Source organism: Aythya fuligula, chromosome 3, assembly GCF_009819795.1.
Source record: "Aythya fuligula isolate bAytFul2 chromosome 3, bAytFul2.pri, whole genome shotgun sequence".
Classification (NCBI taxonomy): Eukaryota; Metazoa; Chordata; class Aves; order Anseriformes; family Anatidae; genus Aythya; species Aythya fuligula.
In genome coordinates this window covers 39723018-40011375 of record NC_045561.1, presented here as the reverse complement: position 1 = coordinate 40011375, position 288358 = coordinate 39723018, and the positions used below count along the sequence as shown (strand labels likewise).

The 288358-nt window shown below is 38.4% G+C and overlaps 3 protein-coding genes across 9 annotated transcripts; 1 reads left to right on the top strand and 2 right to left on the bottom strand.

Annotated features, from left to right (window-relative positions):
- Positions 1-83180: 83180 nt before the first annotated feature.
- Positions 83181-90807, bottom strand: LOC116487643 (cytochrome c oxidase subunit 7A-related protein, mitochondrial). 3 transcript variants are annotated; one of them, XM_032184719.1, is made up of 4 exons: positions 90669-90807; positions 85208-85342; positions 84650-84658; positions 83181-84339 (listed from the first exon to the last, which is right to left on the bottom strand). In XM_032184719.1, exons 1-4 carry the CDS (start codon positions 90738-90740, stop codon positions 84196-84198), a joined length of 360 nt encoding a protein of 119 aa, XP_032040610.1. In that variant the 5' UTR covers positions 90741-90807; the 3' UTR covers positions 83181-84195. The 3 variants fall into 3 exon arrangements, with proteins under 3 accessions (XP_032040610.1, XP_032040611.1, XP_032040612.1); XM_032184720.1 differs by lacking the exon at positions 84650-84658 and having other exon boundaries at positions 90669-90799; XM_032184721.1 differs by lacking the exons at positions 84650-84658; positions 85208-85342 and having other exon boundaries at positions 90669-90801.
- Positions 90808-103614: 12807 nt separating this feature from the next.
- KCNG3 (potassium voltage-gated channel modifier subfamily G member 3) lies at positions 103615-117747 on the bottom strand. Of its 2 annotated transcripts, none has more exons than XM_032184142.1 (2): positions 117088-117747; positions 103615-108670 (listed from the first exon to the last, which is right to left on the bottom strand). In XM_032184142.1, exons 1-2 carry the CDS (start codon positions 117741-117743, stop codon positions 108025-108027), a joined length of 1302 nt encoding a protein of 433 aa, XP_032040033.1. In that variant the 5' UTR covers positions 117744-117747; the 3' UTR covers positions 103615-108024. The 2 variants fall into 2 exon arrangements, with proteins under 2 accessions (XP_032040033.1, XP_032040034.1); XM_032184143.1 differs by having other exon boundaries at positions 117121-117747.
- A 20554-nt stretch (positions 117748-138301) lies between these two features.
- On the top strand, positions 138302-278251 carry MTA3 (metastasis associated 1 family member 3). Of its 4 annotated transcripts, XM_032183670.1 has the most exons (20): positions 138302-138377; positions 140062-140129; positions 141943-142036; positions 160750-160876; positions 172567-172630; positions 173817-173934; positions 191413-191515; positions 202939-203038; positions 208250-208438; positions 213582-213656; positions 219379-219437; positions 222422-222546; positions 223720-223871; positions 224520-224742; positions 233231-233317; positions 238027-238173; positions 248465-248496; positions 255965-256122; positions 260414-260441; positions 273695-273769. In XM_032183670.1, exons 1-20 carry the CDS (start codon positions 138350-138352, stop codon positions 273704-273706), a joined length of 1989 nt encoding a protein of 662 aa, XP_032039561.1. In that variant the 5' UTR covers positions 138302-138349; the 3' UTR covers positions 273707-273769. The 4 variants fall into 4 exon arrangements, with proteins under 4 accessions (XP_032039561.1, XP_032039560.1, XP_032039563.1 ...); XM_032183669.1 differs by lacking the exon at positions 260414-260441 and having other exon boundaries at positions 273695-278251; XM_032183672.1 differs by lacking the exon at positions 255965-256122 and having other exon boundaries at positions 273695-273731.
- The last annotated feature ends 10107 nt before the right edge of the window (positions 278252-288358 follow it).

Genomic DNA, 288358 nt, shown 5'->3' with positions numbered 1-288358 from the left:
AAATGCCCGATTTCTCTCATTAAGAGAAAGAAATACTTCAGTAATCCACAGAGTCCAGTTTAGGCAATATGTCATCTAGCTACTATACTGGAAAAGCACCATGGAGAGGACAGGGGAAGTACTGGAAATACAGGGCAAAAGAAAAATATGATTTTTGTCACAGTTTTAACATTTTTTTTGGCCTTTCTGAAATCAAGATGGAGGGGAAAACAAAATCAAAATTCTAGGTATTCTGCATATATGTAAATCATGTAGAAGAATTTCAGGTAAACATTAAGGCTGAGGAGAAAGAGTTTTCCATTTGCCTTACACATTTCTGGGCACATTACTGGGTATGTGGAGAAACTAAGTAAGACTGAGCTTCCCCAGGTGTGTTTCCAAATAACAAAAGCTATCTGATTTTTGTCACAGCTCACACTTTTGATTGACAAATTAGAAGCATCAGATCACTGTCAGACACTCATAAATCATTTGATTCATTGCTGTGCAATGCATGACAGGTACTGTGTTTCAGCTATGTTTCACTGCAAGGGAAAGTCGGTGATTGAAACCAGAGCTGATGACTACCCAGTTTATATATTTTTCAGGTAAAAAGCAAAATGTAAACAGTTCCAGTGAGAACCTGAAGCTGGAGCTGATCTATTCCTGCAGAGTATGGAATTACATTCTTTTAAATTTTTAATGGCCCATGAACACCTCTGGCAGAGTTTAAATTCTCTATTGAATCCTACAGCCCACTTCTAAAACCCTGCTGATAATAATTTTTAGTTACATTCCATGTAAGTTAGGATACTAAAAGGATGAAATGTGTAGAGTTCTTTTATTATTTTTTGCCTATAATAAAAACACAGGTCTTCCCTAAAGTTTAAGTTGTAAAAACTATATTCACTGGGGAAACATTATAGCTTTTTGAAAATTTCTGGTATCTGTTGGAATTGTCACCTTCCATGGCAATAAATTTGAACAGTGGCAATTTTGTTAAATAGTCAAAATGTGTTATTCTTTAATCTAGATTGATATGGACTTTATTTAAACTAAGAGAAGGAAAAACACTGAAGGGTGCACATGCTACCTTAAATTTATGTGGTGCACTGAACAGAAATGTCTGCTTTTGATAGCCCACTTCTGTTACACAAAACAAAAATATTTTTCTTCTTGATCTTCTATAAGATTCCTCTGATATATTTCAAAACTGCTTTAATAAAACTCCATACTAGCTATTTCTGTGCAGGAATAAATTAAACAAGTTCCTCCAATCAAGGCAAATACTGAAGCCAGAGGGGAAAAACAGATTTCATATTACACCCTAATAAAATACCTTCTTGTGAAATCTTTTTTGGCACAATTGTGTTTTACTCAGTGATTAGCACTAGATAATCTAATCTCTGTTTCAGAGATATTTAATGCATAAAAATTATTCAAACAAAACAACAAATGATTTATTTTAGCATTAACAGCTGCCTTTTATGTTCTAATAGTGGCTGAATGGCATTTCTGCACCTAGTTTCTTGGAGTTTACCATCAAGAGCAGTGTTTGGGTAACATAATAAACAGAGTATGAAGCAGAAAGGCTGGGAGGGGTAAAGATATCTCTTGTTATATTTCCTGGACAATTTCATCTAGAAATTACATATTTCCTTAAGCCGTTTTACATGGGATTTATTCTCTGCAGATTGAATTTCACATACAGTGAAAGGTTTTTAAAATTGGCTGAGTTTAATTAGTAGCTTATTCTTAATCAAAACCATGGTTCTGGCTACTTGGGACTTTGGAGATTTGTGTTTGTGAGGACCTGGTTCTTAGCTCCATAAAAATTATAATTAATTTCTAATGTGTTTTCATTTGTGAAAGGGAGAAAACTTCTCTCTTTATAAACCTTTCTATGTGTAAGCAGATATTTGTGTAATTGAGTCTATCTGAAAGTGTTTCTTAGGAGAAAGGTTTGGTTCTCAAGAGCACTGACTGATGTCAAGTGCTTCTCACAAAGTCTCTGTGGAAAGGGGCTGCTCTCCTCCTCGGCCATCCCCTCCTAATGGAGGAGACCAAACTTCAGAGAAATTTGTGGCCTCATACAAGTGGCAATTATCCATGATGGGTGTCTTTAAAAGTCCTCTTTTCACAGAAACAGAACAAGTTGCTTGTCCATTCAGAGTTTAGTATTCAGTGGGAAAAGCAAACCTCGCAGTGAACATTTTTTGGATAAGAAAATAAATTACAAAGTCAATTCATAATATTAATTCATAGTCATTTTAATATCTGTCTAGGAAAAAGGTGTTATATGTCTTCTGTTTACATTAGTACAGTCTCTGTAAATATATACCAGATGTCATTGTACAATTGCTAAGAACAACCACCTCTATAAAGGGATTGTAGAGGCTGTTTAGCTTTTCCTAGTTTAGGGGGAACATATAAAATGTTCCTGCAATTTAACTTATGCCTTTTTGGAAGTCGATCAGTGAATAACTGAATTCAATCTTGATAACTTCAAGATAGAGAATTATCATGTAGAACAAGATTATAAAATCTTATTCATGTTCAGAGACGGGATGGACGTGTGCCTGTGCAGATTATCCTCCACCAAGAGAAGGGAAATGAGTAATGTTAGTGTGAGAATGTTCCTCTTTCCATAGCAGTTCAATTATTATTTCTCAAAAAAGTACTGGCTGCTCAGCCAAACTGAGAGAAGTTGACCAAAAAAAAAAAAAAAAAAAAAAAAAAAAGACACTTAATAAAGGATGTGTTGGAATCTTTCTGTTGAGGTTGTATTGGAAAGTGTAGTGGGCATCCACAGGGCTGACCAGTTCCTCTGCTGCCATGTGTTTGAGTCTGTGGTCTTCTGTGTCCAAGCCTGTATGGCAACCTCAGAATAAAAGCATTTCTTCTGTCTGGCCCTTACAGCAAAGGAGTTAAATGTTTCTCCTGGATAATGGACTAAATGGTGTGGTGCCGACACACTAGAAGATAACTAAGACCAAATTATGACAGAGGAAAGTGGGGAGAAAAACAAAGAGAAAGGAAGAATAGATATTGAAAGGGAAGAATAGTCTGAAGAAGAGGGCTGAAATCCAGCTGGACCCAAAAAGCACCTCAAAGGACTGCTAGCCTTTTGGAGTTTTGCTGAGACTTGAGCAGTAACATCTAGGTGGAAAAACAAGAAATTCATGGGAGGAGAAGACAGTCATGAGGAATGAAAAGAAAGGGTCTAGATGGCAATTTAAAAGAACTGTGTAGAGACTAAACTAGCAAGGAAAACAGTCTGGAAATAAGAAAGAAGATGAAGCATATGGGAGCTGGGTGGGCAGAGCTGGAAAGGGATGGATAGCAGATGGGTAGCTTTGCTACGACAACATGTGTGCCTTTAAACCGGTCTGCCTTCTCTTAAGTGAATTGAAGGTCTTCATCAGACTTCTCTCAGATTTGAAAATCTTGGGTTTTGTGGAAGCTGGCAGATGTCTCCCAAAGATGTTATTGATATACTAGCTTTTTGAAGTTCTATTTCCCTGAAGGTTTGCCAGGAAAATAAAATAAAATTGTAATCACCTTAGTATTCTTTTATCTGGGCTTCACATAGCAGCTTTATAATATTAACCATCTGATGACAGCTTCTTATATATTATTATGTAAAGATTTTTTTTGTGAGTTAGGAATATTCACACTATTCATCGGTATCAGCATAACTGTGCTGGGCAAATAATTTTAAATGTGTCAATAAAGTGACGTCATCATGAATTTTGGTTTTGATATATTTGTACAACTTCAGGGAATTTTAATTCTATAATATGATATAATTGCTTTTCTCTATCTAAACAGTGTATTCTTGCATTACTAAATCCTAGGATTTCTTTAAAAGAGTTCAAAATGTGTTTGGAAAATTTTTTATGTACTTGAGACCAAATGGTCAAACATGAATCTCTGTACATCTCTGGACACTCATATTCTAAAGACATCTGACAGACATTTTTGACCTAGGGAAAGGCAGGATGACTTCATACTGAAGCTATAAGCATGGCTTTATTAGCTTGACTTCTTTAAAAACAACTTAGTTAAAAAAATGAATCTTGGCAAAAGGAATATATCTGTGTGATAATTTATACTATTTAAAAAAAAAATGTGAAGATACAATCGTTCTGTATGCACAGTATTTTCTTCTACAATAGCTTTGTAAAGCATACTTAGCATATTAATGTTGGCTCCGATTTTGATTTCAATATGGAACTTGGCCAGTTCTCCATTTTTTTCTAAAAGGAGCATCTTTCTAAGTAATTAGATTCTTTCCTTAGGACATTTTTCATATTTCATATGCATCTAGTCTATTGTAGAAATTACTTCATTGTGCCTTGTTCTTCAGTGATGGATCAGCTCTTATTTAGACCATGGGTGGTAGAAACAAGTTTACATACCATGGTGAAGACTCTGTCTTTCAGTCAGCATAGCATTACTATTTTCAGCATCATGTGACAGTTTAACTAGTTAGGAGTGATAGGTAATAATTCACGTTTTATAGGATTAGCATATGTATCTTCTATTCAGTTAATAACGAAGGAAGGAAATCGGAGTTCTTAAATAGCGGATGTTTTAAGATAAAATACTCTAAACCCATACAACTGAATATAGCTCTTTTTGAGATCAATGGAACTGTAGTGATTTCCGCTACCAGGGACTCTGATCCACAACGTCAGTGTTAGGTTAAGAGTCCCAGCTAAACCATGGCATTCAGTAGTCTGAAACGTGAACAAAACAGCTTAAATGCTGTTTAGATTTGTAACACAAAATATGACCTGGATCCATAAAATAGAAGAATATGCAATTAAAAAATATTCACAATAAAAGAGCTGTAGGAATATTCAGTGATTTTTCCCTTAAGTGTATAACACTTCGGTATGTACTCCAGGCTCTAACTTTAAATGCAAAAGAACAACAAGAACAACAGGAAATGGATGTTAGACAACATCTTTGTGTACTATTACAATTTAATACTATTAACCAAAAGTTGGTTTAATGTGTTTATTGTTGTAGTGAAAATACTGTGAATGTGAAGCTTTATAGGGGGTTAAAACATCTTGGTTTAAACTATGCATTGTACTTAAGAGGCTTAGTCACTCATCTTTTTTTCCACGATAAGAACTGTGTTCAGCAAATAACAACTTCCACTATACTGATTATGGTACCCACACATTTCAGTCTCCATTATTCTTCTTATCAAAGTGGACATGTCCCTGAAGAAGTAAGAATGAGATAACAGATGTCTCTATCCTGCAGTGTGGAAAATTACTTCAGACTTCATCTTGATTTGTGAAAAGGCAAACGATGCAATATCTTCTTCTCCGGGAAAAAAGAAAGTATTACTGTTGCGTGCCAAGAAGCTTAGAGAGCAAAGGTATCATTCAAGTGTCACTGTGTTTACTGGGATTCATGGCCTCATAAAATGAGATAGTATGATGGAATATTTTGCAAGTCATTAAATATGTTCCTAAGGATGTGAAGTTCCTTCCTGCTTCCCATTATTCTTAATGTTAGTCATCTGCAGTAAATATTTTCCCAATGACTATCTAAACTAAGCATGAGAACCTGCCTTCAACAGAGGAGAGTTGTTACTAGGATAGTATCAGGTGACTTTATTTGCTTTCACTGTGCAGGTAGATGCGGTAATGTGGGTTTTGGCGGTGAGTGGCATTTTGCCACACGATGGGAGTGCTTGGCCAGGCATACCTGTCGGGATGACCATGATGAAGTGGCTTCCCTGACATGCAGCTGCTCCTCACCCTAAGCAGGTTGGCAGTCAGATGTGAGGAGGGCTGCCTGGTTTTTGCCTGAGCTGTCCTCGTCATTAGATTCTTGCTTTCACAGAGAGTCAATTACAGCAGAGATTGCTTTAAAAAGATTAGCACCAAATTTCCTCCTTGTAACAGCAGAAATTTAATCTAACCAAGAGCCAGAAGCCTTACTTCCTCTCTCCCTGAAAGTTCCTGTTCGGCTCAGACAAGATACTCTTCTCCTCCAATGCTTTATGAAACTGGAACCTTTGTTGCTGTGCTCCATCAGCAATGCTGACTTTTTGGCTCCACCACAGAGGCTTCTCTTGCCAAACTCAAGATGAAGATCACAGGTCTTCTTTATTTTTTCAACACATATATAAAGCTCATTGAATTAATTACTACATGTGTGGTTGTTTTCTTCTTTCCACTCTCTTGCAGGTCACTGGATTTCTAAGAAATACTATGAGCAAGTACTAACTTCTATTCAAATCTTCTGGGGCTCCAGCTCAAACACTCAGGCTTTTAGGTCCAATACATGGCAAAGGGAGATCTTGACTCACACTTGGAGGGTGTTCTTACTGGATCAGCTTGCAAGTCTTCGTGCCAGTAATTTTTCCCTTATTTGCTGTACTTTGCACTCCAAGTTTTCAGCTTTATGCATAATGAAAAATTAGTCACCTAACCTTATGAGAGTAGAGACAAAGAAATGGAGGGTAAGATAAACAAGCCCCTTACCAACATGGTAGGCAGTGATGCCTGCCTGTTTCTGTAGATGGTGCAGAACACTGAGACAGACTGGCATGGGCTAACTCTTCGTACGCGCTTTCCACAAGTTCTTTCTTTACCCTTAACAATAGGAATTTTCCTGAATACAGTTGTAAAAAGATTTGAAATAGTCTTTAAAAACTAGGACACCCTCACTTTACTCTTGCATTAGCAGAATGAGGAAGGAGAGTGTGGCTTTCCTTGGCCTGCGCTGTTCTATTTTTCACACTGATTTTTTCTTGTATTACTTGTATGTGTGCTGTATCACTATGAAGTGTGCTCAGACTAGCCCCATATTAAAATTAGTCCACATCAGCTTTTTCACCTAGCTCTAATTATGATCTCAATCAGAATCTATAACACATGTGGCCATCAAACTCTTATTTATATGCATAGAAGTCATTCTGATTCATTATCAAGACAGACTTGAGGTTATCATCTACTTCTTTTGACACAGGGTGTCATTTTACTAGACATCTGAGTTATTAAATGAAAGAATAATATGACAACATGGCAAATAAAGTCCCTAGAAATTTTTTCACACGATACAATTTTAAATAAATTAATAACTCTTAATAAAATCTTTCATCTGAAAATCCTAAGTTCAGAAAATCATCAAGGGAGATATGCATACCACCTAAGGCATTTATACCATATACATACCCTTTCTTGTTCAGGTGGGTAAGGACTGAAAATCATCAGGCTTTACCTGGGTACACCAATGGATAATCCCATGTGGAGATAAATCTTGCTTGAAAATATTATACTATCACTGTTGTTGAATACAGGGGTCAGAAACAGGACCAGTAGTTGACTAAATAAGGACTCTTAGGAGTATGTATCAGTTTTTACCTTGCTGAAACTACCTCTTTTTAATATCTTTTTGACAGTAAGGCTTTAGAAGATGTTTTTTACTGTCAAAATGAAGAGCTAATAGAAAGTGTTTTTAAACAATTGTAGAAAAGAGATCAGGATTAAGTGAAATGTTCTGTGGGTTCTTTTTTTTTAAAGGAGCAGATATTATCAAGCACATTTTTTTGTTTTTAGTTCTGTTTTGAGTACAGATACCATTAGACAGATGGATGTTGCCATGCTTTATGGCAGTCTACTAAATTACTTTTAATATCTTGAATATAAACAGCAATAACATATGCTCAAAAGTGCCTCGAGGTTAACAAATGCTCAAGAGCTTGTGCCAGTTCAGATGGGTTTGTATTTGGTCCTTGGAGCAAGAAATGGATTCTAAGAGCATGTGTCAGCTACCAAGAAATGCAAAAAAGATAATTATTTGGTTTGCCAATATTCTTTGACGGAAACCCTGCAACTTAGCAGTGCAAATAAATCCATGAAAACAAGACTGTACAAAAAGAAAATGATCTTTTTCACAAGAGAATTTAGTGTTCAGTTCAAACAAAGGCTTCTGTTACTTGTCTAAGATTGGAATAGAGCAGACACTGTTATGATAATATACGTAAAGCAGCAATGTAACATTTTCAGAGATTTCTCAATCCCCCAGGCTCCACTAGAGTTTTAAATGTTTGTCTTTTATATATATATATATATATATATATATTAGATTGATAATCTGATTTAGATTTTTCTGAGTTTAGCTTTTCCTGTCACAAGTATAGTTACATTACTAAAAATTGTTTAAAATAATAATAAAAAGCATCAATCTCCATATATCCTTCCAACATGACAGAACAGATATAAACAACAGCTAATACATTGCTGACACACTACAAATTCAAAGGCGTCTTACAAAGTACTGAGCCAAAGCAGTCTATTTAAACCATCACAATAAAGCTTATTTATCAAAGTAATCCCTTCTTGCCCCTACTCATTAAAGTTGAGGCCAAACGAAATCCTCTGAGGGAGTCTTTCATCTATTTTATGTGCTTTGAGAGAAAAGCACAACACATAAGCTGCATCATAGTTTCTAACAGAGCTAAGAGGTGATGAAGAAGCCTTAAAATACAGACAATAACAGACAGAAATGCATAAAGAAGAAAACAAGAGTTGTAGAATGGCCTGAAAATATGTATTGCAGTTGATTATTGCCAGAACTCTGTGCTACAGTGTCATACAGAGTGCTCTGTCAGGAACACAACAATCTATCATCTGAACTATAAAACCAGTTTATAGTTTCAGTTAAATTAAATTATGGCTATAATCAAACCCGTTAATTGGTTAGCATGGAACATAAAGAATAGCAACACCTCTGCACTTGAGACTAACATTATTATAGAGGATTTAATTTTAGTATGACAATAAGTATAGAATTATTCATTTACTATGAAGATAAACTTCTAACAAATAGAATCTTATACAAATAGAACCCAAAAATCTGTTAACTGTTAATCATTTTGATTGTGCAGACGATGGAGTATGCAGCACACATGCAAATATATCATGAATCTAAATTTGACATTGTTCAACTCACTCATAGTTTTTTCAGGCTTAACATTAAAATTATCTACATAAGTGCGCAATTTTATGTCCTGAGTGGTGATGTCAACACACTGGAAGGATATCATTCAGAGGGACCTGAACAGGTTTGAGAAGTGGGCCTCTGTGAAGCTGAGAAAGTTCGACAAGGCCAACTGCAAGGTTCTTCATCTGCACCTGGTCAATCCCCAGCACAAATACTGGCTGGGTAGGGAATGGATTGAAAACAGTGCTGGAGGTGTTGGTGAATGAGAAACTCAACATGTCATGAAGCTGGTGAAGGGCCTGGAACACAAGTCCTGTGAGGAGCAGCTGAGGGAACTGGGGTGGTTTGGTCTGGAGAAGAGGAGGCTCAGGGGAGACCTTATTGCTCTCTACAACTACCTGAAAGGTGTGGAGAGCTGGGGGTCGGCCTCTTCTCACAGATAACTACTGATAGAACTAGAGGGAATGGCCTCAAGTTGTGCCAGGGGAGGTTCAGGTTGGAAATGGGGAGACATTTCTTCTCAGAAAGAGCAGTCAGGCATCGGAACAGGTTGCCTGGGGAGGTGGTGGAGTCACCGTCCCTGGGGGTGTTCCTGGAAAGGTTCCTGGTGCTTAGGGACATGGTTTAATAGGTGGTACTGGTGGTAGGGGGTTGCTTGGACCAGGTGATCTTGGAGATCTTCTCCAATCTTAATGATTCTATGATTCTATTAGCCGCTATGTGTGTTTGCAGACCAGAAAGCCAGCTGTATCCTGGGCTGCATCAAAAGCAGCATGGCCAGCAGGCCAAGGGAAGTGATTTCCCCAGTCTGCTCTGCTCTTGTGAGACCCTGCCTGGAGTCCTGTGTTCAGATCTGGGGCTCTCAGCACAAGGACATGGGAGTATTAGAAAAAGTCCAGTGGAGGGCCACAAAAATGACCAGAGAGCTGGAGCACCTCTCCTATGAAGACAAGCTGAGAGAGTTGGTGTTGAAGAGGCTGGAGAAGAGAAGACCCCTGGGAGACCGTATAGCAGCTTTCCACTACCTAAAGGTGACTACAAGAAAGCTGTGGGGGGACTCTTTGTCATAGGTTATAGTGATAGGACAAGGAGTAATGACTTTAAACTAAAAGAGAGGTGATTCAGATTAGATATAAGGATGAATTTTTTTACTGTGAGGTACTGGCATAGGTTGCCCAGAGAAAGCTGTGGATGTCCCACCCCTGGAGGTGCTCAAGGCTAGGCTAGATGGGGCTTTAAGCAACCTAGTCAGAATTAGCTAATGTTCACAGATTATTCTATTATTCCTCTGGGCAGAGCAGATCCTCTGGTCTTCTGAGACCAGAAGTCACCTGGCAGTCTCTCTGGGAAGCATAGGGCTGTGAGAGAAGTCTGAGAGACTACCACTTTGCTGCAGTTTCTTGTGCACACCTCAGGTATGAGGTGCCCAGAAGTCTCACACTGAATTGAGAGATTTACAGTTGGACTCTACTCCTTGTCCCTTACAGGAGCCTGAAGTGTTACCAGAGGAAGAAATACAAAGGAATTTCCCCTTAAATAGTTAATAATAAAGAAAGTATACCAAAATTTATAAGATCATCTCTATAATTCTGCATTTTCTATCATGGTCATCAGTATGCAAGGCCTTCAAACCCTTACTGTAAAACAAGTGCTGCACACCACAAACATATAAGTAAAATCCCCCTTTTCCCTTTCATTTCCTCTCTATTTCAGAGAAAGATTCAGAAAAACCATGAATATAGCAGGTGGAGGACATCACGTTCATCATCAACTCCACCTGTTCTGCTTCTCCCTTGAATCAACACCCCTCCACCCACACACACTTCCCACACACCCCATATTACAAATAGGAGTGATATAGTTAGCAAGGTGGGAGTGTAGTTGTTCTGTGCTTGGAGGTGATGGCCAGTTCCTGTTGACTAGGTTTTTTGAAATCAGCCACTGGGCATTAGCAAAAAGTGAGTAAGCCTGAACAAAAACACAGGAGAAGTGTGAAAAGAGTCAGGAGATGGAAGATGGGACTGTTCTTGAGTAGTAATTGTTTGCTGGAGGAGGGTTAGAGTCAGTTTTTGTTACCTTTTGTCTGTTTTGATATCTGAAAATGACTATTTTCATTGGATGTCTGAAGTTGATTACAAGTAGAAAATTGGGTAAAGTAATTTGTGTATTGCTATTCATACTTTGTAATGTGCTATTTTAAATAATTAATTATGATGTATATAAGCACATAGAATTATGAATAGTGTAGAGATTAGTTAGGAAAAGAGATTCAAATTAATTAAAAAAAAAAAAAAAGAGAAACAACAAAACAAAGCAGCTGTGATTTGAGACTTCTAGATTTTTGTCTACCAAACTAAAAGAAGAATTTGTTTAATTCTTTTTCCCATGCATGACCAATAAAATAGTGCTGTTCTTTATGGTCTGTGGGGACAGATATTTATTTACTTTAGCTTACTCCCTGATGCTACTAACTTCTTACGTAAAAGGCTTTAAAAACAGTGATGTGGGTTTGTTCTGCTTGGGCTGACACGTTGGCATGCTCTGCTGGATAACAGGGTGAATCCCTCTTAGATGAAGGTGAATATACCCTCGCCTCTCTTTAACCTTGAATAATTTTTTTTTGCTTTAATAAAAATATGCTTCTAAAGAGAGCAGGACAGGCTTAATAGAGATAGGCATATGTTGGTGTTTCTGTGAGGAACATTAAGGAAGCTTAATATGAATTGGCAGAAATGTGACTTCATGGATGCTGCATTCTAATACAAATATCTCAGTCCTATCTTGCACCTGGAAATTAACTCTCTTAATGTACAAAATTTTTGGTGGCTTATTTCTCTGTTATAGAATGAAAAGCAATGCTGGTTTTCATTTTTTTTAATGCCTGTGAAGGCATTAAAAATTGACACAGAGAGCTATTCCTCCTCAGTATACATTCATGGAGGTTGTAAAATGGTTCTGCTCAAAGACTAACTCTGTAATGCCTGAACTCTCATGTCTTTATGATGCTGACAGGAACGTTTTTTCTTTCCTGCCATTTGCATTTGCAGATCACATTTGCAGCCTGTTGGAGGTGTTCAGGAAGGAGGGGCACAGAGTTTGGCTGGGAGCAAGCATGGCATGGCCATGTTCAATCTCTTTGGTCAGAAATTCCTCATCGCTTTCTTTTTAAGTGTCTTAGCATTGACTGATTGATGTTTTATCTACATTTAAATTAGATTAGATCATTATAATTAGAATAATACACTTCACTGATTTAATTTTGGGCCTCTGCTTTCAAGATGAAAATGATTTTCCTGGCAAATATATTGTAGGAGCTTGTAATTTGGCAAAGAATACATACTGTCTTTGTTCCCATCGCGGAAAGGCAGAAAACAGACCTCTGTATTAACCTCACTTGTTCTCAAATAAGGTCTTTACTGATGTGGGGTGGGAGATTGAAATAAAAGAATAAAACTACAAGTAAATGCTGTCTTATAAACAGTCTGGTCATGGCAATTATTGATTGTTTTATGTGCTAATCAGTAGAAATATAGCAATTCACACTAGTGTTAAGCTTGACCCTATGTTTCATAGTTCCATGTTTATTTTGAAAGTGCTTTTTCAACTGTATACGTTTAAGCACTTTTCAAATGAATAAATGCTAGGCATTCTGCACTTGAACCATACCAAGCTATTACAGGTGCACCTTCAAAGAAAGACAAATGTTTAAAGACTGTGGTCTACTGAAGATCTTCAACAATTTAAGAGTGAGCTCCATTCAAAAGCCTGAGCATATTTTTGAATAAAGGAATACACTGAATCAGCATTCAGTTTGTATATGGGGCAAAGAAGAAATCAAAGCTTGCCTTGCACTCTGGGTCTGTTTCCTCTAGTCTGTTTGTCAGGTTGGTAACAACTTAAAGAATGTCAAATGTAATGTAAAACAAATAGTCTTAGCCTCAGGAATACAAGGACAGAAATGGATCATTTTACAGATTACTCCTCTCTAATGTGCAAAAACCATAATGCTCAGAGTCTAATGAAAGTAAAGCTTTAAGTGGTTGTGAAATGATCCATGAACTCCAGGCACTTTCCTTTAAGCCAGCTGACACCTGTAAATTTTAGTCCTTGTGCAGTGTCATCCATCACTATATATAATCCTAAACCTGACAGCTTTTGCCTCCATGGCAGATGTGCTCCTTTCTCTACTGCGAACATTGTGTATTGATGCCAAGTGCAAGCCAGTGCAAAGGTTGCATACAAGTTTTGTAGTGTCTTGCTTCAATCATATTTTTTCTTGGGTTGCTATGTGGAGAACAGTACAGCTGTGATGTTATCACAGTATTGAAGCAATAGGGTTATGCATGGTGAGGGCTTGTGAAGCAATTTGCTATTGGTCTGGTTGTGCCTTATTTTTGCCTCTTGGGCATCTAAGATAAATGTCTGCTATTGAATTTACAATGTTTTTCTCTAGTATGCAGAATATTACTTGTTTTCTGATAGTACATAGATAATGAGTCACAGATCAAGGTGGGATGTTAGACTTGCAGATCTGCCTGGTGTCCTCTGTGTTTTGATCTCAGTAGATAGAAAAGGACTTACTGTCCTTGTTTTATAGAAGTCAGATCAAAGTATGCTCACCTAAATCCTCTTCTCAAAAATAAACCAGGCCTGTAGGTCCCTAATTTTCAACAGTATTGGTGCTCCTGGTGAAAATTCTGCCCTATAGATGACTTGGGCATCCTTTCACACCTGCTGTTTACAAATGCCTGAATCCCCAAAGCACAACACTTCTGCAGAAACAAATATTGCCTGAGGCAGGGGATCTGAGTCACCCTGTAGACCCTCAGGGTGGTACTGAGCAGATTCCCCCACTTTCACTTCTAGTAGAGCCAAGTAGCACGTAGCCATTTAGCTGTGCCATAGGTGTTACATCATGTTTTAAATAATAGAGCAGCATCAAAAATTGGGGTACTCCCAAAAGACTGCGGGGATCTGAGTACTGGGTGTCTGGGTAACATGCGCTCTGTTTTTTCATAGGTGGGTTTTAGATATATAACTCTAGAAGAGGACTTACAGGGTAGGATTCCAGACTGGGAAAGATGCCTGCTTGAGTAATCACCTTGAACCACTGAATTTCCTTTTCAGCCCACTGTAGCCTTGTCTGTGTCTATGAAAACTGATTGTTCAACCACTGAAACGTTACCCTGTAAGGATTTTGAATGGTACTGAAATTAAATGCCTTCTGTGTGCTATGTCAAACCTATGCTATATGATCATTCAAGTTGCTTTTTATGAATGTGGTATCCAAGCTGCCAAAAATTCAGGTGGGTTGATGATGTGTAGATTTAGTTACAAAATGTGACTAAATTCATGTTTGGTGAACGTGAGTTCACTCAGAAGGGAGAGAATTTGAAGTGACAGGTGAAGAAGCTTTTATATATTCTTACAGTTAGTGTTTATGACTTGTTTTCTTTTGCTATGACAGCCTTCCTTCCCCTAAATAAGGGTTTGTTATTTTGTTTAAAAAGCCAATGGCTCTGCTAGCCACTTTTATATAACCAGCAAGTAATTACAGCAGGGACCTCAAAGTAGTGAGTGACTTCTAGAGCTAATAAGAGAATAGAGTAGGGTGAAATGAACTTCTGGAGGTCATCTAGGCCAGCCTACTCCATAAAGAAGAACTAACATTAAAGTTGGATTTTATATTTAAATTATATACGATTGATTTATTATTTTTGAATGTTTATTAATACATTTGTCATACATTTTATGGCATACATGTGTGTTAGTTTTATATAGTATATTAATTACACTAAGTTATATGTATATGACTCTACGAGTGTGTTATGCTTCTGCCCATTTCAAATCCATTTCCTAGTCCTCTTTTCCTGGGGCTTCCTCATGATCTTCCAGAGCACAATCTCTGCACAGCAACCAGACGGGGGTGAAACCTTCCTGTCAACACTGCTGCAGCCTGAGCAGTTGCCCAGAGATGGGCAGTCAAATCTAGTTCCTTTCTCAGCCATAGCCCACATGGTTATGGCATCCCTCTAAATTGTTTACAGCACAGTGTCACAGCTTTAAGATTGTTGCTTCTCAGAGCACGAGGGAACATGTAATCTCACACAAAGGATGGCTGTACTTGTACATCCCCCTGACTGCCCTGACTTGTGCATTTATTAACTTGTTTAAGAGCTATGTGATCAAGAACTGTCCTGACAGATGCACTAAAGGGGCAGGATACAAACTGATGATTTCTGATGCATGCATTTCTTTAGGGTCACTGAGCCAACCTGTCCCCTGGAGGCCATCACTGCTCTGTCACAAGGCTGGCTGTGGGCCTCCCCCTGAGCCCTTTTCAGAGGCATGTTAGGTAAAAGAAGACTAGAGAGCAAGCTGTTAATGGAAGTGCAGCTTATGTGCTGATGTTTGATTTGCCTTTGGTCTGTAGGAAATTCCCCCTGGTTTTAGAAAGGAACTTTGCTTCTGCTTGGAGGTTTCCTAACTTCCAGCACATCTTTTAAAAGGTGGCTAATACTCTGATTTGTCAGTAATTGGTAGGTAGGTACTGCTCTGTGACCATTTACTGTGCAGGACATTTTAACTCTTCATAGCTCAGCACAAGAGGAATACCAAGACTTTGGCACTGGTAGGGTCTTTGCATAAGGAAAATATTCAACTTCTTGGTGATGCTGGGGAAGGGTATTTCAGGTTTGTGCATAGAATAAGGTAACTAATGAAACAAACTTTCACTATCACTGTAGTTTGGGAGATGTTTTAGTTTTGTATATGATCCCACTACATTCCTACTCTGAATTTTGTACTGAGGTTGAAGTCTGAACAAAGCTAGCAATCTCAAGCAAATCTTACCTTATGCATGTAGCTGTGATTTAGTGAGGTTTGTGTGAATGTTTTTGTGGGAACCAAGTATCTCTTGAGAAGTAGTTGACCCACACAAGTTATATACAACTTTCTAATGGCTGGAATTGAGCATTAATGGCTTCCTTTTGGAAAACATTACTCCTAGAACACAAGGGCATGTATCTTCCAGAATCACCTAGGGCTGATGCAGATCACTTGCTGAGTAGTAAGTGTAAATGTTCTCAATTAGAAGAATTTCTTTCCCCCCACCCCTCCATTTTTTTTCCCCCCTCTTCTTGGTTGGAAAACAAATGGACAAAGCATTGGTGTGAGTTTCCTCAAGCCAAAACGTAGGTGGGTTCTAGAAGTAGTAATATGAGTCTGAAGTTCTGAATGTCTCTGCTAGGATCAAAACATTTGCCACAGACCTTTGGAGGGAGATGCACAATTAGAATGAGCTTTTGAGGAGGAATTCTGAAATGTGTTGTTGGGAAGCTTTTATCTTGGTTTTCACTTCACTGCTACTGAGCAACCTTGTTTTAAAACTTGTTTGCCATTAGTTGTGTTTTGAAAACAGTTGCAAAGCAAGTAGAACTGCAAATGGGTTTAGCAGTGACCTGTATTAGGGATGGATTTTCACTGTAATCTCATGAGCCAGATTGAGAGGACTCTCTTGAATTCACTTCTGAATGTATTTTTTTTTATTGACTGCAAGTTCTATACTGCTACTTTTTTTGACAACAACATAGCAAGTCACAACTTGTAGGTGATCACAGGGAGGTCTCTAAAATAGCATAACTGATTTGGAGAGCTTGTGGAAACAAGGGCAGCATTATGTGCTTTTGTTGCTGCAGTGGAATCTATGCTGCTCCTCTAAATGTTATGTAAACAAGTAGCCCTTTTGAATATTAATTTCTGCTAGAAGCTCTTGGCATTCACAAACAGGACACTTTAGGAAATGCTGCATCCTCTGGAGAATGATCACTTTCCCCATGTAGTGAACAACTGTGCAGAACTGCAGGGAATCCATTCTGGGCTCTTCTTACAGCATTCCCCAGCTACAAACTGAGAGTCAATCCCTGGGCTCTGACTGATGAGATAGTGATTCTTGTGAGGTTTAACTGTGTAGCATTTTTTTCAGATACCTCAGGAGAAAGGGAACAAGTACCTATGGTTGGATCTAAATCAAAAGTGAGGATGGTTTCTTTTAAACCTTTTACAGAATCACAAGAGGGATGTTTTTTTCTATTTTCTCATAGAAGAAAATGAAAGAATGACTTACGGCTACAGAAAATTCAGTTTTCTAAGGAAAATGTCTCACCTGCTTTCTCTCATGAATGATATTACCACTTCTTGAAGAATGAGATTATTCCCTTGAGTTGCATCTAAACTTTGTAACATACTTGCAGCAAGTAAATCAACAACTCCATCAATCATATCCTTATTTAGTAGCACCCAGCCATTACAGTGCTCTTTTTCTCTTCTTTACAAGTAGTAACAACGAATTGTTGGCTTGGCTTTGTTCTAGATGCTGTACAGACCAAACAGGATGTAGAATTACCACTTTTTTTTTTTTTTTTGATGAAGGCAAAGGCTCATTTTGGTAAATGTTCACCACTAGCTGTAATATATTTGCAGAGTGATAAGAGTGCATTAGTGTCTTCTACATAAGCTTGGCCAGTCACTTTGGCTGGTTACTCAACTGGCACAAATTACTGTATTGGAGCCAGGCAAGTTGTGCCAGCTGTGGAGATGTTCTAGCTTGGAATATGTAAATATATCCTGCAAATGCTTCATTTGAGAGAGCTGGGTGAAAGGCATGCTAATTATTTTCACTTGCTCATCATACCAGCAAGATATGAGCAATATTGTGCTTCTCTGTTCTGTGTTCAGGGTATGAATCTGATTGTACTAATGTAAACTAGGTATAAATTACCATTTAAACATAATGGTCCCATTTAGGCATGTGAAGTGACTGCACAGATGCTAGGCCATAAAGAAACATCTGACTGTTGTTCATGTTTGTCTGAGGAGTACCTAATATGCTGCTAGAGTTACAGAAGTAATAAGGAAGAATAAAGACCAGAACGTATGAGAACCCAAGGCTGAACTGCAAGCACTGGAGATGTCTCATCTGAAAGGCAGTGAGATTTGGCCACGGAGGGATAAAATTAGTTAGGGCTAAATTGTTAGTGCTTTCAGGTGCAATTCAAATATTTTTTTTTTCTGAGAGTCATGGGAAAAACACTGGCTTCTAGAATATTTATATGGTCACTATAGATCAAAAAAGATAATCTCTATATAGCGATAATGGACTGGGAAAACAACTTTTCATACATACGTGCATCTTTTAGGTTATTTGCTGGCAAGTAGAAGTGAGACTGTAAATGTTATAACACAGGTAATCATAGAATCACAGAATGGTTTTGGTTGGAAGGGACCTTAAAGACGATCTAGTTCCAACCCCCTGCCATGGGCAGGGACACCTCCCACCAGACCAGGCTGCCCAAAGTCCCATCCAGCCTGGCCTTGAGCACCTCCAGGGTTGGGGCATCCACAGCTTCTCTGGGCAGCCTGTGCCAGGGCCTCACCACCCTCTGAGTAAAGAATTTCTTCCTTATATCTAGTCTGAATGTTCACATTAGTTCAAAGCCTTAACTCCTTGTCTTATCCCTCCAGTTCCTGACCAAAAGTCCATGCCCAGCTGTCCTGCAGGCCCCCTCAATTAGTAGGCCACTGTATGGTCTCCCCAGAGCCTTCTCTTCTCCAGACTGAAGAACCCTAGCTCCTTCAGCCTGTCTTCATAGGAGAGGTACTCCAGCCCTCTGATTACCCTTACGGCCTCCTCTGGACTCATTCTAATAATCCCATGTCCTTCTGCCAAAGGCCCCAGATCTGAATGCAGGGCTCCAGGTGGGTTCTCATGAGAGCAATGAATGTTTCAAAACAAAATTGTGCTACCCACTATGAAAAATAGAGAATAGAGCTTGCTTTATACAAGATCACCTGCCCTTTCAGAAATCATTAGTTTATTGTAATGGTTTTAATATATGCTATATGTAAGGAGATAAGAAATGTTAAAAAGTAAATGTTTATAGGAATGTTTTTTCACATCTTGGCATTTCTTTTATGATAGCTTATGAGAAACAGTTATGTTTCTTTAAGAATTGATAGAGCTGGAGAATTTGTGGTGTCTGAAAGGAAAAAGGAGGCACTGAGGTCAAGTCAGAGGAAAGTTGTTTTTTTTTTGTTTTTGTTTTTTTACCTAGGCAAATGTACCCTCTTTGGACCTTTGGCCTGTTTGCTCCTTTGGCCTGCTACAGCCCTGCAGCCTCTCAAATATGCTCTGCTGTGCCCTGGAGAAGGTGCATCCTCTTTTAGCACAGCCCACGTAGCCATGCAGCTCTGCTTAGATTCCTTTAAAAGTAAAAATGAATGACATGAATGTTATGAGGACCTTTTACAAAGCAGGTAAGAGTATCTGCTGTCTTTGAGCAGACACTCATAATGTCCTGCTCCAGAGTTGTAATTCTTGTGGGATCACAAATTGTCATCCTCCACCAAAAGGCGAACAGATAATTAGTGTTCAGATTGCCTAAATCTTAACAAGCTATTTTTTCAAGTGATGACCACTTGCTAATCCCAGCTTCATTTCTGAGCCTCTGAGGGGCTGGTGCTTTTTGAAAATCAAGAGACTGCATCAGCTTCATTTTCTGTTTACATAGCTCCTGACATATTCAAACTCCTCAGATATCGTGACTTTCCAGAGAACTGTGCTGATTCTTTGATATACCATTTATCATACATCCATAATTCCTTGTCTTATGGTTCAAACCACTTAACCCACACTGTCCTTTCTATTGTGTTGGGTTTTGTTTGTTTTCATCTGGCTTTTTAAAATTCTGTCCCATTTTCCATCTGTTTTTGTACCTGGGCAGTTTAAATAAGAAATCATACACTGCACCTACTACTTAAGCCATTTTATGCTTCATTTCCTTCTGAGCTCTTGGATAAATACCCTCTGGTCCTGATGAACCTATTTTATGGTCTCTTCTGAAGTTCAGTTGAATGCAGAACCTTTGAGGTAGTTTCCATTAAAACAAAAATGTGTATGTGTCAGGGGAAGCTTTTGGTGGGAGAATTTTCTAAACTCTTCCATGCTTATTATGCATAAAAATTAATTTCATTTATCCGCTCTGGCTTTCTTCTCTGAATGACTCTTCTGTCTGGACCATTTATTCTACAGGCTTGCTGGCAGACTTCTGGTTTTTGATGGTTTTGTAAAAATGACTTATTACTCCTTATGCATTCTCTAAGTTGTTCCTTAAACTATTTTGGCCTGCCTTGCTATGTTTTTACATCTAACTGGCCAGAATTCACTCTAATTCATTTTCCCCATTTGATCATGATGTCAGCTTCATAAAGGTCACCTTTTCTCTTCTGAAACCTGAATGTGAAGCCACTGCTGGTCAGTGAAAATTGTTGTATTGGTGAAAAACCCAGAGAGAATGCGAGAGCTGTGGGGTGGTCAGTAATTAAAGAGCTTCCATAGGGCTTAGAAAGTACTTCAGAATCTTTTGTCAGCTCCTGCCTGGAGACGTGAACATGCTGCTGTTGCTTGTTGCCCTCAACAGAGTGGTGGTGGTGGGGATTTCTAAATGAGCAGAATTACACCCCTGTTCTTCAACATTTCCTCTTAATGGACTAAACTGAAACCCCTTGAACCTGGGTCAAAAGGGAAAATATTAAAACTATTGAGTGATAATAATACCATTAATACCCAAGCCCTAAGGGGAAGAACCTGGGGGTGTTGGTGGATGAGAAACTGAACATGAGCCAGCAATATGCGCTTGCAGCCCAGAAATCCAACTGCGTCCTGGGCTGCATCAAAAGCAGCATGGCCAGCAGGTCAAGGGAAGTGATTCTCCCCTTCTGCCCTGCTTTTGTGAGACCCCACCTGCAGTCCTGTGTTCAGATCTGGGGCCCCCAGCACAAGAAGGGCATGGAAATATTAGAACAAGTCCAGAGGAGGACCACAAAGATGATCAAGAGGTTGGAGCACCTCTCCTATGAAGAAAAAGCTGAAAGAGTTGGGGTTCTTCAGCTTGGAGAAGAGAAGGCTCTGGCGAGACTACAGGAAAGCTGGGGAGTGACTCTTTGTCAGGGGGTGGAGTGATAGGACAAGGAGTGATGGATTTGAACTGAAAGAGGGGAGATTCAGACTAGATACAAGGAGAAAATTCTTTACTAGGAGGGTGGTGAGGCACTGGAACAGGTTTCCCAGAGCAGCTGTAAATGTCCCATCCCTGGAAGTGTTCAAGACCTGACTTGATGGGGCTTTGGGCAACCTGGTCTAGTGGGAGGTGTCCCTGCCTATGGCACCGGTGCTGGAATTTGATGATCTTTAAGGTCCTTTCTGACCCAAACCATTCTGTGAGATTGCTGTAACAACCAGCCAAGTATTTCAGCAAACAATTTCTCCATAAACATCAACTGGTATGGAAATATCCTATAGCTGTGCTGCATACTGGGGTTTTATTTTTTTCTCTTCTAACATCTTACACTATAGCAGCTTAGGGTTGCCCAGTAAAACGTGCTTTAATGTATTAGGTGTGATGGGATTTGCATGTATTTGAGAACCCCCTTACTGTAGTGCTTGGATTATGATTATGTTAGGTGAATCTTTTCCATTTGCTTGCTTTTATCATTTGAAAACTAGCACAGACTTTTAGCCTACTTTCACTTGTAGTCCATAAAACTTCCTGGAATTGCAGAAGTGGCATAAGGTGGTATCTCCAACCTCTACTGTCATATAAAGGGTTGTAGAGTTACATTAATTGGTCTCCACTCCACTACTGTGGAGCCATTCATCTTATAACTCTATTCCTCACAGCTCCTTGTAGTATAATAGGCATGGTGTAGTCTGAGTTGTTTTTAACACTTTTAAAAAGTTAACATCTTAAAGCAGAATATACTGTTCATTGGCTTGGTAGTGAGAAGAAAAATGCAATGAAAAAAAAGCTATTGGGCAGCTGGTGGTACAAAAGGATTTTTTTTTGTTGTTCTTGTTATAACTATTGTTTGGACCTAGTTTTCCACTAAGTATGTTGTGTCAAGTCCTCCATTTGTAGGAGAGGTGTCAGCCATTTTGGAGCAGTGGAAGGAGTTGTGGACACCTCATGTGGGTTGATACCTCTGCAAACCTGTTGTGACAGCTGAGTGCTTATTGAAATAACAGAATTCAGTGTGAGACCCTATGGACGGATAAAGTGATAGTTACTTTAAGAGAAATTGATTTAACTCCCTTGAACTCAGATTTCATCCACTGCCAAGACACATGCCTACATGGTTTTACCATGACAAGGAATGTTGGCAATGGAGTCTTTACCGGTCCTCTCACTGTACTTTTTTTGTATGTGTGACATTGGCAGCAGTCAACTGGATTTTGAAGGTTTGCTTTATGCCCTCTAGGTTTAGATGCTGTTCAGATTTCTTTCATGTCATCATTTTGCTGCAGCTTTAAGTCTTGGGCAATGTTTGAGTTTCACAGTTCTTTACCTTACCTGTTCTTCATCTTTTTGTCACCTAATCAGGAGGTTGACTCCAAACAACTATTCTTCCTGCCTGGAACTGAAGAAAACTGGGACCAGTCAAGAGTCTGGTACCCCTCTACCCCTAAAGAGGGGTACAGAGAAAATAAGGCTAAAATAAAATCTAATCACTTAACACCCAAGCATGAATTTCCTTGAAGGACTACCACTTTGAACTTAGCTTCTATATGTCAGTACCCCACTGATTTAGCTCTGTACCAAAACTGTCATGTTCCTTTATGCCTCTTCTCCCTTTTCCTGTTCATCAGCATTCAGATCAGGGCTGGGGTCATTCCCCTCTCATATAGATAAGTCTCCATCTTCTCCCTTCTGACTTCATTATTTCCACACCTGTTGTGAAAACATTGTTTCTTCCAAAATGCAGCTGTTAAATTCATGTTCCTTTAAACTCCTGATTTCCTGACTCTTAACACTTTGATGTGATCCTTGATCTTTCCTGCCTAGACCCTTGTCTCTCCTAACTCTACTGATACTATTAGTAAACTAAAATTTTATATAAGCACATGGAAGTAATATTTTTTATTATGCTTTGGCTTAATAACACTAAATGGCACTTTTAAACATGTTTTAATCTATATAGTGCCAAAATTTCCACTAGAATTAAACTTCAGAGCTTACTGGCTCCAGCTAAAATTTACTTTTATTTCATAATTATTACAAGAGAATTTCAGAAGCAGTCAGTTTGAAGCCCCAGTTTGACTTCTCTACTGGCCTTGCCAGCTGGGTTCCCCTAAGAGTGATAAGTGGCAAATAAAGAATGAGTAAAAAAAAAATTTTGTGGAGAAAGAAGTGAGCAATCCAGAATGAAAATGAATACAAGGGGGGGGGGGGGGATTGGTGTGTGTGTTCATATGTAGTCCCTGAAGAATTTAGAAGCAATCAGACTCCATAATGAGGTATTTAAAACATCACATGGGTTTAAATATTGCAAATAAATTAATATTTCTATTATGCTTTCTTCCTCAACTAAACAATTGTTGTTTTGAGAAAGCAATTATGAGATACTGATAAGTCCTGCTTATCACACATTTCTAAGACAGAGAACTAGAAACATGGCAGTTATACAGGGCAAGTTCTCCCATGATGTAGTTTAAGAAACTGTTTGATTTGGTTAACGGATAAATGCATGACATCAACATGTGTGTGATTACATCCAGGGCTTTGGTGCATTCTGACTGGAGAACAACCTTGCAAATAACACTTTGGATCTGAGAGTCGTAACCTGGAGCTTTGTCTCTTAGTCTGAGGTTTTTCATATGAAATACTATCTATACCTATCTAATACTATATATAGTTTGTGTGTTTTTCTCCATATCTGTAACAAAAGAACACATTTGGAACTAAAGAGATCTGCTAACACATTTTATTATACTTATTTGAAAGGATGATTTATACTTCCATCACTCTTCTTTAAACTTGAAACATAGTTGAGTTCATCCTTACATTGTATGTAATTCTTTTAATTAATATTTTACACTCTATTGCCAAACAGAAAATATGAATTATCCTGACTAATGCAATTGAGATAATGGTGTATAGATATCATTTTTAGTCACATCTCAGCTGTGACATGAATGTATTTAGCTTTACTTCATTAAACAGCCACAACCTTGTAAGGTAGGAAAGTGGTCTGCATAGTTATGATAAATTTGTAGAGGTACGTAAGAGAAGAGGAAACTTTTTAAGTGGAAAGTAATCTACTACCTTTATAATAAACACACTACCTCCTTAACCAGTTGTTGGTAATGTGCATGTTCATGCTGTTTCTTAATACAATTACCATACTTTGATTTGATCACAGGAAATGTTTCAGCTCTTGACTGTCACAGATTTAGTCACAACCACAGATGAGACTTCAGAAGGCACGTGGAGCCAATGATCTAACCTTTGCTAAACAAAGTATCCTAAACTTTTCTAGTGCTAGAATGTCAAAACTTTAAAAAAAAATTAAAAAAAAAAAAAATAAAAAAATAAAAAAATCCCCAATCATTTCATCCGGGGAGTGCAGGGAAATGCAAAACTTCTGTCTTTCAAAACTTTCTAGGTTACATTTTTCTGGGGAATTACAAAATAGCTTAAATCTGATAAAGTTCATGAAGTTCATACAGCAGCCCATGGGGTGGCTCTGCTCCCATCCCTCTCTATATTTCACTATTTTCCAGCTGACTTCTTTATGTAGCAGAAATTCTGTTACAGTTAGATTGTTCTTTCAAGCCCATATAAAAGCTAAGGCAACAAAAACACATGAATTTTTCATCTAGTTCAGCTACCAGCTTAATATACAGTGTAAGAAAGGCACACTAGCATGAAGAGCAGCAGAGATGAGCACTTGAGTATTGAATAGGCTGGGGTAGGACAATTCAATTTTCACTAGAAATAATACAAGCTTCATTTGGACAAAAGGAGTGTAGCCTTGGAAATGGTGATGTTAATGCTCTATTGTATAGCCAACCACCGTTCCAGTACTTTTTTGTTCTCCTGTAGCTGAGGAGTTTACTTAACTTGGAAACTAAATGCCTACATCAATAGTTAGTTGATGAGCATTCAGATAGCATGACCATCATGACAATTTTCCAATCAGTTTTTCTGGCCAGCTGTCAGCGAGTGTTTAGGAACTCAGCTTAAAAATAAAAATAAAAAAAAATCCCAGGCCTGAGTTCAGCAGTTTTTCAGTTGGCAGGACTTCATTGTGCTGTTGTGCCCTTCAGTTCTTTATGCCTTGGGTTCCTGTGAAGAAAGCAAGGAGGTCAGTAGTGCCACCTTGCAGGCTTGCCATGGAGCATCCCCTGCAGGTCAGGATGTATGTGTATATCATGACTCATGAAACAAATAAGATGCAAGTAACTAATTGGTGTCAGCAGTCTGATGCTCTGAGCAGTAAGGAGATGAAACTTGCCAAGTTGTTACAGACTTAGCTGTAATGCTTTCTGTCATGAACTAGCAACTAAAAAACTGAATGTGTGGTGAAGTCTCAACCAAATTCATCTGAGAAAAACATTTAATCATGCTGAAATCTCAAGTAGGGGAGAGAGACGCTTGTGATATGGACAGAAGTAGTCCTGTTGCTCTTACTCTGTGCTATTCCTCCACGTATATTTCTCTGTATTTGGTGCTTGTCTTCCCCCACAAGGCAGTAAACAAAATAAGGGGAAAATAAACTGACTTACACCAACACAGCCTGTCAAGTAATAACACGTCTTCTACAATAGAGCAATGATGGTAGCACAAAACAGCAAAAATTGTAAGAAACATAACAGAACTGTATCTAAATCATGTTTAATACATTTAAATGGCCAACACATGCAAAACAGGCTGTACAACAAGGAGAAGTTATGCCTATTATCAGCTAGTCAAAATGCTGAATATCAATCCTTACTTGGTTATGAGGAATCTAGGGGTTAAATCTGATACACAGCCATGTTTCTGAAGGAGTTCAGCAAGAAAATTTTCTGCTTCCAAAATACCCAACTTTCTCAGGATAATTTGGAATCAAAAGATCATATTTCTTCTTAAACTACAAAGAAACATCCAAATGTTTCTTATTGAATTACATTTTAAAACAAGAATCCAAATTCCTTTAGAGTCTGGAAACCTGAGATTCTTAGGTTGTCCTTAGTGCTGGCAGATCTGGGTATTTTTGTTTGTTTCCCTAAGATGAGAAAAAGCAGTCGGAAGGTGTTCCGACTGCTGCCTTTGCTTCCCATTTGCTATCCCATAGGCTCCAAATGCAAGCAGTTGAGCTGTGAGCTTTGCCATTGCAATTTTCTCTCCTGTTCCCAAGAATTCCCCTCTCCAGGGAAACTATTAGTTAATCATCCAGAGATCTCCTTGTTGTGAGCCAAGAATCCTCCAAGTGGAAACCTGCACCTGGCTATTCACTTGAACCATGGGGGAGGGTGGAAAAGGGAGAACCAGCTCATCCATTTGTTGTATTCTGGGCACACTTTTCTCATTTGATATATTACCTCAGACAGATGTGACCATCAGAAAAGTCTTGATTTGGCTGTGCTGTCTTGTCTTCATCCCAGAATTATCAAGCCATGACTGAAGCTCCTACTTGGTCCACCCAAGGCTGTACTACTGAATACTTCTGTTTCCCTAAAAAATTTTTAAGTCTTCATTAAAGAATATTCTTTCTTTTATCCTTGCTGGTGTTAAAAACAATAACACTGAACAATCTCTTCTGCTAGCAAAACTGCAACCAGTTAACTCCTAGTGTACAAGAATAACTTCCAAAAGAGTACTAAGTTCCAAAGGGTACTAAGCAAATACAGGTATTTTAAAAAGAATTCAGATAGAGCATGCTCATTAAATATTAGTCTATAACTCAGTGGCTGAATGCTGCAGCAGCATTCCACCTGGTGTCTCAAAAGTTCTCACAAAGACCTGCCTAAGGTTCTGGTGCCAAATGAATAAGTTGGCTGCTGCAGCACAGCAGCTGCTTGGCCTCCTTCTCTGGGAGGCTCCTGTCAGACCAGATAGCAAATCTCAGATCTGACCTGCTCTGGCAGTTTTCTGTTTCTAAAGAATGGCTTTTACAATGCTGGAATGTCTTATTTATTAGTTAGAACATAGATTTAGGTGTGTTTTTCTCAGGCTGCTGCTGTGCGAAATAAAAGTTGGAACAACACAGATGAGGGTGGGAGGCTGTGGTGCTGAAATGCTATATTTATACCTAAAGCTATACACCATTGCTGCTGTGTGCATTAATGAATTTTGAAGTGGGGAAGTAAAATGGGAGATGCTCTCGCCCTTAGAGAGCCAAGGGGCATGAGGGCCTTCAGTGGAAAACACTGCTGTGTTCAATCTCATCTAGGAAGCACTTTTGAAGTTAATTTTGTAGCTTCTGTCACTTCCTCTCCCTGGTCCCTGAAAAAAATAAGTAAAACCTATCTTGTTCTAGATATTTCCCCTGCTCCATGGGGAAGGAAGAGATTTCCTTGATTTGGTTAAAGAAAAACACAAAGAATGCCCATGTGCTGTGCTATCAGTTTCACAGTAGAGGAGAATTACCAGTCATCAATCCAGGTGGATGTTGGAAGACAGTTTGCTGCTCATGCTTGTGCCTGTTTTTCTCTTCCCCCTTCCCAAAGTAGTTTAACTACCCAGTAGAGACGTGGGTTGATTTGGGGCACGTGTCCAAAAGTAGGAGAGAATTAGATTTCCACAAGACCGATCTCTAACTGCTATGCTATATTGCTGAAAATGTCCTTCTTAACAAATGCCAGTGAAATAGCTTGAGCTCCTCCATGTAGTGGAGGAAAATAACTTATAGCCCATAACTAAAAACTGTGACTCCTTTGCTTCTCGACACTTCCATTATCCAAATTTACTTGCCAACTAACTGCTATGAATAATGCGTGGTCTGTAGATTTTCCAATAATTTCCAGTAATAAAAACCTGACTTTTGAACATTTATTAAATACAGAGGTTACATGGCATCCACGTTCTCCAGTTACACATAACTCTTTGAAATAGGCTTGCCAGTTCCAGGGTTTCTGATTACAAAATTTATCTTACCCAGCTCTTCTGCTTTATAAAGTAAATGTGTAACATTTGCTCCCTCTCTAGTTTGTAGTCAGGAACACTCCCAATTTGCCGCTGTCTTCATAGGCTCCCTAAGGAGCACCAACACAGCCAAGCAAAATGCATTAAACTGTTTGAAAGAATATTCTTTAAAAGTGTTTAACTACATTTGATCATCTCAGTTCAAATGAAAGATACTATCAGCAGATGTAAGCTGGTAGATAATTAAGCAAAAGGAAAAGGGTGCTGAAGTGATAATTAGGTATTTCACTTGGAGTTGAAAATCAAAACTAACATATGCTAAGCAAAATTAGAGAATTTCTATTTCATGCTGATCCAGCATATTGATGCAAATATCCTTCCTTCAGCCCTTTGACTACACCCAAGTATTTCCAAGTTTTCCTACAAAACTGCAGTGGTAACTGAAGCAGGAGATGATAGACAGATGGACATTGCCTTGCAGACGGACCTGAATATTGGCTGCTGTAGGGACTTTGTGGCTCCACTCTCCTACCAGCCGGCTGCAACCAGGAACACAGGCTGGATCTGTCTCAGCAGCTCCCAGGTGCCTCTTCTCCCAGCACTTTCCTTTTCTGAAAGTCTCTAAACTCTTCTCCTCGTTTAAAGTTGAACGATGCTGAAGTAATTGCAACTGGTGAGTTAGGCCACTTGAGGCTTAAAAAAACCCTATATGTTTTAAATAAACAAATACCCACAATTGTAAATCAACCTAAAACCTCACATGCATGTCAAACAGGAGAATATTTTTTGTCTGAAGTATACAGTTTTAAAATGAAAGAGATTTGGTCTGTTTCTACACAGAAGTTAAGGCACGCTGAAAAATTGCATGTGATAAAATAGGCCTTTTTTCAATGCATAGCGAACTCTCCAGTCTGTGTACACTAGCGATTAAAATATCTACAGTATGATAAAATGTGATCTCATATCCTATTTGAGTGGCCAAGTTAAATTAGAGGCAATTAGGACTAATTTGGCTTCTTCCTGAGATCATAAATGTGCAGATGAAAGCTCTGATTAGAGTAGACAGCGTAGCTTTATTTGATTTTTGGCTTTGAATGGCTAATGTGTTCTTACCTTTGAAGATCTGAATTACTAAAATGACAGCAAAATAATAAAAACATCAAAGTTAAATTGATTTTAAAGATTAAATGGATGAATTAAAGTGAAGAGGTACAGAAGACTTTTTTTTAAGCAATGGGCAAGAACTATTGGTATTTCAAAATACCAAAGTATCAAACCTTTTGTAATTATTCTCTGTGGCATACAATACATGAAATTGAATTAGAATGAATTTCCCACTGACTTACGAGGATGTCTTTTAGAAATAGTAATTTTTCTTCCTCAGATTACAAGAGCAAGACTTGAGAATTTAAGAATATTCTTTTATGTCCCTGAGATGAATTGTATTTTATTAAAGAACACTTTTAGACTAACTTCTCCAGCTACAGACTTCATGACTTATATCCTTCAAGCCTTTGTTCAGCTAACAAAATCAAGACATAAACCTTCAGTGTCATTTTGAGCACAATTTTATGCCTAAAGATTGTCTATTAAAATAATTGGTTTTGTTCTTCTAAGGCAAATTATTTACATGTCCCTAAATATATTTTATGTGTATATACATATAAATGAGACTATGCCGGAGTTCTGTAACCAAGAACACAATGAAAGTTTGTATATGTCATATAGTTGGAGATCAGAAAAATAATATAATATTTAAAAATAAGTCTGGCTCTTCACTGTGGAAAAATGCTGTCATAGAGAAAACACTTCAAAAGAACGTCATAGTGCAATATCTGAGTTAAATGGTCACTCTCTGCCTATTGAGCAAGTTGGTTGTGCAAGGGGAAGGCGTTTTTCTATATCTGCTTTTTAAAATCAGGCTTACTAAAATGGCCCAGCCCTTTGGTCTCCAGACACTCAGATGAACTGCTGATATTTCACTAATAGGTTTGTTTTGTGTCTTGCAAATTTTAAACCTGTCTGTCACCTCTGCAGACCAATGAAAATGTAGAATAGAAAAAGGGGAAGATACTCTGGCTTCAAATGCCATTACCATCCTGCCACAGAATGTCTCTGCTTAGACACCAAGAAGCAAGCATAATTTGTTTTCCAAAATAAAAATGCTTTAATAGCCTAAGAATTAATTTACCAGGTGGGGCTATATCTGTGTGCTGCATGAAGCAGTGCCCCTTCTTTAGAAGGCACCAGCTTGGTCTGTGTGCTCCTTTGTTATTATAGCAGAGCTGAAGGTGGAAGGAGTGGTGTCAACTCTTCTAGAGAGTTTATTTGCTACCCAGAGATCTACATCTCCCTAAGAAGGCTTGCACCACTTATTAAACTTCCTCATTGTGTATTATCAGCTTGTCTGGTTTGAGAACAACTTTCACCTGTCCTATTGAGTTCAGGTCATTAAGTAAAAAAGAATGTAAGATTAGAGCAGAAAGATAGCTACTGAAATCAGTGCTTTTTGTTTTGTTTTGTTGTTGTTGTTTTTGTAGGATGGGGATAATTTAGGCAAATACTAAAATCCAATATTGCCAAAACACAATTGGTCTAAATCTCCCCTTTAAAAGGCAATCTAATCTTTAATCCAAGTCCCCTGGTTTTGGGAAAAGTCAGATTCTCTGAAAATAGAGGATATGGTTTGTTTTTGTCATCTCAGTTTGGTCAAGCTTTCATGGTGCTTTATATGAGCTGGTTCAGGAAGCACCTGTATGCAGAGCCTCTAGATCTGCTGTTTCAAGATTTCTTCTACTGTGTTTCAGAGTAGAATCTGTCCAGACGTGATGTCAGACACAGAAAGGGTGGGCTGTGCTTCTAGGTTGCTGCTGATTGCTACGAAGTTGTACCTTGATCAGAAGTTTCCTTAAGCTGTCAGTCATAAAACTTTCTGCAATGTTATTACTGACTGTCTGTCTGGCCAGATAGGAACACCAAAAACTGTATCACTGATTGGTACTTTGGTAAGTTGTTTTCCTCAGTCACAACACTTATGTTACAAAAGAAACAATTCATATGCAGAAAAAGGCAAATGTAACAAATGAAAATGCTTTTCCAACCGGCACCCCTTGAGATCCAGTATTTCCCCTTTCTGCTGTGCCAGTGGCATTGCCCTACGGCTACTTTTCATGCTAGTTTATAATGAAGAAAAAAAAAAAAAAAAAAAAAAAAAGAAAGAAAACAAAAATAACATGGAATAGGTTTAGAGGAGGAGGGAGGTGAGTGAGGCTTGCATTACAAGTTGGAGAGAATAGGTGCTTTTGAGAGGTTTAAGGTTTTTTTTCCCCTTTGAAGTGAAATTTAGTCTATTACCTGCATAGTAATGAGTGCCTCACAAGGGTTAAGGACATGATCAAGAAAACATGGAAGAAACTCAATTTCTATTGATACCAGCAGGACTGTAACTACAAGATTTTGATTAATTCCTCTGAACTGGATTGTGAGTAGAAATAAGGGAACAGAAACCCATCCATTTGACTCCAAAAGCATGCAAAATATGAGTAATTTTTTTTTTTTTTTTTAATTGTTAAAAATGGACACCTGGTGGGTCTGACTGTCTTATCTTTAGAGTGCTTTTGAGAACCTCTTACAGAATATAGGGGATACTTAAGGTGCCTGTTAGCTTTATTTAGCTCTCGAGTGAGCCCTGATGCAAAAATAACATGATCTCTCCCACCAGTTTGTTGCCTATTGTCTTCGGGCGATGTAGGAAGCTCTGTGTGTGTGTGTACAACAGACGTAGCCTACTAGTTCTGAATTGTGTGTGTGAATTGCAAATATGTCTTCTGAGAGTGAGGGAGCTTGGAAAGAATGAGGTCATTGTGCATAATAAATCCCCCATATGCTTCTCTTCTGCCCTACAGCCCACAAGAGAAACATTTCGGAGAGGGTTATTTTATAATTTACATTCCTATTGTCAAAACGGGGAAATGAAGCAGAGATACATTATGAGCAATGGCTTTTTCATTTTAAATGGGAAAAAAAAATGAGATATTACTGCCTGGAAAACAAATTTGAGGTTCATTAAATCAACCATATTTAAAGGAGGTGAGACCAGAGGTAAAAGCAAAAGAAAACTTGAGTATAATATATATTTTACTGCTGTACGCAGCATCTGTGAGATATTCCAGGTGTTAAATTAGCCACAGGAGGGCTCTCCTGGTCTTCACTTGAAGGAATATATTTGTAGGAACAGTGAAAATTACAAGGAAAAGAAACAAATTTATATTCCCATAACAAGAATATTGGGCACACTGCCCTGGTTCACAGGGCATACCTGCAAATAAATATTATTTAAAATGTGGTGCTAGCACAGTAACTTCATGCCTTGCTTCTTCAAGCAAAACTAGTCATTAAATACTGTCACAAGATCAGCAAGTTTTTGGTGAAGCAGGAGAGAGGGAGAGCTCCAAGCTGTAAAGAACTTCTAAGATAGGCAGGCACTGAGCATGGGCTGGTGTTTAGTCATGAGAGAACGGTAATTACATACGGACATTTGTACCTCTGGCCCACTGCCTGCACAAGGATTAACCGCATGTTGACATCTGGAGTTATATAGCCTCTGAGGGCTGTGTTGTGGCTAAGCAACAGCCTGTTATAGGAAGTCTGAGGAAGAGCTCTGCATGTTGGCAGCTCCTGCAGGATTTCGACTTATGAGAGGCAGAAGGTCCCCAGGGGTGCCGATAGCAACTTACTGAAGTATCTGATTGCCTCGCAGTCCTGCAGTTAGTCTCATAACAGCCTTGGAAAGTGGGCAAGTATTAATGGCTCATTTAACCAGCAGAGAACAGAGTAGCCAGATTCAAAGAGGAATTAATGTACCCAAGTCCAGAATCAGGATCCAAACCTTTTGCCCATTCCCTTCCAGAAGCAGCCTGGTCTTGACACCGCCTAACTTCACTGGAGGCAAACGATTTTTGTAATACATTCCAGAAATGCTGTAGGCATAGTAAATATCCATAGTGGCCTCAGTCTGAAAAGCTTGGTTCTGTAACCTAACCAGAGTGGTATCTGATATCTCAATGGGATTTTGGGGTCCAGGATCATCTATCCTACTTACCTGTTAGTGTTTTCCCAGTCTCAGTGTGGGGTTGTGATACTCTGGTGCTTGTCAGTGATGACACAGAATTGTACAAGAACAACATGTCAGAAACTCTTCTAAGAAGCAGCTTACATGTAGAGGCTCACAGTTTTGTATTGAAGACAACTTGGTGGACAGAAACCAAGTTGTGTACTTGGCCATAGAGCAAGACAAAGGTTTCTGAGCTGCTCTATCTATCTGTATAGAAATAGACGTTTGGGTTCTCACAAACAGCGGTTGCATGTTTTCTGTTTGAGGTTTGAGCAGGAGCAACTATGGACTATAATATTCATCTTTGTCTCTGAACATAGGGCTGCAGTTTACTATGAACACTGGCCTGTGCATGTGGGAGAATCAAGTTCACTTTTGTCAGCTCTCCCTGCCTCCAGGAATAGCCTAATGTCAGGGTAAGTTTTGCTCTTCCTGATTTTCATTCTTAACATGGCAATTGTTGATCTTGAAGCTGTCACCATATGAGTAAGCACATAAAATTCAGGACTCATAGATAAGCAAAATGAAATTTGTTTCTGTAGGCAGAGATTACAGCAGTCCTTTGGGACTTGAGTTAAAGTCTTATTTGATTCTGCTTTGTTAAAGGCTGTAAAAAATTAAATATAAAGATATTTATATCTCCCTCAGATGAATTTGAACAGGAATGATGATCACTTTTCCTGAAGAGCCTCTTACATAGGTTGTTTTTCCCCTGTTAGAAGAGCTGCAAGAAGCTCTTGTTCCCAACTAAGTTAAGGAGCGCTTGGTTGGATGTGAAGCCTCTGGAGAGGTGAGAAGTTCATACACAGCCCCGTGTTCCATTATGTTGCCTGTTGGTAGCTCCAGGGCGTTTCCTGCTCAGTGGCTTTCTTGCATCCCCATCTTTTGAAGATTTCTGATCTTTCTTGTGTTATACAAGAATGCTAGGTTCTAAACTATGGATTTACATTTCACTCTGAGGCACTGCTCAATACAGTTTAGCTTTGAAGCTTTTAGGTCACTTACTGGATCAAGTCATTAACGTAAGGGCGTAGCATTAACATAGTCAGGCAGTGCATCTGGTTTCTAGCCCTGGCCTAAGCCCTGCTCGTTGTCCCCATGGTTTGTTTTCCTTCTTCCACATTCTTAACCTGAATGAGAATTCTTTCCTGTAAGTCACTTGTGTTACAGTGTGCTTCAACTCCTTTAAGATCAGTATCTGTAATATAGTCTACTTTTTAATGCTTTTTCCCAGAAAAGAGCTTGTTTATTCTGGAGAGCCTTGTTCAATGTGCTAAATGCAAAATGCTTCAATGATTTCCAAATATTGCCAAAGGACTTTTCTGATAATCTTACCAACAGAAGATGTCTGGATCAAACAGATGCAGGCTCTAGATCTTTTCATTCACTCTCCTTGTCAGGTAGCATAATTTTCACTTGTCAGTCAAGGCTGAGTTAGTGATCCTTTGCCTCTTTCCTTGTCAGCTCTTGTGTGTTTGAAGTGCCAGCACTTCAAAGCTCTGTCTTTCCATAACTGTTTTCTTTCTATTAGCCAAAGCTTTAAATTACTTTTCTTCTCTACATCTTCAGCTCCTGCCTCACCATAAGGAGACTTTCTATTGTTTTTATGGTTGCACTGAGTATCCAGCTCTAATTCTGTGCCTTTCCCAATGCATTCATTTTCACTTGTTTTCTGTCTCCTTGTTGTCCAGCCAGGTTCACCTGCTTTAGCATTAGTCCTCTGAAGTACTTAGCCTTGGGCAATGTGAGACTATTAATGGAAATTGTGAAAAGAGGGAGGGGAACGAGTGAACAGAAATGCTGTCATCTTTAAACAGAGTAGGGATACAACATGTTTCCTTTGCTACTGTTCAAAGCAATGTCATCTGCTCCTAAGTTCTCCTTTGCACTTTCAGGCTGCTGAATGAAATTAGTCATTGCTACTGCCATAGTATTCTCCAGTGATCCACCATGTTAGTCTCTGGTCACAGTTTCCTCTACAATGACCCCACTATATGTTTTAATAATGTGAAGGGTTTTGTTGATCTCAGTGCTGAGGAATGGTTATTTTCTAGCATCCTGTTGACTGGAGCCCAATTTTGACATTCAAGCTGTTTTTGAGAGTACTGTAATAAAAACACCTGAAATTCTCACTTAGTTTAAAATAGTCTGATTCTTTTGGTTTTAGTGCTTTGTAATGTTCTAGCTGGCTGGATAAACCTGAGGTCCATGAAACTGCAAGCCATTTGGTGTTCAGATCATTAGCTGCTGTCTGTGGTATGCCACACAAGCATTTACTTCCTCCTGCATCATCTGCTTACGCACAAAACTGTAGGAAAATAAAGCTGAAAGAAAGCTTGGCAAGCTACAGAGTCTGTTTCTCTCCCACAACATTCCTGACTGTCTTTTAAAGAGTTCCTGTGATGGAGATCCTGATCCTGTCATTTATTTCAGTGCTTTGGTATTCTTAGCATTAAAAAATCTTTATGAAGTTTAATTAGCTCATTTCACCTCAAGTCAGTAGTTGTCTTCTCTGCTATGAATACGGAGAATAGACTGCTCCATTTTAGATATTTGAAGACTGTTAGCATATTCCTCCCCCTTAATTTTCTCTTTAAAAGAAATGATACCATTTCTCCTTAGGTCGTGTTTTCTTGACACCCCCAGCTTGACTCAAGCCAGCCCTAGCCACCTCCCTACCTCCTGGATGGACAGGGTCTGAGACCACACTAGGTAATGTAGCCTCCTATTCCTCTTCCCTGCCTTAGGGAGCAAATGCCTCTCCATACACCCAAAGAGCCCCCTGTGGGGCCTGGCGGTGAGTGCAAGCTCCCATCCTGGGCTGCTGCCATGGCCTTAACCACTATATCCAATGTGCCTGTGGGCACAAAGGGAGTCTTCAAGGAGCAGAACTGGGGTCCAAATTACTCCCTTCTGTGATCCAAGCTAACACCTTGCCTCTGGGCATTTTTCTCCTTGTGGGTCTTAAGTACATATAGGTAATGGGGCTGATACTGGCACATCAGGTAACTGCACTTACATGCTATTTTTTGAGGTCCTAGCTGACTATAAGTGCAGGACCAACCTGAGTAAGTGTGTACAATATTTTTTCCCATCTGGAGACAGCAGAACCTAAGATATGATTCACCTCCTAAATCAGGTTACACTTAGGATGATTTGCACCCTAAATATTTATTTCTCACTATTGACTCCATGGGGAAGCTAGCTCAGCCATAGCTATGTAAGTTGGAGATGCCTTAAGGTAATTCTCACCTGAAAGATGGACAGTTGCATTTAACTCCAAAATCTAGCCCATCCTCTCTGAGTGCATAGAGCTGAGCAACTCAATAAATAAATGTCTAAAAATCTCCTCTTAAAAAAAAAAGGGTGGGGGTGAGGGGGGGGGGTGGAGAGAGAAATAGTACATTGATCCCACTTAGTTTTCTGTGTTCTGTCAAGTGAATGCAAACACTGAGATCTGAGAAGGTGCAATTTATTTCCCAATGTCAGGTCTAGCAGCCTTGCAAAGGGCTGGGATGAAGGGACTGAAGATATTTCAAACAGCTATGCAGCCTGCACGGCTTGCCAAGGGGAGACTTTCTGGTCTCACAGCAGTGGTGATGCTGCAACCTCTGTTCCCATGTTCTTGGTACAGCCTGTACCTGGTAATACCCTGTACTACACTGGTAATACGGTGTCAGATACTTTAGCCTGCACTGGTTCAGGGGAAAAATAACCTCTCCTCCTTGTTTCATTTTTCTCAACATGACATGAAGTTTCAGATTTCCTGCATAAATATTACATGGGCCTCAGAAATTATTTATAACCAGTGCATTTGAATTCAGAACCAGATGTAGAAATAAATGTCCAGTATTTCTGAAGCAGTTTTACTTGTAGCAATTACAGATTAAAAATGCATTTTACCAGTTTATCACCTCTCAAAAAAACATGAGTGGAAAAGTGACAAATGTAATTATTAGGATCTAAGCATGATATAGAAGTGTCTGAGGGTTTGATTACTTGTAACTGTATGTGTAATCAAAAAGATAGGTACCAAAATACCCTTGCTATGCTTCCATTTTATACATATATATATATATAAATCTTATATATGGGTGTCCTTAAAGATGATATATTGAGTAACTTGGAAGCAAAGTTCCTGACCTCAGGTTAAGCTTGACTTTTTTTTTTCTTTTTTTTTTAATTACACCAGTCCCTTTAAGGGTATAAAGAATAAGCTCACAAAAAAATAGGAAAAAAAATATAATGCTTAAAGTCATAATGATTCTGCCAAGATCAGCAAGTAGCGTACCAGACTGGGAACAGGGATGCTATAGTCTTGCAATAACTCTGTTATGCTAAAATCACCAAAGGCATCAAAATAGGCCCTGGGGAAAACTCCCTGAATAAGACTTCCCACGCCCCCTCCCCACACACACACACACTCACCTTCAGGCAAAGTGGTTATGTCAGTAGGCAGAAAGGAACAACGGGGACTGTGAGGTATTGTTTTGGGGCTTTCAGGCTCTATAGGGTGATGGGAAGTAAAGCATTAAGCAGAATAATGAAATGGTTCTAGATGATGCCTGGAAAACACTGTATACGTCCTGGTTGTTATTCAACTATAGCTTTGTTCTTCTGTGACTTTTCAGAGAAAAAGATCCAGGAGCAAAAATGTCAGTTTGGGCTCTTTATTTCATATAAACAACTGAATAGCAATTTGCTGCAAAGTTTCATGAAGAGGACTTGTGGCAGGACATTTTTTAATTCTACTGGGATATGGCTGTTTACAAAATAAACAAATAAATAAATAAATAGACAAACCCCGATGCTGTCAAAGCATTACCCTTAAAGTAGCAAATGCATTTCTGTTCTTTTCCAAAGTCATTCCTAGTACACTCATCTCTGGGTGCAACTGTAATGGTTGGTGTCAACCTAAAGCTTTCTGGGGGTAAATTGTGTATTCAAAGCCACCCTGGAAAAGAGCGCAAATTATCCAGGTGTGAAAATCTCACAGTTTGGAGAGGAAGACAGATGAAAGACTTTTAATTCCAGGGCAGCTGTGGTCTTAGAAGAACTGTGTGTACTTCTAAGGCCTTGCCTGGCCTTAGAAGAACTCTGTACTTTGAGTAGCTTCAAACTGTTCCACATAATCGTAGACAGGTGTGGGTTGGAAGTGACCTTGAAGACCATCCAGCTGCCATGGGCAGGGACACTATCCTCTGGATCAGGTTTCCCAAAGCCCCATCCAGTCTGGTCTTGAACACCTCCAGGGATGGAGCAGCCACAGCTTCTCTGGGCAACCTGTGCCAGTGCCTCACCACCCTCATATTTTCTTCCTAACTTCTAATCTAAATCTCCTCTCTTATAGTTTAAAGCCATTCCCCCTTGTCTTATCACTCCACCCCCTGACAAAGAGTCCCTCCCCAGCTTTTCTGTAGTCACCTTTAGGTACTGGAAACCTTCTGTAAGATCTCCCCAGAGCCTTCTCTTCTCCAGCCTGTTCAACACCGACTCCCTCACCCTGTCTTCACAGGAGAGGTGATTCAGACTCTTGATCATCTTTGTGGCCCTCCTCTGGACTCATTCTAATAGGTCCAGGTCCTTCTTTTGTTGGGGACCCCAGATCTGAATGCAGGGCTCCAGGCAGGGTCTCACAAGAGCAAGGCGGAGGGAAGAATCACATGTGTTGCCCAGCTGGCCACATTGTTTTTGATGCAGCCCAGGATACAGCTTTCTGGGCTGAAGGTGAATATTGTCAGCTCATGTTGAGTTTCTCATCCACCAACATCCCCAGGTTCTTCCCCTCAGAGCTGCTCTCAACCCATTCTCTGCCCAGCCTGTATTGGTGCTTGGGTTTGCCTTGGCCAAGGTGCAGGACCTTGAACTTGGCCTTGTTCAACTTCATAAGGTATGCACAGCCCTACCTCTCAGGCCTGGCCAGGTCACTCTGGATGGCATCCCTGTCCTCCTGTGTGCCGACTGCACCACAGAGCTTGGTGTCGCTGGCAAACTTGTTGAGGGTGCACTCGATCTCACTGACCATGTCGCTAACAAAGATATTAAACAGTGCCAGTCCCAGTACTGACCTCTGAGGAACACCACTTGAGTGTGATCATCCAACCAATTCCTTACCCATCGAGTGGTCCACCCATCAAATCCATGCCTCTCCAACATAGAGTCAGGGATATCATGAGAGGTATGGTCAAATGCTTTGCCCAAGTCTAGCTGGATAATGTCAGTTGCTCTTCCCTATCCACCAGAGCTATAACCCCATCATAGAAGGCCACCTGATTTGTCAGGCATGATCTGCCCCTAATGAAGCCATGTTGGCTGTCACCAGTCACCTCCTTATTTTCCATCTGCCTTAACATATTTTCCAGGAGGATCTGCTCCATGATCTTGCCAGGTGCAGAGGTGAGACTGACTGGCCTGTAGTTCCCTGGGATTTCATTTTTTTCTCTTTTTTTAAATGGGAGTTATTTTTCCTCTTCCAGTCAGTGGGAACTTTGCCAGAATGCTGTGACTCCTCAAATACTATGGATAGTGGCTTAGCAGCTTCCTACAGCAGTTCACTCAGGATTCAGGATCTGTGGATGTATCTCATCAGGTCCCATGGACCTGTGAACCTTTAGGTTCCTGCTTGCTTACAGAATGCATAAATCCAGGTATATGGTTATCCTTCTATCAGGTGAAAATGCCAGAAGAAGAGCTCAACCATCCCTTATGGAGCCTTCCATCCTTATTTTCTGCTGCTTTGCTTCTGTGCTAGAAGAGCGTGTAACCATAAGAGCTAACACCAACTTAGTCTCACAGGGCTACATACATTGCAAGACTGAGCCCTGTATGCATAATAAATTTCAGTGCTTATTAGTATTTCAGAAAGTTATGAATCTCTAATAATCTCCAGAGAGAGATAGTTATAATGTAAATTATAATAACATATAGCAATACATAAATTATAAATGTACACTGAATTATTGCAGTGTTAACAGAAGTCCACTCTGCTTATATCTAGTCACCTGAGATGAACTGAATAAGTTTGGTTTCTTTAAAGATCAAGGAACAAGTCTGCCAATAGATGACCTTTTTTTTTTTTAAATTAAAAAAAAAAAAAAAGTCACCTCTACTACCAGATGACCTTAATTCTTTGTATTTAAAAACATCAATTTAGTAGTGTCCATATATCTAAATATCTATGTGAAAGGGATTACTAATGATACTTCTACATATATAGTATTGCTATACATACCATCGGTGTGGAAACCAGGGCTTAGGTGGTTAAGTGAGTTTAGATTTTTTTTCCTGTCTCTTCTGAAATGCGTTGGAATGCAAAGTCTCCCCCTGAAACAGTGAACTGAATTGATCATACCTCTTTATCAGCTAGGTTTTCTAGGTATATGCCCAAAGTGCTTGAAGAACTTCAAATTAGTGGCCACTCCTGGAAATCTCACCTTTCAGTTTCTCTGTAGGAGGACACTTGACAAAGACACTTGCCAAAAACAAGGATTAACAGGTATGCCAGCCCTGAGTACTCTAATACATCACTTATCCCCCTCTGTGCTGGATAGCCTGTGCATGTGTCTGAGGCAGTATGAAAGCAGCACGCAGGAAAAAATAAGCTAGGCATTGCTTTGTGTGTCTTCAGACAGCAGAGACCCCTTTCTGACCTATTCAATGTAAAACATTGTTCTTGCACTCTATTTTTGAAATCCTTCATCATGCTTTTCACCATCCCCATTGTATTTTTACAAAGAAATGTGTTTTCTTCCACAAGGTTTTGATACCCGGCGCAAGAACACCCACCTGTTCTCTGCGTTCATTTCTGCTGTGCTGCCACAACCTGCTGATTGCAGAGGGAGCATTTTGCTTCCATTATAGTTTAAATAAAATGATAGGCTGAGCTGCAGAGGGAATCCATTAGCCTTAAGCAGTCTAGTCACCGTTAATTACAGTTTTTTAGACCTCGGAAGCTGGGTCAAAATTCTCTGTTTTTCAGTTGAAAGCATGCTATTTAAACTTTATTTTCTGTGCACCATTCATTCACCATCTGCTGCTCAAAACTCAGTAGTGACTCTTCAGTGGTAAGTGAACATCTTCTATTTCAGTTTGTGCCCTGAACAGAACCTAGAGCAAAAACCCTCATTAAGTAGAGTTCGCTCTGCAGGTGAGTCATTTGTTTAACGGTTTGCTGGTGTGAAGTGGGAAATGCCTTGTAAAGTTGAAGCTTGTAATGTTACCTGAAAGACAGAGCTGTGAAGGAGAAAGTGAGGTGGTGGAGACCATTTGGAAATAAATGTTTAGTTCAGTCTGTGAGGGTTTCTCCAGAACAAAGTCTGAGTTCAGGAGGGTTGTTTATTGAAAATGTAAGCCTTTCAAATGGAAATGGAAATTTTATGTAAAACTGTTTAGTCAACTGTCATTCTGTGTTCAGCTAAGGAAAAAAAAATATATCGCAAACTATGTTTTGACTTCTTTTAATCATTTTTACCCTTCAGTTCAAGGAAACAATCTGGAAAAAAAAAAATGCTGCAGGTTTAGCATTTTATGTTGTGTTTTGAGTCCATCAGCAAAGGCCCCCTGCTCCCTCTATGTGCAGGGGGTCCTGACCCCATGAGGGAGGGCATTGCCTCCCCTGCCCACCTTTTCTCCAGAATTGCTGCCTTTATAGAGATTACGTATTCTCAGCTGAGTGCATTTGGGCAGGGAAAACTCTCCAAACCGCCTTTGCAGTCAGAGCAGCTCCCAGACCAGCTTGCAGGAGGCTCTGCTCTGCCCAGGACAATACAGTGGAGTAGGAAGGGGGCACAGACTGCTCCTTGACAGAAATCCTCATTCCTGACAAAATATGAAATAACTGCAGGGGGAGTAGAGGATGGGGAAGCACAGGATAAACACAACCTGCTTTCTCTGTAGGAAACCTAAAGGGCAAGTTTCTGCAACAGGCTGGAAGCTTTGTTCCACCTTTTCCTGGCAATTCCCACATAAATAAAATAAAACACAAATAACTCAGTGTGGCGAGATAAGAGAAGGTGTCCTTACCTGGCAGTATGTTAAAATGTTATAACTGGCAGGAGCAAATAGAAGGATGCAAAGTGTTCATATGAAATCCAGACTAATGAAGCCATGAGAGCTTCAGTGGGCTCGATACACAGATTCAGCATGAAACATAGACTGCAGAGCTCTGGCACAGAATGAGAGTCACCGCAGTGGCATTGTGCCACCTGTTTCTGAAATTTATATTTTTTTTGCTTTATAATGAAATAAGAATGCCTTCACCCGAGAGAGTTAAGTGACAACATTAAGGCATCTGGTTCAGATCTCTGCAAGACTGCCTAAAAACATGTTGGTTCAAAATACTGTGTTTAGCTCTATGTTGTAATTGGTTTCCCATTAAATTCCTCTTAGACTATTTGATCGTGACAATTCGAAATTGTGATAGAGGAGCGTTTTAGTGAAATAGGAGCTCAAACCTGACTCAAGTAGAAAATTGTTGCACAAGGGTTTAGTATCTGAAATCTTATATGCTACTAAGTCTGTTGGAGGGCTTTAATGATGCCTTTAAAGACATTGAGGCACTATTTTTGTTGATATTTTTCTAAAAGGGCTAAAAATAGCATCAGTGAGATTTTAGAAAGAAAAAACAGAATGAGAATGTGATGTGGCCACACTGTGTCTGTATGTGACTTAGCCTTCTCATACCTCAGTTCTTAAATTTTGTGGGAATAAATGATTTAGTATCTTAAAACACAAGTGTATAGCTGTGAGCATATTTTGTTCAGATTATGAAATAATTACTGTTAAATGTTTCAGTAAGACAGTACCTCTACCTGTATGATTTTTTCTTTGGTAGTACCTTATAAGTAGCAGAAGAATGAAAAAGGATGAGTTTACATCTGCCAGTGCTGAGACAAATATAATATCATTCAAGTGACATCTCTTTATGACTCATCTTTAGTTAGTGACAATTTTTTGAAAGTAATTTAACATCGTTTCATGAAAAGATAATTTTTTTTTTTGTAGTCTCAGGCAGCTGAATACAGTACAGATTTTGCTAGAAATATAAATCTAACCCTTTTCTTTAATTGCTCTTCAAGAGCAATTTCCTGTGAATCTATTAAACCATAAGCAAGCTTTTATTGAACAGAGAAGTCTGCATTAAGATAGGCCTAACACAATTCAATTTTAAAGGTTATTTATTACCTATTGTGTCAATGTCGTCACAAAAAAATGGTTGTTCGCTTGTTCATTTAATTATTAGTATTAAAAATTCAAAATGAGTGTTACCTCACAATTTAGAAACAGCATGATTTTCCACCATCCGCACGGTCACACGTTAAATCCTAATCACGGAGGTACTTCCCTCTAGTGGACAGTAAGATATTTTGATTGCAGTATTGTTCAGCCCCCTGATTAGGATTTAGGGAAGAGCCTGCCTTTACAACGGCAGAGAGCAGGAGTGAGGATGAGCAGTCGCTCCGCACAGTGGAGAGTAGGAAGAGTTGTTGGAGAGGTGGCTCAGGGCTGGTGCTGTTGGACACAGCCAGCGCGTGGGCTGCGAGAGCGGGCACCCGCTGGGAGCCGCAGCTTGCATGGGCTGCGGGAGGAGCAGTCAGGAGACAAAACAAAGCTCCGAGGAACTGCAGCGGGCTCTCCTGATCCAGTGGAAATGGCTGAGTCATAAACATTAGTAGGATTCCATACTGATAAGTGTATGGTAGCATGCCTGAGTTAAAATAAGTGAATGTGATGATAAGCTTTCTATTAGCTCTTACCAGTCAGGTAAGACCTTTTTCCCCAAGAAGGATTCTGGAGTCGCTGTGATCTCTGGTGGTTTTTCTCCAAAAACACCAGCAGTGGGGGCAAAACACAAAAAAGGTAAAGTTGAATGTTAGAAACAATTAGAAACACTGTGCCCATGTATGAATAGCAAGGCACCCTGTCTTTAAAAATATAAAGCAGAGGTAGAGAAGGATGATAGAAATACAGAACAGCTTACACATAAGATACTAGATTTGAGAGTCAAAACCAGAAGTGGATGTAAAAGAGGGCACTCCAGCCTGAAAAAAAAAAAAAAAAAGCAGGTAGAAGAAGATATACTTGAAGTATATCATTCCATGAAAGGTAGGAAGGTGGACAAGGGATTTTTCCTATTTCTGATATCAGAAGGAGCAAGGAATGCTCTAATATGCTCACCTCAGAAGTTTGAAAGTATAAATAATCTTTAAAAATGGAATTGATGGTATGAAGACCTGTTGATGTCCACTAAGTACAACAGTCTCTTTGAACCCTCTGTCTCAGGAAGTCCCTGAGCAGCTGATTTGCAGATCCTAGTTGAGTTGGCCATTGGAGGGGAGCGGGGGATGAAAACAAACAAACAAAAATGCTATGTGCCTGCTCTGCTTCCTTATATTCTTTTCATAAATATCTGAACACAGGGATGGGAGACAGGCTGGCAATTTAAAATCTATAAGTGAAACACAGATAGTTTCAGTCATCTGCTATGTAAACTAGCATTAGAATCTTCTGTCTTGCAGGAATATGATCTAAATCAGGTCTAGAGAGGTCTAATATTTGTTTCTATGTCTTTCCCTTAAGCATAATGTGTGCATTTAAAACTTGGTAGCGTAATATAGTCCACTATATACCATGAGGATTTATAATGGGTGTAATAAATTTAACATCAAAGTTTACCTTTCTCCCTTGCTGGCTTAATCACCAAAGCTGAGGAGCTGCTTAACATCCCCTTGATGAATCCCTTGAAGAAATGAGGAGTCATTAAGCAAAAGAGTAATGCACATCCATATGTGTTACACATCACTCAGGCACCTTATAGACAAGAAACTGCTACTACTCATTAGAAGAAAAAAGGAAGTGTGGCTGGAGAGCAGGGATGTCTGTGGCTGCTAAAGCATGGCAGCAGAAGTATTCAGGGTGAGAGTAGCTGGATATAAGAAAGGGCATGTGCAAAAATAAAAGTGGAAATAGAGTTTAAAAAGGAAACTGGAATCATTTACAGCTCACTTATTTATGTGTTACTAGGCTTTTAACAAATTTGTAAATATTTTAGACTTAAATTTTCAGGTTCCTTTGTAAATAACAATTAATCCAACACATCCTTTTCCAATATTTTCCTCTGCTCAAAATGTCAAGCAGGAAATTAACTAACAAGTTATTTCAAGGTTCAGACAGTGCTTTTAGTGTTGTATACATTTTTGTCAGCTCACTCTCTCCTGTAATAAAAGCAGAAGGAAATTCTTTACAAGATCTCCTTTCTGTCTGTTCTTTCCTCTGCCATGCAATTTCCATCCTGCAGGAAGAGATGGATATTGAATCTTCAGGGAGTGGTAATTTAAAAAAAAAAAAAAAAAAAAAAAGGCAGCTCATCTTCCATAAGTAAGGAGTATATACAAATGTTTTATGTCATGGTGAAATGCACAGGATGACATTGACATGAGGCCCTAATAATAGTTCTCTGGGCTCACCCATTGAATGTCTCTCCTACCAGTGCAGAAATGAAAGAACTGTTTAATCTGTTTGTGCTGAGGTCAAATTCAAAATTCATCACCATTTCCTGGCTCTCTGTACATAAGACAGGTTGTCTTGCACAGTTTGCACACTCAGTAAGCGTGCTGTCAAAACACATGTTTTTTTACCCGAAACCACATTCTTTGAGTTCTATTCAGCTCTTCTTTTTCTCAAATATTATTAATTTGTATCTTCTTAGGAAGCAATTTTGCCCCTCAGCATCCACATTCTGAAAATACTTGTAGGTCTTCAGCAGATTGGTTGTGATTTCTTGTACATGACAAAACTGTTAGGAAGTTGTTAGCTTATGAATGAGAAAATTATGAAAGATTCATTGACAATTTTTTCCCCATATGAAGCTTGTATTTAGTATTCACATGTAACCACCAACTTCTCTGGTATAAAAAAATATTTAAATAGAATTGATGCATGTAGCTCATTACAGGCTCTGGCTCTCATTCAGAAGCAGAAAGCTGGGTGACTCACCATTTTAAGGTGAGTTAGCTTGGGGCAACAGACTCCAAACTATGAATTACTTGCTTTATCCCTTAAGAGAAGATTGTTACCTCTGTGCCCAATAGGGAGAGCCCGTGCCATCTTGGAATTGGCAAAAACATCAGAAATTAAGGAGTGTTGCATAATGTACCATCAGCATGAGAGCAGTATGCCTGTCAGATGTAAAAATCACAATTAAAAAGATTTCAAGAAATAGCACAATTGCACTTCAGAAATGTCAGCACAACCATTAGAGCTAGGAGCAATAAAAGCACAGTAGGATGATTTCTGCTCTGTCTGGATTAGTTGACTAATGAAGGAAGACTTTGCTCTTTAGCATCAGTAAAGGGGAGGAGGCCTTTAATATGTCAATGCAATAGCAACAGCCCTCATAAGGAAGATATGATGGGGTTCTTTTTCCATTGTACTCAAATCCAAGGATGAAATCTGCTAAGGCACAAAATGTCCTTTGCTTGGAACATCATCATGTTCTATGACAAGTCTAAGACAAGTTGGAAGGGAGAAGTTGAAGATGAGGTGTCAGTATGTTACTAATACTGTTCAGTTCTATGAATCATTACCAACAGATGTAGAATAAGTGAAAAGTTTTCTGTAAATTACACCAGTGAAATTCAAGAGCCGCTCTAGTGGTTTACTTTGGATTTATACCTAGGTAGCTGACACAGGAATATGGTGCAAACACAAGCTTCTTAAGAAGCAATGCTTTCAAAATAAAAATAAGTAAATGAAAACCAATACTGAGCTAATATTAACTAAAGCTAAATCAATCGTATGCTTGAAGAAAACATAAGTGTGCTTTGGTTTGGATTTACTGGTTAATCTTTGTTCAAGACACTTGTAGGACTCAAAACACATATCAGTATTTTTGACCTAAACCTATTCAAAGCAGAATAATTCAGCACTGTTGTGCAAAACAGTTTGTCTTAACACAAACTATAAATGCACAGGAAGCAAAGAAATCTTCATTTTTAAGACACAAATGGCAATTATGTGAATTGCTGGCTTATCTTAGTCTATTATATTGAAATGTTTGAAATGCATTTGGAAAAGGATTTCTAAAAGCAGTTTTATTGAAGGTTATAGCTTTCCTCTGCATACTTTGTTAAATACATATACTTACTGATAAATGATGGTCCATGCTTCCCAGAATATATCTGAAATGAAGTTGCATGAATAGGCCCTGTGCTGGAGAGAACTCCTCCTGGAGAATTGAATTGAGTGTGGCTGGTGGCATTGTTGTCTGGCTCACACAAAACATGCCCTCGACCTTCTCAGGCAAACGTGGCAGTTCGCTTTTAGGAATATATTGAAAACAACCTATCTGAAGAGGTCTGTGTTTTTTTGTGTTTTTTTTTTCTTTTTTTTTTTATGTAAAAAAAAAAAAAAAAAAAAAAAAAAGCACCTTTTTAAAACCACACTGCATTTTATCTATTTAATGTGGAGCTCTACAAAGTACAGAAGAGGTCATTTCCCCATGGGTGCTGGAAATCTTTCTTTTTTTATTTTTTTTTTCTGACACTTATTTCTAGATCATCTGAACTTTCTAGCATCTGTGAAGCTACAGGGCAAATTCTTCCCCTTCCAGTAAATGTAAACCCTTGATAATTCAATCATTAACAGCATTTCTTTGAGTATTCTGTTCTTCATCTAAGCAAAACTGTTTAATACCACCTTTGCCATAATGCCTTTCCCATTGAAATAACTTTTTGTTGAGATGAAGGAAAAAACAAAGTCAAGGAAAAGCAGAAAGCTCCCAGTTTAAGGAAACACTGCTATTATGGGAACAGAGCTGCAAAAAGTATAGGCCACTTCCGAGCTGGGGTATAGGTGGCAGTCTAGCTCCAGAAGTTGTGCGGGATCTCATACCATGACTTCAGGTATTTTCATATCCGGAGATGCTTTCTAAAAGTATTATACTGTGTGCATGCTTATGTGTAGGTCTTTTCTGTTGTATTTCTATGTACAAAGTCAAATTCAGCAACAAATAAAGAACAATTCCTGGATGCTCACTAAAGCTTCCCAGCTCTGAAGCTGACAGCTACAGCTATAGGCAAAGTGCCAGGATATTAGTTCAGGTGGTATTGCCTCCTGCCAGGCTTCAGGTGGTTGCTTTTCCTCAGTCAGAGCTAGCTGCCACTAGGTCTGACCTGGCTGGTGGCTCTTTTGCTTTCAGCTATCAGGAGGGCTGAAAATACAGAGAATTTTTGACTTAGCGAATACCAAGCACAAAGGGCAAAGTACAGTCATTACTTCAAGACTTCACCTGGACAAATGATTTCTAGTTAGGCCAAAATCCTTGTTGTTCTTTTTTCTTTTCCAGAAGTATGTTCTTGCTTGTTCCATGTTTTAATCAGTTTAGAGACTTCGTTTTCATGCCTTGAATCTTCATATTTGGCATGCTTTTATGTGACTCTATTAATTTATTTTTTTTTAACTTTCATATTCAATTAAATTTAGATGTTAAGTTCCACCATTGTATTTTTAAAATGGCAATTTCTTCCAAACCTTTTTAAATGTTTGGACAAATTTAGGAAAAGGGAGGGAAAATCTTCACTGGATGCTGACTTCCTAAAAAGGTCCAGAAGTAGCAAAGGACTTCAAAGTACTAGTCCTTTAACTTGGAATGGATTTTCTGCAGTTCTCTCCCTTTGGAGGTTGGTGGGGTTTGTTTAAATCTTCTGCTACACATTGTACTGGGTAACATTTATCAAACATATAGTTCATAAATACTTGGAGAAAGTCATTAGCCAATTTAATGACTACTTTAATGAACTTTAACGATTTAGATGTTCATGGTTTAGAAAGATATTAAAGATATTACCTATTTTGACACCTCTGTTCATTCTGCATTAAATGCTGGAACTCATTTTGAATCTTTATTGGTGTATTTTCTTTTACAAGTTCTACTCATTTCACATTTTAATAGGTTTTTCATTTTATGTTAAAGAAGAACTAAGCTGAGGAAGTAAATAGAGATAGCATTTGGAATAGAATTTCGCAAGCTCCTAACCATAGCATACAGGCAGTCACTGAAATAACTACAGTGCATGACACAAGTACCTAGACTACCTATATAACCTATATAATCATTCATGCACAGTTGCTTTAGTAATATACAACTCATTAGGATGGGGGCTTGGGACCCATCCCCAGGTTCTGCAAAAGTCAGTTCCAATTTATTGGTCTGTTCCGAGTTGGTAGTATAGTAAGAACAAACTTGCCCTAGCTGTTGAATGCTTAATACCAGGGGGAAAAAAGAAATCAATTGCTCGATGTGGCCAAAATATAATATATTTGGGCTTCTAGCACTGATGTCTTTGGGCTTTGAATTGGTTTCATATTGTAATTCTTTCTTCAGGAAGAAAAAAAGGCATTAATATTAAATGTTAATATTTGGACTAAAACACCAGGTGTTTTTTTTTTTAGCAGTTTTTACCAAATATGCAGGACTCCTAATTTCTTTGTAGACATACAGAAGTATTCCTTATATAATTCATCAATTCTATATGAATAAACTTCATAACCACTTCGAGCCCTAAAACTGTCCTATTATCTATGCAATGTGCTTAAACGCCAGGGTGATAGCCACAGACTAGGAAAGCTTGCTGCATAGGAATTTCTCTTATAGTTCCCACATACTCTTCTCAGACTGTTGCAGAACAATTTTTGCACAGAAGTAATTTATCTTTGTGGATACCAGTGTCTTAGCATCTTACTGGGAGTGGAGGTGCTGTCCTATATATCTGTTTTATAAGGGAGATTTGTTGATTATTCTACAATTTGTTTGTGACTTTGGAAGTAAAAAATAAGCATAATAAAGATCTAGTCCATGAAAAAGAAATGTGAACAAGATCAGAGAAATTAATTTTGTTTACGATACATTGCCCTCCCCCTGATGTGCAAATAACAATTACTATCAACATATTTCACACACAAATCTGAATTATTTTCTTTCTATGTTTTATATTCTGCTTGATTTTCTCCTTCCCTCCTCCACTGGATACTGCTGCTTTTTTCTTTGAATTATGTATTTCAAGTATTCTTTTAATTTCAAGTATTCTTTTAGCTGGAATAAACTATGATGAGCACTACCTTATTGATTTCAGGAAGCTGTGGAGATGAGGAAAGGAAAGCATCAATGCAGAGTTGTCCTGTTATCCTTGGTACAGCCTCATGACACAGCACAGCAGTAGTCACTGAAGCTGAGGTTTGTGTTAAAAGCAGGGCTAGATAAGCACAGCATTAAGGACCTATCTCCAGAAACCTTTAGCCACATTTTCCCCAGTATCTTTAGTGATAGAAGCAACCCTGAGTTGTTTCTGTCCCATTTCCTATGGTGTGCCATAGATATGCCATTAGAACCATGTTCTTAGGAGCATGATGCCAATCCTTCTGAAGATGACTATGTCTATATTCTATATTAGCAATAAGTACAGTGGAATAGGAGCAGATCTGTGGAATGAAACAGTTGGTGCTGCGGATACAGCACCCACACTACGTGTATTCATGGAAGTGGGGTGGGTAGGAAGGGTAGTGCAGACCAGCTCTTTCCTGGCCCTGTGGGCTGATTGCCTCAAAGTGGTTGAAGTGCATTAGAGGTCCTCCCAGCATATCTTTCATCTGAGCACAGATCTTGAAGGAGTCAGGCTTGCATGCTCTGAGACAGCCTCACAAGATGAACCATTGTGCAGGAGATAGGCATGGCTTGGAGATTTGCTGCAAAAACCCTCTCCCGGCACGATCCAAATATTAAATCACATGCACTTGCTGTCAGTTCCCACTTCAGCACCCATATTGAAGACACATTTTCAAAAGACCTCAACACACTGAATGTTAAAGTCATGAAAGTGGGATTGGTTTGGACTGGCAAATAAGTGTTATAAAAGTCTGTGTGCCACCTGTTGGCTTACATGTTCAGAAGAAAAAATAAATCTCTTTGTAGCACTGGACATCTGAATATGCAGCCCTGAAAGATTAAGAGTCTGATCTGCAATATGTCTGGGTTAGCTGCTTTTTGTGAAATGGGGAGATGTGACATACTGATGCTAGATCTTAGATTTTAATGCAAATCTTGTGGTTTCAAAATCCTCTGTAAACTCCAAATCCAAGAGTCATGAGTCAAGCAGAGCAGTTCAGCTCGTCTCATGCATGGATTGGCTTAGTTCATAAATGAGCAGACTCATAAATGAGTTTCAAGGCATGCAGTTTTAATGAGGCATATACATTATGAACTGAAGGTATGAAATGCAATTTTGGACATATCAATAGTATAATCTTCTACCTACCATTTGTCTCTTTTGTGAAATGACCAATTCTCAATCTCATAAAGAGCATAAAGAGAACTGAGATAAGAATGCAGTTAGTAAGGGGTTGAATAATGTTGCAGTTGCCCAACACCAAACAAGATAGATAAAGCAAACATTGGTTTTACTGTTTTTAGGAGGCAAACCTGATGACAGCAGAGATTTCTTTGATAAAATCTTTTTTTTTTTTTTTTTTTGAAAAGAATGCACAAGGTTTTGTTTCCCTGCATGAAGTCAAATAAAACAGCAGATGATCTGTTTTTTTGACCACAGCTTGCAGCCTATCGCATTGTGCACTTGGTCCAGAAGCTCTCTATAAGCTAATATTGGGTCCTTTCAGAGGACTCATCTGGTTTGCTTCTGTGCCTTTCTTTTAACTCTAAGAAATTTGAAGATGTACATAGAAAATTCCAACATCTGTCCATATGCTGTAACTACGCCGGTAGTACACAATACTCTGCAAATTCTGGAGTGGCATGGCATGTGCATTTATGTTTAATGGTGGCATGTAACTGACTTTTGATGTAAAGGTTCAGTTGTTTCATAAATGAGTTTATCTCTTTCTGGTTTTTTTTTGTTTGTTTGTTTTGTTTTGTTTTTTTGTTTTGTTTTTGTTTTGTTTTGTTTTAATGGGGGGGAAGTTGCAAACAGTTGTGCTCGCTTGGATATATTTTTTCCCAGTTCACAGTAAACAGTGAAACTCAGCAAGTGAAAGTATCTCTTCCGGTTTCTAAAAGGTAATCATGTAGATTTGAAAAGGATTTTTGATATGAAACAAATATAAACAAAAACCTGTGAAAATATCAAAATGAACTAGTTTTGGCAGAAAGTGAAAGTTGAACAGCTTTCGTTTAGCACAAGTCCCTAACCATTACTTTAAAATAGTTTGCTAGACAGCACGTCTGCTTTGCTCAGCAAAGACAGCTTTTTCTTGAACAACACAACTCCTTAAATCTTTTCCTTTTCTCAGTTCTTGAGTTCTCTCCATGCTGTGTTTCAACAAAATCAGAGCCTCCAAGAATATTTTTTATCTGTAACTTGGAAAAAATGACATAGCAGCTCAGACTACAAAGGGAAACATAAGATGGTGCGTAAATTCTAAATTTCCACCTATTTCCAGCCCAGCCTATTATATTATGATACACAGACCTTGCAAGTGGATTTTAGTTTTCTGTGCCAGAGGATTACTTTAATTATTTCATTTATGCTGTTGCCTTGTTTAGTGAATTAATGTCCTAACCTGAGGTCTGACCTACAAAATGATTAATCTTTTGACATACATTTTAATATCTTTTGTAACACATCAATTCAGCTGCCTTCTCTGTACAGCCACCTTTCCCCTCATCACTTTTTGGGTCAAAATGCAAAACTAATTTTAAAAACAGAAATTTTCATTTAGAAGTGCAATGTTAAAAACCTCCTGAGCATTCATATGTCAGACAGTAAGGAAGAAGAGAATTTAAAACAAGGAGCTAAAATGTGACAGGCTGGGGATCTGCCCTTTAACACAATGTTTGCAATTTGTAATTAAAAATGCCTCAATATGAAATAAGCAGCTATATTGTTATATAGGTTACGCAGTAGAAGGGGCTGTGTACCTTAAGTCAAAAGAACACGATCTGAGGGCAGAGAGGGACTGGGGAATGCAGTAATTTACAGGGCTATGTCCTGCTTATAGAAAGCTCTGGTAAATTCATATTTCTGAAAGCTTTCTGAGGATTATCTGACATGGAAGTTAAATCATATCTACTGTTGTACAAGAAGTGGTCCAGAAAAGGAGAGTCAGACTGCATGGCAAGGTGAGCTACATCTAAATGGAGAGGTAAGTAATGAGCTTCTCTGCTCTGGTTCCAGCCTGCCAGTCATGAGCACCCTGTTGCAATGCACCTGTGTCATTATGCAGACTGGAAATAACAACTAAAATTAATGCCAACTCAAAGAAAAGGCTCAGGATATGGGGCTTGTCTGCATCTGTCCATGAAGACACACCCTTAATTTCAGCAGAAATACGCAATGAGCCTGTCAGGAGCTCTCAGGCAAATTCCATCCTCTTTAGAAATCCTGCTTCCTGCATTATTTATTGCTAAGACAGCTAATGACCTTCTAACTTTTAGAAGCTTATAACTGCTTAGATTGAGTGAAGGGTACAATTAATTTCTGTCGTAATTTTTTAGCTGTTGGCTCAAGGTTTGTCAGCGCTACATATAATGCTGAATTTTGCCATTCCAGGGAGGAGATAACTGGAGGTCGGTTAAGGACAGCTGAGTCCTGGAAAGTCATTGGTGTTTGTACCACTTGCTGTTACTGGAATAGCCACCACCTGGGGGTGCCACTCAGTAGGCTCAACATGAACCAGTAGCGTGCCCTGGCAGCCAAAAGGGCAAAACGCATTTTGTAGTGCATTAAACACAGCATAACCAGCCAGTCAAAAGAGGTGATTCTCCCGCTGTATTTAGTGTTGATGCGGCCTCACCTTGAATATGGTGTGCAGCTCTGGGTTCCACAGTACAAAAAAGATGTTAAAGTACCTGAAAGTGCCCAGAGGAGGGCAATAAAGCCAGTAAAAGGGCTGGAAGGCCTGTCCTGTGAGGAAAGACTGAGGATGCTTGGGCTGTCCAGTTTGGGGAAGAGGAGGCTGAGGGACAACCTCTTTGCTCTCTGGAGTTTCCCAAGGTGGGGAAGCACGGAGGGAGATGTTGGGCTCTGCTCCTGGGAATCGATGGCAGGATGCATGGGAACAGCGTGGAGCCAGGCCAGGGAGGGTCAAACTGGGCATGAGGAAAAACATTTTTTACGGTGAGGGTGATCAGACACTGGAACAGGCTTCCTAGAGAGGTGGTTGATGCCCTACAACTGTCATTGTTCTAGAGGTATTTGGATAATGCCCTCAATGACATGCTTTAATTTTTGGTTTGGGCAGTGGGACTTGATGTCTTTGAAGGTCCCTTCCAACTGAACTGTTCTATTCTGTTCACCTCATGTAACTAACCTTCAATTTACACAGCAACAGCAGCCAGCCAGGCTTTCCAGGTGCTAGCAAAGTCAGTGTGATCCTGCTGTTCCCTAGGGCATGGCCTAGGCTGGCATTTCTTCCGCCTACACAGATACAACAGTCAATGCATAAATGAGTATATAAGCCAAAGGCCAAAAATTTATTCACCCCTTGAACCCAAAGAACCAAGCTGTTCTTTGCATGTTTTTACAGATGGAAACAGAAGAAACACAAATTCTGTTTGTATACGTCATATTTTTCTTTCAGTAGAGCAAAATGTCTTAAAAAATCCACAGATGCATGCTGAAAGGTCTTGTTACCCACTAACAAAGATATACAAGTAATGTTCATCCAGTACCCAGATGCTACTTCCCTTCAATGGCATGGTTATCAATGATTAGTGACTTTTATCTTTTACTACAGGAGCTTTAAGCACTAAGCACCACTGTATGTATGGTTAAGCTCTCTCTCTCTATTACTCTTCAATCCTCTTCTTAGGTTGTGACCCTAAATATTTTTGATCTGACACAAGAAAAGTAATCTGTTTGGTATTTAAATTTAGTGGTAAGTGTTCAAAATGAAGCCATATAAATCTTGAAGGATGAACCCTTATATAACAGTTTTCAGAAAGGTACTAAGACTGTAAAGACTAAGACTGTGTAAAGCTACTTCTGAATGCCTATAACTGATGGTATGGGCCTGCCACACCTTAAACGCCATGGGATGGAAACATGGGTCATGGCAAGGTTTCCTTATGAGGATTATTGATACAAAAGGATTAAAGAGATGTTTTTATTTTCCAAGTTGGGTTGAAAAACAGCGAGGATAAGATCATGGCTGTGGTGAACTGCAGAGCAAAGTCCTGCGGGCTTCATGTAATGGTGTTTTCACTCAAAACTGTTTTTTTCCTCTGTGCCTCCCTCAGTGGATCTTCTCATACAGCATTTTACTGAAGGACTGTGGTGATGGGCTAAAGCTTTTGTTTACTAGCAGGGATATGCCTAAAATTACAAGTCTTAATGCAGTGTGCAATTCCTGGTTTGACCCCAAAGCTCACCTGCACAAAGGCCAGCTGTGAACTAACCTAGTCACCAGTTTATGCCTAGGAAAAGCATCTGTGCGACTCCTGACACTTGCAGAGAAAAACTCAGGTGCTGGAACCGAGTTTCTAGGGAGACAGCCACACTCATCAGGCTTCATGCTCCTAAAATCTCCTTGTCCCAGGGTGAATGGGGGTTGTCATATCCCTGGGGCAGGGCCACCAGAAGCAGCAGGGGCTGCTTAGGGAGGCCAAACAGTGCTGGGCAGCCAGGGCCTGTCCCACTGCCCCAGCCAGCAGCAGGGTGTCAGGGCCATGGGGGCAGCCTGGGGATGGGCCTGGGCCACAACCAGGCCAGCACATGGGCCCGCATCTGGGCCCATGGCTGGGCAGGGCAGGGCTGTGGGGAGCTGGAGGTAGGCCCTGCTGTGGCCTTGAATGGCAGGGGCTGACAACTGTGTTTTGTGTGGGTATAGATATAAGCTAAGCACAAAACAAGCAAAACAAAAATTTGTGCCTGTTTTCTGAAGCCTGCAGGGAACTGGGCACTAGCACAGCTACTGTCATGCCTCAGGACCTGGCAGGGGCTATGTGTGCTCCTCCTGGTAATCACAGTGATGGACAGGAGAATCCTGGGCAATGAGAACATTGTAGAGGATTAGGGAAGTGATGTCTATCAGAGCCTGATAAATACATTGCCCTCTTCCAAACCTAACCCTGAATGATCAGTGCAAGCTTCCATAAGCTAAAATGGCTTTTACTATTTGTGTAAACAATTAGACACTAACAATCAGTTTGTAAAATCTCCTTATAATATGAATCCAGTTCAAAACCCAAGGTCATCAGCCAGATGGCTGTGATTTATGGGGATTTTATGTGACAAAATGCTCAAAACTGTCCATCATACACAGTGCTGTCAGAGGGGTTAACCTCTGCTTTTGGTTTGTCTGGTAAAGATTGAGAATAACAGAGCTACTTTACAGGAGTAGAATTTCTCTACTCAGTATTTGAGATATGCATTTCTCCCAAAGTCTTTCTGTGCTTTTCATTTAGCTCTACTTTTGGTGGGTTGAGAAATGTCCTGTCAAGTGGGATGTGGGGAGAAGATGGCTGCAAACAGTTTCTTCATTTTTCTGCAGCTATCAGCTCTCTTCAGGCCTAACAAAGTGGTAAATCTTTGCTCAGTGTGATGGCAGTTCAACAAATGGTGTCATTACCTACTGTTCTTTCTACCTTCACACACACACACAAAAAAAAACAAAACAAAAAAAAAAAAAAAAAAAAACACAACAAACAAACTAGACTGATGGATCAAACCTACAGTTTTGCATGTCTAGTTGCTATCTGCCAAACACTGTCAGATGACTACACTTCCAAGAAAAGCCAAAGTAAGGACAGAATGAGGGGGACTATTTGCATCCTCCTTTGCTGATCGTTCTGCCAGTGCAGCAATGATTTGGTCAGGGAAGGAAGAGGGTTGAGAGGGAGGCAGGGACTGGTGGCAGCTCATGAAGGCTGGGGAGCAGGGCTGAGTTTGTTTCACACTACTTGCTGTATCTCTCATACAAGCCTGAGATCAAGCTTGAAAGTCAGGTAACTAACCCCATAAAGAGAGCTTTCTAGTCAATAACTGTTCCCAAGACAAATGCTTTCAAAGCACCCATGTGATTTAACTTCCTTAGTCATGTTGGCACTTTTGAAAATGTAACCCTAAAGATCTTTTGGTATATAATTTTGTCAAATTCAAATTTTAGAGTAAGTAGGCATTTTTTACAATGGCTTCAAAAGGCTATGAATCACACTGATTCATTTTTCTTCAAATGTTTCTATCGAAATCAAGATCTTTAAAATGTCATATGTTTCCAGTTATTCTTTCACAGATGATTTTCCCCTTCTTTAGACAATTTTTCCGTGGCTGTGTTTGGTTTGCAATGAATTAGGAAATCGCTTACTGATCAAAATCAACAAGGCTAAGTTTTATTCTGTATTATAATTGCTCATTTTAAAATTCTTAAAGATAAAAAGTTACTGAGCTGAATATTCTTTTCATTAAATATTTCATGGGAGCAACAGTGAATGAAGATTGTGGTAACCCAACATTTGATCCTTTAAAGAGAGGCATTACACAAATACTCCTAAAATTACAATAAATTCTTTCTTTTTCTTCATCCCAGGTGGCTTGATCAAGGCAACCCACTGAGCACTTTATTCTGCAGTCATTTTCAAAACACAGCTATTTTTAGATTGTATTTGTCTGAAACAGCAATGTGACAATTCTAACCAAAACACTGAATTTAGACAATGAAGCAGTATAATGTTGGTTTTCCTTTTACTACAGAGGTTACCAGGACCAGATTGAGAAGATGAGGAAAATTAATTCTGGTAGCTGATGACAGACATCCTCAGACAAACTTAAGTGTAGTGAGTAGTATGAGCTGTACTGAAGAGATGGTTTTCAGGTTTCTTTGTTTCATCAGCTATTGACAACCCCACAGTATTTGCAGGGCTTAGAGTAAGGTGATATCTAGTGTGCATAATGGAGAGCGCAGAGATTCCCAAGCTGTTTTCAGACTGCTGAATCTGTGCAAGACTACACCATTGCATGGAGAGACAGATCAGGGTTTAAAGTGGTTTTGCTATGTCTGCCTGTGCCTGGGTTCTGCCTCACCCTCAACCGGGTCTTTGCTAGCTCAGATATTTTGCCCCACAGTCTGGTGCACAGCCTAGATATGCCATTTGCAAAACAAAGGAAGGAGGGGGGAGAACTGCAGGTTTTTCTGTTCTTGGTCCTCTTTGAATCGGTACAGCAGAGCCTCTTTCCTCAAATGATGCTAAGCAATGTACTCCTCCTTTTAGGAGCTGTGCTACTCCCTGGACAGGTAGGAAAGCAATGAGATCCTTGTTGCTATGCCTCATGCAACAATAGGGACTTTCATCCATTCCAGCAGCATCTTCATCTGACTGAGTCTGACTCCTTCTGGTCCTGACCCAGTGCCTGTATCAACGTTCTGTAGGGTGATGCAAAACATTATATTATGTGGTACAGGCTTCTTGCATAAGTGATGCTCATGAAAATGAGGTATATACACCTGATCTATGGCTTTTGGTACCTGTATTTGTTCTTATATGCAAACTACATCACTTTCATCTGCTTGCAAACATCTGAACATGTAAGCAGTGTTTATTGTTAACATGGGTCTAAAATGTTAATGCAAACACAGTTAAATGTGTCAGTGTTATCACCTTGACTGAAATCGCCCTTTTTTTCTGAAAGCTTCAGAAATGAGTCCTATGGATGACTTTCACTGAGACGAACGTGCAGCATACATTTAGACTTTGATAGATGCTTTGCTCAAAAGGTGGAGAAACAACAAAGCAAGAGATCAAAGCAACACACCAAATCTTATAAGTTTTAATTAAGCATGAGCAGCTGCATCCTGTCTTCTCAGAGAAGTCCTATAATTTGTGCTATGTAACATTAATGCTCACTGAATTGTAAAGCTCAGGGGAACCCCAGGCACAATTTGGAAGAGACAAACATTTGTTTTTCAGAAACAGATTCATTATCGTTTGAAGCACTGGTTTAATCTAACCCGAGATCTTATGGGAATATCTTTGAAGAGTTCCGTCTCTGCAAATCAATTTAATTTGTAGGAAAAGGAAATAAAATGACCAAAAAGGCCCAGATTAGTATTGCAAAGAGAACACTGATGATATTTCTTCAAGGATACAATGATATTCTGCCCTTCAGAAATTTGCTAGGAAAAAAATATGCCCTAAAAGAAACATAAAATGTGGATTATTTTCTACCTTATGGAGTGCTGAAAAACATTAAAATGGACATGGTTTTGGCCAGAAACTCCCAAAGGAAGTTTTTGAACTTTTGTCTTTTCAACAAAACAATCACAAAGTGGTTTAGAGCAGTGCTAATAACAGTAAGATATTTCTCCAGAGATTCTGGCAACAGAAGTGAAGCATAGCTTCAGCATAGCTCTAGTAATTCAAACGTGGTTTTGGTGTATATGCTCACACCCAGGCTGTGCTTGCACTAGCAGGAGGTTTGCGATGGAGTCAGTGGAACAACCTGTGTTGTGAAGTTTTCTTTACACAAAGCTAATAGGACTGAATGAACCAAACTGCATGAATCTGATTGATCTCTGGATTGTATTTGGTACCAGAAGTAAAACAGATTAAGAAAATGCCTTAATATGAAAAAAAAATCATAACATTGGAAAGCCTCACTAGGGCTGAAACATTCTAGAAATACAACATAGGGCAAGAGGAAGCTAAATACTGTCTTCAGTCAGTAAGCACTAGCAAAAGAAATATATAAAATGGAGGGTAGATTTATTGCCAAAATAGCTGTTCCTGTAGTGCTTACATTTTTCATTTTCATTGTATTCATTTATCATTTTCAGTTAATTCAAAGGAAATTGCAAGGGATTCATGTTTGTTAGCACCTGCCTACACAGCATGAACACTTCAGGAGAGCAAGGTGACCATGCAACAGAGCACGAGAGCAAAGACAAACATATCTCGCTAGCTGAGTTAATCACTTATTACTTGTATCTGAAATTTTGTCTGCTGTTATGGATTTTGATTCATGTTGATATGTTTGTCTGAAAAAAGGCAGGCGTGTAGAGTATAGCACATCAAGGACAACACAGCCCTGAGCTACCTGGAATTGCTTGTTGTGTTATGCAGAGGTTTGTATTAGATACACAAGGACTGGTTAACACACAGGCACTGACTGAGGCACATCCCTGTTTAGGCTTCTAGGCTGAAAGTGGTTATCAGGGAGCACAAAACAAATTCAGATCCTGTGACAGCAATCAAAATGTCTATGCTATTCCCCAAAACTGTTAGCTTATGCCAGAAGATACTTCTCACACCACAGTATGCTAGCTCTGAAAACCTTCAATTTCTTCCTAAAATTGCCCTAATGATCCTTATGACCAAGAAGAGATGTTCCCTTACATCTAATGAAATCTATGTGTGACTGGTGAACACACCCTTGACCTGATATTATCCCTTTTTCAATGTCAATTTAACTGACAAAGCTGTGAGCATGTCCACAGCTAATTGACTATCTAATTGCTGTCACTAGGCAGAACTGGTTAGAGGCAGAAATCCAGCTATCTATATAGGCACAGAAAGAGATAAAAAGCAGCTGAAACTGGGTGTCAAAGAATTTTGAGACTTTCTTTGTGAATTATCTTTGAATGAGAACTTCAAAATGTAAATTTCCATAAATACAATATTTGTCAAAAAAAATCTGGAAGAGGAAAAATATTGAAGACAAAAATGGACTGTGAATATGGGCTTTATTAACAAGTGAACTGCTTGGAAAAGGGATTGGAGTTTGGAAGTTTTCTTAACTATTAACAATTTCTCTCCCTAAGAGAATTCTGAGTGTATCTAAGGAGGTTAGCCATTTTGTGCAAAAATCCTCATTCGGTCTAATAGCTAGTTTTTTAATTATAAGAAAATATAGAAAATATTCATCTGTAATAGCTGATTTTCTCTACGGATCTTGAGGCAGAAATACTCTTCTGAGAGAAAAGGAAGACTCATCTTTTGGAAATAAACCTAAAAATTAAACTAAGGAACGCTTGTGGGTCAGTTGCAGACCTGACTGCTCATTTGTTTCTAATTTCATATAAAAATTAACTTGGTGATTTTTCTGTTTATTTATTTGTTTGTTTTTATCACTTGAAAAGGTAAAGACCTAATAATGCTCATGGTTAGATATAACAGTATGCCTTTTAGCATGTATTCCTTCCTTTTTCATAGCAAAATGTGTTAGTATTTTTCTTTTATAAGAAAAGAGCACTGAATGAGCAAAAATTTTTGCCTCATCCCACAATAGGAAAACTTTTTTAATGTCCTTGCAAACACAGATGTGTTTTGTCCTTGGTTATCTTCCAGACTGCTCTCAACAACATTGGCAATTCTCATACCCGAAAGTGAACAGCAAAGTATAGATTTTCATAGCATGTCTGCTGGGGAAATATTGGTCTCAACAATAACTTCTTACTTAAGTCAAGTACTTTTGTTTTTTAATATTCAGGGTTCTGTCTAGTTGTTATTTTTGTAATATTTTGAATGATCAACATTCATTTTTATGATGTGGAATTAAGGACCAGATAGGAACAAAGCCTATCTATGCTTAAACATATAACCATAAAACATAAAAAATGTGTGAATGTAGAAGAGAGATAAATTGTTATTGTTCCAAAGAGTGAAGACCTGAAAGGAAAAGGATAAAAAATCATACATGAATTGTAGGTGAAGCAATTAGCAGCAGTAGCGAGCTTGTTCTTTGATGACTTTATATTTCCCTTCCTTCAAAATAGAAGTTTTTCACTGGTCTTTTTTTTTTTTTTTTTTTTTTTTTTTTTTTTTTTTTTGTAATATATGCATATGTATATGTAATTCTTAAGGTAAGACTTTGAGAATTTGGTACCAGAAAGGAAGAGTAGAAAGTCAGGTGGAGTAATACTGGGATGAAGGAGCCAGATAGCAAGGTAATAAATGCCCAATTAGCAAAGGGTGGAGAGTACTAGCTGGGGGTTGCCCTCACTAGTTAATTGAAGTTTCTCTCCTAGCTCCTGCAGGAAACTTTCCCTGGCTTGTTTCCCTGCTGCAGGTCCTTCCTCAGCCCAGGAATGGTAGTGCTGGAGGAGCTTGAGTGTCCTTAGAGGTAAGCAAAGTTCTTCTGAATTTAGTTAGGTAAATTCCATGGGATGACAGTGGTGATCTGAGCCTGAAATCATAAGAGGAGGTCCTGTTGTGGCCTCATGTTAACTCCTATTGCAGTTTAGGATCCCTGAACCTGCCAGCACTTGCTAATGAAGCATTGTTTACACATAAAAGTCATCCTGTTAATGTAGGGCCTGATACATTTGTAGGAGCAGATCTAAATGTTCTTGAATTTTGCATCACAGCAGAAGACATGCTGGTTTTGACTTACCTGACACTAGACATGGGCAACTAGAAAGCTGACTTTTGTCTGGAGACCATATAAAGGGAAGGGGTATTGAATGAGCCAAAGGGAATTTTTTATATCTATGCATTGAGGTATTAAAATTGCATGAGCTTTAAGATATTTATACTGTGTGATATTGTGCTGATGGAAAAAGTTAATTGACGAAAATTGCTCAGAGTGTGTGAAATTGTTGAAGGGACAGTAAATTGAGGTGGTACTTGAATTTAGCACTTATTTCCATTAGAAGCTGTTGAGCTCATTTTGAAGGAAAGTATCATGGTGTGTTTTGATATTGTCTATACAGGATTAAGAAGCTTGTGAAAATTCAGAGTGTTTGGTTTTGATAGGGTAAGAGTCTGATAATCATGTGATCATGGTGTGTATAGTGTTTTATTTAATAAAATACGCCGTAACGTAGGGCTTACATTATTATAATTGCCAGATGCTGCAACTGAGGTTAGCGAAATTGTCTCCATGTAATCTTTATAACTCTGAATAGAGAGACTGCTGTGGTACTACAGGTTTCTCCCCAGCAGAAGAGAATTAAAACACTTTAATCTCTCTTTACATGTTACTGAAAGGGCATGTGGAAGAATGAAAATACATTTCTTCTCCTGAGTCAAGGGACTCCTATCCTTCAGATCTTGACTTCTCACAAGGTTCTTCCCTCCATAGCTTCTGAACTTAAATTTTCTGTAACAGATTCTATGTAGTTATTGATTTATTTTGTTGCATTATTTTGAGGGCAGAATACTAATAAAATATTTTAGAGTATCTCTGTGAGTTGGATTTCCTGGCCTAGAAGAGAAAGGATGGACAGTTCTAAGCAGTTCTTGGTTCTCGTTTGTGAGGTAATGGATCCTGCAGCGTGAGTTCTTTGCACTTGGTTTGCTTGCTTGTTCTTTATTGTTTTTTCTGTCATGATGGATATTTGTATTTATTTATTATTTTCATGATGGTGATGATTCAGCTAGTTACGTAGAACATGAAGGCTTTTCTTTCAGTGCTGTCAATTCACAGAAACATCCCTACCAAGACTTTTCTTTCCAAGCTGTAATTAATCTGGTCTAGGTGCCTCACTAAATAATTACTCATCTCTTCTGGCATTTCATGAAGCTATTTAATCTCTTATTCCTTCAAACAACAAAAGTTCCATAGTTGGCAGGTATCATTTTTAGCTTCTTTCATAGTGCACAGATAACATTCTCATTGGGGCATGGTAATACCACCCTGCTCACTCATTAACTTCCCACTTATGTTCTCACACATTCCTTCAAAGTCTTCATCTGGTTGTTTGTACCAGAAATTCATCCTCCAAAAAAGAATTGTTTAATACTTATTGCAAAAATTTCTATGAAGTTTTCAGGCCATAGCTGTCTTTTACACCATGGCCTCAATTGTCAGCTCTTTCTCTGATGGTAATGTCCTGAGCCTGTAACGGAGACAGTTGTGCTGTACTCTACACCTGCACATTGGGTGAGACAGCCCTCCTTCTAAAGAACATGGAATAGGCACTGGTGGGATTTGCAGGGGTGGAAGGAGGTGACGCTTGCATTCTTATGAGTCCCTCTGAGACTCATAAAAAGCTTTGAATGATGCGATGCAGCAGAAGTCACAAGCTTGCAGTATTTCCTTCATCATGCAACACATTTACTTAGTCTAATAAGCACGACAGAAACACTTAAGTCCGTGACTTTCTGTCTAACCTTAGAGGTAGCCCTGAGGAAGTATTTAGACAGAAGCAATTGATTGCTATGTCCATGTGCTGTTTTTCTTGTGGAGGTAACAATGGCAGCTGCTCTGCAATAGTCACAGTTTCTTCTGTTTGAGAGGACGCAGAAGTAAATTGTAAATAACAGTTTGTCAGGGAGAAATAATCCAAGTGTAATGCTTTGTGCCATTAATGGAGATTAAAAACAGCTACCCATGTTGTTTCATTGTTTTTTAGCTGCACAAGAGAAGTGACAAATATGGACTCTTCTGGGCATGTGAAAGTAAGTTTGGGCTTCATCTGTACAACTAGGAGGAAGAGGAGGAAAGGAGTGATGGCTTTTCTTGGCTTTTCTTCCTTTTTTCTTTGAACCAAGACTGTAGTGTGTGTCTGCCTGCAACACACTCTTTAGAAATAAAGGAAACATAATGGCACAGTCTCTTTCCCCTCTGATCTATTATACCCCATGGTGAAGTAGTTGAGGATTATCCACCTAGAAGAGGATGGACAAGGAATCAGAAAACGTAATGCACAATTTAGTAGTAAAAGCATTCACTTGGGAGAAGGTAGACCCCAGTCTCAGTGCCTGTCGTGCGCACATCAAGAAATCTAATACAAACCACAGGGTATATACTGTAGCAGATATTTCCAGCATTGCTCTGGGACACGAGAGAAAAGGGTGAGATTGTAGACAGGGAAGGCTTGAACCTCAGTTGCTGCATTGTATGTCTAGCTCTTCATAAAGATATGGGCAATCACTGTTATTAAGAGGGACTTTATATTGTCTGCAATGAAAGAAAGTCTGGGTGGCAAAACAGATAAAGGATACAAAGAAAAAATAGGTTGGAAAGAACTGGGCAAGGGGAAGATTGAAACTAATCATAGAAAATTATATGTTAGAAGGAGCTTCTGGATATCAAGTAGTCTAGCTTCCTTCTCCAAGCAGGTCTCGCTTTAAGATTGATTCACATAAGCAGTCTGGTATGACCAGGATCTCTCATAGTCAGCTCCCATTTACAAAACACTGTGGAGGGGAAAATAAGAAAAAAAGAAGAAAAAGTTTAAGAAAAAGAAAAAACTAAGAAGCGTTGGAAAATGCATCTTCCGTATTCACATTGCATTGGTCTAGTTCAATCAAGCGTCATATGCCAGATTTTGATGTGGTACTGAACAAAGGTGTCACAAGCCATGCCACAGAGTAATAGACAACTGTGAAACTAATCTAGGAACTGAAGAAACAAATGATACATAATGAAGCACCAGAAGAAGGTTAACAGAGAAAGCACAACTAAAAGCAAAGATCAAATAGAGCAGAAAGGCTCAGCTGCTCAATACTCGATAGTTTTGCAAAGTGACTTAGCAACAGCTAGCACGGAACAGGAGGCAAAGAACAGCTTTTCAAATCTCTTTTTTTTTTTTTTTTTTTTTTTTTTTTTTGATTAAAGATCAAGAGATTATGGTGTTAGAAAAAGAAGGATTAGGATATCCGCAGATTGCTCCTGAAGTGGTTAGTGTGAAGATAAAAGCTATAATAGATTATATGGCTCAGGGTGTAAGAACTGGAAAATTTTAGTATGAAAACCGGGAGAAGTGTTCTAAGGCAGTTAAAATAATGTTATTTCACTGCAAGTATGAACAAGTGTTCAACTGGAAGTTTATGAAGAATGAAGGAAACACAGCATTTAAAAATGTCAGCCTAAAGAAGTCACAGAATGTTCTCAGTGTTATTTAGTTTTCAGAAAGAAAAATTATACTTTCATAAAGTTTTTTTGGTCCCTTTGAGATTGGTACATGGACAGAGAGTATTTTCCAGCTTGTTCTTACTATCTTCTGGGAAGGGGAGATTAAATTATTGCAGCCTGAAAGGGCTTGGTTTCATTTCCTTCTGCAGGTGGCCGGATGCTCTCGGCTGAGGGGTGGCAGGGCATGGAGCAGAGCAGGGCCCCTTCCTCTGCTTCATGAAGCCACTTTCTGTGAGAAAACTTCAGACAGTAAGGCTTTGAATGTTAGACCAGGATGCAGTATTCAGGTCTGATGCTGGGTAGGATGGTGGGAAAAATGCTTGGTGAGGAAAGGTGAATCCACAGTCTGCTGGTAACTGGAAGAATTACCGGGATAGCTGTGTAGCTCATGCTGCAGCTCATCACTGCTTGTAGATTTTTGCACACCCTTGCTGTTTGTATAGCAAGGGTAATGCAGAGGCTCCACAAGGGAATGGTGTGTCTGAAAACAGCATGTCTGCTGGGAGCAAAAGGCTGGCAGTGTGCATACACCTCTGCTCCCACAGGGATCTGGTGGCCCCCTTGCAGACAGGGGCTGGGAGGAGAATCACCAGCTGGGCATGACAAGGACAGGCAAGGTGCACCAAAGGAGAAAGAAAAATGCACTAAGATGACGATGATCTTGAGGTCTCTTCCGACCTAGAAATTCTGTGATTCTGTGAAGTCAGGGTGACCGCAGATGGGGATTCTGTTGATCTTGTCTTATATGAATGTGTTTCTTATGTTTGGGGATTTTTTTATTATTATTATTTTTATTGTTAGTTTCATGAATTACAATTCATTTTCATCATATACTGGACCAGGATGTTGTTCTCTCTTTCCAGATTTCAAATCATCTATGACATTTGTATTGGAATTTTTTGGGTTTGTTGTTGTTGTTTTATTGTTCACCTTTTAGGAGAAGGTGTGCTTGCCTCCTTTGTTGTCCAGTTCTTGTCTTAACCATATAGTGCTCAGATGTCTTAAATGCAGCCTCACGTAAAAATTTGTCATGTTCCAGCTAGGAAAGTATGAATGAAAAAGTAATCAAAAACTGAAATTATTCTTAGACTGGAAGTGTCTGTACAAGCCTCTCTGTTGATGCTCCTACATAACGGAGTATCAACAATAATAATAATAAGTAATAAATAATGCAGTACTCTTACAAACAGGACTCAGCTTTACAGAGGTGAACATAAATGTTCCAATTTTACTGATGTTAAGAACTGGACATACAGGAGTTGAGTTGTTTCCCCAAAGATGTGTGAATAGTCAACAACAACATTAAGGAAGAAAATTAATGAGCAATAATGTAGTCAGATGAGGAAGGATTTAGAACTTGCTTGTACCTGGCCTGATTACAGATGGGAAGAGGGCTGTTCAATTTGTAGATAAATTTAGAATAATGAGTCTTGGAGTGTAGACTCCAGTGAAAGAATATCTGCTAATTGGAAAGTTGCTGCTGCATGCTTAATAGGAGGGCAACTGCTGAGACAATTTAGAAATATCCCCAGAAGATTTCTACTTAAGGCTTAATGCCATAAAAGAAGGGACACGAGAATGAGATTGGCATTGTGGGTGAGATGGAGCAGTTGTGGGTTGGTCTTTTTTTTTTTTTTTTTTTTTTTCTTCCTCCTCCTCTCAGACATCTTATAAACAGAGGATTAGTTTTGACCATTTAGGTCTTAACTTTCTGTAAAGCCTGCTGTATTAAAAAAGATTCATTGAGCTAAGGAAGCTCCTTTCCATGCATTATTCCATCAAAACACTCCTTAGACTCCAAATCTTTTGCAGAGGAGGTGGCCACAGATTCCGTGCCATTGTAGCCTGTTACGTATATGGAGGTATCTGCAGAATTTAAAAAAAAAAAAAATGGCAGGATTTTGATGTTTTGTTCCCACTGAATCGCACTGAGACAACCTTGTTGTCCTGGCCCTTGGAGCTCCCTGGTCACAGGGGAGAGCCATCTTACATTTTTAGGGGAATTTATAATCCTGCAGTGTGTGTCTAGGGATTGATGGTGAACCACAATCTGTGGACTGTGAATTCAAGCCTCTGAAAGAAAAGCTGCAAAAGCAGAAATACCTCTGTTCAGTGAATACTTTTGCTGCCTCAGAAAGACAAAGTACAGGTTTTAAATGTCAGAAATGGAGAGGAAGAATTGGTAGTGAGAAACTGTGGTTCGGGCTGCTAAGATTCACAAAGTCTCCCTATGCAAACAAATACTATCAGCACCATTTAGTGAAATGCATTGGCAGGGGCGGATTTGGCAGTACTGTAATGTGGTATCTCAAGTACTTGATCTATGCCAATAAGTAGGAGTTTGTGTGAATTTACCAGCCTGGCCATAAATCAGTCTGCCAGCTATTGTCCCACCTTGTCACTGGAAAAGGAGTGTGCTCAGGGAGTGGGGATGGCAGGACTGAGATTTGTCACAAATTCATTGATCTGCTTATTGGATCAAAGCAAAGCAGTTCCCAAGTGGGGTGAGTTGAACTTGCCTCCTCTGCCTGCTTGACCTGAGACTTGGAGCCACCCTTCTTTGCCTCACAGTCCTCTTCAGAGTTGCTGAAGGAAGCCAAAGTGCTTCCTTTGGAAGGCTGACTGGTGGGTGGATGCACACCATCGCAGTCTCAATTCTTCCAAGTTCACTGAAAGAGAAGAAGGCTAAACAGAACCCACAGTCTTGGCATTAGCTGGGATAAACTGAAAGATGTGTGATCACTGGAATTAGAAGTTCAGGTTGCAGGCTTGCCTTCACCTTCATGATGAGTGTCCCTTTGAAAACAGTCTAGACACTATTTAATAGCAGTTGTCTTATGTATTAAGGAGAAGTGCTAACTGCATAGCTTCTGAATACCAGGAAACCTCTCTTGTCTTAACTTATTTCATTACTATTTGTTTAGAAAATAATTCAGCGTTCTCTACTGATATGCAAGTTAACACTCTGGGGTGGGGGAAAGGACATCTAATTGGCACCATGGTTGAGGGCAATGCTACACGAGTAGAGCTGTGGCACTGAAGGAGCTTGAAAGGAGAAATTGTATATGTCCTGCATGTCTGAATCTGCATACTTGAAGGAGTTAGGCCTCCTTGCTTCATCCCATGCTGCAGCCATCACAGAATTTTCTAGGTTGGAAGAGACCTCAAGGTCATCGAGTCCAACCTCCAACCTAACGCTAACAGCCCTCCACTAAACCATATCCCTAAGCTCTACATCTAAACGTCTTTTGAAGACTTCCAAGGATGGTGACTCCACCACTTCCCTGGGCAGCCTGTTCCAATGCCTCACAACCCTTTCAGTGAAGAAGTTCTTCCTAACATCTAGCCTAAAACTCCCCTGGCTCAACTTAAACCCATTCCCCCTCGTCCTGTCACCAGGCACGTGGGAGAACAGGCCAACCCCCACCTCGCTACAGCCTCCCTTGAGGTACCTAAAAAGAGCGATAAGGTCGCCCCTGAGCCTCCTCTTCTCCAGGCTGAACAAGCCCAGCTCCCTCAGCCGCTCCTCGTAGGACTTGTTCTCCAGGCCCCTCACCAGCTTCGTCGCCCTTCTCTGCACCCGCTCAAGCACCTCGATGTCCTTCTTGTAGCGAGGGGCCCAAAACTGAACACAGTACTCGAGGTGCGGCCTCACCAGAGCTGAGTACAGGGGGACGATCACCTCCCTAGCCCTGCTGGTCACGCTGTTCCTAATACAAGCCAGGATGCCGTTGGCCTTCTTGGCCACCTGAGCACACTGCTGGCTCATATTCAGCCGACTGTCCACCATCACTCCCAGGTCCTTCTCTGCCTGGCAGCTTTCCAACCATTCCTCTCCCAGCCTGTAGCTCTGCTTGGGGTTATTGCGCCCCAGGTGCAGGACCCGGCACTTGGCCTTGTTAAACTTCATGCAGTTGACCTCAGCCCATCGGTCCAGCCTATCCAGATCCTCCTGCAGAGCTTTCCTACCCTCAGGCAGATCGACACACGCACCTAACTTGGTGTCATCTGCAAACTTACTGAGGGTGCACTCGATGCCCTCGTCCAGATCATCGATGAAGATATTAAAGAGGACCGGCCCCAGCACCGAGCCCTGGGGGACGCCACTAGTGACTGGCCTCCAACTGGACTTGGCTCCATTCACCACGACTCTTTGGGCCCGGCTATCCAGCCAGTTTCTAACCCAACGAAGCGTGCGCCAGTCCAAGCCAAGAGCAGCCAGTTTCTTGAGGAGAATGCTGTGGGAGACGGTGTCAAAAGCCTTGCTGAAGTCAAGGTAGACCACATCCACAGCCTTTCCCTCATCCACCCAGCGCGTCACTCTGTCATAGAAGGAGATCAGGTTCGTCAGGCATGACCTGCCTTTCATAAAGCCATGCTGACTGGGCCTGATCGCCTGCTTCCCCTTCAAGTGCTGCATGATGACTCTCAGGAGGATCTGCTCCATGAGCTTTCCTGGCACTGAGGTCAAACTGACAGGCCTGTAGTTTCCTGGGTCAGCCCTCCGGCCCTTCTTGTAGATGGGCGTCACGTTTGCTAGCCGCCAGTCGATTGGGACCTCCCCCGATAGCCAGGACTGTTGATAAATGATGGACAGCGGCTTGGCCAGCTCCTCTGCCAGTTCCCTCAGTACCCTTGGGTGGATCCCATCTGGCCCCATCGACTTGTGCACATCTAAGTGCCGTAGTAGGTCACCAACCAGTTCTTCATGGATAATGAGGGCCACATCCTGCTCCCCATCCCCTTCCACCAGCTCAGGGTACTGAGTATCCAGAGAACAACCGGTATTGCCGCTAAAGACTGAGGCAAAGAAGGCATTGAGCACCTCCGCCTTTTCCTCATCTCTTGTAACTAAGTTTCCCCCCGCATCCAGTAAAGGATGGAGATTCTCCTTAGTCCTCCTTTTTGTGTTGATGTATTTATAGAAACGTTTTTTGTTATCTTTAACGGCAGTAGCCAGATTGAGCTCCAGATGAGCTTTGGCCTTCCTAATTTTGTCCCTGCACAGCCTCGCTACTTCTTTAAAGTCCTCCTTAGTGGCCTGCCCACTTTTCCAAAGCTTATAAACCCTCTTTTTCCTCCTAAGATCAAGCCACAATTCTCTGTTGAGCCAGGCCGGTCTTCTTCCCCGCCAGCTCGTCTTTGGGCACGTGGGAACAGACCGTTCCTGCGCCATTAAGACTTCCCTCTTGAAGAGCGCCCAGCCTTCCTGGACCCCTCTGCCCTTCAGAACCGCCTCCCAAGGGACTCCACCAACCAGTGTCCTGAGCAGCTCAAAGTCAGCCCTCCGAAAGTCCAATACAGCGGTTTTACTGGTCCCCTTCCTGGCCTCGCTAAGAATAGTGAACTCCACCATTGCGTGGTCACTCTGCCCTAGACAGCTCCCGATGATCACGTCCTCCACCAGTCCTTCTCTGTTTGTGAAGAGAAGGTCTAGCGGGGCACCTCCCCTGGTAGGCTCACTAACCAGCTGCGTCAGGAAGCTATCTTCCACGCTCTCCAGAAACCTCCTAGACTGCTTTCTCAGGGCTGTGTTGTGCCATGGCGTTGGGAGTAGTGCTTTGACTGAAAGGGAGCCTTCAAGGGTGGGAAAGGCAATTTCTCAACAAAACAAGCTCTTCCCAAATCTGACTCCCTGTAAATTGATTAAGAAGTTCTTTGCATAAGTGCAGAAAGAGGCTAATAAAGAGTGCAAAGAGCAGCACAAAGTGAAGCAAAAGCTGCCAGGAGGTGGGATCTTGTTTGTGGCTTACCCAGCAAAATATGGAGCACAACAGTACTGAAGGCCTCCCCTTGCCCTCATTAACTTGTGGAGCAGATGGCTGCCCTCCTCAACCATGTTTCCAGGGATTGGAGGGTTTTATTCTACAGCAATGCTGTTACTTTTTTGTTTGTTAATAAAATTCATACCTTTCTAAGAACTTCCTAGTGGAGGTGTGGGTCCCATGTAGCAAATACTAACCCACTGACAGTCATTTCTGAATAAAGGGGAAATATGGGAAAATACTTCCCTGTGTTGAAGACATCAACTGCCTGCCTTCCACCTGTAAGCTCACAAAGCACACAGCCCACTTTAATTGCTGAGACCTTTGTTTCACAGGCATTGTTCTTACTGCATGGGAAAACCCCAGTGTATATGGCTATTCCGTATTACTTTTTTTTTTTTTTTCTTTTTACTGGCAGACTTTTTTAAAGGCAATGTGCAACAGGCTTTGAGATTCTACTAACAGACAGCATTAATAAAATGCTTTTTAATGAGACAACACTGTGATTAAAACACCACCTGGTGAATGAGAGCAATAAAAGTATTCAGTTTTTATTTTCCATGTATCATGGGTTCATAACTCACCAATAACCTTGAGACTTTAAATGCTAATAATAATGCTTAGTGTTGCTAGGGAATGATGCTGCGTGACATGCAGTAAATGCTGTGTGGAAAGGATATGCCGAAGGCATGATGGCAACTCACAAAATCTTTTTATTATTTTATTGAACACAAATAGTGTTTGATGGCCCACAAAGTTGGGTGCAGTTTGCAGTGTTTGTTAATGTTGCTTGTCCTGATTAAGTGGTTAGTTAAACAGCATTTTACTGCAGCGTGGATATTTTTAGTAATATCAGTTGCTGATGACAGTATTCTAGCATGATATTAAATGTGGTTGAATTCAATGAATAGGGTTCTCCAATGCTGAGGCTGTTGTCTGCCACTAAACCATGACATGCCTGGGTGAATCATACCTCCTTGCACCTTTATCTACAAAGATGAGGCTCACGAGCAAGTATTTTGGGGCAAAGCAACAAGTGATTTGGTCTGTTGTCCAAACTGCATGCAGAACAACCTAGCTTCATTCTTACCTCCATCCTTCCACACTGCCTCATGAATGTGGAGTGCCCTGTCAGATTTATCTAGAACATCCTCTCCTAAACAGTTAACCAATACAGACTTATTCAAATATGTCATGTGGCTTGGGTTTAGACATGAGAAGAAAAACATGCAGAAAAATAAATGCAGAGCACAGTGAGTTTGTAAGGCAGATAGGCATCATCTGTTCAAATGTGTGTTAAAATGAATCAGTTCTTACAGGATGAAGATCAAAGACTTGTTGTTCACAAGTCTCTGTCTTCCACAGATGGCCCCTCACTTTTGTGTTTTGGCTATTCAAAACAGGTACTGAGATTATTTTTTTCCCCCATGTTTTTCAAATGAGATAAATCCCCAAGCTCAGTTTCAGGCAAAGCAATCATGGTAGCCACTATGCTCTAATCCTGTCGAGCGTTGAATGTTTACTGTTTCCTTTGTGAAGCTGAACTGCAAATGTTCAATAATTTATCCAATAGAGGCTATAGTCCTTCACTGGGACTAGGAACTAAGTCCAAGTTGCCTAGGGACATTGATAGGGCTCACAGTAAAACACTGCAGATTTTCAGTAAAGCTCCCACTACAACAATGAAAAGCTTTGAATGGAAGAAACCCAAGGAGAATATTTCATCTCCTCAGCCTTCTGTGTTTCCTTTCCATACAGCACTGTATAGAACAGATTTTCATTTCTTTTCATTCTTAATGCCTCATGTCCCCCTTGGGTACTCAGAGATGTTTTTCTGAAGCCATGTATTTCCTTCAAAGTAGCTGTGAGTCTCAGCATAATCTTATGTTGCATTAATATCAGGTATTTATCAGATCCAAATGAAAATATTTCAAAGATATTATCCTATTAAGTTTTAAATATTTTTGAAATGGAGAATCACAGCTCATCAACAAGGAGAAGAAAAACATATTTACATGAAACATTGCAACATTAAAATTCAATAGCTAGGGTTAAACACAGAGGTCAATCAACCAGAAATTATTTCCAAATCATTCTAGCTAGAAGAAGCAGTGTAGTCACTTTAATTAATAATCAAGTCTTAAGTTCCAGACAGAAAACACTGCTTAATGTTGTATTATTAAACTCTTGAGTGTTCTGCATCATCAAAGTACAGTGAAATAGGAGAAATTGAGCCTGTTTTAAAGTGTTCATGAACAGTCTTCTTCATTTTGAGCTCTATGGTCTAGGCATATGTTTGTCCAAGAAACACTTGTAAACAACCCTCTTCACTGAGATGTCTGAATGCCCTCATTGCTTTCAGAGAGACACAGGTTGCTGCACACACATGACTCTTAATGGTCTGTAATGGATGGGCTGCCTTCTGCCATCTACTCATAGACAAATGTTTCCATCATAAATGTAATTATTTGTGATAGCTGTAATAGAACAGTGAGAGGTGGGACTATCTGGGTGATGACATTGAGTGATAGTTTGGACATTCTAGGGAAATGCTACAGGGAAATTCACATTGCTATAATGTATATAATTTCTGTTCTTTGGATGTTGCTTTCAGCTTTGCATCTGAGAAACTGAGCCTGGATTCCAGCTCATGTATCCTAGCCTAGTTTTTTGTTCGTTTTGTTTTTAGATTTGTAATACTCCACTAGACAATTTGAATCAGTTATTTCCTCCATACTTTTTTCTTTTAGCCTTCAAATTCACAAAATTAGCCTTCAGATTAGCCTCTGCCCTGATTCCCTATTTTCTTCTATATTGTATCCTCTATTATAATGCATGCTCTCTGGTACTTGTGAAGGATAAATGCACTTGTTAAAAAAATAAATTGAGCCAGATGATTTTTGTGTGTATGTTTTGTTAAAAATCCTCTCTTAAAGGAGTTTGTTTCAGTGGAAGCCAAATTATTCAGAGGCTTGGGTTAAATTCAATGAAAGGTTTCATCTGCACAAGGAAGAAGGAAACAGTGAGAGATATTGAATGCATTTTATGTGAGGGTTTCATTCCAGAAATTCTGTTTGTTTTGTTGTTCTGTTTTTATCATTTAAATCTGCAGAAATAGCATTGACTTTCATTCTTCTATTTTAAAGTTAACTTTCGAAGGTTAGATTGCCCGAAAGCAGAACGTTCTGTTTCCACTTGAATGGATTGGTTTAAGAACAACTTGAAATAGGAATGCTCCAGAATTTTTCTTACCCCTAGCTGGCTACTGAATTAAAATGTCATTATCCTAAGTTTATTTTGAACAGATATAACAATTACAGCTGATAAAATAAGTGAGAGCTAGGCTCTTTTTATTTCCACAGTCCTCTTGTGCACGACGTGAAATACATTTCAAGTCTTTTATTACTATATTGAAATGAATATCCTGCCTAGTTCATGCCTAGCAAAATGATATTAAAAAAAAGGATTAATAGAGAAAATCACCTTTGGGTTGTAACCAAAATTATAAAAATAGCTAGAAACAGAGGACCATGTTGTATTTGTCTACTCTTAAAATTGAGCTATTGCAATTAATACTAGAGGTTGTCCTAATTTATACCCCTCCACCCCCCAAAAAAATAAAAAATAAAAAATAAATTGTTGACAAAATGAGATCCCATGGCTGTTCAGGTTGTCAGATCTGATGCTCTCTTCTGGCTCATGGATCCAAGCTGCTCACCACAAATGCAACTGGAGTGCTTACAGTTCTTAGTGCCGTCAATATTAAAAAATGCTGCTGTATCTTACAACAGGCAACTGGCTTTGTATGAGATAAAGGTGGGTTCAGAGTAAATCTAAGTAAATTAATGTGCTTTTGATTTATTCCAATGTGTCCAACCAGAACTTGCCTTTTGTTGCAAAAATTATGGCAGATACGCTGTTACTTACATATCAGATTCTGCAACTCTTTTATATGTCACTCAGGTGAAACTCCAGCCAAAATTGGCATGGACTCCTATATTGGCTTCAGTGACATACTTATGGTGAGGAACTTCCAGTCTTAATAGTACAAGACTGGTTCTTGATCCTCCAGTCTTAGTAGTACAAGACTGGTTCTTGATCCTCTTGCACGCTTAAGCAATGATTGATTTTCACATTGATCTTGTGTTATTTTTACTCAGGCTGCAGAAATGTGGCCTGTTGAAAGCTGCTTCATAAAAAAAGAAATTGTTCTCAGCTACAATTCAGCTCTCAGGAGAGATGATATAAAATAAACCTGAAGCAGGGAGGAATCTGTAGGTACTTCCCATCTTAACTTGTAAAAATGGATGGAAACTCTGCCCCCTGCCAGGGCACTTTTATTTATTATTATTATTAATTATGTATTTATTATTATTGTTATTATTATTACATGTGTGTGTGTAACAGACCATTGTAACAGAAACATAAAGGACTAAGGACTTTCTTCTTTCATACTCACTTTGGCCTGGATTTTGCCAGTAGGTATTTAATTTGGGGAGGTTGTTTTCAAACCTGAATGAACGTAAGTCTTGATGATAAAATGGTGATGAGTATGGAAATGCAACCTAAAAATGAGTTAGCAACTTGTTCTGATTGAGCCCAGGAGAAAGGATCTGTCTGATGCTCAGTTGTAGAAATTTTCCACAAGCTGTGGATGATATATAGGTAGGAATCCAGTGGAGGCTGGCTTGGAGTTGGAGAACACCCTGTTTCCAGCATTTGCAGCTCTAGGATAGCAGACTTGCACTTCTTCCCAGTGAGGGTCTCCAACATACCAAACTGTTTCACAGCTGCCAACAACTGAGCTGTCGTAAAACTGAAGCAATTATTTGATGAGAGAAAGGGGTAATAGTACATATTTGCCTAAAGTGTGAAACTCCAAAGGCAGTGCAGTTAACAGTTACAGTTGTCTAGAGTGGATTTCAACACGTTAGATAAAAATATATACTTTTATAACTTCTCATTTGCCTTGTGAAGATGGGCCTCATAGGAGTCTTGTGTAACTTCATAGAATCACAGAGTGATTTGGGTTGGAAAGGACCTTAAAGATCATCTGCTTCCAAACCCCCTGCCATGGGCAAGGACACCTCCCACCAGACCAGGTTGCCTGAAGAAATTTGATTTCTTCAAGTCAGCAGTGCAAAATAGGTGAAATGTTACAGATACTGGATCCTATTTTATTATTAATTGCTGCTCCTGGAAATATGCTTTTTCCAAATTGCAACTTAAACACAGAATTAAGCCGTCCAAAGAAATAAAGCACATAATCAGTCATCTTCACACCAAGTTCTGGAACATATATTTAATGGTTTAATGGTGGACTTGGCAGTGCTAGGGTAAAAGTTGGACTTGATGATCTTAGAGATGGACTAGATGATCTCGATCTAGAGAAGATCTTAGAGATGATCTTAGAGGTCTTTTCCAACCTGAATGATTCTGTGATTATATGATACAGGGTCCATTACTAGCATCAGACCTGCACATACAAGATCAGACACTATAAAGCTCTCTCCAGGGAATGCTTGGTAGAAATATCTTAACTTCCACTGCTTTTATTAGAGCAGTTTGGGCTTCATCTAGCATCTGAAGACATTTATGCAGTCAATCAAAATTTGCAGAGAAAAAGATAAACATGAACAATGATCCTGATGAAATGTGTGGATCAGATGGTCATCTGAGTTCACAGGATGTAAAAGCTTAAGTGCATACGCAAGTGTTCACACAACAGATTGTCATCTGGTGAGAGCTGCTGAATTTTGAAAACATGGAACCCCAAAACTGTAGTTGAGATAGTGTATGTGTATATATGTAGTAATTGCCTGATCCATGCTCGGAAGTGGCATTCCCTGCAGACCACCTGCTGGTGCTGTTTACAGGTGATCTCTTCACCTAGTCCTGGTGACTTTGGCTCCAGGCACACTGAGTATCACCTTCCCGTTTCTTCCACCACTTGTACCTAAGGGCTAGCCGTGGCAGCTGGGCTTGTCATTTGACCAGCCAGAGTTTTCATGAGGATCTTCCCTTCCTCCTCAGACCATTCAGGCACGTGGGGCGCTACAGTTGCAGAGAAAAACATGGAGTCTCCCTGTTTGGCTGCATCCATAAAAGAAAGGGATTGGTGTCATGGAAACAAGTTGCATACTTTATTGCCACCCCATCTCCCTCGTTCTATCAGCAGGAAAAATCATAGCAGGAACAGGCATATGACTGCTTCTTGCTTCCTGCTCCCAGAAGCAGTGGCAGGAAAAGCACAGGCACTGACAGCAGCTCCTGGAAAGCAGCAGCAGCAAGTCAGGGAGAGGGGGAGGCCATGGTTAATATTGCTACTGATAGATTTATTTCCTTGTCTATTTTTACTTGGATCGGTTTATCCCATAAAATTTAAATAAAGAATGTAGGATTTGAATCCGTAATCCAGGAAATCCGTATTACACAGGTTTTCTTGCAAGTGAATGTAAAAATGTGCCACACACAGATCAGAAATTTCTTAAAGGGTATGTGCTTCTCTGAATTATTCAATCACTTGAATATTGTCATGCTAGGATATTTTATTAAAACACTACTTTCTACATTTTGTAACACTGAGAGATCAAATACACAGATTCTCTAGAGTCAGCCCTAATAGGCGTTATCTGCCAGGCTCTGTGTGGCTGGGAGCATGTCTAAACAAAAGTCCAGACCTTTGTCTAGCAAGTTGTTCCTCAGTTGCCACAGAAAACTGTTAAAGGGCTTTAGGAAGGCCTCCAAGTGAATTTTTGGGAAACCTAAAAACCTTATTTTAAGATTGCCAGAAATCATCTGTTCATTGCTTTTAAAGTGTGCTTTTCTGAAGGGATTTTAAGACAGCGACGGCACTGGGAGTTTGGTTCCTTCACATCTCAGTGATCCTATGTAGACTCCAGCCTGCTTTCTGCAATTTAGGGCTTCATTGTTGTTTTATGAAAGCCTAAAAAGAAGTCTCAACCCTTGTGAATTCTGCAGGGTCATGCTGCTAATGATTAGGATGCTCAAGTGTGTTTTTTGTTATGAATATCAGCTTTATTTAATCAGTTCCAATTAGAAGACTAACACGTTTTTGTTATGCTTATGCAAGACTAAGTTTTAATGAGAAGCACTTGTTCTTTGTGCCAGGAAAACTACATTTCATTAGTTTTGCTCCCTTGGTTGCAAGTCAGGACTGAGGTGATGGAAGTGACACTTGCTGCCTCTCCACTCCTCCCAACATGTTCTGCTCACCTCCTTCCAAAAAAGTGCTGTTACAGTTTAGATGCAGCTTGCAATTGTAGAGTATTTTGGATTAGACAGTGCTCAATCTTCTCTAGCAAGTGGGTAAGCAACTAGAGGTTATGCAGGTGGACTTCCTCATGTGTAATGCAGAACGAGGCAACATACTGAGGACTGCTTGGAGCGGCTGGGAGAGCTGCTGGTTTATGGTAGCAGGCTGTACTGAACTCCGCTGTGGATGCTGACAGCTGTCTCTGTTCTGTGCCTTGTGAAAGTTTTGTAACAGTCATATGTTATAATTAATGCCTAATTTCTATTTTTGGGTGCTCAGAGTAGGAGCTCAGTGATGAAATCAGAAAGAGAGTCTGAAGGGTCTGATGTAGCAGCAGACCACAAACACACAAAGTGATTAATAGCAAGATTGACATGTGTGCAACCGAGTTGTGAGGAAGATATAGAAATGGGTGTGATACATATTTCAGATAACGCGGCTGTAAGAATGTTGTAGGAATTAAATATTTTGCCTATTTCTTTGAGATAGGCAGTCAGGTGCTTGGAAGCAGCACGTCTTTTGATGCCCCTATGTCTGAACACCAGTCTGGCAGCTTCTTCAAAGACCTGCCATGCAGGAAGGGCTTCACCTGTGCACCTACAGCAGATGCAAAGATCATGTCATTCACAGAGGAGACTTCCAGGGTTTGTTCCAGCTCACAGAATAAAAATATATGTGACAAATGTATGCTTCCTGATATGAATATTTCAGAAGTTCTCTTGAAACATTCAGAAACAATTTCATTCCCTTTGCAGCACAGAATATTTTTAAAATGCTGTGGAGAAAGAAAAAATGAAGTAAACCAAAAAACTTTTTATGAATAAAAATGTACGATCAAGGGAGAAAAGTGATGACTGTATGTAGCTGAGGTGAAGTGAGACAAAAAGTTTCCCTCTCCCTCCCACCCCTACTAGCTTTGCAGCACTGAATCCACTGGGCAAAGCCATTTAGAAAATGTTTCAGCAGGGAGCATTCTCTCTCTTTGGAGCTACAGGATGGTAGGAATGCCTTTTGTAGGCCAGATATGGGCTGTCTGCAACAGATGGGCGAGTGGGGGTGGGGTGGGACAGACCCTTGAATTTAACTTCTTTGTATTTTGGGAGAATTCATGTACAAATGAAATGGCACCTTCTGCCTGGTGCTGTACCCAAAAGCAGTCTGTGAGCATATAGGAAGTACCAGGATAGCTCACCAGAGGATAAGATCTTGCACTAGTGAGATGCCGTACTGGTATTTGATAGTGTATGCCTGAATTCTGATTCACAGGCATGCTTGCAACTCTCTTCAACAGCAAATGGGCTTCTAATTCTTAGCAATGCAGTGAAGGCTAGCTGGAATTGACTCAATCTTCAATAAACTAAGATGCAATTAGTACTGAATATGAAAAGCAAACAAAAAAACTTAAAAGGTTGTTTTGCATGCCTACTGCTAAAACTAATGCTTTTGTTTCAGGAAAGTTCTTCCCACTTTCCATTTTAAGCAGAGATCAAACTTTTGCTTCCATGCAGTTTTGACTGAGAATAAGGACAGGAGAAGGGAAAAAAAGTTAGTATAATATCATAAAATCAAGGTACTTTGTAATACATATATACTTTAAGAACAGCTGAGCATGATTTTCTATGTAACTTACCTGATATATGCGCTTTTTCCACTTTGTGCTAAAGCATTTGGATTTTATAAATTTTAAGATTGCTGGGGTAATGGTTTGTGACAGGAGTGGAAAAACAGATCTGTGACTCTTCAGAAGCCTCTTGGGAAGTTTGAATTTGGAGGGAGGATGGTAAAAGGGGAGTAGGTACTGTGCCTTTAGTGTGTGTGTATGTGAGGAAATGGCCCTTAAACATTCTGCTCAGCTTTTTGACATCTGCAAGATTAATAAGCAACATTCGGTAGCAAGTTCAGATTTCTGATTCCCTACTTTATCTTGCTTTTATTACAGTACCTTTTGATTTGACAAGATTCACTGTAAGGGAAGGTCAATTAATTAATGTCTTGGCATTGAATATTGACAATATAAATTGTTGAAGCAAAAAATCTGTTGAGATTGCACGGTCATACTGTAATGTGGGGAAGGAATCCTTAGCATACATTTATTTTTAAAGCAGCTGAAAGACATACTTGCATACTATCAACATCTTCTCAAGTGCATTTATTCCAGTACACCCACATAAAAGTAGGGAGAAAGATCTTATTTAAAAACCATTACAAAGACATAACTATTGAATTCGGGTTGCCAGAGAGATCATTTAAGAAGGAAAACGATGGTCTCTCAACAATAAGATAATGCCATGGGGATGGATGATTATCATGAGATAATTTTATTCCCGAGTATTGTAAATCTCAGCTGCTTTCCCTTCCAACCCCAGCACCCTGGGGTATGAGAGCTTATCATAATTTATTCTCTGCTGTGCATTCAAGCCAAAACATTAGAGTATAAGCTATCACTTAAAAACGCATCTTGTTTCCTTGGACCTCACTGGTGGTATGTTGCAGGAATTCTGAGATGCACCTGAAAGGCTCTTTAAAAAAAAATAAATAAATAAATAAAAATAACAGTGAAGTTACAGTATCCAAGTCAGATTCTTGTGGGAATGAGGTAGCCTTCTTGATGCTGCAGATCACTCCTAGTTTTCCTTACTTAAGACCTTATTTAACATCAGCCCAAGGAGAAAGATTAGAAAGATTATTTATGTTAAAGGTAAGGGTGTTCTTGAGGGTTTAGGAGTAAGAAGATTAGGTGTCTCTATCACAAATAATAATTCAAAACACTTAAATCCTCTTGAATCCTCACAGAGGTCTCTGGCACCAAACATTTTTAAAAGCATGTCTAAGAGAGCTTTTCTTTCTTAGGAAGAAAAAGGATTTACCATGTTGAAATTTCTTTATGGTGATCTCAAAACTAACTGAGAACAGGGGCACAATTTTTCCTTCTATGTCCTAACCTTTTGGCTGCAGCTTTCAAGCTTTCCTCTTCTTCAGAGCACTTTGTTGTGGGAATATAGAAATGCGGTTTCCTCTTTCTCTCAAGACTGGAGCCCTGCCCGGTGGCTGCAGACAACCAGTGATTCTTTGTTCTTTAGCCTCAACTGAAGTATGGATGCGACAAGCTGAAGGAGTATTCTCATCCTGCTTCAGCTGGGTCAAGTTTATTTGTTTGTTTTGTTTTGAGAAAGGCAAAGTGAAAAGTTTTCCAGAATCCACACTGCTTAAATAAAACAATGGATCATCTAGTATCTGGTCATCTGCTAAACTCCATGGTGTTTTCTTTTTCCTTTAGCACACAAATGCTAAATCTGACAAAAATTTGGAAAACAATAGACCCAGAGTAAAAAGATGAGTCAGATATCTATTAATTCCAATCATGACTTCTATAGCAACACATAAACCCAATATTCTAGTTGAGATCCTTTTGAAAGAAAGCTGGCCTGAGTGATGTCTCTGCTGCTTTTCTTTCCACAAGTACGTGGAAGAGTATTGCCACTGGTTAATATGCTAAAGGGGAAAAGGTTAGTTACTTCATCCACATCTACCTTAGCAAGTAGGAAGTTAACCACTGTAAACTATAAAAAATTCACAAAAAAATAAATACAAAAAAAAATCTCCAAGTCATCTCCATGAACATCTACCTGTCAAGTTTGAGGACAAAAACAAGTATCCTTTATTAGATGATTCTTTTAGGGGGTGCTTAATATATGATATGAAGACAGAAAATAAGCTACCATGCTGCTTTTATTTTAATTATTGTTATTAATTTTGTAAAATAGACTTAACAGCCTACACAAGATTCTTAGTGCTATGGAAACATGTGCTACTTAGGATAAAATATTTTATCAGTAGAAGCAACAATATCTGACACTTCCTTCAGAACATCATTAATTGTTCCTCTTTGACTCCTGCTGTCCATACAATTTTCTTATTTAGTGAATTAATCTCTCCACTCCTGAAATACCAACATTGACTAAAAGCTGAGATCACAGCACAAGCAGCTATTTTCTTTCCTGTGGAACAGTAATAAGGCTTTAGTATAACTTAACTAGAAAACAAATCAGAATGAATTTAAAAAAGAGTGAACAGATGGAAACTTTAGGTTCCTTGATCAACTGTTTTGCTAATTTATGAGGACAATGTTTTCTTCACAGCTCTGGGAGAGACGGGTCTTTACAGAGGCCAGCAAATCCATGTTCATCCACATTCAGTGCCTGAGTGACTGGGAGTAAATATTCTGTGTTCATGAACCAGAGCAGGATCCATCCCATTAGAAAATATCCTTTGTAAAGACTTGTGTGAAACTTCCAGTTCAAGGTTATGATATTACAGAGAAAAAATGAATTAGGGTTTTATTAGTTTCCATATTGACCCATGCAGCAAAGGAAATGTGTGCTTATATGTGTATATAGATGGATATGTGTATCCACTGGAAATAACACGCAGCAGAACTATGAAATACAGTGGCTTGTGTCACCAAAACTTATAGTTAAAGACCCAACGTGTTCCAAGATAGAGTTTTAAGAGGATTAGCATCCCAAAAAGATTACAGTAGGGCAGCTGAATCCATTGTCTGGTTTAAGATCTGCAAGTTGAACCTGAGTAACAGTATGTTAATACATTTTGCTATAAGGCCAGCTGAAGTAGTATGAAACTTTCAAGACTTGCCCATTATTCACGTAGTTATCTTTATTGCACAACAAGAGAGTGTTTGACAAATGGAAGTCCAAAAACTGGTGTACAACTGATGCTACAATATTGTTGCATTCTGTTACATACTGTGATGTTCACATTATGGAATAAATCCAGTTTACATATTCCAAGGAGCTAAGCCATTTGTCCTGCCATCAGAGGTACAAGTGTTAAATAATATACCAGCATTTGGAGAAGTTCCACTGCCACCTGGTTATGTAAAATGAGCTGTGCATGACAGAAACAGGTTCTTGCTGTTATAATAATTAAATTATTTGTTTTTACTGTTTTGGAAACTGGTAGCGTCTTCCCAATAATGAATGTAGAGCATAGCCCCGAAAGCATTTCTTCTGTCCTGTCTCTAACATTGTTGAAACTGGGGGAGGGGATGAAGGAAAAATTTAACTTTCTCCAACTGTTCATACACTCCTGCAATAGAACAAGTGCAAAGCTACAACCATATGTTAAGATGATGAGTTTGTGTCTGTTTGTATTGATTTCTAGAGCACATAAGGCAACCAATTTAAACACAGTTTCTCCCAGAAATTTGATCTGAATAGTGAACCTTTTATGATCGATCACAGAATTAAGAAGCAAGGGGAGAGACATGCAGGAGGTCCTTCAGATGTCATGAGTCCCATGAGTTCATTTACTTTTGGTTTCTTGGTTGTGAGGCCATGTAGAGTGCCACTAGACAGTAGATAGTCCCGCCTATTGTTAGAGCCATAGTGGTCCGATAAAGCAGCCTATCTGGAACTCCTCGTTTCAGGTGTACTGGCAGTCCATCTGCTTTCTGTGGGAAGAGTTTAAAAACAAACAAAAGAAAATGAACACCCAGACAGAGGCCACCACAAACAAGCTACCTCAGGTAAACTTAGAGACTCCCATGAGGGAAACCTCCTGACAAACAGGCTATCTACAATCAGATGTATTAAGTGATGTTCATTTAGCAAGACAAATGCAGATGCAAGTTAATTTTATTAGCCAAAGCCATTAAGTGCAGGCAGAAAGAATATATCTTGAAATATTCCTAAAGAGGACTTTGATGAGAAAAGTGTCACTAACAAAAGAATGTGAAAAAATGCATAGAAAAGGTTATTCACCAAGTCAGACTGACATATTCCAAATGCAAGTGGCATGAAAGAGAGAAAAGGGTACATTATAAAGCACATTCTCAATGTTTTTGTTTTTTAAAAAAAAGAACTTATTCATTTTATGAGAAATCCCAGTATATTTAGAAATTGCATAGCTAACAAACTGGCTTTGAAAACCTCACTGTGCTCTTCTTAACATTGTATTAAAACAGCTTTGGTAGTATTCAAGTTATTATACTCAAACAAGTAATGATCTGCTTTGCTCCTCCAGATCTGCTTTAAATCATAAGCTTGGATTATTCCCAGATGGAAAATGCTTCTAATAGTCAAGTAATACAATCAGCATCTTTTGAAGCCCACCAAAAGAAAGATAAACTTACTAGACTTTTCACTTTCTCTATTTATGTCCCATGCAAGGTCATGGGACAGATACAATTATACTGTATACCCTTAAGTGCACTTTGAAAAGTGTAGGTATTGCAGAATGACAAAAGTAGTTAGCCACATTAAAATAGGGCAAAATATTCTCTCCAGTTTTCTTTACGTTACTCTCAAAGTTGTCGTTACCTGAAAAATTTTCTGTAGGTCTGGCACCTTGTTTTTACCCAAGAAAGAATCAGTTGCTGGTAAATCTGAAGCAAGTTTAGTTGTTGTCCCAAAAATCAGAGCTGGGGATTCAGTGGAAACTATTGGTTTGAGTCCCTGCATAAATAAAGATTAAAATATCAAGGTATATAATACTTGCAAATGTACCAATTGTCACGTTAGGCAGGCATACTGCCAATCATTACAAGGATAGGTTACAAAGAATATTTATCTGATATGACAACCCGTGGTTTAAAAAAAAAAAAAAAGTGACAGCTAACAAAAGACACATTGTTGGCCCGTTCGTTTCTCTGCTACAACTTTGGACTTTGTGAGGAAAACAGAAGCCTCCTTTTTTATTTTTTTTTGCAAGACATAAATTCATAGCTATTATATGCTTTTCTGTGTTGGTATTTGGTCCTAATTGTTGCTTGTTTTTGCACATAGTCAGACTACCTTGATCCTATCAGAGTAGAAGGGTTAGGAGTGGGAAATTCTAGGGTCCAATGGAGTGAGGAGACTTTACCGAACTCTTTCTCCCGAATGTTCTAAGCAGTGCCTTTAGAATTGGGCCTGAAATAACTGGGATGTGTGGGCTGGAGAGGGAGGAAAAAGGAAAAACAAAAAAAGGAAAACAACAACAACAAAAAATAATAATAAAAAAAAATAGGTTATGACCACTTGCTGTTTCATATGAAGGTGATAAATAAGTGGTGCTCAAGGACACTTCAGATGCTTTGAAAGGGTAGATATTTTAAGCTGGTGTAAAAACACCCTGTAATTCACATGCTGTTGCAGCTTGCCACTCTTCATGTGTTCCCTCTGAGCAGCGTAAGTTAATTTCCTTTCAGTTCTGATGGTTGTACCCTGCATTTGATATAAAACTACAGGATCCAGTTCTATGGATAAGATTTTAAGTGTACAAAGTTACAGCAATCGTGAGATGGCCTCCTTGCCTGTTTTATTAGAGGTACACTGAACAGTTATGCTTCAGCACATGACAGTGATGATGTAAATTATGGCTCCTGAAACAGCTGTATGTTTGGTTTTTGTAATTGCTGCAAAAGCAAAAAGCATAATACAGGCAGGTTAATGCAGCAGTCTTTCATTTCAAACAGAAACAGCAATTGCTCTCTATTAGATCAGTTTGAGGCTGCACTCAAATTTTAGTTTCTGCTCATGGGACTAGTTGATACCTTTTGTATTTAAGAGAACTGTCCGAACACTGTTTGGAGCTGAAATCAGACTTTCACTCTTTTCCTCTTAGGCCTGCTGCAGACCAGGCATGTTTTCTCCATATGGCTGTAAATTCTCTGCCACAATAGGCATCTTTGAGGGAAAGAGTAGACTTCTCAACATCCCGAAACAGCCTTCTGCTTTTCTAGTGCTTGAATATTAGAATCACGTATTTCTGACAGTCTTGGTTATATTTTGAAAGAAAGCTGGCAAAACTGGATTCTCTTACACATTCAATAACTAGCACCTTAGTACTGAGCAGTCTTCCACATGAAGTGCTGAATTAAGACCAACCAGTTCTGGTCACATCAGCAAAAGAAGCATCTAAGAAACTTAAGATTAGCTAAAAAACTTAAAATCAGCTGCTTGCTAAGCTTATTGTGGCTGGAGAGAAATCCTCAGTACTACACAGAAGAATTTTGGTACAGATCATTTTTGAGCAAGTCATTAAGACACCATAAATGACACTTGTGTTTAGATAACCCTGCAGTTTGGGTGGTGTTACTAGCACCAGTGTTTCACTACACTCAAGGTATTACTCTACATGTTTGACCTGTTTTTCTTAAGCTAATGCTTCATCTTGATAATTTCTCTTCTGATTTTAAGATGTTAATCTCTTAATCAAGCTATTAAGAATTTGTTCTAATTATTAGACAAAGTGTAGAAGGTCAACTCATACAGAAAATTCACCATCAGCTGATTTCATAAGCACACAATGACTTTCTCTGAAGTCCTTAATGAAAGGTCAGGACACGTGGCTAATCGAAAACATACAGAATCTCAGACACCAGTATGATTAGGTTTAACACTCTGTCTCTTCCTCTGTTAAGTGTGTTTGCTTCCCTGTCAGAGGTCTGCAGGTCAACCTACCCATTGGTTGGCCAACACGTTCAAAGTTAAAACAAACTTACATCTTCTTAGCATGAACTCCAAAGGGAGATTTGCATTTTCCTAGTAGCACAAAACAGGTAAGAATTAGGAACACAATTTAATAGAGAGAGCACCACACTTAAGTTTGTAAATGCTAGGGAAACTGGTCAAGCTGAATCACAGAATGAGAAAGTGGAGAAGGCTGAGGTAAGTGTAAGTGAAAAAGGAAAACTGGAAAGGAAGTGAAGCTGAGAAATGTGACTTCAGAACATGAATTGAAGTAACTTTTATGAACCTAAGTGAACTAGACACTTCTCACCTAAATAGCAGATCATTTGCAGCAGCACATACCTCACTGTATGAAGTTAAATCTGTTTGTCATCACTAACACAAGGATGCTTTTAGATAAGATTATTTGAAGCTTTGCTTGCATTGGGATGACACATTTAAGTGTTTTTGTGTATATTCAAAGTATGATGGACAGTACAAAAGGTTAATCATTAGCTTCTCAACCAATTCCAAACAATTCACACCAGTTTAAGTCAGATGTGTGTGGGGTTTATTTCTGGTTTGCTTTGTGGTTTGGTTTTGTGTTTTCATAGCTACAAGCAAAGCAAGTTGTATCATCTGAAGATGTGGCAGTATGAGAATTTCTACCTGAGCTGTGGTGTGAACTAGGAAAAAGTTCATAGAGTCATACTCACCTGATAGCATCTGAATCTGGTCCCAGTGTTAGTGCTTTAAACACAGGCCAGTTCTTTGAGTGAATAGTTTGTATTGAATTTGTAATGGCTATGGCTGTCATTAGCCTCCTAATCAGAGGAATATTTTTAATCTATTTAATTCCTCACCTGCACTAGCTGAGAAAGTTCCCATTTATTCAAACAGGCTAAACAAAATTATGTAAAGTAGCATGAACTATTAAATGCAAAATTAAGTCATTTAAGAATGCTAATACTCAGATGGAAAGAAGAACACAGGTTTTAAGCTAAGGAATTTTTTGTTAGTATGAGTAGTTAGTTATGTTAGCTGTCAGCAAAAGCATTTCTGAGATACATTTTGGCTGGTATTTTGCAAGCCCACAATAAGCTTAAACTTGCATCAAAACAATACTGCATTGGGAAGCATCAGAATGTGACAGTACAGAATAGAGTGAATTACTACGTTGCATATTTAACAGAGGAGAACTTGAATGGCAAATCCTTGTTTTTCCAGAACCATCAAAATATAAATACAGCAATGCTGTATTTAATCCAAAATAGGACAAAAATCCAAAATAGGAAAAGAAATTACTTTGATTTGGACTTAGCAACTACTTACCCACATGACTCCTTTCATATTTTAGTTTATATATAGATTAAATATATTTGTATAGAACAGGTAAGAAGTACTCCAAACTTTGTAACAGTGGTGTTTTCTACCATAGGTGCCTGTTAGGATGTTAACAGATGTACTTTTATACTCAAACATATTTACTCCACTGTCTTCCCTGTGTCCTGCTCTCTCCCCAGACCCCCTCCCAATAGCTATCCAGGAAACCTAAAGAGCACTGGGGAAAGAGAAGAATAAAACCATTCTTGGGATAGAAACTGCCATTTCAGAAAGTCACGGGTAACTCGATGTTTATTTAAGATCGTGGGTTAATTCAGGAGACTCTCCAGTGCTAGCCCAAACTCCTCCCTAGAGCGGGCTGTGCCATGAGGTCAGGCTAGGTTGCTCTGGCTTTTGGCTGGTTTGGCCTTGAAAGCCTTCCAGCACTGGAGACTGCATGGCCTCCAGGAGCACCTGTTTCACTGTCTGCCCTCAAGCAAGGAAATATCTTTCCTTACATCCAGTCTGAACCTTGCTTGTTGAAGCTTGTGCCCTCCCACCAGACACCGCTTTGCAGAGCCTGGCTCCATCCCAGTAACTCTCCTGCAGGTTCTGGCTGGCTGCTCCTAGGTCCCAGCTGCAAAATGCCTGTGCCCTCAGCTCCTCTTTTCCCATCTGAACAAGCTCTGTCTCCTCCAAATCTCCACAAAGAGCAAGTGCTCTGACCCTCCCAACCATACTGGGGACCTCTGCTGAACGTGCTCCAGCTGATGCCACACTTTTCCATGCTGAAGAGGCCCACAGCTGGATGCAGCAGCTGGAGGCGATCACTTCCCTTCAGGTACTGGCTATACACATGGTGATACAGCCCAGGATGACATTGGTCTCCTTTGGAGGCAAGATGCATGTCTAGCCTCATGTCCCGCTTGCTGTCTGCCTCTATCTCCAGGCCATTTGCAGAGCTGCTCCCACCAGCCTCTGCCAGGAGCTCTTCCTCCCCACACACACACCTCTGCCTTTATTTCCTCAAGGAATCCCATTCCTCCACTTTGTCTAGCTCCTTCTGAATGGCAGCTCTACTTCCAGAAGTTCAGACCACCCTATGCTTTGATGTCTGCTGCAAACATTACAAGAGTGGGCTCTATTGCCTGCTCCAGGTAACTGATAGGGTTCTGCAGCACTGTGCTTGGTACCAACACCCACACAGAGTGTGACCTGCTGAACATTGATCATCCTTCTCACTGTCTATCCATCTAAACTACGAAGCCTTAAGTTCAGAAAACATCCAAATAAAACGTCTGGGTCCCTTGAAACAGCTCAGTGTTTTACACAAGCTTAGCACAGCATTGCTGCCTGCAGACTGCGCTGTCCAAGTAAAATCCGCACAGTGAAGGCTCCCAAGGAGAGCAGAACTGTGCAGCGTGGTGCTTATGGAATGAGGGTAGGGAAGGGTTAAATAAAAAAAAAAATTGGTGTGTCACAACAATACACACCCTACCAAAATGTGTCTGCTTTTAATAAGCAATTATCCCTTGACTTCTCCCGTGTGTGCACATAAATGTACTCTTTTAAAATAAAGCAGCTGAGTTCACATCAGAAAAGAGAAAAATCCATCCTCCACGCCTTAACCTCTCGCAGCAATCACCTTTTTATTCCCAAACCCAGTGCCTTCTTCCTTACCGAGCCGTACGACTTGAGGCTCCCTCAGTTCCCGCAGGCCTTTCCCCAGCGCCCCCGCCACCCCGCTGAAGCCCCTGGCGTTACCCGGGGCCCTGACAACGGCCAGCCGGCCCGAGCCTAATTAACCTGTGCGCGCGTAGCCTAATTAACCTGCGCAGAACGAGCCCCGCAGCGAGCAAGGCGGCCCTAGATTGCCCCACATACCCCCTATATCGCCCCATGTATCCCCGAGCCCCCCCCAACGGCCGGGCAGCCCCAAGGTCACGGGCCGGGCCGGGCGGGCAGCGGCGGCCCCGATCCGCCCGGATCCGCCCGGGTGCCGCCGTGGCGGTGCCGCTGCCGTTACCTGCGGGCTGTAGGCGGCGGAGGCGGCCGCCCCGACCAGGCGCTGCGTGACGCCGCTGAAGCGGTAATACATGGCGGCACCGAGGCGCCGCGGCCACGGCCGGCTCCCTGCGCGCCGCCGCAGGGCCTCGCCGCCTCGCCGGGCGCTGCTGCTGACGCCGCCTGAGAGCGGCCGGGCCCCCGGAGCTGCCGGAGGGGTGAGGGAGGGACGCGGGCACCGCGCAAGGGGGAGCGGGGAGCGGGCGGAGGGAGGGAGGCGGCGCGGAGGCAGCCGTGGGGCTGCGCTGTGGGGAGAGGGGGGTGGCAAGGGGCCGGCGAGCGGTGGGCGCCCCGGGGGCCTCGCAGTGCTCGCAGCCAATGGGCGGGAGCGGGAGGGGAGGTGCCGCTAATGGGCGGGAGACGGGCTCGGGTTTGAAGCGGGAGACCGGGGTTCGAGGCTGCCCTCGGCCGCAGCCCTGGTGGAGGTGCTGAGCTCCCCGCGAGCTGTACGCTAGGGTACTGGGGCACTACCCAAAACGAATAGAGAAGTTGATTCAGCGGTGAAGGGCAGTTATTATTGACCATGCACTATATGGTCTGTTGGGAGTCTCGTGCACAGTTTTGCAGATATGTTTGCTGTGAAAACGTCTGTGCTCATGCACAGAGTGAAACCCAATTAAAATACACCTTTATGAGCTAGGGAAAGCTCAGCTTCCAGGAGGTGGTTCAGAGAGTAAAGCAGTCATATATAAAGACAGTATTTCTCTACCCAGCCCTGTAACACCTACTTGGCTCCTGAGCCATGAGCATGAATGACAGCGGCAGGACGCAGCGCTTAGCCCCCTGCATCCACCCCTGCTGCCCAGCATCAGCGGTGGCCCAGCCAGGAGGAAAGCCAAGCCCCTGGGCATGCTGTGGGCACAGGGCTATGACCATAAGGCCAGGCCCTTGCTGCCCATGTCCCACTGGTGCCTGCTGCCCTGCAGGCTGGGAGGGTTTCCTCGGTGGGGAGGCTCCAGCCACCATCCCCGCCGTCCTCTCCAGAGAGCTGGCTGGGTGCTCCAGACACGATTCTGAGTCGGAACGTCTTCCCAGAACATATTTGCTCAGTAAGTAGGAAATTTATGAAAATATTTTGTAAATGTTACAGAAGAATTGTGAAATCCCTGTAGCTTTTGAGGCTAGGAGGTATTAACGAACTGGTACGCGGGCTGCATAATGTACGGTGGGAAAGACTTTGCAGATCAAGATTCTGCTTAATTCTGAGAAAACTAAATCAGAAGGTGTGTTTGACTGCAAATCTTATAATGGAGCAAAAGATGCTGATGATAGGGTATGCATATTCTTTTTAAAGTGGAATTTTGGCTATGTTTGTATGGTAACAGTCCCAATGCATTGAAATCCATGGGAGCTGGCTCATACTGTAACTACTCTGGAGCTTTCTGTGGGCATACACATACTGCAGATGCTTTGTCGGCCTCCCTGTCCTGCTATTTCAACGTTCACATGAAGAAATAGGCGTGCCTGTCAAGCTCTTTTATCGACGTCATTTTATATCTTGCTCTTTTATGTTTTGCTCTGATATTAATGCATCCTACAGTGCTGGAGGAGGCTGTGGCAGCTCACACGTGGAGATGATGCCATTGTATAACCAGCACTTGCTCTGTAGATGCTCTTGACTCAAGTTCTTGAAATGCCATTCAGTATTGACTGAAAGCCACGGAAAGGAGCTCTGAGGAAGCTATGGAAAATGTATAAATTTATCTTTTTACAGTTAATCAAGTTAGATTATAATGCTTATAAGTAAGCTGTGAAACTTTGCTGCTGTAGGCTGTTGAAACAAAACCTAGGTGCTGTCTCTCTATTTTTGCTCAGAAAATAGAAGATTATTTGCCTTGCAAAAGAGATGCATGAGAGGATGACATGATTAAAATTAGTTACAAATGAGGCTTCTGTTGTTCTCTTAACACAAGAGCACAGAGGCATTCCATGAAAAGGAAAGTAAAAAGCTTGGAATAACATAAATTTTGTCTTTCCTTTTAAAAAAGGACATTTGTTTATGCTTTAGACTCTTGGTCCAACTTTTCTTTAGTCTCTAGACTTTTGCCAAAGACTGCTTTGCTTGTCAGACTTGCTGACATAATGGGTAATTAGACTGTAAAACTTAACTGCAATGGGAAATAATGGAGGTAAAATGAGGCCACTCACCCCAGCAGGGTTAAAGAAGGATTGGGCATCTCTGTGGACCATAAAACCATGAACAGCTCATGTAAACAAAGTGTCCCAGAAGGAGAAGACTTCCTGCATCGGGCCTTAAGTTGAGCTCTGACTTTTAGACACTGATACAAATAATTTATGGAGACTGCCAACTCTACAGCTGGTTTGTTAGGGCTTTTATGCCTTCATTTGCTGTGTGGTATTGGCAGCAGCTGAAGGCAATACTGCCCAAGCTACACTGTAGTCTCAAGTATTCTTTTTTTTTTTTTTCCCCAAGATTTTTTTAAGGTAACTGATTTCATACATGTAAATTTAAGATTATGCTTCAAGGTGAGTAGGCTTCTGGGTGTGAATGAAAGAAGCAGAGTACCTTGAAGTTATTCTGCATTTGTTGTTGTTGTTGTTGAAATTTTTGTGTTTTTATTTTCTCTTTGAGGGTAAAATAAATAAAGAAACAAGACCTTACTCAGTTGCTTAATGAACAACACCTTCATATGCTGATCATAATTTCAGCACAGATGTCTGTAACTCAAACTCTGTGAATCTGCCCATGCAGATCTGTCCTTGAATTGCTGAGAACAACTGTGTGGGTGGGTTTAGAACATGAAATTGCTGTGTGCACTTATGTTTTGTTTATGCAGTACTCATTTTTAAGAGTACTAGATTGGATCTGCTTAATATTTGCCTTGTGTTTCTGTGTGTGTGTATATAAATAATATATACAAACCCCCAAACTAGATGATGATCTCCAAGCATAAGCTCTATTAATGTAAGAGACCGTGACATTGTAAACATGTTGTTTGAATCATTTTATCAACTGAAAGAAATGAAGTCTAAACACAGAATAATCATCCAAGGTATTGGTTGCCTCTAAAAACTGTACCTGAATTTATTGGTGTTTTATCACCCATATGTTTTGAATACAGCACAGGTGACTCTTGGAAATAGAATTGTATTGTCAACTGAGAATTCTTTTCAACAGGCTTAATAATATTGAAAATTAATATTAAAAAAAAAAAAAAAAAAGCTTTTAATTTTAAAGCTATTCATGCAGTTCCAATATAAATATAACTGCAGTTACTACAGTTTTTTTTTCTCATAACAAAATCCTTGTGTGTTTTTTTTTTTCTTTTCCCTCTGAGGGAGATAGGTTTAAAGAGGGCCGTTTATCTTCTCTGTGTATTTAAAAAGAATTCCTTGTTTCACTTTTGTTTCGTTGGTACTTCTTTGTCTTAAGTACTTCTAATTTAGAAGCCTTAAATTAAGAGCAACAGCAATTTTAGCAATAATGACATTGTGTTGTCTGTAGAGTAGCTAGAGATCAGGAATTGTTTTAAAGGTGTTGAATTTTATTTGGGGGAGTTTACCTCTTGTTCTATCTGTGTAATATTCTTTCTAGGTTCTTGGGGAGAACTTAACTGAAAAAGTTAATTAAGGAATTGAAAACTTGACTAATGTTTAAAATAATGCTTTGAGGGCAATTGGATGCTTTTAATAGTCTGTTCTGCAGTTGTGTTGCATATTTAACAGCAGATTGGAAATTGTGAAAGCAATGGTTTGTTCCAGGTTAGTGGTGAAGAATTTTTTCTCCTATTTCCAGATGTGAAAAACATTGTAGGAACCTACAGTAAATATTGCTTTTACTGCTTCCCAGCCTTGTTGTCTTTGCCTTTTTTTTCACCTTTATCATCTAAATTGCAGAATTGAAGGTAAACTTTTCATCTGATTGAGACACCAGTGTTGGCTATCAGTAAAATAATAATTATCTAAATGCCCTATAAATCCTACTTTGAAGAAAGTAATCCTGAAATCCTCACACCCTATCTTTATTGCTTATAACGCTTACCACTTTGGAAATGCTGTACAAGGGACAAAGCTTGGATCCTTTGTCCCTTTCTGTCAACTCTAATAAAGACAACCACAGCTCAAAGCTTGTATGTGTTTTTTTTCTGCTCTGACACATTTTTTCCTCTACAACTGGAAGGGAAGTCTCAGGGTGCCAGTTCCTTAGTCTTCCTGAGCTTTTCTTTTAAACATTACACAGTAATGAAATAGGTTCCCAAGTAAAGTGAGCTGTATCTCTGGACATCTAGAGGTAGAATTTGTCGGCAAGGTTTTTTGTTTTCACGCTTTTGCCGAGCTCTTCCTGCATCTCTTCTCTCTCCTTCTCTAGAGTGTTTATTTCCAAATAGTCAGCAGTCCACAGCAAAAGTGTTTGTTTGTTTGTTGGTGGTGGTTTTTGTTTTGTTTTTCAGATTTGTTGTGGATACTGGGAAGATGATGCATTGTCCTTGTATTTCATTTCTTCTTGCCAGCCTTTTCATATGTAAATCTGCAAAACCGGACTCCAGAGATAACTACATCCTTAGTGCAGTATTGTAACAATCTTCCCTGAATAAGGCAAGAAGATTTATTAATAAAGAAAAAAACAAAAAAAAAACCTCCTCAGCATGCACGTTAGAGGAAATTCTCTGTTCATTTTATATAGTGTGAGGCAGATAAACAGTAGTGTGGAGTTAGGCTGAGGAAAGATCTTGTGGACTGTTTCTCAGTATTAACAGCTAAATATGATTGCCTTGGAAATGCACAGGGCAATTTATACCCAGTGGCTAGACTTGAATACCCATGTTTTTCACTTTCATGGTCCAGCACCCACTTAAAATTTACTCGTCCTTATGATTTTAGTTGTATATCTTGTAAAATATTCTTAAGATTTTTAGTTGCATATCTTGTAAAATGTTCTGAAATGTTTGGGCTTAATGTACCATTTCCTAACAGTGACCAGCCTAGAACTAGTCTGAAATAACTCCACTTGAAGTGTGTGTGGTGTCGGTGTCAACTCTTTCATTGTGTGCATCGCTCTAGCTGTCTGCACTGTTTCCCACGGTGGCCATAACCTGCTAAACTGTGGAAGATGGGATGTGAAGATGGACTGTCTAGATCCAGATGCCTGCCTAGAATCACGTTCATGAATGCTAGCTCTAAGACACTCTTCCAGGTATTGCTATGGCTTAAAGCAGTTGAGAGCTGGCCAAACTCTCACTATACTCACTGATGAGGCCCAGCTTTGCCCGGATTATTTGTTAGCAGGCTGTACTCTAATGGATTTTTGTTTGGCTGATTTAGAAGAGGGGAGAAAAAAAAAAAAAAGGCACACTTAAATTTAGTAATGCTAACGTCAACTGTCTGGTTACTGGAGAAATCTTTCTCATAGAAAATATTCTTGTTATTGTGAATCATTTAGTACATCAGAAGTAACATAATAAGAATAGATTGCTGCCATGTGATCAGTGTCTCCTGCACTGAAAACAGTGGATAGTTTTGACATTTATTTTTAAGGACCGTATTCTTCCAGCAGCAGGAACCATTACACTGTGATACCTTTTTCACTCTGCTCATTATCTCCCCTGCAGCATCCTGTAGCTTCACTGACATCCTGTAAGCAGGTAGCTATTCCAGTGTAGTCTCTTCATATGGTAGTGTCACTCTCATCTGTTTCAGGAAGTCTTGCAGGTTTTTAGATGCTTTCCTCCCTTGTCTTGCTGTATTAAAGTACTTTTACCTTTTAAAATACTTTCACAGTCAGCTGTTACATACCTATCTGTGCTTTCTTACTGTCATGAGAATAGGGACAGGGTAAAACTCGGTGTGCAAGCAGATGAAGGAATTCTTAACATAGCATTTCCCTGCATGGGAGGAAGAAGTGTGGAAGATTTTGTAATAGTGTGGCAGAGCACTGAGAAATTTCGGATTAAGGGGAAGAGGGAAGTGCAGTATGGGCTCTGCAGACAAGAGGACTGAAGAGTCCTTTGTAACCAGGACTTGACTGAGTGACTCGAACAATGTCAGGGAAAGCCACAAGGAAGCGTTCCTGAGCCCAGTCCTTGCACATGTTAGAGAGCTGGACAGTTGTGGAAATAGGGAACCCACCAAGTAAATGCTGCCTGCAATATCTGCCCTTGCATTGTGCAGGATCTTTTCTTTGGCAGAGTATACACAGCCTTATGAAGTCTATGGTTGGATTAGGTTTCTTTGCTCAGTGCTTTGCATCTTTTTATTTTTCCTGAACAAGAGATCACCTGTGTAAGTGCAGGTGTGCGTACACGCCTGGAAGCAGTAGGATTCAGTTACTGACCGCACAACCTCTAAGCGAATGTTTTAGTTGAAAACTTGCTTATTGGCAACATCCTCTCTCCTAAAGGTTTCTCACAGTAAATTTTGCTGTGCCATTGCTGGCTGCCTTGTCTTGCATTGCTTCTGTGAAGCCAGGTGCTGGTGGAGAGTTTCATTTGGCTCAATATATAGGAGTCTGGGCTTTTGTAGTGGGAAAATCTAAGTTCCATTTTGCCAGGGAATACCACAGCTAGCAGAAGCATTGGTAGTGCAGATGTGTTCTGGTAATTGTGCCATGTCCCGTTCTGCAGCCTGACAGAGCTGAAGAGACAAGGAGGTATGGAAACTGAGATTTGGCACCATGATTTTATTTGCTTTTTATTATATGTATTCTTGATTGTTTCCGCTCCCCAATGTAGTTCTCATTTTAGATATTTGCAGTGTGGATCTGATGTGGTGATGATTTCCCTGTGTCCTGGCTACAGATCCTGTGGCTTGCTGTTCAAAGGCAGAAAGGAAACTTCTGTGTGTCCTCAAAATTGCTGGGGGCTCTGCTTTGACCCCGTTAATTTGCTAGTCCCAGGTCCAGTTGCAACCAAACAGCCAATATCAGATTGCTCTAATTTGAGCCTATAAACTCAAGCCTCTTAGAACTGACTAAACGCTTGCCTTGTAATGTGGAGATTACACTAAAATAATGGGAACCAAATTACTCTAATCTCTTTCTCTCTTTGCTTTCACTGTTATTATATTATAGCATCATGTTTATAGTGCTTCAGGGAGAAATGAATTGGGAGTGAGATCTACTTGCTTGCCTTACAGAAAAGTTTTATGGGTAGAGACAAGGGAACCTTTCTCCAAATGCTATTAAAAAGTCTTTGCTTAAGGTCCCATATATATTCAGTGTAATCTAAGAGCTGACTTTGCTTTGCACATAAAGCAATTTGAACTTTGGAAAAAATACTTGTGTGTTCATTTTTGTTTCTTTTTGGGTGATTGCAGCCCTAAAGCTTAAAAATTTCTTCAAGCTGGTTACAAAAAAAAATGAAATGGTGAAATATGATTTGCCTGTTTGATGGATGAAGAGGAAATACAAGAACCAGCAGAGAGTTTATGGTTTATTTATGTCTACTAGTAAATAACTGCATGTTTCTCTGATGGACTTACCCTGTTTTTCCTCTGAACTGTAACATGCAAGCTGAATCTTTATTTCAGACTGTGAGTCTTCTTTGAACAGTGAAAATACCTAATCCAGTTCCATAGTGTTTGTCTCCTTGCTATGGTCTCGAAGAGGGTTGAAGGTGCTTCAGCTGAGCATTTGTTTCATTCTCTCTTTAAAAGCAAAGTAATAAGTATTGTTTGTAGCATACCATGTTTTAAATTAGCAGGAGAAAATTGATAAAGATGTTTCTTGGGAGCCCAAGTTCTGGAGCTGACCGCAGCAGCATTTGCTGCTGCATATGTTACCATTTGCCTGGAGCGTGAGGAGTTGGCTGATGCCGTGCTGACCGCAGCGTTAGCCTGTATAAGCAGCAAAAGCTTGTGTTTAGTCTATCAGGTGGGTAGGGACGCTCTGTGCTGAGATACCACATTTCCATGAAAATTCACATCTCAAAGGGGATGATGTGACCTTTCTGAGCTTTTAAGTCACAGAATCATTAAGGTTGGAAAAGACCTCCAGGATCATCTGGTCCAACCATCCCCCAACCTCCGATGTTACCCACCCATGCCACCCATGTCCCTAAGCACCACGTCCAACCTTTCCTTGAACACCCCCAGGGACGGTGACTCCACCACCTCCCTGGGCAACCCGTCCCAGTGCCTGACTGCTCTTTCTGAGAAGAAATGTCTCCTCATTTCCAACCTGAACCTCCCCTGGTGCAACTTGAGGCCATTCCCTCTAGACCTGTCATTGATTATCTGTGAGACGAGGCCGACCCCCAGCTCCCCACAGCTTCCTTTCAGGCATTTGTAGAGAGCAATGAGGTCTCCCCTGAGCCTCCTCTTCTCCAGACCAAACAACCCCAGTTCCCTCAGCCGCTCCTCACAGGACTTGTGCTCCAGGCCCTTCACCAGCTTTGTAGCCGTTCTCTGGACAAAGTCAAAGCCCTTCATTTTTTTGTGTATTTTGAGTTGCATCCTTTACTGTGGAGGCCATGCGGGTCTTTGGTCATCATTAGTGCTCTATAGAAAGGGAGATGACTGCTGAATGGGATGAGATGATGCCAGATTCTCTTCTGTTCTCCTGATCTGACAGGCTGCTTCTGCAGACAGACACTTCCAGAAGATGCTTAAAGGGAAATAGTAAATCACAAATGTTGTCAATACAAGTTGTCAGTGTGTAACCCAAAGATACAGGTGAAAGTGTTTCTCCTTAGCAAAGTAGGAAGGTATCCATTGGGTTAGGGATGAATGGACTGGGGAATTGCTTTTTAACACAGCTCCTTGGGGAGTAGGGCACTTGATTTATATAAGTAGGTACCTACAGCAATGACAGTAGGGCAAAAAAGAATGGTCAGGAGGGGGCTGGCACCATTTCAGAAATGTTTGGTGCTGGCACAGTGGCCTGCCAGTGCAGCTGGTGGCAGAAAGAAAATGGGGTGGCTATGAAAAGGGTAAGAACCAAAGAGAAAAGGAGTTGGATGAAAAAGTCTGGCAAAGGAAGAAAGCAGAGATGGATTTTCAGGAAGGGCATAGCAGGACAGCAGCAGTGATGGGGAACAGGGCTGAAAAGCACAGTGAAGCCCTATTGTGTTTAGTGTCTGGGAGTTATCTGCATCATCTGTTCTTAATTTTGGTGAGTTGGTTTTAGAAAGGACTTCATTGCTGTCCCAGAGCTTTTATGCTGTTGGAGTAACTATTTTTAACCTCTCCCCACCCCTCTACTCCATCTCCCTTTTTCATTAATTAGTCTTCCATCTGCTCTCTGTAATGTTCTTTCAGTTTGCATGGCAATCCCGGCCTCTGAATAGTGATAAATCACGAAAGGAGGGAACGTAAAAGTGATGATTCCTCTTCTGGATCCTAGATGAGGATCTTTAACATTGGAGTGAAAGGCTACCAGTTTCTGAGGCTGTCAGTTGCAGTTAGCACTACTGGGTTGCATGCTGGTTGCATGCCTGGCCAGTTTTCTTGGTAGAAACAACAATTTAGAGTAATCAAACAAAAACTAAAGAAGTAACTACAAATTGGCAGCTTGGAAGTGCCATTGGCAATTCCTACTGGGCTGCCAGGTCTGACGTTGGCAGGCACAGCACACGAGTAGGTGGCCAAATGCTCACAGGTGAGCTTTCCTGCAGAGGTGTGAGCGGGTTTGGATGGGCTGCAGGGTGCGAGGTGCCAGGTTACGGTTGTAGATGAAGGATGAGATGTGGATGATTTAGGCGATTTTATATTGCTTTGTAGAAACTTTGCTTTGCATGACTGTTTCTTCCCATTATACGTGACATTTATTGTGGGGGAGGAGAGAGCTTTTTATCCTACACTGATACAGAGAAATGTATGGATATTTGCTCTCAGCTATCTAATCTGGAATTGAACTGCATTTCAAATGTGATTGGGACAGTCTATACGAAGAGAAGGCAAAGGTAACAGCAGCCTCAGTCACTGGATGTTAATGTTTAACCTTAATGCTCCTTGAGTGACGATCAGGCAAAAGGAGAAAGAGAAGGTCTAAGAAAACAAGCAGGGTAGAGATGCTAAAGATGGAGTCTGCTATACAGAGGGAAGCAGATGAGCTTCACAGTTCCTGCTGCTTTTGCTGAGGGTAATCTGGCACTTACATCCAAGCCTTTGTCTTCCATAATCCAGTTGATAAGCAGATTTTCTACAACAAAGCAAAATTTGTCTTGCTAGCTTTAATTCTGCGATGGTTGCACTTCTCCCTTTATTTTTTTTCTCTATACATATATCTGATTTTTAAGTCTCATGAGGCAATGGAGATTAAAACTGCTGTGACCTATAAGCTCAGTTTGTACCAAAGGAGTCAACAGGTACAGCCTAAAGACATTGCACTGAAAGGAAAAAGAAAAGAGAGAGTAAGACTTTCTGGCAGGAATCCGTACATTTAGATTTGAATTTATGTTTTACTGAAGTAATTTTGTTGCTGATGCTTTTCAGTGAGTCTCTGCATGACTGTACTTAGAAAATACACTGTTGGCAATGCTTCTCTTTTACACTTACATAGCATCTATACAATAGAGCGCTTATATAGGCAGCATCAAGGATTCAGGATGCTATTTTAATAAATGGCCCCAGTTTCACTTGTTCATAGCTTCCCATCAAATGACTCAGCTGACATCCGGTTCAAATATTAAACCCTAGCAACAAAAGCCACAGTTAGAGGCTGTGCTATCTTGGTATATATAGCCAGTACAGATGACAAGGCCTTTAGCAGTGTCGGGAAGATTGTCTTCTAAATGCTGCATCCTGCGTGACCAGCTCTAAAATGGAGGGCAGGGAGGAGGAATTACATTTGAGCACTTAGTACTTAAAAGTACACCAGACTCAACAGGTTAGCAATATTCATGCTACAGAGAAAAGCTGTGTTGCTTGCTTGCAGTTTTGTCTGTATACATATTTTGAGTTGTGTTTCAGTCTTGGATTATATGTTTTTTGAGAGCAGCATTGTAATTTTGATCTACGACTGTAGAGTACGTAGGAAAACTGGAACAGGCTGCCCAGGGAAGTGGTGGAGTCACCATCCCTGGAGGTCTTTAAAAAATGTTTAGATGTAGAGCTTAGGGATATGGTTTAGTGGGGACTGTTAGGTCAGAGGTTGGACTCGATGATCTTGAGGTCTCTTCCAACCTAGAAATTCTGTGATTCTGTGAAAACAGAAGCCTGGTTGATCCTCATTATAGCTCCTAGCTGCTACTTCAATATTGGTAAAATAGCACTGAAAAGAAATAGAATAACAAAGTCAGGGATTTTTAGGATACAAGAGAAAGAATGCCATTTTTGAATTTTTCTGACTTCCTAAATTTTATTGAATCTCTTTACTATCTTATTAAAATTCTTATAGCAAGAAGTGTATAAAATGCTTCTTGAGACAGCAAGAATTTGTCTTTTTGGCGTTCTATGTATTTACAGTTGCATCTCAGATTGATAGGAGGTGCAAGTGCTGAGAATATCTGTAAAATAATGTGATAAAACATCAAAAAAAGACTTTCTGCTTCCAAAATATTTCAGAAATTCTTTTAGCAAAACACTTATAAAACATGATTAATTTAATGTTAAAAAAAAAAAAAAAAAAAAAAAAAAAAAAAAAGATAAGTAAAATGAGAAGTAAAAATGCTCAAAATGAAAAGTCGGTCATTCCATAATAATGCAGTGGGTTGGTGGGTTGGTGCTGGAATAGTTGATAATTTACAGATCTCTTAAAATATTCAAACTTTTCTCTAAAGAACATTAGTTGCATTTATTTTTGGAAGTACCTTTGTAATGGCTGCACTTAACAAATCAGCAGAGGGCATCTTGGCTCCGTTTGTTCCGTCCCTTTAGCTACTAGGAGGACCCATAATAATGCAAGTGTTGCACTGGTGAAACTTCTGGTTGCTTTGAAACTCCAGAACTATGAACATAGATTCATTTCTGTGAACTTGAAGCAAAATTCAATCGTTTTTCCTAATTTGTTCTTCTAAGTAATCCCCAAGGAATAACACATGTGCTACATGGCTGCTTTTTTATTTTGTTTGACAGTTGTGTTGCCTGTAATTACTGTAGGTAATCAATTGCTGTCGTTGAGAAGAATAATGCTGTGTAGATTAGTTTATTATCTCATGGTAACTTGTGGACTAAATATTCAGAAGTTCTGTTGAGTAGGGCTCCTATGTCCTAAATGGCAAACTTCTCAGTAGCCAAAAATTGCTAAAGGAAAAAAGTTTTTTCTGTGCAATACCAATATGAATAGCCACAGAATTCACTTGTTGAAAAGAACACATTTTACACAATTAAGCATCTTTGTCTTGACCCCTAGTGTATGAAATAATCAGCAAACCCAGTAAATTTTATTTTGTGATTTTACGTGTTGAATTCTGTATTCACGTCAAGAAAACACTCCTTACCTTTCAAATGATAGTATGTATTTTTCTTTACAGAGAAGCAAACAATACATAAAATTAATGTTCTATAAAATTATAAACCTTTGAGTCTGTAAAGAATAAAAGAGTCTAAAATGTGTAGTTGCAAACATCCATATTTTATTTATTTGACCAAAGATTCCTCTGTGGCTCTTAAAATTTCATGTCAAGCATATTTGTACTTGTCAGTTGTGCTTGCTCCCTGGCAGCCTTCTTGATGCTTAACCTATTACATCATCTATAAAAGATATTCCCTACTTGATGTTGCACTTCACAAATCATACAAAATATTAGCTTTCCACTATAAAACAGGTGTTATGTTGTTTGTTCCACATGTTCTGGGGCAAATCATGAGCTGACATAAACAATTATAGATTTAGCAAAACCAGAAGACTTTTTTTGCCTTTCTCACTTAAGAAGACTCCTTATTATAAACAGGGATCTGTTTTACCTAGCAGGAACTAGTGTCACGTATACTGATGTGTATGTTTGCTATTACAAACAAATACTGGAAAATGTTTTCTGAAGAATTTCCTTTTTTTAAATCAGCGATTTTTATTTTTTTTTTTTTAATAGAGCAACATAATGTTTCTTTGCTGTGCAGAGCTAAGGTTGTTTTCCATCAAACATCTCAGAAGCATATTAGGAAGGAATAATACTAAAAAAGTTAAGGTACATAAAAACGGCCAAAATTTTAATTGTGAGTTTTTATCCTGAACCTCTTATCTGGGAGAAAATTCAGAGCAGAGCAGTCCTTGTTCATCTTGCTGGTTCGCAGGAGACTCGCTGCTGTGACTACTGAATTCAGTGGCTGCTGCATGTGCATCACTGCTTCTGGCAGGCATTTAGGACTTGTACGGTTTTGTGGGCACTACACAGAGGGGAAGAGACCAAGCGACTTGATCCTGTAAGGACTTGAGTTTTATTTCAGAAACATCAGGGCTGAACACTAAAAAAAGATGAAAACTGATTCCTCTAAGGGGACCAACTTTCAGATATGTTGTTAAAACCCTGTACCTTTTCCTTTAAATATGTGGGTATCAAGGTGGGTATAGAGGATTTTTATCTTCATCAAGCTTGCTCTGGGTATAGCAGGATCAACCACTGTACAGTAAGAATTAATATCACATATTTAAACGGCTGATCCCTGGGCTAGTAAAACCTAAAAATCACCAGTTGATTGAATTAATTATTTTTGTTTGGTTTTGGTTTTTGTTTTGTTTTGGGGAAGGTGTTCATAAAAACAGTATCATTTTATAGCCTTACATCAAAGGAAATTGTGTTCTTCCATTCTTTGTTATTTTGGGGATGGTGCTTTGTGTGGAACTGTAGAAGGAAAATATATTGTGGGCACCTTTCAGTTACAGTGATTTCAGTAATGATCAAATGTTTTTAAGTGGCACTGAGCACCTTGAAGGACTGCAGCCAATATACAGTTCCCAGTAGGTCAGTCCTAAGGATCAAACCTAGTGTGTAAGTGTGATTAACCTTTGCTGTCATCAAGATATTTAATGACAGTTCAAAATTCATTGGCATGGGGTTTAGCTTTAGACAAACAGGCTGGGTCACAATTATGTAAGTTATTTTTATTTTTGCCTAGTTTTACTATGTTTGTATTTTATCTAATTTGTTCCTGTAAATGTTTCAAATAATGAAAGAGGTACTATCCATGAAATATTTTTACTGTGTTGGCTTCAAACTGGCAATTATTAGAAATGAGCCACTTTGTCCTCATTTGGCTTTGAAATGCTGTAATTTGGAAAGAAAGCTCTGCATCCAATGTCTGCATAAAACGTGGCCTCAAGTACACTTTCAGTAAAAGCATCACCTGCTTAAAGATACACTTATTCTAGACCACAGAAAATTGACCATTGAAAATGTAACGTACCCTATTTACTTACTATAAAATTCTGTTTTAAAGTTACCATTGAGATCACATTACTTCAACTTGGTTTCTAAGGAAACTAAAGGCTACACACTGATAACCATAATACAACAGCAAAAAATAATAATAATTAAAAAAAAAAAGTATCTCTCGTTAGTGGGCTTATAAAGAGAGCAGTTTCAAAATAATATTTTATTATAACTCAAAAATACATCAAGGTTATTCTGTCCACATTTTGCCATACAAAAAATGAACATATACTGCTTTAAAAAAGTATATAATTTCCACAGACTTTTTCTGTTACACAATTATTTTCAGTAGATAATCTTTTTACACTGGGGAAGGATTCTTTAGCTGGAGAACAATCATAAAGGATCATTTTGTTTGTGTACCAGATATAGCCTGGATCTGTTCATCTTTGAAAACTTCCCATCCTTAATTGCTTATACAAAACGATTCATGATTCAAATTGGTATTCAGAAGTTATTATGTGCATTAGTTTGTATTCTTTCCTTTGTACAAAAAGTTAAATTTACACGTAGTGCTACAGTGCATTTTATTTTGTCTTGAAATCAAGATTGCAACGTACGTCAAAGTACATTCATGTTGTGTGCTGATTTCAAACTATTATCATCCTGGGGATGGGGTGTTTTGTGGAAAGAGGGTTCTACCCCAGACCATTGGTTTGGTTAAATACAAGGACAAAAGACAAAGTAAATTTTAAGGAGTTTTATTGGTATTTTTTCCCAAGCATTAATACTTGGAAAACAGCATATGAAAATCTGTAGGGCAAAGTTATTACGTGGGTTTTTTTCATTTTTAATGGAAAAAAACGGAGAAAAGTATAAAAAAAATAAAGGTTTTCTCCTTGAAAAGGGGGTTTTTCTGATACTGTCAAAATAAACTTGTCATTAGAAGATGAAAATGTCATTTTCCTCAATCAGCTCTGTTTGGATTGAAGTCTGAAATTTCAATTTTATCAAGAAGGAATTTTTTTGTAAGGAGGAGAAAACATTTCACCTGACAATAATGTATAATATATGCAGGATATATATAGGTACACATGCAGGAATACAGAGCCAGCATCTCTGCTGGTGTAAAACATCTAAGTGCCTCTGAAGTCGCTACTTACCTAGCTAACATCAGCTGTGAATCTCACCTAAGACAGAACTTTTTGCTGATATTTATCTCTCTGTGGACGCAAGAGAACATTCCTGAACTACATAATTTCAATACAAAAGGCATAAATATAGCAGTATAGGGAAGTTTAGAGCTGAACGCCAGAACATCAGTGGCAAGAAACAGAGGTATGTCTGTAACTTTACTTAATAATGTGTTCTTTAAAAACTACTGAAGGAATTGTCAAGCTTGTCTGTGAGGAGGCTACTAAAGTTCTTTCCAGGTCTTCAGAAAAACTGTATTTGCAATGTAATTCCTTAAGACTACTTAAGACTAAGACCACTTAAAATGCTAAATGAGTTTTTCAAGTCTTGAGTGCTCTTTTCATGGTAGAGCCTTCAACATACTGGTCATTGACCAACGTGGCATTTCTATTTGAGTGAGCAGTTCCAGAGATGTGTTTTCTAGGTGGTACTCATTTTATTTCTAGAGCTGTTAACAAATACATATATAAAAGATGCTTTTACAGCACAGTAATAGTAAACGCATTATTTTCAGGCAAGCACATCAAATTCAACTATGCCGATGACTCTGAACTTCCAGGTTAATAATGATGTTTATTGGTACCCAAATTTGTAAAGCTATACCTAAATATGTTTTAGTATCCAACTGCACAGTTCTATATAGCAGCTTTTCAGAATTATACTGAACAAGGCTATTTAGCAGTACTACACAAGAAATGTAGTGAACAATATTTCAGAACCTAACTTGATTCATTTTAATTTTCTAGTTACATTGGAGAATATACCCTTTTGCCAAGCGCAACTTACACTTCTATATTTTACTTTCTTTGATCTCTTTTGGGCTTTTTACAGTTGTTTTTAAAACTTCTATGAAAGTAAAATGTACCCTTCTGTAAGGATTGCTGAATTTCAAGATGATGACAAGTCTCATCTGACAGGGAGCAGCTACTCTTGTTTTCCAGTGCTTTCTCTGGACTGTTTCAAGTGTTGGAATCTTATAATTGGTCTTAAAGGACTTTCACTACGATATATATATGTTCGTTTAAATGGGAAAAAATATGTTTGTGAATATGTAACTTCAGGTGGATGGAGTTGAACTGAGTGTATGTAAAATTTGGATAGCTCCCCCACTAAACTACCAGCAAATATATTTATCAATGCCTGAATTTTTATGCTGACCTTTATAAAGTACCACACTTCTATTAAACATTTGGTTGCAGAGAATAAAGTAATTGTGGTTAAGGAAGTCCTTGCTACAACGTTCAAAGGTATATGTACTCTTTTTAGTTATTCCACTATAAATTCAGAGCAAAGACACTGACTCCACTGTTTTTTAATGGAAAATCTGTGTGCTTCATCAAAGATCAGAATCAGACCTCAAGCTTTTTTTCCCTACTGACCTATATTCTTCATCTTTTCTAAGTCACAGAACCAGCTGTACTGTGTTGTGAAGCTCAAAAGTAGCAGCAATTCTCCTTCAAGTATTTAGTTTGGTTATCTGGGTTAGAAGTAGAGATACTTCAGGCAAGAGAGTATGATGCCTCTATAGAGCATTTAGATTTTTAATCTTTGAAAAACTTCTGCTACACATTGCTTTGAATGATATAGGATGTAATTATGGGAATGACGAAACTCAACGTTAAGCACATTTTTTGTTCTGCTTTTGCGTGGAAAGGCAAACTGAAGACCAAACTGGTCTGGTGGAGGACTTCTGAATCCTCTTGTGTTGTTCTCTCAAATTTGAAACATCACTCCCTCTCCTTGCAAGGTGCCCAAGGCAGGTGGTCATCCTTCCTGTCTGAATGGTGACGGGCTTTCTCCAGGCTGGCGAGAATGTTGTTCCATAGGACCATCCAGTCAAGGAGGACACGTGAAGAGACTTTCCACCACCTTCTCCTAAGACAAAGCTTAGCAAGTAACTACAACAGAACTCAAGTTTGGTCAATTTAAGAATTCAGCTGAGAGGCTTCTACTGTACCGAGCAGACCGGAACTTGAGCTCATGGTAACACTGCACGAAGCTATGATAAATGAAGGTGATTGGCAAGGCTAGTAAAACGATGCCACTAACCACGCAAATTCCTCCGAGAATCCTTCCTGGTACAGTGATGGGACACATGTCACCATAACCAACCGTGGTCATAGAGATGATCACCCACCAACAAGCAGCAGGGATGCTGGCATAATCCTTATTCTTTGTTCCCAAGTCCAGCCCATTTTCAAGAAGCTGGGAAAGTGCACTGAAAATTGCCATAGCAACACAGATAAAGACAAGGAGCATCACCATCTCTCTGTAACAACGCTTCAGAGTCAGACCAAGTGTTTGAAGGCCAATGAAATGACGAGCCAGTTTAATCACCCAAAAAATCCTCATCATTCTTAAGACCCTCAAGGTGACTCCAGCCCTCTGAAGCTGTGAGTTTTCCCCTGTAAAAACTGTCATTAGAACAGAGATGTAGTAAGGAGTAATTGCCAGTAAATCAATGATGTTGAGAGGTCTTCTGACAAACTCACACTTGTTTTTTGAAACGATGAACCTCACAATGCACTCTGCAGTGAACCAGCCTATGCAGATAGCTTCAATTATCCTGTCAAAAGAAACAAAATACAGTATTTATGTTCTGAGGAAAGGCTTTAGTGCCGGTTTGTTTTTTCATGGACATTACCAAATTGACTTTCAGACCTTCACAAGCAACAAACAAAAAGCCACACTATTCTTATTCTGAAAATGTAACACCAAATTTCAGCAACTAACCTTAGGATCTAGTGCAGAGTTTAAACTGATCTGTGGTAAGAACCCCATCACTGATCACTTTCTATGAATTACAGATTCTAGTCCTAATACTGGACGCATATGCCTACAAAATCTGGAACCCTGCAGGAAATGATGGAGTGCCAGTGCATAACATAATCTAGAATACTTTGTTTGTTTTTGTTTAAAATCTGTAAGAACTGATCCACTTACAAATGCCAATGACTGTGGATCAGTGAACTGGCAATGTGTTGAACCAGACTGCTAAACTGAAATGGAAGTGAAGATGGAGTAGGAGGAAATCAGCTTTTGCATCAGATAATTCATGCAAATTGGCTGTTCAAGAACCAGCCGAAACCAGTCTTATTTGCATCCTAAACAGAGCCTAACCAAGAACTGTATTCAAAACTTTATAATATCAACACTAAATACAGGTGATATTTTATTCTTCACAGTTGGGTACACATAGTACCAAAGTAATAAGCTTGTGTCCTTCCATTTACTGCTAGGCTTGGCATTATGAAAGTTTTTCTTTTAAATGTAACTCCCCGTAAACTGTGTCACAGTGAAATGTCAAGGTAAGCAAAGCAATAGGCGAGATCATCTTCTTGCCAAATACAAATAGCAGCCCTGATTAAAGAAAGCATTGCTGTCCTGGAGGGTGATTTCATTACATTTCTGAATGTTTTAAAATCCCAGTGCAGCACATGAGACTTGAGAGAGCATTCTCAGCCTCAAACCACTAGAAGGTAGGAATGGGTATCAAAATAACCCTTAAGACTTCAAACTACACTCACTTATTTAATGTGGGAGGGAATGGGAGCTAATATTTCCCTATTTCCTTTGTTTGCTTATCTTTTTTCAACAACATTTTGTGTAAAGAAAAAGCCGTTTATCAGTGCCATCTCTACCAACAGCTCTGAAAGGAAAGTGAGATGAGATTGGAGACTGAAAATGCTAGATGAAACCAGAGAGTTTTCTTTCTACTGCAGGGATCCTAACAAGGTACTGTCTACAGAAACAGTAGTGATTTGTAAGTAATAATCTGTCATTTGAAACATAAAATTTTGTTTCCCTAACAGGTTTTCTTTTTTTGTTACCATTTCTGAAATCTGTTATTATTAAGACAGTGGCCTGCTAGAAGAACAAAGTCTTCTGTAACTCCTGTAATTATACTACTAGACTCTATAAACCAACTCTCATAAAAGTGTCATACACTAAAATTTTATTTATTAATTTCATTTTATTCATTCATTCACTTTAGTTTTATGTGAAATAGTAGAGGCAACAGTAATAGTCAGTCGACATAAAGTTGTAAGTTAAGTCATAATTCCAGCCACAGAAAATTTAAATGAACATGAATTAACTACTCAGGGAAGTAGTTACATAAAATCAGACCTTGCTATGACCTTGTTATTCATGTTTCATGAATAAAAATGAAAGTCCTGTAAGCAAGAGGCCTTTCTTAATAAAGGGCTTATAAAATACTTGATCATGTTTGCAACTTCTGTTGTAAAGACCTCTGAATTTTAAAAATAGCTTCTTCTGAAGAATTAAATGTTGCTTTAAAAACTAAGCTTTTGAAGGTGTTCATGTTTCTGTTAATAATGGCCGTGGTAACTGTCATGCCAATTTGTTTGGTAAAAGAAAATTCAGGTCATAATGTCACCTAAACAAATCTTGTACTGAATATATGCAAGTGTTTGTATGAATGGATTATCATTCCTTCATGTTGAAAAATCAAGAAAAAATGTTAATGGGTAAATTCACTTCAACCATTTTAATATACATGACGAGGAAATATATAAGAGTTTCTCTAGTAAAAGTAGCCAGACAGCAAGATCACACATTATCAGTGTGTCCTTAATGGACACACTGATAAAAGTTGGATGTCCTTAAAGTTGGCTATTTAAGAACTCATAATTGTTAAAAGAAAAAAATGCTTCTGGAAATAAATTTGCAGCCAGGAATATTCTACAATTCTGACAAACTCCATTACCATCTTACAAGATTTGTTTGGTAGTTATGCCTATGCCTAGGATGTTGAACATTTACATGAAAAAGCAATTCTTAATTTTACAATTTAAAGCTGTTTCAAATGGTATTTCCTGATGCCCCTATAACATTGAAGGTGTAATTCCTTGATTTTATCACAAATTAGGCAGGTTATCTCTGAGTCAAGCTTTGAGGAAGCTTGGTCCTAATAGTTGTGGTATCTTAGAAGTCATATTTATGAATCAGTATTGATTCAGAGGTCTGGTATAACTTTGGGAAGTAGTTGTGCAAGTAAAAATCCATGTTAGATGAAATGTGATCAATCTGTTGTTTTACTCTGTCAGTCCTTAGCACAAGAGATACTGTAAATCAATTATACTTCAATAGGGAGGACTGGAGAGTCTTTTATTGTAGAACAGACTACACGACAGCTAAGAAATATTACTTGATGTAAAAATGACAAAGCAAGATCAAGATAGTGGAGATGCATTGCTTCCACTTGACAACATATTGCACTTCAATGTCTCTGTTTTTTTTATCTATCGTTCTCAGCAATTACAGACATCCTGGCTAGGAAGAAGATAAAGAAGGGTCTTTCCCTCCTACTTAGCCACCAGTGAAACGTGTTGTTCCTCCTCTTGTGTCACTCTTTTTTGCTTTTGTAGATGGGTTTCAGCAGTCCTGATGTATCGCATAAGTGCTTAGGTGAGCACAACTAGGAACCTCTGGCCTGTTGTGAAAGCTAGAGTGCTACATACTACATTTCTACTTTCAGATTAAGTCTCCCTCTCCCTTACAGTGACTTATCTTTGTAACTAAGTTATATCCTTGTGAATGGAGAAATAAAATTTAATAAGAAAACCAAAATTAAGTCCTTAACTTCATACTAAATTAAGTTTTTTTTTTTTTAAAGCCAACTAAAATGTATTCACTTAGAAGACTAAAGTAACTGTATCTTCTGTAACCAATTCCTAAAATATTTGCTGCATATTCACATGACAGACTGCCTGTTCATGAAATAATATGCTCTTTAAGCATCTATAGCTATATAATTAAATCATGAGCTTTATTTGGTAAAATGTAGTACCTATTCTGGTTTGTTGTGTTTTTTATCTGTTCAGTTTTAAAATAGCTGGTATTCAAGAAGGAGATGGGAAATTAAAAACAAGTCTATTAAGTGTTTCCTTAAGTGTTTCCTTCCAAAATCGGAATAATTGGAGAATATTAAGTCCTAGTTTTTAATAAGTTATGGGTTATTTCTGCTCAAACTTACTGTCCATTGGCCCAGACCTAAGTACATGAGTGTGTGTTTTTTTTTCCTCCTGAAGTTGTAAGCCTCTTGGTACTTAACAGGTTTTCAAGATTGCTTTAATGAGTGTGTTGTCCATTAACTGAAAATAAAGCCTTTGTGAGCCTCATTTCTACTGTAATTCAGTTACTGTTTAATTTTCTGTTCCATCTGATAACAACCTTTCAGAATAGGCTATTTTATGTACACTGAGTTAAACTGCTTGAAAATTCTTTTCGTGCACTAACAAGACTATTTTATTATGCTAAAAAAAAAAAATCACATTGGAAACATCATCAAATATTTCAACTTAGCATTACACTTTGGCCCAGCATGCTAATGTGTATACTTTTAATATCCACTGGTGAGTCAGTTGAAATCTCCCCAAAATATTCATTAGTGGCACTATTACTGATTAAACTTGTAAATAAAACATACATATCAACAGGACACACGAGGAAAACAGATGATACAGTTAAAGACAGTATATGACAGGATTAAGGTCTGTCAGCACTGATTTGATAAATTGTTGCTAAAGCCTATTTCCATGTAAGATACATTAAGCCTCAAAAATGTCCAAGCAGTAGAGAGAATGATCAAATTCGTGCTCAGGAAGAATCCAAGCCATTTCAGCAAAAGGTCTTTTTTAATCCTTTTGAAATCAACAGGATTTCTGCCTCGCTACAAACTGCAGAGCAAGGGCAACAGAACAGCTAGTTTCACTGCATTAAAAACCTTGCTGGTGTTTTTCCCTTCTGTCCCTCTTTTGGTAGCAATCATATCTCCCGATGCATTAAATGCCGGTGCATGCCTCCTGGGGGGGATGTAATGACCAGCACTACCCTGGGAAAGAGAGGGGACAATGCCCCACAGCTCTCAGTGAACACCTGGAGTTGAACATCCCAGCCCTGGTGTCCTCAGCGTCTTTTCCATATATGTTGCTCTCAGGAGTAGCACCTAGCCCTGGTGAGGTTGTTGAGGTTCCCCTGTAGCCAGGAAGTGATGAATGTCTTTTCTTTGTGTTATCTCTATTTTTTTAAACTCTTAAATTCGTTAGAAGAATCCACATCTGTGTTTTGAAATTGGGTCTGTAGTTCCATGCATTACTTTCAGCCTACTTTTAGAACTTAGGCAAAAATATGGCGTTCAGGCTAGATCTTACACAAGAAAGAATGTCTTATTTTTATGAACGGGTGTTGGGCATGAACATTTGGGTGTTCTGAAATAATAATGATTTTTGTGCTCTAAAATTCAAATGCAACTTTTTAAGCTGATGTTTTGCAGAGATGAAAAAAGCCTACTGGCATCTGTTGAGAAATGCTGTTTGGAGAAGTTACTGTGTTTATTTGCTTTTGCTTAACAGCACGGCAATCATACATGCTTTACAACTGAGGGATTATTTCAGTACAAATTTAATCATTCTGTAAGTAAAAAAAAAAAAAGGGGGGGGGGTAACAGTCTCTTCTTGTGCTAACAAGCTATTCATATTTAGTATTAGAAAAATAGTTTTAAGAGGTGTAGATAGAACTGTACTGGCTTTAAGTCAAGCAGCTTCAAATGACTTCCTATTACAAGCTTAAACTCTCCCCAAAAGATTATGCTTACGATCAGTTAATGGATGAGTCCCTGACCAGAGACTCACAGTATGCATCTGTTGGCATTGATCAGAGGAGAGCAAAGATGACTTGAAATTGCCAGAAGCAACAGAAGGGGAGACAGGTGTCCCTGCTGTCTGCTCCTAAACTGTGCAAATCTGATGCAAATCTTTAGCTCTGATAAGTGAAACGTGCCAAGACAGGGAAGAGAGCAAAATCATAAAGTGCAAGAAAATTTCAATAACTCCTTCCTCATCCTAAGCATGGACCTGGGGAAGGCAATCCCTCTGCAAGTCAGGGAATTATATTATCAGTGTCCCTGAGACCTGTGAAATTCAGAGGTCAGATTCTTTATCCCTCTCCTTAAAAAGCCTTAGAGTTTTCTGTTGCCCTCTGAAGGGGATTACGGCAAAGGATCAGAAACAGCCATGCGCTGTTCACCTTTTGACAGCATGGTCATAATGAAAAGTTATAACAACATATGGGTTTCTGTGAAAGATATGGGAAAAGCTGGGTGGACTCAATTCTTCTGGTGAAGAGGTGTTTCTGTAATAATAACAAACAGAAATAATAAACACAGCTGGTATTAATTGGCAGCAGTAGTAACCCTTATTGCAAACCTCATTAAAGAGGCTGATTTTGTAAATGATGTGGAGTTAGTTACCACCTTGCCTCTAGAAATGATGTCCAGATAAGGTGGAGACACCCCAGTAGAGCTGTTTTCACTACAGCTGCCCTGAGTGGTTCTGGAGGTGGTTACCGCAGCTCGGCCACAGAAATTACCCGTGTGGCACCTTTCCAAACCATAAGTAACATAACATTGAGGAAAGGACAGTTGCTTTTTTATTGGTAAGCCTATGAGAAACTGAAAATACCAGAGAGATTTTAGGGTTGCTGAATTTCCAGAGGTAATTCTCATCTCTTCTAAGCACTGATCTAATAGTTGGTTACACCCAAAGTCTGCATTCTAAGGAGTTCTAGAGAAGCCCATTCACTTTTCATTTTTAAAAGTTTTCAAAATATGTTTTTAGGATAATGTAGTCTTTGTACTAGTAATTATAGTGCTGTATGTCAAAACCCACTTGCTTACAGCAGTAATATCACAACTTCTCCTGAGAAAAATACCGTTGTATTATGTTAGATAGAACTTTATTTTAATGAAATTTAATAAACAAAAGCCAGGATTTGGCTTCAGACTTTTAGATAGATTGAGAACTAGCAGCCAGGTGTTTACAAGCACTCTCACTTAGGATGGATGGCATCACCAGAGTACACAAATCCTTTCTGTACTTGGCAAGTAAAAGTAGTAACTTAACCAGATTGCTCAAAATTAATCGTAGCTCACTGCTTTTTTCAAGATATTGCAGGCATTTTAGTCATGACACTGCATACACAATAAAGAAAGGAGTGGCTCCCATAAGAGAACAAGGCCACCTCAGCAGGTGACAAGCTGTGGACAGACAGGAACACGTTTGTATCTGTCTTCAGTGTGTTCACCATTAAATTGCTATCAATTCACATTTGCTGTGATAGCACATGGGTGAAGACACATGCAAAATGAGCCAGCCTGTATTTAGTGCTCATCTGCAACAAGATTTTTGGAAGAAAACAGTTAGAAACTGTTCAATGGCAACTTTTATTTATACCCCCTTTTTTTTTTTTTTAATTGCAATTCCATAGACTGCTGCAGCTGGTCCTAAAAAAAACCTCACCCTGTCATTGACAAGGTCCTTTCTTTTTTAAAAGTAACCTTCAGTGCCCTGACAAGTGCTTGGCTACACACTATTTCACAAATACGTAAGACCTTATCCTTCAAAAGCTCAGTATACAATTTAGTCGCTCAGAGGAGTAAAATCATGTGTATATCTACACAGGTTCTTGAAGATGAAGGCACTACGAAAGAAAAATTACATGTCATCAGCCTTGTTCATCTGCAACTCCCAGTAAGTGAAAAATCGTTAACTTCCACATCATACAGATGCGATCAAAGATATCACCAAAGTCATTTATACCACTGCATATATTTTCAGCTATGTTTTTGGGGGGAGGGGGGTGTCTAAGCAATTTGCTGCCTTACACAGATCACCCAGAGCTTCTTCACTTTGAGGTAACAACAAAGATTAAGGTTTTTAACTGGAAGAACCTCTAAGAGCAACTTTTGACTGCATGTAGGCAGGAATCAAGAGCTTCTAAGTCTGTATCTGCTTTCTTTTTGTTCATACAATTAATGCTTTGGCTCAGCTACAAACAGAAATACAGGTGCACTTTCCATTAAGTTAATGGAAACTATGAAAATACTTTCCAAGGAATTAATTTGGCTACTAAGATATAATATATCACATTCCAATTAACTCTACAGTAAAGGATGGTAATTTCATAATGACTAGGCTGCAATTTCACTGTAGGGCCCCCATAGCAGAGTAGAAGCTGAAAACTTTTGTTGAATACTCTATATTTTAAACTAAAGAAGAAGGCGGAAAACATGAGAAATGTTTACTTTTATACTATCTATATCTGAATCTTATTTATGAGAGAAGTCTTACTGGAGTGGTCCTGATCCTGTTCTCGAGAGAATGGAAGATGGAAAGCAATGGTACCGAAGTCAGCAGAGTCACATCGATGTAACCCTGAGCTGAGGTCACAAAGATGACAAAAAAAGGCCTCCGTCTGACTGGTGTAACACCAGGACTGAGCCGTATACCCCCATGCCCTGGTTGCTGCAGCTGTTCCACAACGTTAGTGTCTTTATACACGTTTTGTCAAAAGGAAATGTAAACATCTGCTACGTACATATCCTGGGGCACTGTGCGATGCATCTGCAGGAGCTTAATGCTCAGGCTGATCATCTCCGGTGCCTCTATACAGAGGAGCCGAGCGGCAGAGGAATAGGGTCCGGCTGCCGCCCCATGCGAGGTGTTCCCAGATCAGCTCCCTAAGACAGGGTGTTCTCCTGTGTGAACGCACGCAGCGCGCTCTTCCCCAAGTAAAAGAGAAGGGAGCTGCTTTCTTTCAGGCTTTATTTTCTTTTTTTTAATTTTTTTTTCTCCCCCTTGTGAGCCTCCCTAGGTGGGTGAGGAGCCCCCCGTGCCTCCAAAGAGGGGCACAGCAGTGCTGAGACAAGAGGGGCCGGCGCCTTTGGAGGAGTGGGAGCCGCGTCCCGATCGCTCCGGCTCCGCTCCGGTTCCGCTCCGGCTCCCCCGAGCCCCCCTATTCTCCGTCCCCGGGCTGATTTCGGGGTTCAGGGGGTGCGGGCGGGGAAGCGGCGCGGCCCCGACCCCCCGACACCTGCAGAGAGCATCGCGACGAGCGGCGGGACACAGCGGACGGGACACACTGGGAGGGGGCGGACAGCGGGAAAATAAAGGATCCTCCTACCCTGAGGGCTCCCTCACTGACTCTGCTGTGTACCTGCTCTGCTCCTCCACGCTGCGGTTCTCCGGCGCCCGCCACTCGGGCAGGGTGCTGGCGCACAGCACCACCATGGACACGATGACGAAGAGGATGGAGACGGTGGCCAGGACCTGGGCGGCCAGGGAAGACGTGGGCTCCTCGAAAGTCCTCCGCATCCTCTCCAGCCACTTGCCGCCCTCGCCCCCCGCTGCCCGCCGCCCCTTGGCCCGGGGGTCGCCGCCCGCGTCCCCCGCCGGCTCCTCGGGGCAGTAATAGGGCCGCGACTCGGCCAGGCGGTCGTCGAGGCGGCGTTGGCAGCAGTAGTCGAGGTGGGAGCCCTCCAGCCCCCAGTAGAGCAGCTCGTTGTAGAAGGAGAGCTCGCACATGTGCGGCACGAAGCGCAGGTGGCCGTGCCGCACGTAGAGCATGATGAAGCCGAAAGCCTCCGAGTGCCGGTCGAAGAAATACTCGTTCCGCTCCCGGTCGTAGTCGTCGCACACCTCCAGCACGTCCTGCTCCGACAGGCAGCCGTGCAGGCGGCTCACCCGCCGCAGCGGGAAATCCTTCAGCACCTCCCGGGAGAAGGAGTACCGGGTGCCCCCGACGTTCAACACCACCGGGGGGCCGCGGCCAAAGTTCATGGCTTGGGCGGGACGGAGGAGGAGGAGGAAGAGGAGGAGGAGGAGGAGGAGGAAGAGGGGCAGGGGCAGGGGCCGGGCCGGGAGAGGCGGGGGGCGGCAGCGGCTGCCCCGGCTCCGGCTCCGCTCGCACCGCTGGCGGCTCCCGCTCGGCGACGGGGCGGGCGGGGAGGGAAGGAGGGAGGGATGGAGGGAAGGAGGGAGGGATGGATGGAGGGAGGGAGGAGAGCCGGGGGGGGCGGGAGAGGCGCCGCCGGTACCGGGGAGGGATGGAGGCGGCTCTCCCCCCCGCGGGTCTCCCCGGCGAAGTTGGCCGCCGGCGGTACCCGGGCAGGGGGCTGCGGAGCGGCGCTGCCGCCTCCCCCGAAGGGCTGTCCCCGGCCGGGGACCCGCGCACATCTGGAGGAGGAGGAGGAGGAGAGGGGGAGGAAGAAGAGGAGGCGGCGCTCCTTCTCCTCCTCCCGTGCCGTGCGGGCAGAGTCGCGAGGCGCAGCGGGCGCCCCCTGCCCCGCTCCGGCCCCCCGCCGGCTTCCCGACGCCCCGCCGCGGCTCACATCGGGCACCAGCTGGTGCCACCCGGGCCGCCCTCCAGAGCTTGGATTTCAGGGGTCTGCAGCACGCACAGGGAGCTCCTCACTTCCACCTCTCTCGCCTCTCTCCCTCTCTGGTACCCTAACACTCCGGCTCTCAGGGCTGAGCCTTTTTCCGTGCTCGCCACCACCTGGAGCATCTCCCGGAGCTCTCCCCTCGGGGCGATGCCTCCAGGTGCCGGCGTGCTGCCAGGACAGAGGGCAGGTGAGTGCCTCTTCTCCCCGCTGATCCCAGAGGTTTTACGGCCCAGGGGCTCCGCCTGTAACAGAACACCCAGGTTAGGGCAGTGCTCCGCCACCCCCGCCCTTTCCTGCTCCAGATTCAGGGGTTTCTCTTGGCAGCCTTTGCTGCTGCTGCCATGTTACTTCCCCAGCTGAGGTTTGCAGGATGCCTTACAAGAAGCGGATGGCCGTGTGATTCTGTAGAGCCGCTTGTTTTAAAGGAGAATGCGATTAAGCACTATTATCTTATCGCCGTTTGGCCTCTGTCTATAAAACACTTGGAGAGAGGTGGGGATAAATGCCCACGGTGCCTCCAAAAGGGCTTCGGCAGCGCCCCTCGCGCGGCGCGGCGAGCGGCCGCTAGAGGTCACAGTCAGTCGGTGTTCTCGCTTAGCTGACTGAGAAGAAAGGAAAACCACCCAAACTCCGGCTGCAGGATGTAGTAAAGTATACACGTCAGTGTGCTGCACCCCAGTAAGGGCATCTTTATCTCCTTTTAGTCATTCTGATTCTGGTGCTATTTTTTTTTTTTTTCACCCATATAGCTGGAAAGATTCTTGCTTCCAGCAGCTGCAGCTATTTCATGTGTCTTGCCTGCTAGTTATTTTTATAAGCAACAAACACTCTTCTAAACCGCTTCACCTCTCTTTGGATATGCTTCTGCCCTTCATTCTTCCAGAAACAGTTACTGGAGTATCTGATTTAAAAAAAAAAAAAAAATAGAAAAAGTAGCAAAACCTGACTAGGGCTGTCAGTGATAATGAGTTACCCAGGTGCTTCTGGCTTTGCAATTTGTCATGCTTGCTGCTCCACATGTTTTAACCCCCTTCATCCTTTGTAGCAAGTTGGCAGAAGAGGGGACGGTCCAAACTACTGGGTCTGAGGATGGATGAGCTGCATGAAAGTGTGTTGGAGTGTGCTTTCTGGAAATCTTTAGAGACAGACAAAGCTTCCTGTGCCATGAAGCTGTGTGGCAGAGCAGGTAAAGTACCAGGCATGCTACAGTCAGACTTTATCTTGCAAGTGACCCAGTGGATAAAGCATTATAGGTTGGTCTGATGCACGTTTCTATTTGAGTCTTTCTTTTAAATATGGGCTACAATGATTTCCTTCTTTGGAATAACAGCAGTAAGCAAAGCTAACCTGACAACAGCCGTGCCAGTTGCTGGATTTTACCCCTCTGTAGTCTAGCATGTTGCAGTTTACTTATTTTAGTTATAATTACTGACTTTCAATCGAGGAGATTTGTTCTAGCTAGCTGGTGTCAATAGCTGTAAGCAATGTGTTCTCACGCCAGGAGCAGTAATTTACCAGGAGCAAAAATTCAGATTTTAGACAGGATTTGTAATTTTCTTGCAAGTGTTCTGATCTGTGGCCTTTTCAGACTGGTCATGCTGCTGTCATTATGAAATAGCAGTTTTATTGCTAAATGTGTGGAAGTTCCAATGGCTTCGTAGGACTTACTCAGGAGTTACAAGTGTCAGTTCAGTAGCTGACTTGTTACGGCTGTCTTATTCTTCAGGAAATTTCAGTGAGCATAATAACTTTCTTTTGTTGCTGAATTTTATGTGTCGAGACATTTGAAAAATAGGATGGAGATCCCAAAAGAGACAGAGCACTTAAAACAACTTTGTGTGACCGTAAAGAGAAACATTTAGCAATATAAGAAGGAAAAAGTATTTTAAAGGCCATTCATGGGAAGGGGGGGAAGCGTTTGAAAGTTCCAGTTGCCCTGTTTTTAAAGATTGAACCAAATTAATAATAATAATAATAAAAGTGAGCCAATAAATCAATGTAAATAGGTCAGCACAGAAATTAGTATTCAGCCTCAAGGTTAAATGGTAAAGTACAAGGCTTCAAGCAAAACTTTAGAGGGACTGAGCTGGCTGCTAATCTGACATATAGCAAAGACCTCTTTCAAGCAGTTAGCTGAGTTCAGCTGTTGAAGTATTTGGGGGTTGTCTTTTGTGTGTGTGGCTTTGTTGTTGTTGTTGTTAAATGCTCTGGAAATACACACTGGGATGTTGAATCAAAGTAATTACCCTTCTCCTGGTGTTACAGTTGTATCATTTACTGCCCAGGAGGAACTTCACAATTAATAGTCATTATGTAAAAATAGCTTTCTGTATGTCAACATTTATTTTCATGGCTTGTATTGTGCTATTGCATCCTAAGGGTATTTAATGAACTTGAAATATTTTCTACAGTTTCCAAATCTTTCTGGCCTCGTGCTGAGACCATTGTTCTGTGTTTCGAGTGCAGCACTGTGATTGCTTATTTTTTTTTAAAAAAGAGGTCATTTGCTTCTATCTTTTATGTGAACAAGCTGGCATATTTTGTTGGCGAGCTTTTTTCATAACTCCAGATCAGATCTAGTTCCTGCTGAGGTAGCTACTGAGCGATTTTGACTTGAGTGCAGGCAAAACTGGCTTTTGGTGGAGTGTCCTCTGTCAGGATCCGTGTTTGTTTTTAGCACTGCAGCACCTAGGGGCTCCAGCTGCAGAGCAGGATGCCTGAATAACATACTTGCAGACACAGAACAAAAGGTTTTCGTGGTCAGGGAGCACACAGTACCTAACATATAAAATTGTTGGGGGGGGGGGGGGGAGTATGGGATGGGAGGGAACAATGTATTTGGCAATATTTATCTTAATTACTTGAAGAGGCAATGAATAAAGAATAGAAGAAATGCTTCAGAAGGTTCAGCGTGCATGGATGCACTAGTGTTTGCAATTATCTTCAGTTTAGATGGGGGGCTGTCGTGGTTTAACCCGGCTGGCAGCTAAACACCACGCAGCCGTTCGCTCACCCTCCCCCCTCCCTCTCTGGGACGGGGGAGAGAAATGGAAAGTGAAGACCGTGAGTTGAGATAAAGACAGTTTCATAAGACAGGAAAATAATAATAACAAAATAATAATAACAATAATAATAATAATGATACAATGGTGATAATAGGAAAGTAATAATAATATGTACAAACAAGTGATGCACAATGCAATTGCTCACCACCCGCTGACCGATGCCCAGCCTAACCCCGAGCAGTCCGGCCCCCTCCCCCCGGCTAGCCACCCCTATATATTGTTTAGCATGACGTCAGATGGTATGGAATACCCCTTTGGCTAGTTTGGGTCACCTGTCCTGGGTCTGTCCCCTCCCAGCTCTTACTGCACCCCCAGCCTGCCTGTTGGCAGGACAGAGCAAAAGGCTGAGGTGTCCTTGGCTTGGTATAAGCACTGCTCTGCAACAATTAAAACATCGGGGTGTTATCAGCACTCTTCTCATCCTAAGCCAAAACACAGCATTCCACCAGCTACTAGGAAGAAAATTAATTCTGTTCTAACTGAAACCAGGACAGGGGGGATGGTTTCCACTAGATGTTTTTGCTGTTATCTAACTTCTCTGCACCAGAGCCCCCCACTGCTTCAATGTGGTTTGTGGGCTACGTAGGAAACCTCTCAGGAGAGGGGCCTATCGCCATGTATAATTGCAAAAGAAAATCTAATGACAGATGCAGTTTGGATCGTTGGTGGCACCTGACACGAGAGTACAAGTTCCCTTGTCACTGAGGCACTTACAAAGATCTGAACAATTTTGAATATGAATGTTGCTAAAAGTGGCTGAATGACATTTAGTAAGGAGCTGGGTATTCACATAGATATACATGTGCACGGAATACAATCTGCAGTTGACATTTAGAATTAGACTAAGTTATTTCATGAAACATGCTAAGAGTTTGGGAAATTTGGCTGTGAGCAATTAGCTCTGGGGACTCGATGCATTTGTGGGTCAGACAGCAAGCTTTTTCAGTGAGACACACAGCTGCCTTCCCTGTTGTCTGTCACCTCCATGTTGAGACAAAACCCAGCAAAGATTCTTGGACCTGATGCTGGGCTAATTACTGAAGGTTATTAAATTTCAGTGATCACTGGGTCAAAGGAAGCCTTCTTGGTCAGAGACTGCTGCTAGCTGGGTTCGACCAGTTTGTTACATCTGAACTCCAGGCAGCAAGACGCAAAGCACGAGGAGAAGGACGTTGCTTGCCTGAGGAAGGCAATTAGAAGGAGACTTTCTAATGGGGAATTCAAAGGCATGAACATATTTTCACAGGAGAGAAGAACACAGGAATAGATTTTCACACCACTGAGATACTTTACTAACTGCTTACCAAGGGGAAGGGAAACTGTCTGCAGAAAAGATGGAGAGAAATACTGGGATTTGGGGAAGCTGTATGTGCAGGTGAATCCAAAATATTCTCTGAGAACAGGAAGACACTGGGCCAGATGAATGCACATAAATTTTATTTTGTCGTGATCTTTACATTAGCTAATGCCAAAAATGTTAAGGGTTATGTGTTTTTTTTTTTCCTTTTTCCCTCCCCATCCTCAGCAAAGATTATGGAGCTCAGTTCAATGTGTGCATTTAATACGTGTGTTAGTGTCACTTGAGATGAATGAGGAAACTTGAGGGCATTGTATGCACTACTGGGGCCTTCAGCATCCTGTCCACCTGCCCTTGCAGATGACCTGGATCCCACAGAGGTAACACCTCATGCCTGTGTTCAGGTTACCGAGTTGAGCCCCTGTTGTGCCTCATGGAAGAGCAAGACTGGAAGTGTAGAAGCTGTGTTGGCTGGGACTTGGTGTGGATGCAAGCCTGAGTGACGAGTGGGTCACCCATGGCCTTTGGGAAAGGAATTGAGGCAGCTAGGACTCTGAATCCCCTCAATGGGGAGGAGACAGAGAGCTCTACAGAGCCAGCAAAGGCAGCATGTGTACCCCTGCCTGCTCATTTAGAGGTGGTGATGAGCACAGAGGTCTAATTAAAGTGAGACTTGGCCACAGTGAGATAGAGTCCTGCAAGTAGGGTTCTATGGGATTTGTGAAAAAATATTCCAAGGAGAAGCTCCTGGAAATGCTGGTTAGCATTTTTTGCTCCTTAGTGAGAGATAGGGTACTTCTCTATTTCATCTACGTCCTTGGGGGAAGGAGAGGAGACCTAGAAACTCTTGTCTTGCTATTACACTGCTCCAAACTTTACTCTTCAACGGAAATAAAGTTAAAAAAGGTGTTTCTGAAAAATTTCACTTGCTTCTTGACAAACAGGAGAAATACTACCTCCTGAAATACTGCTCTCCACAAATACCGAGTGACTGTTCAATTGTACTAAACTACAGTAAATGATGCAAAAATCAAGTCTTATTTTCACTTGAGGATACAAAATTAAATTGTTTTGATCTCTTACATTCAGATTTTTACCTTTAAAATGAATTATTCATCTCTTTGTCTAGTCCTAAATGTTCTTCTAGAAGTCCCAGGAAGTCTTTCTGTTGACTACACTGGTTTATAAAAAAAGATCAAACTTGCTTGCACAGAGAAATGTTTGTGTAACTATTTAAAACTTAAAGATGATGTTTAGGTTACTAAAATACTTAAACTGAAGTCAATACCTATCCAGTTAAAGTTAGTAAAGCAGTAACGTCTTTGTTCTGTTCAAACAAATCCTCTGCTTCTCAGTGAAAATGAGATCCGACCTCTTTGAAAAATCTCTCTTTTCCTGAGCCTGTCACAGCAGCACTGGAGAACTTGGTGTGTCCATATCCCTCCTCTGGACATTGGCAGCCCTGACTCTGCAGTCCATTGCGGTGTTAAAACCTTTGCATTATAAGGGCTTCAGGAACAACTGGAGTATAGCTTCATCACACTCCAGCCCAACTTTACCCCTTAGGATGTTAAATGGAAGTTTGTCTCTCGTTGCTGTGCAGATATAAACTAAAGATCCCTCGGTTACTTTCTGTAACTTATCTGACTTACCTGCAATGTATTGGAGAGTACTCTTGCTTCTGGCAAAGAGGTTGTATTATCCTAGGCTGCATGTGAACAGCTGCACACAGGCCTCCCCAGGCTCCTACACAAGCACTCTCAAAACCTAAGCAAGCTACATCGATGTTCCCCAAGTTCACTGCTGCACCGCTGGTGGGAGTTGGCATCCACCTCCTGGAGCAGTAACTTCTCACCCTGTACATCAAGTGACTACTTCCTAAATCACACGGGAGACTAGACTATGCCCTGGAATGGAAAGTAAAAGTGATCGTACTATTATCTATGTTGCACAGCCAGAAACGTTGCTTGCAGCCAGAATGAGTCACAGTCTCGTTTGATGAAGGTAGGACGTTCCTTGTGATGCTATGTTCATGTGTGACTTCCAGATGTAACAGTGTACTGGGTCTGGCTGGAATGTTAACTTTCACGGCAGCAGCCCATACAGTGCCGTACTCTGTACTTGTAGCTGGAACAGCAGTGTTATCACACCAGTGTTGTGTCTACTGCTGAGCAGCAGTGGCACAGCATCGGGCCTTTCTCTAACCCTCCTAGGGGGTGGGCAAAAAGTGAGGAGAGAAACATCACTAGGGCAGCTGACCTAAACCAATCAAAGGGATATTCCATACTATGTGATGCCACACTCAGCAGTAAAAGGTGGAAACAGGAAGAAGCGGGGAGGTGTTGGGAATTGGCATACAGGGCCTGGACATGAGTCCGTGGAACAATTGTTCGATCTGAGCTTGCTTTAAGCAACCAGAAGTAGGCCTTAGAAAATCTCATGGCCTGCTGTAGCTGAGCAAACCAAGCTACCAGGGTAACTGTGAGAAGCTCCCACGGCAATGACTCCCACATTGCCCAATTAAGGAACTCAGAAAAATATTGTTACCAGCAGCTGGCCTCAAGGACTAGGCCTACTTGACCACTAATCACAAGGGGGGTTGTTTTCCTGACTGCTAATCACAAGGGGTTCTTTTCTAGCAGGTGGGGTTGTTTTCTTGTAACTGTTTGTCTGAGTGCTTTTGACCAATGATCTTGTGTGAAACACTGTCTGCCCCTGTTAAGTTCACTATAAAAGTTAGGCTATTCGGGCAATAAAATGGAGCTTGCTGATCACTCATATTGAGTGCGCTTGTCTTCCTTCCGTCGACAACAAATGTCCTCGCAACAGGGAGGGGTGGGTTCTCGTTGGGAAAACGTCGGTCCTGCTTTCAAACACTGGCTGCGTGCGTTGAGGCCTTGCTTCAAGGACGTGGTCAATCATCGCTCATTTGTGGGAAGTAGAGAGTAATTTCTTTCCTCTGCACTTCCATATAGCCTTCGTTTATTTTATTTGTTTGTTTTCCTCCCTTCTTTTTATTTTTCCCCTTTCCCCTCCCTTTTCCCCTTTCCCTTTTTATTTCCCCTTACTTAAATTGTTTAGTTCATAATAATCTTTATTTAATTATTATAATTATTTCCCTTTAATTAAATTATCCTTATCTCAACCTGTGAGTTGTTCTTTGCTTTACTTCTCCCCCTCCTCATCTAAAGGAGGGGGAGTGAGAGAGCGGTTTTGGAGTTTAGCTGCCCAGCACAGTAAAACCACCACAAACAGATGATGTTTGGGATCAGGTATGGATGCTTGCAGCAGAGCCCACCAGAACTATACAGTAGATTGCTAACTCTCTGCTGTCTAAAAGGCGATCAAAACATCTGAGGAGTTCATAAAATTAAATCAACTACACAAGAAAATATTTTTTCTTTTTGCACTGTAGAGATACTTGTTTCTGTGTGGTTATTATGCTATATTCTCTTCCGATATAAGCTACCATAGCTTCATTTTGTGCAATTACTGATTTCAGGTGTTTGCTTTTTTTTTTTTTTTTTTTTTTTTAAAAACATTTTTGCCTATTTCACCATTTCTCTACTAGCAACTGCATGCTGACCTTCCCCTCATTTTAAACCAAGTCATACTTCCTGATTCCCTCCTTGGGAAGCTGCAACATATTTGTTAATTGCTCTTTCCCCACCAATACAGAAGGGGAAGGTGGACTCCCTGTGTTTCACTTCTCTTGGGGAGGGAGGGGAAGGACTAGGATAAGAGGTTTGCCAGCATTATACCTCTATCACTCAGGCTGAACTCCTGATGAAATTGCAGCTGGATGAGATGCAATCCTTCACCACCGCGGTGTGTGTTAGTGCTGCCCATGGACTTTTTGGAGCTCGGTAGCGGCTGTGTCATGCTGAAATGCAAACTGCAGGTGGGCCACCCCTGCTGCTGTAATGGCCAATACCTCTCCAACTCGCCTACCTGCAGCATGGAAAGCTGATCAACCAGCATTAGCAATTTACACGTCCCCTAATTTCTTGGCTTCCTGCTGGGATAAACCGTGGAGCCTAGCGGCTGAGGCTGCAGTAACTTGGCTGCAACTTTACTGTCAGCTTAGGACTGACTCCAGCCTGGATGCAGCAGATAAACAAAATTTCACAGTCTTGATAACAAAACAAATCTTGCCTGGCTAAGAAATAATGGCTAAGAAGCAAATTATTACTGTAGTCTGAGGAGCTGTGCAAATTTACTCTGATAAAGATCTTTGGTAAATTTTCAAAATGACTGAAATGTTAGTTTCAAGGTGTGTTTATAGATGTGCCTTTCAACTGCAAGAGCTGGAATAAAACAGAGCACTCATTTCAGATTCTAAATCATGTCTTCCATGGCAGTGTGTGTTTGTGATTTATTTTTTTTTCCTTTTTCAGGGGGTGTGGGGTGGTGTGGGATAGGGATGAGTGTGTTAATGATTGCAAAATCAGGGTAGAAGACATCAATAATCTTGAAACTAGTAGAAGAAAACTGTACGTGTCTTTTTAGAAAAGCTCAACATCATTTAATGAGGCATACTGTGGTGTTGTTGCATTTCAACGGGTACGATATTCCCATGGTCCTAAATGGTGGGGAACTGCAGGAACAACCATGGAAGCTCCTACCCTTAGCAGAACCTCTGCCCAGACACTGCAGCATTCTTCTGGTATGTCACAAAAACTGGAGAAGCTTCTCTCTTTCTGTTTGGGGATTTGGGGCTTAAAAAAATATTATTATTTTCTGTTGTGGTGTCATGCTTATTAAAACCACAATGCACGGCCTTAACAACATACTGCTTCCTTAATTTTCTGAAAAGTATTGTTATCAGATGATCAATACGTGTTTTTTTTTTCTCCAGCAGGTTTACATGTCACTCTTCTTTCTTCTTTCTTTTTTAGAAATTTCATCTGTTTAAACATTTGTGCTGCCAAACAAGCTTCAAACTGGGAACAAACATCTCACGTTTGCAGTGCCTTCTTTGTTTGATTTATTTCCTGCTATAGTTACATCTTTAATTCTGTCGTTAATTCACTAATTTACATTGCTGGTTTTCTGTCTTCTACCTAACTTTTTTTTTTTTTTTTTTTTTTGTAACTTATCTATTAAAAAGTATTTCTTATTCAAAAGAGAATAAGAATGGGGAAGGAACAGTTTATTTTATTTTATTTTATTTTATTTTATTTTATTTTATTTTATTTTATTTTATTTTATTTTATTTTATTTTATTTTATTTTATTTTATTTTATTTTATTTTATTTTATTTTATTTTATTTTATTTTATTTTATTTTATTTTATTTTATTTTATTTTATTTTATTTTATTTTATTTTATTTTATTTTATTTTATTTTATTTTATTTTATTTTATTTTATTTTATTTTATTTTTGTTGTTTTCTTTTCCTTTTTTCCTTCCTTTTCAAGTAAGAAGCACCAACCAAAACATAGGATTGGAATCCTGTGCTGCTGTTTTCCAGAAGCCCAGGACCGTGAGGATTTCTCTGCTCAGCCTGCAGAGTGCTCTGAGAAGCAGTGCCTTCACCAGCTGTCCCTGGGGAGAGCTCTCTCTGTCCAAAGCCATGTACAGTTGCCATGGCCGGGTACCAGCAGTAACTAGGGATCTGACACAGCCTGGTGCTCTTTCTTATTATTTCCACAGATTAGCTGGAGAATATCCCTTACAATCTTCTTGTCTATTAAGTTCACTATTCCAGTGACTTAACATAATGTGGAAAATACTCAGCACTGACAAACATGTAATCAGATTGTCTACTTGTGCTGTTGATTGTTTTTTTTTAATTATTATTTACAGTCTCTTGCACTTTGTTCCCCAAAAGAGCAATCCTTAAAGTCAACAAGGAAGATAAGCTGGTGGAGCTGCGATTCCTATCGCCGAGCTTCTTGCCAAGTTTGTGGGAGGTGGTCCAGCATCCCCCTTCCTGAGCCTTGGGGAGATCTGGCAGTCCTGCTACTGCCCTGTCCTCTCTGGGTGCAGAGCAAGCAGATATGGCCTTCCCTCCGTGCAGTTGTGCTCTACAGGTTCAGCCCAACACAGGATGGTGTAATCACACACCCATGTTCCTGTGCCTTCCCCAGGACTGGGATTCATGTGGATTAACTTGATGGCATCAGTAGAGTTATTTTGAATTTAAAGTGGTACGACTGAGGGCTAATCACAGCCCAGTATTTGTGAGTCTCTATAGACAAATAAAATAATACATTTTCATCGCTAATAGTGATGGTCTGTCTAGTAGTCCAATATTCAATGTATTTAAGTAATTTTTTATCATGCAGATCATGCAGTAACAAATTCCATTCAAAGGAATGTGCATTGTAAAAAAATGTGACCACTTAGGTCAACTGGCTCAAGAGACTGCTATTTTGAGTAACAGAACAATTAGTTCTCATAGACAAGTTGCTTGGTACAGTTGTTTGCAGGCATTTGATTCTTTGTGTACTTTGTTAACACAAAAGCAATCCTCTCTGTTTCCTACAACCAGAGAAATAATTCTGTAGCAAAAAAGAAAATAGTGCAGGATGAATTTCAGCCTAGCATGAACTTTCCATGCCAGGTTATAAACCTTGGAATAGAGGCTGCTAATGGAAAGAGCGATGGAGAAAATTTTAGAGTTATGAATGGTGACATGATGGGTTCTCTGCGCCCAGAAGTCTTGCACTGAAAGGGGATTGCAAGACTGGTGTGCCTGAAATAGCAACACTACCTTTTGCTGTTCAGAACAGCAGACTTCAACAGAAAGTGAATACTTAGATTTAATACTCAACTCCAGGAAGATCATGAAAAAGTCTAGTTATTTCTGTTCTCTTTGGTAGGGAAATAATTTTTACAGTGTGATAGGTTTCCCAGTATTTTTAGGAAACAGCTCAAAGCTGAACAATGAAGTTCTTGAACTGGGCATTACCTTCGGAAATGTATCTGAATTTGCTAAGAAATGATAGAGTAGGAAATACTGCTTTCATTCCTTGTGCTACTTCACTATAGAAACCTGCAGGTGAATAGGGAAGCTGCTCAGCAGCACAGTTTGTTCCATTTAAAAAAAAAAAAAAAAAAAAAAAAAGAGAGAGAGAGACTTAAATTGTAAGTTGATACTTTTTTCTTTTTGCATTTGGGTGTATGAGGGAAAATGGCAGATACAAAGCCTTTCAAAAATGTCTGGTCACCTTTAAATCACAATTGCTATTGAGCAGAGCTTCTCTTAAAGTTTCAGGGGTAGAAATTACATAAACTTAATGTATTCTGTGCTTTATAGATTTTATTAAGCTTGCTAAAGAGTTGTGGTGAAATCTCATATTTAGTAGTGTAAACTCCATGGCATCCGGGTGCCATCCTATGGGAGGCAACACTACACCCCTGCACAAACGCCTTCTCCTGCTTCCCCCATCATAAGAGATCATGATGCTATATTCAGTCGTTTGTTATTTTCTTTTCTAAACAGAAAAGGTTGATAGCCAAACACATGACTTGTGTTCAGCATAAAATATTCATCAAACAATCATAAATAACCTTCCCCATCACAAAATGTAGCGAAACCACCAAAAGAGAACTCAATCAAAACATGCAATCTTCTTAAAATATTCATTAAAAATGTCATATTCTGAAAGGCTTGACAGCCACTATGGCTAGGATATTTTTATTGAAATTTCCCCCTCCCTGTTGTGGTATAGTATTTTGAACTATTTTCATGGAGAACACTGTAGGGAACTGCTGTTATGAATAATTATTACAAGAAAACCTCTACAGTACTCTGCAGCCCTGCAAAGTTGGAGGGCCTTCTACCTGCATTTCCTGTTACGCATCTTCAATGGACATTCATGAAAGCAGATGGTGTTCAGCACCTGGTAGAACTGAGACCTACTGGGTTGGTTTTGGGTGCTGACCATGGCTTATTCACAAACCCAGCCAGTCCTCAAAGTAAGTCTTCATTTGGGAAGATGACCAGAACTCCTGGAAGCAGATCTGAGCAATGTGCATGAGCAGGCCTCTTCTGTCTCAGACTATACGTGATTTAGCAGCATGAGCTGTGTTTGTCTTCTCTCTGATGTCTTCTGGGCATTTTGTGTACACAGATGTTTGTACTTTGACCTCACTGCTAAGCTGGTACTCATATAAAATTCAGGAATTGGCTTCAGTTAAAATAGTCACGAAAAACTTACTGCTTTGGTGCCTTTTTTTTTTTTTTTTTTTTTTTTTGTGTGTGTGTGTATGTTTGCTTGTTTTCTTCTCTCCATAAGTGTTAATATGCATTAGTTTAAAAACTTCTACAGATTCCTCAATGGAATATAGCTGCGTCAGTATAAAAGGGGGTTATTCCAGTGTAGCTTATTCTTGAATTTACAAGCACGAGAAAGCCAACGCACCATAATGCATGTGAACTAAAAGCTCTTTCTTTCTGTTGTGTGTTTGTTGGTTGGTTTGTTTTGTTTGCTTGTTTTTAAGAACTTCTGAGTTCTGTCCCAGCGTGGTACTGGCAGCATAGAGTGTTTTCAGAGCTCCATTGCAGAGATACTGGATCAAGGAATCTAGGTTATTTCAAAGAGCATTATATAAAAGATACTTCTTTGGTCGTATTCTTCCAGAAGAGCAAGAATTTCTGATTTCCCCGAGCAATTCTCTTCATTGCAAATTCCCTGTTTGAGAGTAGTTGGCTGGATAACTTTGAGGAAGACAGAGGAATGGAAACATTCAATTTTGGCTCTGTGTGTATGTTAGTCTCAGCTATATGCTGTATTTTTATGTCCCAGTGGAGCTTTGTAAGGAGAAAAAGTCTTATGTACCTTTTTTTTTTTTTTTTTTTTTTTTTTTTTTTTTTTTTTTAATTTGAACTATAAATTGTAAGAGCAACTTGTTTTTAAGCACATAAAATATTCCTTTCTCTTCTGGACAATATTGTAGAATATTAAAACTCAGATATTTTCAGGCTGTTAATCTTGGGTATCTAGATTTTATGGATTTCCATTCCTAGCAGTAACTGTAACCCAAGCTGTGGAGCTTGAAGAGCAGTTAAAAGCTCATCTGATAAATGAACCCAAAGTTTAGAGAGCGGAAAATCTTCAGTTTGCCAGGGAGAAGAGTAAAACTTGACGTATTGAGCATGGGCACGGTAGAGCTATCAGGAAGTAGTATTGGCATCTGTCTTCCATAAAGAGAAAAGAGACTTAACTGCAATAGCTGGGGGTATTTTTACTGGATGGGGATGCTTCAGAGGGAGGGCACTTGTTCAGTTATTCTGTTTGTGCCTATTTGGCACAAATCTGACTCTTCTTGTGCCTGCTTGGAGCAAGCAGGGAACCATTACTGCAGAACTTGTAGGATGCGTGAGTTGGTATCACATCCAAATTACACTCCTCATTATACTCCCGTTTATGAAATATGTAAGATCTCCTGGAACAGGGTTTTCAAACTGTTTGTTTCTTCTTGCCAGGCATAACACATAGCTGATTTAAAACAAATAAACAGAAAAAGTCTGCCAGCTTTGCAGCTAGAGAGCTTCTCGTAGACAATCCTTCTGCAATATTTCATGTCATCACCTCATGCCTGGTGTGGTGACCTGAGCCATCTGCAGCTATCTGGCAACCTAAGGGGGCATTATGTGATCTTTCCTCTGATCCTGAGAGAATGAATGCTGCGTGCTTCACTGACTTCAGCCAGGTATGTGATGGTCTCCAGATGAAAGACCCAGCTTCTCCTAAAAGCGACCACTGATGCTTTCCAAAATAACGGCATTGCTGCAGTGCTCGGGAGCGCTGCTCTTCTCCTTGTCAGAGTGTACATTGATTGCAGAAGCAAGTCAGGGAGTCAGCAGCCTGCTAATCAGGCGGGCAAACTGACCTCCTCTGTGGCACTGCCTATTTTTAGAAACAAAGGTCACTTGAAAACAAAGTGAAATTTGCTACATATAAGCAGGCATGATTCCACTGATTGAGGAGGAAAGTGTGCACCAGTGATAAATGTGTCCCTGAAATCCACCCAACCGTCTCTTATACCAACAGAGCAGTGAGCAATTGTCAGGTCACTATGCTGACCTGCATGAAGACATTATTCTGATTTTTCAAAGCTAAAAATAAAAGCAGTACTGAAAATTTTAGGTTAAACCCTTCCATAATGGAAACACAAGGCATTGGTTAGAGGCATGGTAAGGCACGAAGAGGCCTTCTGTACCCTTGATCAATAAGTTGCACTTGGGTGTTACTTGCCTGTAATCATTGGATCCCCAGAAAAACTGAGCTGAACAGATGCCGAGGCCTTGACTTAAATTAATTCTGCTCAGATGAATGTACTGTACTCTACTTAAATCTGTGTCATTAAGCACCTTTGACAGCTTTTTAGCAGATGTTTAGCACAAAAAATAGATCAATTGAGGGAAGGGGAGAGAGGAAGAGTAAATCCAGTGTGGTGTGTTTAATCTCTATCTGGTACAATTACGGTTAAGGCCAAAATGGCTTAATTTAGGAGTGCTGCAGATGAATGCATTCAACGTGCTTCCAGCTGCTCTGATTATCAGCTTCTCTTACGTCAAAAATAAGGTACACATTAGTCTCATCTTAGTTCTAATGAAGTCAACCACAAAACTCACGTTGAATTTACAAGGGGCAAGATGTGAACCTATGTATTCTAGCAAACAAAATGAGTTACAAGACTGAATCCTAGAGCTCTAGGCTTTTTCTCCATTAGGATGTGAACTGCAAAATACATTGGCAGATGTAATAAAAGCTCTGGGTGAACATATATATATATACATATATATATACTTTTTTTTTCTGATTACTAAATAAGATCTTTACTCTGTTACTGAGTTAATTAGCAAAACTGTGAGAGTTATGCTTGTGGAGTGAAAGAAGTGCATTTCTTCAACATATAGTCTTTAACAGTAGTTTCTTACAGATTAATAATAAAGCCTACTTTACAGTCCTTCCCTCAAAATGGTAGCAATATTTCCTTTTGTGATAGAATGGTTTTCATTAAAGCACATGCAGTCAGAACAAGAAGGCAGATACATACCAGTCCAGGTCTGATTTATTTTGCAGAAAATGTCCTTAATTCAATTGTATGATTTATGGGAAATAAAATTATATATTGGTTCAAAGCAGTGCCATATGGTAGGCTATAGCATCCATCCACATAATTGTATGATACTTATTGAAAAACCATTACCAAATATCTCTTTTTCAATACCCACTCAAAAATATCTTGCTGCCAACATAAGCACTGCTTTTATTCACACATTGATTTAGTGGCATTCTTACAACTTTAAGATTTGGATTGAACATCTAAATCTTCAGTCTACTGATAATTCAGCAATTAACTTTAAGCTATTGTTTAAATCATATTTAATGAAAATAGTGACATTGTATTTAGCTAACAGTCTCTTGAGAGATCTGATTCACAGAGTCGATAAAAAACATTATTTCTGATGCCAAGAGAAGATGATTTTCTTTTGTGAGAGGGTGGATTTTTTTATTTTATTTTATTTTTTTTTTTGCTGATTTATAAAAAGGCTGAAGAATCCATTACAGATTGCACCTAGTTAGTTCTTCAGTAGAGGTAGCTAAAATTTTCTGTTGCTTATGATAATAAACAGTGAATTTTATATTCCAGTAAATTAAATTAGAGAATCTTACACAATGCCTTTTATACAATGGACGTTATCTAAGGCTTTTATAAACATAATCATGAGTATCAAAATGGAAAAATGTATTTCTCTGGTGACTAAATAAGTGATAGCAATAAGAATTCTGTTTCTGCTAGAAATTCATTAATGAGCTTTTGCAAGCTACAATGTGTCTTCGCATTAGTGGAAAAAAAAGTGAATGTACTTAAGCCTGTCTGATGGATGTACAGCCATACTAACTGGCATGTTCGTTCATGCTAAGTGAAAGTGACTTTGTATATTCTACATATTATTTTTGATTCAAATATGACAAGTCTGTGAACTACCTAAGTCCTCTGTGGCAATGAGTTACTCTCAGTATAAGTAGGAGTTTAGGCTGATGAGAAATCTTGTAAGGTTCTTTATATTTTTTAACTCTTTGAATAGGTTTCAAGCATACAGTCTGCTTACCCATTGTAGCAAAGTCTTACTAACAAGGCAGCCACATTCCCTTAGCATGAACTCATAAACCTTCTGCTTAATGTTTCCTCTGTTGTCAGATCACTCATGCCAAAAAGAAATGCTCGGCTGAAGCACTTTGAGTTAGGCCATGTAAGGATGGCCCAAGGATGGGAAACCCTAAATGACATTTCCTTTCTGTTGCATCAGCATGAAGACGTGTCTCCGTGAAAGGTCTACAGGGACCTGAGCACCTTTTATTATGGTACAAGCAACTCTTCAACGTTTTTGTTGATTTCAGTATGGTGCTTCTACCTTTGAGAGCCAAAAATAGTCCAGTCTTAAACACGCTCCTATCAACATATTTTACTTTAGACATCTGAACTGTCAGTTTTATTTAGTAGGAAGATTTATCTTCAGCACTGATGTTTTCTGCAAGCAAGTTTTGTGCGTGTTTGTGTTCTGCAAGCAAGTTTTGCATGTGTTTGTGTTTTTCCTCTGTTTTGCTGTTTGAGCTTTTTTTTTTAAGATTTGTAGAGAAGATATTGGACAGGAACCTTCAAAATTAAACTCTTGGGACCCAAAACAGGATACAAGGACAGCACAAGACAGCTCTAAGGAGAGTTTCCCTGTGCTGCCACTTTCTGAAATGATAAGGTTCTCAGAGCCTTTTGAAAATCTAGTCTTGGCTCTGCAATAGTGGGAAGAGAACATCGGAGTAAGGCGTTTTTGTGTCTGATGGAACAACCCTTGAGAATTTGTCCTGAAACCTCAGAGCTTGTGTGAGCAGCCAGAGTTCTGCCAGTGGCTGAAAACAACTTTTGGTTTCTGTAAAGCTACAGGGAGGTGAAATGAAAACTCATGAATAAAATTTTCTCATAGTACATTACCATTCCCTTTATCCATTCAAATCCAGTTGTGAGAAAGAAGCTTTAAATTGCACATGAGAAGAAAAAGTGATTTTTTTATGCTATCTCTAATGAAACAAACAAACAAAAACCAACCTATCTAATCATTACATTTTTAAAATACAGCAAGAAAATTGTACAGCTCCAGTCAGTTTACCAGGTATTTAACATATATGATTTAGATCCACCTGCTGCATCTAAAGGAAAAAAGCCAACAGAGAGTGTGTGGCCTGGACAAGGCAAGGGACACTGTTCCAGTAAGGGGACAGAACAGAGTTCCTGCTCTGTGTTTAAAAATGGTCCCTTACACCCTACTCTGGTTTTCTTGGTTGTTTATTTATTTATTTGTTAACTCTGATCACTTCCTTTGAACATCTTTGCTTTTCTGGACCCATAAACTGGATGAAAAGGACTTCCTCAGCTGAAGGACAGCACAGGTGTGGGGAGGGATGGTGGGCTGCATAGGATGGCACAACCAAAAAAAAGTCATCAAATGAGGTTGTTGGGTAAACTGTGTCTCTAATAGGCATAATCTATTCTGTAACGTTGACTGCAGTTACCACAGAACTGTGGTTTCTTTTGAACAACACAAATAATTCCATAATTCGTAGCAGAGTGCAGTTTACTTACCAGGTTATGACAAAGCTCTTATATGTTTTTTTTTTTTTTTTTTTTTTTTCCTCAGCAATGTTGTGGTTGAAACGAGGGCATTTAAATTTTCCATCATATTTAATTTAGAAAAATGAAGATGTTTACACAGTTTTATTTTTTCCCATTCCATGCACTGAGATAGCACAGGAAATAAACTGTATGCAAGTGTTTGTATACATTGCACCAAAGTAAAATACACCGAGTCCAGCAGCCTGGTACCCAAGCACAGCTAGATGTGTCTCCACCCTCCTCAGCTTGCAGCAGTGACTTTGAACTACTCACAGACAGCAGCAGAACACCAGGCAATATCAGGTTTGTGTATCAGGTTCGTACAGTCTGTGACTGTACGAGCTGCATTAGTGTGAATAATCAGGCCCAGGGTCTGAGTACTAAGGTATATAAATGACATTATTTATCTCGGCTGTTATGCATGCTGTAAATAAAGTTTTATCTTGCTGTTTTCAGGACGTCAACCTGGAGGAGCAGCTTGGGACTCCTGGGCTGTTTACTCATGGGTTTTGAAAGGAAAATACTGTATCTTCAGGAGTTGTCTTCCTTATTTATAAGCCGTGCCTTCAGATCATGGAAGGGAGAGTCTGTTTCTATTGAAATGCACTCCTTGCTGGAGGAGGGCACATTGTAAGCTTCAAAGTGTGGGAAATTCCTCTAGTGTCACACTGCCGGCTTGAGCTGAGGGAAAGTGCTTGGAGACATTTTGTTTAATAGATAATGACTGGGACAAGCCAGTTATTTGAATTAACTGTTCTCTCACCTTCAAAGTTTAACCTCTGTTTCATTAATGAAGCAGTAAACCACAAGAGTAAAAATAACACAGCAAATAACTCCTAGCTATTTTTATTTAGGTCCCTGGTAAGGTGGTGTTATTGTGCCTGGAAATAACCAGCTGGATAGAGCTACTACTTTCCAAGTTTCTGTGGGCATTTTTTCAGCTCCCACAGAAGTACTCGTTGGGAGACAATTTCAGCTCCCACAGATGTTCACACAGGAGACAAAATAAAGGGAGATTTCAGATTTTTCCTTCCAAGGCATGCATGTGCTGCTGTTTGCTAAAAAAGATGAACTTGCTGTGAGTTTAGTATGCTAGTTCCCTGTCTTTCAGGCTTTCGGTACTGGGTTGTGTTGTTCAGTACATTTCAGGGATTTCAGTACTGGGTTGCCTGTTTGACACGAAGCAGTGACTTAGGAAGTTACAAGTGCACTACAAGTGGAAGAAACCTTACTCTGCCAGTCACTTGCAGGGGGAAATGGAGGGGAGGATGTGATCACTTGAAACGCCGGGGCAGCTCACTCGCTGTTGGGTGAACACCTTTCCTGGTAGCTCCGGGTGCAGTGAAATGTTAGCTTGGCTCAAGATACGTGAACAAAACAGGTAATAAATCACCACCATCCTTAGGAAAATGGCAAAAAGCCTTTCCCTTTGAAGGACGCATGCCGGAGCAGCACCAAGTTGTTGGCGAGCGATACAGAGTGCACTCGATGGCGCAGGCTGCGCACAAACAGAAGGAATAGTCTTGGCCTGGCACCGACACCGCTGCTTTTTGAGGCGTCGGACGAGTGGCGAGCCGCCTCCCGGGGGATGCTCCCTGCTGCCCGCCGCCTGCGGGGGGGGGGGGGCACCCAACAAAGCGGCCAACAGGTGCTGCGCGCTCACACGTGCGGGGCCGAGGAGCTCACAACTTCTCCCGCAGCGCCTCAGCCAGCTCGGGGGGGGGGCGGCACAAAGCGTGCCGCGGGGACAAAGCGGGGCCGCCCCACCTGCGGCCGGCCCCGAGAGGGGACCCCAAGGGCCGGGAAGGGGGGCGTTCATTAACCCCTTCCCCACCGGGCGGCTCCGGAAGCGGCCGCCCCGGCCCTGCGCTGCCTCCCGTGCCCGGGCGGGGAAGGGGTGGCGCCGGGTGGGGGCGACGCGGGGCGGGGGGGCCGCGGGAGCCGCTCCCTCCTCGCCCAGCCCGGCCCGGCGGCGGCGGCAGGAGGAGGAGGAGGGCGCAGAGCGCAGACATGGCGGCCAACATGTACCGAGTGGGAGGTAGGTGGGGAGCGGGCAGCGCCCGCACGGCGCCCGAGGTGGCTCGGAGCGGGGGGCGGCCACCATCTTGTGCGTGTGTCCCCCACCCCCCCCCGAGCCAGGAGCCTCGGCCCCGAGCCGGGCGCCCAGGCCCGGGCAGGGGGAGGCGGCCGGGGCCGGCGGGGAGGGAGGGAGGCAGCGAGGGGCCGGGCAGCGCCGCCCTCCGCGGGGACGCCGCCACCTTCCTGCTCCCCACCCGCACCCCCGGGCCCGGCCAGGGGCGGCCCCGGGAGAAGGGGTCGGGACCCCCGGCCCCGCCGCTGCGGCCTGGCCGGGCCCGTCCTGGCCGCGCTGCCCCGCGGGGAGCGCCTGGGCGCCGCCTGCTGCGGGCACAGCCCGGCCGGGCCTCGTCGCAGCTCCTCGGGGCCGAATCAAGCCGCGCCCGGGCGGCCGCGGGGGTGGGGTGGGGGGGGGGGCTGTCAGCTCGGCCGGCCTGTGCCCGCTGGGGGACGGCTGGGAGCCGCGTGTGGGTGTGGAAGAGCAGCGGTCAGTTTCCAGCCCTGCAACCTGCTGAAACTGAGCCGGGTAACTTTCCCCAGGCGCCGGGTGGAGGGGACGTGGCGCCGCGCCAGGTGCTGGGGTTCAGGTGCACCGCGCGAGTTGGCTCCTGCTGCTGCTGCTCTGCAGGGCGAGGGAAGGAGGCAGCCCGGCAGGGGATGGGGGCTGTGAGCCCGAGGCGCTTCCAGCATCTGCTCCCAGGCGTGCTGGGGGTACACGCGTCGCCCATCTGCACACCCCGTCATTAGGGCGCTTAGGTTGTAATCCCATCAGCCTTTACTCATCAAAGTAATCCTTATCGGAGTGGTGCTGTCGAAATCTTGGTAGGGTTTGCTTCTTAGGTCATCAAGTCCCAATTTCTTCATTTAATCTTAATAAGCAGTTACAAACCATATCCAGAGATCTTACTCTTCCTTTGGTGCTAATTGAGCTACCTGAGGCTCCGTTCCACTGCAATGTAGTGTCAAAGCATTGCATCTTATACCTTCTTATGGTCCCCTGCCATTTTTTTTAAATAAAATTCGCAAGATGCATGGTACAAAAGTCAAGTATTGAGCGGAGAGGAGTACAGTTGGCATTTAATGGTTACTTTTTCATTTGACAAAAACAAGTTTTGAGGAAAACTATTGAAGGAAATGTGTTGCGTGTCAATTTTTTGTTTGTATGTTAAATGGCAGTAGCTTTCAGGATGTGAGCGAATTTCCATAAAGTCTATGAAAATATTTCTATTCTAATGATCCTGTAAGAGATCTTGGCACAGAAGAACCCCACTACCCTCATGACTTGAGGATCTGTTACTGCTTAATATAGTTTGCGTGTTACTGAGCAGAGATGGCAACAAAGCAAGTATCACGAAATGTACATTACTTATTTGGACATCTGTACTACCACAGCACGTAATAATAAAGGTGTGGTAGCGTGTGTCACGGAAGTATTATTTCCATAATCTAGAAACTCACCAAAGCGCTCCATTCTTAAATTTCCCGTGGTTACAGAATGGTTGAGGATGGAAGGGACCCGTGGAGGTCATCTGGAGGTCACCCTAACTTTAGGAAAAAAACCCACAAACTTTGCACTAAAGCATATATGTATTTAGTTATATGATTTTTGAAATAATACAGCATCTTTCATTTTTTTTTCATTGCAGATTATGTTTATTTTGAAAATTCCTCCAGCAATCCATATCTCATTAGGCGAATTGAAGAGCTTAACAAGGTATGCAAGTATCCTAAGGTTCCTGCTTAGCCTCTGACAGAATTGTTGCGCTTTTCCAAGACTGACAATCATTTGCCTTCCATCAGATCTCTGTTGGTAGAATTTTCTGAATGTTTTTTTACTTCCTTGAGATTTCTTATGTATTTGTTTATGTTTTGCTTACTGAAATACTGCTGTGTGATACATTGTAATTCTGCCCTGTTATCTAAGGAAACACCCAGTTTATTATTCCTGGTGAACAGGAGTACCTTGCTGTAAAAAAAAAAAAAAATCCAAGGCAATCCTGTGGATGATTGAGGAAGTTAGAAAATTCAGTTTTTTATATGGTGATGATACTGAGTCTATCTGGAGTGACAGTGATCATGTAACATGTCTCCTCCTGGACATATGCACAAAGAGCAAGTGGGTGTCCGTGAGACTTTTCAGTGATCCGATAACAATACACAGCTTCTGTGGATGTTTATTGCATTGCTTATTGGTAGTTTTGAATGAAGGACAGCTTTCTGAATAGAAATTGAGACTGTATTCTATCTTTACCCTAAGTGCATTGTACTATAGCATGTGTGGAGCCTTCTCAGTGTACCATTTTGGGGAAAACACAAATATTTCTCAGTTTTCTTACTACCAAGATGTTTAAAAAAAAAAAAGTGCTTTTCTTTATTTGACTGTTCAGTTGAGCAGTATTTTATCTTACTGGTAAATTGTGTCAAAAGTTAATGACAGAAATGTTTATCATGATGTCATAAATGATATTTTTGTGTGTGTGTGTGGTTAGAAAATAAGTTATAAATAGCTGAACTGTAAAAATTCATCTTATTAATGGGACACAACACTGTGTCATGCCAGACACGAACCACATTGCTTGCTAGTGCTGTCCAACACTACATCAACTCTGTACATGGCAAATCATTTTGGATTTAGTAGAAACAATATTTTTTTATATACAGTAATGGAAGTGATTCCAATTATGTTCTGAATGTAACATTTATTGTCTTTAATCTGCATTGTTATAACTTAATCTTGCTTGTGGGTGGTAGAGCAGAGTCATATATTGACTTCTTGGGGGGAGAGGTTTCTAAGATACAATCCAGTTATCTTACTTGTGAATTGAGTGCCATTCCTGTGTTAAAGGTATTGAGCAAATATACAATGAAATGATTTGGTTGTCACTATATTGGAGATAAGATGGTTTCTTTTTTGATAAGAAAATTAAAACATGACACTTCTTGGTGCCACATCTTGAGTTTAACAACTTGAGGTAATTAACTTTTTATGATTTATAACAAGAAAGGTAGTGCAATTCTTTAAATATTACTAGACTCTCTACAATATCATGGTAGAATGTGATCACTGCTATGAGTCATGAAAACAACTGCAAACTAAATTGCTATTTTACTTTGTAAGTTGGTGAATTTTCAAATAAACCATGTTCTATTAAACGTGGTTCTGGAAAGAAATATTAGAGTGCTTTGAAATCTGTGTCAGTCTAAAATTGAGTTGTAAAAAAGTCTTTACAAGGCTCTGGTATTTCTTGAGGATTCTTATGTTAACAGGATAGTGGCATTACATCTCCCAGTAACTGATAAATATATAAAATCTTACGAGTAAATAACTATAATCATTGCTGTAATTTGATGTGAAATTGATTAGCCCGTGTCAGGATGCTCATACTTACTTGAGTAATTTTGATTTCAGTCTAGCTGTTCATGTAGGAACTACTAATAAGAGGAAAAATTACAAGTAGAGGATGTGTAATTTATATTACTCAGCTGGGCAGGGATGCATTCTGACTCAATTTATCTTTTTATTGTAGACTGCTAATGGAAACGTGGAAGCAAAAGTGGTGTGTTTTTACAGGAGAAGAGATATTTCCAACAGCCTCATAATGCTTGCAGATAAACATGCTAGTAAGTAGACTGTATGGGGCATCTTTTCTTTCTATCACAGCCTGTTCAGTTTTTCTCAATTACTTCAAATTACATTTCTTTGGCAAGAGGAATATTTATTTATATATATTAGGCATTAATTAATAACCAGTTAGATGCTGAGGATTATCTGATACTGGCCCTGCTCCTAACAGATGCTTCTGGGACTTCTAAACTGTGTTAAAATGATTGAAAATCTGCATTTGAATACTTCTCTTTCTTTCCTTTTTTTTTTTTTTAATTTCATTTTATTTATTTTTTAAGAAATATGGCCATATACTCTCGGTTAATATCAGAAGTAAGTCTTGGCTGTAAGTCAATTTAAGCTTCAGAGCGTTCATAAGAGCTTGATTTGACTTAGGATAGTAATAAACAATTGTATAAAAGACATTTTGTAAAGACTAAAGTGTATCCCAAGAGACTGAAAGTCAGTGCACATCGTAAAATAGCCGTTAGCATTTAAAGTAACTAAATATTATTCAGTAAAATATCATCGTGTTTTTTCAGAAAAGCAACGAAGGGGTGGTAACAGGGAAAAAGTCCCATTTTTGTTATGTACTTAACTGCCTTTGGTAGCTACTGTTTGGTCAACAATTGAAATGCTGTGCTTTTCTGTAATAATAGAACCAAAAACTCTGAAGGCAAAAACAGAATCAGTGAGAAAATAAATATTTACAAAATGTTGAAACCTTGTTTGTAAGTAACTGCAAACTTTGTAAATAACCGAAGTGTTAAAATGTTAACATCCACTAAATTTACCATGCATATTGTAAATAACAGTTTGTTTATAAAATACTTTAAATAAGTATTATGGGGTTTATAAGTCTCTGTGGTTTGCAATTTACCAGGATGTGTCTCTTTAAAATCATTATCTAGCATCATGTTTTGTGTACAGATAAATTATGGTATAATAGGACTCTTAAGAAAATACCTTACAACATCTTTAAGGTCAAATTCTGATAATGTTACTAATGTGAGTATCCGTGGTGAAGAGAAACAGCCAGTTTTTACCTTTTAATCTATTCTTTTGTTGGTCTTAAAGAATTGGGGGTGATTTGAGTATGTGGCATGAAGAAGTACATGCTTGGTTTTTAAAGCAAGGAGAAATAACATGTACAGAATGTGATAATTTATTTTAGAATGCCATTGTCTAAACATAGCGCAGTAGAAGATATATCTTGTTTATGTTCTAAGGAGATGTTTTTTTTTTTTTTTTTTCATCTAGTTGCATATACTTTTGCATTTTTGATGACCTGTTTATGGTATTGTGCCCTCAGATTCATCATGGTCTTTTGAGTTCTTCTCAAACACCTTTAATTTTTGTTGTTGTTGTCTTCTGTCTTTAAAAAAGGAGTGTCATTTCTGTGGGTATCATTCAATCTGAAAAAGTGAAAAAGATCTTTCTAATTCTCCTGTGAGCTTTAGATTGGTGTTTAGTCAGCGCTTCAGTAGAAAGGACTTGTTGATGGTCTGTTGCACTTTCATTGCAGTATTCTAGCACTTCAGTGTCAGTAGAAACACCATGGAGTCCTCTGTGTTTTCTGAGTTGAGATTCTCTTGCTGTTTTCTTGTGAGAAAATAAAGATGTGATTTCTAACTGGTTCAACAAGCCTGTTGAGAATGACTCCATGTTTTGCACATCATAATTCTTCTAACCATTGTTCTTATCAATTAATTTTCTCAGTATATAATGTTTCCTTTCTGACCAATCTGGAATCTGCACAGCTAAGTTGTCTCACGAGATGTGTATTCAAGTTACAAGGGATAGCATGTAGGGTAAAATTGCTGGACTGGGTCTTTGTACAGCTCATAGAGCAGATGTAGCTAAATGTCACATCAGTTCAAATGTGTTGGTTCTGGAATACCACTGTGTTCTGTTTAAAAATATAATGTACTTAAACAAAATATTTGGATATTTATGATTTGAATGTTTGTATAACTGAACATGTTGGTACTTTTCTACCTGGTTTGTTGTTTCAGCCTTTGTATAAAGGCTGAAAGATGGGGATTTCATATGGAATTGAGGCTCTGTTCAGTCACTGGTTACTACAGCGTGCATGGAGTCTGAAGGATAATGACTGCTTGAACTTTTCTAATGACACTTCCTATTACTAGAGATTATTACTTCTTTCTGAGTAAGGAAATAATCCTGACTAATGCACTTTCCAAGATTTTTGGCAGGTGGGGATTGGCTGTTATGGATGATTCCACAGCTTGTGAAGGTTTTGTTGTTGATGCAGATATGGGTTGCATTTAATGAGGAAAAAAAATAGCTGCATAAGAAAATACTTAGGAACTTCAGATTTTTTCAGTAACTCGAGTTTCAAAATGATTTTAAAGAATGTTTGGGAGAACTGGAGTGAAGAAGGTCTACGATTCTATCACAGGGAGTTGATGTACTTTTTTTTTTTCAGATACCTTTGAAAAAAGTTCAGGATGTGTATATATACATTTACAAGGAAAAATGGGGAAAAATCAAGTTTACCTGACACTTGGGTTCAGAGGAATTCCAAATCATCTGACACTAATATATGAGGAAATTGTGTTTCTTTTATTTTTTTTAACCTGGTGTTTCTGGTGGAACTTAATTAAGGTAGCATTTTTATTTGTCTGCCAGCATCGTGCATGATGTCAGTCTAGATCTGTGAAGAGTTTTATTAGCCAACTGTAATCACTGAAATCCAGAGGGGAGTTGAATGTTTTATGAGCCCTTGAAGACATTATATTTTCCACCTTTGATTTCTGTTACTATAAAATGGCGTATGGTAGGGCCAACTTGAATGCATAGGCAGAATACTGTCCAAGGTGAGCTTGATCCTCCTAGGCAGAGTAGCTGAGCTCTCTTGAAGCGTAACGCCCAGCAGCTTTGTGGTCATAACTGCTGCCATCGGGTCACTGTCAGGGGGTTGTTCCTGTCTTTGTGCAGCAGAGTAAGGCTTGCTTTATGGGGAGAAGAGATGAATAGAAGAGAGCACGCAAGTGCTATTGCAACAGATGACCAAAGTACGTAAGCAAATGAACTTTGAGAGATGGAACAAAAACATAACAGCTCATTAAAACGGGAGAAGCAAACGTAAATGGGTGGCATAGAGATGTTCTCTTAGGAAAGAGTGGCAATTTGTTTCAAATTTCCAAATGTAGTCTGATCTGTAAGATTTAGTTGATTCTTCAAGTAAAGTAGTGTTGTTACAAACATTTTAGAGCAAGGTTTTAATAGCTGTAGAGTGAACTGTGCTAGCTGCATACTAGCACTAGTGTTGGGTTGCTAAATAGTCCAAATCTCCTTTTTTTCCCATTTTATGGCATCATGTGCTCTTTGTTGAGATTGCTTGCTGTTTTTACTCATCAAAGTTGCACTTTATTGTAGGACTTCTAGCAATCAGCTTAGACAACCATGTTTCATGTCTCATTGCTATACAACATGGTGTTTCTACTACAGGATTTCTGTATGCCATAGAGGAAAGGTTTCTGGGAACAAAGGAAGTCCTGTGAGTGATCTAGTGATTCCCAAGGAACATTTGGAGTACTTGGTTCTGACCTTGGTCTGACACTGATGTATTGTGATCGTAAACAAATCAAGAATCCTCTCTGCACTTCATTTTTTTTTTTTATCTGTAAAATGACACGCTCAATATAAAAGTGCTTATTTGGTCTAAGCTGGTAAAAAAGTATTAATTATAGCTACATTTTCATGTTTTTATAAAACACTTGTCATTGTGTTTCTGAATATATAATTGCTGTGGCATAGCAGTGGTCATAGTATTCAGTACCAGGTAAAACCTATTAGAGTTTTTCAGTCCTCTTCAACAATTCAAGAAATTTAGCTTAGATTCATCTTCCAGTATGTTTCTCAAGAGTAAATAAAACTGAAACAGGAATAAGGCAATCTATATACTCAGTCTACATGTGAAAAAGTATGTCTGAGCACCCTGGAGGGTCTGTAAAGGACTTCTAAGTAAAATGCATAAGGTGCTTTGTTCTCTTCAGTGTTGTTCTCTTTTCTAAGTCATGTGTTTGACTGTAATTTAAAACACTAACAATACAGTATTACTGGATTATTTTTGTCCAGTCAGGTGGTATCAGCCAAAAAGTTGTGTGGTGTTTTCTGTTGTTATCCTAATCCTTTTTCAATATGGTATTTTTTGTACATCAAACTAAAAAGCTGTTATTCAGGATACAACATTTACTTACTCAAAGTCCCTTTTCTGAAAAATCACTTTATGATGAGAGTCTTCTCTTGTTCTCTTAATTCAAGTTGTATAATGTCTTAGAATATAAAGCATCTTTTTACTGGAGGTTTTATATGAAACCTTAAAATTTGCTATTTCTGGTCCTGTTGGCTCCCTTGAACACCTATTTTATCCACAGTCTGTTTAGTCAGAGGCATATTTTGGCAAACGAATGCCGGAGATGAATGTTAAATACTGCATTGCAAATGATCCGTGTTATCCACCTTTATCTTAAATGTTGAAGTAATTAATACTTTCTTTTTAATACTTGTTATTGTATCCTCTGTACAACTTCCAGGGAATAATTTAAAACAGTTTATTTGCTTTACTGATAATGTTAGGGGAGGATGACACCCATTCTGTAGGGCAGGATGTGTGTAGGGATAGAGTGTGCTTAGCTGCTTACTCTTTCAATGGAATTAAGTCTGGAAGAGCTGCCAGTTTAGCTTGAAGGGAAAGAAGATGACGGTGTTGCATTGGTCTTGATACGAATAAAACAAATCCATTTCTGTCTTACGGTCACATGGGTGCAAAAATAAATCCATAGAGCTCAGGAGTTCAGTTGGGTGCTTGTTTTTACAGAAATGTGTAACTGGTTCTTTGGAGTTTCGTATTCAGTTGGATTTGTGGTAGGGTTGCAGTTTGTGTTTTAATTAGCGTAAGGGGGGAGCCTCACTCTTGCTTGCTGGTAGGAACACAAGTCCTGGTGATGAAACATACCATTTTCCTGAGAGTTAGATAGGAGGGAAAGGAGCTAAGGATTGGGATGGCAAAGCTGGGGATGAGGGATAGGAGATTCTTGGAGCATGTATAAAGGAGGAGGCTTGGCTGTTAGATATGCCTGAGGAGTGGGTGTGCAGACTTGTGTAACTGGTTCAGTGAGACACTGCCTGCCTAATTTCAAGGCTTCTGTAAATATAAACAAGTGCTTGTTTGCAGGTTAGTTGTTTATTCCCTCCCCTCCCCCTTAAGTAGCAAAAAATTAAGAGAAAATGATTTTTGACCTGGAATTTCTGCCCCCTTTTCTTTCTTTAGAAAGACTTGTCGTCTGTTTGTGAGCAAGCCATCGGAAGACTTGTGTTTGCTTTGTAGGTGGGGTGGAGAACGGAGGCAAAACAAATATGGTAAGCTAGGAAAGCTTAGGAGAACGAGCTCAGGTGGGTCTCTTGCTTGAGACTGGAATTTTACATATTATATTTAGTTTACGTGTCTCTGTTAGTTGACTATAAATAAGCACTAGCAAATTCAGGTGCGTTACATTGCTCTTGGGTATCCTCAGTTCTGTGTTGTGGTAAGACACACCTTAGGAGGGCCATTTAAGAATGATAACGACAACGAGTTCTTCAATCAGTGGCAGAGTAGCTTTTATGCTAAGGGATTTTTGTATTAGTGTAACTATCACTTTCACTGAAAATGAGCTTGGGGATTTCTTTTTTTTTTGTAGGGAAGACATGACGTTTTTCATCTCCAGAAACAAGGGAACCTGACTTTTTCCTTTATTTACCCAAGAGAATTACTTCAGTTGTAATTTATTTGGCGGATTGGGGGTGGAGGGGAAATCAGACCTTGCTGAAATAGAGCAAGCCTTGTCCAAATTCACATCCTTGTCGCCAAGGAGAAACGTGTCCCAAGGCTCCCAATTATCCTTTTCAAGGGTGCTTTGGGTAGTCTCATAAATTATGTGTTTTGTTCACTGCATTTTGTACAGGAACTGCATACTTGTGATTTTTTTTCCCCCCCCCAATGTTGAAAACAATAAGGAAGCAGTAATGAGGAGCTTTTTGCTTCTGACAATCAGTCTTCCTTTTGTGAATGACATTTTACAATTAGTAGTTAACCGTAGTGTATATTGTCTCATTAACCAGTTTACTGTCAGCTCTAAGTATCTTGTGGAATTACTAGCTTCTGTAGTCAGTTTCTTTGGTGCAGAATGTCTTACTAGATTGTGAATGTTAATGATCTTCCCTTAATGGAGTGAATGGGTTTCCAGCAAAGTTCATAGTTGCAGGAGATGGTAGCTCTGATGGCAGACTTGCATACGTACATTTTATTCACCTGAGTATATAAGATCTGCATTTGGGTATGTAGGGCTTTGCACGTATTGTTGCTTGTCCACTGTATGCAGTTTGTGTAACTGCGTCTTGTTTTTTGCATCTACTAGCAAACCAGCTAGAAGCTGCCAGCCTCATCTGTTAATCTCTTAAGAATAGATTTATAGTTTTGGGCAGCCGTACCTAGATTTTTTTTTTATAGTTCCAAATCTGATTTTCTAAACACAATTTAAAAGGCTTGAACACATTGCTACCAATCTCTCAGAATGTAAAAACAAACTGAAAAGAAAGTCTGGATTCATTTAACGAGTTTGCTGTGGAGAGTGGAAAGCTGCAAATTACCAATTTACATTTATGCTGAAAGCTGTTTAATTTCAAAAGTTTAATGAATCTGTGAAATCCAACTTCTGTTTTTATTCCTTATTAATTGAAATCATTTATTCTATGCGTTTTCTCAGGAGGGAGTGACTCACTGGAATACAAAAGAAGGCGTCACTTCTTTGAGCTCTACCCACAAAATAAATTCTTTGCATTTGAGTTCTGGGAAGGAGACAGCATTCATAGGAAACTGTCTAGGCATTGTGCATTCTCTGTTTCCCAGTGCTCTTAAGGATCTGTTCCCATTTGGTCAGGCTTAAATATGTTCATCGTTATTGCCGTGCTTACCGTTTTGTGTTTGCTTTGATTTGTGGAAAACATGTAATTGTCATTTCTCACATACTTTTTCCTGCCCCCTTAGCGTCTGTTAATTGTGCTGACCAATGTGTGATCCTACAGTTTTTTCTCGAGACCTACAAAATACTGATATTGATCATAATTGTTTGTCTCACAAAGATAAAATAGGATGTTTTGCAACTCCTAGGTTTCCGTGATCTTGTGTGTTTCTACATCGTGGTGTTTTTTCCTCTCTTGGCTCATAATTTTAAGTGAATATTCCCAAGGCATAAATTTTAGTAATAAAAAAACTGCTAGGTTATTTGTATCTTTAAAACTCCAATTAGAGATGCATTTTATGGCTTCAAAGACTTCTCTGATAGTTTGCTTGAATCAGTAGTTTGTTGCTTACAAATGTGAGTGATGCAAACTCACTAGTAATACAGAACGCCTTTTTTCCCACCTTACAGTGGCAGTTAGTGTATGAATCATGGATGAGATCTGATGGTTTAAAGGCTTACCAACAGTAATTCTTGCATATGCCTGTATTGTGCAGTGAAATGAAGTCTGTGAAGGTTGTCCTTGATAATACTTGTGCACGCTTGAAAATTCACACAGGATGATGGAGACAGAGCTTATTAGCTTGGGCAAGGCACTGTGTGAGAATGGACGTAGTGCTTCCTACCCAAGCTGACTCATGCACTATTGAGTACGTGTGGTGCGAGGTATTACAGAAAAGGTAGAAGTAGCAAATAAGATTAATATAGAAACTACTTCTGTGGTTTGTCTGTAAACTTGTATTTTTGTTAAATGTAGGCTGCACAAATGACAGAGTATGGACTAACGGTTACCATACATGTGCTGTAGGCCACATGGAGTAGCAGAGTGGGTGTTTGGAATGGCAATTTAGAGATGTGATTTGCCTTTTGGATCAATACCTTGTTTTTCCTTTCATCTACTGTTTGTAAAGCAGGGAAAGCTTGTATCAGTGCAGGGAAAGCTTTTTAGTGTGAACCTGTTTGTGTACTATACAAGTTCTTCTGCAAGGATCCTGGCAAAGAAATGTTTTATTCTAATATGGAATACATTACACCCATGAGCAAAACAAGTTTGACTGGTTAAAAAGTACAATTTTGCCAGTAAAAGCCTGTTCTACATTATGAAATTCCTAAAAGACTGGAGAGCTAAGCAGTTCATTTTGACTGTCATCAACTGTCTGAATCCAGAACTTGTTTCCAGGTTTATTGCAGTAAGATGTCTTCTCTGTCCAGATTGCATAGTTGATGGGCTGTGCATACATCAGAGGTTACGTAAACGTGTGCTTTTTCTACTTGTGCAACAGGTTAAGCATCTAACAAAAAATCAGTTTTCTAATCTTCCCATTTTGCTATGGCAAGTGATGGACTTACATTTTCACTTGTTTACATGAGGGATTGGGAGTGATATACAACACTGAAGACAGTGGTTTGTTGCAGCTTCCTGCATGAAAAGTACACCCTTGTTTTGGCTTAAACTAGCACTGAAACTTAATGTTGGCAGGGTCAGTGGCCTGTAACCTGGTCTTGCAGGGTGATGTGGGGCCCTTTGCTGTGTGACAGTTCATTGGGTCAGGTCCTGTGACTGATGCTGCCGTTGTGAATGAAATCCTGATGTTGTTTTTCTCAGTAGGGCCTCAAGGGACCAAGAACTAGGCTGTCAAATATCACACAAGAAAAAACACTATGATCTATGGACAGCTTTATTTTTGCCTTCAGAGGGTGACTACCTTCATAAACTTCTGAAATGCTCTTCTCTTCTGTTTTTAATGGGGGGAAAAAGCCTGGGATCAAAATGCTGCATATTCAACATGTATGAAATGAATAAATGATGATTTTTTTGGATATTTTTACTTGGTACTGTATCAAATGTGGTATTTGACAACTTCATTGGTTTCCTTGAAGTTTTATTTTAGTTTATTTAAACAAGAAAAAATGGCACATATATTGAAGACCTCATTAGTTACCACAATGTGATGTTTATTCCTACACTGATTTCCCTACTCAACTGGCATCATAATTAAATGGTTTAAAGATTTAAAGTGACGTATCTATGTAGATTTCTTTATACCTTTCCCAGTTCATAAATATATAGTTCCCTTTCATTAGAATCTTAACTCTAAATTCTTTCCTCGATGCATGTACAATCTTGAAGATTTATCATTAATACAGTTAAAGATGGAAAAAAACATAACTTTCAAGTCTTAGACTATCAGAGTGAATGAACTTTTCTTCCTGCTCATCTCATTAGGTCTGTAAACAGGAAAAATCTTACCATGCTGGCATTGAGTAGACGTTATGTTGGATAATATTCTTCTCATTTTAAAATCCTGGACATAGAACTTCAATGTGTCTCAGTTAACTTTACTCAGGAACAGGATACACAAATTGTTTTCTTTGCATTTTTGCTTTCCTTCTTTCCTCCCTGTAAAAATCAAACAAAATTCATCCCTTCTGGAAGGAGATACTGTAGAAGATAAATCGTCTGTGTTTTATAAGCAGAATCATATGCCATTCGGAGTAGGGGTAGGAAAGTGCTTCTACAATCTGTGCCTTTTCTTTGCCAACACATTTTGAAAAGCTGTTTATACCTGCTACTGCGGATATGAATTGCTTGTTAGAAAAAACAGTTTAGAGCTCTGAAACTCTGTGATTATTGTTGTATTACTGTAAAATAAAACAATAGTATAGTTCTTAAATGCGGACTCCTACAGAAAGCTTAAAAGAATTTTGGTGTTCTTAGTTCTCTGTGATGCATGTTTTTTTAAAATATTTTCACTGCATTTTACTAAGGAGAGGCAATTTTACCATTTGTTAACTAATTCAGGCATACCTTTTCTATTTTAAAGGAAAGACCATTTAAAACAGATCTTATGAGCAGGTGGTTTGTACAGAAAAGTTGAAATCCAAGTGACGGGAAAAGTTGCTAATAGGATCAGTCTTATGTAAATGGAAGATAAGCATCTCTCATTGCTCAAAATCAGGTCCAATAATTAATCACGAGGGTGAAGAGTTGGGATCATTTTCATTTTTAAAAAGGGTAGAAAGGAAGGGAGCTAGGCTGGTGAGTCTCCCCTCTGTGCCTGGCAAGATAATGGGACAGATCCTCCTGGTAGCAATGTTAAGGCACATGCAAGACCAGGAAGTGATCTGAAATAGTCAGCATGGCTTCATCAAGAGCAAATCCTGCCTGACCAATCTGGTGGCCTTTTGTGATGGAGTGACTGCATCAGTTGACAAGGAAAGACCAACCGATGTCATCTACCAGGACTTCTGCAAGGCTTTTGACATGGTCCCACTTGACATCCTGATCTCCAGATAAGAGAGATGGATTTGGAGGGTAGACCATTCAGTGGATAAGGAATTGGCTTGAAGGTCATGGCCAGAGAGCGGTGGTCAGTGGCTCTGTGTCCAGGTGGAGGTCAGTTATAAGTGGCATGCCTCAGGGACATCTGAGGTGTCCCTCTGTCTTGGGTCTGGTGCTGTTTAATGCCTTGATCAGTGACATGGACGATTGGATTGAGTGCACCCTTAGCAAGTTTGCAAATGAAACCAAGCTGAGTGGTGCAGTTGATAAAACAGAAGAAAGGGATGGCATCCAAAGGGATCTGTGCAGGCTTGAGAATTGGGCCCATGTGAAAACTGATCTTCAACAAAGCCAGGTGCATGGTGCTGCACCTGGGTTGGGACAACCCCAGACATGAGCACAGTCTGGGAGAAATCATTGAGACCAGAGAAGGACTTGGGGGTGCTGGTAAAGGAAAAGCTTGACACAAGCCAGCAGTGCAAGCTTGCAGCTCAGAAGTCCAACTGTGTCCTGGGCTGCATCAACAGAGGGGTGGCCAGCAGGGCGAGGAAGGTGATTGTCCCCCTCTGCTCTGCCCTTGTGAGGCCCCATCTGGAGTGCTGTGTCCAGCCCTGAGGTCCCTAGTGTGAGAGGGATGTGGGGCTGTTTGATCATGTCCAGAGGAGGCCACAAAGATGATCAGAGGTATGGAGCACCTCTCCTATGAAGACCGGCTGAGAGAGCTGGGGATATTCAGCCTGGAGAAGAGAAGGCTCCAGGGAGACCTCATTGGGGCCTTTCAGTACTTAAAGGGGCTTATAAAATAGATGGAGAGTAACTTTTTACTCAGACAGGTAGTGATAGGACAAAGGGGAATGGCTTCTAACAGGGGAGGCTTAGATTAAACTTTAGGAGGAAATTCTTCACTTAGAGGGTGGTGAGGCACTGGCATAGGCTTCCCAGAGAAGCTGTGGATGCCCTATCCCTGGAGGTGTTCAAGGCCAGGTTGGAATGGGCTTTGGGCAACCTGATTTAGTGGGTGGTGTCCCTGCCTGTGGCAGGGGACTTGGAACTAGGTCATCTTTAATGTCCCTTCTGACCTTTTTTATTGTGTTATTCTGTCTGATACCTTGGTACCAAGTGATCCTCATGTTTGTGCTGCTCTGAAAGAATGATTATGTTGAGAAGAGCGTACTCTCTTACCTATGTGGTATTGTTGTAGATGGCCTTCATATTTTTCGAGCCAGATGCTAATTTTTTTTTTTTCTTGGGCAGTATCAGGTTGCTTGTGTTCACTCTTGCTCTCTTGTGTGGTTTGCCAGCCTGGATTTGAAGGTAGAACTAAAACTTTTAACATGCCTTCCTGTTGCAGCCCTAAATATGTTTGTACTTTGAAAAATAACTAGTTGGCCTCTTGTTCAATTGATGAGCATGATCCAGTAATTGTACATTGAAAATGATAATCACGATGCAAATAGCTTTGTCCATGGCACAATTATGAGTATGCTGTTTGCTGCCTGTACCAAGGAACTGTGTAAAAGAGCCCTGCAGAGGACTGTTGCTCTGCACATGCCGCAACAGGTTGCTTCAGTTTATAAAGATGTTCACATGATGAAATGCAACAGGTTCACATGATGAAATGCAAAATAACCTGTAACAGGATATTTTCCCTTTTGAAGGAGTTTCCATTTGAATAGGTGAGACGGAAACCAGGTTAAGGGAGGGAGGAGAGAGAAGGGAAACTGAAAAATCTGCATCTAGGTTTATGATATGAGATTGCCAGCTGTTTCATCATTGCTTGCACGTTACTGTTTTCACACTTCTATGAGACCCTTCTGTTTTGCAATGTTGTCATAAGCTAGTTTGCAGCAGTGGATAACACTGTGAAACTATAATGTGCTTACATCTGCATTTAGTTATGTAGCATTTAATTTACTATGATATATTTGTTAATGTAGCACACTACGATTTGTACTGCTTATGAAGGTAGTCTTTCCTTGCCTCTTACCCACAAGCTCCTTGTTCTCAAAAATCTTTAAAACCAGTTATCCAAAAAATCTGTCCATCAAGTGTTGGAATGGGGCATTTTCTGATGTGATAGCTTTCATTAAATATTTTTGCTACAAGCCTGTGTCAAACACGAAATAGTTACTAAGTTATATATGGCTGTCATTCCATGAATTACTACGCTATAACATGCCCCTTAGAAGTACTCAAAAAAAAACCTATGTAATGTTAGAAATATTTTTTATTGATGGAGAGTAGGTGTGGCATCTTAATTACACTCCACAACCATTAAGAATTATTTCTTTGTTTTGTGACCTCCTTTAGAAAAATTATGGTGATGTAGTGTGAAAGGATTGCTTGGATAATTGTGCAAGAAAATGGAAAACCCCTTAGAGGAAATATGTGTATCTGTGCTATCCAGGAGGAATTAAAAGCACACCTGTTCCCTGTAAGCATAACCAACCAGTCTTTTTTCTACCTGCTAAATTGTTCAGGTTCACACAGTAGGTAGCTAAATGACTCAGAATCCATACAAACCCATACTTCAGGTTTCTGATCCTACCTGACAGTAACAGCAGATATCAGGCGGATGTCACGTATTCTGCCAGCCATCTGATATTCTACTAACAGACACGGTGTAAGTAGAGCTAATTAATTCAGCTTTAGTAAACACTTTCTCAGTCAAACTGACAGTATAACTATGTGTAGTCTAGCTCACAAAGTTGATTAAACTGCTTTACTGTAGCACTGGGGGGTTAAATATCACAGTGAAGTTGGTACAACACCACATGTGGCAAGAAACTTCATGCAGACTGAACAAATTGGCCAACTGCTCGGTTAAGAGAGTTCTTCGTTCACAGTCTGAATAGAGTTGTTCGTATAGTCAGACTTAATGTTTATCTTTTGTACTCATTTTGGCAGCAAATAGATTTGCTCCCTATCCCCCCAAAATCTATATTTGTAATTCTTTCTGCTGTAGTGTCTAACTGCCAAGTGTGCGCTTGATGTTTTTGCTGCAGCCAGCTAAGCTTACAAGATTTACACACCGCCGTCTTTCCTCTGATGTGCGTGGTAAACTGGCTGCTGTTCAGCATTCGTGGCCTTTTATCTGTAGGTTTTGAAATATGTTGGAGATACCCATCGTTTATATAGTTTTGGGGCTGAGTCTGTACTCAAAGGTGTACAGGAAAGGAAAAAAGTTTAGAGGTTGTTCTTAAAGTTGGGCTTAGTGGTGTTCTTTGAACTGAAATTTATGCTGATCAAATAGGATTTTAAAGGTATTTTAAAAACCACTATCACAATTTGTGGAGTTAAAGCAGGTTTGGTAAGTTTGTTAAATTTCTCAAATCTTGCATGAACTGGGTATAGCTAAGCTGAGATACGGTTTCACAACTGGAAGCAATTAAGTTTAGAGGTAGGAAGTTAATGCATTGTGGTTACACTGCTGGTTTAATGCAGCATCAGCCTGTGCTGCTGTTGAAACAAGTGGTCTTGTAAGGGGGGAAAAATGAAAACATCTTCCTAGTTGCAGCCCTTATTCCTGCTTTTTCCTTTTATGCCAGCAGCAGCATTTTGAATGGGCACGCTAGGTCACAAGCTTGGAATTAATCTGGATTGGAGTGCAGTGAGGTGAACAAAAAGCTAACTGCATGGTCTGAGCCAGAGGGTAGCAGTTTAGGGTTCGTATACTGGGACCTGCCCTTATCAGTGACCTGGGGCCCAGGCTGACACCGCCTGGGGGAAGCCAGGTGCTGCCCTGGAGGGGAGGGCTGACACAGACCTAGTAAGCAGGAGGAACAGGACACGGGGAACCTGGAGACAGCTCAGCAGGAACAAAATGCCATGTCCTGTTTGAGGGAAGGAAGAGCCCCTGGCAGGGATGCAGGCTGGGGGGAAGCAGCTCTGTGGGAAAGGCCCTGGGGCGCTGGCAGAGGGCAGGGCCCTGGTGACAGAGGAGGCAAAACAGCAGCACCCAGGGCTGTATCACCAGGTGCCTAGCCAGTTGGTTCGAGGAAGGTGGCTGTCCCCTCCAGCAACTCGGTGCTATGTGTATGGCATCCAGTTTTAGGCCCCCGATACAGGGAAGTTGTGGATGCACTGGAGGAGTTTCAGCAGAGGTCTCCATGAGGGGAGGAGAGGCTGAGGGAATCAAGCTGCTTCTGCCTGGAGAATTAGACTGCTAATACCTATGGGGAGATTTTAGGGGTGATGGAGTTGAGCTCTTTGCCATGACTGAATTCAAACAGGAGCGATTCAGGTTAGGTACAAGGAACAGCTTTTTTTTGCCATGAGCTGGCTGCCAGAGAGGCTTTTTGGTCTCTGTCCTTGGAGGTTTTCAAGACCCAGCTGAATAAAACGTAGAGTAACCTGGGCTGACTTCACAGTGGAGCCTGCTTGGAGGAGGACTTTGCGCTGGAGACCTCCTGTGTCCCTTTACAGTCTGAATTATTTTGTGTAGCTGTGGTTCTGTGATCCAGCCAACCTCTAGCTGAAACTAACACAGTCAGCAATTCGTTGGCGGCAACAGAGGGAGGACTTCTTCCTTTTAAAACTCAATATATACTCCTTCAGCGCTAGCGACAGCCTTCAGTGTTTAATCCAGTCTCTTTTACTTTCTGTTGCAGTAGATAAGGAAATTGTATGGTGGGTTATTTTGACTTAGATAAGGAAAAGTAATAGGTTAGAGGAAAGCAACATTTGCTAGCTGCTGTTTAACCACGGAGTGGTCTGAGTCACATTTAAAGCTTTTTAGGTGTCTTTCATGATTTTTTTTTAAAGTCACTTTCTTAAACCATTTTATATTAAATGGGTGTGTCATATTTCTAGAGGTCCGTCCTCAGCTTATTTTGATTTTAGATATAAAAATAAGCATTTCTTCCTGGTGGCAAGCTTAAGTCACCACATTACTTAACTATAAAAAAAAAAAAAAAGACATCTACAAAATTTATGGCATGGACAACTCTCTCTTCTTCTTAAGTTCAGTAAGAACACTTTTCTAAACAGTGAATCCCACAGACTAAATAGAAAACAAGTGTTTTTTTTTTTTTTTTTTTTTTTTTTTAAAATGGTAGTGCGCATGTAAAATGAGTGAGGATTACAGCTTTTTCCTAGTATCTATTGCTTATTTGAGTCAATTAGGCCTTAGTTACAAGGGAAAAGGGAAAGGCCAAGGCTGTACCACTGCCAGCGAAAGAATCACTGGACCACTCTGGTTCTCAGGATCAAAGCAAATATTTGCAATTGCTGATTAGAAAACCCATGTATAATAGATAGACCTAAAGCTTTAAAAGCTCACCAAAGATCCCTGCTTTTTCTCTTCAGGATTTTTCTTTTAAATGAAATATTTCTTGTAGACCAGGAAAAGTACTACAAAACATAATCTTCATCTTTGGCCAGGGCCTAGAGGGGATTGTGTCATTTAGAAAATCTGATTGTGTTCATCTTTGTAGTCATACCTCAGACTTTCAAGATATTTTTAAGCTGAACAACTGTAGATAGAAAACAAAATTCAATTTGTTCTGGGAATGATGATGCTGTGTATGTCATTACCATATTTCTCCATTAAAATATTTGTTCACTTTGAGCCATGGCTTTACTTCTCTTCCTGAGCACTGAAAATGTGCTCAACTTGGTGCCACTTTATGATAATTTCCTGTAGGTACCTTCCATTTCACTCTTCTTGACGGGAATAACCTCTTCCTGGATGGTAAATTAAATTGCATATGCACTGCAAATACAAGACACGGGTGAAGAGAGCTCTAGAAGGACTGAAAGTTCTTCACCCCTTTTCTTCACATAGGCATTAAGGCCTGATCTATGCAAAAATCTTGTTTGAAAGCAGGTGTCTAAAGGTTTGGTCAGATGCAGAATTTGTTGCATTGCTATCGAGCAAATTAGTTTAAATATTTAATTTTCTCACTTTATCCAGTGTGTACTTTCTAGATGCAGCTTGTTATTGCTGGGACAAACTATTACATGTTTTGCTAAATGCATTACTATTTGCATTTTTTATTATGAAGAAGAAGAGTTGTAAAATTAATCTGGTGATAAGTTATATGCATCAGTAGTGGAACTGTGCAGTGTCTGGCCATGATTAGTCCTGCTTTCTGGTTTGTCAGATCTTTGTGAGTAAAACATGTGCTTTATTTCTGAAAAATTTAGTAAATTATTTTTTTTTTCATGTTTGGGCTTGTTATCTTTGAAGTGATGCATGTAAGAGAGGATTTCAGCTTCAGGCTCTTGAATCGATACTTTCTTGTCTTATGGAAGATTAGTGCAATAAATATACAATTATTTTTTCTAATTTCTCGCTCTAAGGGAGCTGTTATGATACTTGAACGTAGGCATCTAAAGTCATTTTAAACTCTCTGCAATATAATTCCTGGCTCCCTGCTGCCACTTCAAAATGGTACACATTCTTCTGTGTTTTCTGCCATAGTGGTAGTCAGGTGCTTTCTACAGGTCTGTCTAATGTGGCCCTGGACACCTGTGTTTGGATGCCTAAATTGCTTTCTAATGGGCTGTTTCTTGTCAGCTATCTTCAGATGGTTGTAACAAAAGATAAGCTTGTATTTTTGATATCATTCAGGAAGGAGAGGAAATAAATAGACAAATGAGAACTTTGGACCTGTAGAATGCTACAAGCAGTATGTATACTAAAACAAAGAAACAAAAAAACAACTGCTGACACATCTGGATATGTTAATAAATATTAAGGCTTTAGCAAATGTAGCTAGTAAGTCATTTATGGTAATAAATGGTCATAGCTAATATTTGTTTGAAACTTAAACATTTTAATACTCATTCCTTTTTTCTTTATTAGTTTAATTTAAAAATGCTTCGTCTTTGCACAGGATTTTTTTTTTTTTTACACTTTATTTATTGTTAGCATTATAGGTGTCAGAATAATTCCAAACTCAGTTGTGATCTGACTTGAACCTCTGTGTGTGTCAGCTGAGACTGTGGGGCTTTGTTTTTGTTAATCTACATCCCCACAATACATTACAAAACAGGGATGGTGACTGTGTGTAGAGCCAAGTAGGCTTACGGTGGCCGATGGAACTGGATTTGAGGAGTTGGTTATGTGAGATGACCGTGTTTTATCACTTCTATAGAAAGAAGTGGAATAAGCTACAGGCAGGCATGATTAAAAAATAATAATAATGAAGTTGCATTTGGAGAGAATTGTGGTTGCCATGAAGACACAGGCAGGCTTCATTTTGAGAAGTCTGTAGGTTGTTTGTAAAAAGTGTTACTTTGCAAGAGCAGATGAGGTGATTTGTTCTAAGGTAGCTACATGAAATACTAGTTAATGCTGTGGTTTCGTTGTTTAATTTTAATTCCTAAGGCATATTTTGTAAAGTATATTTGGTTTTGTAGCTTGTAGATAATAGAGCAGGTAGAAAATTGCCAAATCATAGAAAGCTTAAAGTGCCTGTTTTTTGCATATAACGTTCACTGGGACTTTGTCCTTTCTGGGAAGTTAGGGAGTGTAGACTGGAGGTCTGCATGTCCCAGGAATCTACTACAAAGGCAGATCTCAACCATGAAGATCCCATGATAACTATTTTGGACAGTGTGTTTGTCCGTATGATAAGCTAACAACCACTGTGAACGTTGCTTTTAAAATCTATAAGGGACACTTTTTAGTATCTGTTTTTATTTTTTCCTTAATGTTTCCAGTTTACAGATGGTTTAAGTCTTTAGAAGGAATCTTTTTCTTTGGTTATATCATGTTCAAGGTAGTACTAGACAATTTCAGATTAGACTGACTATAAAAGAGTTTTCAACTGCGAACATACTTTAAAATAGAGTTTAATACTTGCTGTTTTAGTTGCTGTTATCTTATGATAATATCTAATAATAACATCCTATTATAGTGCTGTATTGCTTAAAATAGAAATAATTTTGAATATTGCTGTCAGATTCTATTAGGTTAACATCTTGGAAGGCAGTGAGGTTGTTCAATTTTCTCAGCGTGTGATTTGGCAATACAGTGAATTCAGTAACTTTCAGTTTCATAGAAAGTGCTTTTCACCAGGATGCTTGTAAAACTTCTAGCAATGCTGATACCAGCAACAGAATACGTAAAATGGAACTGGTCAGCAAAGAAGTGGCAAACCCAGAGAAAAAAAGTGAAAAGAGATGAAAAAAGAGTGAGTAATTTTGTCAGGATTGTTCTTGCAGCTGTGTGAAAGACTTAAGTGCATAATACAGTAGGAGAGCAGCATAATTTTTAAAGGCTTAAAGTAGAAGGTATCAAATTCAAAATGCTTAATATTCTGTCAAGTTACATAAACTAGACCTGTTACTCTCATCTTTTCTTTGCAATACTAAGGGAGGTTGCTAAGGGGTGGGGGGAATGTCAAGTGAAATGGCTGCAAGGGTGTTATGTAACAGAGTTAATTTCGACCTACGCTCTGCTTCTCTGCAGAAGAAGTTGAAGAAGAGTCTGAAACTACAATTGAGGTTGACTTGACGGATAAACAGAAACATCAGTTGAAGCACAGAGAGCTCTTTCTTTCTCGCCAGTATGAGTCTCTTCCTGCAACTCACATCAGGTAAGAAAAAGTAAATACTGTTTATCTGTGTAGTCTGTTGTGGATTGCCTGCCAGTAGCCCAACTGTTTGAACACTTCAGCCTTTATCTCACAAAAGGGCGTGATTGTTCACAGATGAGCTGTGCCAGGTAGTCCCATGAATTGTTTTGGAGCCGCCTTTGGTATTGCCTTCTGTTACTTCATGTCTGAGCATTGGAAGGGACAATAGTCTCAGACAGAGCTTTGGGTTGCCATTAGAGGATCAGTTGATAATGTGGTATGAAGTCAGGCTGTGCCTACTTTGGAAGAGTTGTTTTGTTAATTCTTCTGCTGGCCAGAGGAAGTGTGACCACTTTGTATGCCCAGGGAGACCACAGATTGATTTGGAAAGGAAACAGTGACACAGTGGACACAGTGGTCAGATCTCTAATGTAGGGCTGCGCACGTTTAAAAACAAAATTACTCCAACTTTAGTAAATGTGAAGTAATGACTGAGTTTGGCTAAACATTTCAAAAGCGTTTCAAATATTGTTTTAGATTGCCCTAATGGTAATGTAAGAAGAGGCTTGCTAAAGCTCTTTTTTTTTTTTTTTTTTTTTTTTTTTAAATTTCTTTCTGTAAATGAAGTAGATGCTTAAGTCATCTTCTATGTAGAGGTCGAACAATTTGTTCATTTGGGGGGGGATACACCTGGAAATGGAAGAGGATGATCAGAAAGAGCAGTGGCAGAAGGGGAGTGTACTAAGTATAAAACAAAGGCTCTTAACAGATTTGCTTTCTGAAGAAATTTTAGTTTTCTTAGTACATCATCTCTCCTCAGCTATTTCAGACCATAAATTACTAAAAGCTACAAAAAATGTATATGTTCCAGTAGATAAAAACTTTGTATGTGCATACATGTTTTTCTTTGTCAAATGTGGCTTATCGTTCTTATTACCAAAACAGAAACTGGAAATTGGGAATTTTTATTAATTTCCTGTACTTGATTCAGCCACTTCTCCGACTTTGAGAAGGTCATTTACATATCAAATCTCTGCTTCCCCAACTATAGCATAGAGATAATAATCCTGAACAGTTTCTTTTACATACTTTGACATTTAGATATTGAAATAAGGTATTCTGTACCTAGCTTCTCTCACAGCTTGGAGAGGAAATACAATAGAGTATCTATCTCCAGGGCTACACAAAGAATCCAGAAAAACACGTGAATTCATGGTACATGTAGCACTGCGCAGCAGGCAAATGCAAAGTGATGACTTGCGTTTACTTTTCAGAACATATAAAATGTTTAACTGCAATACGGTTATGAATTGCTAAGACCTTTTCCAGATGCATTCTGGAACAAGTTTAGTGTAGAAGTGTAGACTATTCTGACTTGGAAGGGACCCACAAGGATCACAGAGACCAACTGCTGGCTCCACACAGGACCAGTTACATGTAGTAACACTGCCTGGTAGACACAGTGCTGCAGTGGGACATATTCAAGAAGGTGTAATTGCATAGCTCACTGCAACAGAAACCTGGAGTGCTGGTATGCAGCGCAGGGCAGCGTCAAGATGATATACTCATTTGGGTCTCAAGGACAGAGCTTGTTCCCTTACTGCCATGGTCAAGTTACAAGTGAAACCTCCCTCCTGAAATGTATAAGGTTAATAGCACTCCTCCAGTGAATTGCCTCCTTTCTTCCTGATCCCTGTATATTACAAATTCAGTTTTGCCAGACACTGTAATTCCCAGTTCTTATAACAGTTTTTTGCTGCCGTGGACTCGCTGAGCCCTCATCTTCATTCAGTAGATTTAAACATCACCCAGTGAATGCATGCAGCATTCATGATACAGATTGTTCCCAAAGCATTGCCAATCCCAGCAAGGGACTGAATTGAGTTGAATTGCTGCGTGCTTTAACTTGGATTTTCAGAGACTTGAGCGTTACCAAATACAGCATTTTGGAAAAATGGTAAGGCACAGGAAAAAAAAAAAAAAAAAAAAAAAAGGTTAAAAGTTGCCATCATGGTGAAATTGTTTGATGTTGTAAAAATTCACCATGCAACTCAGCAAAAAATGTATATGTTCCAGTAGAGCGTATTGTTGTTGTAAAAGACTGTTAATTTCTAAGATCGTTCATACTTGCTTTTCAATTTAACACTTTGTATGAAATAGAGAAATAGTTTTTTCCCAATGTGCAATTCCTTAATTTAGAACACACCAAATAGTCTAAAGCTCAGGACAGGATAGGACAGCTCATTTTGTTGTTTAAGTATTGTAACTTTTTAAGGCATGGCACCCTAGGAATTGGTGATACTACATCAGGATTTCTAGTCTTGGCATTCTCAGCAAACAAGCTGTTTTCAGCATACAGGGTGTGTGTGCGTTATGTATTCATGTACCTCACGTGTGTATATATAAGCTATAAAATTTTATCTAATTCTTAAAAGCTGATTTTGAGCCTTAGAAGCCTGGTTTATTTTCTGGTGTAAATCAGACTGCTGGATAAGATAAGGAGTGAATCTGCTTTGAATAGGCGTGTGGTTATCTGTTGATTTGGATTGTTAAGAATTGATTTATTTCTTTCTGGATTGAGGTTATTTAGAGTATTGGGGCCTTTGAAGCTTGCCTATGGTTTCTTTTTTTTTCTTTTATTTATCTCGCCAGAGGAGTTTTAGGTTAGATGTTAGGAAGAACTTCTTTACCGAAAGGGTTGTTAGACATTGGAACAGGCTGCCCAGGGAAGCGGTGGAGTCACCATCCCTGGAAGTCTTTAAAAGACGTTTAGACGTAGAGCTTAGGGATATGGTTTAGTGGGGACTGCTAGCGTTAGGTAGAGGTTGGACTCGATGATCTTGAGGTCTCTTCCAACCTAGAAATTCTGTGATTCTGTGATTTTTTTCTTTGCTGGTAGAACTTGGATAATATTTACACTAGTTAGATTCTGGCTTAGATTTTCATCTTGTTCTAAGTTGTGGTCAATAGCCAGTACAAGTAACAGAGTAAAAGAAAAAAACCTGTATTTATCAGTGGATGTTTCAGTTAAATACCTGAAATTCTTACGTATGTCCCCATAGTGGCGTAATTGCAAAGTAGGCGTGTTTCACATGGTGCAAGACTTTAAGATCAGTTGCATGGAGTGGTGTGCATTGCTTCTGGTCTAAGTGACCCTGTAATGTTATGCTGAAAAATCATTCCTAACCAGCCTCCTGTGGCTTTCTTAGATATATTTGTATTGCTGCTTCTCTGCTAAAAGTGTTTTTTTTGTTTTGTTTTGTGTGTGTGTGTTGGAAAAAGGGGGGGGTGGATAGCAATGACTTGAGTTTCCTACAATCGTTTATAGAATGTGTATATATTGTTATACTCACTGAGGTAAGAAAACATCGTTTTGCTGTGCCTAGGAGAGGAAAATATTTTACCTCTTGTGATCTGAATCCTTCTCTTCTTGGCATTGTTCTTTCTACTCCATGTGTTCTCTTCTTGAAAACCTTCTCAGCAACAGAACACAAGATGCAATCTAAGTGATAATTTGCTAAAGCTCGTTTCAAAACATCTATACATTTGTAGATCCATGTTTTTCTCTCAACATCTTCTATGACTATGAAAGTAAGACTTTTATGAGTTGCTGAATGCTTTGGCTCTTCTGCTAACTACATAGTAATTTGTGTGTATAAGCTGCATAAATTGTTGCTGACTGAAAACTCCTAATTTTTATCTCTTAAAAAATAAGGTGTTTCAAGTTGGAAATGCTTTTTCCTCTGATTAGATCGTGACTAGGTAACAGTGTGAACTATATAAAACTTGGAATTTAAGAATATGAAAAAATGATTTGAACACTGTCTAAAATTAATTTAAAATTGGTGTCAATTGTGCATGATTATTCGAAGAAAGACTTAGCCTTTAAATGGTATAAATTTGGAGTGTTCAAAATGAGGACTTCAGTTCCAATCAAGATTAAAATGGTGAGAATTTTCAGACTGATGGTCACATGCAGCATAAAAGCTCCGAGTCGTCCATATCTATGCATATGTTGAGATGCCAGCTGTTCTCTAGTTCATTTAGATAGACATGTCAGTTTGCTGTGCATTCTGTTTTGAGTCCCATGTTTAGTATGCTAAACAGGTAATATCCAAGTTACTGATCTACATTTTGGCCACAGGTGTACATTGCATACACAGTCTTATACTTTTCGGGAGATTTGTGTCATTTTTTTTGAGACATGGGTCCTAGTAATACTCATTTATCAAGTGAGATAGGTGTTGGTTTCCCGTAACTGGGGAATCAATTTTTTAAAAGTAGCAGAAGCTCTTAAGACTCCACAGTTCCTAGTCTGTGGTTTGGTGATCATTGTAAACTGCTCGTAAGGGATCAAAACTTGGCTCAAAGTAGTTGTGTGATTGGAAATCTTCAAAATAGTTTTCCATTTCAGTCAGTTCAGGAAAAACATTTTTTTTATTTAAGGTATCTTTCTTATTCACTGCTCTATCTGCACTTTTTTTTCTCCTTCTTACTCTTTATGATGCACATGAGAAAGGCTGCTATTGTGTTCCACTCAAAAATTTACTGCTTTTCTTCATTTTTTCACCTTGTTTTCAGTTTAATCTCAAACTGTCATTGAAGCAACAGCATATGCTAAAATGAAATCATTTTTTTGTTCTCATAAACTTAACATTTCCTAATATTCTCTCCTGTTGTTTTGTTCTTGTTTAGATAGTGACTCACGTCTGTGTTTCAAATTTCTGAGACCAACATTTTTCATGAAGTTGAGCGAGAGACAATTGGTTTGTCTGCATGGAATTACTCAATGTCATTGTCATATTCAGAATGATGATGATTAATAGCAGAATTTCCAAGTCTGTCCTCCCTGCATGTATTTTTTTTTTCTTCAAGTTGTATTTTAATGACCAATGCACAGCAAGTTCCATTGACTTGGTGGGAACTGACAGCAATATGTTCTGAAAGTTCTAACTCTTCACTAATCATATTGTAATGCAACTACATTACAATAGGAAATGTATATGGCATGTTACTGTAGCCATCAGGTTGCCTTTTCCACTTCTGTGGTTTGTCCTGGTTATCAGGCACTAATTTCTTCGTTTCTTTTGTAATTTCTTTCTGTAATTCTTGTTGTAGTACCTCCTGTCCCAAGTGTTCTTTATTAAAAAGAGATTTGTATCTCAGGCCGTCATACTCATCTGGTGAAAACATAAAGAAATAGCAGGCAAAAATAAGAGAACAAGAACCATAGGGGTTTCCACTGGTTTAAAAATAGGGGTTGTGCCAAAACAAGGCCTATATAAAAAAAATAAAGGCCTACAGATAAAAATAGTTGCTGTTGATTTTGATTCATTTCGTAGTTTTAAGTATCAGTGTTTTCATCAGGTTTTTGAAGTTTGTTAAAGATTTGACTAAAACATAACTAAATTACAGATTACTTTAAGAAGAGGTCTTAAAAGATGATTACCTAGACAGTGCAAACAAGATGTCTAATTTTTTTTCCCCATATGTGTATGTAAAATGTATATGTTGAATAATCTGGCGTTTTCATCTAGGTTCTGTAATCAGGCAATATCTAAATCTTCTAATAACATCTGACATTAAAGCTTTGGTGTGACATGTTTCAAACAACTTTAATTGTTGAAGTGGTTATCATCATCTTGTGGCTTTATAAGGGAACTTCTCTGTTCCAAATGCTGATTGTTATCATGATCTTGTCTTAATTATGTTCCCAAATACTTTTCATTCCTCCATTGGGTCTTACTCAAACATGGCACAGTTTTTGTCTTTAATTTTCAAGGCCCATTAGACCCTCTCTCTACTTACTTGCTTTGAAATCTCTGCTTCAGGACTCAGATGTTGACATTTCACATAGACTGTTCATTTTCATCAGCTCCTTACTGAATTGTCTGCGACAGTCGTATCTGAGTGTCTCACAAATCTGCCATTTATTTCCCAGTTTTCTGTTTATTCTCCTCTTCTTTGTTCCACAGTTAAAAGACAAACAAACAAAAGCCACCACCAACAAAACAAAATACCACAGACAAATAACCTCCTAAAAACAGGGGGAAAAATCTTCTGTTCACTCCACTGGGACTGCTACCTACCACAATGTATGTTTTTATAATCCTCATTAGTGTCTCTGTTTATTTGCTGTTTCAGCTGTAGGTGGTTAGCATTTTGGTTTTGGGACTATGGGGCTTTCTGCCGGAACAGTTGAAAACATTTTATAAAAACCACTTTTCCTAAAACTGTGTTTTGGAGTTTATTTGTGGGAAGTATTTGCGTTGTTCTTTGATGGCTTTGTTCAAATAACAGAAGCAGGGTGAAAGCATGAAGAAGTAGGCCATAACATGTCCCTCAGCTGATGTGCCAAAGTGGTCAGGAATTCACAGCATATTGGTGGAGTTGGCTGAAATACACAGTAGAAAATTTACAACCTGGCAAGAATTTGTAACACATGGCAATGAAGGAAGGGCTAATGTGTGAAAACAGCTTTCACATGGTTAATGGTTAAAAGAAAGAAAAAAGTTAAAAGTTGTATCTCTGGTTCTTAGACCAGGGGATGTGGTTGAATCCTGAGTGGTTTGTGTGATAGGGGCTGGTAATACCGTGAGCATTACACATAGGTAAGCTTTCTTCTCTCCTTTTACTGCAAGACCTGTAAATTACTTTTTATTTTTGACTGATTTAATACTGTGAGAAGTTTTGTTGGTATTGCCAGATAAATGGAAGAACTTTTTATCTGTGATCAGTTTAAATACGTTTAAGTACATCCAAGAGCAGAAAGCATTCTGAAGGGACAATTTCATCTTGTCAGAATTAAATTGTAAGTGAAGACATAAAAGCTAACTTATTTTTTGTTTGCAGGTATTTGTACATTGCTGAGCTATCCGAAAGCTCCCCTCAGTATTCCTACAAGATCAGCTCTGCCTAATTCTGTAGGAAATAAAAATAATTTCTCTGAGTAGTAGAGAAAAAGGTCAAAATCAGGAATGTAATCTCAACATCACTGATCTCTTCTGATGCTATTTACTAGTAATTTTCCCTGTTAGCAGTTAATTCAGGGGTTCTGCTTGGTAGAGGAAATATAGCTAAAATTAGACTCACAGTTGGAGAAGCAGGTTTCATATCTGAATAAATATTAGACAACTCAATTTTATTTATTTTTCTTACTGTTTCACTGAAGCTGGGTAATACTTTGTAATTTTGACCTTAATTATTTCTTGTGACAGGCTTCAGGAAGGAGTTTTCAACAATAAAGCAATGTAACTGTTATATTATACTTTGCTAGTCTAAATAGTACTTGAAAACTTCAGAAATCCTACAGTCCTTGCAAATAGAATATTGTTTTGGTGTGTAACTGATCTTACAATCTAGTAAATGCAGTATATATCTCTGTGATTAGCCAGGTCCACCCCCCACCCTTTTTTTTTTTCCTCTTTCTAGGTTAGTATAGTTGATTTTATCTTGTCATACTGATGCTTTATTTGCTATAGCTCTATCTATTACTGTTACCTGAAATTGTCCCTAAAACATTAATAAATGCAGTTATAGAACGCTGTGAGGAGGAGAATATTATATTCATATTCAGAGAAGCTTATAAAACTTTTTAAATACATGCAGTAGGTGAAAAAATCCGTATCTTTTCACTCAGTCTTGTTGTGATGTGGTTTAAACCCTACTAACTTCCTCATATGGCATTTTGATTACTAGTATTGGAAGAAAGGATGAGGAGTACAGTGGTGGTTGGAGAACACGTAGGGACACATCACTGTCAATCTGTATTGAGGTCTTTCTGCAGTATACATGGTTGAGAGATTTCAGAGACAAGATCCAGAGCTAGATGCTTTTGTTCAACCCACTAGGCCATTTCCAGTAGGCTTAGAGGATTTTCTGGGTGGGGATATGTAAATGGTAGGGGTTCTATGCCTTTGGTTAATATTCTAAATAACCTGTAATAAGTGTTTCATGCTTGTCAATCACAGAAACTGGTAACCATAATATGGATCTTTAAAAATTATTTTTACTCCATTTTTACATTGTATTTAGTTATTATTATTTTTCTTTTTTTTTTTTTTTTTTCATTTTAGCGTTGGATTACCACTGTAGGTCTAGCTTTACATGTTTTTTTCCTTTTTTTTTTTTTGACACTATAATCCATTCATTTGAAATGCATATACATTTAAAAAAAACGCTATTTGTATGCATGACTCCAGCCATTAGATGGTTAAAATGCTCTGCAAATAAATGCAACATCAAACAGAAACTTACTCACTTAGAAGATGTGCTGTGGAAATTAATCTTTTGTCTTAATGAAGCTTTGTGAATTTCCAACAGTAAGATATAAGGTCAGTCACTGCCCTTTCAGCCATGATGACAGGTGAAGGAAAGCCTCAACAATAATTGCACTTAAATAAGGGTAGGCTGTACTGGAGAGAGAGCATACTAGAGCTCTACAGAACTGAAGCAAACTGGAAAGTAAATTCGTATTCAGCCTTTAATACTTAAAAAAAAAAAAAAAAAAAAAAAAAAAATTGTCTTTAGACATAAATGTTCTGGAATTATCAAGGTCAAAAGCTTCAAAAAACATCCAAAGACATGATTGATTATAGAGGCGTTTTCCTAGCTCTCTGCTGCAGGAATCTTCTAATCTGCTGTTGTGTGCTGTGCTCGGATTTATTTATTTATTTGTTTGTTTGTTTGTTTATTTATTTATTTATTCCCACCATTTCCATGTAAGGTTGTGATTCTCCTGACAAATAATAAGACTGAAAGAAATTCAGGAGGTGATACACTACAGACTTAATGAATTTTTTAACCTAATTTCCCATGCTGTCCAGCAGTAACAAGTAAGATGTTAGCTTGGTATTTTTGCTTAATGACCAGCAATTAGTAGTTGGCACGTGATATTTTACAGTTGAGCTTAACAGTCAACATTTTCTGAAATGAATGAGGGCTTTTCACAATAACTTCTCGGGTGTTACCCTCTTAAATCAAAGAGGTCCCTGACGTAACTTATATCTTCTCTAATGTTTATTTGTGTGCTGGTTTGTTACAAATAGGAGAAGGGAGTTGTGGGATAGGTTCTGTCTATATGTGTAAGGCTACTAGGACCATATGGTGAATAGCAACTAAATTGATGGAAGTTGAATAAGACTTTGGTGCATGAAATGCAAGGTGATGTATTTAAGGAGAAATATGTTGTTATAAAGTTATTATATACTCAGCTGAAAGTGATAGCATAAAAAATGTCAGTTGTAAGCAAGATGATTCAGCACCCTTACCATTTTTCATCCTTATCTATGTGTGTTTTTTTTTTAAATGCCATTAGATAAAAATAAATAGATCATTTGCAGCGAAGTCAGAGGCAGAGGAATTTGAGGCTGAAGGGTTGGCGGGAGAAAGGGATGAGAAAGGTAGGGTCAAATTCTTGTTGCATTATCTATCTGGGCAGATATATGGCAGATCTGTGGCAGAGCTGAATAGCAGGAAGCTTTCCACTGGTAGCTTACACAACAATGTGGTAGTTAGCATTTTAATGTGGCCATGGAAGAAATTAATAGGATCTTATGGTTAATCATTAGAAATATTACCGTTAAAAAGGCAAAGTACTTTGAGTTCATTGGGCATTGTTAAAACCTCGTATTGTTTCTAGTTTGGGTCGCTTATCTTCAAGCTAGGAATTACTGAAAAAAAATTGTGTGTGTATGATGATCCAAGGAATAAGGAGCCTCTTCTTTGAGACAGTGACTTGAAACCTAGGCTCATTTAACCTAGCAGTATAAAGATTAAAATACGATTTTGGTTTGGAATTGGGCTTAAAGAGTGAGTAGGCATAAGAGGAAGAAGAGCAGGAGGAGAGTGCTGACGTGAAAGTGAAATAATATAAACTGGTCTTGAATAAAATAAAACTGATACTTAGAAATTTCATAACTTTAGGAGAATGAGGTTCTGAAACAGCCTCCCAGCACTGGTAGTGGGGATAAATAACCCACTTAGGAATAGCACGAGGGACTAAGTGGGTTCAGTAACACAGGGAAGCACCTTGTAGGCCAGCACCCCTATAATGTTCTTTTTCAACTATATGTTGACAAAAAATCAATATTAAAAACTTAAATCTCATCCAGAACAGTGTCATACCTTTACTTAGTTGCACTGTCTTTCAGGTTTGGTTTGCTCTCTTTTACATGCTTATTTGTTTTTCATGAATTATTCCAAATAGCTGTTTCCCTTGCAAGTGTATTTGCCGCTTGGAATGTCTGAGTTAAATAAGCAGTATAGTCACTGAGGTATCTCGATTTAACTTTTTTTTAGATGTTCTTGGATTAAAAATGAATGAAGGCATACCATTACGTGGACTTAAACTTCTTTTCTCATATTAGTGCTAGCAGTAGATGCTGTTTGTTTAACAGGAACAAGGATTTGGTGTCCCTTTAAGTCATACATGACTAAATGTTAGTACATCATTAAAATTACAGCGCCATGTTGAAGAGGCTTGTTAAGTTTTCTTATGAATTGCTTTAATTTCCTTTCACAGTCATTCAGCCAGACTGGTTAGTAAGGCTTCTATCTGACTTACGGGAACTGATTTCATGTGCTGTACGTTAACCTTTTCATTACTAAAGCAGTGGTGATGGTGTCAGAGCACACATTTAAGAAATTTAATGACTGAGAAAAGCCAGCGCTGAAATTTAGTACTGTTTTTGCTCTGTATTGGTTACATGTGGCAGGTTAGGTTTTTCCTCACAATTTGTGGAAAGTTGAGATACAACAGCAGAAGTTTTTATGAAGGGCTTACAATCACTGGATATTAGAGTTCACATTCGATTCTAAACTTCTGGGTGCTTTCTTGAACCATATCTCTAGATTTCCTAAGATTTAGTCCTGTTTCAAAACAAACAAAAAGAACCATAGAAATTTTGAGAAAGAAGGGGTGGGTATAAGGAATGAGATGGACAGTTAGGTTTTCTACTGGGACAGTGGTGAGGATGCATGAAGTTGCACAGTACCTGCTTTGAGGGAAGGATGGGTTTGTGCTGCCATAAGATAAGACATTTTGAATGTCCTCTTATTTATTTGAACTTAAACTAGGAGTTTTCTGCCCTAATACTCCTGGTTCCAGAGCCCCTACAATAGGGACATTTTCTTTTTAAATCTGAGGCTTTCTTTGGAACCTCAAGGATTTATTTTGGGGTTCTTTTTGTTGGTACTAGTTTTTTGAAACCAGCTACTAAATAAAATAAACCTAAACAAACAAACAAAAACCACATTTAAGACCATGCTTTAATAAAAAGTGGAAAACTGTAAAGAACTGGGAAAACGACAGTAGTTTCCTGCTAGAGATTCTGTTTTAGCAGGTGAACAGGCTTTAGGCTTGCTTTTGTCTTTTAGTCTAGGAGGTGATGTTTCATTCAGCCAGGGCTTTTTATTAATGGCATGTGTACTTAGCGTTAGCTACAGTACCTCTTGTTCCTTTGTTGCTTCTCTATTTCTGAAACTGTTTCCCAATTCTGTAGAATTCTTAAATAATTGAATGTTTGAGATTGTACGCAGTTCATTATGTTGCTTTGATGTTAATTTTAAGATAGTAAAGTATGGCAAAGTGCATTTTACTGCATTTTCAATGTTAAAGCTTAAAATATATCTAGTTTATTTTCTTGCAGGTTTTTGACTTGACAAAAATTTCAGCTTTACAAAAGTAACAGTTCTTCCTTGTGTTTATGTAGGGGAAAATGCAGTGTTGCACTTCTGAATGAGACGGAATCTGTGTTGTCATATCTGGAGAAAGAGGTAATATCTGTGGCTTCTATTTGTGTAAATGTTGCAATGATTTTAATTTTTTTTCTGTTATTTAATTTTTTATTTGTTTTTACAGCTTTAATATCAGTAAATGGGCAAACACTTTAAAACTGTTTTCTTGAAGGTAGAAAAATGTTACATTAAAACCACTGATTTTGAAAGTGTTAAGGAACAAAAACTGAAATGACACATTACAGTTCTGTTATGCATTTTATTGTACTTAGAAAATAATTATCTCAAACTTACTTGTGTTATCTTATAAAGGAAAAATAAACAGACTTTTTCATGTAGTGGATATTTACAATGTGTTTTTTGTTGTTTTTTTTCCTCCTGCCTTGAGTGTTCAAGGAATACCAGTCTTCCATACTCAAAATATCATACTCTGTAGTCAGTAGACGCAGAGACAGAGGGTCCTCTAGAGGGTAACTTAGTATAAGAGTTTAAGTGTTCTGAACTCAATTAAAAATATCTCCTCTGCTTTCATTTTCAGTGGAAGAAAGTTAAGGTGTTTAGCCTTGCTAGAGACAAAAAAAAAATCCCCATGACTTTGAAAGATAATCTTTTAAACTAGCTTTCTACTATAAAATACCTTTAAACATAATTTCATTTCCCCTTGGAATGTCTATATATTGTCAGGCAGACAGTGTTTTTTAGCTGTACTTAATGTGTCTTTACTTTCATATTTCTACACCAAAACCACTGATAATCTGAAAAATGTTTCTGAGAACAACATTTATCCTATGCTGCAAATGACTGTATCAGATATGTCAATACTATTTTTGTGTAAACCCTTCTCAGACGCTGACAGTTTTATATGCTGTTTGGCAGAGGTATTTAGGAAAGGAAATCGGAAATCCAGAAAATGGTTAACGTCTTTCAATAGATTCGGAAAAAAAAAAGAATTTTTGAGTATGAATCTTTTCACCATTGCTCTGTTCTGAAATAACTTAGAGCAGTGAGAAAAGCTTTGATTAGCCATGTAAAAGTATGCATGAAACATCTGCATTATTTAAAGTCAAGATGAATATTTCAAAATGTTTCTTCTTGTACCAAACCTGTAGTCTGTAAAAGTGTATTATAAGGGTTACTGGAATAATTTTCACATGGAAAGTGAGGTAGATCTACAAAGCTAATTTTAAAATTCATTATGCTGTTGCAAATGTGTCTTCTTTTTTAGGATACTTTTTTTTATTCATTGGTGTATGATCCATCACTGAAAACGCTTTTAGCAGACAAGGGAGAAATCAGAGTGGGGCCTAGATACCAAGCAGATGTGCCTGACATGCTTGCAGAAGGTAAATATTTGCTCTTTGGATGGTTAAATAAATAAATAGTTACCTTGCATTATTATTTATGTTAGCATTCTGAACTTAACTAGTCACTATTGAGGCAGAGAGATGCTATGAGGAGATGCTGCTTGAATAGCTGTGGGAAAGGCACTGTCCTGTAGAGTCTGTGCATAACAATTTACATGTTTGTTTATTTATCTAACTTTATAGTCCAGTTTCATGAATGCCTCATGGAAAGAAGGCACTGAAGGCCAGCTTGTTCTGTAGAATTAACAACACAGTTAACAGGATAAGTGAAAAGCGTTCTAATAGGGAGAGAAAGAATATAGACTGAATACGGAATGTATGCCTATATGATTTCATATTTTAAGGTATTGTCTTGCATTAAATCGTATTGGCTGTTCTTTACCACGACTGAAACAAACGTTTTGAGCCTTGGCACATGTTCAAAAATGATTGGATCTTTTTCAGTCCAGAACAAATACTTGTGCCTTAGTCTTCTGCTACATAGCAACTTTTTTTTTTAAAACAAAATTTGAAGTAAATTATCTATTAAGAATTTTGATGTTTGCATGAGCAGATGCCTGTGTTTGCAATTATATTTACCTAGTAAATCTTAAAATGAGCATTTTTTTTGTCAGTGAAATGTGTACTAACAAAATAAAAAGTTTTCTTAGAAATACCTAGACAAGTACTATTTTTAAGAATGTTGATGTTTATTCCTTAATTGGAAAAGATTATGCAACAGGAATGTAACTTAAGACAAAAGAATTCTGAATATCCAAAATACATACATTTGTAATTTTAAATGGGGTGTTCTCCATGTGAGATGGGCTTTTTGCCTGCTGTACTTGTTGTCTCTTGTTAAAAAAACAAGTACGATTTCTGCAAAACTTACTTAATTAACTTTATTTTAAAAAAAAAAAAAAAAGATTTGATTTCTGGCAAGTGGGAGATTATTTTACTGTAGATACATTTTATTAGTTCATGTGCGTTGTTGTTATTAGGTTATTTTATTTATATTTATATTTGGCTATTATTTTAATAGCCAAAGATAACTTATAGGAGGGCTTTTCCAGGTTTGTTCATGAAGAGTAAAGACCTTGTTAAGAACAAGATTTTGTCTAGAATATGATGCACTGCTATTCTTGCTGTAAAATGTGCCTGTTGTAGAAAACGAAATAATTATGTAGACAGTTATATGCTCAAGAGGAAAGCTTCTTAGAGGACTAAGAAAATGTCTCAATATCAATATCATATCAAGTAACCAGGAAGCATTGATGTGGTTCTGAAGTAGCTCGCTGAGTTGTTGAGGTTTAGAGGATGAACTGTCTGCCAGGGAGGAAGGTTTTTTTTTTTTTTTTTTTCCCCAGCTGAATTCTGCTACTTTAATTGCTAACAATAGAGCTTAGCTTATGGAATAATAAATAATACATCTAAAGTAAATGTTTTTCCCATGAAAATTTTACTTAGCTTGGAATTAGACTTCAGAAAAAAAAAATATTAGAAGATGTTAAGTTTTACTTCGTGAAGACTGGACTTCATGCAACTGCATGTTACTCTTTTTTTTTTTTTTTTTTTTCCACACCATGTTAATCCCCAAAGTGCAGTAAGTGATAAATTCTCATTGCTGTCTTCAGTAGGCAGTAAGAATCCATCAATTATTAAAATTCAGAAACACTAAGTTGTTCACAAACCAAAAATCTGGAGGTATTATAGATCTTCTGTGCTAGTTAACTTTGATTAATTTATGCTTACTTTCGGTGGCTGTGGGAGGATAAAAATATCTAGATTGTTGTATATTTGGCTGATCGTTACCTACTGTGTTTCTATAGCCTTCTGACCTTCAAGGAAAAGGAAATGATTCAGCTGATGCTGTGTCTCTATGTAAGCTGACAGTGTGGAAGTTAATCATTCACTGTCAAACATTTTCATTCACAAAATATATATATATATATATATATATATATATATATATATATATATATATATATATTAACCTATGTTTAAAATTAATGGAATAAAATAGATGCGTTTTGCAGACATGAGATTCTGTGAAGATTTCTGAATCTTTAAATGATTTTTTTCAACCTATACTTTAAAAAGTGGCTAATAATTTATGTCCAAGTTTTTATGCAACAATATACAATTCTTTGGGTGTAAAATGTCATGTCTTTTTTTCTTAAAAAAAAAAAAAAAAAAAAAAAGCCTAAAACAATCACCTGTGTAGAAACAGAATTCAGACAACTTCAGGTGATGGATCTCCTAAGAAAAATCAGGTCTTTTATTAGTGGTATAATGGTGTTATACAATACAAAACATTTGCTAAATTAAATCACATACCTTAAAATTTCCATGACAGAAAGTATATCTTTTTGGAGGTTGTTGTAGGCATATTTTGTTTACAGAAATTCCCCAGAGCTATAAAAGGAGAATTAAAAAAAAAAAAGGTGCACATGCCATCAGTTTTTTCTATTTGTCTTACTAGCATATAAACACAATCCAAATGAGTGAAAGCATGCCAGTTCTGATTAGCTTTCAGAAGACCAGCCACAAAGTGGCTGATAAATGAAAATGTTCTTTGAACCGTGAAAGCCCTTCCATGTCCTCTATAAATATCCAAATATTTTGACGTAAACACACGATGGATTCTAGTAGTCTAAAAACTTGCATTCATTTTTGCATTGATTTTCCTATCATTTATTTTCCTGTCTGAATGGGCTACTGTGGCTTTTTTGTGCTTATTGAAGAATGATATGCTGCCTATTCTAGGGGAGGTTGTGGGAAGTTCAAATTTTCAGGACCTCTTTACTTCCTAGAGAATATGTATTGCAGAACAGACTTGCATGGAGGGTGTAGCTTTGACTGTTGGGTTCCCACTACAGGCTGGAGTCATAATTCTGGATACTAGATTAAAACAGAGGATCAGATTTGCAGAAATGCGGGGCTGTGACAGCTCGGTTCATGTCACTGTGAACAGTATTTAGCCAAAAGAAACCATGAAATTATTTGTATATATTTATCTTCTGAGCTGTAACTATAATAAAATCAAGAAATATTCTTTTCAACAGTAGCGTAGGGTATGTTTCAACAGATGTATGGATAAGTTGAGTTTAATTTTAGAATCCTATGTTTTCCTGTAATCTTCCCCCCCTCGCTTCTCTAAGACTTGGTTTTCTCACCAATCTCTCTTCCATCTCTGATCTCCGTCTGCCTGTTGCTGATGTTGTGTGGGTTATTTCAGAATGTCATCCAGCAGAATTAACTATTTAGAGGAAATATATATGTTCTTTTAAGGGAAAGAAAATACAGATGGTATGGCCTAATACCTTGAGAATACAGCTGCTGAATGATGATTAATTAGGTTGTGGGTATCTCCAACTGGATGCCTGGAAGTCACATGTGGCTCTGACAGTCTTTCAGAGACTGAGTTGCTTGTATGTGAGAAGAAAAATAAGTAGAGGGAGTGTTTAAAAGCAGTGTTTATGAAGTGTGAATTTTGTAGTTATGAGTGCCATAGAAAGTCATATGAAGAGATAAATCCTTTGAGAATAGGTTCTAAATAGCAGAAATAAGAAAAATACAATAAGAAAATAATAAGAAATAAGAAAAATACCAAAAAAAAAAAAAAAAGGAAATAAGATACAGGGACATGCATGTAGAAGTACAAACAGTTGCTTGTTAAGCTAACACTCAGAATTGCGTCTGCAGTGGATCAGATGATAGGTGAAGATGGCATTAAAAGCTGATAGTGCATGAAAGAAGCTAATAAGGAGAAGCTTATAAGCCTCTGAAGCCCTTTAGAAACTTGTTGAGTGCTTAAAAAGAATTTTAAGAAGAAGATTTATTTGTGGAAGAATAATCCTCTGCAACCTTACAGCAAACAAATATAAACTAAGTTTAAATCTGATAGAAAATGTCTAAGCATTGTTTATCTACACTGCTTGTGTTTGTGGTGGTTTAGCTAAATCGCTTGGAAAAACTACACTTAGTGAAGACTATAGCTTTGTAGAAAGACCAGACTGGATTTCAACAGTCTGTGATCTTTGCTATAAGCACATTTGAGAGTAAAACCATGGGTTGGTCGCACAGGGAATGATAAAACGGTTGGATGAAACTGTTTCTTCTCTCCCTATACCAATTGCTCCAGTCTTGCTAGACTTTCACTTTGAAGATTGTGAGTGTTGTTACTTGCTTTTTAGTGTAATGAAGAACAGGAGACTATTCCAGAGTACTAGCTTAATTTCTGGCTCGTATTATTGTAAATAATGTCCTTTCTCTTTTATCCACACATTCTCTGGTTGTTTGTTCCATCAATCTAATAGTTGTTTATTTTCAAATCTGTTCCCAGTGTGGGATAACATTGTATTCTTCTGTACAAAGCAAGAATAAAAAGGTTTATCTCAGAGAACCAAAGCACTCATTTGGGTAGAGAGCATCTTATATCAAGCATCCCTTGTCTTGTTCCCTTAGTGGCAAGGTGCTTGGTTCTCTGCTGTAGTTGGGTTTTGGTGCATCTACGCGCTGTATCTGATCAGCAATGAGGTGACTAGTAAGTTTAGGTATTGTTACTCTAGAGAAAAGTGTTGGTTTTGTTTTGTTTTAAAGAAATTAAAAACAATCTATTCTCCTCTTTTCCCCTCTAACAAAATAAAGAAAAATAAATAAAATAAACAATTTCCATCCAATTCTGGGCATATAATTTTTTTTGTTATTTGGTTAAAAGGCATACTTTCATAAACTGTTCTGAATATGAACAAATTGCTATCATCATTGACAGGTTTTATTTATCCCTGTTTTATATACTGAGAACCATGTTCCTCCTCAGTGTGATGTTTGTTTGTTTGTTTTTTAATTATTTTTTTTTTCAAGAGGAACCTCAAACGGCTACTCGGTATGATGTAGTTATGGTTCTGGGTAACTTCTTAGTATGTGTTCAGTCACTGTTGATTTTAGTTTACTCAGTATCATCTGATTTTTCTGTTAAGCTTTGAGACAACACCGTGAGCTTTTAGTAAATCTCATCCTAAAAATACAAGGAACACCCAAAGATTAGCATGTTCAAACACTAATATTAAGCTAACAGCATTAATACATATCAACAATCTTCAGTATAATTTGTTTATCCATATTGTAATATATGAAAAAGCGTTATGTGTGTGTAGTGTGATGCAGGTAACAGAGCAACCACCAGTCTTTAAAAATTTTATTTCTCTCTTGTAAGAACATAAGGTAGTTCCTGAGATTTAACACAAAACCACAAGCCAGAAAGTAGATTGTAGAGGGAAGTAGCTTCTGAATTTTATCTGCCTGTCTTAAGTTGTTTGGGTGTTCGAAGTGTGTCTTTGGGAACACAAAGCTTGGCAACCTATGTTGCAATGGACAGCAGCATAGTGGCAGCTGGTCCTAACAGTCAGTGAGCAAACACTTATCTGAACAGTGGAAGGTGCCTGGTAAGAACACTTCACTGCTAATTAATTGCCTGTGTTGCAGCATCAGCTTCTCACAGCTCATCCTCATGTGTTCATAATGCCTGCTGTGAGGATGCAGAAAGCCAAGTTCTTCACTCCTGCGTAATACAGCAAAGGGAGAAGCAAGCTGTATGGAGCTAGAGGTCACTGGGCAAAACAGGCATGTCAGAGCGGGCAGGGTGATGGTTGATGGGTGGTCAGTGGGAAATGAGACTTCAGTCTTCATACAGAGGCATATGGCATATCCAGAGGGGTTGGCAGGTGTGGCAAGGAATGATCTGGTTTAAAGGTTTATCTAGAGAACTGGCTGCTGTGTTAAGTACTACTAGCAGTAATAGAATAATACTACCAGCAGTGGCATTGCAAATCCCTGTTCCAGTCAGCCTGGAGTGGTGATCTTAATCAGAATCACTGTAACTGAGCATCTGTGAGAGGCTACCTGGAGCTTCTGTGATGCTAATGGTCCCCTCCCAGCTGCAGTCCAGGTCCTAACCCAGTGCTGCTTATCTCTTGTGTCTGGGTTTAAAAGGAGACCACTCTTCTGGGGAATTGTTAGTGGTGCGGGAATCTGATGCAATTAGGTGCTCTTCAGCCATTTAAACCCGTAGAAGGAGTTTGGATTTGGCAGGGAGGAGGAAATGAGGAGATGAGGACCAACCTCTTACTAAGTTATACAAAGGAAGAGAAGTTAAAATCTCTGAGATAGCACAAGTAGCAGCCTGTACCAATGATGTTCTGTTTGAAGCTTTTTTTTTTTTTTAATAACTGAAATAAACTACCTTCAAAGTATCTGTATAAAAACACAGAGTCCCTGTTGCACATCTGAAAATATCGAGAGAGCCTAGAAGTAGTGCTTGCTCTACACTCAATTCTATTTCTTGAAGGCAAGGCATTTTAGAATTAATGGAGTTCAAGTAGCTGAGGAAATAGGAAGAAGAAGAGCATTTGGGGAAATTTAAGCTGTAAATTTTGGATGATGTTCTGAGAATATATATCCAAGACTTCTAAAACTTCTGTTTTGAAAGAGAACAAAGTTATTCCTTTAGAGGCATTTTCTAATGTTTTATCTCTTTTTTTTTTTTTCTTCTTCTTATACCAACTCAGCTGCAAGAGCATGTTGTTTTAAATAGATCAGATGGAAACGATTAAACTGAGAGTTCAGGTCTTTTAATGTTTGAGAATATTAAAATTCCAGGATTTTAAGTTTAAAACTTCCAAGTGAAAAGACAGATAAGACATTCATTTATATACTGCTTAGATTTTAATATTATGGAAGTTCAGGATGCTTAGATGCAATGTATTTTTTTTTTCCTGGTTCTTTTAAATGCTTCCATATACACTAAAATTCTATTTTCGTTTAGTAAATGAAAAATTGGTTTTAGAATAATGGAACATAGCTGTGATCTCATGAGGAGGGATCTGTTCAGTTATTTCATGGTGTATAATGCTTCCATTTATTGAAAGAACCACAGCTGGACTTGAAAATTTCTCATACTAGTCTGAGAACTGCAAGAGTCGTTTGAAGGGTGCAAATGCTTCACTTGTCAAAAGTGTGTGTGCTGGATTAACTCTGCTAATTTTTATGTAGTTGCAATGATTTCATTCTGTAATAACGAAGATAAAAATCATGCCTTTTTGATTCAGGTAATACGAATTATTTTTACAATATTAAGTATTCAGATATTTAAGTGTTAAAAGTTGGAGAGCCGTGTTTAAGGACTATGTGGACAGATGACAGATGTGGTTATGAGAAATGTCTGACAGGATAAACAAATATAGCCTTACTGTCCTATCAGTTTTCAGAAAATATGGTATGTAGCTTGTGCTAAGTGATCAGTTCTCTGACAATTTCTGGATATGTGAACTGTGTGCATTAATAAAGCAGGCAGTTTGTAAAAAATAAATTCAATGATAAGTCGGCCAACAAAATGTTTCTATTTTTTTCTATTAGTTCATTAGTTCAGAAATACGAAACATCTAACCTTTTGCTTTAAGAAATTTTCAGCGTTGATAATTTGGGGAGTATGTGGTTCGGGAATAGTTAACGTTTCCTTTGTGAATGAACCAAATTGTAGTTGCAAGAATAAGTTGCCAGATTTAGTTTAAACTCAGTTCCTTGTGTATGATCATCAAAGAAAAAAAATTGTGTTTCCTGTGCATACATAGTAGGTGACAACAGTTGCAAGTGTAGAAGAAAATGTTTGTATTTCCTTGTATTTCCTTCTGTAAAATGCCCCAGAGTCGTGTAAAAATCTATTTCAGAAAATTCAGTGTGAAACGAATTGAGGCTTCAAAGTTACGGAAGAATTTGTTAAGTTTCCAGCAAAATAAATGACAATTTCAAAATATTATCCAAAATAGATCATAAGCAAAGAGATCTTTGAGGGTTACAGGCTCAAGTAGAAGATGAGGACTTCCCATTTTAATGAAGTAAGTAATTAAGTGTTAGAAGATGGAACAAGGGATACTGCAGCCAGATTCAGAAACTGCTGCTTGTGATAGATGAACACCAATGGAGCACCAGACATAAAGTGTACAATTCTGCTAACTCAGTAAGATTCCTTTATGGTCAAAGCAGAAAAACGATGCCTAGACATGATTCATCTCACCTGAAGATGGACATCTAAAGTAGATTAGAGGTTAGATGAGATGAATCTCAACAAGGGTAATAAATACACCAGAATAATTTTTTTTTTATGTGTACTCAAATATATTTTGTTCTCAAACGGAGTTTGTCTTGGTTGTACTTTTGACTTAACATCAAAAGTCTTGTTCAGAAGGAACTGTTTCTTGAGCAGATTTAAATATGGTTGTCTCTTGTATGGTTTACAGATTTTTCTTTTCTTTTTACTAAACTCAGTGAAGTTTTTTTTCCACAATTAACTGTCAAATGCAGTCATCAGTAATAGTAAAATGCTCTTTTACAGTGTTGATTGTGTCAAATTTTAAGAGGTTATAATACCCTTCTCTTTTGGCAGTCTCTTCTAGTGAGCTGGGTGATTTACGTTCTGGGCAATTAAATGTGTGTTTATAGGCTCTTTAATCAGTTTTATTATAAATTAAACAGAACACATAAATGGCCTCTTTGTGCCTGTTTTCAGTAAAGACTTCACTTACTTTTTCCTAACTTAGCAGATGCAATGTAAATCTGTAGTTTAGTGTTGCAGCCACATAGTACAGAAGCTTAATTAGATGTTAGGAGACTGCTTTATGAAACACGGTATTTAATGAAGCCTTTAATGTAACACAAATAGGTTTGAAACAAAAATATGCATCTGTCTTTTGGGTTGCATAGTAATTTTTATAATTTTTGTTGCATTTTGGTACAACTCCATGGGTTAGTTAAATACATACATAATTTTAATCAAACAAGCAATTACATGTATTATGTTGTTTCTTTATAATATATATGTGGTAGTTGTTTATTCTTGGAGTTGAGTTTTCAGATCATTCTCAACTTCCATGTTACAAGACAAATGATAAATTAGAAGAGCTGGAAATTGTGCTGCTCAGTAACTGCATCTTATAAAAACTGTTCAACAGTTTGAGAGGAATTATTCATGGTTTTTTTTGTTTGTTTGGGGATTGTTGCAGTAGGTTGTTTTTTTTTTGTTGTTTTTTTTTTTATTGTCCCTGTCCCCAGTTGTAAAAAATAAAATAAAATAAAAATAAAAATAAAATAATAATTTCTTGAGGTTGGTTTATACTTGAAGTCAGTTTTAACCTTCCTAACAAGAGATCTATGATTACCTGCTATATTTATCATTTTAAGGAGACCTTCATCAGTTCTTATTCTTTTCATATGTTTATTATGAACATCTTATTTTTCAACAACTTGAAGGAAATGATTAAATTGCTATCCTCTCTTCAGCCTGCTGGTTGCAGTGCGAGATGAATGGTCTGTGCTGTGCTGTTGGTGTGGAAGATTGTGAATGATTGCTGTTGGAAAGATGTCTTTATTAATAATGGCTATAGAGCCTTCTCTGAGGTTGTTCAAATACCAAATGAGTTCTGTCTGGTAGCTGGCTTTACAAAGGATACAGTTATTTATTGCATGCTCTGTATGTGCTTATTATCCCAAGTAATGCCTTGCACTGAGCACTTGCAAATCGCCTTTCAGGCTGTAACACAACATCTTAGGGTTTAATTGACTTTGCTGTATTTTTCTACCTCAGTAACTTTGCCTAAATGGGCTTATTGTAAGTTCAGGTTTTTTTGTTTCCTTTGCCATTTTACTGTAACCATTTTTTAAAAGAACAAACTTTTACAGAATGGTTTTCTCTTTAAGATGAAAAACAAATGTCAAATGCAGATGAAATGTGTTTTTACACTTGAATAATTCAAAATACATTTCATCGTAAAGAAAAAGTTACCATCTGAATTATATATTTGGCTTAAATTTATGCAAGCAAACAGGACTATTCATCCTCAGCATACTGTAGTCAAAGGGGCTTCACGTATTTTTTAACATTGTTTATGTCAAAAAAAAAATTGCAGGACCACAAATCTTACTATAATTTAGTAGTGTGGGTTTTTGGTTGGTTGTCTTTGAAGAACACAATGTCTGTGTCTTGTGCTATCCCTCTTTCCAAAACAAGTATTTTAAATATCATTAAATAATAACATTTATATGTAGTATGGTAAAGTTATATGTAGTATCATTTTTCACTGTATTTTCCAGAAAACTGCATGACTTCATATATTGTTATTTCAGGAATTCAGAAAAGCTGCTACAATCTCTCTGTATTCAATCTGGAAATGATGTATTCACTAGTGCTAGACTACTTCACAGTGCTAAACTTAACAAAGTATCAACTAAAACAGGGGTAAGAGGGGACAAATCTTGGTGCAAATCACACCGTTCAGATATATTCACATATATCAAAGGAGTACAAAAAGAAAGTTCCAAAATAAAGGTGAATTTCTGGTGTCTCTTCAACGTTTGAATACTTGCCCTTGCCTTTGAACTGAAGTAGGACTTGTGGTTTTATGCAATACGTTAATTTAGGTCATTGCCTTTTAGAACTGCCATAAAACGCTAAAATGAAAGGACTGACTATTTTTAATATTTCCTTCCCATAGCAGTAGGGTTTCTACCTAGAAGTGTCTTTAACATAAGGATTACAAAGTGAGGAATGATCTGGTTTTAGGACATTATGTCTCTGTTTTCCTACATCTGTGGAAGTTCCTTTTTTGCATACTGTTCTGCAGGGTTTTTGAGAAAGTGTCAACATTATTTGTTCCTTTCTTCTAGCCCTGGACAGTTATTGCAGCCATTCTTGGTGCTGCATTATGGAGAAGTTGGTCATACTGACTGCTTATAGTTTAGTTTGTTTTGAGCTCAATAGTAATTCTTTCTGTTTAATTCTGGGATTTTTAAACTCGATGAATTTAAAGTTCTTTTGTGTGCTTTGTGAGACCTTGCCTTTTGATCATCAGTTTCTGATTTATAAGCAGTGTAAGACCAAGCACTGGGAGAGTGCTAAAGTCTTTGGTGTTGGAGGAAGTTTAATTTGGAAAGGATTTCTCAAGTGAAGAATGACTGAATTTTTTATAGACTAGAGCTCTAGAGGGTAGGAGGCAATTGAAGTGTACGTGTTTTATTGGCTTAGAAAATACTCAGCAGCAGTTTAAATTGCCTGTTGTAGGCCAATAATGGTCTTCTATCACCTGATAACTTTGATTTGTGGTCTCTGTACATACTGTCTTTATAAAGACTGTTTCTTCACTTCTAGTCTTTATACATGCATTATGCTCATACATTGAGTTTTACCAGAACATTTATATAAATATAGAACTCATCTGAATGACTAGCTGAAATCTTGGATATCCTTCTGTCAGGCAAGTTAAGCAGGGATGGGTGAGGGGAAATTGTTCTGCAGTTGAACAGTAAACAGGTAATTTTCTACACTTTTAATAATCTAAGCTTTCTCATGCTTCTCTTATTAAAGTAATTATTTGCACATATTTTTTTTTTAATTATTTTTATTTTTTCAGAGTTGAGCATAAATTTTTGAAAAATTTTCTGTATGATTTTCGATTAACCAGTACTGATAAGAATCATAAATCGCGTGTGTGTGTGGGGGAGGAAGTCAAAAATGAGTAATAAGAATTATCTGCAGAGCATTTATAGTGAAAAGGGTTGTGATTTTGAGTAGTTAAGACCAACAGCCAGCTAACTGTCTACAATGAATTCAGTGTGTACAGAGTTGAACTCATTAAGTGCCATTAGTTAAATTTAACTAATTATTATTTTTTTTAATTAAATTATTTTTTTACATTTATCTGAAAGATCTTTCTTCCTATCCTTCATGTAGAACTCCTTCTCTTGGTGGCAATTACTTCAGCATTTTGTAACCTTTTCCAGTTAAGCTGTACATGCTGCTTGCTCTCTCCTCTCCTCCATCATCAGTTGCTTGCAAAAAGTTGTGTGATGTTTTGTGATAATTAACCTCTGCATATAAATGTATATTTCATTATATATAGTACAAATACATTGGCTGTTGTAGAGGGGAACTAAAGAACTGGTAATTGGAGGAGAAAGTTTAGATTTACTTTAGACAGGCACTTTTAACGTCTGGAACTCTGTTCGTAGCTAAACAGTACAAGAAAATCAAATGTGATGCTATTTTTCTCTCCAGTAAGTTACAGAAAAAGTTTGTCAGCAGTCTAAATGTCAGCATGAGAAGGTGGTTCACAAATTAAAGTCTCATTTTCAGTGGTTGGTTGTCCATTTTTGTGATGTTAAATAGCACACGAATTTGTGTTTGAAAAGATATTTAGGATTACCTGCAGTTACTATACTGCCCAACAGTTTTGGCCAAAATCTGGTAAAAACTATATCTCCCAAATCTGATCCTGTATTTCAGTTATAATTGAAAGGAATCTCTGTTTCACATCCTTGCAATGTAGTGAAGAAATACTGTTCCTGTTTCACAGGTGTGAAAAAACTTCATGTCTGAATCACAGAAGGCAAGAGTCCAGTGAGATCAGCTAATGGAGTCATGGAATGCTTTGGGTTTGGAAAGGACCTTAAAGATTGTCTAGTTCCAACCTCTATGCTCCATGAGAAAGAGACCTTCCCCAGCTTCTCAGTGTAGGCCTCCTTTAGTTACTGGAAGGCTGCTAGGGTACCATAATTCTTAATTCTTGGCACATACCTATACATTTATGAGCCCTTCATGTTTATGTATTTGGTGTCTCACGAGTATGGATAATTAATACACGAATCAACCTCATGGCTAATTTTGAGAGATTCTATCAAGTGCTGGATGAATTTCAATAGCAGGGTGTGGTGGTTTTACTGTGCTGGGCAGCTAAACCCCACAACCGCTCTCTCACTCCCCCTCCTTTAGATAAGGAGGGGGAGAAGTAAAGCAAAGAACAACTCACGGGTTGAGATAAGGATAATTTAATTAAAGGGAAATAATTATAATAATTAAATAAAGACTACCATGAACTAAACAATTTAACTAAGGGGAAATAAAAGGGAAAGGGGAAAAAGGGAGGAAAACAAACAAACAAAATAAATGAAAGCTATATGGAAGTGCAGAGGAAAGAAATTACTCTCTACTTCCCACAAATGAGTGATGATTGACCACGTCCTTGAAGCAAGGCCTCAACGCACGCAGCCGGTGTTCGAGAGGAGGACCGACGTCTTCTCAACGAGAGCCCACCCCTCCCCTCTTCTTCCTGTTTCCACCTTTTATTGCTGAGTGTGACACCACATGGTATGGAATATCCCTTTGATTGGTTTAGGTCAGCTGCCCTAGTGATGTTTCTCTCCTCACTTTTTTGCCCACCCCCTAGGAGGGTTAGAGAAAGGCCCAATGCTGTGCCACTGCTGCTCAGCAGTAGACACAACACTGGTGTGATAACACTGCTGTTCCAGCTACAAGTACAGAGTACGGCACTGAATGGGCTGCTGCCGGGAAAGTTAACATTCCAGCCAGACCCAGTACACAGGGGAAACTCTGCAACACAAATTATTGGTCTGGTGGCAGTTGGTCTATGGCTACACCTGCCTTCTTAGTATGACGAAAAAATCACGATTACAGATTTTCTGCCCTGTGTAAGGATCTTGATGCTTGAGCAGGTGGTACTTCTGTTTTGCAAATCATAAAAGATGGATTCACTCAGAAAGCTGAGCACTGCTGCTGTTTAGTTTAGGTGTTTGGATCGAAGTGAGTGCTAAATTACTTTGTGAAAAGAAGAAAATTGAAATATAGTGCAAACTATACAAAATACAAAAAAGAAAAAATCGTGTCTGACAAGTGTTATCAGAACAGAAAATGTTCTCCTGGCTATTTTTCAGTCAGTTACGTCAACAATTGTGAGTCATTAGAAGTGGAATTGGCATTGTTTCCCTGAAAATTGTTTAGAAAACAAACACACACACACCTAGCTCACACTTAATTTTATAGATTTGGTATCTGAATTTCTTAACCATTTTGTTTTTTAAAAGAATACGGTATTGCAGCTCTGTAATCTGTAAAACTAAGAACTGTGTTGTGAGAAAGTGTTCACAGAACATGTTTTCATGCGATATGTCCTGAGAACAACACAGAGACCCTCTGAATCTAATGTACAAGTTACCTTGGGGCTATTTATCTGCAGCAAGCAAAGTCGAAAGGATTAAATAGATCTTTAATTTCCTGTAGTTCAACTTAATGGCATTTGGTTAATAGCTTAGGTTTCATTTGTTGTGTTTTGTAAAACTTAGAATTGTTTTTGCTGGGGTGGGGAGAGATCATGTTTTCTTTTGATTAAAATAACAAACTAAAATGCAGAACTTCAATTTTGTTAAAGAAGAACTTACCGTTTTGCTTTTTAAAAAGAAAAACATGAGAAGAAAGCAAACGATTGATGAGGAGAAAGATTGGCGCATTTCTGGCCATTTACTAATGTTTTCCAGTAAAATTAGATTAGATTGGCTATAACAAAATTTTAAGTAGTACTCAAAATAAATTGGATACACTGATAGGACATACCAGGCATTCGAAAAATTAGCCTAGCACTTTTCAGAAGCCAAAGGAGATAATTGGTATGTTGGTGGTGGTGAGGGAAGGTAACACTTACAAAACAGAACTCTAGAGCCTTCTTAGATGCAACACTGAAAATGTTAAAAGTAGAACTCCCCCATTCCATTTGTCCTGGAGTCTGCAACTGTTTGCAATATAAGGAATGAATGAATACTGTGGTGATTTTGATACCTGTTCAGTTTGAATTTCTTATAATTACGCGTCAGATTCAATGACATAAATTGTAAATGTAGAGTTGTTGATAGAAATGAAGTTTTAGCTTTAAAGGGGTCTACCACATTTAAAAAACCCTATAGTGTGTTGTTCAGACATAGTTAAAGACAGCTCAAGGAAAACTTTTTTCTTTAAATTATTAACATTTTGGAAGATCGCCTCTGGAAAGAAGACTTGTTTATCTTACATGATCGTTTTATATGAATGTTCAGGACATACCAATGAATTGCAATGCATCTCTGTTCTTGAGGGTTTTATTCAAGGACTTCTACTGCACTGCTTGACTGCTCCCATGATTTGAACTGCTTAGGTTCCTTCCCTTCATGTTTATGTGACAATACCTGCCATTTAGGTAGAAAATCAGGATTGAGGCATGCATTTTAACTGTGTTTTGGCAGAGGCTGCGTATATTCTGGAAACCCACGTGTCTTACATATTTTCAAAGTTAAATATCATAGCAACAATTGCATTATATTTCATACATAGTTTTGGTATAGATTCTGTTGCTTTTATTGTATTTACTGGAACAGGCTGCCCAGGGAAGTGGTGGAGTCACCATCCCTGGGAGTCTTCAAAAGACGTTTAGATGTAGAGCTTAGGGATATGGTTTAGTGGAGGGCTGTTAGCGTTAGGTTGGAGGTTGGACTCGATGACCTTGAGGTCTCTTCCAACCTAGGAAATTCTGTGATTCTGTGATTCTGTGATTTAAGTATATTTATTACTGCCATTCTAAACTATTGTTTGGCAATGCTTCAGATTTGCCTTTATCAACAGTTAAAACAAGGTTTTGTAGTAATGATTAATTACACGTACTTGAAGTAAGGTGTCATAGTTCAATTTTAAAAGTCTTTTTGAAAATTTGATTCAGGAGAGTGACATCTTTTAGTTCAACATCTGTGTTATGTTTGTATGATGTTTTTCTTTGTGTGAACCATGACCTGTCCAAGTCCTGGCTTTTCTCATACTTCTACAGTTAAGATCTGCAGGATATGAAGTCCTGAAACAGTTAAGTAACACGAAAGACACTTAAAAACTATATATTAACAGATTGAAATGAAGTGCTCTGAGGTTATTTATAAAATATAGAACATCACCCACAATGTGTCTGTCACAGATGGAAAAAATGAATGTATTGACAAGTGTGTAGTCCATTGAATAAGTTTATAGACATAAAATCCTACCCACAAGCACTAGGAATTAAGTTTGTCTCCAGTACTGGATGTGAATTAGCTTAAACAGAAGCGTAAGTCCCATTAGGCAGACGAGTCTTTATTGCCTGTGTATCAGAAGGAAATTGTTTACTTTATTTTTCTGAGAATGTTCCTGAACCATTAGCCAGACAGCATGGTGCAATTCTATCTCATGCTTTTGGTAGGAATGAATATATACCACACTTTCCTTTCAAAATGGATGTACTAAAGAAACTTGCCACATACAATCAGATTTCAGAAGAACTGGAGCTTGGTTTGCAGTCTGCTTCCAGACTCCTAAGTATACAGGCTTTTTCATGTCTTAATGGTACTATGCATGTTTAGACTGGCTGTTTTCATTAGGCCATAAGAAAAAACAGAGACTGAAGTGATTTTCCGTGCACTTAGAGATATACCTGCGCTGCCTAGCTTTTCAAAGGACATAGCATGGCTCTCCATTTGAGGACAGGTTTTTATTCTTGCAGTAGCTCACAAAATTCAGAGAAGCTTTAGGGGACAATTGAACACTTAAGTTCTTCACATCTTCACTGAAGGAAGAAAATGCTTATATTCTAAAATATCAAAGGAGGATGATGACTAATTATGCACTTGCAATTTGTTGTACCTTGCTATGTTGGTTTTGGCTGTGTCCTATAGATAAATATTCCTATACTAGTAGACTGTATGTTGTCTACCTATTCACCCACTGTTTTGTGTTTCTCATTTTGCAGTACAAGTTATTGATGGAGTAGCCAAGCTGAGATTTAGATTTCCATATGAATGTGAATCATTGTCATGTCTATACACTTTACTGTTCTTCCAAGAAATATATAATTTTAATAACAGATACAATGCAAGTTAAATTTCTGAAAACACTTGTTTCAGTCACATGCACGTACACAGGTTGCTCTATGCATTCAAATGGACTTGGGATATGATTATGTAGTACATAGTAACTTTCTTGTGCTGTAGCGTTATATATCACTGTGAGTGCGTATAACTAGTCAACAAACAGCAATTTTAATAGTATGATTGTTGTTAACAATACAGATAATGTAGTGGTTGAGAGCAAGAGATGAAAAAAATAAATATAGTAGGTAGCATTGTTTCATAATGATTTCTGTTTTGGGGGTGTATTCAGAACACAAATTGGATAGGATTTTTAATTGCTAAAGCTGGTTAAGTGTAAAATTAATTTTAATGTGGCTTAAGTGAAATTAACTTTGCTATAGTTGAGAAGCAATTTAAAAACCCCACTGGTTATTTACTTTCTGGTTTCAAGTTTATAATCACATTTTATTAAAGTTCTTTGATACTACACCACCTAAGACTGCCTCCTTAAAACAAATTCAAATGCTGATGTTAAAAGAAGATACTTTTTTTTATTGACGCTGCAATATGAAATATAAATGAAAACTGCTGATTATTAAGTACTTTTTGAGTGTGTGTGTGTATATATATATATATATATATATAAATGTACAATGTCTCTTTTAAACATAGCACAAGAAGTACACAGAGAAAAGCATTGTAAGTAATAAGTGTTTTGTCCCATCTACCTTTTGACAGGAGAATTAGATGACAGAGAACAGGCAAAGCTGGAAGTAAAAGTATGGGATCCAGATAGCCCCCTTACTGACCGTCAGATTGACCAGTTTTTAGTTGTAGCACGGTAAGATTGAAATCCTCTAATAAAAAAAAAATCCTTTTCCTTTTTCTACTGACTATTTATTCCCCTATATCGTGTTACTCAATTTGTTTACCAACATTATTTGAGCCCTTCTGTTTCCCACGGTTAGCTGAAAGAGAGAGTCAGACTATAACCTTCTGCATATTTGAGTTTACCCGTACAGAAGAGAGAGAAAAAGAGTTATACTAGGCTGCCTGTATTTCAGGCTACAGTAGAACTTGATATTTTAAATGTAGATATCATTCTGTTTTCCCTTCTGAGTAAACAAAATAAGATTTCCGTGGTAATATTTAAGTCTTGTACTATAGTTTTTGGAATTTCATAATGTAATATAAAGTAGAAATTAAGATGATGTAAACAAATGAAATGGATGTACAACTTGCCAGATTTGCATATAAGTTGACTAATATGCAGTGCAGTTATTTCAAACGAACATTTGAAATTAAAGCTGTGAAGCGATGCATTTCATTAGTAGAAAAAAAAATCTGGTCAGTTCAATTTTATAAATTAACATGTGATTATGCAGACTTATTTGAAGAACATCAAAGCCGTTGGAATTCATAAATACCTTTTAAAAGAATTTCTCCACTTTACAGAATTTAGGAAGTCTTAATGTTTTACTGAAGGACAACTCTATGCTCATAAAATAGAGCATGTTTTTCTCATCCTCTAATTCATACTTAAAACTATAGCACAAAGTTACTGTTCTACCTTAAAAAAAAAAAAAAAAAAAAAAAAAGGTGCTGGCAGCAAATTGTTAATTAAGGTTAATGGAGGGATGTTACCCTGAGTCATTCCATCTTTTTTTTTTCCCCCTCTAACCTGGTTGCGGAGCATAGTCTCAAATCTTATTAGGCAAATATTCTTTTCCTGTTGTTTCCGATTTTTGTTCTTTATTCCTTCTCCCTTTTTTAAAAAAAAAAAAAAAAAAAAAATTCAAGAAGCTGATGGGGCAGGGAGAGGGAGGGAGCAATTGCTTTATATTTTCCAGCTTATGTGTACAATGAAATGGGTTGCTGATTGATCGTCGTACTCTTCCAGTTGTGATTGACTCGTAGGCTACTTTGAATTGGAAGGGACCCACAAGGATCATGGAGACCAACATAGGTCCACAAAGGTCCTGATTTTTGGGTGGTCCTATGTCTGAGAGCATTGCCCAACTGCTTCTTGAACTTCCGGCAGACTTGCTTCAGTGAAGCCTGTCCCAGTGCCTGACCACGCTCTGGATGCAGAACCTTTCCCTAACTCCCAGCCTGACCTTCCCCTGTCCCAGCTCCATGCCGTTCCCTCGGGTCCTGTCGCTGTCCCCAGAGAGCAGAGCTCAGCGCCTGCCCCTCCATTCCCCTCGTGAGGGAGCTGCAGGCCGCCATAAGGCCTCCCCTCAGCCTGCTCTGCTCAGGGCTGAACAAATCCAGGGGCCTCAGCCGCTCCTCATGCGTCTTCCCCTCTAGGCCCTTCACCATCTTAGTTGTTCTCCTTTTGACACTCTAACAGTTTTATGTCCTTCTGGCATTGTGGGGCCCCAAACTGCACGTAGTGCTTGAGGGGAGGCTGGACCAGCGCAGAGCAGAGCTGGACAGTCTCTTCTTTGGACTGGTTAGCAGTGCTGTGCCTGATGCACCCCTGGGTGCGATTGGTCCTCCTGGCTGCTGGGGCACACTGTTAATTCCTGTTCAACTTGACATAAAACAGAATCCCTAGATTCCTTTCTTTAGGGCTGTTCTTCAGTCTCTTGAACCCCAACTTGTACGTAAATCTAGGGTTAACCTTTCCCTGGTACAGAATCTGGCATTTACTCATTTTAAGTTTCATTCAGTTGGTGATTGCCTGTCCCTTTAGTCTGTTAAGATCGCTCTACGAGGCCCCTCTACTCTTGACAGATTCAACAGCTGTTCCTAATTTAAGTGTTTTCTGCAAACTTACTTAGTATGCATTCATGTCCTGTGTCTAGATCACTTATAAAAACACTGAAGAGAACTGGCCCCAAAACAGAGCCCTGGGAAACCCCACCAGTGCCTGGCTGCTGGCCTGATGCAACCCCATTTCCTGTAAACCTGACCCATCAGGCAGTTGTTCACCCATTGTATTATGTACTTGTCGAACTGTATGCTGGAAATTTTGTCCAGACGGATACTAGGAGAAACAGTATTGAAAGCTTTGTTGAAATCCAGTAAGATTATATCTACTGGCTTGTGTTGGTCAGTGGTAGGTCTGGTAGATGGTAGATCTTGGTAGATGTTGATCCAGCTATGTTTCTTTCTCCCTCACTTAGTAGTGCTGTACCCTTTTTATACAGTAGTAGAAGTTGCCTGCCTCTTTTGAATTTCCAAGCAAGCCAAAGGGGTGTAAGTGTGATCATGCATCTTTTCAGAAAATTACAGTGCCTGGTGGGTGCTCCATAGAACAGAACGCAGAAAATAGAACTACTTCTAATACCGGCAATATCTGGGTGTGTATGGACAGACAATACAGGATTCCTTCAAAATATTGTGTGCAAAGATGAAGAGTTATAAAAGTGATTATGTGCGTCTTTGAAGAGTTCGTTCATTGCCTTCACATCCTTCCACCTCCTGTACTGCAACTACACTGGAGAGTTTAAGAAGTATACTGTGAAGCTGAAAATTTTCCCAGAATAGTATGCTGGTACCACAAAGCAGCAGCTACTGGGAAGTGATAGAGAATAAATGATTGATATTAAAAAAAAAAAAAAAAAAAAAAGTCTTCTTCACCTTATCTAAGACATCCTGTGAAGTGCTGTGCAAGTCCTGATCAGGACTGCATTCATTTAAAAGTTGATAAATTTCTGTTCACAGGGTTTCTGTTATGGCTAGAATGGGTCCTGACCATACCAAGAGCTTGCAATCACTAATGCTGACCAACACCTTATTAGAGATTGTCATGTTATTGATGGTCTTCCACAAACCTCCACTCATCTTTGCTGCTTTTGAACAGACAGGAACTCTTTCCAAGCTGTATATACTTATTTTCTCAGGCTGCAAGAGCAGATTTTTGTTGCATTAAGTAGTTCCCTGACAGACTTTCACTGATTTCTGGAGCAACAATTCTCCTATGACAATTGTGGCAGGTTTTAATTCAGTATGTTCCGTGCTTGCAAGCAAAAAGCTTTTATTATACTGGACCCGTAAAAGCTACTTGAGTAACAGAGTTAATATTATGATTTGATAAACTGTGCTTACAGACTCAGATCTCTGCTGTGTACTGACTACAATTATCTGGGCATGGGCTGTGCCTGCTGGGTTTCCATTAAGAATGTTATTTCTATTACTTAGAAGTTGATTGATTTTTGCAAATTTAAAATTCTGGTATTAAGAAATTTCTTCAAATGTTTTCCTATATGTAATTTTGTTTAAGTGGGTATATGCAACGTGTATATGAAATTTAAAAAGCCTTTTTGAATGTTAAATCAGGGGCATTGAGTATTTCTTCTCTTTTTTTTTTTTTTTTTTTTTTTTTTTAGTCTACTTTGGTTGAAGGAAGAGTTGCTTTTGAACTTACAGGCATCAACTTTTTCAGTCACCCAAGCACACTTTGTTCTTTAGGAGGTGGTTCTTTTTCTATTTGTGTTGCACATTTGCAAGAACATTTAGATTTGGCTTTGACCACTTATTCTGACAAGATTTGGGTTCTGTATCAGGAGTAAAAAGCCTTTTATCCTATGTTTATATGCTTGGTCAGTTCCTCATCCTGTTTCTTTGGCCATTAAATACTAGTATGCAATAATCTGCTGGATATAAAGATAGAAAAATATGCATATCCTTTCCAGAAATCAGAGGCAGCATCATCAGAAAAATCTAGAGGTTTTGCAAAGTGTAAGAGTACTTGTCAGGAAAGATTCCTAACCTCAAGCTCTCTGATGAGTCTTACTTGATTTTGTGGATTTAAAAATCTTGAAAGTACAACAGTGCTGCTACTGAAGTATAATTTGGACAAAGGCTCTTGCATGAAGTAGCAAAAGCAACTGTTAGGAGAAGCTGAAGGCATCAAACTGATGTGTTCTGGTTTTGAGTTGTTTTTTGGGTAACACACTGTCAGTTATACTCTGGCAATGAGAATTCTAACACCCTTTTCCACTCCATTCAAATAAGATAAAACTTCAATATGTCATATGTATTGACAACAGTTCTTTTGTGTCTACTGGCTTCAAAGAACAGGATCCAAGAAGCTGCAACAGCCATTTAGAGACTATAGATCTGTCTACATTAGCAAATAGTATAGTCCAGTGGAAATCTATTTGTATAATAAAATGTTTGGTGCTCACAAACCAGCATCTGTAGTACTGTGCACATTTTGAGCAGTTTTATTCTGAGACTAACTCCAGTCTGGTCCTATGGACTACATATCTACTAGTGTGTGAAACTAGTGTTTAATTTTAACAGAAATCCAGTTTGTGTGCTCCAAGATAATTTTGATGTTGGGCAGAGTGCAGTAGGCATAGATGCTGGAGATGCTCACTTTGAAATTCCAAACCTAATTTGAACTTTAATGCTAATATAAATGCACAGTCTTCTCCAATCATCTGTCTCTGTCATTCCTAATATACACAGAATACTTAATTACCTTGTGAGATCCCCATAATATTCCATGGTATTAGGAAATAGAGACTGATTATTTTGTCAAGGAGTTGAAAACAGTCCTGACCAGACTCAAGTTTAGGAGGAATTTTAGGTTCCAGTCTGGACAGATGCCAAGACCCCCCCCCCCCCCCAATCTTTTCATTTACTTTCTGTTAATTTGGTCTACAACTCATTACGTGGTAATTTCTTAGTACCTCCTAATTCTGTTAAGTTTCACCACATCATGAAGTATATGTTAGGTCAACAGCTTAGTTCTTTTATTCTGCTTCATCTCATTAGATTATTGACATAGTCTTCTAGAAGGAACACATCTCTAAACTAAGCTGTTTTCCAGAAGGTCCTAGCTAATTTCTTACTCAAACAGTATTTATAAGACTAATTAAAACACCCTTAAAAACATTGGATCTCTATGTCAAAATTTCATTATTTTATTTCTTTGACTTGAAAATGTCATTTAATATCTCTGGCTAACCTAAAACATTTTCCTGCATTTTAATGCTTGCTTAATTTTTGATGTAGAATCAAAGAAAGAAAATCTGTGTTTAGTCATTTGTATTAGATCTTGATCCTTCCTGTGTTGTTTCCACTTTTCCACTTTTCCAAGAGTGGCTATATTCATTTTCTGTTGGTTACTATTGATTTAATTATAAATGTCCATAGTATATGAAGATGTATTTTTTACACAGATTTGTCTTACAATAAGGAAGGGAATACAATGCAGCTTCATTTAGTAATTTTTATTCACATTCAGAAAAGAAATAAATCTTCAACAAAGGACAATGAATAAAAACTTACTTAAAATTTGTATTTTTATTTAAAAGCGTGCTGAAATAATCTTCTGTTACTGCTTTTGCAAGATGCTTCAACATTATCAACGGCAGCTCACAAGATTCCCTAAGCTCATCAATGAAAATAAATACATAAAGTCATTGGTTTGAAAGTTTCAATATTGATGTGCTTCAGGAATCGTTAGGTGGTGAGAAGTAAGAGGAATTGGAGTTGATTAAAGAGGTAAAGAAATTTAATGGCTGAATTGCAACATAAAATTGTGGTAAAGATGGTGAAAAATCTTGGTGCTGGTACAGCGCTGGTAAGACTAAAATTCACCTTGTTAAGCAAGGCAAATTATAACATTTAATGGTAAACAGGTGGTTTTGAAATGAAAAAATATGTTCACATCAAGTGTACTAGGAGTATGAAAAATACTTTGTTTCTACCTGTCTGTCATGCTTGGCCAAAACAAGTTTATACCTTCATGCCTTACTATAATTGTTCTTGACCAAATTAATCTGAAAATAATTAATTCAGACTTAGAGATGAATTTCCTTTTTCATTTGTTTTGTTAATTTTGACCTGTTGCCTTACGAAGAAAAAATCTAAGCAGCAACATTTTCTTGGATCTTACTTTTGAGGGGATGATAGGTAGAGGCTTTTAGTATGAAATTGCAGGTCAGAGTACAAATAATGGCTTAAATCATAGCCTGTGATTTAAACTACTTGTATCTACCAGCATTTCTGTTGAATAATAACTATTTCACATATCTTCAATTTCTACTTAATAATGAAATTGGAGGTTAGTTATGACATGTGGGGGGACATTACATATAATGCTACTCCCTACCCAGACTTAGAGAGTCTTTCAGAGAAAGAACAGCAGCAGGTGACTTCACGTTTATCTTATCACCTCTCTTGCGCTCTAAACCTCTGAAATGAGAATAATGAAGCATCGCACTGCACAGACAGTTGCTTAGAACTGCAGTGAAAATGTGTTCTCTGGAACAGCATCATTTTACTATTACTTTGTTCTTCATGTCAGTTTTTTCATTATCCAGTAGTAAAAAATCTCAGGGGGTATTTTTGAACTTTAATTAGTATTGTGTTGATTAAATACATCTCCAAGAGGTACGTTTTCTTCTTTCCAAGAATTTAAGTAACATAGGACTCTCAAAGGAGTAATCAGGTATTAATTGGCTGTTTTTAAAATGCTGTTATTGATAGCAGGCTAGGAGGTCATTTTTAGGACCATTTCCAACACATAGTGAATGGGAACGTTGGTGTAATAAGCAAAACAAAATCTTTCCTAGTATGTAGAAAACCACCAAAGATCTACTCAGCTACTTTGCTCAAATACTTTTAACTCGGATGTGAGCCATCTCATTCATTATTTTGCAAATATGTGAGGAAAACTGAATTTGCAGATTCACAAATATATAAAGGTGGTCTGGAGGCCAGATTTGTCTGGAGTATACACACTGCTCATCTCATATCTCTGAAACAGAGAAACAATGTTGACAAGGGAACAATTTGAAAATAGACATGTTACAAAGGATGTCTGTCTCACCTGGATGTTTGAGAATACAAGGTAGAAGAAAAACAGAGCTAGATCCAGAACTTTCTGGATCTGATTTGATGCTGGAGTGCTATTGCTACCTGTGAGACTAGTGACTGTTTATCCTGATTACAATCACCATGATTCCAGGTTTTCTTTGTTAAGTAACAACCTTTTTCAGAATGAGGTGCTGATGAGAAATTGAATCTTCTATGCAGTCTTTTTCTGTTGCTGCTTGATAATTACATTGGCACCCCTTTAATACTAACCTTAAGTGAAAATTTGAAAATTGCTGCCTATTTGTCTTCAGTCCTGTTCATATGGTCTGCCAACCACTGCTCCCAGTTTTTGTCAGTTCTTCTGTTTGCCTCAGAGGTGTGGGTGTGGCACATCGTAAACAGGTGAAGAACTAAAATCGTGTCATTCCTTTGGAATGGATGTGGGATCTCAAATTTTGCAGGAGTATAGATCCACAGTAATAGTTTTAATAGCTTTTTTTTTTTTTTAATGGAAACTGACAGGAAATTACTTTGTCAACATTTTTCAGTAACTTTATTGTAGATATTAATAGTGCAGAAATGTACAAAACATCTGAAACATCTGTTCCTAGTTTTGCAGGAGCTGTTTGGACGTGACAGTAACCAGTATGTGGTCAGTTTTGATTTTTATCTTAATAGTGCAATTATTAGTTGCTGCTTAGCGCGCAGAGCAAGTGAAAGGAGGGAATAATTTTAATAATAGGAAAATTAGTAATTGTCTGACTATAACAGTGCCAAAAGTGATGGACATCCCTATGAATCCTCACACCATCAGATTCTCATGTATGTGGTTGTCTTTACACAGACTGTGTTTAAATCTTGGCAGCAGTTCTGTGAAATAACTTCGATACCTCGTTTAATATGACTTGTTATGTGGCTATGACTTCTATCCAGTCTCTTGTCATCTTCTTGATTACTTAATTTCTTTGACTTTGACAAGCGTAGTCTTATCCAACCTAAATGTACTTCTTTAAAGTTCAGTCTCTGCTGTTCTGATCCTCCAAGTAGATAGTGATCCCAGTCTCTATCATTCCCTTTATTTTCTCACATCCTCTCATGCTTACAAAACATTTCACAAACCTTAAACTAACACAAGACCATTGCCTACTATACTAATTACATTCCAGTGTATATTCCTGCATCTGCCTACATCCATCTTGTGTATTTTTAATGTCTTAAACTTAGCTACAAGAAATATGGAGCGATATATTTTCTGTGTTCAATTTGTAAGCTGAAGTTTTTACAAATATATGGCTCTTAGGCACAGCAAAATGACAAAGAACTACTTCAGCCCTAGGGAGTTCACTGCCAGTTTTTTTTGTTGTTTTTTTTTTTGGTTGTAGATGTATTTTGCTGAATTTGTAGATTTACTCCATAGTGTTAGATTCTGACACTAGATTATTTTGATTTTTTTTATGGTCCTACAGTTGTCAGCTACTATCTCTTTTACAAGTCCTTGAGAGAACTTTCTTGGTTCATCTTTAAGATAATTAACACAAAATCTAAGGTAACACTGGATTATTTGGTCTAGCCCCTACACCTGCTTGCTGATACAGCTTCAACAGAAGTCGCTCCCTGTAGATAGCACCAGTAGATTATCATTCTTGTCCATCTCACAGCCATGCGTGTCATTTGTCGTCTGTTTGTTTTTTGAACTGAGCTCATCTGGGGAGGATTGGAGCATGTTGGATTCTGTCTGAAGTTTTGCTATTTTTAATTACTCGCTTTTGTTGCTGGCGGCTTCAGCACAGTTTCTGGTTTTGTGAGTTTGTTTATTGTTGCTCTTAAATTAAACATGCCCCCAATTATGTATGATAATTATTTGGATTTTACTAACTTAATGAAACATTTCTTAGTCTTCTTATATTAAAGAATCTGTTTAAAGAAAAAAAGTAGTTGGAGTTTGGCTGTTAAGGCTGTTTCGGCTGAATGGCAAGTTTAGTTTTGCTCGAAGGTAAATGAAGACAATAGAGTATCATCTGGAAATGGGTGTTGAGTACTTTTTCTTTCATGTAAAAATCATTCTTTGGTATTATTAGGGAAAAAATCATGCAAGGAAAAATCACAAAGGAAATATTTGACCTTTGTATCAATATTCTCCTCATACCTGTGTTTTGAATGAAAAAAAAGAGACAAAAACTAAGGCATTTCAAGTATTTCTAAAAATGAATATTTAAATTTGGATTTTGACTGCATGACTAGATTATACAGAGCAGTGCATTATTATTGTTTGAAGTTTTGAGACTTGGTAACTATAACAACCAAATACTGTAGAATTTCTACATTTTCTTGGGTTGTGTGAAAAACTCAGTCCTCCAAAAGTTTCCAGGAAAGTTGATTTTGAGATACAGCCCCAGATGCCCCATCCTTCCCCCTTACAAACAGCACGCTGCCTGTGCTTTATGGTGGCTCTGGGTGGTTTTTCACTCACATATCCATAGTCCTGGCCAGCATTCCTCTGGTGGTTGTGAACCTCTCCTGCTCAGTACTGCATTGCAAGCGATGTCAATTAGTACCTCAGTTCTTGCCTCTTCATCACTTACTTGACATAAACCTAGCTTTATACTGTATCTTAATTTTTGTTACGTTCTGGGCAACGTGACTCACATGTGCTTGGGCCTTGAAGTCAGCCTAGAAATTTTGAAAGCAACTTGATGTATTAGTGGCATATTCTTTGTAATTTCCATAGCATACTCCTTTTATTTTAGAAATACGGTAAAATAAAATAGTGGTAACTATGGAAAAGGGAGATAAGCTAGTAGGTAGCATCAGAAGGGAAATGCAGTCATGCTGCATGCTGTATTACTGGTTTGAGCAGTAATGACAGAAGGATTACTGCAAAGATTGTTAGCTACAACCCTTATCAATGCCAACATGCTTAAAGAGGTTGACTATCGGGAAATGTGTTCACAATAGAGTCTGATTCTTGGGACTGGTCTCTGGATGGATAATGTTTTATAAACAGCCAAACTTGTTAAAGAAAAAAAAAAAAAGTCAAATTTGCTATTTCTGCAGAGAAGTAGAAAAGATTCTGGAAGAACATCTGAATATAGCTTATAATACAGTTTACTGACTCCACAACCTTTAGAAATTCAAGCAGTTAAAATCTGGAGTACGTGAATCACTGTCGTTTAATCTTAATTGTGTCTTAAAGGCTTTTGGGAGAGAGTACTGAAATGTATTCACTACTAAGTGTTTTGAGATTTAAGATAAAATTGTGGTAATAGATATCGGTACCAATTTTTCCACTATCAGTAATATACCTTAGTGAATAAGACTCTTGATACACATTGTTGTTTTTTTTCTTACTGAATATTAGATTTATAGTACACAATAATGTGACAATTTGTGCGTGTTGATCTCTAATTGACTACGTCACTATTGTAACTCTGCTCTTACAAATTTTGTGGGATGTGATTGTTGAATGAAACATCAGTCCTTAGTCTAGAGGCTTACAGTATATTAAAAATGTTAGGTGCTGTAATTAGATACTTAATTTAGAGGAACTTGCATCATGTTGTAACTGCAGCGAATCATTTTTTCAATTATCATAGTGACACAACGCACTGAGAATTGGTTATCAAACTCGGTACTGGAGCAGTTAATTATCTTTCTCATGTTGTTGCATCCTTGCGTATTTCCTTATGACATGCTGAGTCCAGTCAAATTCTTTTATGCATCTTTACCTTCACCATGTATCTTATGTGATACGTGCTGTGTGCTTTGAAGAAAAGTTCACAGTTTAGAATAGTCACTATCACGCTAGTCATCCATCTCTATGCCTTATATTTTATTACTGTGATAAGTGTAATAAATGCTACATACGAAGGTGCAACAAAAAGGTAAAGGTTTGGAGAAGATGTTGTCCAGTTTCAGTAACACTGGGATGCTTTTATTAAGTAGGCTGAGAGAGGCACTTGTTCACTATTACTTTACACCTGTGACAAAAGTATGATTTTAGAGGTACTACTGTGCTTTGCTTTACTAATGGAAGTAGTAGACATGCATTACTGGAGTGAATAAAGTGTTATTTCCTCACTGGAACGTGGTGAACCGCTTTTTAAAATTATGTTGTACAGTGGTTTGTCTTCCTAATTTTAAGAAATAGTTGGAGTTAAAAAAAAAAAAAAAAAAAAAAAAAAGTCAAAACGAGTCTGTGGCTTCACAATAAATAAATTGGTACATAAAATTTCCCTGAATATCATTTGTTCCCATGCTGTTTCAAATGAGTTGTTCTTGTGCATAAGATGTTCCTTTTTGAGGGAGAAGGTCAGAATTTTTACATTTGTTGGTTTGCTTTTGTAAAATGACCCTTTGTTAGGAAAGATCTGAATGTGACATTTAAAATGACACCTTTGTGGGTATGGCATAATCTGTTGATAAAAAAGAGGTTAAATCTTTTAAATGATTATGTATTTACTGTTTATTCTTTCTCTGTTGTAGTGCGGTTGGCACATTTGCTCGAGCACTGGACTGCAGTAGTTCTGTCAGACAACCTAGTTTACACATGAGTGCAGCTGCTGCTTCACGGGACATCACACTGGTAAGTGGTTTGTTACAAACCCTACAACTTTTTTATATATATGAATTCAATAGTATCTTGCTACTTCAGAGTTTGCCCCCCAGATGTCTGTTTTCCTCTAGATACATGCGTGGAAGCTCATGTATATGGTAGATAATTCTATGCATTTTCTATAAGCTGCTCGTGCTGCCCTTGTAGTCATGCTGTAAATGGTTTGAAATCTATTTAAATGTATCTTCACATGTGATGATTTGCATGGGAGGGTGGATAATACTCATTGAACACAGCTTCAGTCAGTTCAGTAGTGGGATTTAAAATACATTTTAATAAAGCTAAATGTTGTTTAGATTACATCATATTATAACTGTATCTGCAAATTTTCTAGAGTATAAGTAATCAGACTTTGTAAGCAACTTCTTGAAGAACATTTTACTTAGGATATCTTTAGGATGTTTGTTTGGTTTGTTGAAGTAGTTGCTATAATATCATGGAAACATAGAATGATTTGGGTTGGAAGGCTTAAAGACCATCTGATTTCACCCCCTTGCTGTGGTCAGGGACACCTTCCACCAGACCAGGTTACCCAAAGCCCTGTCCAACCTGGCCTTGAGCACCTCCAGGGATGGGGCACTCACAGCTTCTCTGGGCAGCCTGTGCCAGTGCCTCACCACCCTCATGGTACAGAATTTCTTCCTACTATATAAATGTACTTCCTTTTAGTTTAAAATTATTACCATTTAAAAGCATCTAAGCATCGACATATTTTAGAGAAAGTTTAAAAGTATTTTAATTACAGACCAAAGTTTTGGCTTTGCATATTCATAGCTGAAATGACAAGATGCGCTACAGTGATAAAAGCGTGCCAGGAAAACTATGTGCAAACAAAATCTTACTGTTTCATAGAATCAAGTTTGATTTTGTCTTCCCAAAGACACCAGCAGACGGTGTCTATTTTTTAAAATATTTGTGTACAGAATCATGGAGATGACAGCTAAGCCTTAAGTAGGTCTATTACTCATCAGATAATTGAGTATTTGAACTAGAGGACACTCAAGGAAACTAACAGATCACTTAAAAATAGTTGAAGTACTGCCTTACACAGTGGGTAACTGAGAGCTCCTGGAATTCAGTACCTCAAGATTTTATGGGAAGAGACAATGTTTGTAGGTTTAAAAAAAAAAAAAGGGGGTTAGAAAAATTATGGGCAATGGATTCATAAGTAGAAAATAAGGAGAATAAGAAGTGCACAATCTGGCATTCCTAATTCCCAGGGTTTGCAGGTGCTTGTGAAAGAAATGGGAGTTAACCTTAGAAAGTTCTTAGATTGGCTAGCTTATTTTCTCTAAGTGGCAGTTCCTTGTGATGCTGACAAGGACAGAATACATGTGTAGATAGATGACCGATACGACTCAGTAGGTCAGATCTTATATTCCAGATAAATTATATTCATTAGTATAATGATAAATAAACAAATTCTTATATTTTACCATCTGCTCTCAAACACTATTGAACTGGAAACCAACTTAGTCTGGGCTATAGTGCAGTAAAGGAAGGCAGTAGTAAAATGTAATGTTTTCAGTAATTTTCAAGAGTTTCGTCTGTATTCAAGAGCTGCTTCTTCTGTTTCATGCTTGCTGATACGATGTTACTGACGTTCCTTTCACATTAAATGCTTTAGTTTTTCCATCAAACAGCTCTTCCATTTGACATTTTTCATTTTATTAAGATTCCTTTGGATGAAGAGTTTCTAATAAATGCCCGTCCTTCTTACAGTGATTAAGAGAATAGATTCATCCTTATAGCAGTTTTTGTATTTGAAAGTACGTGTGCAGTGCTGCTAATAAAGGGATACATTTAACATTTGAGTGCCATATAAATGTTTCTCTGTTGCAAATGATCCATTAAGTTCCATTACACTTAATGAAAGGCATATCTTATAATGAGGCACCAGAGGAGCCACCCCAGGTTTAATTATTGTGTCTGTCTGTTCTTTCTCATTTTCCTACCCCCTCAGCTTTTTAAAACCCTCTTTTGCTCTTTGGCAAAGTACTTCCTTCTAAGTTAAGAAAGACGTATTTGTCATTTTAGTAGTTATTCTTTCATAGTTTCCCATGTTAATTAGGAGCATATTTTGAGCAGCAGTTAAAGTTAGTACAGACATTTGCAGAACTTGTGGTGGATCTCACTTTGTTCTTTGAAAGGGATGTAGGTGCATAATGCTGAGAAAATTATCCTGTCTGTATCCTTAGCAGCGGATAACCCTTGCACCTGAAGTGTTAGTGATGGGTATTGTGTACACCGTGTCTGTGGGTTTCCAGTGTTTCTAATGAGTTGTTTCAGATAGAGATGGCTCTCAGCAGTCTGATAAGCACAGGTTATAAACATCAGTAAATTCTGGGGGGTTGTATGCATTAGGGAAGTCCTGTGACCTTAATAGCAAGTAAGGGGCTACTCTCAGTCTTTATCTTATCTTGAAAACCTGGGGAAGGTAATAAGACAAGGTAGGAAACAACCAAATCATCCAGAAAATGTTGCTAGAAGACATGAAACAGTATAGGTTTAACTTAGTTGATAGTATGTGTGGTTTTTTTGTTGCTGATAGACTGGTGAGACAACTAAAACTTGTATTTCTGGCACACTCAAACACAGTATTTTCCTTTATAATGAAGATTGGTCTCTGAGAAGAGAAGGAAACTGGAAAGACATCCTGTTTCAAATTTCTAGATGTTGCACAGTGCATACACAGATTGCCATTAAAGCAAAGGAGGTGGAGAGAGTCACAGTGTATGCTGCTTGCTGGGGGCTTATTCTGAAGAGCCCATGCTACTTTACTATAAGGAAGTAAATCTGTTCTTGGATGTCTTTTGCAAATGTAAAGCGTGAGCAGATTCTTTCTTTCAATTTTGAATGGCAAGATGTTTTAATGAATTTTATTAGACTTCCGTGTATGTAGCACATAAGATAAACATGTCTAAAGTGATTGAATTATTCTATCTATATTCAGCTCCCAGTTTGACTGCTTTGTTGGAGGCAGTTCAGTCTAGTTTATTTAACTGACTACTGAAATTGCATCTATTTTGGAAGCTGTTAGAGCTTGTTTGCAGTGTGTCCTGTTACTCCCTTTTTTTTCCCAGCTCCATGCTGCTCCTTTTCACCTAAGTACATAGTTTCTGCCTTTGCCTGCTTAAGTTTGGACTTGAAGTTCCCTCTGTCTACATGGCTAATACCTTTCATCTGGTGGGACCCCTCATTTGTGCTGCACAGTGTGCGCCGGGCAAACTTGCTTAGGGAAGGGTGGTTCTTCCTTTGTTCTTCAAGGTCCTATCTGGGAGAGGCGCTGGCTGACAGTTCTCTCCTGCCTTATGCTCCTTAGGTGTTGTGTTCCCATCAGTTGTTTCTTATGATCCTCGAATTCTTGGGTAAAAAGATAGAAAAAGGAGATACTCCAGGACTTTGTCTTGAGCACTAGCAGTGTCTTCGGGCTGCATCTGCTGGCACAGCTTACTCTTGGCAGTGTGGGAATCTGACTGAAAGTGGGGGCTGGCAAACCTGCAGAAGGCAAAGAGTGTTACTGTGGGAACTTGTCAGTGGTCCTTTGTCACTGAGCAGCTTAGTGAAGACACTGTTTACCATGGAGTTCTCTGTCAACCTCCCCCCCTTTTTTTTTCTTGGTAATAGCACAAGAAAAAAGCTTTATGGAATCAGTTGTTTATTATAGATGGAAAAATGAATGTAAAGCAAGAGCAAGGTCCTGATTTATTCACTTCCATTGTCATTTTTAAGAAAATTAATGTCAGTGAATAGATCTAGATACAGCAGCTGCTTGGAAAATGTGCAGAACGGTTTTTCCATAAGGGCTGCAATTTAAATAAAGATTTAAAACTTGGTAACATAAACTGAGTTCAATCTTTAGGCTTGCTTTATTCATTACTTACATGACAAGCCATAAATCACTAATTTAATTTTGCATTCTCTAATCTGAAGATTATGGCTTTTGGATGTTACGTGACAGCATTTCCATATTAGAATACTTCATGTTAACCATGGCTTATTCTCAAGGCTGGTAAATTTGGCTTGAACCATAGGTAAAGTGACTTATTGTAGTGTAACAGTGACATTACTTCTTGCAGATGAAACAGTCCAAGAATCTTGTCCCTGATAGCTTTCAAAGAGGTATATTGAAAGCTGGAGAAAGACTTAGTCTACACATAGCAGATAGCCAAAAACAATAAGGAGAAACCATTATTTGCAATACATTTTGCATGCAGAAGCTCAACTGGAATTACTATGTAAGTGTTATACTGACACATATTGCAAGACTGTTCCTTCCTTGCAACGTTTTAGGTGTGATAAGATGAGTTTAGGGCTGTGTGAGAGACTGCATGTTGCCCTTAGAGCTCGTCACTATGGTGGGACCAACACGTGGGAGGCTGATGTTATGCAGTCACACACAGACAGAGTATTGCACTTTATACATCTAATACCACCTTCAGCACAGTGATTTAAGATTGTGGTGATGGGCTTTTGGGACGCTGAGTCAGAAAGTCTTTCATGTTGCTCATCTTCCCTACGGGTGGATCTGTGATGTAGTTGATTACTTTTCATTTTCCCCATCACTTGTGAGTATCCAGTGTTACTTCTAAATGAAGAATGCTATAACCTGTTTGCTCTTTTTCACTTTTTTAAAGGAAGGTGAAGTAAACAACAAAAAAATGATTTACCCATCTCTGGAGTTTATCAAGGGGAAAAACTTGCTTGTTTTTCAGTGTGATTATAATGAAAGCAATAAATGACTTATTTGTCCAGCAGTGAGAATATTAAGCACATGTTTTCTGAGGAACTGATCAGTTACTATGTAGAAGTTAGTTAAAATTGCCCCTCAGTCAGTGTACGTCACCGTCACTGTTGGGTTATTTGAAACCAATTTCTACCAACATTTCTCCAGAAATGTTTGCTGGTAATGTACGGGAACTAATTGACTAATGCCATTTTTAGTAAGCATTTCATTAAGGCATTTCCTTTCCCAAATTAAGTAATAAACAATTTATTTTCCTTGCGTTCCACAGTGGGAGATCTGTGATAATAAAGATAGATTCTAAAATTAGCATTAGTTAAGGCTTGTTGTATGGTGTACAGAAAATAATACACTGAATTTGTGTTAATTGAAGTGGACTGCTGTCTAATTAAACAAGCTTTTTTTTTTTTTTTTCACTCTCTCCTTCTCCATGTTAGTTTCATGCAATGGATACACTGCATAAACACAACTATGATTTGAGCAGTGCCATCAGTGTTCTAGTGCCACTTGGAGGTCCTGTCTTGTGTAGAGACGAAATGGAGGAATGGTCAGCATCAGAAGCTAGTTTATTTGAAGAGGCATTGGAAAAGTACGGGAAGGACTTCAATGACATTCGACAAGACTTTGTAAGTACTGGAGTACTTCTTTGCTAACATGCTTTTGTATGGGTGAGCATAATTACTTTCTGTAGGTTTGGAAGATTAGCTAAAGGAAAAATTTGCGTAATTGATACATATAAGTAACATGCATGTAAATTTTATACAGATGAGTCGATATTCTTTCTTGTTTGGTGCAATTCTTTGGAGGAGACGTGGCAGAAGGTAATCTGTTCAGTGGTTTACTACCAGGTAGGGCATCTCATATGCAAAGGTGTTTTGATCAGGATGTTTACAAAGATCTGGAAAAGCTCAAGCTTCTCCACAATTTCCAGTGAAATTGATTGTCAGCTACATGCCTGACTCCCATGAGTGTTTTCTGAAACTTTGGGGTTTCCTTCTTTAATTAGTAAAGAGAAATTCATATTCAAATTGCTTTTAAAGTGCACTGCAGTGAGTTACTTTGACATACTAGATATTTTGGCACTTCCAGAAGATGAAGCAAATGTTTTTCAATACCTTGTTACTACAGTTTTTGGTACTGAAGTGTCAGGCCATAGGACAGCAAAGCTTTAATTTGCTGAATTCTTCTGCAGAGTAATGAAATTAGTTCTGAGACTGCTGCTATTGCTTTTTATTTGTTTACAGTTTTTTTTTTGCATGCTTCTTGCAGAACCTCCTTGCAGAACCTTTCATTTCAATGAAAAATATTTCCTCTGTCATTCTAAATTGTTCAAGTTGGGCTTTGTGAAAAGGTTAGGATATGAGCCAGAAGAATTTCATTACTTAAGACTGAAGTTGATTGAAACATTTTCACAACAATTTCATTCTGCCTGACTCCGAGAGTTCAGAGTTGTTGTGTTTTTTTTTTTTTTTTTCCCTTTGCAGATGTTACTAATAATCTTTGTAAAAGGAAGGGAGAACTGTGTGGTACAATGTAGAAGTCCTTCCAAGAAGATGTGTGGGAGGGTGGGAGGAGGCTTGGCGCTGAGCTTAGCTGTCTTTATCTTCACTTTCACAGTTCTGAAATGAAACAGATAATTGAATGAATGTGGGAAGGGAAGGCCATTGTTTTTCTGAAGAACTGACATTTTAACAGGTGTATTATATATGTGTGCTTAATTCTGAGATTCCTAAGGGAGAAAATGTTCAATGCAATGAGTTCATTGTGTGAAGTTGAAAATTGTATCGTGGACAAAATAGCTCTCACATTCAAGAAAATATGAATAAAAAGGAGTAATTTATAGACTTTTACAAGTTGAGTTCTAATACAGCGTGTGACCAAGTAAATCTAAGCCTTGTCTCTGGTATTTTTGTAATTTTATTTCTGTATAATTGTGAGATGTTGCGCGTAGTTAAATTCTGTTGATACTCATATGTTAAATTGATACAGTGGAGTAATGCGTTGCAGAAATAGCTGTTGTGTTTTAGTGTTCAAATGCTAGATATTCGAGTAAGTTCACTAGAAGCTCTTTAAAATGCTTAGTTTTATCTCAGGTAGACTGCTGATAGCTTCCCTTTATCAGTGAATTCTCCTTCCTTTTTTCCCTTGCCCTCCTACCAGAATGAAACAGATCTAAAGATGGGGTTGCACAGCCTATGAAGGACACATTAATGATGAGTCAGAGTACAGCAGAAATGGATATAGGGCAGTAATCACTTACACTCCCTTTTAGCTAAAAAAGGGGTGTTGCCAATCCGTAGTCGCTGTTTTTTAGCCTTTGGACAAAATAGTGTGTCATTTTTAAAGCATTAGAAGAATATCTGTTTTACATTGGTATTGGTAACAGTGCGTACAATCTTTATACAATTCTATGCAATTTGGAAGCTCTCAATTGTATTAATTATGTAATCTTGTGTGATAACGTAATTTCTCCAAGTAGAAGTATTCTCACTTGCTGTGTAGTATTCTAAAGCAGTAGAGGTTTAAAAACAAGCATCTAGTCTTAAGTAATCATCTAAAATGGTCCTTCAAGATTTAGGTCACGGATACATGAGAAGCTTCTGCACGTTGAAGTAGATGGAAATTTTTAGTGCTTAGCAGTAATTATCCATGAGAACACATTTATGTGTTACCTGGTATCATCCCTTGTAAGTTACTTTTAGTGTGTTGATAAAACTTGGAAAAAGGAGCCAATGCACTGCTAGCGTATGCGCTAATTTCCTTAAGCGTCCATTTCGTATCTAATCCTATGCTGTCAGAGATGAAATTTGAACCCAAGCAGTCAGTGCCGTGGTGCCACTGCACAGGCAAGACTGCCATGGAGTGTAGCAGAAAGGGACTCTTAGCACTGTGCTGAAACAGAAGGGTTGTGCAATACCTGCCTGACTCATTCTGTGCCAGAGGAGTTCTGAATCGGCCCAAATTTGCAAGACACAGCAGCTGCAATTGCAACCCTTATATTACAGTTCTGTAAAGGGCAGGCTCATTTACTTTCCCAGCAATTAGTAAGAACTAGCACTCTTTGACATTCAATGTGCAGCTCAAGCTTTAAGCTATAAACATTAAATATTAGTAAGCAAGATAATTATTATAAATTAAGTGGTGCAAAGGAGTTTACCTTTTTTTTTAATAGACAGGAGAAGCTCATTTGTTATCAAATTACCATCTAGCCTTTGAATAATCATTTTCATCTGCTGTTGACTCATCATCTGTTAAAGCAGTTCATTTGCTGCGATTCTGCTGTCTTTAAGGAGCTATGTGAATCCTAATCAGCCTAAACTTTTAAATTTAATTGAATTTACTTTGATTTACTTGAATTACTTCACATCCCAGGGTAGTAAAATGGGAGAAGAGTGAATATTTTATATTCTGTAAACATAACTATTTTCCTAATGGTAAGAGACAGCTGTTATGCTTGTTAATTCTTAGTTTTTCATTATCACAATTTTTCACGAACTTAAAACTTTCATGTCTCAAATACCACAGGAAGCACCTTGGGAATCAAACTCAAACTGTTCGTATAAAACAGGAGCTAGATTCTAGTATCAGAAAAGCATGGAAAGAAGCATTAAAGTTAACATGTTCATTTTAAAATAATTTAAATCCTAGGTTTTTCATGCTGGTCTGATCTGAATAGTCCATTTTTACCCTGCAACAAATAAATGGAAAATTCCCTTTCCCTGTTTTTGTTTTGCTGTCATCTTGTTGCTGTTTTTTTTTTTTCCTACAAAAATGCCATGTAGAAGGTCATTTTCATTTCTTTCAATTAGTGTTTAATAAAACCTGGTAATGGGAGTTAAGTTACTCTGTCTCTGCTCACAGTTTCTGTGGCAGTTAAGAGCAACTTCAGGACAATTCATGTGCCTCTACAGTGTTTTGTCATTTAGGTGTGCAAGTAAACAGAATACAAAAATCTGTGTGTTAAACAGGTTTTCTGAGCTATGACTCAGTGTAAAAAAGATAATGGTTATCCACTCCAACCACCTTAATTATCTTTCATTAATTGCAGTTACCTATGGAGTGAACAGACATACCGGTGTCATAGTTAAAACAGACAGATGGAAGTATTTTCTGGAGTACTGGTGAACAGTCTGTGGCACAAATGTGTTGATAGGATAAGTGTTGAGGAAGTGTTGAGGAAGGAAAGTAAATATGGAGAAGTTAAAAAGGACTAGTTGATAATGGCAGGTAGTTAGAGTGACAGTTTCATCTGGATATCAAGAAGTACGTGGACATGCAGACTTGAGAAGCACCGAATGTGTGCAATAGTCACTGGCCTTTACTTGGGCAGATTTCTTGTATGGCATCATTTACCTGAGAAAGTGAAAGAATTTTAACAAACTGAATTGTGTTGCTGTTTACCGCAACATCAATGTATGCTTTTGTTAGTTAAAAGCAAATAGACAATGCTGCTATTGTTTGGACCAGAGATTGGCACACCGTACGTGCTACACTGCCTGAAAAAGAAGGCACAGCTGAGTCTGGACCTGAATCCCAGGTCATGACAAGCAGAGATGGAGCCAAACTCAGTTCCTCCAAGTGTCTGCAAACAAGCTGAGTGTAAAACCGGCTGTGAGCACCTGTGTGCTGGCAGAAGCAGCCTGATATATTTTTTCTTCTGTTGCTTTTAAGAACTTGATTAAAGGTTCAGGAACCTGCTCTTTTGGCTTAGCGCGTAGAGCAAATCCTCAGTGCGTAGAGAAAAAAGATTACAAAGAAGATTCCACACCTGGATTTTCTGGGATTTCGCAAAAAATGACGCTTCTCTCTGGAGAGCTATGAACATTAATATTAATGCATGCTTCCATAAAATACCGTGTATAAAACAGTAATATGTCTCCAAGTTATGAAGAAAATTGTTTGAATCCTGTATGAGAACTACTAATTCATATCGTAGAGAGAATTTATGGTATTTAATAGATAGTTCAGTAGTAATTACAAGTGACTGCTATGCTTAATTTTCTCCTCCAACTTTAGGTTATGATTCTAGTTTAACACATTTTTGCTTTACTGTTGCACATGTGCAACCAAAATTGTTATCAAGGTGGTAATATGCAGTTGTTCTGAGCTTGTGCAGAGACTTCTGTGAAATACTTGGTGTCAGTATGGCTCTTATTGCTTAAAGTAGAATTTGTCCCTTGCATCCTTTTGTTTGGTGTTTAGGGGTTGAGTATGCAGAGCTTTTTGCAAAACTGTCAGTGTTGTATGAGCAGCTAAGTTGTTACGGGACTTGAAAAAAATGTGAATTAAATACTATAGCCAGTGTATTTTTTAAAAGCAAAACTATTATGAGACTTGAACACAGTCTTGTAAAGATGATAAATCCTAGTACTAATGTTGTTTTCTATCTGAGACACTTTACAATACAGTTGGTACTACTTTCTGTGTTTCCTGATGCGCTGGATTCTGATTTGATCAGTTAGTCTAACCATAACACTTAAATTAAACAAATTATATTTAGCTTTGATGTGCAATACTGCTGTAACTCTGAATCACTGTTAATTATAAAGAAAGATTGTTTATTATTTGTTTTATTTTTTTTGATTGTTTTATTATTTGTGGTGTATACATTTATAAGCATATAGATTCCAATGTGGGTATTAAATGCATGCACATTTTAAGAATTGTGTATCAACTATACATAGTTTTAACATGTGTTTAATAAAATGTGAACACTGCAGTTTCTTCACTTGTATACTTCCACTTTAATTTGTAACAAATGTTTTTCAGCTCCCATGGAAGTCGCTGACTAGTATCATTGAATATTATTACATGTGGAAAACTACTGACAGATATGTGCAGCAGGTAATTTAAAGGCTATTTCACCATGAACAAGTCTGCCATGCTCTTATTTAAAAAAAAAAAAAAAATACAATCTCAGCTTGTTAAAGAATAAAAAAATTGTGTTCTTCAAAAGAAATGTGGCGGGAGGTGTATGGTAGTATTTTAGGCTGCAGACTAGTGGGTTTTTTGTGCCATTTAGAGGATGTATTGCCAAATCCTGCCTGTACACCATGTAGCTGTGAATAGCTTTTTAAGCCATTTGGATTGAAAGCTGGCTTGTAGCAATGTGATTTCTGGTTTTTGCTGTGCTGTGGAAGAAGGAAATGGGCTACAGAGCAGATTCTCTGGGCTGTGAAGTTGCATATGGGCCTGAAGAAAAAGGAAAAACATGTCATGTTAAATGTGACTTCTAATGTTATGAACGTTTTATTGATGCTCCATGCTAAAACGTTACTTTGGCATTACCAAGATACAAAAACAAAGTTGGGTGCACATCATGAATGTGTTCATCCTTCTAAATGAATGTTTGAGTCCCTCTGGAGCACAAACATCATAAGATGATACTGAATACGCACTTGAAGCAGGTTTAGGCAAAACCAGAGTGTTAGTAATTTTTATATATTGCACTATTTATATATTTACTCCTTGATTTAGATACTCAAAATATTTTAAAATACTCCGTTGTAATTTGTTTTAACGTTTTAGTTTGTAGCTAATTTACTTGGATAATTAGTAGCAATGTTAAGTACAGCATGTTGAAAATAAATTTTATGCTGTAACGATGACAGCTGTATTGTGTGTTTGGAGTCATTCCAGGCTTCTTTGTTACAGCGTGTCAGAAAGCTGATTACTTCAGCTTGTTCTGTGGTTTGGTGGCTTTTTGTTTTATTTTGTGTTTGCTTGGGCATTTTAAGGGTATGAAAAGTAAAGAAAAAAGTCTTTTACCACATAGTAGAGTTTTTGATTATCACTAGAATCTTTTAGTTGTATGGACAATACAAAGACAAAATAACTTGCTCTGTATTCCAGCGTTTTTTTTTCAGTTTATCTCCATTCATTTCACTTTTTAGCACATTTTGTTTTTGCACGGTATATCTTAAAAAGATGTCAGCAAAGATTTGCTGTGCTGTTCCTCAGCTCTTGAGGAACGGACAACAGAGGATCTTGAAGAATCAGATAAAGATTTTATTCAGACCGAAAGCCTTGGAGTAAGGATAAATTGAACTGAAAATTGACTTCTGTCAACACTCTTAGGTTGCTCAGAGACTGATTTTGTTTCCTGTGAATTTTTTCTGAAATACTTGCTCTGGAGTTGTTGGCGTAATGCTCTGAGATTCCTTTTCTAAAGTTCTGTGGGGCTTCGTTATGATTGTGTTGCTACAGCAGTCGAGATGTGTGATGCGCTGAGTTTGCGTACCGTTTCATAGGATGAGGTTTTTAGATTCGTGTGCAGGAAAAATATAAAATGCAAAAGGATTTATGGACATCAAAAGCCTGAGTGCTCTTATAAAAGTCAGCCTTATTTGTAACGAAACAAAGTTGTAATATCCTAACTCAGGCCATGGCATTATACCACAGGATTTAATGTTCTAGACATGGTCTTTTCAAGGTCATGCGTGATCATCAAAAACAAAAACAGCATAGGCTGAATACTGCATTTCTGTGCAGGTTAACATTTCTGTAATCCTTCCTGACCAGAAACCAGAACTTAGTCCTGACATTGTTAAATTGTTCTGGAATGGTAAAAATAATACAGTTCAGTTAAAAAAAAAAATATATCTGTAGGGTGGTTTTGTTGTTGTCATTGTCGTCCCCTCCACCACCAGAACAAGCTGTGATGATTGAATGCATTTTAGGGAGAAAATATGTTCAGTAAGAAAGTGGCAATTCTGGAGTTATTCTTCTCTAAATATCATCTTTGAGGGATAGAACAGCTTTGAGGAATGGGGAAAGAAAATGTTGATGTACATTCTTGAATCTTATACATACATAAAATACAGACTTTGAATTCTGTATCAATGTGGTTTAACTTAAAAATTTACCTTTTAACTATCTGTTTATTTCTTTGTGTGAATTAGCTTGTCAGGCATACAAAAGGTTTCCATGTTGTAAGTGCTACAAAATGTTATTCTTGTTTGGTATCTAAATGTGATGACTTAATGGTGATGGAGATACCACTGCCACCTTCAGGGTATGTTCCCTTCAGGTCAAGGGGAAGGGAAATCATAGAGTCATGGAATGGCTCAGGTTGGATGGGACCTTAAAGATCATATAGCTCCAATCTCCCTGCCTTGGGCAGGGATTCCACCCACTAGATCAGGTTGGCCAAGGCCCTATCCAGCCTGGCCTTGAACACCTCCAGGGATGGGACATCCACAGCTTCTGTGGGCAATGTGTACCAGCACCTCACCACCCTCTGAGTGAAGAATTTCCTCCTTATGTCTAATCTAATTCTCACATCTTTTTAGTTTAAAACCAATATTCCTTGTCCTATCACTACATGCCCTTGTAAAAAGACCCTCTCCTGCTTGATTTATTACATGAGAATAAATCGAGTTCTTCCGCTCCAAGGAGAATATCCTTATAGAGTTGCCAGCTCTGATCAGATCCTCCATTCCTAAGGATCGTGTCCGATGGGATCTCATCCACTAATTCTTTGAACAGCTGGAAGCTGGCTCTTCTGAAGTTCATGGTCCTGACTTTGCTGCTAGCCAGGCCTGTATTTCTAAAGATCACAAACTCATCCAGGGTGTGGTCACCTCAACCTACTTTGCGTCCAGTTTTAACCTCTTTAATGAGCTCTTCTGCACCGGTGAGCACCAGGTCCAGTAACGCATCTCTTCTGGTTGCTTTGTCTAATAATTGGATGAGGAAGTTGTCCTCAGTGCACTCCAGGAGTCTACCAGATTGCTCACTGGAAATAATTACTCTGAAGCCCTCTGTCTGTATTGATCCTGTCTAGCAACACTAATTCAGACCTTCAGTAATACATATTGGTGATACAGCACTTTCCATGACCGTAGCATGATATAGTGTCTCCAGAGGGTCAGATGACTCATTCCTCTCAATGCAATGTTTTCACGTTCCTTGTTTTCTTAAAAATCTGGTTCAATACAAAAGATTTTTAGTAAGACTTTTCAATAGAAAAAGGGAGAACGCGTGTAAGGATAACTTTGTTGTTGTAGTACAACAATATTACATTTCCCTCTCATTTATTTATTTCTCTTGTTGAAGATGATACTAACATAGGAAAATGGCCATTCCTCAGGATAGTTATTAGTTGATATTCATAACAAAAGTTTCTGGAAAAAAAAATACTGTTGGATTTCAAAGGCAGTTGATTTAAAAGTAGTACAGCCCAGATGAGTAGCTGGGATAGTTTAGGTTGACCTCCCTATAACGCATGCTGTATGACTTCTTTGAAATACTTACTGTGTAAGATTGGAATAACAAAAAATCAGAAAAACATTCTCTCTCCTTTTTACATTGCTCCAGTGATTTATTACTCCTAATACTTGTTCTTTGTACAATGGGACCTGTTTGTTATGAACTTCGTGGAATGTATGTTATCTGCAGACCTGCAGTCATACATGCTTTTTCTGTTTGCAAACAAATTATGTATAGTTGAATATAATATGAAGAGATAAGACAGTTGTGGAAAGCCAGTGACCCGAAGCTTTTAAGAAAGAGGTTGCTCTTGAGAGGAGAGCTTTTCTGCTGGGGCTATAAAGAAAAAATGTGCTCAGACTAAAATCTGCCAGTATATGAGATTGGAACATGCTGTTGCTGTTCTTTCTTCTCATTCTTGTAAAAACTGACCTACAGAGACAGATCATACAATGTTTGTATTTCTGCCTGTTGAAGGTAATGCAGGGTTGGTGCAGGCTAAAGACTGGAACTGCATCAGACATATCAGTGGAAGTCACTTCTGTAGCTGCAAATACAGCTTGGCATCTGTGAACAGGGAAAAAAACTGTTAGGAAAAAAAGCCCATCTTGGAAGTAAATGGAAGAGGACTCTCCTGTTGAATAAGAATTAAGGCATGGTGGCACAGACTGCTTAAGAGTCTATTTATAGACACAATTTTTGCAAATGAGAGTTATTTATAGTCACAGATTGTTCCTTGAAGATACAGTATTTGCAAATGAGAGTTATAGTGATGGATGGCACAGAGGCAACTTCGTGAAATGGAAAAGAGCAGTGGTTTACATGAAAAAGCTTACTCAGGCTACTCAGCCAGAAAAGCTGATAAACCCTGTGCCTCACATGGTGATTTTGGGAAAAAGCTCCCAGAACAGAGTCTTTTGATGATAATTTTCTGAAGGTGAGAAATATTTTTCTGAATTTTAAACCTTGCCAAGATTGGATATCAAAAAATAGGAGTTCAGCGGAGAACTAAAGTAGTAGAAACAAATTGATACTTGAACACCTGGAAAAGAAAGGGGGAGTCTTGGGAGGCAGGGAGATAACGATTTATTATTGCTGGATATCAGTGTCTTCTTTTTTTCCTGTAATAAAATTGACATTGTTTCAAACCCTGTTTTTCATTTTGTTTTCCAAGTGAACAGAAGTAATGTCCTGAATACAGGAAGAGTGGGAAAATACTATTTTTCCTTGACATTTTATTTGGAGGCAAATAACCATTTGCTGAACTCTTTATTTCTTGTGCCAGTGCTGAGAGAATTGTCGTCATTATTTGTATCATCTTGAAACTCCCACTGTTCTCTGGCACCTGCAGTTTGGTTACTGCCTGACATGATGAACAGTAAAGATGAAGAGTAGCAAAACCCTTCCTGAAATCAAAGGACTCCAGTTTTTACCCAAGAAACAGTGACATGTAACTCATGGTTTACAACCACACTGAAGTGTCTTCTGTTAACTTTCAAGGTTTTTATGCCATTGTTGTTTCAAAGTGTGAGGTTGAAACATCCAAAAGAAAATTGTTCTCTAAACAGTATTCTTTAATAAGTTTCCTGGCAATATGTCAAGGGTAACTTTCATATGCAAAAGTTTTAAGATCATACTGAATAACACTGACTTAAATAAGTTGGCAATACCAACCACCTCAAGTGTAATGTAGCAATACTGCCTTGGATGCAACTTGTTTTGAGGTTGTTGCAAATATGAAGAAAGTCATAACTTAGTACATTCAAAGAATATCTCAGTAGTAGTGCAGCTCTTTTGCTATTGCTGTGTTCTTCTGAGAATCTTAACTTAGCTGAAGCAGGTGTTTAGTTGCTTCTAACAGTTGGTGGACTTTCTTGTTCCATTTCCTTACACTACTTACAAGATACTGGCCATAAGTTTAATAAAGCACACAAAAAGTACTGAATTACTTGACTGATGAGGAACTCGTGTGCAATTTCTTACTTATTTTCTACTTTTTCTGTGATGAGGGTTAGACACTATGTCATACATGTTTATTTAGATGTGATTTATATAAATTGTAGTAGTAATTGTTTTGTAGTAGCTGTTTTTACAGGCTTGTCATATGCTGAGGCTTGCAAGTTTTACTGGCAAGGACAGTATATTATCATTTCAAACCAATAATAAGAATAGAAACCTCTGGTTTTCTGTGGTTTTCATCTTGTAGATTTCTATACTTTTCTTGGAGGCTCTTGTGGTATCACCAAATAATATACAAATAACTTAAGGATGGATTGTCTGCATTTTTATGAAATTGTATACTTGAAGATAATAAAATGTTTGTGTTAATTAATATATGTGGTAATTTTTCAACTAGAAACGTCTGAAAGCGGCTGAAGCAGAAAGTAAATTGAAACAAGTATACATCCCCACCTAGTGAGTATAATAATAAAGTCATTTTTTTTGAATAATGTACAGGTAAAATTGTAACACGCAGCAACATGCATGGTATTTTCATAGTCATTCCCTTAATACTTAGTTTTTTAGTATTTTTATACAGGCAGAATATATACGTACAGAAGTATAATAAGAAAATGCTGCAAATCTTTGTCATAAGTGAAAACTGTACTTAATTCAGCCCATTGGCTTTGATCTCCAAACTGTCTGTTCTGGAAAGGTGAGAAGTTGATCAGATGCTACACGGACTGCTCACAAGTGAGGAGGGCCTTGTTGTCTAAAAGCAGTTTTTCTGGAGTAATTGCTTCAGAATCTCTGCAGCATAACATTTCGTATTTGTGCAAATGCAGTATTTCAAAATAGAAGCTGATGTTAATGTAGTTACATAAATTCAGATACCCATTTTGGTTACAGTTTTATGGTGTTGATATCCTTTGTTCTTGAGCTTAGAGTCAAAATGTTCTGGCTGTAAATTAAAGGTAGCACACAGCCCAAACTCTTATGTCTTATTAATGAAATCTGTTTTCTTCTGAGAGATTTTTATTCTAGTTCTTTAGATTTAAACTTGATTCTAGATCTATTTTTCTTAATGAGTAGTTAATAGAAACAAGATATAATCTAATTTCTTCAAGATTACAGTAAGAGAAAGGATTACAGAATTATTTTTAAGCTTTCTGTGTCTATATCCACACATACACATGGATTTACCCATTGATACAAGTATTTATATAACATGAGAATACCAAATGAAATACTTCAAAAATCTATTATTGCCTTTCTGATTACTGGTATAAGTTGGATACAATAAATGTTAATTTACATATTTCATACAGACTGTTGTCTCTTAAACAGATTTAATGCGGACTGTTAAATTCAGTCTTTTAACCTCATCTGTAAAGAAATACGAGTTTAGAAAACAAAATCTCTAACAAATCACATGTTCTGAAAAAAAATACGCTAATTTAGTGATTTGGATAATCCTTGGCATCATAGGCAAGAGCTGTATGCTGAAAACTCTGTTGTGACTGTTCACTAACTCTCTCATGAAGTGGCTGCTTTAGGAAAATTGTTAGGGACTAGCAATTTGTATTGTTTGACAAAACCTGTTCTGAATTACAGGGGGATTTGCCTTCGTTTTGCCATACTAGCTTTTTTTTTTTTTTCTCCATGTCAAGACAAAATCCATAGTCAGTGATATGAGAGGAGGAATTCTTAAGTCTTCGATTAAGTGTGCAATCTAGGGCACTCATGAGCAAAGGGATTGCTAACACTCTTTGAAGGCTGATTTATTGTATTTAAAGTTTGAGTGGAGTTGATTCTTTGAGTTGAATACCTTTTTGATCTTGGTCATAAGGTATTTCATTTAAAGCAAAGTTCTGTCCTCAATAACCAAAAAGTCCCTTTTCAATTCATTGTTGCTCTGGAAGGTAACTAAGCAACAGATCATAAGGTAAGAGACTTAATGGTTGCTTGATCCCTTCTCTTGTACCCCTAGTCCAGGATACTTCTCTTGAGTATCTTGGGAAGGCACTTGACAAAGATCATCTGCAAGTTGGAAAGGAAGAATCTCTCACTGGATGTAGTGAAAAAGAGAGAAGGCAGGAGATGGATTTGCTGCTATGGATTTGCAGTAGAAACTTGATATAGCAGAAGATTCTTGTACACCACAAAGAAGTGGTGAAGAAGCAAGGATACCTTATGCAGGTATCATAGAATGGTTCCATTTGGAAGGGACCAGTTCATCCAATTCCAACCCCCCTGCCATGGGCAGGGACACCTCCCACCAGACCAGGTTGCTCAAAGCCCCATTCAGCCTGGCCTTGAAAACTTCCAGAGGTATCAACATCAACATCATCTTGGGGCAACCTGTTGCAGTGCCTTGCCACCCTCATAGTAAAAATATATTCCTAATATCTAATATATTCCTAATATCTAATCTAAACCCAACCTCTTTTAGTTTAAAGCCATTCCCCCTTGTCCTATCACTACACTCACTCCCTGACCAAGAGTCCCTCCCCAGCTTTCTTGTAGGCCCCCTTTAGGTACTGGAAGATAGTTCTGCTGTTGTTGTTTTCTTTTCCCTTTTAGTTAGTCATTTTAGCTAATCTTGTATATATTTTAGGCTATCTTAAGTAGTGAATAATCATCTTAAGAATTATTGAATCCGGCCTTGCGTTGTATTGTGTAGTACAGCTTGTCAGAGTTAAACAACACCAACAAAATCTTTGGGAATACTGTGCTTAACCTGGTGTGGAGTGTGTTCTCTCCAAATTAACTCACCTGTGAAGTCCTACTTCACCGAAACGTTAGTAGGTAAAATAATCCTAATATAATTGTAAAAATAAATAAATAATATAAAATAAATCCAAGAACAGTTCTTCAGCTTTCTCAAAATGAGTGATTTGGTGTACCAAACAAGCTGATCCTGATACATGGGTGGTCTTTGCCAGTGTTACAGGAAGGACACAGGCAGTTACTGCAGTTAGTGGGAAGGTATGTACTTCTGCTTGAGATACAAGGCAGCAGGCCCTCTACTAGTGTGGACAGCTTTATAGCATTACAGGCAATGTTACCACTCTCATACTTCACCCAAAGCCCAGCCTCACCACGTAAATCCTTGCAAAGGGGATCTGGAACTCCCTTCTTAAATTCTGTGCTGTCAGGCTTCTTTCAGTCCTTGACCCTGAGACACACTTAGTCTTTAGTAGCTTGCCAAGCAGTTTTGACCAGGCAGTACCGTTTTATGAATATTGTAAATTTAAATATCGAAGCAGCTCTTTACATAACAAGTCTGTGCTGAAAATGTTGGAGAAGCATAAAAGTTAGTCATGTGGTTAGAGTAATTTTTATAGATGTTGTCAACACACATCAGAATTCCAGAATTAAATTGTTTTCATGTTGATTAGCTGGTTAGTAAAATCACTTCTGAAAGATGACTTTTTTTTTTTTTTTTTTTTTTCAAGCAATAAACCAAATCCCAATCAAATATCCAGCAGTAATGGGAAACCTGCTGCAGTCAATGGAGCAATGGGAGCCTCTTACCAGACACAGGCCTCACTAATAGGTCGGGCTTGTGAAAGTTGCTACAGTAAGTAAATTTTTTGTCTATTTTTTGAATAATTCAGGACTTGGGGCTAATCGTAATATACTCTTAAAAACAAATGTATGTAGTTCTGTTTGCAAGCTATAAAGAGGGGATAATTTTTGATGAATTGTGTGCCAGAAATAACTTTAACTTATTGAATGCACTTCTAACTTAATAAAAGATCAGTGTTAAAATATGCTTTATGATTCTTTCTTTAACAATTTAGGAAGTATGGAATGATAAAGTAGTATAATATTATGGAAGTTATATGTTATTTCTTTACCTTTTGGATTCTAAACCCTAATTTATTTTTTATTTGTCCTTAAATTTTATTTTGTTGTTGTTGTTGTTGTCTTGGCTTAGCTGTTCTTGGGTAGGGTGGGGTTGAATTTGTTTTTGTGTTGTTGTTTTTTTTTTTTTTTTTTCCCCTAGTATTTTGTGCAGATATAATAAAATCCAGAACTGGAACAAACTGAAAAGTCGTACCATAGAAATGTTCTTTACTTATCATTGAGATGGCTCCCCGTGTCTTAAACAGCAATTAAACTGATATTTCTTTTAATACAGAAAGTTCCAGTTATATCTATTGTTTTTCAAATTCTATTTTTTTTAAAGAATAATTTTCTACTGAAAGGCTAAATTAGTGTTTCCAGCTGAGACTCCACTTGCACAAGGTAAAGGTAGGCATGCATCAAAAGTCAGTAGGAGATGTGCTTGCCCTTTGCTTATAAAGGATCTTGACTTATAAGTACTCACTTTGCATATATTGGGTGGAAAAAAACCACAGATCTTAAGCAGTTCTAATTAGTAGCAAGCTCTCTAACAATCCTGTCTTCCAGGTTAAGTATAGAAATTTGGGGGTGAGGGGGAAGTGAGTTTTTTTTGTTTTGTTTTGTTTTGTTTTTGTTTTGTTTTTTTTTTTTAATTCGTTGGAAGAAAATCTTCTGGTGATACAGGAGTCTATGGTTTGAAAGTAAACAGTGAAGTATTCCAAAGTTTTCATTTGGAGTAGACTTTTGAGGTGCTTTAAGTAATGTTCTCCTTTTCTCTATGTCAAATGGATTAAATATTTATTTAGATACTGCTCTTAAGGAATGCCATTTATTACAGCATTTGAATATACAATGCTGAATGTATCATGCCCCAATTTAGCTGTGCTGTTCTTTTCATCCTTAGCTTCACAGTCTCACCAATGGTATTCTTGGGGCCCTCCAAATATGCAGTGTAGATTGTGTGCATCTTGCTGGATTTATTGGAAGAAATATGGTGGCCTGAAAATGCCCACACAGACAGATGAAGATAAAATGTCTTCCAGCCAACCTACAGAGGTAGGATCATCTTCCTAAAACCTTCCTAAAATGAAGCGTGGTGCCTTCTCAATACTGTTGTGATTCAAATATTTAATGGCATGCATTTTATGTATATAAAACTTAACTTACTAATCCTTTTCCTGTTTTAAGTACAGCTGAACAATGTGCAGGTCCTGCCTTGTTGACTTTTGACCAACTCTTAGACAAACATTCACTCCATACATTTTTGGTGGACAAATGTCATCTTGTCAATTAAGTGGTGTGTTATCTATGAAATGTTAATATGCCTATACAGTGTCTATACAGTAGAATGGCATTATATAAGTCCATTCACAGCAGAGCTCTCTGGTCTGTGTTACATCATTTCTTTAATGATGTAACATGTTTTTTTTGTAGAGCATTTGTATGCATTATTTGATTAACTTTGTTAATTTATCCATACTTTACTTTTTTTTCTATAATTAAGCATGAAGGGAAATATCTTTTGTTTATTTTCTTTGTTTTGTGGAAAAATCTGCATGTTCTTTCAACTTGAGATGATAGGATCTAATAATACCAGATTTTTTTTGTTAACTATTTTGCATATCATCTGTCAATAGTAGGGATGAGACAGATTGTGTAATTCAGATTCATGTTATGATATTTTTTGTTGTTTTGTTTTTGTAGGAATCACATGTTAGAACTCATATGTCCCGGCAGGCCACGCAGGGAACTCCAGTTCGTAACACTGGAAGTCCAAAGTCAGCAGTGAAAACACGCCAAGCCTTCTTTCTTCACACAACGTGTTGGACAAAACTTGCCCGTCAGGTCTGCAAAAATACTCTCCGGCTGCGGCAGGCAGCAAGACGTCCCTTTGTCCCTATTAACTGTGCTGCCATTAAGGCAGAATGTAAGATGTTTTTTTAATTCTTAGTTCTGTGTGCTGTGCTTCCCACCCATTTTTGTCTTTTAATTTTATTTTCTTTTTCAATAAACATTTCTTGTCTATATGCTTTTGCTTTTCATTTTTTCATTTGTCCAGCATATCACCAAGCCAGTGGGTAAAGTCTAGCTGCCTGGAATGGTTTTCAGGCTTTTTTAAAAACAGAACATTTTGGAAAGTGCTGGCAGGATCGGGGGAGGGTCCTGAGGGTGGGAGACATATCAAGTGAATTGACAGAGGGATAGTCGTTACATCATTCACTTACAAAAAACAAAACAAAACAAAAAAAACCCTGTCATTAAAAATCCCATGGAGGACCAATGTTGTGACAAAAGTCATGCTTCCTACTTGGCAGTGTGAAAGAAATTTGCATTTATGTTGTTTGTTTCTTTTGCTAAGCAGGGAGTATAGAACAATATGGGGTTAGTCAAAGAATAAGGAGCATTACTGAGGATGCATAAGAACTTGGTATGTAATGCAGTGATTTATGACATGATCAGATGGGTGATAATAGCCATGATTATTATTTCACCATAATTGCATTTGCTGTCCATTACAGTTTTAAAATTTTAGTTTTAAATGAAATTCCATTATGCTTGTTCTTTTTACAGCCAAAACATAAATAAATGATTAATTCATCAATAGTATGACAAAGGGTTATAAGCTGCAGATAGCAACAGTAAGTCTCTATGTTCAGGTGTTTCAATTCTGTTCCAAAGCCTAACAAAGTCACTGAGTATTCGAGCAGGTTTTGTACCTGTGCTGAGCACGTCGTTTTACTGACCAAACAACTTGGTTATCTTTCAGTCTTCATTAATACAGTTCTCAGAGCAGGCACTTAGTATTCCAGAACAAGCCATGCTGGCACACTGTCAATTGTAGTAGAATTTAAGAGAACTCTTTAGAATCTAAGATGTTGGTTTTATAATCATGTTTACTAGATTAGCGTTAAATGTTTTCCCAGAATACTTAACTGGGATGCCAATGATGTCAGTGTTATTTAAAAGAAATTTTCTCCTTAGAGGCTTAATGTCTACTTTTGAGTATTTTTCCCTTTTAACACCAGCTGTTTCTCACATGCAAACCGTTTACCTACTTCTGCAGACATCCAGACCGTGATGACATTTCTGTTTGTTGCCCTTATTTTTGTTGTCCTATTGGCCATTTTCTATTTTCTTTCAAAGCTGTACAAGTGAAGAGCAACTTTGATATTTAAGGAAATCTTATGTCCTAGAAGGAAAAAAAAATCCTAGAAGAATTGCTTCCAAGGCTAGACTATACTTATATTTTTAGCCTTTAGTACAAAATAACAATTATTTTCTGAGATGAAAGTGTTGTACCTTTCTATTTATATAGTTGGCATTGAATTCTACTAAATCATGGAAGAAAATTGTTTGAATTAGTTTCACCTGAACCTTGAATCTTTTATCAATATCCCTATTTTTCTTACTTCAGTGAGTACTTTCGCTGCAGTGCATCTTTCTACTCCATTAGAAAGATCAATCTGTTGTTTAAGGAAGAGGAAGAAAATAGAAAACTAAAGTCTTTATCCAACTGTTAATCATCAAAGTAGAAAAGATGTTACATACATTTCTCAACTTTTAAAGCAAAGGAGTGAAAATCCGAGATTTTCAACAGTGGAGTCATTATTGCATCAGACTAGGAATGTCATGACTTCTTCATCTGTTCCATTCACTGAAAAAGTGCCACATCAGATTATCATCAAGAGCAAATAGATTTTTTTTTTTCCTGTAGTTTCTTTCATTATTCATTTCAGGTAAAGTAAAATCTGGACCTTGCGGTGTTGTCTTTTTCAATACTGTTGCTTCCTCTTAGACATAACAAATCAAAAAGTCATAGTTGTTGATGCTTTCTAAGCAAAGCATTCAAATTATTTTGTAATAGTGGTAACCACATCATACCTCATTTAATTAACTTTATTCATGTTTCTCTGTGTGTACATGCACACGCACACGCATATATTCTGTTTCAGAAAATCTCTATAGAACCATATGGTAGCCTTACCTGCATACAGTTTGTGTTTCGTCATATCCTTATTCTGGTAAAACCCATTAAGTAGATCAATAAAAATTAGTCTTTCTAGCTTTGTTTGTCTACTTGCATTTGGTGATGTGCTTTTGGTGCACTATGTAGATTTTTGTTATAACTAAATAGACTCTTTATCTGAATGCCTTGAATTCTTTTTTAGTGATAGCTTGATGTATATCATTTAAAAAAGAGATACGTAGCAGTGATAATTTCACTTGTTGAAAACAACTGAGCGGTTACAATACTGAATGAATTTTTGTAGGTTAGAATTTTGAATGGTTAGAATCATGCTTATATGATAACCTGGCCAAAATAGCGGGTTACCCATGATATGATCTGACATGAGATAGTTAAGATGTCCAAGACCCGATTAAGGATTTGGAATTTGTTTTCCACGTTCATGTGCTGAAACTCAAATCTGATTTTATAGGTGCTTTGTAAGAATGACCTCATTCTGTGTGTGTGCAGAACTGGTGCTGGGTAATGTAACTAGATTTCACAACTGTGTTGTGAAATGGCACCATATCAACATTGTTACATACTTGGGAACCCTAAAATCTAAATAAAGAAGGATGGTAGGGCACTCTAACCCAAGCACTATACCACATTTTATGCCTTCTTAGTCTTTAGGCAATTTGTTGAAGTGCCAGGTTGTTGATGAAAGCAATTCCCAGTTCTGAGAAAGGAAGTCTGAACAAGCTAGTCAGAGCTTGCTCCTAAAATAAATCGATCTTTGCATTCTGCCTGAACTTACCTGCTAATACTTCTTTAGTCTTGTAGGGGCATGGAAGCTTTTGGGAACACTAATCTCAGGTCCAACCATATTTTAGGGAGAAAAACTCAAAAAGAAAAAATAATTTCAGAGCATTTATTTGATTCCTGTAATTTCACCCACATCATCACCCTCAGCCCATTATGTCCAGTAGCAGAGAACAAGGCCCGGTTCTGTATTCTTCATTCCTTCAGTTAGCACAGAGGATTAAGTTTTTCTCATTAGTGAACAATGTAGCATGACCCCAGCTCGGATGCCAGCAGGAGGTAATGGAGAAAATGCATTCACGTCTCAGTTTAAACTACGGATGGCCACCAGAAGGTTGATAGCATGGCATCTCCTGCTAGGAGTACAGTCATCCATCACAGGAATCTCAGACTTTGTTCTGCCCAGAGATAATAGACTTGCATTAGTTTGTGACCATAAACTTGTCTGATGGATTTTCAGGAATAATTAGAAATTGGTGAATTTCAGTAAAAGGAAATTCCCTTGTTCTGAATCAGACAAAATATCATTCTTTTCAGCTATTTTACTTTTAGAAAGTTATACAAAGTAATCCTGTCTGTGGTAGCACTCTTAATTAGAGGAAAGTGAAGTGGGCATTCTTCTCCTGGTGGTGACTGACAAGATCTGTCTCCAGTTTACAGGATTGTTGATGTATGCTTGGCAATGAACCATGCATCTGTGAACATTAAGACCTCAGCAAATAAGGATTTTAAGGTGTCTTTTTTTTCTTCCTCATGTATAGTTTTATCAATAGAACTATATTAATTATAGTAATTTAACTTTGTCTACACTGTCTATACAGATGTGATTGACAAAATCTTTTCAGTGGACGGTATTGCATCTAGAGTTATCTGGAAATGTATATAATGTATATGATCGAAAATTATGCCTTTAAATTTGTAGATTTAATTAACCATTTGGTACATGGTACTGTTTATTATTTGATAATGACAAACAAGAATTGAATAGAATATGCAAAGATCTTAGTGATTTGTCTTTGTAAGCAAACAGTCCATGCTTACTGACAAAACACTGTCCATTCATCTGAAGTAAGTAAGACATTTACAGGTCTTAGGTCAAAGAATTTCTTGTTTTCTTGATTTTGATAGCTGTGGAATTATCTTTTAGCTGTACCTAGAATTAAAATATTTACTATAATCTTTAAATATAATTTGTGCCAGATAGTTTTAGCCAGTAAAATACAATAATGCACTAGATTTTTTCCAAAGTTTCCAAGAAGAATAGAAATCAGAGAATATATTCCATAAATTCATTAGTTAATCTGAGTTTTGACAGCAGTATGTTGGAATGTCAAAGAGAAATAACTCACAAGTGAGAATCTGTAAACTGAAGAGGTCTACAAACCTAGTGAACAAAAATATTAAAACCCCTTTCAGATCTAAAAGAACAAGCCTCATTCACTATCACCATCTTCATAGCATACCGGATTTTGTTGTTCTCTAATATTCACAACAGTTATCCCTTTTGTAGTTTGAGAACTTGGTCTGTTTGGAACCTTAGAGAATCCATTTCACAGTGTGAGTCAAAATGTCATTCCTGTAGTTTTACTAATTGTACCGTGTTCTTTTTAGGGTTGTGGTGTCCTGAATTACATGCAATAGGGATAATTACATTACAATTACCCCTATTACAAGATAGGGATTTCCCTTAATTTTTGAGTATGTCACATGATGTTTTCTGTTTTGCTTGCTCTTCCTCTCATAGTAATTTTTAATATTCTGATTTTAATTATTTTTAGGTGACTGCTTTTGAGTATTATCTAGCTATTTGTAGAAAGCTGTTGACACTGACACCAAGAATTTTCTTCTGCATGGTGATAGGTCAGAACCCATATCTATATCTGTGTATTAGTCATTTTACCCCTTAAGAATCACTTTACATTTATTGCTTGATCCTGCTGGTATCCTTTGTAATCAGCTTTAGTTATGATTATGTTCAGTAATTTATTATCAGGAAACGTAATTCCCTCATCACATCTTTTTCCAATTATTTCAACATTGAACAGTGCAGATCCTTTTGGAATTGCATAGAAAATTGCTTTTAATCAGGGACTAATCCCTGACAAAACCATCTCTCTTACATCATAGCAGCTGAACAGCAACAGTCTTTTGTGATAGATTTTGTCAAAAGCTGTTTGAAATTCCAGGTTGGGCGATGCCAGATCAGCTGCATGTGTATGTGTCATGATTCCTTCAGAGGATCCTGGCAGACCCCTGATAGTTGCAGGTGCTGTTTTTCAAGATGCGTTGGTAGGAAGAGACCTCGGGATGTCTCTAATTCCACCACCTGCACAAATCTTAGGTGCTTAGGGCCTTTTGTCAAGCTCAGCTCTGTATATCTCCAATCATGGAGACTCCACAGCCCCTCTGGGTACCTGCTCCGTATTTGACCAACCTCATGGTACTCAGTTGTTTCCTTACATCTAGCAAGAACTACCATGTCCCAGCTTGGGTCTGCTGCTGCAGGCAGCAATAGCCTGCTGTCCTATTGCCATGTACCTCTGAGAAGGGTCTGGCTCTGTCTTCTCCACGCTCTGCAGCTTGGTAGTTGCATGTGGCAGTCGGTCTCCCCTTCACGCTCCCATCTCAAGGCTGACTGACCCAGTTCTCTGTACATCCTCTACTCAAGCTCCCCACCGCTGTGGTGACTCTCCAGTGGCAGGGTTTGCTCCAGTATCCCTGTATCTCTTAGTAGTGGGGATCCCAGAACTCGACAGAACATCTGGATGTGATTTCACAACAGCCAGGTAGAGGGGAAGGATCAGGTCCCTTGCCCTGCTGGCTGCACCCATGCTAATAATGCCCAGTATGCAATCGTCCTTGTTGCAAGGGCATGTGGCTGAATAATGTGAACACATTAAACGTGTTTTCCTTTTACAAGGTCACTGTTGGCTCTCTTTGTGTTTCCATATTTGAGCTGTATGCCTCTATTAATAGTTCAGCCCTTTTGCCAGTCTACAAAGCTACTTAGTGAAGAATGTTATCGTGTTTGCCCTGTTTTTGTTCTCTTGAATGGAGAGGAGTTTAAGCAATAGCTAAACACCAGCAGTGTACGTGCTCAGCAGTTTCTTTTTGGATGAATTCCACCTGGTCCTGAAAACTTGTTTCGATTCGTTAATCAGTTTGTCTTGAATGTTTCCTATGAACACTTCAATGTGAAATAGTTCCCACACTTTCCTAATATAAGGGGTTTTGAAAGTGAGCTTGTTGAAATTTCCCAGCAGTGAGCATTGTTACATAGAATTAATCCACTTTTTCTGCAGTGCCTTTATCTGTCTGGCGTATTTTCATCACACCTTGATCATCTCCTATTGCTACAGACACTAGCATGCTTCTTGCCTTTGATGTCTGAAAAAAACCACCATTAGATATAATACTCAAATTTTTGACTTTTTTTTTTTTTGAAATGCCTTCTAATTTCTCTCTTTTCCTTACTTCACTAATACTAAAATTTTTAATGTTCACATGGAAACCCATATTTGATTTTAGGATATTTGTTGTTGTTGTTTTTCACAACTTTCTGTGTAAATGTTCTGTCTATGGTATTACACATGAGGGTGATACAGAAATCACAAGGATTGTACAAATAGTGCATAAAGATCATAACATTTATTATATTTTTCATGGGAATCCATATTGTGCATTAAAGTCAGCTGTTGTTAAACATTGTTAAACATGTTTGACTGATAGCGGTACTTTGGAATACTGACCAGGGACCTTTGGTGAACATGTTTTGCTTCAAGAAGGTAATTTTTGCTTTTTTTTTTTTTTTTTTTTTTTTTTGCAGTCTGTATTCTCAGTCAGCTTATTAATATCTCACTGTGATTCAAAGTCTTTTTTTTTTTTTTACAGTGAAGACATTTAGATGGAAAAATTTCTTGCTGATTACTTCATAGTCAATGCTTTCTTATTCCCAAAGTAACTATAAAATATTCACTGTAGACCCTGTGCTTGTTTTACTAAGGGAGACAGTGGAGACATATCTTTCTACTCTGTCACTTAAAATATTTCAAGAGTTGTGGAGTATTAAAAATACTCCAGACACTAGATTCAGTGCATTTTTTTCACTGAGCACAGCAGCACAGCATATTTTGTTTTATTAAGAAAAAAATAATGAGGTACTTGGAATTTCATGTTAGATTCCTTAATATAGTGAAATAAATGGTCTGCTGGGTGTAAAACACCTGTGAACAACATACTGAAGTACTTATTTCAGTCATTGCTGTGGTTACATGACCTGTGTGTTTTATTTATTTATTTTTTTCAAAGAGTTGGATAGAATCTGCAGAGATTGTAAATTTTGTGTTTTTCCTCAAACATAAATTGTTCTATAGTGTCCATTCATGCGTCTGTGTACTCATTCCCTTGTGTTGGATTGAAACACAGGAACATTTTGGTAAAACACAACATGGATACAAATTGAAATTATAATTACCATAATTTATTTGTAATACCTAGTTCCTGTAAAGCTTGTTAGAAAATGCAGATGTGTGTGTGCAAGTGACACACATACAAAGAAATGTGCAGCTTGTTGTCTGTACATATGAGAAGTAATTCCATGTAAGAGAATGCTAGTTCGACAAAACCAAAATACAAATGTGGTTTTGTATGAAACAGAGTACCTATGTTCTAGGAATACTGTGTGTAGGGATGTTTTATGTGGTTTCAGAAAACAGATGACCCATTCACTCCAATGAGTTTTAAAAAGATAGTTTAGTTCCAGTAATCTGGAAACTGCTTAACCTGGTGTCCTGTGGATTTTTGCCTTAGGTTGATTGATTCTGCTCCTCAAGTGTGAATCTTTTCTTAATAACCCTTCTGCACTGGGGGTTTTAGGAAGTCTGTCTATGTATTCTTGGTGCCTTTAAATGTGTGAGTTCATAGTTTTAGCATCAAATTGAGGTAGTTACTGAGCTGCTTACTTTTTGTTTGCTTTGCAAGAAGCTGCTAACATTGAGACCTTTGAGCTCTGTCATACTTGGTTACAAATGGGCGAATTTATTCACAAGTTCATAGTAAGGTTTTTTTTGTGTGTCTAAGATTTATCATGCCACAATAGAGTGGAACAGTCTGAATCACTGTACCATGGGAGTAATTCATGACAGAACTCAGGCTTCAAATTTAAAGCCCTCACAGTTCTATGTTACACCATTTAGAGCCAGACAAGCTTGTAAAGAACAATAAAGTGAAGAGTTCGGTGTAAATTCCTGCTAATAGCCAGAGCTGCTTTTATTTTACTACGCATGTTTTCATTTGTGTTTCATTTACCTAGCTGACTTTTTGCAAAATGACCTTGTAGGCAAAAAATATAATGACATTTGTGTTAGAACTTATATTAACTTTAAAAATAATTGAAAGAAAAAATCATAACATCACTTGCATAAATGAATATGTAGCCTGCTTTTAAATATCTACATAAATGAATATGTAGCCTGCTTTTAAATATCTATCGTTATTAGCATTGATGAAAAAAGAAGAATATGTGCTAAAAGGGGAAAAAAAATCAGCCAAGAAATTTGTGTTAAAAACTTGAAACTGGCTGGCATGTCCTAATCACATTTGTAATGGTAAAATGTTTAAACTGAGTTTTATTCTTTGAAATTCTCAGATGCCGATCGACATTGTGAAATTGCTGGAAATCCTCTGAAGATCAAAAGCACCAGAAAGCCACTATCATGTATCATTGGGTATTTAGGTGGGTATCTGCTTCCAGAGAAAAATGAGTCAAATGATCATTCAGTGTTTACTGATAGAAAATTTCTATGTGTAAAATGAGAGATTAAACAAGAAAACTGTAAAGTGAATAAATATTCTGTTCTGCTACTCTATTCAGCTGCAAAACTGCATGACTGAACTTGGAGAATCTGGGCAAAAGGCTTTCTGATACTGGTTTAAAATGGCAGAGTGAAACCTGATGTAACTCACAATGTGAAAAATATTACTTAAAACAAACAAACAAACTCTAAAATGGGAGATACACAGTATGCTCAATGCTGCTTTGCATCTATGCCTCTTGAATCCATATGTAAAACTCCCATGTACTGAAGGAGCAGACTTCAGCTACACAGACACTTAATTTGATGACACTCTTAATTGGATAAAATAATAATAATAATAAATAAAAAAAAAAAAAGTAAAGAAAAAAGTAAAGAAATCTGTGCTGAGATTATAGCCAAGAGGACAAGGTGCTCACATAACATAATGGGGAGAGGAGAAATTCTAGTAATTTTAATTTGCTATTAAAAATGAAAATAGTTCTCTTTGTAAGGAGCTGCTACTGACTGTTAAATATTTACAACTAAGAGATGAAATACCCTAGAGGATTTTTATTCATCCTGAAATAAATATAGAAATCAATCTATTGATCAGAATATGTGAGTAAGTCTGCAATATAGTAACACCATTCTACAGTAGTAAAGATAAGGATAGAACTAGATGGTTTTCCTCAAAATTTTAACCAACAGGAGTTTGTACTACAACAAAGTAATCAATAACAGTTGCTTCACTTACTGAAATAAAAATCAGCTATTAATGTAGCTTTGACAGTTATTCCAGATCATGAAGTTTAACAAAATCCAAACTTCAAAAAAATGGATAATGAAGAATTAACGGCCCCTGTCACTGAATTTTGATTCTCCTACCCTGCAGTTAAAGAAAAAAGCCACTGCTAACTTCCTACATGCACCCTGGTTGTGTTAGGTATGCTGTCATGGGAAGGAATGAGAGGTTTGCTCTGAATGACTGGGAAGAACTGTGGTTGTGGTAGGGGATGATGGTTCATCTAGTTGACCCCTTTTGGGTAGCCAAACGAAGAAAGGACACCATCAGTGTATGAGAAGATGCTGTATGTTTTTAGTGTCATGTTGTCTAGTCTGAGAGAGATCATATTAGTACCTCTGAAAGCGCGCTTCTGTAGATTTAGTGGGAATAAATGAATTAACAATGTCAGATATCATTGTGTGTACTTAGGTGAAGGTTTCATGAACAAGATTAATGCTGATATACAACCGGTCATGTCATAATAATAATCATAATATTAAGTATCATGTAATAATACACAGCCCACAAACATGCTGGAATACAGTTAACAGCATCTCGCAGGTTCAACTCTTATTGAGCCCTACTGGTAAGGCAGAAAGGATATATCAATGCCCTGCACATTGTGGGTCATTGCTTCCCTTTATCTCTGTTCTGCTTCTTGGCTGCCGGTTCCACAGGTGAGATAGGTTAAGCATTAAAAGTAAGCCCTGTCCTCGGGAGAGGTAGGGTTAATCCCCTGTAATCTGTTCAGACTTCACTGTGCTTACTAAACAAACCCCCTAATGTGAGCCTCTGGCTAATTAAATGTCCTATATTGCCTCTTGGTTATGAGGAAACCAGCCTAGCATTTCCAGCTGGGATGCATACTGAGGAGAAGAGATGAGAGAGATCCAACTGCTTAAGCACCTCTGGAATTCAGGCTGCTTATTTAAGTGTCTCAGCAGGAGACTTCAACTTTTCTTTGTTTGCTTTGGAGATATATATACACAAATTATATATTATATATAGATATACATAAAAATTGTATATATAATATTATATATATATGTTATATATATAAATATAAATATATATCTATATATATTTACCTTAGTGGTGTTAGTGGAAATGGGAGATGTTTTTACAGTTTTTATTGCTATTACTTGAGGCTGCAAGTTGGTCTCATAAAAATGCCTAATATGTTGTTCAGGTATTGTTTCTTCCATTTTATTTTTATTTTAATTTCAGAAGTGATCATAGAATCTGAATCTGGCCAACTGGTTATTTGTTGTGTGCCTAAAGGGATAATTTGGATTATTTGGATGATATATTTAGTTCTCTAAGTCAGGAGAAGCCGCAAGTGGCTAGGAGATTTACAGTGGGGAAAAAAAAAAAAGTATACTAGGCTGTAGAACAAAGGTGGTAGCAGTAGGACTAAAGGATTCCTAATTACTATTGCAGTAATTCAAGACAATATAAAAATTCAGTCAAAAACCCTGAAATGCCTCACTACTTCAGGCATGATGAAGCAGTTAGTTAGAAAGTGCTGTTCTACAAAATGTGCAAATATTCGAAGCAAGTCTATAGGTAGAGGTTGAGAGTGCATGGTGTAAAGACCCTAAAGTAAAACTTTGTTGAGAAGTGGTCCTGGCAGTTTAATTAAGTTCCTTTCTAGAACTTAAAGGGAGAACTTGGTCCTGCTACCTTCCTCTGCTGCAAAAAGAGAAGGGATTGCTATTGTAGTAAACTGAGGATTAGTGACCTCCTTCCTCCTGTTAGCATAGCCTGGAAATACAGAATTTTATCCCGTATATGCTGTAGAGAGAAGGAGTTTGTGTTCTAGTCTGTTGATACAGCTGCTGGAATTATTGTGGTTGCTACTGGAGCTCTTTGGCAAATAAGATAATATTCTAGTAGTAGTAGCCCAAAATGTTAATAATTTCCTTCTGAAAATTGAAATATGTTGCCAAATGAGCATTTTAGAATACAAATCCCATATAAGGAGATATATATATATATAATATATATATTCAATAAGAGCACAAATCTTTCTACTTTCTAAGGTGAAACTTCAAACTGAAAGAGGGTTCATAATATGAAGCACACTTCTATTCCCATTTTAGTAAAAAAGCAAAATAGACTCCTGTTCTCTACACTATGAAAAATGGGTGATGATGCTGTAAAATCAGCCTTACAGGACTGCCTTTAGGCAATTACCAGTGTGTTAGTTTTATGTTATTCTAACAACTACTAATGTGTTATCCTGCTTGACTCTTTTTAATCAGAATCTCTTGAAGCATCTTGGATAAGACTATTCATGATTTAGGAGTAGGATTGCATACTGTGACCAAACCACTTGTTAACTAGTTAGGCATAGTCTTTCCTAATTTGAAGATTGTTGGCGCTGTGCCTTTCTGGCATTCTGTTCCCACTGCATGTTCTGGCAAACTCACTGTGGCCATCATCACTCCTTTCTACCTATTTGGATATGGATGAAACTGTTTGGCTCTCCCACCTTCCTTTTAATGCCTTTTAAAGGTTATTGCAACTGCCTAAGTGTTGTTGCTGTGCATCGGCAAGCTCCTGGTGTAGGTGGGTGGTTTGAGTTCCTGTAGACTGGTTGTGAAGGCTTGCTGGGAGAATGGGCGTGTGGTGCCAGGCAGGTGTGTGCTCCGATAATGAGCTTTCTTAACACTTGTGGAAGAAGAAAAATCAGCTCTCGGAGTGGACTTTGACTCCTGTACAATCATATCTGTTTCTCCTGGGTGATAACTGAGCAGCAGAGGGTGGGGGGGCCTTCCCCTTCAACACTGAGCCTCCTTTTATGTGTTGCATATACCTACCTCCTGCACTTTATTTTATACACAGAAAAACAGAAAGAATCACTCTGAAGAGTACAAGCCTGGGCTACAAAAGTATTTTATTTTATTTTTCTTACTCCCTGCAGACAGCTAGCTTCTGGTTTGAAGGCCAGCCCCTCTGCCCACAGGGCTTCACTCTGCAACCAGCAGGGGACTCGCGCGGCAGGCCTCAGCCCGGCCACAAGATGGACAATGTTGTCTGTCTACTGCTGCTTCTCTGCATCTTTTGACAACTTTATCTGGCAGATTACTGGGAAATTCTCATACAGCTGTATCAGCTTTTGGCAATTGCAGCAGCTACCTGCTCTAAGGTGCACTGGGCAGATGAATTTCAGTGCCTCTTACCTTTCTTCCATCAATGAAATAGTCCTACTGCGTGAACTCTTAGATCCTCTGGGACATGTGAAACCCTAATAATGGGTATTAGAGTCTGGCAGTACTTGGGAAATCCAGTGCAATCTTGACATTTTTGGTTGTTTCTGCTGCGATTAGTGGGGTAGTTTCAGCTCCAGTCTTCTGCTGTAGCTCATTCCCTGACTCTTGAATATAGCAACTTATATGTGGGAGGATCCCTTAAAGTTTGCTCTTGTGAGAGAAAACATTGAATAACTTGAGGTTTTCTAGTGGTTTCACTGTTGTAAAATGTTTTTATTTGCTTGATTAAAAATCTGTAGGTGTGTAGCTCCAATACAAAACTCAAAAGGGAAGGAAAATGCAAACACTGAACTGTTTCAGTTTGATCTGTATTATCTCTTCACCTGTGAAAACCTTACACATCTACACCATTGTAGTAAACTCAGGCAATCTAAAACTAAATAGATTTTTTTTCTTATTTGGAAGGACAAGTATGAAAACTTGTGTTCAAATTGTTATTCAAGGTCCCATAAACACATTTGTGCTGAAGAAACTTCCATTTCACTAGAAATTTAAGTGTAAATTTTGTAAGCTGAGTGGACTGAAAGTTTTTTGTTTGTTTGTTTGTTTTTTATAAATCACGTATTTCTTTCTCTTTTGTCTTAAACAGAAATTCATCCTGCAGTAAAACCCAATGTAATCAGATCAACATCAAGCCTTCAAAGTCCAAGTGCAAAACGACTGCTTGCACCCTCCAATCACTCTTCACTAAGTATTTTGGGAAAGAGAAACTACAGCCATCATAATGGTCTTGATGGTATGTGTAAAAATATAAAATCAATAAGTTTATGAATTGCAAAACTTTCTGTGGGCCTAAAATAAAGTTTTGTGACTTTTCTGTGGGAATATGGTTTTAAGAAATGACATAAAATAAGGGGGTACATTCTGACAAATGTAAGATATAGATAGCATATTTATAGCATTGATTCTCAATGCAAAGAATGATAACGCGTATTCACTGAACATGGGTATCAATTAATACCATTAATGCCATCTCTTACAAAAACTATATGTACCATTTTCCTACTAATCTTTCTACTCTATAGGAGAGATCAAGAAAGGGATAAAACAAATTTGGTGAAAAGGGAAGGATGCAATGAATGCTTTATTTTGACTTACTGCATTTTTATTTGAAGAAATATTTTGCAGAGATACGCACTGCCTTTCCTGAACTCTTTTTGTGAGTTGTAACTTTTGTAAGCAGTTACCTTATTTGTAGTGCAATTCATTGTGGTGGTTGGGACTAGAAATCTGAAAGAAGCTAGACTCTGAAATAGGCTGTTCCGGACATGACTGGCACAAAAGACATGCTGTTTTCATGCTTCACAGGGCAAGGTAGAAATGAGAGGGACTCATTTTAGACAAGATAATAGAAATAGTATTCCAGATACTGGAAGGAAAACTCTATCCATTATCTTCCCATAACTATCATATTTTTCTGTCACTGTCAATGTTATTTGTATCTTGCAGTGCAAATACCTACTGTACACTTAACAATACCTAGAAATAACTGTATATTTTGACAAAAAGTGGTTATTTAATATATACAGTAAGAGGATCTCTTGGACCTTTGCTCATTGTGCAAACAGCCTTTACACAGTAGGCAAATAACATGCATGGCAACACAAGCTATTCAGTGGACCATGATGATAACCGTGTGACTTAGATAAAAAAGATGATGCATAGGCATATAGGCATAGGTATAAAAGCAGAGCATTTCACACAACAGAATTTTTGCTGTGGACTTTCATTCTTAAGTTCTGTAATGTCAATCTGGTACTTATTGCATGTAATTATGAAAAAAAGCTGCTTTTTTCCCCTTCTGGGAATGCTACTCATTAGACTGGATTCTTTACATGATCTTTGTGAGGAGAATGACTTTGACCTGGTAAAGAAGATGATGTTACATTTCTACTGCAAAGAAAGTTGTAGCAATGAGTTCAAGGTAAACGTTACTATGGTGGTTTCCCCACAAGGAGATGACCTTGGAAGTTCTTAACATTTTTCTTCAATTTAATATCAATGTTCTCTTCAACATAAAGCATTTATAAAACCAATCATTAGCCACATTGATTAGTTTGTATCAAACAGATAAGTGTTAATGCAATTTTCACAAAGTGGCATCTAATTTGAAAAAATACCATTGAGAACTGTAAATTATTGCTTTAGGAGATAATTATTTCTGCTTATCTATTTTCTATGCAAATGTGAAGAAAGCTTATATCCTAGAGCGTGGAAATCTGCAAGGTATATCTTGCTCATGTAAAAATGGTTATTTGGGTTCTTGTCCCACTCTTTAATTAAAAACATGCAAAGTATAGTCCAAGCAAACTGTAAAATAACTCCTGAAATATTAGGTGTGATATAAGAATGATAATGGAAATGCAAAAGAATAATTTCTGAATTAGATCAGGTATTCTAAAGTTAAAAGCATAAAAGTAATTCCCTAAACAATGCTGCATAAAACAGTAAACTGAGTACCTATAATGATCCTTTTTTTGTTTGTTTTGTTTTTGTTTTCTTTTTGTTTTCTTTTTGGTGTGTGTGGTTCTAGATTTTCTGCTACTTTTTAGCATGTGCAGGGAGCTCAATGGTATGTGGAAATAGTTTAGTCACTATCAGTGTGTACTACTGAATGCTGTTTTTATAACATCCGAAAGTTACCATTAGCTTTCTCAGTTCTTCAGCCTCACGGTGAAGGAACTGCAGCAGGCAAAGGGCAAATACTTGTGTGGACCTGGGAGGCACAGCCTCACTGAATGATGTTTCCTTGCTGCTCAGATGGCTTGGTATGGGATTGATCTTCTTAAAGAGTAGTTTTATTAGATTCCTCAGTTGAACAGAAGCCAAAGAGAAGTTTAAGAAATATAAAACTAGTTACTGGCCAAAGCTTATGCTTTTGATAAGTTATCGTCAAGTTTTGTTAACATTTGTCTCAGCATAAACCAATTGCACTATCGCCTTCTGCCATGTATCAGCTTTAACCAACTTTTTTATTTACCATCAGTGCTGACTTGAATCGTCTCGATCTCCATTTTTTAGTAGTAGTTGTGGTCCTCTTGTTTTTTTTTCATTTCTTAATCCCTTATTCCCCAGGAAACAAAATGCACAGGAAAGCTGATCAAACTAGCAGTAAAAATACTCAACAACACCTTCTGTTCCTTTTGACTGAAAAATGTCTGTCTTTCATAGTTGCCATTTAACCCCTTTTCTGCTTATTGCTAAATTAAAAACCAAGCCAAATAAATAGAGAAACATTTTGGGGTCTGTAATTTATTCAGCTTCTATTCAGCACAGAGCAACAACTGAGTGACCAGAGCAATTTGAGAAATAGCGGTTTCTGCGTAATTGTACTGATATGTGTATTATTTGTGCAATGAAAGGTTTTGCCAGCCCCCAGAGTTTTCATGTTACTATAAATATACTAAAAAGCTGTTTTGATTCCAAAAGACTATTGATTGTTGCTGGTTTTATTGCACTGTATAAATTAACAGTATCCAGAAAGCCTACTATGGAGATGATATATTCTGTCTTCCAATTCATGCTTTGATGAAATGAGCAAACAGAAATGAGCACAGTGAGCTTACATTAAGTCTTATCTTGAGCTATTTTCATAATCTTAATGTTATTGACATAGAAATGTCTGCATGTTCAGGTTTGCTTTTTTAAACAGTATTAGAAGTTTGTTTTATGCCATAGAAATATGTTTGTTTAAGATATATGATAATTTACAGTATTCAAGTAAATGTTACTTAAGCTTGTGTAAATATGCATATATATTGACATATTTGAAGTCAGTCTTATTGCTTAGGTGAGTTGAGTGTTGAAGGATCTGTTTAAGTGAGTGGGGTAAGATTATGAGAAAAACCATTAGTATTTGGTTTAATGCTTTTAAGAATAATATGCCTAAATGAGAACATAATTACCGTTTTGTAGGGTAGTCTTTTGTTGGCTTAAATCAAGAGTTTGGCCAATGTAGCACAAGATTCCCTTTCATGTCCCATGTATGTGCCTCCACCAAAAGTCTGGTGCAACTGATAGGGATAAGGGAGTCTGTAATTTCTGACTACTATTGCTTGATCTTTATTGAGAATGCTGAGGGAGATCATTTAGCTCTTTTCAGAAATAGTGGGGCTTGTCCAATGTAACTTGCTGTTAAAAGACCTGATTATCAGTCTGAGAGACATAGTTGTAGTTCTACATATGATTCATATATAATGCATAGACCTGAACAAAATTGCACTGCTTAAGCACTGCGTACTGCAGCTGTTATTCTGGGCTGTTGGTGTCTGCAAAAGAAAGATCTTGATCTGAGGCTATTTTTCCCTCTTCACAGTTAAAGATCTTGTACCTGTTTGTGTACTTTCTTGTAGGAGGAAGTTTTTCTGGATGTCTTTAAAAAAAAAGTGTTGTTTCCTTTATTTTTGAAAAACAGGAAGCGTTGCATTCTGTAGGATGGAATGAAAAATGTTGGAAACTTCTCTCTGTTCTGGAAAAAAATCACAGTATTTTGGGGAGGTTTCACATATGCATGTTGGTGCTTTTAACTATGCTGAGATAAGAAAGAATATCCACTGCTGCTGAAAATAAAATCAACACCAAGTATTTGAATGGTTTTCAGTAGTGAAGACAATCTCTTTCAAATGGGAAAAAAATGTCTTCAGAAAATCACGATGTTGCATAATGTTGCGTGTATCCTATTTTATGACTTGAGTTGATGATGAGAAGATTTAGGTGTGACTATAAAGCGCTTTGTAGATATTTTGAATCAGATCTTTAAATTATAGTGTCTGAAATTATTCCAAGCAATTACTTTCACCCACGAGCTGCTTAACAGTGAGCAACAGTTACATACAAGTAGTCAAGTTTTACGTCAGGCTGTTGTTTTGGAAGGGTGAGTAACGATAATTTTCTACTTAATATTTGGAAAGGTAAAGGTATTCTACATGAGTGTAAACTCTGTCAACTAGCAGGCATTTCCTAACTTTTATATGCATCAACACCAAAATGTCTACAGGATATCCAAGATGATAACATCACTAACAAAGTACAGAGATTATTCTGTGCTTGATGATACTGTTTTATTGATTTGTGGGAAGAAGCAGGAGAACTGGTTGTTCATAGCTGAGGAGTTTTTAATCAACAATCCCAATCCCCATTCTCTCTTCCCTTTTCCGGACCTTTAATACTGTATTTCAGGCTGAGATGTCTTAATGCCTTCGAGAGGATTCTTTTAACAGTCATACTTCAGTTTCTTAGGGAATTGATTATTGAAGTCATCAGCTGTATCTAAGAATTAAATGGCAATTTGGGGGTATATTTTTGTAGCAACCTGCACAACTCCAGCACAGCAAGATGAGAAAGTTACATGAGCAATTGGCAAAGCGAGAAAGACCTCAAAAAGTGTACCTTCTCCCCTAGGTGCTATTTTGGTCAATCTCTCTCTTCCTCTGCTTATGACTAATTAGTATTGGCTATTGAGGAGATGAGCAAGGAAGAAGGGCTTATATTTCACCCCTGTTTTTCCACTGGGAATTTCTCTCCTTTGTCAGTCACAAGAAAATATATGCACCTTAACTGACAATCGGAGAGACTGGAGTCTTTCCTGCCCCAAATTTTCTTGAAACAGAAAAAAACGAAACACATTTCATTGTAATTCATTTCACATAACCCTGTGCAAAATTGTTAGAAGAAAGCAGTTTTCACTGTTGGATTGAATTTCTCAGAAGAGGAAGATGTCTTTTCTCTAAAATGCCTGATCTTTGTTATCACAACATTATTTTTTGGCAAAGATGGAGATATTCCACTGAGATGTCAGGCTAGCAGCATGGAATGCATACCAAAAAATATCTGGCACTTAATTTTATAAATAAAACCATAAAATATCTCTCATATATGTTTCATATTAATAAACTATATGCCTATGTAAATTTTTATAAGCCTCATTTTACATACCAGTAACTTTCCAACTGAAAGAGAAGAAAAGAGATGTGATAATCTGCTATGTGAATCTACTTTTGCCATTTCTTCTATGCTGAAACACAAAGTATAATTAATATTGTATCTCATTTTTCTCAAAAGTGAGAAACAAATGCTATTTATTGTTCTACTGCCAGCTTTTTCTCTGAAATTTTCTTTGGACACATGCATTCTAGTTTTGATCTTTGGTATAACTAGCAAAAGTTTTGAAATGTTTGGCTACAGATCTTTTACTGAAATATGTGCACTGATCCTGATGGAAATGTCAGCATGGAAAGCAGATCTCTCTGGAGATATTGATGATGCTGTTATGTTACTATGAAAGCAGAGGACTTTGAAAAGGGTGTTTATAACTCATGGTTATTTCCTGACTTATACAACTGAGAGCTTTTATATATGTGACAATGTGAAATGCTTTATGGTAAGAGACTTGTTGTGCATAGTTCTATACAGTCATTAATGCCATCTCTGATCCTCAAGAAATTGACCTAAAACCCTTTTTACCTTTGATTGTTGCAACTTGGACAACACTAGCCAATTTCTGTCTATTTTCAGTATCCAGTTGGAAGGAATCATTTTAAACGTTTAGTAGAAAAAGAAAATGCTCTAGCACTTGCATTTCTGAATTAGTGTATTCTTTTTGCAGATGTACAAATTGTGATATTGGAGATGATGAACTAATGACAACTTCCAGTGTCCAGATTATGTACCTGGAAAATTACAGAGTCTGTAATTACTCCAGGGTGTCACTGATGAAATTGTCAATCATTTGTAGAACTAAGATACACCATCCAATGTTTGTGTGTCAAAAGCCTTTTTGTTGCTTTGTTATTTAAATTTTAGAATGATAAAACAATATTTTCCCTTCAGTTCATTTATAATGAGTTGATGATTTCCCCCTCTCCACTTCTGTCTTCATGCATCCAACCTCAGTGATACAAATGACACTGTGACTTCAGGTGAAAAATAATCAACAAGGAGGAAACTCATTGAATGTGTCATTTTTGTCAGAGAAATAGAAGAGAAATACCTTTCCAGAATTTATTAAAATGAGAAAATCGTGTTATCTTGGAATGATAAATGTACAGTCATCATTTGCCTATATTGAATTCACATTACAATTATCTCCAAAGTAGTGGAGAGCTTTTTATTATAAATAAAAGAACAGGCTTCTGCTGTGTGTCCAAAGGCTGCTAAGTCTGTAGAGTATTCTTTCAGTAGGTAAATGTAAGCAGCATGAACTCTTTGTGATGAAATTGGTCACGGAATGACTTGGAAGGGGCAAAACCATTTATGCAAACCCATGTTTCCCTGAATTCCATCTGAGAAAGAACTCATCCTAAGCGTTAACAGAGCATATCACTGTGTTATGGTTTTGTTTGTTTGTTTTAAATATAGATGGTTGAGTGCTTTTCTTTTGCCTAAGTGAAAACACAATTTCTATTTAATCATAGTTCTCAGGCTTATTGTATCTTCTGAAATATGAGTTATTTCCAAAGGTGTTAAGTATACCATAAATCAAATAGGTTTTTTTTTTTTTTTTTTTGCTTTTATTTCCTTTATTTCAAAAATGTATCTTTGGATTTGTAAGGCTTCTTTGTGTACATTTGGTTCTGAAAACCTTAAATTTAGAATTGCATTCATACTTTGATACCCCACTTTGAGCATGCTGTACATCGCTTCCATTTTGTTGTACTAAGGAATTCCTGAAAATGGCAGTTCAATAGAAAGAGCAAGCAAGAGGGATTGCACAAAGAGGAAAAGGGAATTTCATGGTGAACTGCCCTCTATTTCTGCTGCTGAATCAGGGCTCTGTTTTTTTGTTTGTTTGTTTGTTTGTTGTTTTGTTTTGTTTTTACATACAGGTAATATGTAGGCATGAAATTACAGTAATATTGGCTTTTATAACTGGCAGAATAAATCAGCTCTTAAAACAGTAAACAATAAGAACAACACTATAATCAAGTTAGCATATAAAACAGTGCAGTTAACCAGAGCCTAATTCCTGGAATGCCTGCTTTTCACTGGTATTATTTTAAAGAATTAAAGTTTCAGAAAGACAATCCTGTCAGCTGGATAACAGGGTTAGCAGCATATTACCTCATGAATTACATGTTCTGGATTTGAGATCTGGAGTTCATACTTAGAGTGATTCTGTGTATGATTACTGTCAAGTGGGTTGATTATTTTTCGTAAGCTGTGATTGCAGAGTAGTACTTCTATTTTATTGCATAATGTAATATGGAAAGCACATTCAAAAAATGATTAGGCAGTATAACTGGAAGTTTCCTGTGTAGGGGGAAGATGCTTTGAGATATGTTTTTATGTTTCTGTACTTTCTTGCTTTTTCTTGTCTGCATATTGTTTCTCTGAGTTGTGGTGAATGGAGTTAAATCCAGTTGGAGGCCAGTCACAAGTGGTGTCCCCCAGGGCTCATTGCTGGGCCCAGTTCTCTTCAGTATCTTTATCAACGAGGGGATCAAATGCACCCTCAGTAAGTTTGCAGACAACACCAAGTTAGGTGTGAGTGTTGGACTCCTTGAGGGCAGGAGGGCGCTGCGGAAGGCCAGAGGGCTCTGGATGGGCCGAGGCCAACTGCAGGAGGTTCAACAAGGCCAAGTGCCGGGTCCTGCAGTTGGAGCACAACAACCCAAGCAATGCTACAGTCTTGGAGCAGAGTGCCTTGAAAGCTGCCTGGTGGAAAGGGACCTGAAGGTATTGGTCGATAGCCAGGTGAACGTGAGCCAGAAGCATGCTCAGGCAGGCAAGAAGGCCAACAGCATCCTGGCCTGTATCAGAAATTGTGTGGCCAGCAGGACCAGGGAGGTGATTGTCCCCCTGTATTCAGCTCAGGTGAGGCTGCACCTTGAGTGCTGTGTTTAGTTTTTGGCCCCTCACTACGAGAAGGGCATCGAGGTGCTAGAGCATGCCTGAAGAATGGCAATGAAGCTTGTGAGGGGCCTAGAGAACAACAAGTCTTATGAAGACCAGGTGAGGGAACTGGGGTTGTTTAGCCTGAAGAAAAGGAGGCTCAGGGGAGACCTTATTGCTCTCTATGACTACCTGAAAGGACATTGTAGCAGGGTGAGGGTCAGTTTCTTCTCCCAAGCAACAGCCAAAAATTTCTGCCAGATCAGGGTGTGATTTATTTTGTGGAAGAAATTGGTGTCTCCTTGGTTCCAAAATCTTACTATTCAGATTTAAGTGTATGCAAGAGTTTAAATTGTGCAACAACAATACTTGAGTCTTTGCTAGATCTAGAAATTTTTGACCATCTACTACCTAAATAGTTATTTCCCTAGCTTTTCATTTATATGTATACTCAATTCTTTCTGAAAGATGTTTGGTAATTTAGATTATATTTTAGTATCTACAGCAATTAAACCTAAGAAATATATCTGGAAAAAAATGAGAATGTTTGTATTGTATGATAAAACAGAGAGATTACTCTGCAAATATAACAGATCTTTCTTCACTTCTTTGCTTGGTTTTATTAATAGGTTATCAAAATGCTAATATCCTGGAGTTAATAGCTATTGGCATTATATTAACAGATTCTGTAATATTCTTCAAAAATATGATGTTTAACAACCTCTGGGTACATCCTGCTGTTATGTGTTACAGTCCTCATCTTCCTCAAAAGAGGTATTATCTTGGGACATTAGTAATACAACCATGATAATCATAGATTTTGCATATAAATCTATGTGAAAAGCATAGTAACTCTGAGTAAGAGTGGACATATCTTACTACTGATACGTCTGAATATAAAAATGGGAGTTTTGTTTGTACATTTTGGTCTTTTTGTGGATGAGTGGAAGTGCTCTGCAATATATCTTTGTATTTCAAGACTGAAGAAACCACATTCTTTTTGTTTAATATGATGTTCAAGTCCTCAGGAAATCTAGTTGTGCTCTTGGTGATAGTCGTGTGTGTTTTTTTGTTGTTCTTTTTCTGGGAAGTTGGGCTTGTAACAGAAATGAGTCCTTTTTTTTTTTTTTCAAGAGTTGCTCAGATGGTTATACTTCCCCACTTGCAGAATTGAGACTCTGCTTATTCAGTTCTTGCAGAATTGAGGACATTTTACCCAGAACTGCAGCTAGTGTTGTGTGAACTCTATGTACTATAGACAATGATGAAATTGTACCCAAATTTTTGAGCAGGTCAATGAGACTGATAGTAACATTATTTTGCATCTTACAGATCATCAGCATTTTTTTTATTTTTTTTAGTTATCAGGTTAGAAGGATGTTTAGTTACTAAAGTTATCCTGCTTCAATAAAGAACAGAGTTGTAGTATGACTGCCATAGTGTTATAATGCCAGAGAGGATGTCTTCTACCCTTGGGGGAAAAAAACAAACAACAAAAGCAAATGTACTTTAAGTTAAATAGGGGGGGATGAAGTCTGCATTAGCTATTGGCCTGGTCATGATTTCTCAGCAAATAAATATAACTGTGTATTCAACTGACTAACTTGTAATCTCTCATGTAGGAGAGAGTAATTAAGATTTCTGAATGTTATAATTCTCAATCTAGTTTGTTGATTAAAACAACAATCCATGAAAATTCTTAGAAAAAGTTCTGCATAGTTTCATAGAGCTGTTTCAAATGTGAATAGTTACGAAATTATGTTGATGCTCTGTATTTTTTTCTGTATTTTTTTCTGCAGATCTTATCATCCATGTTAAATGTTATCCAATTAACATCCAATTTAACATCCATCCAATGTTAAAAGCAAAATGAAAAAAAAAATCTTGAAATGTGAAACATCAATTAGTTCCATTTTCATATTTGCTTGCAGAAGAGGATAATTAAACAAAGGGAATGAGTGCATTTAACAGTATACTATAACCTTCCATATATTTTCAGGATCAGTGATTCTCATGTTTGCTTCATGAGACATCTTTCCAATCTGTGTTTCTGGTATTTTTCTTGTACATGAACAGTACTATCTTAGCCTTCAGGGCGAGCCTAAGAAAACAGGTGTTTTTTTGTTTGTTTGTTTGTTTGTTTTTAATATATGGATAAAGACAATACTCTAATGCACTGTGGTTCTTTTGTTTTCCAGAATCATCCAGCCATACAACAAGAACAATAATGGTAAGTGTAAAGGAAATTTCAGGTATAGATCAATCTATAGATACAATTTGTCATTTGAAAACAAAGCGAATTAAGTCGTATCATAAGCTGTTGGCATGTTTTCTTATAAAGTCCAGTATCCATGTAGAGACAAAATGGGTCTGTGAACTGCCATATTTCACTGGAAGTTTTGGGAAAAAAATGTCTGGTCGACTAGCTTATGAAGTAGCAGAGCTGTACATTTAGATACATAAACATCCAATTACAGTTCTATTGTTGTGTGTTTAAGTGGTTATTATCATGTCAAACTAATGTTCATTAAATCTCTTGCATGCTATGTGTTTCACATGTCAGAGAGCATTTAAAGTTCAAAATTTATGTTAATTCTTGCATCACGTTGCAGTGCCACTGTGAGGCTCATTTCTGACTTTACATTGAGTTTGATAGTTTGGGTTCCAGAAACAGGGAAAATACTTAAACAGTGTGACAAATTAAAATAAAATATATTTTTATGCATAAAAGTGTCATGGATTTAGTATCTGTCTTGGGATTTTGTAGGGTGAGAAATTTTTATCAATCTTTTTTCTGTTTCAAGCTTCTGATAAAAGTTAGATAAGGATTGAACAAAAATTCACATAAATAAAATCTCTGACTGGGAATATGCCTGTCTTGCAGGAATCTGGGGGGAGGTCTATCCACTTTTGGGAAGAGACCAATTTTTGAGACAAACGTTGACATTTTAAAACAACAACAACAAAACATGATGTGACTAGAGCCTCTTTGTTTTCATTCCTACAGTTTTCAGTGTCCCTTCAAATTTATTACCTCTTATGCTTGTACAGCATTTGTGGGACATGTAAATTCCCACACACAAATACTTCCTCTTTGTGATTCAGCACAGAGGAAAGGGCAAATTTAGCTGATTTAGCTCATAGCAAATGGATAATAAATCAGTAAGGACTACAGACCACAAATTTTCAAAATGGTTAAGACGCGTGTGAAAAAAGTGATGTTTCTGTTTTCTACTGGATGTCATATATTCGTTGTTTATCATGAATTTGGCTTACATGGACCTATATCCAAATAAGATGCTTAATCAAACGAATTTCTCTGCCATAAAATTTTGGAAGGGATTGAAAAATATTTCAGTATTTTTCCAATTTTACACTGATATCAGGAAGAGAGCTAGAGGTTAATGCTGAGTCTGTTGGAAACTTCATTCTTCATTTCTCTTTAATTCATTTCCTATTATTTTTACTCAGAAGATAATACACATTTTGACAGTCTCTTTTCAATGCATAAGAACAGCTGTACAAATTTAACCAAAGAAATGTTCTTTCCCTATATAAGTGTGTCCTTATGCAAAGAACAGTCAAACTTCAAAGTGATAAGAGAGAGGTTTTCAAACAGCTTGAGTTCTGGAAGTCCTTGTGTTGTTAGCCTCCCCAAATCCCTCTGCTGACAGTTCAGACCACTTGGACTAATCGGTGCAGTAAAAGAAATGTGATGTAATTGTCTATTGCACTTAAATAAATAGAATGCAATTAAAAAATAGGTATGCTGTTTAGTGTGAAAAGGTTGTAACAATGCTGACTCTTCTCTGCTATTAAACTAACTGAACGTATAATGGAAAATTTCTTACCACTGAGTAGGGAGATTATATCACCAAAGCTTGAAAAAATATTATTGAGTGAATTAGAAGCAGTATGAGATTATCTATTCAATGTAGACACAGTGAAGCTATGCTGTTGAGGTCCATTTTTGAATGACTACTGCAATAAATAATTATTTTCAAATAAAGTCCACTTGTTCTGACTGATTATGGTTAATATTATAACAGATACAAAGTTAAAGCATGATAATCAATTGGAATGAGAGAAGAGTGGCAGGAAATCTGTATGTTGCCTAGGATGCTTTGATGTAAAAAAGCTTTTGTCTTAGCTGGGAAAAAACATTTCATCTCCTTGTACATTGCATTGCAGGTGGTGAGATAGCATAAGTACAACATTAAAACTGACCTTGTCTCTGGAGATTCAGATTTGTGTTTAAATCAAAGCTAATGAGGAATAGAGCATGCTTTGCTGAGGAAAAGACTGTACATTTTTTTCTGAGAACATTAGCTCTATTTTTTTAAAGCTCAAGAATTGTTTTTGCATTCAAATACAATCATGGATCCCTATTTTTTGCTTCAAACTCCTGTTTGTAAAAATAAAGTACTAGAAAATAGTTCAGGGGTCTGCGTGCATGTGAAGGGTGAGTCTGTTTTCTGCATTTTAAATATAAACCAGATTTCCTGTTTTTCTGTGGATAGATGGCTGTTAGTCTTGCATTACTAATTTTAGTGGTTTATATAAATAAATATTTACTTCAAAATGCTGCTTTTAAGACACGGTTTATTCAGAGGTTATATAGCTTTTGTGTAACTTCTGTGAAATGGAGGGGTTATGAACATAGTATTTTAGCCTGGCTGCTTTGGAAAGTAAACTTTTTTTTTTTTTTTCCCCCCCCTCTCCTTGCACCACAGAAGTAATTGGCTAGGATTTTCAGTATTACATCTAGTCTAGGTGTTTTGTCAAAGGTTAAATAGCACTCAGGAGGTCCAAAAGTAATATTTCCATGACTTAGTTTCTTGTATATGATCTATATGAACTATAGTTTGCTTTTTTTTTTTTTTAGTAGCCTTCATGTTTTGTTAAATGAAATTCTATACCAAAAATGTATGTGTGCCTGCATGCTAGTACCAACGTTGTGTGGTGATCCCATATAAACGTGTTTTGTAATTTTCACATTCATCTCAAATCTCCATGAAGAAGTAAGCTAGACTAGCACAAAACCTTGATTCCTTTGAGAGAGGGAATGTTAATGCCTCTACAAATTAGAACATGCCAGGAGTGGCAAAACAAAATCAATACCTAATTTAAACTCAGTGTAATTCTAGATTTGGTTTATGCTATACCTGGTATAATTAGGTCAATGTAAATAAATTGAACTAATTAGTATGGATTAATACTAAACATATTAAGAGCACCTAATTTCTTCCAGTCATTTTCTTTTCTGTCTAGAAATTTTATTTTGCTGTGTTTAATTTGATTTGATTTTTTGCTTAAATATGATTAAAAAAAAAGTTAAAAATGCTAATTTAGGCAATGGAAAAAATTCCTTTTTGTAAGTATGGGAAAAGGATAAGATATGTGAAATTCAAGGCAACTTAGGAATTTATGATAATCCAGTTAAACATTCTTTCAGTCACAGCATAAATATTCCCCATTAATTTTTACATTACACCTGTAATGCCTGCTGGTGTTACATGTTTATTTCAAAGCTGAATCTCTTTTCAGGATCTTCAGGCAATGGGGAGAACACCAGTGGCTCTCAGTGAATAAATGCTTGGCCATTTATATCCCAGTACAAGCTGAGAGACTTACAGACAGGAATCTCAACTACGTTTGGAATCTGGGTCCCATTTCTGAATTTGTACAGGATTCCTCTCTGACTTCCAACATGCATCTCATTCTCCTTGTGCTTGAAATTCCTTTGGGATCTAGAAATGATAGGGGATTTACCCTTCATAATAAGATGCTGACTTAAATCACCGCTTTAATGTATGGTGTGTGGAGTATCCTTGTAGTCGACTTTGGAATGGTATCCAAACTTTGTTGGACTTGTAGCTGCCACTGCAACATGTCACATGGATAGTGACTCTACACAGCTCATAGCAACTCTGGAATGCGTGATTTCCTTTTTATGAAGGGAAATATTGCATTCATTGAGTGTTGGAGGTGTCTCAGTTGCTCAGTAAGAAATGAACATTTGTGTATACAAATGGGAAACTCACGTCCCTGCCAGGTGAGCATTGATTAATAGCACCTGCAAGCAGCTGACAAAAAGGGAGCTGTGCACCAGTCTGTGAGTGAATTATGAGAGAATGGTGCCGCTGCAGAAATGTTGTAACAGGGGACAGGTGGCACTGTGAGGGCATTTTAACAAATGATCCTCCCATACAGTCCTCATAAAAGGCTTGTTGAAGACCTTTAAAAGATGGCCATTGGTCTCAGAAGTCTCTTGAGTTTACAGCACAGATACCTCTTGTTTGGCAGGTGAACCTGTTCCAAGAGATTATTCTGTGCTGACTTTTTTTCTGAATGCAACACGTTGCCTTACAATTGTGACAGGGATTTTTAATTCCCTGCTGTGACAGTGGGGCTTACTGGTGATGGCTTTGTTTTCTCATCAAGCCTTCAATATATTCATTTATTGACACACTGAAGTAACATATCATCAGGAGGCTTCTCTCTGGGGGTCCCAAAACCAAATTTTGGTGTGGAGATGGTTTTCAAGGCAGCTCACATGAGTTCAGAAACGTGTTTCAAAGAGTTACTTGTTGAGGTACATGGGCAGACTCTAAGTATCCATTTCTTGAGTTTACTTTTAATCAGTTTTGTGCAAACCTCCCTTAGCCTAGTGATGTTTTTTGGGCATAGAGCAACTTTCTTCTAGGGATACAAGAGACTGCAATGAATGCAGCCAGACTGAGATGAGGAAAAACTTGTGAGGAAGGAGTCACTCAGAGGGGAGGAAGGTTAGTCCAATATGCAGTTGGCAAACCCCATGTGAACCTTCTGCTGCTTTGTGATCTGCCAGTGGTATATGGAGTCTCAGTATACCAGTGGTTTTGTTGCAAAATGATGGCACAACTTATTAGTAAAGTAAATAGTCAAAATCAAAATGCCAGCTGCTAATTGCACACAGCAGTGTTACAGTGTTATTGTAGCATTCTGCATGCATGGTTTTTGTTGGAATAGAGCTTCTGTGGTAGTACCAGCGGTATTCCTGAAGCTTTCATAACCTTTCTAGCATAACTATGTGATGGAGGGGAAAAATAAATAATAATAGTAATAGTAATAAAGCATTTAATAAGTACTCGGTATGAAAGGTCTGTTTGCTGTGGGTGTTGCTATCAGTATGACAGTTATATTGGATGCTTGTTTTTATACAGAGTGGTAAATATATATTTTTAGAGGAATTAAGGAACTGATTTTCTACTTTTAATTGTTCAAGAAATTCAATTGTTTTGATTAACTAGAAATTAAAGATAATGTGGTCCCTAGCACTGGAGAACAATGATCGTTTTTTTTCCATTGTCTTTAAGTGAGATAGAATTTCTCCAAATAGCATGAAAGGACTCATGGAAAAGGGAAATAAAAGGGAAAAAAAGTAATCATTATGATGCAAGAGAGACAAGATGATGTTGTAACCCTTGCACCGTTTTCTGTCGTGTTATATCTTGTCTGGAATAAGAATTAGGTTCTAAGAAATGTAGACAAAACAGAATTTTGGATCGAGTCTGTCTTTGCCAGGGGAAAAAGTATTATGAAAAAGCACATACTTTTTCCATAATGTTTAACTGTTTTTCGGAGTTTATGTCGTAGGAAATGCACTTCTTGTGCCTTGTACATTTCCTGAACATGTTTTGCCTGTGTATGATTGTCCTGAAGTAAAGGAAACATACAGTGGTTAATTAGAAAGGAATATATACTAGCCACTTTATTTGAGAACTCAAATGCATTTCTGACTGGGGAAGCACAGCAAAAAAATTGCCCTTTGAGCCCTTGAATGTTCCTCGGTAATATATCACACTGTCAGGTAAAAATAATTACTTTGGATGTACTATGAAATCTGTACATCTGTTGTGTATGACAGTGTTTTCTGTGCATGAATTGTTGCTTGCTTTTTTAGCAGTATCTACTTTGTGCACTAAGACATCATCAGGTAAATACCTTTATGAATTTCTAATTTCATCCAAACTATGTATTTTATCCTGAATTTATGCTAAATAACAGCAGAATTACTTCTAGTATCATGTCCCTTGCTCGTTCCTCTCCACCAACGCCAGCACACACACACACACAAAAAAAAAAAAAAAAAAAAAAAAAAAAAAAGTGAAAAACAAACTGCAGTCTAAACAGTGAATGAGAAAGTGGAAAAAATTAGGTAAATATTTAGAGGGACTACAAAGGAAGATTTACAGTCCTGTGTGTAAGAGCAACTAAATCCAGTGTAATCTGTTTTTGTCTCTAGGGTAAAGGAAAATAGTTTCACTCTAAGAAAGAGTTATCTGAGACTCACTGAAATTTGATGTCTTGTTGCTCTTTTCATTGTTTGCTTTTTGTTTCACCGCATCAAAGAAAACATATAGGAGGTTGTTCAGTTATTTGCACTAAAATAAAGATGCTGGAATTAGTCCTTGAAGTCACAAATTCCCTACTGGAGAGAGCAAGTGGTTGTTGAAAGTTGTGGCATAATATGAATAGAATACATTGAATACAAGTGTAATTTCTGACTGTTACATGACATGATTTAAGAGACTGGTTTCATGTTCTATTCTGCTAGCCTCCATGCATGTTACCAGACCCTTCCTTACTCAGGGATTGTGGAATTGCTCTCCTAATTAAAGGCTACTCCCACGAGTGTGCAGAATTGTGCATGTTTTATGAATATCACAAAAACACTATCACTAACAAGGAATGCTTTTATTATTTCACCAAAAAATAGTACAGCGTTGTAGGAAAACATGATGCTGAATCTGTGTGAGATGAAGCAGAACTTTCATATTTGTATAATGTCTTCTAATGTGTCTGTTTTGATCAAATGTTGCAATTACTTAATCTTGTTGATAATTGATCATGTGGCAAACAAAAATCTAATTTCAGAAATTAATGTGGATCTTGGGATATGCCTCCAAAATGTTATTTACAGACGGTACAGAAAACATTTTTATTTTCTACTTGATTTATCAGAAGGCAGCTTTATTTATTAGGTGTGAGCATTTGTTGTGCCTAAATCTTGCTGCCCAGATATTCCAGCTAAAGGTGTGGTAGAAAATTAGTGCAGCATTTTATGTTTAATGTTACCTGTATTAAAATGAAGGTAGAAGTATTGCAGTCAGCTCTAATATATATAATGACTGGAGAGTGAACTTAAACACCATGGCCACCACCAAGATGATGTAAACCTCTGTTAGCTTAGCAGCTAGGCTGGGCCACTTGCCCTGTATAGTGATTTTTATTTAAAAAGAAAGCCAGATAGAGTAAGGATCTATAAGTTGGAAAGTGTGGATTTATTTTTACTTTTAAATTAGATTAATGCTATACTTGGATTAGAAACCAAGTCTCATTGGTTGGACTGTTGCAGGACTGCTTAAGTTACGGCACTGATTCATGGTTCAGTTTCTCTTTTTATTAAATGGTTTCAGCCATAGTTAATTTAGTTTTTAAAGAGCTTTCAGATCTGTGGCTAAAACACGTCAAAGTGCACAAATGATCAGAAGGTGTAATCTGTCCAGCAGGTACTTGTTGAGGAAGAGCAGATGTTTTTTGAGAACGACAGTGTGTATAGCCTACCCTTTAGAGCAGAATCAGTTAACAGAATTGTGCTTGTTCTCAGGCAAATATCTTTTTTTTTCTTATTTTTTTTTTTTTTGTAATTTCAGCATGCTGCTCCCCATATTACTCATATTACTAACGGTAAGGCCTTGCAAGCCAGTGCAAGTGCCATTAAGACAAGCACCATTCCAGTGATCAAGAGACAGAGGCAAAATTGGCTTGATGCTTCAGATGATGGTTTCTTCATAGCTACAGAAGAGACCAGGTAAGAGAAATTTAATTGAAGCAGGGAAAAGCAGGGAATGAGTCTTCACTGCATACATGTTATTGATCCATTATTTGAATAACAGTTTATGTCATTATTATTTGAGGTTGTGTTACAGTGAAGAGCCATGTTACATCAAAACATACAACCCATTTTTCATTCCTTGCATACTAACATTATCAGTATTTCATTAACAAGATTTATCCAGTCAGGGTTACTTTTGTGTGGCAAAGATTAGAACTTTTAAATTATTACTAGTTGTAGTTTGAAAACAATGAAATTTAATATATCTCTGATCATTCAGCAAAATGCATGTGTATCCACAATGGAGGCTACACTTTGAAATATTCAGAACTTGAAAAATACATAGCACACAATAGAGAAATATATAGCAGGCAGCGTTTTTCTGGGATAGAAATTGATTTCCTTTAAAAACAATTAAGATATTTTTCAGTCTATCATTTCCAGATTAATTGGTAAAATTTAATGAATTTTTTGTTTTCCCACAAGAGTTTGATGTCACAGAAGAGTTGCTACTGGAGGCTCCTCTGCTCTTTTCTTCCTTGTTCCCTGATTTAATTCAGACTGGGACAAGACGTTAGTCTTATTTTTGTAAATTCTGTTGTCTGGGCTGGTTATTTAAAAACGCTTAAAAATCTAGCCTAGCTTTAAAGTAAGTTAGGGCAAATAACATCAGACTACTCATTGCTTCTGAGGTTATTTCACAGACCTAGAAAGGCTGGCAGTTGAATAAAAATGTAAATAATAAAATAAGAGTAGGGAAAGAATATATGTAAATACAGAGCTAACAGAGGAAAATGTGCATACTTATTCTAGTTTATGGTAGACACTGCTAGAGTAGTTGAAATATTTGTACATGACAATTTGGTGGCTATTTCAAGATAAATTAAATATGGTACCTTGTTTTTCTTTTGCATGAGGAATTAAACAATTCAGAGATGATGGTAGGAGGATAAGCCTTTAGGCTTCTCATAACTCACTCAGTTATAAAATTGACTATTTTGAGAGTTGTTTGATACAGGCTATGCAAAGAGTTTAGTACCTGACTAATTCCTGGTGATTATGTCACCAACATTGAGACTGGTAGCCTAAGTCACTGGTTTAGAAGTTTTAGCACTTTTTTTCCATTTTTCCCTAGAGAGTTTCCTGTCAAAAGATGAGATGAGCCCTATGCTGACAGTCTCCGTCTTTCCCCACTGACCTCAGAGGTAGCCCAGATGACTGGTTTAGATGTTTAAATTCTAGGTGATTTAAGTATGGAGAGGTGAATTCTGCCTTTGCAAATACTCATCTGGGAGATAGCCCTGTTTGATCCCAACCTCACAAATCCCCCTCTCCAGCTCCATGGTTGCAGACAGCATTCCCTGGCCAGGGTTGATGTGGGAGATCAGCGCAGAACTTGCGTTGTCTTCACCTTGACACCAATGGCGGTGGGTAAGCAGGGGCTTAGTCCTCAGGACTCTGTGTCTGCTGCTCTTCAAATCACTAAAAAAAATGTGAAGAGTAACATCTGAAATACACTTGTATGGGGACCACAGGACACTCCTTCAAAAAAAAAAAAAAAAGCATCACTTTGGCTGATGCTGAAGAAGTGAAGGAGGGAGTGCTCAAGGACTTGCATTGGTTACTAATTGGAGGTAATTGTAGTTAAGGAGGAGCTGCCCCTTTACAGCTTTTCCCAGTCTGACAAAAGCTAATGCTGTATGTTCAGCAGAAGTACATAGACATGTATCTTCCTTCTGTGATAGAAACACACAGAGTAATAGTTCCTCATTCACATTAATCTTCAAAAGTGCAACTAATGTGAGACAGCAGCTTTTTATCCTTTGAAACTACATTTCTGTTCCTTCTCTCTCATAGATTCTCTCTCCCCCCCTTTCCCGCCCCTCCCTTTTTCCTTTCCCATCCCATCTCAATTGGTTCCTTTCCTACATCAGGAATGTTTCCACCTTTCTAACTTCATTCCTTTGATCCCTTGATTCCCTCCACCTGTATTCCAAGATTATTCGGAAGGGGTGGTGTAGCTTGTTCTCCTCAGCTCTCACTTGCCTCTAGTCCTTACAGCTCAAAGCGGAAAGCCCTGCCTGATCCCACTGCTCAAGTGTGCAGATGCTCAAGACAGCTATTAAATATTCCACTCCTTGAGGGAAGAAGGGAGAAGAGGGAATAGGCATTAGTTCCTGCCAGTTAACCTGTTTTGTACTAGGAGTTCACAGAGATGAGCATGACTGTGACACAGTTCAGTGTAACATGATTACAATGGGAAGAGATATTTTATCTAGAGAGGAGATGATTGTGAAAAACCAGGATATAATTTATCTGGTCCTGCCACAGAATGAAAAAATAAATAAATAAAAATCAGTTGCCAGTTTGCAGCTATTAGATATTTAAATATTTGCTGAACACTCGGCTCAGAAATAATCATCTCATTTTAGTCAAAGTAACAACTCGTTCTTTAAGGCGTGTTTTCATACTGTGCTGCATCAGGGTCCGGTCTGTTTTAGTGTGTGTATTCATTAAAAATACATGTAAAAAAAAAGCATATTTTCTTTTTGCAGGGTGTAATTAGTATCTTTTTTTCAATATTATACTTGGATTGCAATAGTACATAGCAGTTTTCATTTCTCTGTTCTAAAACATTTTTACTTATGCAGTGAACTAAGGTTTAAGATGCATATTTCTATAAAACCTTATGTGGGGAGTCCAGAGGGTAAATTTCCTCAGACTTTTAGCTAAAAAAAATTATGATGATATATTTGGTTGATATCTGAGGGAAAAAAAGTATTATTATTACTGCTAAACTAAATGAGGTAAGGTAAAGTAAATATCTGTAGTTTCATTTTAAATGATATTTTAAATAAATGATTATCATTCTTGCCCACTCTGAATTTAAGCCCCAAATATTTTAATGTAAATTTAAATATTGTATATTGAATTGCTCACATATTCAGGTATTTGTAGTAATGGATGAGTAGGGATCTAAGTATTCAGAGAACAGAAAAGAATTATAGAAATTTGTCTAAAATGTCCAAGGTAATCCCTGGAATTACCCTGGAATTTTAAGACCAAGCCCTGAATGCTTATCAGCATGCTCAGTGAATCTTCCCAATAAGTGTGTGTGTGTATATATATAATGTATATATGGCCCCAGTTTTACAATTTCATCTATGGTGACAGCCTGCATTTACCATTCAGAAGCCTTCCTGACGCCTGTGTGAGTCCAACTCGCTTGGGATTTCAACATCTGTATTCAGTCACAGAATCAAAGCACAGGGATTAATCTAGGCAGAAAATCAAGTGATAGTTCAAGAGCACTTAACTTGATATTACATCATGATTTTATGTTGAGCTTTACTGAATTTCATATTTTCATATTTATTCGTACAATAGCTGAATGAAGAAGGAATTCTCATTTGCTACTGTGAAATAAGTTGGTCAAGATTTTTTCTGAAGTGTAAATCTGTTTACACTGAAAAATCACTCTTTAAAGAGCCTTACATTTATCACTACTCACCAAGGGAGTCTCCTTACTTCTTTTTAATATACTTAGATATTAGCTGCTGGAATTGTCCTACCACTATGTGTATACTTTAGGATCATCCAAAAGTCTCATAATTATATAAGAGTTTTATTCTAGACATTGTACTAAATCACTGTTGCTGTAAGAGGAAGCTTTTTGTGTTTTATTCCCATTTTGATGACTAGCTGTAATGTAGATTCTGTTGGAGGCTCTGTTAGAGGTTAATGCAGAAAATGATTTCATTGCATGAAATGAAATTCTTTGTACTGAATTACCATTCTGGGACTTACATAATTATTGAAAAAAATAGGACAATACTTACTATGGTCTCCAGAAGTTTAATAAAAATGTAATATATCAGCTTAATATCTCTTGAGTTATATAAAACATTATCAGAATCTATGAATAAAACTAGTAATGTAAATAGCTGTTGGATGTGTCAAGGAAAGTGCATTTGTTGATTAAAACTTTTCTTGCCGTTCTAGGCATGCAGTGTGCATACAGTTCCTATACACACGCCCTATTGATAACAGAACACATGTGCATGCTGATGATCATATTAGTATAGGGACAGATAAAACATTGTGTGGAAAATGATTTTTTTTCAGCATTTGCATTATAAGAAATGTCTGGAAATGTTTGGCTGAATGGGTTATAGCAGCAAATTCCATATGCTTTCCCTTCATGGGCCAAAAAGCATATTTGCATATAGAACTGCATTTGAATGACTCGATGCTTGTTTCCTTTCAGTGCTGAAGCAGTTAGAAACCTTCTCACGGTAAGTGCAACTCCATTGGGAATGAGTTAACTGCAACTGCTAAAATTAGAACGTGATCTTTAGCTGTTACCAGCAGACATTGCTTCCTTTTTGCTGATAAAATGATTTGAGAGGCATCCCTGTGGCAGCATTATATAGGCAATTTTCATATTCTTCACATCATGTTCTTTCTCCAAAACAAAAAGCTTCCTGTGATTTGTTGAGGTACTATGTAAGGATATCACAGTGGCTGTGATAATTACCTGTTACCACTCATTTTTATTTATGCATGTCTCATAGCACACACAAAAAGCTTAAAAATAAAGTTGCATGTTGAGAAAGAAGAGAATGTGATGCTCACAAACTAAATTCAGCAAAATGTTGTGTCTTGCCTTTGCCATCAGTGGTCTGATTCTCTTGCAGAAGTCGGGGAAACTAATTCTGGTGCTCCCAGCCCCTCGTGGCTCTGTGCATACTGCTAGCACTCATCACATTGTAGCTGTATCAGTCAGTGTAAACCCTAAATTCAGGTGAACCCAAATTTTGTTATAAGTGTCACCCATATTCGAAGTTGTTAATGACCTGCCATTGTCTCTTCTCCCTCCAATATAGGTTTTAATGATGAGGCCGGGCTCTGTGTTTGAGTTAACACTTTTAGCATGTTTCTGTGAGAAAAGGGAAAATTGGAGGAGTGTCTTGTGCCTTGGGTCTGTGTTACAGAGGATCGGTGCAGGTCTAGATCAGGATTCCAGTGTTAACTACTCTGTTCCTTCTTCCTCTTCACACGTGCAATTTTGCATCACAGAAATGCCCATAGGCATGTTTATTCTTTTTATTTTTTAATTAAAAAAAAACACAACTGTGCACAAAAAATTGTTCAATTAAAAAATATTTTTAATGTACATTGGCCTCTGCTTTTCATAGAGATGAAGCAAATTAATTCGACTTAGGATCCCAGTCTTGAACTTCACTGTAGTTGGATCCAGGGTGTAGTGTATTTTCATTTCTTACCTGCGTGGAACTGTGGCCATGAGACCCCTATCCTGTACCTGACTGCATGGAGACACTTCGCTGCACCCTTGGAGAAGCAGCTGCAAGTCTGAGAATGCTCTGCACCAGCTGCTACCCTCCAATCAAAAAAATAATCAGCCTCTAAGTTCTGGTTCCTTTACTTCTGCTGTATTCTATCACTGTCATACATCTTGAAAAGCAGGGATTATAGAATTAGAATATAGCCTTTAGGATTATATCTAATCCTTATTGATAGGATTGCAAATATCTCATTGATTGGCTGCATCTGAGTGCAGGTGAGCTTACCATCATTTCCTGTCACTGTGACAGTACTACAGATGGGGAATCTGCGGAGGAACTGTCCTTGCTCCAAGTAGTGGTCCTACTTGACTAGCTGCTGTTCAAAGTTACGCTTTGTTACTTTCATCAGAGTAAAAATCTCAAGTCTAACTTTTTCAGTGAACTGCTATTTTGATATTATTTAGTGAGGACTATTCATGACTCATTTATTGTTCAACCTTATAAATCATAATTCTCCCTCAAGCTCTAGCTGAGGTGCTTTGGCAGAATCACAGCCAGTGATATAGAAATTAGTTCATAATCGCTTGCCCTTTGTTTCTTATTGAGCAGTTTTCACGGACCTACAGACGTTTTCTTTCACTATGCAGCTACATGTTCTTTTCCTCTGGCTCCTTTTATGATACCAACTAAGTCAAAATAACATTATTATAATTGCACTAAAGTTTATTTGTTTTTAAAAACAGAATCATTAAATGAAACTAAAATCAACCTCACTTGAAGAATATGCAGATTTCTTTTTAATATTCAAAAGGAATAATACATGGAAAACAAAACCAAAAGTGCAGTGTTTCACCTACTTTCTGATTTAAGGATTAGTTCACTGTAAGTTATGCCATTACTTATTGCTGGTAGGTTTGAAGAGCATATGTTAAGAATTCTGCTTCGTCAGCCATCAGAACAAATAAAATACAATAATATTGGTTTGGAGCTTTGCATTAATCTGACATTTTAAAATGAGTATTTCAATGACGTTGTAGTAAGTTACTCACCCTGTTTAAAGCTACATGGGAAGAGGAAGATGTTGGAGTGCTTACCTAGGACTTGGGAAAATACGATTCAGTTCCCTGCTCCCTCACAGACTTCCCTGAGAACCTCAAGTCTGTATCTCCAAGTCTTTGGATGACTAACTCCTACCAGAATTCATAAATACTTTGATGAAGATTGGGGGGTAATTCTCTGCATATTCTCTGTTCTCCATCAGATGAATTGTACTTTATTCTTTCAGGGAGCTGTTGTATGCAGAGCTGGTCAGAAGCCTTATGGGGAATCTCCTTTCAAAGAACACTTTACCTTTGTGGGTAACAAAATCTCTCAGAAATGCCATCTGCAGGAGTCCAGTAGCTGCTGACTGAAACCGGGTGATTTATTAGTTTCAGAGGTATCTCCACTGATTAGCAGGTGAAAATTAATTAGTCCACAGCCTCAGTGATGACAGCAGGGAGACAGGGGCTGTGAGCAGATGGTTGTAAATGACCTAGTTACTGCTGCCTGAAAAGTCACACAGTTGGATCTTGTAAACTGATCTTTTGGGATTCTACCCTGTTGTGAGCAGAAATTCACATATGCAGCCTCTCTCTGGTGGCTTAGATACCGAAGTATACTTTGCAATTTCATTTTAGATAGGAGCTTGAATGTGGTTAATTCACATGACTCAGCTAAAGAGCAGTGACACATTTACAGGTGTTATTTAACCACTAGCACTCATCTCTGCTCTCTTTGACAAAAGTAATTTCACATTCAGACAGAAGCTACAGAAGTAGCCAGAGCATTTTGTATTTGAGAGGGGAAATATAATTTCCAAAACGAGATTTTTTGCAAAATTTTATTTCTGTAGGAAACTTTTTTTTTTTTTTTTAAAAAAAAAGGAACTGAAATTAAATACATGGATTATAAGTGTATCAAGGATTGTCTTAAACACAGCTGTTGGTGGAGAAACTGCTGTAAAATTACTTAACTTTTCCAGAAACCTCATTCACTTTGTAAGACCTTCCACACCCTGTTCAGCAAAGCCCTTAAATGTGTAAGGCTCCCACTGAGTGCAGCCAGGCAGCTTGAGTATGTCAGATAGCAACACACCTTATAAGTCAGATGTTAAATTGGGCTGTCATGCAATTCTTTTAACCTGTATTCTTACAGTTCTTGACAAACTTTGAGTTGCCTGCAGTCTGGTTGGCCATTTCTAAAGATTTCCCTTCAGAAGCTGTCTTTTGTGTTTGTGCAGAGGATTTGATGTAGCTGAACACAATCCTCTTTACAGGATGTTTTAACTTAAGGTCTTAGGGCTTATTTTTTGTTAGCTTGCTGCTCAGCTTTTTCCTAAATCCACATCCCCAGTGGGAATGTGTCACCTTATAATACCTGGTCTTCTGTTGTGGGAATTAATATCAATTTGTTTTTAAACGAGAAAAAAAAATCTATAAAGAAACATCTTTGGATGTGAACCCAGTTTCCCTTTTAAAGGGCCATTAATAAAGCCTTGGGAAACATATAAAGTAATGATGAAAATGCTAACTTGTTATACCAGGATAGTCTTCTGCATATTTAATATCAAAGAAAAGATAAAGACAAGATTAATTATGCAGATGTTACCTATAGCAATGCTAGAATAACACCAGAGTTCAGAAGTAAAATTAGCTTTCTCTCACCATTCCTATTCCTAAACCACAGTTTATTGCATTAGATCTCAGCTATTGATGACTGTAATCCTCAAAAACTGCAAAATACCAATTTTCAAAGAGTCTTTTTTTTTTTTTTTTTAATGATTTCTCTGCAGTGTTAGCAATGGTATTTAGTAGAAGCTGGATACAAGGTTAAGGATTATTTTATTTGAAGGCAGAGCAATAGATAGCAATAATGTGCATTTAGATACAGAAATTAGATTTGATGAACATAGTGTTGTTATGTGTTACAGGTAAATATCAAAGATGATTGTAAAACTCTGTTGTGGTGAATATTTTGGAAATATGTCAGTGAACCGCAGAGTCTTAAAATTCCCACAGAACTGACCACTACCTTTCATTTACAAGTTGCTCTGTATTGGTTTCTTAGTTTAGAATTACAGATAGAGGATTTATTTCTAAGTTATATATATATGTGTGTGTGTGAGTCTATATTTTAGTGCATGAATTTAATTTTACAATTAATAATAATCAACAATATTTAATAACAATTTATAAATATTTAATAACAAATATTGTTATTTTTCTCCGATAGGTTTTTAACACATGCAGATCTTTTAAATGAATGACCCTACAGCATTAATGCAAATAAGGCTGGGGGGCTGGGAGAAAAGAAAACAACAAAAAAAAAAAGTTCTCTTTTTGTGAAAAGCTTTCATAAGTAGCTGCATAGGGATTATCAATGTAGAATACTGAAGAAAACATAATAATAGTGACTGTGAAAGCCAATCACAGAGATAAGTCACTTCTTGTCAAACATTTAAGGAGACTTGGCTGGTTTCATTACTTGTGCTATGGATAAGGGTTAAAAATATTTACCTGACCAAACACAATAGACCTGTTGTGCAAGTGATAAAAGCTCAGATCTGTGCATCACAATTCCTGTTGCCTCTGTTACATGACATGAGACACCAGACAAAGCATTTAACCTCTGAACCTCCTTCTTCTTGTCTGTGAACTTGAGTAATATGAATGAACGCCTACTCTCAAGGATGCTCTACAGTTTTTAATTAACCAGACCAGCAAGCACAGTAAGATACTGACAGGAAAAGTGCTGGCCATGACTGAAGAGCAGGATGAAATTTTCTTGCCCTAGTCAGAAAATGAACTAGAGTGAACCCTTGATAATATGAATGTTAAATAAAAATTCTGATCTGAAATGAAGATTACCTTAGAAATTAGCATGTCAAATAATTTTGTGGCAAAGCTTTCCTCTATTGGTGCCACAGTACAGATTTCTAATCTGTATTTTACATAGGAGCTTCTGTGTGTAGAGTACATACTGATCACACAAGAGATTGTTGCTGTGACGCAGGGCCCTAGGGGGACACTTCTGTGAAGGAAATTTTTCTCTCCAACTCTTTCTGGTAAGAATTATTAATTTTGATTTTCAGCCCTTGCTTAATAGCAAATAGCCAGAGTGCCAAGAAGCTCATCCAAATACACTCTATCAGTATATATATTATTCCAGGAAAAGTATCTGCATTATTGATAACATATTGATAAAATATTGTCATTTTTTATCAGCCTCAAATAATATTATAATATTGTAAACATAGTATTCAGGCCAAAAACCTTAGATGAAGTAATCAAAAACAGTAAGAAAGGAAACAAAAAGGCTCATAAAAAGCCATTAAAAAAGTTTTGTATTGAAAAAGTTCTAATAAATACAAAAGTGTTTATGATGGGGTGATTAAAGTGTATCAAAACTGGAAAAGACAACAAAAATATAAGATCTTTTTTTTCCTATGAAGCATATCATAGACAAATATTTTTCATATTCTTCAATTTCTTTCTTCATCATATTATTATTATTTTTTAAAGCAAACTATTAAACTGTGATCTTCCTCAAAATTCCTTTGGGAATGACCTGCCAGACCCTCTGTCACCAAGGCATTTGGCCAGCATATGCCTAATTTAAGAGACATACCATCCAAGAAATCAAATGTAATCATATAATTGAAACCAGCCAAAAAGTCTTTCTGAATCTATATCAAGATTCTGAGACTAGTCAGGTAAGGTCATCTGGGATTTATACGTATTTAGTAGAAGATATTTTTGAAAATGTTCAAAGTGGCATTTAATGTCGCTAGGGAAATGGCACTTGATGTTTGTAGCCCAAGGGCAGAAATCAGAAGCTGTATGTTCCAAACCCTTCTTAGAGGTAAAAAAATATATATAAATAAATTAAAAAAAAAAAAAAAAAATTGTCTTCTGGAATTGTGAATTACTATGCAAGACATTTGGGAAGTAGTTGAAAGCCTACATATTGATAAATTTGCAGTGGTCTTGTGTATATGTTCATGGGGAGGAGAGGTTAAGCAACCCTTTCTTTAATAGAGCAGGATTCATGTCTTAAACGATCTGAAGTCAATGGTAGCTAAGGAGAGGCTAAATAATTTCAGATAAAGTTCAAAGCAGCTGTCCCATAGCTCAGGTTACCTGTCTGTTGAAGCCTGAGCCATTGTTCTGTTTTAAAGTGTATGAATAATTTACTTTTTATCCATTCCATTGAGCTACCTTTGCTAGATCTTATCAGTTCTTATCCCCTCTACCAAGCTGGATGCTGTTGTTGAATGCTATGAATCCTAGGTAGGCCTTTTTCCCTTTAAGGGAAAAATTCTCTGAGGAACATATGGCTCTATGCATGCTTTTCTGATAGGCACTGCTATTTGGTGTGCAATGGGAGATGTCACTGCTGAGTTAGCAAAACTGCTCCCAAGAACCAGGGCAAGTCCATCCATTAATTAATCCAGCTGGTTAATCCATGTTGAGATCTGTGGTGTCTATCATTCCTACCATGCTGTATTCCTACCAATGTTGTATTTAACTGTGCCTACTAGAAATCAGAGGGGGTGGGAAGTAGTTCAGTGGAGTTGGTGCTGCCAGGTTTGGCAAAAAGTGATCGAGTTGGTGTTGCACTGAAACCGATGTGCAATCATTTTTGCCCTAGCTGTCTGCAATAAGTAAATTTAGTCTCTTGGTGGTAAATACTAAGCTCACAGATGAACTGTGAGAATAAGTCTATTGCTGATTGTTAAGATTTAGTCATCATGTGATGACTGATGTATGACAGGGTCTATTTATAGTGCTTCTTAGGGGTTAAAAGATAAGTTTTTCTCAGTTCCAGCGTTCATCTGAAAAAAAAACAACAGTAATGCTGAAAATAATACTGTTCACTTCTTTAATTTATTCTCTCTGAGAATCCTTAGATATCTTACAGTATTAATGAAATATACTGTTACCAGATAAAATGAAAGCATGGAAAAACCTGATGGATGAGATGATTTTTCCAAAAGCCATCCCAGTTGTTTGCAGTAAAACCAATATTAGTAATTTCTGGAATAGGTGAGGTCCCTGTTGTTCTAGGCACTCTATAAATGCACACAAAGTGAAGGTTTCTGCTTCAAAGGAAATTTATCTGAGTAAATTTTAAACCAACAGCAAGAAAGAGACAGAGAAGTGGATTATGCCATGCCACAGTGCAGGCATGACGTGATCATAGGAGTCTGTGCTTTAAACACTTGACCTGGGTTTTTCCTCCCAGTAAAGAAAATGCTCTAGAACATTTATTACTTTTTATATTCATAGTAGTTATAAGCTGTTGCTCTGAAACACAAAATGCCAGAGAAGCCTTCAATGTAGTATGGTGTTTGAAAATATTATATTAAGCTGCTCAAGAAGATCTGACACCATGATGTTTAACTGGTGTGTCTGTAAATTAATGTTCACAGAGGACAGTTTTCCTCTAAATATTCATGCCAAATTGGAAGATAACCAACAGCAAAGGAATATGTGTCATTGCTAGGAGGAGAAAAATAAGGGAAGTTATTACAACACTTAAATGATGTTGGAGTGTCTACAGCAGCATCTCTTTAATCTTATAAAGATCGTACCACTCTCTGCCATCTATATTAGTTTTATAATGTAACTAAGTGGCTTATGGCAAATGCTCTCCAGTAGCCTGATACTTATTAAAACACTTCTGATTTGTTTTGTAAATGAGCATTTCAAAAAGGAGTTTATTTTTAAAAAGCATATCAGCATCAACCCACTTGTGCCTTCAAAGTACATTCCTCCTTATTTCTGTAATTTTAAGGTTAGATCAAAACTTTAATGGAATATAGGTAAGCTTTTCCGTAAAGTGCTGAGGGGAAAGAAACAAAAAGTCTAAATCAGCAAGCCAAATAGGTAAATAAAATGCAGCATTCACACTTCTCATTTTCACCCAGGTAGCAATGAAGGAAGTAAAGTGAGTTAGTCATTCTGGAATATGTCAGGTTTCAAAGGATCTGTGCCTACAGGTTCATCCCAGTTAAATTCTCTTTTAGCAGACTCAGCATTGCTCATGTTTTTGCCTTTCACTTTATTTAAAAGCCTGTTGAAATTAATGGAAAGACTATCAGACTCCAAAGATAGTACCCCACTTGTAATTTAATCCACTGAGTAATTATAGTGTACCTCTGGATAAAACAAACCCTCAGAGAAATTACAATTAAGTGTAATACCCCTCAAGGAGTCATGATTACTTTGAAAATAATTGTGCTTTGCTCACTTTCAAAACAAGGTTTGTCATCTGCTAAAGTTTCAGCAGACCTTTACACACAATTGTCTCTCAGTAAAATCTTCTGCCATAACTTTATTTTGTATTCCTTCTTAAATAATGTTGGTATAGCCAAATAGAACAAAGTTGCTTCAGTCACCACAACTCAATGCAATGTCGAGGAGGCAGTACTGATACACAGCAGCTTATATATATAGAAGCAGTAACAGACAGATATGCCTGTTATTAACAGAGCTACAGCAAGTAATGTCTTTAACTCACATTAGAAAAAGCTTGAAAAATACATTCTAGAGTAACATTGACTGAAGGTCACTTTATTTTATTCAAGTTTTAAAAACGCTTCTATTTCAATGCATGGCATTTAAACGAAGAACTTTGAGTCAGCTTCTACAAATCAGAAATGTTGTTAGCAGCAATTCTATTGCTCAGAAATCTGGACATCACAACAGGTTATATAGGATTGTGCTTAACTTCAGCAGATGGTTAGTTGCATAGAATTCACTGAATTCCTAAGAAAGGCTTAGTTCTTTGATTGATTTATTTATTTTTTAATGTCTGGTTACATTTAAGCATGGCATAAGTGTCCTATTCAGCCTAACTATTCTTTCTACCCAGTATGTTACAGTCCTTGCATAAAACTTGAAAAGATAAAATACATCTTAACAGTATGTAGTCCTTATGTACATTTCCATATTTCTCTGAATAGCTGCTAGAAGTCTTATTTACTTTTATCTGCAGTTACTGTCATGCAGACATAAAGAATTTGCCATCTTCCCACATTGGCAGCAATGCATCACGTTTGACATAAAAATGAGCATAGTGAGCATTATATACCAATCACCTGTTTGAAGGTTTGATTTACTTTCCAACCTTTGGTCTCAGGAGGACTAGAAATACAATGCAAAGGCTTTAAAATATTTTTAAATTAGCATTTCAAATGAAGTCTGTAATTCATCATGCTTCAAGCACTCGTGCAAGAATCAAAAGAAAGAGCAGGGGAAAATAGCAATTACTCTTTCCTAACAACTGCAAAGGATGTTATCATCACTACAGATGCCATTTACTTGCCACCACCAAATAAAAGCTTTATATAATTAAAACATATGGCTGGTGTTAACTCAAAAAGGGACAGGAAATTGAACATTAAAGGTGACTCTGCCCTTAATTTGTTGTATTGCTTAGGGAGGGAGGAAAGCATGTTGAAGTGTTTTGAGAGAGAGAGGGACCAACAATGTTATCTTTGAATTTCCTGCCTTTCATCAGTTACTATTACAACCCGCATGCTCAAATGTTAATAATAATAAAAAAAAAAAAAAAAAAAAAAAAAAAAAAAAAGCTGAAGGGTTGTAAAACCTTATCAGTGACTATTAAAAAGTTTATCTGTTTTTAGATGCTAAAGTCTTCAGCGTAGTCAGTTTCCTCCACCCTGTATATTTTTACAGTAAAAAGAACCAGGTTTGGGTTTGGCAAAACAATTGTTCAAATAGCATGTTTAATGAAGTAAGTGGAAATTTCCATCTTTCCAATTTTATTTCTGAAAGGCTATATCCCAGAAAGCTAATTTCTGGAATCCTGTTTAATCACAGTCCTGTTTAAATAGAAGTGCTGGATTCTCCTTTCAGAGTGCGTAGATTAGGTCTTCTGACAGCCTAGATAGAGCTACTTTCATTAATACCAACTGAAGAGCTCACAAACTGTTTTTGCGGTTTGCTTGATGCAGTGCTGATGACCTCCCCCTTTTTAATTCTGCCATTCTTCATGCTAGTTTAGAACCAGTATTTAATAACTGCATCTTTTGACTTTACTGTCTTTATTTAATAGTCATAAATCTTAATCCTAATACTTTAGCGTTCTTGTATTTAGTGTGAACTGCCAATTACTTTCAGTACCAGGAACTACTTGATGGTTTATGAAGTTGCCATATTAAAAATTCAGATGGGTGAACTATTCTCTAACATTTCTATAAACTGTGGGCTTCTCAAATGACTAACGATCACATTAGTTCTTTAAATAAATGCAAACTTCTGCAAACAAATGTAGAATCATAGAATAGAATCACTTAGGTTGGAAAAGACCTCTAAGATCATAAGTCCAACCTAGCACTGCCATGTCTACCATTAAACCGTGTCCCTAAGCATCACGTCTACATGTCTTTTGAATACCTCCAGGGATGGTGACTCAACTAATTCCCTGGGCAGCCTGTTCCAATGCCTCACAACTCTTTCAGTGAAGAATTTTTTTCGTAATATCTAACCTAAACCTTCCCTGGTGCAACTTGAGGTCACTTCCTCTTGTCATATTACTTGTTGCCTGGGAGAAGAGACCTACCACCACCCTGTTACAGCCTCCTTTCAGGTAGTTGTAGAGAGCAATAAGGTCTACCTGAGCCTTCTTTTCTTCAGACTAAATGACCCCAGTTCCCTCAACTGCTCCTTTTCCTCCTGCCTGTAGCTCTGCATGGGATTGTTGTGTCCCAAGTGCAGGACCCAGCACTTGGCCTTGTTGTCCTTGGCCCATGGGTCCAGCCTATCCAGATCCCTCTCGCACTCGTGCTTAATTTGGTGTCTGCAAAATTTTCAGAGGGTGCACTTGATCCTCTCGTGCAGATTGCTGATAAAGATATTTGAAGAGAACTGGCCTCAGCACTGAGCCCTGGGTTACACCACTTGTGACTGCCATCCAGCTGGATTTAACTCTATTCATCACAACTCAGAGAAGCAAAATACAGTGATTGTGAGAGTTCTCCCAGCTGCTTATAGAATATTTCCTCTCCCTCTTCATCTTGGCTGGGTGGTCTATAAGAGACTCCCATCATGACATCTGCCTTGTTGGTCTTCCCCTTGATTCTTACCGATAAACCTTCAACCCCGTCATTGCCATTGTTCAGCTCTAGGCAATATGAACGCTACTTAACATCAAAGGGCTATGTCCCCACCTCTGCCTCCTAGTCTATCCCTTCTGAAGTGTTTATAGACAGCCATTGCAGCACTACAGTCATGTGAGTCATCCACCATGTTTCTGTGATGGCAACTGTGTCATAGCTTTTCGGCAGTACAATGGCAACTAGCTCCTCCTGTTTGTTCCCCATCCTGTGTGCCATGGTGTAGATGTACTTCAGTGGTCTAGCAATCCCATCACCTTTCCAGACGGAGAAGACCTAATTCCTATGTAACCATTCTTAGGCACTTCCATGATAAATATATCAGAAGGGATCCAGTTCTTTAAGCTTTTTCTGGAATGATCCCCGTTATAATCATTGCAGATAATAGGTCTTGTCTATTAACATAGATTTACCAAACCTAGCTGCCTCCTCATTTTAGAAGTGCATATTTCTACCAGTCTCAGGTTAAATTTCTATGATTTTACCATTCTGGATGCAATTTCTTGTCAATATATTGAATATCTTCTTAGGCCTAAAAAAGAAGACCATGTAAAGTAAGTACTCAAACAGTAAATTTGTTTCTCTGTGGACTGCATGAATAGCCTAAGCTTTCCTTTCTGGGGATTAATTTTCTTTTATTGTGCTTTGTACTGAATGATGCTAAATTCCAGTTTGTTATTGTAGGCCATAAGATGCTGATGACATCCAGCCTTCAGGCAGCCAAGGCAAATACTTCCCTGTCCCTTTCGTATACATAAACCAGAATAGTTGTATTTTTCAGGCTCCCTCTAACTTCTAAGATCATGATATATTATCCTGATTTGGGGCTTTTTGTTTTGTCCTTGATTATGGTCTCTTCTGTGGCTCATTTACTTGATTGGAAGTTTAGATTTCTGAGAAATACTCAACCAGCAACTAAATCTGCGTTGAAAATTTAACATGCAAAGAAGAGCCTGTTTAGTACTCAATGAGAGTATGTTTTAAGCTGCCCCTGTATTTTCAATGTTAGGTGCCACCATTTTCCAGGCTCAGAGTTAGCAGCCTGTTAAGATGAAAGGGACAAATCACTTTGTTACTGTGTCAAAGTCTTGATGCACCTTGACGCATTTCAGCACTGTGTAGTTTGCGATCAGGTCAGATTTTCAACTTGGAAAGTTTGAATTAGAAGGCCTGGTCTCTCTAAAGTTAGAGGACATCATTCACTTTAATTACATAAGCTCAAAATCTCTGTAATTTATAAACTACCTAAATGAAAGCTGGGATAATGGACTTCAGTGAATTCAGAAAATAAGCAATTTTCCATCAACATCTAATATTCTGGACTCTGCCAATGAAGATGGTTCTTGACATACTCTGTGTGTGTCGTTTCTGTGATTTCTGCTACTTTGTATAGTCAGCATTATGATTTTGATTTATAACAATACAGAGGCAACAGAGCAGTTGGAACCTAACAAAGCTTTTTGTGTCAGAATTAATTATCCTTGCATGAGATTATAATACAAACAACATGACCACCTGTAGTTAGTATGTTTGACTAAAATTAAAGTGAATTTATTGCACCTGAAAGGCACAAGTTCAAAAAGCACAAAGATGCCAGTGATCCATTACTTACAGAATTAATGCAGTGAAATTAACACTGAAAATTGCTCCCAGTCCATTGCTTTTGTAGAAGTAACACGTTCACTTGGGTGCTAATGTGGTTCTTTCTTCTGTGATCCTTCATTCCTATATTGAAATCACACATAAGGACTCCCTGTTTGAGCATTCTGGCCTAAGATTTCATATAATGTTGTTGTCCAAATATTGTCTAACACCAATTCACTTTTCACTGAGCAATTATCAGTTACTAGTTGGAGGCAACTGTGAATCATCAGTTGATGGCCAGGGCTCACTCTTGTTGACTGCAAGTCTCTTTTCCTTGAGCTAGCCTTCCTGCACTGGTAAGAGTATTTGCTTGTTTGTTTGTTATTGACTCTTGAGCAGTCTGTTAAAGACTGAGATTTACCTCTCTTGTTGTCTCTCTCTTCTTTCCCTCCTTTCTCTCCTTCCCTCCATACAGAAAAATCCGTAAGAAGTTTACCAGATGGCAGCTGAAAAGAGCTTCCAGAACACCTTGTTCTCCAATCATTGCAAAGACAAAGTCTCTCATGAACAATAGGCAGGCACGAACAGAGCCAAGAACCATAATGCACTGAAGATATAACAGCATCAGCACCATAATCATGTCAAAACCTTAATTATGAATGCAGATACAACAGGACCTTCCACTTCTTCAGGACAGACACACTGTGTGGACATGTTGTGGTTGGGTTCTGTGTTCTGGGCAGGATCCAACAGCAGCTCTTGTTTTCCCTTGCCTCTGCAAGGGCTACTTCTGATTTGCTGTGCAAGCCTATCAGTGATCATCCTGCTATATTCCCCTCATTCCCCATCATCAGAGTTGACTGGTCAGGGAGGGACTGTTCACACTGACCACACGGAGTATGGATGCAGAGTACACCCACTGCGTTTATCTATGTCTGCTAGTGGTGTGATATGAAAATAGGCAGCTTTCAAAACTATTGCAGTATCTTTGAAGCAGGATTTAGTCTTTAGGGGCTGCACTTTCAAAATGAGCTGCAGACTGGGTATTTGAAATTTACAGTATCATCTTGAGTCATTTTGGATTTAATTTTCTGATCTGCTGAGCATCCAAAGGCTGAAATGTGGACAAGGAGTTGTTCAGCAGTTTGGAAACTTAGACCAAGTTAGGCAGTGCCCAGAATTAGTGTCAAATTTTCAAAATGTTGGCCATATTAACTTTGGTTAAAATACTGGAAAGTATTATGTGTGGCAGTGAACATCCAGCTGGACAAGTTGCATGTGTAAGAACTGGTCCAATTTTCTATATATTTGCAAACATCCACCTATTTCTTTGGGTGTTTTTGGCATTTCTTGAAGTCTATTCCGAATAGTCAAAACCAGCTAAATGCAATTCCCAGGAAAACGGAGGAAATAGAATATTTCCTATTAACAAAGCCTCTCCACAAAATAATTACTACATTTTTATACATCAGGTTAAGAAAGTTGTCTTGCAGAATGCTTTGAAATTCGTACTTGTAAGGCTACAGGTAGACACTTACCATGGAGAGATGATGTGCCTTTTGTAACTACTTGTAGGAAGCTGTCAGTCCCCCTGTAAGTGGGAATGGCAACAGAGGCAGGTCTTTTTTCTACTCAGGTACTTACAGGTGAACAATCTTTGCCCTACTTTGAAATCAAGAGGCAACCAGTGTGTAGCACTGCTGTGTAAACCTAGCTGAGATATGTTGATTATCTGAGGCAAGTTATGTCCTTCCTTAGATTTGGTTTCCGTATGTTTTTTCAGAGGTAGTCAGCCACTGAACACATCACAATAAGCTGAGATGAGCTCCAAGACTTTTTTTCTCCTAGTTCTTTACTAGGTAGCTCTAACAGTATAGTACAGATGTCAGGTTTTCATCTGGTTGTGGATGTGTGCCCAGCTCTGTGGTTAGAAAGACAAACGTGTAAGTGGTGTCTCATACCTCTGGGTTTTTCAACCCCCTCCCCCAATTATTTGTTCCCCATGCAATTTTCAGTTTCAGCCTGAAAGAGCATCTGTGATACCAGCCTATAACTAGCTGTGATGTCCATGTCAGATTATCTCTTGAAATGGTCATCCAGATGCTATCTCAAAAAAGAAAGCACATTGACCTCCTGAAAGGACTTGCTGATGATCTCCCAGAGTGATGGATCCAGGTCTTGTCCACTGTCCTTCACCAGCAAGAAAAGGGTGAATATGAAGGAGACACTGTGACACGAAGTGCTTTTAGTACCCTTAGCACCCTAGTGAATGTCACTGATGGGGAATCGATTGGAGAAGACCTGGGATTCATCTGCTTACAGTTCTTGCCAGTAGCCACTGAAGTGTGCTGCCCTAGGAGTCTCTTCTATCCACATGATCTGCTTTTTCCTCACAACAGGAGGGCTTTTCATCAGATACTGAGCGGAGACAACCTATTCTTACTAGTAAGAATTGCCTTTATTAACTGTGACATATGGAAACACCTTCTGTATAATTGCTTCCTCACCCATTAAAATAAAGAAAACATGATTATTCAGCAATCTGTTTGACTGAAAGTATGAAAAACATGAACAGAAAGAGCTTTCTCTCCCTCAGGCACCACTGAAATCACACACAGCAGACTCATTTTCAAAGTGTCATTTGCTGTAAGGTGATGGATTTTTTACCCTGCCTTATTAAGCTTGTACTCAAATTATTTCTTTTAGTCAGTGTGCTACAATGTCTAGCTAGTATTTTGTAAAATCTGTGTGTTTCTGCTTTTGACAAAAATATTAGCATTTGTAATAGTGTGTTGTGAAGTCATTTTTTCTTCTTTTCCTCTGAGGAGCAAGAGATTCCTAACGCAACTCCCTGTTACGCAGCCTGATACAGCTATCTTTTGCATCAAGCATCCAAGGTAAGGAAGAATCCTCCTTTGCAGCTTCAAGCTGAGGCACTTCATCTGGATACTCTGGCAGTAATGCTGTGCCCCTGCCTGGCAGAGTCATTTCACAGGTTGCAATAGCCAACCCTTGGGGTGGGTGAGGCAGTGAGGAGACTGTCTACTGAAATAACTTCGGTTCCATCTTTAAACTGCTTCGCATGCAGCTGCATAGAGACCTTCCTTCCCCTAAAATGCAGACAGTGCACAGAAAACTGCACGCCTGTGTATTGCATCTTTGTCTTTACCTGCTCTCTCTCGGTCTTACCTTTCATGTAAAATGTTCTCCAGGATGGAAGCAGGATTTACCTGTGAATTTCAACAGAAAGCATCGATGGACAATTAGATGAAGATGTGTTCCTGCTAGGTTTGGGCATAAAAACTTTTGTAGAAATTGTGACAGTTCTTTCCACAGTGTCTTGCAATTCCATGCTGTCTGTTGTTAAAGATTTTGTTCTACTGACCTTGAGCAAAGATGATACATTCCTGTGTAAGTTATAACAGTATATCCACAGCAAATCAGAGCTCAGTACTGTTTTTATCAAGCTTCTCAAGCTAGTTATTTTAAACCTAGCAAACATATCTCAGTCATCAACAGTGACACTGAGTATAAACATAAACCTCAGAAGCAAGGACAAGACATTTGCTTCTTACCATGGATGTGAGCAAGAGAATTAAGGCAGCTTCAGCACTGCATTTGCAATATGATTTATTTTCTTGTTTGCTAAATAAGAAAGCTATCTGAAAATCTGCCTCTGCTCTTACAAATATGGAGTTAGAAAACCATGCGAAATGCATTTTCTTTTTGTGTTCAGAGGTCTCGTAAAGAGTAAGAAGATTTTGTTGAAATTTAAAATGTCCTTGTTGCTGATTTCAAGTATATAGCTATTCTGCACTCTTGAAATATTTTTGTATATTTTTTCAGATTATTTTTAAAGGCTATTACTTAGTGATGGAAGTTTGGTTGTGTAGGACAGAAAAAATGAGCTCTTGAAATGTATTGGTGACATTAAAACTACATCTTTTAAACCATTGCTTTGATCAAAAGCAAATATAGCTATTGTTTCTACAGTCCAAAACTTGCAGCGTGGTTTGAAAAAGTGGAGATTGAAAATGAAAAGAAGAATAAACGAGTAGAAAAAAAAAAAAAAAAGAAATGGAATCTGCACTTACAGAATGTGCACTTTTTATTAATCTGAAGCAAGAGTTTTTATAAATATCATTTTAACCTAGGTACTTTCCTAATTATAAAGTTTTAAATAAAATGGAATGGCTGCATAGTAGTTTCTGATATAATCACAGCATAACAACTTTACAGCCTCATGCAGAGAACAATTGTACTCCTTCAGAAATATTATATTGCAAAGTAGAATACAGTGGACACAGTGTATTTATATATGTGTACTGCTATGGTAATGGAAGCATTAGAATCCCCTGGAAATGTCAGCAAAATTATACTCATTTTTAATTTTTTCTTGAAGGTCTTTTATATAAACCCGTGTCTTCATAAACCAGAGTGGGTGTCAAGAGATCTGAGTTTATATAACTGCACAGTGGAATTTTTTGGAGTATGTCAGGACTTTTTTATTCAAATGTTGCATGTTGAGGGAGGAAACCTAATTTTGGAATACATGGGGTTTGGATAAGAGTTTTGAGATTGTACTATACAGTGATCAACAAATTTGCAGAATATACTCCTGATGCTCATAAAGTTTTAATGGTTGGAATTGAAATACAGTATTGAAGATTAAATAAAAAAGAGAAGCATAAAGAAGCATGTCATTTTTTAAAAAATCGATTGTTTAGACTGCAAACGAATTTCTCAAGGGAACGGTAGAACTGGGAGGCTCAGTGCTGAGTGTTTGAGGATGTGGAGCACCTTAGAATGAAACATAGTACTATCTGATTTGCATTAAAGTGTCTGTGTACAAGCTTTGTGACTCTTGGCCCTTTTTGCAGGAAACCAAATTTCTATGTTGGCATTATTTTCTAGTAGGGTATTCGGTAACCAAAAAAACTGACATTTGATGAACAGTTAAACTGCAGTAGTTAAAGACACAAGTAGTTGAACTGGAGATTAGGAAGGAAGATTCAGAAGACGGAGACAGAGAAGTGGTATTGGTCATTGCATTGGAATTAGAAAAATTCCTAGGATTGAAATGAAATCTAAGTGAAAGGACCACATAAAATTCTAAAATACAGTGCATTGGCACATCTGAACCTTGCAGGTCTGTGTTAGTGTCAAAAAATTAGCCTCTTTTTAATTTGGTAGCACCTAGAACTGGTGGCTTCTGTGAGGATATGGAACGTAAAGTGAATAGTTTTCCTTACTAACATCTTGAAGTAATTTCCTCAAATAAGTTGGATGGTTTTTCTGCAGAGGAGGACATCCATGCACAGGGCTTCTGAACAGAAGTAATGGCTGTTACTTCACAGATTTGTCCAAGATAATTCTTTCCAACTCCGAATTGTCCCATCTATCTTGGGGAAGTTGTTATTTACATGGATACATGCTGCTTGATCCACATGGTAAATTGTGTTTTAAGTGTCTGCATTAGAATGGATTATCTTTTTGGCTGCTTGTTTGTTTCTCCCTAAAGAGGCCTATGTGGATTCCAGGTTGCAAAACTGTAGTTATTCTGTGGTGGTTGGATTTACTTGGCACTATAAGTTACATGTATTGGTAGCCCTTCTTCATAAGCAATGTTGGTATTGAGGAAGAGACGATCTCTGGAAGCAGTCCTTTGCTGGGAGAGATGGGAAAATTGGCATCTCTTTAACCAGGTTTATGAGAAGCCACACTCAAAAAGCAGTCCAAGATACTTAAAGGGTCTGAGATTAGCAAGATAGCAAGACTATAAAGCTTTTCCCTTGTCTAGCTGAAATATATACTTCGGTGGTCACTTCAGTCTCTTAATTCTTCTATTTACTGTAAAGTTATTGATCACAAATACAAACCCTCAGAAATTAAAGGATATATACTATGTGTTTTACTTTCCAGGCTGCTCTTGCACTAGCCACCAGAAACTTGAGGGCGGGGAGGGAAGAAAAAACTGTGCTGTTGACTTGAAAACATAAACTATCGAAGACTGCATTTTACAAGGAGCTGAGTTCTGTTTTGGTTCTTGGTATATGCAGAACTTTCATAAAATACTGTAAACGCAGAATATATTTTCTCAGACTTAATTGACACCATGATGCTTTTCCATGAACTCAGATGTACTATGGCTGCTTTATACAATAGAAAACTAGCAGACTACTGACTGTTACCATTTCAGCTTAATGTAAAAGCCCTATGTGGGCTTTGGGACCCTGTTATATTATAAACCCAGATGTTAGCATTGTGGGGTTCTTCAAATATACATTATTTGTGCATACATTAAATGTGTGTTCCTTATAAGCTAAGTAAAGGATCTTTATGGAAATGAAAACTACTTATTACTTATATGGTAACACCTAGATGCCAGGCCAAGGCACTACCTCTGGCTAATAATTATTTGAGATAAACACTCAAATCAAAGTCTGTTCTGTAAAGCTGGGATGTTCCTCAAGAACTAGAATTGTCACTGGTACTATGTAATGAGGACATTTGTTTTTCAAGTGGCTTAATAGAGTTTTATAAGGAACAAAAATCTCTTGCATGTAATAAATTTCAATCTCTACTGCTTCAGGCAAAAGAATGGGAGGAAAACGATTAGAGACAGATATTGATGTTGATTCTCTTCTAATCAAGTTATTCATGACTGCAGAATCTCCTCCCAAAAGCTAATCCTCATTGAGTCTGGAGAAGTATGATGACTCCCTAATTTGCTAGCAGGACTGGGTGCACCCCCCCCTCCCTCCCACGTGTTAGCTATGTTATTACTTTGGAGATCTGCTCCTCCATAATGTGAATCAATAGTTTCATTAATGTGGAGGAAGCAGCTTGTATCACCTTTGGGCTAAAAGTGACTTTCTCTCTAATACCTTCTGCTTAGGCAAATAAAAGTACGTTCTGGATAGTAGTAGCAAAAAAAAAAAAAAAAAAAAAGGGATTTCACAAGCACTTCTGTGAACCTAAGGAGTAAAGTGTGTACAACCTTAAAATAACATGGCATAGCATAATAGGCCACTGAACATGATTTTCTTTTGTTACATTTGTGACCGTTCATGGCTGAAGGATCATTCCTTCAAGCAGTCCTTTCTCTTCCAGTTCTCTGGATAATGCACTTGCTTTTACTGCATTCATCAACATGCTCTACTTATGCCATTCACTCTGCCTTGTAGTTGCATATTGGAAAAAGGAACTACTTATACTTCAACTTCTCAGTAACATAATTTATTAGGGCAGATGCAGTGGAAATGTAGTGAGTATAATATTGATGAATGGCTCCACATTTGTTTTCTTTCCTTCATTTGGCTGGGCACTTAAAATATGTGTGATTCATTTCTCAAAGTTTTAATTTTTGTGCAGTCAATAAAACACAGAGACAGAGTAGTCCATCTCCCCCAAAAGTTTCCAGAGTTGGGAGCAGTGCTCTGTGCAGGGAAATGCGTTGATTCAGTGGGAGAGCCGTCTCGATTTCCATTAGCATTTTAATCTCTTTTCAGACAGTGAATCTAAGCAAAGTTAGATTGAATGCCTTTGATCCTTAGGATATGTTTTTCATCCATAAGGCAGCTGCTTTCCATGGTTTGGAACACGGTCTGACTCTTCTAGCTGTTTGTTGACCCAGCCCTGGTGCTTATTTTCTGTTTCTAATTGCAAGCAAAGTGTTGATTGGCCTTTTCAAGGGGACTAGACTCCATCCTGCCATTTGTACGTGCACAGTTAAAGCATGGTTAAGTATCTTCTTCTGTTGTCTCTGCTTCTCTCCTGCTTCTTGTACACAATCAGAAGAAAGGAGAGCTTGATGCTGCTCCTCTTCTCAGTGTGCATGGGTTTGGCTCAGCTGCTGCTGAATGCCCAGGAGAAGGAAAGGTTGGATCATTGCTGACTGTCCCTTTATGCAGACAAACGGCTCTGATGCTGCTTATTCTAAAAATGTTAAGTATAGGGACAGTCTGTCCAGCTGGTGCTTCTGTCCACGTATGGTCTCTTGTTTCGTGGCTAAAGCAGGTTTCTTGGCACTGCTGCAACTTGGAGTCTAATAAATGGTTCAGACTGGCTGAGTCCTCTGGAGATACTCCTATTCCACCACTGCATAACAAGAGTACACGCCAGCTCTCTTATTTAATAGCTCATTTGGATCCAGTCCTTGGTTAGGGCCCTAGTCCTGCCACGTTTGCTTCCTTGAACCCGTATCTTCATGATTTTTAACTCACTTCGAGATGAAGTCAAAGAAGATTATAATTCAGATAATGCTATATGCGCCTAGAAGGTTTGCCCCCTTCTTCTTTTTCCAATTTAAGGCCATTTGTTCTTCCATTTCTCTTTCCCTTACACCTTCCTTTGCTTTTCTTTCCTTTGTTGTTTCCTTTACTGATAAAGATTAATCTGATATGCTCAGCTCTTACTTGGAATACAGCGTAGTCTTCAAAATCACAAAATTGTACCTATCAGTGTTGAGGGCAATGAACCTAGATAGTGTATTGGCCAAACAGTCAGAAGCCAAGTCCAGATTAGTATTTGAAATTGCCCGGCTTCTCGGGCATTTGGAGCCATTGGCTTTGCACCGTCCGTTCTAAAGACAGGGACTAGCTGCAAACTTGGGATCTCAACCTATTTGGCTTTTTATCCATCCCTAAGGCTTAAATGAGTTCTGCTCTAGGCCTTGGCTCAAGTGTATCTATTGCACATGCCTTGCCAGACTCTAATTAGACCTGCTACTTGAATGCTGAGTAGCTTTCTTCTGTTTACTGCTTGTGTGCTTTAAATTTGATAGATTTCAGTAGAAGAATATAAATGAAGTGACTGTCTAGCTCTGGATTTTCTCCATCTTCCCTTGATGCACTAATGAGAATCAATGGCAGTTGCTTATTATTTTTAAATAGCAGTTAATTTGAGAAAACCTGATTCACTAGCTCTTTTCATTTTGCTGATTTGATTTCAGCCTTCTGCCCATCTGGGCCAACCTACATACACTGTTCTAAAACCAGAGCGAAAACATTGCTGAAGTCAAAGGCACACAGCCTGACAACCCAGCAAGGTGCTGTCTGTGCTCTGAACCTCTCTGTTCTTATGGGTAAAATTCTTCATAAAAGAAGTGGCGTTACTCTGTGTTCATGCTCTTGTGCCTGGGAGAGAATCAAACAGAATATTCAAAAACCTCCTATTCAAGCATCTGGTTCTCTGTAGCTCAAATCGAGGAGCAGTATATGAGACTGTGTAATTGCAGAGATAGATAGAGAAATTATTTCCTGAGTAGCTCAGTTATCCTGTCTGGCAGTGTTCTGAAAAATCCCACTCTCACCGTAAGAACTGTAGAAATAATCTCTGTAAAGTTGCATGACCCTTCTAGAAATGGCCTTATGGTCAAAGTCCTGCATCTGTGCAAATCCTCTCGAAGCTAACAAAGAATCCTGAAGGAGGCTTGTAGGCTAAGCTTGTAAGCTCTTTAGGTTAGGGCTAATATCTCCCTGTAATTATGAAAAAATGTTTTTTAAGATTTATAGCTTTGTAGTGATGGCTGTGTTATTTCTTTATAAAAGAGAGATTCAGGAGCTGTTAGTGGCTATAGGGTCATTTTAGCCAGGGACACAGGAGAGGGTGTCATAATGCTAGTTTCTGCAGTAGATCTGTACTGTTATATGACACAGGGAAGATAAAGGTGTATTCCTCTGGTCTGAATCAAGAGGTGGGTATGGGGGATTATCTCCTAGTGGTCTCCCTACATTTTAATCCAGGGTGATTCCTATTCACCACTTTTTTATTTTTTATTTTTCACTTCATAGGCAAAGACGGGATAATACACTGAAAGGTACTGTATGCTTCTATGTGATGAAACATTGGTGTTTTTTTCATTGTACACACAGAGGAAAGTTGAAACGTTATTTGTAGAGGATAAAGGTGAACTTTACTCATGATTTTATGAACTTCTTTATTGCACAGTTCTCTTTGTGCAAACAGCACTTGACACTCTCTTGGCTTTTGTTATTTCCAGTAGATTGGAATCATTTGTTTTCTTTTTTCCAGTTGAACTGTGACAAAGCAGCAGGTGTAGGCTAAGAAAAAAAGATCGCTTTCAGGTTTTGTGCAAATATTTAGGGAGATTTGTGAAGTACTGTAAAATTCAATTAGATCTGCTTCCTAACTCATTTTCCCTAGACCATTGGTTTGCAATTTTGGAATAATTTGTCGTAATTTTTCCAAAACTGGAGCTGGTAGCTGGACTGGGCTAAGGCTGTGGAGCTGATGTTCACTTTGCAAACATGTCTGACTAGAGATGTCTCCCTGGAACAGCTACTTGCTACTGATCCTCTGCTGGTGGTTTCTGCCCTCTCTAAGCAGAAGACTCTGCTGTTTTCTGCTTCAAAGTCAGCCTGAAAACCAGGCTTAACTACATGATATTTTCTGAAATGAGAGAGAGGATTCGTGTGAATTTGCTAACAAGTAGGGAGGGAATCCACTAACAAGTAGACAGGAACCTCTGATAGCCATTGAAGACAAACAGCTCAGGCTCATACTGTCTTCAGCTGCACAGCTACATCTGGAATAGGGCACCTGTCTGCAGCCTGACTTAGCCTCTGGGTTTACCTAAGAAATTATTAACCTTGCAGAAATAAATAATTGCATGAGGGTGTTGAAAAAGTAGAAGAGATCTCAAGTAAATCCATGCAACATCATCAGACAAATTCAAGGGTCTCTATTTCTGACTGTCTGCATGTACATGTATCTGCCTGTGACCAATCCAGCACTGATGTCTGTCTCTTCCTCACCAATTTTGTGTTCTCACTTAAGTCTGATCATGACTACTCCTGTTCAATCATTGCCAATTCAGAAGGGTCGATTGGTCTTCAGCCAGTATTTGACATCTATTTAAAAGATTGATATATAAATGCCTACTTCTTTCTACCTCTGCTGCTTGGAAAGAGCCTGATTTGCCCAAAACTCAGGCTGCAGCCAGGATAAAGGTCAGTAACGTATTTGGTACAATTTTTCTGTTTGAAATGTCACATAATATGATAACGTTTCCAAAAATTGATAGGTTAATCCAATATGATCACTGAGAAATAAATAATCCTGTTTTCAGATGTTTCCACAGGCCAGTGCTGTCATGAACACAGATAGTGGATTTCTGATGGCTGAAGAAAAGTTTTTGTCATGTTGTTTGTAGCTGTGTACTTATATTCATGTATTTCATCCAGCTTTCAATAATACAGGATGCTACAAGTGGCTGTCTGCGAAACTTTGATAAATATGCAGCTAAAAATCAGTAGTGATTAGGAACCAAGCCAGTGAAATGCAATTTTAGTAAAATGCATAATGATCAGCGCTCAGAAAGAAACTCAGGTAAATAGGCATATTTTCCTGATTCGTTATTAAATGCACTGCAAAGAAAGAATGTGGATTTTGCTAATCTCATGCAAAGTTTATCAAAGTCGCCACTCATTTTTTAACTTGAGCACCATCTAGTGTGCATAATAAAAATAATTTAAAAAATAAATAGAAAGCCAGTTCATTACAGTACTTAGCAATGGAAGTCCCAGTGTGTTGTCAGCGTCAAAAGGAAACAAGCACATCTGTGTTTGTCCTGCTAATTTTTGTTAAAACAAGCTTCAGGTCGCTTATACATGCTTCAGATCACTTATACATTCTTCTAAGCACCCTGGTCCTTTAATTTGTGCCTTGCTTAAATAGTGCTTGCACTTAAATACAATAAATGAAATACACAAACTAAATACCTACCTATATAGAAGCAGGTTAAAAATACAAAAATTAAAAATCAATGGCTGTTTTTTCCTAATACAGGAAAAAAATAATAATATAATAATATAAATATACAAATGCATATTTGTATATTCATGCAGGCATGACTGTGGAGCCCTGTGCACTGCTGCAAGTTGATGCTGCCTGCTCCATCAAGCTCCTAGCTTTCAGCTAAATGGATCTTGGCAGATGTTCTAAATCTTGCCCAGACTTGGAATACAGTCAGAGATGAATTTCTTTCCTGTGTGCTTGGATCAGAGTGGAGTGCACTTAGGAGAAGAAGCTCCATGTGCTGTTACTTTCCCTGTTCCCATTGCTTCATGCAGCATGTGCTCCACGGCATGCTATGGGGGAGGCCCACCCCTTATCCCTCTCACTAATGAACTTCATACGGCTGTTTGCAATATGTTTTGTTTGCACCTGTTGGTAAAAATTCCTCTGTTGGTAACTTCTGCCCTCTTTCTATTCATCTCCCATTCCTCAGTATCACAGGATTTAAAGCTGCTGCTGGGGAGTATTGCTAATTTCCATGCATGCATCAGCAGCCATGGTTTTGTATCTTCCTACAAGAGTTCCTATGATAAGGGAAAGATCTCCTGCTCCCACATGTACTTCTGGCTTCCAGGGATTACAGGTCACTTTAAAATAGAAAACCAGAGGAGATTAAAACCTGGCATTTGATTTAAAAACAAACGAACAAAAAAAAAAACCTTATGATTTGTTCATTGAGAAAAATATTTTTTGGGGAAGTGGAAAAGAAAGGAAGGAGGTGTTATGATTTTTTAAACTTTGGGCTTGAAAGTCTATTAACTTTTATTAATTAGTAGCCATTATTTTATGAAACAGAATATGCAGCCTGAACAGTATTATTCTAAGCCCTGAAATGAAAGCCATATTGCTAAAACTTATTTGAGGTATTTCTCTTTCTCACTTCAGGTAAGGTAGGAGAGTTCAGGGAACTTCACTGGTCTCAACAGGCCCACATACTTTGGCAAGCTTAAGAGCTCCTTGCTCCCATATTGTGTTTCTGTGTGATCTAGCTCTAATCTGAAATAATTCAGATCGATACCTGAAATTTGTAGTGCTTAATAGCTGTATTTGGATAAAGCTTTTGAAATTGACCTGTCATCTGCTGACTCACCACCCAGACATCTAGTCTCCAGCGTAGCACGAATTGCGAACTTTTCACAAAAGCCACACATCAAATGAAATTTCAGAATATCTTTGTCCAGATAATAAATGATAAAAACTACATTACGGTAAGTGACCCCATCACCCTCAGGTCTGAATCTCCTCATTACCTGGCATGTGGGAGAGCTGCACAGCATTCTCTAGGGGACAGACTGGGTAAATGCTCATTTTAGGGGGATCCTCAGGTGGGAGTTGCCTTCTCCATCCAAAACACTTTTGTATTTCTTTGTACTATGCTAAGTATAGACTATGCAATCAGGGGTAACAGAGGAAATTATCCCAGAGGTAGGCAGAGGAAATTATTCCTTTCTAGCCATTTGGTACAGGCTCGGAGTGAGGTACCAGATGGAAAATGCACTGTGTAAGAAAGCGAAGGATGACTCAGTGTAACTTCAGGTGAGATCACAGTTAAAACAAGAATGCCATACATTTATGAAAATAAACACCTGTGTTAAAGTTAGACCCTCTACTCTTCTTAGTGTTGTGTTTACTGTCTGATAGCTTTATGATGTTTATTTCTGCTCAGATTGTAGTATCAATACTCTTGAATCATTCATAAAAGACTAAATCAGTTTTGATTTGGAGAAGAAAATCTTGCTGCAAACCAGATGTTGAGTCTGATCTGAACTTTTATAGGTAAATTGATTACAAAAGCAGGAACTGCGTATTTTCTCTTAAATGGAAATATGTTGGAGAGCACAACAGTGAAGTGATTTATAAGGGCTGTAAAATCATCAGTCTTCAACCTTACTCCCACCACTACACATGCATCAAAAGACCTTGCAGTCTCCTACATCGCTAAGGTATGAACTCCAGTCCAATCCTACCAGAAGTTTAGGGAGAGTTATGGTTTTGTGGTGTGCAGCCCAGAAAATGCCACAACCTAAGGGTTAAGCACGTTGCTTCCAGCACTACCAGAATTGCCTTGCTTACCTGAGGCATGCAGAGAAAAAAGAATTAAGTGATGCAGCCTCTTGGAAAGCTCTGCTTCAGTGGTTCCCCATTTCTTTGTGTAATTTCTGAAAAGTTGAATATTTAATTCCTAGGTGTTTTAATACTCCTTGCACAGTCAGCTATTAAAGTTATCTGCATAGGAAAGAACCACTTCTCCTTAGTGCTTTACTGGCAATAGAGGATTTCAGTCTCTCACAGCGGATTTGGCTTTATCATTTGGAATACAGATTGAGAGCTTCGCCATTCTGTCTTTTCTTCCTGGAATAAGCAAAATGGTAATTTCTGATGGGATTTTTAAATGGAGTTTCTGTTTTGCTAGCAGAGATGTGTTCGTTTCTTACAAAGGTGTGGTTTTAAAAGCACCTAGATTTGATGATGCTCCTTTATTCTCCAACAGTTTTATAATACCTGAGGACTGTTAACTCTGCTGCAAACATTCATTGGTCTCCACCCTCTCAAAGAGTTTCTGTAAAAGACAAAATCTAATGGGTAGGTGAAAGCTTAGGCTGTCATGCTGTGAGGGATGAAGAGAGGACACCTGACATCCCAACACAAATTGCAGTCTAAAGCTGGCCAGAGTCAACAGCCCAGATCTCACAGTCTACATAACAGCTTTCAGTGCTGGGGCAAGGGGTTGTGCTTGTAACAGTCCCCAAAAATGTTTAAATAGGAACAATTTAAGTTTTAAAGGCAACGAATGGAGAGCTGCCTGTCTGGCACTGTGAAAGGGTAAGTCTGAACCCCAGCACTCCAAGCTTCCTGCCAGCAGAAACGAAATGCCTTTGAAAGGGGTATCCTGAGAGGCACAACATAATTCTGTCAAAATTTTGTCATTTTCCTGTCATTTCATTCTGTGGAAAAAGTAGCAACTGGATCCCCTGACATAGTCGTCTGTCTACATGCTACTGATACCACCTGGGAAGCTAAGGAATAGGCTGAGCTCATTGAATTCCTTTTTTTACCCGCTATGTATGACTTGTTGATATTGCGTGATGAAGACAGACTTCCTTACTGAACAAATAGGTTATCTGCATTTCTGTTTTTCATATACATATTCTTAAAGTCCAGCAGCCTCAAATTTTCAGCATTTTTTTTGGACTGTAAGTGAATACTGCTTTGTGCCAGAGTCTGAAGGCCATATGCCTGCATGTTCCCATTTCCTCACCCTATAATTAACTCCTGAGTGCAACTCCCAAGCATACTTAAAATCTTGTTGATCTTAGAA

Coding starts and splice junctions, on each gene's coding strand:
- LOC116487643 (XM_032184719.1), bottom strand. CDS start 90,740: ATGTATTACCGCTTCAGCGGCGTCACGCAGCGCCTGGTCGGGGCGGCC. Junction 85,343..90,668: donor CCGCCGCCTACAGCCCGCAG/GTAACGGCAGCG, acceptor TTATTTATGCAG/GGACTCAAACCAATAGTTTC.
- KCNG3 (XM_032184142.1), bottom strand. CDS start 117,743: ATGAACTTTGGCCGCGGCCCCCCGGTGGTGTTGAACGTCGGGGGCACC. Junction 108,671..117,087: donor TCAGTGAGGGAGCCCTCAGG/GTAGGAGGATCC, acceptor TTCTTTTGACAG/GATAATTGAAGCTATCTGCA.
- MTA3 (XM_032183669.1), top strand. CDS start 138,350: ATGGCGGCCAACATGTACCGAGTGGGAG. Junction 172,631..173,816: donor TGTCATATCTGGAGAAAGAG/GTAATATCTGTG, acceptor CTTCTTTTTTAG/GATACTTTTTTTTATTCATT. Junction 223,872..224,519: donor CTTCCAGCCAACCTACAGAG/GTAGGATCATCT, acceptor TTGTTTTTGTAG/GAATCACATGTTAGAACTCA.